Source organism: Eublepharis macularius, chromosome 3 (assembly GCF_028583425.1).
Source record: "Eublepharis macularius isolate TG4126 chromosome 3, MPM_Emac_v1.0, whole genome shotgun sequence".
Lineage (NCBI taxonomy): Eukaryota > Metazoa > Chordata > Lepidosauria > Squamata > Eublepharidae > Eublepharis > Eublepharis macularius.
In genome coordinates this window covers 10023032-10311389 of record NC_072792.1, presented here as the reverse complement: position 1 = coordinate 10311389, position 288358 = coordinate 10023032, and the positions used below count along the sequence as shown (strand labels likewise).

The following is a 288358-nucleotide window of genomic DNA, read 5'->3' as shown; positions in this document are numbered from 1 at the left end:
AATTGTGGATTAAAATTGGGAGCACATCTTTTGGTTTATAAAAGATGTGCGCATATTCAACACTCTTTTTCTTTCTCTCTTTTCAGAAATTTGGACCCAGTTTGAAGAGCGAAGGGGCAGGAAGTGAGGTGCTGCAAAAATTCAGAATTTCACTCTGTAGATGGTCAGAGGCAGGCAACGTCTTCCCGGGCAATCCCATCTTCCTGCTAGAGCATTGCCCTGGGGTGTATAACATAAAACAACTGCAAGGGCTGAAGTTCCAAAAGGGCACCTTGATTTTTTTCCAGAAGAGACATGAAAGAGAAATCCTACTCTTGAAAGAGAAACAAGATAATAAAAGGAACGAATGTGGCTACATCTCAAAAGGTGAATTTCAGAATAAATAAATTCTCCACCCCATAACAACCCATATTCAGCTGCCAGGATAAAAGGAAAATATCCTCCTTGCCATTGTGAAATGGGCCAGTTAATTCTGCCTCCAAGACTCTTCGTTTCCCTGATGGAACAAGGGGTGATATTTCTGGCATTCCTTCATGTCTATCATCTATAGGAAAAGCTGTATCACAAAACCTCATGCATCCTTAGTTCTTTCATGTCAGGGGGATGTCACTGCCCATATATAAGTGCACAGGTGGGATCCCTGGCACATGCAGCATTACTAATTCATGGTACGTTGTTACTGGGAATGGGCCTCCTTGAGAGTAAGTGGGGGGAATTAGCGGCAAGGAGGAAGACTATGCAAGAGGGATAACAATGGGATATCTCCACCAATATTTACAGGATCCTTTCCCCAAGGCAGCCGACGAGACTTGGTGCTTTTAAGGGCAAAGAGTATTTTTATTTAAAGAGGGAACATACAAACAAGAGGGAAATAAAAATGATTGGTACACACACACGCAGAGTCCTAGGAAGCTAGCCAGATATTGGAATAGAGTGAGGGGAGAGGAAGTATATTTACCGATCCAGGAGAGTAGAGTAGGAAGACAATAGTTTCAAACGTCCCACATTTTCGGCCAGGAGAAACGTTGGGAAAGTGGCCCCCAGGGTCTGAAGCTCAGATCTGAAGGTGCACCGTGCACAGTTTGAATGAGGCAACAGCCCTGGTTCTTAGAGGGCAAAACATGTCCTGACTGAGGCTGGGGAGCCCCCTCAGCCATTGGAACAAAGACCATACATGTCAGTCTCCGGGAATTACGAAGGTTTGATTTACTTTGATTACTTGCTGCTTGGGTGTGTGATAGGCAATGCAAAGTCTCTCCTGCTGCCTCACAAAGGGGCAGTTTGCCAAAGAATTTTCCCGGAACTGAGTTGATGAATTTAGATATGAAGATGCGTGTTCCCTTAGCCCAAAATTAAACTTATCAGTGCTGGTTGATTGATCCTCGATCTTAGGGTGGGGATTTAATCATGGAAGGAGGGTATCAGAATGTGCTAAGCGGGGTGACACAATGAGACCCTGTCTTATCACAGCTCATGCCCGTGGTTGGGAAGGCAGTAAATACAATCACCACCAGTCACTCTGTATTAGCATTAACATTCCATTCATGCTTGATTTCCTGGGTGGGTCTTAGCAACACTCTTGCCCAGCTGGCAGGAATTCCCCCTGATGCAGAGCAAGCTGCATTTAATCCTATGATTTTATATTATAGGCCTGTATATTAAATATGGCAGAGGCTGGGGCTGACTGCTTACAATGTAACATCTTAGATGCACTCAACATCATACCTTAACTTTTCAAGGTACACGTCTCCCCTATCTCAGCCTACTGAAATGCTCCAGCACTGAGAAAATCTGTGAAGTTGCCACGAGGCTATTTTTAAGATATCCATTCCTGTCTAGGATTTTGGATCCATTAGTTCTGATTGAAATTCAGGAAGGCGGTGGCAGCGCAGATTGAGTTTTGCAGCAGCTGGAAGCAGAATATTTCCAGTGCTTAGGAAGTTCAGCTTGTATTTATCATCTGCATGAAGGTCTCAAAATATTACATAAACATGTTTCCTGTAAATGCATTAAATTTGTGAATAGGATAAATGTATCTATGTTCTAAAAATGGTGCATTACAGATACACGTATTGTATCACCCGGATTTGATTATCCTGCAAGCCAGATGTAGAGATGGAAATTCTATTAGAAACAAAAAATCCACAAGCATATTTTAGTACATGGCTTGCTCATTTAAGGGACAAAAATTAGTTTCAGCTAAATTGAGTAGACAAAACATGGAGATGTTTGTTAATAAGGGATATGATCTGAAAGGAGACCATTCCATGCGCATAGAAGATGGGGTGCCAATTGTGCCCAGTAGGGTTGTCTGCTGTTTGCTGGCAACTTCTGGGAGCTTCTGGGGGTGGAACACAGTAGAGCCGCACCATGAGATTCTATGATGTCACTTCCAGTTACATATCTGGAAGTGACGTCATGGCGATCCTCTAAGAATTTGCAGCAAGTTGGCCCACTCACTTTCTCCTTCTGAATAGTGTGGGATTAGCTTTTTGATTTATAAAGTCAAGCAGGAATTTTTGCGGGGGAGGCTCCTTCCAAATTGGCACAGAGGGGGAACTCTTCTTGTCCTGCTCTACATTGCTGCTGCTGCTGCTGCTGCTGCTGCTGCTCTTCTTCTTCTTCTTCTTCTTCTTCTTCTTCTTCTTCTTCTTCTTCTTCTTCTTCTTCTTCTTCTTCTTCTTCTTCTTCTTCGGATAATTCTGCCCTGACTTGGATAGCCCAGGGGAGCCTGTTTTCGTCAGATCTCAGAAGCTAAGCAGGATCAGCCTTGGTTATTAATTGGATGGGAGACCTCCAACGAAGACCAGGATTGCAGAGGCAGGCAATGGCACACCACCTCCAGTAATCTATTGCCAATAGACTACTGGAGGTCACCACGAGTCAGCTATGACTTGAGGGCACTCTCCCCCAGGATAATTATACCTAGGCCTGGCTTTTGTGATTTGCTTAGGTCACAACTGGGGATGGCAAGAATCATGCCGGTTTCTAGAGCATAGCCGGAGCTATCTGGAGATAGCATCTAAAGATGAAGGGCCATTCACAAGCCAGCCCCTCCGTTGCCTTGGTTGGGGGAGAGCCACTCTTGGAGCTGAGTGGCATCAACCCAATCTTTAATTTCTTGAGTGGCATGTGAGAGAGAAAGATAAGTCTGGGCAGGGTTGTCTCCAATTCTGGGCCCTGTTCGTGCCTCCCTGCTTGCAGCAGCCTTTGTTAAAACATGAGGACGATGTCTTTTGATGATGGTCAGCCATGAATGAAATCTCTTTGAACTCATGGTGTCTTCATGCATGAGAGTGGATACATGTGTGGTCGCTGTCCAAGTGGATACTGATTTCATTGTTAGAAGGAACTAAGGTCAAAGGGGCCCAGTTTGTGCAATTAAAAAGTTTTGTTATGAAGGTTTGCTCCCCACTGTGTATATAACGTGACATGGGTGCTATGTGTGCTCAGCTTCACATACAACAGAGGCCCTATTTGAATAAACCATCCTTCCTTCTCTATCTGAGAGCCAAGCTACAAGTGATGCCTTACACAGGTTGGACAGTTGTCAGCTTAACAGGTTGGACACTTGTCAGTTTTGATGGGAAATGTAGGCGTCCTGGTTTTACAGCTTGGCTCTCCATTACAGCTGCAAGACCAGGATGCCTACATTTCCCATCAAAACTTGAGGGAAGCTGACAAGTGTCCAACCTGTGTCAGACGTCACTTGTAGCTTGGCTCTCAGAGACCAGGATTGTGACATTAGTAGGGTTGCCATTGGCTTGCTATAAGTGGGCAAACATCTGTCCGTGCTCTTTGTTCCCTAACAATGCTCAATGAAGCAATGGGAAGAAAATGGGGGTAGGGGAACAATGTTGTGTATTATAATGTTGTCACTTCTGGCAAGAACTTGGAACTGACCACAATATGCGACATGCAACACTCAAGGAGTTTTCCTGATTTCTTTGATTTTTACAATGGAGATTGGGGGGGGGGGATCTAGAGCGTTTCATGACATGGTGATGTCATGTCTGGGTTCCTAGCTGGAAGTGATATAATGGCATAGTGTGATGCTATTTGTCGAGTCTCCATCCCCCAAAGGCTCCCTCCACAACTTGGAACTGTGCTGGTAACCCTAGATAGTAGCCTTACCTGCATGCAAGGATGCTCAATTACTCACCACTTAGCACCCTATTTGCTGGAGGCAATCAGGGAGTGGACTATAACCTGTTCGCATGCATTTGTGTGAATCTGGAATGTCCCTGTTTGCATAATTATAGACCCATGGCTCATGGCTGCCTTCCCAGCCCTCTATCCGCTGCCACTGCTGCTTCCAGTTTTTAAAAGGCATATTATCACTTAAAAGATGGGAAAGGAGATCCTTCTGAGATGTTTTTATTTGAGACTTATTACTTAAATGTGTCTGTGTGCCTCCAGTGTCCCAAGAACCTGTATAATCTTATGTCCAGTTGTTGCAAGTACTTCGTAACAGATGCCACTGACTGCACAGGATCAAAGCAGGACAGAAGTGCTTCCATGCTTGAGAGATCCCAGCTTGATGTGCCTTTTCTCCGGTAATTCAGACGATTTAGGCCGTTTTCACACTACTAACCTGCTTCCATAATGTTGTGAAACGTCACACAAAAAATGCAGAAGATAGCGTCTTCTCACGAGAGTTTTCCGCGATGTCGCGGAAAACTCTCGTGAGAAGATGCTATCTTCCATGTTTTTTTTGCGACGTTTCGCAACATTATGGAAGCAGGTTAGTAGTGTGAAAACGGCCTTAGTTCAAACAATGCAAGTGCAACACTTGCTATAGCGTAAATTCTTTCTTTCTTACCCTGCCCTTCTGACCTCTAAATCTTAAGTAGTGACTGAGAATATGAGGAAGAAAGGGAGAATGCAGGCAAGAGAAAGTTAGTCCATAAACTACAAAAAGGCTGATTTCTTATCAGTTGCCCAAATTCTCATGGCCTGCACTAAAAATTTGGCTAAAATGAGTAAATTTTCTACTCTTGAGTCCGTTAGCAATTTCGAGACTAAAATATCTGGTGTAAACTCTGTCAAGTGTAATGTCAGGGGCTTGAGAGCCAGTTTGGTGCAGTGGTTAAGAGCACGGGACTCTAATCTGGAGAGCCAGGTTTGATTCCCCACTCCTGCCCTTGAAGCCAGCTGGGTAGTCACAGCTCTCTCAGAGCTCTCTCAGCCTCACAGGGTGTTTTGTTGTGGGGATAATAATGACATACTTTGTAAACTGCTCTGGGTAGGCATTAAGTTGTTCTGAAGGGTGGTATATAAATCGAATGTTATTATTATGTTATTATTGATCTATTTCTATCTTGCCTTGTTGTACCAGGGACATTCAAATAAAACATAGGTTACAAAAATTCGATAAAACCCAGGCCACAGCCACAATATCTGTTTGAGAAAGGTATAGCCAGAACGCGGCCTTCAGAGATTGCAGAAGGTAGTCTTGCAAGCATAATTGCTCATCTATATTTAGGATCTGTTAAGCCAAACAAATACATTGGAATCGTAAAACTTGGAGGGATCCCCATATGCTACAGCATACATTTGTTATTTATTTCCAAGGTGTGGCCTATCAGCCATGAGTGGTTATGGTGCAGGTGCAAAGCCGAGTGCTCAAAATGAATTTTACATGGCAGCGACCCAATCAGGACTCCATCTCATTTTTAAGCAAGGAAGTTTGATCAAGAGTTCACCTGGCAATAGTTTATGTCAAAGTTCTCAATGCCTCTAGCTGCACGAAGGTCTAAATATACATCCACAGCACATTTCTGTAAGTGTGGTGAAGGGGCACCTTCATCAGCTTCTCAACAATGGGGAGCAGATCCTCGGACAGGCGAATATATGAATTGGCTTCTCAGAAGCCCGGGTGGGGGGACTGCTTTTTTCCATTGTCTCTTCAATAAGTAAAGGTTTCTCTTCTCGAGCAAAACAGGCGAGGGACAAAAGAGCTGGCAGTTTGAAAGCCTGTGCAGCTGGAATCTTTCTAGGGGTTTTTGTTTTGTTTTTTTGCCTAGAGGAAAAAGCAACGAGACACCAGCAAGGGAAGAAGTGACATCTTTCTGAAGTACTTGAACTTAGAGCCTGGGTGCTTGATGGGAGCTTATTTGCACGATGAAAGCTGCCCCTCTGCATAATGAATCGAGATAAGATTGTTCTGAAATGTTCCACTGTCCTTCCTTCCTTCCTTCTTCTTTTTTTGTGTGAAATAAATAACTTATTCTGATGAAAAATCTGTCAACATGGTGCATTTCTTTCACCACAACGTTAGCACGCATTTGTGACAGTTTATTAAAGTTTCACATAGAAGTCATGCATATTTGCAGGGCTTTTTTTCTGGGAAAAGAGGTGGTGGGACTGTGGGTTGCCCTCGGAGAAAATGGTCACATTTCAGCGGCGCGGAGGGTAATCTAAACCCCCCTCTGTCTGGAGATCAGGGGCGGGGCCACCAGCCATGTGACCATTTTCAAGAGGTTCCGGAACTCCATTCCACCGCGTTCCCGCTGAAAAAAAGCCCTGCATATTTGTATAAATATCTTATTTTGCCTTATCACAAGATTCCTAGGGTTTTGAGGGGATTTTTTTTCTTTTTTAAGGAACGAAGTCGTCGTGTTCATTCATCATCATTTGGCTGTGAGCTCGCAGTACGCCAAAAATAGTAAACACTTGTGGAATCTGTAGTAATTGAAAGCAACAGTAAATTACATTTTAAGTGCTCATCAAGGTGAGAAGGAGGCTCTTCAACGCCTCCTCATACACTCTTGTTAGGAAATGTGCCAAAGTAGGTGAACGAGCAAGTTCAGAGAAGGCGCCAGTTCCCTGCCTGTTTTGTTTCCTGCAAAGTGCACAGAAAATACAAGCTGTGATTACCAAAACATCGGAATAAGGAATGTCTCCTCCTAAGAGAACAAGAAAAAGAGAGAGCAATTTTTTGAAGGCCTCCACAGCAGGGTTTGGTCACTGAATGGCACATTTTGAGAATTTGGATTGCTATCTCATGGAGCCGCCTTTGATGAGTGCGGAAGAACTTCGGCTGAGTCATTGGCTAGCCTTTCCAAATGGCCTCGAACATAGGACATGCATTCTGGGGAAAAAGCTACTTTGGTATCTAGTTTGTTTCCAGAGTGACCATTCAAAGTGCTAGTTTAGGTATGGAGTCTGAAACCGGGACTGTGCACCTTTTTTTCCACCAAGCTTAATGCAACCTACCTGTTCTGTATTGTGTCTTCCGCTCGATGGGGGGAAAAATTCAGCCCCTTCCGCATCACTCCTGCTGCCATTTCTGAAGCCCACAAATAGGTTTATTGAGCTTCTAATGGACCACCATTCCTGGCTGGTGGATTGTATTTGATTTACTGAGTCAAAAGTTATGAAACTTCCGTTTAAGGTCCAGCTTGAACCGGATACAAATTGAGATCTATCAAAGTTTGTAGGTCTTTGTCTGGGAAAGCTTAGGAAAAGTCTTTTCCCATATGCATTGTTCCGGATGACCCTGGTCAGACCTGACTCAGATATACGCATGCACTTAAGAAGCCCTGAGCATCCAATTGGTTTTTTTCATATCAAATCATTTAACTCATTGCCATAGGTACACCACAGATAACGTCTTTAGTTCATTGCCGGGTATTGTACACAAGTAATACAATGATGGAGTCTCTTTCCATTTTAAGCCTTTATTATCACAAAATAATTATTCAGTATTCTTGATATCAACTCAAATCAACAGAAAATGATACCATCCATTAGAACTATGTCGATCATTAAAGGAGAGAAAAAAAGTATCTCATCCAAAGATACGAAGGTCACAGGCAAGGAGCCCCTGCAAGGAAGAAGCTCAATATCAGTTTACGGGGTTTCAGAAGCTTTTCTTAACAATAGCTGTTTCAGAGACTCAGATTCTTGGCTCACATTTCCTATGATTTCATATACTAAACAAGATTATGCGTACTTGAAACATTTTCTTGAAACGCATAACAATAGCTAGTTCATTTTTGCCACTTTTTATGTTGACAAAATCTAAGTTGAATTAGTGAGTACAAGTTTCTCACACATCTGAATACCTCTTGACCCTCCACCATCTATAATATTGCCAGCTTCTATGAAGTTAGACGTTCCCGCCATTCTCAGATACTCCCTGCATGTGGACCTTGGTATGTTGTATATGTTACTATGAGTTAGATGGCTCTTCTAATCCATACATGGCAATACTACAGTGTAAGTCTACTGTTTTCTGCCCCTCTCCAACGTTGTTTAATTCTAGGCCCCTAGACTCCCTTTGTGACCTGTCTAGTTATAGGGCCAGGCTAGCCCTGTTTCTGTGTGCAGAGGTGTCTTACATAACTTTCTTGGTCATTTTTTTGGGAAGCCATACATAGGAGGGAAAAAAAACAGTGCCCTTGCGGGTGATGCAAACTGATGTAGGTCGTAAAGAGAAAATGCTTTTTATATGTAGTTGAGAAAGGTGGACCATCTCTGGGGACACATGAGTGGGTGAAGAAACTGCCAGTGGATAAAGGGGTCGCATCCTGCAAACAACAGTTATACACACTTGATCTTAGCCAAACAGCCAAGAAGTGATGCACGTCAAAGAAAAATTGGAAAAAAATTCCAAATTAGACATTTTTTGGAGAGTGGAAGGTGAGGCTCTCCAGTAGCTTTGAACCTGAGAACCTCTCCTTCACATTCAAGAGTACTTCTCACACTTCCCTTGATGGCCCTTTGCAAAAATGTATTTATTAGAATCATTTATATGCTGTCCTTCTGGAGACCTGCTCACAGCATCTTACAACCAGTACATAACTTATTCCGGAGCCCTTTAAAGCTTATATTTACAACTCTTTCTGGTGCCGCCAGAAAATGTGAAGCCACTTATCTCCCCTTGGTCATATTGTTCCACGTATGGACCAGCTAACGACTGTCTGTTTTCCTGCAATGCAACAAACTTGGGTGACAAAACCAAAACACGACCATTGGCTAGAGTTGTTAGGTGTTCAGTTTTGCCCTGGACCGTCCGTTTTTTCTTGGACTGTCTGGGGCAAACAGGGTTAAAATACTGGACAGACAGCCCAGCCTCCAGCACAGTGGGAGAATCAGCTAACCAGCTGGCCCAGCCTCCTCCACAGGCTCAGGGAAGCAGCCTCCTAGCCCCCCCCCCCGGCCTCCTTGCTGCACGAGGGGAAGCTGCCTGCCAGTCTGGGCCTCCTGTGCATCAATAATGACATCACTTTTCGGAAGTGACTTCATTGTGCTGGGCCCAGGATGCAGGGCTTTTTTTCAGCTGGAACGCGGAGGAACGGAGTTCCGGAACCTCTTGAAAATGGTCACATGGCTGGTGGCCCCACCCCCTGATCTCCAGACAGAGGGGAGTTGAGATTGCCCTCCTGCGGAGAAGGGCAATCTCAACTCCCCTCTGTCTGGAGATCAGGGGGCGGGGCCACCAGCCATGTGACCATTTTCTCCAAGGGCTGAGTTCCACCACCTCTTTTCCCAGAAAAAAAGCCCTGCTCGGATGGATGGAGAACTCAACAGTGAGTGCCAGGGCTCCTGTCCAATATTTTTGAGGGGGGCACCTGGCACGCCTACTGTTGGCAATGACTGTTGGCACACAGTACTGAAACTTTTTTGCAGTGCAATCACAGCAGCCCTTGATGAGCCGTAACACTAGAACAATCTTCACTGGTGGTGCGACCCTCGTTTTGCACTGTCTCAAGTAGATATTTGCTGAAGCTGAAGCGCCAGTTACGGAAAAGCATTATTTCATTTAGGCTTGAATCAGAAGACTGCCCGTCTGACTGCTCGGCCCATTTTTAACTCTTTCTACAGCTTCCTCTGCCCTTATAGGTTACGTCTTCCCCATCCCTAGTTAACATTCCTCTCACTCAAGAACATTCAGTGTACTTTTATAACGATATCACTTTTCATCTGTGCCTAGACCTTGAAAGTGAGAGAAGAGGATATATGCCTATTAAGTACATTTTTAAAAAATCTTGATGGAGTCCCTCCATCGTCTCCAAAATAATTGCACCGTTATACTCATTCACATTCTCCTATAACTGTCAGGTGTTAGTTTTGATATGTAGCACAAGACAGGCATCACGAATAATCACGAGCTCCCCTCCTCCCATTCAACACCATTTCCAATAATGTTAAGAATAATCTGTGCAAAGATCATTTCCTTAGCTTCAGCCCAGTCTAGCCTTTGCATTGATGTGGCATGCCTTTCTTCCCTAAAAGCCTATTCAAACAATATCCTTTCAGCAATGGTTTGACTTTGGGAAAGGGGAGGAAAATCCAGCATTTAAATAACTACCCCAGTCACACATCAAAAGGCAGTTGACTCCAGGTGTTAGTGATGGATGTGTTTCAGAACGTAATAAAGATGCCATCTCTAGATGAATTTGTTCCTATTGAAAATAGGCCGTTTTACCTATAAAGCTGGCAAAGGAAAAATATGGCTTACATATAGTGAAGAGTCGCCAGTGAACTATAGCTATGCAACATGTAATGTGCACTTCAGATTCCAGTGGGATTTGGAAAAGGATGCTGTAAAAAGATCTGTGGTTTGCTTTGACTGGGAAGGCACCAGCTCAGGATCAACGAGGACTTAAATCCGAAGCGTCTTCCTTCGCCCCTCATTGTTCTTGGCTTGGGGGAGGCGGGGAGTTAGATTCCGTTGGATCAGCTGTTAAACAATAATTATATTGTGGATCAGAGAGAAGCTTGGCTGCTGCAATTGAGATGGGAAATCTGTAGTTAAATTTGAAGATTATACATTTATGTATATACTTACTAGCTTGATGCCTGTACTTCACTACAGTATGTAACTATTTTAAATCCAGTTATAATATTTATGGGTATATAACATTTTTTGGTTGGGGGGGGTTGAGTTGGTTTTGTAGTATAATCAGTATTTCAAACAGGGGTGTTTCTGTATAGATGAGGTTAAGAGGCAGCTTGAAGGTAGCGAAGGATCATCTGCCATGCCTGAGTAAACCTTGACCTTTCGTACAAGTGAGTGCCTCTTTACTGGTCTTCCAGGATTGCTTTGCTCATCGAGAGACTCTGTGAACCTTGGGGTGATCTTGTTGGTACTTGGCCACTGCAGTTCTGTGCACTGCAGGAGCAGGACATGCATATTTCCTTGCTGCATCTCTAAGTTGCTTGCTCAGTGTATCTTGCACAATGCCTACCAGAAGGCTTCTTGGCTGCAGTTAGAGGTGATGGCTGTGAAAGGTGTGAGGTGGAGTTGGACTGAGGGAGGGTGGTGTTGTGGGCACTTCGGCAGGTTCATGAGAGAGGTTCTCATTGAAATGGCACCTAGAAAGGTCATGCACCTTCTCCCCATGAACATTTAAAAACTCAGTGGCCATACTGACTTTTATATAAAATCCCTTTTCAGGAGTCTTCTACTGTCTTTTTTCAACTGTCTGCAGTTTCCTTGGCCTGATTTTTACCTTAGAACACAAGAGTTCCACAGCTGACCCATCAGGGAGGGGAGGGGTGAAAGCAGGCAGGAGCCTGCCAGCCACACTAAAGTCAGGCCCCACAGGGAGATTGGCAACCCTAGAGGGGAAGCCTGAGAGGTGTATTTTTACCTCAGGACACATTCAGTTACTCCCATTAGCAACTGCATACTGTTTAGAATGTTGGGGTGATGACCAATCAGGCCGCATAAGCAAATGACCTCAGGGAAGAGTTGCAGAGTTGGCAGTTAGCGGGGGCAGAGGGAAGAGAAGCCTGCCAGCCACACAGGGAAGTGGTATCCCTATGATAAAACACATTTCTCCTTTTTACTAGAGATGGGCACAAACCAGAAAAAAATGATCCGTGCGGTTTGTGGTTCGTCGCATTTCACAAACCACAAACCACAAACTTTCACAAACCTGCCCTGGTTCACAAACCAGTTCATTTGGTTTGTGAAAATGTCACATCCAGGTCAGCAAATCGTCACTTCCATGTCAGCAGAAAGTCACTTTCAGGCCAGCAGAAGGCCACTTCTGGGTCAGCAGAAGGTCTGTAGGAAGTCCATCCCCTGTTGCCTGGGAAACTAATTGATCAGTGCCAGGCTGTCTACAGTAACAAACCAAAAAATGAATCAAATGAACCAGCCTAAAGTTCATGGCGGTTCGTTTGAAATGGGCTCTGACAAACCGCCAGTTCACGAACCATGAACCAGCCCTGTTCGTCATGAACTTTGGTTCGTATTTCAGTTCGTGCCCATCTCTACTTTTTACCCTCTTAGGGGGTGAATTTTTTAAAATACTTCCTTAGTGAGTCTTTACATCATGAAAGGAATGTTCTCCCCAAATTTCACGTTTCTAGGTCCAGGGGTTTGGGCTGGGCGTTGATGAGTCAGTCAGGACACTTGTCTTTATATAGAGAGACTAGCTTGATACCCATGCTTCGCTACAGTATTTAACTACTTTAAATCCAGTTATAATATTTATGGGTAAGTAATGTTTTTGGTTTGGGGGAGCGGGTTGAGTTGGTTTTGTAGTATAATAGCATAGTACCCGAGCTTCACAAAAGTGTTTGAATAAAGCGAAGCATGTTGATGCCTAAAACTGATGAAGTGAATTTCGAAATGTAACATTTATTGAAGAGATTTTTAAAAGGAAAAGAATGTAGTGCAAGAAATAAAGTGAAAAATACATACAACCTTATTTTTATACTGAAGGACCTCTTCATAGACCTCATTGCTAATTTCCCCCCACTTTGAGGAGAAGCTTGTGGAGTTGGAAGCCAGGAGAGGTGAACATGTTGAGGAACTCCACAAGGTAGTGGACCGCATCATCCATTTGCACCACTGAGTCCACAGATCTGTACTCCATTTCTGCCCCTTCGAGGGAGTTGTCTCATTAATGATGGCAGCCCTGTCTTTCTTGGGGGTCAGAGTGGCACACTTGCACAGCCCATCCATGGACTTCATGATAGTGATGATAACAGGGTATATTGTGGCTGTTCGGTCTTCTAGGGTCGTCACTACTGTGCCCAGGCCTGCAGGGATGGTCGCCTTTCCCTTGGACTCTGGGCTTGCTAGTACATTCTCACTGCTACTCAGTGCACCGCAGGAGTACAATGTACATATTTCTTTGCTGCTTCTCTAAGTTGCTTCCTCCTTTTAGCATCGGTATATCTTGTACAAGGTCTGCCAGGAGACTTTTTAGAGGCAGTAAGACGTGATGGCTGCAAGAGGTGTGAGGTGGAGTTGGACTGAGGGAGGGGTGGCATGGTGGGCCCTTCAGCAGGTTCATGTGAGAGGTTTGCATTGAAATGACCCCTAGAAAGGTCATGCACCATCTCCCCATGAACATTTAAAAACTCAGCTGCCATACTGACTTTTATATAAAATCCCTTTTCAGGAATCTTGTACTGTTTTTCTTTAACTGTCTGCAGTTTCCTTGACCTAATTTTTACGTCAGAACACACAGCTGACCCATCAGCCTGCCAGCCACCCAGAAAAGCCAGGCCCCACAGGGAGATTGGCAACCCTAGAGGGGAGGTGCATTTTTACCTCAGGACATGTGCAATGACTGAATCATTGAATGTGTCCTGAGTACTGGATGTGTCCTGCTTACTGTTTAGAATGTTGGGATGATGACCAATCAAGCCCACATATGCAAATGACCTCAGGGCAGAGTGGCTTGAGTTGGCAGTTGGTGGGGGGAGGGGGATGAGCAGCCTCCTAGCCACACAGGGAAGCTGTATCCCTATGGGAAAACATATTTTACCCCTTTTTACCCCCCTTAGGGGGCAAATTTCTTAAAATCTCTTCTTAGTAAGCCCCTACATCATAAAAGGAATGTTCTCCCCAAATTTTATGTTTCTAGGTCATCCGGCTGGGCGTTGATGAGTCAGTCTGGACACTTGTCTTTATATATATAGAAGATTATATATTTAGTAAGTTGCAAACTCTGGTTGGGAAATTCAAGGAGTTTGCGGGTAAAGCTTGGGGAGGTCAGGATTTGGGAAGAGGAGGGATCAAAGCCAGGCATAATGCCATGCTTGACTGTTGATTTTTACATATTCTGAATGGATCATCTGTTAACTATATTTTGTATATCTTCTGTTCATAGAGAGTTGTTTGGGTTTTAGAATTTTCTATCATTTTAACGTCTAAAAGATGGTAGTCCCCTGTGCAACCACCTAGTCCTTACTGACCCATGGGGGGACGTCACATCACAACGTTTTCTTGGAAGACTTTTTGTTATGGGATGGTTTGCCATTGCCTTCCCCAGTCATCTACACTTTACCCCCAGGAAACTGGGTACTCATTTTACTGACCTCGGGAGGATGGAAGTCAACCTTGAGTCGGCTACCTGAACCTGGCTTCCACCTGGATTGAACTCAGGTGGTGAGCAGAGCTTGGACTGCAGTACTGCAGCTTGCCACTCATTTTTTTTAAAAAAAACTTACTTAATTACAATGCCTCTAATGAAGATTGTTGTTGACAAATCATGGAGGATTACTTTGGTATTCCAGTTTGAGAGTCCACTAGGGCTGTCAATATGTGGCAACCATCAGGAGGGCTGTGGGTGGGGATATGGAGTATTGTGACACTAGCTAAGGCAGCACATCACATCCGGTTCAAAAGAATGGAAGCAGTAAGTAGCTCTAAGAATTTCTGGAGACTGTATAGTTTTACCATAGAGTTTCTGGCAATTCCTAGACTTACCCTGTGTCACTTGCATTTTTACCAAAAGTGATGCAATATCACATGCAATGCAGCAGGGTTTATTATTATTATCTTTCTCCTTTGGTGCTCTGAGGGGTGGTGGCAATGAAAACAAGGAATCGGACCCCCACTCTTGTTCCTGTGGTCCTTCAAACTGCATTTAAAAGGCAATACTGTCCTTCCATGTCCTTGCATGGATTCTCTCCCTCAAACCCATCAATCCCTTTGACCTCAACAACAACAATAACAGCAACAACGATAACGATAATGGTTGTTGTGGCTTTTCCGGGCTGTATTGCCGTGGTCTTGGCATTGTAGTTCCTGACGTTTCGCCAGCAGCTGTGGCTGGCATCTTCAGAGGTGTAGCACCAAAAGACAGAGATCTCTCAGTGTCACAGTGTGGGAAAGATGTAGGTCATTTGTATCTACTCAGGAGGGGTGGGGTTGAGCTGAGTCATCCTGTAAGAGTTTCCCAGGGTGTGGAATGCTAATGGCGGGAGGCTTCACTGTATCCTGAGGAGGTTCTTTTGCATATGGATTGGTACTTGATGTGCTAATCTTCTCTGCAGGGCTATTGTCGGGGATAGAATGTTTTGTTAGCCTGGTGTTTTTCAGAACTGGAAACCATGCTCTGTTCATTCTTAAGGTTTCTTCTTTCCTGTTGCAGTTTTGCTTATGCTTGTGAATTTCAATGGCTTCCCTGTGCAGTCTGACAAAGTAGTTGGAAGTGTTGTCCAGAATTTTGGTGTCCTGGAATAAGATACTGTGCCCTGTTTGAGTTAGGCTATGTTCAGCCACTGCTGATTTTTCAGGTTGTCCAAGTCTGCAGTGTCTTTCATGTTCTTTTATTCTTGTCTGGATGCTACGCTTTGTGGTCCCGATGTAAACTTGTCCACAGCTGCAGGGTATACGGTATACTCCTGCAGAGGTGAGGGGTTCTCTACTGTCTTTTGCTGATCGTAGCATCTGTTGTATTTTTCGGGTGGGTCTGAATACTGCTTGAAGGTTATGCTTTTTCATAAGCTTTCCCATCTGATCAGTAATTCCTTTGATATATGGCAAAAACACTTTTCCTGTAGGAGACTGTTTTTCCTTGGTTGTTTGATTCATCCTGGGTTTGATTGCTCTTCGGATTTCATTTCTGGAGTAGCCATTTGCCTGAAGTGCGTGGTTTAGATGATTAATTTCCTCATTGAGAAAGTGCGGCTCACATATCCATCTTGCACGATCCACTAATGTTTTCATTATGCCTCTTTTCTGTCGGGGGTGGTGATTGGAGTTTTTGTGTAAGTACCGATCAGTGTGAGTTGGTTTCCTGTAGACCTTGTGACCTAACTGAAAGTTTGCTTTGCGGATGACCAAGGTATCCAGGAATGGGAGTTTTCCCTCGATTTCTTTCTCCATTGTGAATTGTATGTTCAGGTGGATGTTGTTGAGATGATTCAAAAACCCCATCAATTCTTCCTCCCCATGGCTCCAAATGGCTCAGGATACAGTGAAGCCTCCCGCCATTAGCATTCCACACCCTGGGAAACTCTTACAGGATGACTCAGCTCAACCCCACCCCTCCTGAGTAGATACAAATGACCTACATCTTTTCCACACTGTGACACTGAGAGATCTCTGTCTTTTGGTGCTACACCTCTGAAGATGCCAGCCACAGCTGCTGGCGAAACGTCAGGAACTACAATGCAATACAGCCCGGAAAAGCCACAACAACCATCGTTCTCCGGCCGTGAAAGCCTTCGACAATACATCGATAACGATAATGATAACATTTGGTTTATATACCACCCTTCAGGACTTAACACCCCTTCAGAGTGGTTTACAAAGTATGTTATTATTATAACGCAACAATTACCCAGTGAGGTAAGTGGGGCTGAGAGAGCGCTGGAGAGCTGTGATTGACCCAAGGTCGTCCAACTGGCCTGAAGTTAAATGTTTTTGAGGCCAGTAGGATTGCCAGGTTGAGCTGGACACCCTAATAGACTTCTGACCGATTCCCTTAACTAGACAGGCTTAGACTAGAGTAACTCTGCTAAGGATTTCACTGTAAATAACCTTTCTCTCTGATGCCATGGGACCTGTGTTCATTGACAAAGTAGAACACTCAGTCTTCTACCCAGACTCACTGGACTAGACAGAATGAACACTTTTTGACTAAAACAGCTGTTTATTTCGGCCCTGCCCCTTGCCAGGGAACAGCTCCCGTCTCCTCACAGCGATCTTCACTCACCCATCCAGCCCTCCTCTTTCATACATCAGAGGCCTACGTTTAAAACCATAGCAGCATACATTTCAAACTCCTATATTAACCAGCAGAAACAAAACACAAACTATTTACGTGGCAGAACATTACATAACTGATCTCCTGACTACAGAGATCAGTACCCTTGGAGGAAATGGCAGTTTTGAAGGGTGGACTCTAGCTCCCTTCCCAAACTCCACTCTTCCCAGCATCCACCACCAAATTTCGAGAATTTTTAAAACTTGGAGTTGGCAACCCTATACCTAGAGCTTGTCAGTTTCTGTTCCATGGATCTTCCCAAAAATATCCGCACCGATCAGATCAGGCGGAGACAGATTCAGTAAACGGATGTTTTTAAAATTCAGGAATCAACAGTACAACCAATTAACATCAGGCAATTGCTGAGAATGACTGTTTAACTGTAACGATGCTGACTGTCTACTCCTTGCCCCTCCCTTTTCCTATGGAACAGAACTCTTGGCTTTGACAGCCTTTCAACGCTAGAAAACTCAACTGTAACTATGTAACTTCCCTACCTTCTATAACCTACAGGCTAACTCCTGTCAGACATTAAACTGCAACTATGTAACTTCTGCCTTCTATGCCAGACAGGTTAACCCCTGTCTGACAGAGCTGTGGGACATTATTTTGTAAGATGTACGCACAGACATGAGCTTGAGGGATGGAGAATTCTTTAATTTTTCATTCCTTAAAACTAACTTCGCAATTCCTTGAGCTTTCAGAGGCAGCATACTGTATCTGTTGTCTCTGGGATATTGCTCAGGTCTTGCAAATAACAATAAAAAAGATACTGATTTGGATAGTCCAGGGAATAAGCAGGGGGGTGGATTAATGCCTTAACCAGTTTAAGTGAATCCAAAACCCTGCAGAAGATTGGCAGACGACCAGGCTAGTTCTTTTGATGCCAACCCCAGTGGCCGAGAGCCAGGGTCTGATTTGGTGATGCCTACCACGTGCCACTTCCTAGCACAATTAAGCTCTGTTTGAATTTCACACAGGCACGGCCACAAATCTGAAAGACATACATGGATGCCACAGCAGCGCATATCACACCACATGAACACTAACAAATGTTTCCTTGACAAGGTAATTGCTTTTAACCATTTGGAAGTCGTTACGAAAAGGTTATGCTTACTGGAGACATTTCCTCCTTCACATTTCATTTCTCTTCCTTCCACCAAAGTTTCCCAGCAGAAACAAAAATTCAGGTCCGGGGAATGTAAAGAGAGCAGTAAAAAATTGCCGAGGAAGATTTTTCATTCCCTCTCACTTTCTTCCCCCTCAGATATACATGGGGCATAAAAAAATTCATAAACTCACAAGTATTTATTCTTTAAGCTAATTCTGCGGCGTTGTAAAACAATGTGGAAACTGCTGGCTGGAGAGAAATAAAGAGTGCCGGCATAGCAGATCTCGATTAGAAAGAGTGATTTGATTATCTCTCAGTTACTTGCATCCCAGGGCTGGTTCACTGGGTAATACCTGTCTCTGTCTGGGATATTGTTATTCCTCCTAAAACAGGGGCTCTCCGAGACAGGAAGTATGCCATTTTCCACGCTGGAACTTTCCAGCACGCTAATTCTTGTTTTAATTTTGAAACGTTTTTCTCTTGCCCTCTCTTGGACTCCCCTGTGTTCCCCTTCCCCTGGGTTTTATTGATGGATTTGGATTGGAGGAGATCCACAACAATAAGGTAGATATTAAGGATGATAAATCGGGTGTAGGGGAGAGGATTTAATGAGGAAACAGCCGTTGCACACCAATGGATTGAGGCCGCCTCTTAATTTACTCTACCCTCAAAAAAGTTATGCACTTTATCCAGTAAGATGAGGGAGACCGTAATCAATCAGTATCCAGTGGCTTTAAAAGTCACAATAAAAGAGAAGATGGCTGTGTATTACTGTCTGAGAGCTGCAGAAAAGACCCTCTTTGGCAACAATATATATATTTTTAAAGAAGCCCAACTAAAGAGCTTAGCTTGAAAAGTAGAGAGCAAAAACCAAAATAAAAACCCTGACCTTTTTGTTCTGAGAAGAAACCACATTCGTCGAATGATTGATTTTGTGTTTAACGTTGCCTTTCCCCCCCTCCCATTTCAGCATTTATTCCTCCTTAAGTCTTGCTTCCATATTTGCTCCATATTTGCTACACCAACTTCTTTGGCATGTGGGGAGGGGCTGAATCGTCCCATTTTAAACCACTCAAGAAAGACCTGGAGATCCCAATCCTGCTGTGGTTCCTCCCCTGGAGTAGTTTGGTTGGAGAGAATGCTCTTCTCAGGTGGAAAGATGCTCTGGTTCATAGCTCCCTTTGGAATACTACGCCTCTCGTTGCCCTCCATGTAGTGTTGCCAGGTCCCCTTTACCTTCCTGGCAGGAGGGATGGGAGACCCGGCTCTTGCCTTCTTTCCCTCTTAATGATGTCACTTCTGGTGATGTCATGCGCAAGTGCAGGAGTGCCCCTGCACTTCTCAACAGGCCCCATTGGGCAATGTAATGATGACACCCGTTCCCGTGCCTTCTTCCTCTGCTAGCCAGGTAAGTGGAGGCGGGAGGGTGGAGGGTAAAAGCGAGGGATCCTACTATTAAGGGATTTTAAGCCCCTTTTCATTAAAATCTTGTTCTAAGTGTACATTCAAAGCTGACAGAGCACAAAACATGTAAACAAGTAAGAAGGCCTTGCTCGGGTGTTAAGATTCTTCCCCTGAGATATCTTGCAGGTCAGAATGGTCTCCAGTGGATGAGACGGGTCACTGAGCAAAGAATGAACATTTTCTTGTTTGGGTTATTCTAATTAAATAATTAAGACTTCACTCCTGAATGCATTCTTTCCCCAAGAAATTATCAAATATATGACTCCAGCTTCTCAAATGTTTGTTTAATTCATTTGTCACTCAAGCTTGTCAGATGTCATGTTCTCTGGGAAATGCGTCATTCTGCGTCATTCTGACAGGTTTTTATCCTAACCTTTGCTCTTTTATCCTGTAAAAAAATAATTATTCTGTAAACAATCAGTACCGAAGGGTATAAGTTGCCCTCCAATGTTACTGTTCCTTACAAATTTCTGCCTAAAATGGTGGATGTGTTATGGGCTTATGAAATAAATAATAAACCCATATGTCTTTGAAGGTCACTGCATTTGGTGTCTTGATTATGTGTGAAGTTATTTGGCTGAAGGGGGGTTCTAAATTGACATACAGAGTACTTTAAAATAAACCCCCTTTCATCTACTTCCGTGTCTTGGGTATATTAGAAGGTGGCAGGTTGGAGCCCTGGGGTGCTAGTGTGAGGAGACACTGGAGTTTTAAACCCCACCTGGATAAATGAGGCCCTTTAAATACAACATTGTACATTGTATTCCAAAGAGAGACAGTAATTCATATATCCGTTACTTTCCAAGTTTAAATCTTTGGATAATCATTTGAAATTTGATGATTCTGTGCTACTGAAATATTTGTTGGAAGATACTAAGAAGACTGTATCCTCAACAGTAGCAAAATATTGTTTTTTGGTCATAAACAAGCGCAGAGCTTTTTTTCTGGGAAAAGAGGTGGTGGAACTCAGCGGGTTGCCCTCGGAGAAAATGGTCACATGGCCAGTGGCCCCGCCCCCTGGTCTCCAGACAGAGAGGAGTTTAGATTGCCCTCCGTGCCAGCAGCACGGAGGGCAATCTAAACTCCCCTCTGTCTGGAGATCAGGGGGCGGGGCCACCAGCCATGTGACCATTTTCAAGAGGTTCCGGAACTCCATCCCACCGCGTTCCAGCTGAAAAAAAGCCCTGAACAAGCGGAAGTTTTTAACAAAAGGAGAGACTGAAGATAGTTTTACTTTTTAGGATTTATTATCTGCTGAGTATGATAACGGTTTTAACTAAATCCTTTCTTTTTATGTAAATAGGAACTGTGGTTTGTATATGTGATCTTTTTCTTGCTGGTCATTTGACTATAATAAATCTGAAATCTGTTAGATGAAAGACTATATTTAGGGTTCCCCACTGGAGGCTGGGACATGCCTGGAGATTTGGGGCTGGAGCCTGGGAAAGGTAGACTTTGAGGAAGGGAGGTAATTCAGCAGGGGTGTGATGCCATGAAGCTGCCATTTTCTCCCTAGCTCTTGCTTTCATATTTGCTCTGTTGTCTGTCGATCTCTGGTAATCAGTTGTACAACGCTATCCCTCACTTGGAGTTGGCAACCGTATCTTAACTACAGGGTACCATTTCTTCAGATTATTTCAAAGGATATTTTTTATCTCACACAAATTTAGCTATATCTGAGAGGAGAATGGCATGAGGTAAGAAGGAATCTTTAACCCTTTTCTTCCATATTGTTTTCTCACCGTAAAAAGCCATCCAAGAGTCCTTTAACCCATTCTATCTCATTCTTGCTTGTGGGATACAAGCAGTCCAAGAATGGCTTTTTACAACAAGAAATTGGCAGAGGCAGAAAGGGTTAAAGATTCCTTCCCTTGCTATGCCAGTCTCTGTCTTCACAAAGAAATCCTGGCAGCTAAATTTATAAAAGGAAAAAAGTTTTAAATAAACACAGAGGAAAAAAGAAATAACAAGCAGTTGAGCTCTTTATTAATAGTTTAGACACTGGTTTTGATAAAGACTTCTTTTTTGCAGTGGAAAGAATCTTCTGTTTTTGTTAATATTTTATTTCAGTTCCTTTTCCAGCTGGTTTTGTTGCCTTTATAATTCATTGTATAAAAACTTTTTACAAATAAGACTTTTTTTGAAAAAAATAAACGGAGACTCTCTTGTGTTTATTGGATTTCAATATTCCCAAGCATCTCTCAACCTTTACTTTTATGAAGGTTAATCAGAAATGGTACGAGAGGGAGAAAATCAAATTGTATGCCATCTATTTTGAATGGAGTATTTCCATTTCAGTGACCAAAACATGCCGTTTGAATCAAATGAAACCAGCGGCATCTCCTAGCCTAGGAATGCAGAGGTCATACATAACACAGATGAAATCCAGTAGGCCAGAAATCTTCATTTTTGTCCTTGTCTCTGAATATTGCCAACCTCCCCCCCGGGTTTTCATTATACCAATGTAATGCCAGCCATTTCCTGTTTTCATTAGACTATTGTAATGCCAGACTCCTACTGTTCTCATTAGCGCAGGACTCTATAATGGCAGCCACCTCATGTTTTCATTATAACTGAACTGTATGGTGCCAGATGCCACTTGCTTTACTTTACAGAATTACATTTGACCACAGACAACAAGCTCGTATGCAGACAAATGGGGGCCTGAACGGTTTCACTAGAAATACTGAGGATAAAAGGTAAGAGGACCTGCATTTGTGCATTGGCCCATGTAAAATAAAAGTTCTGTGGGACCTTATAGACTAGGGTTGTCAACTCTGGGTTGGTAAAATTCCTAGAGATTTGGGGGTGGAGCTAGGGAAGGAGGATTTGGCGGCAGCAAGGTATCCTGGAATACAGCCCACTCTCCAAAGCAGGTGTTTTCTCCAGGGGACCTGGTCTCTATTGTCTGAAGATCAGTTATAATTCCGGAAGATCACCAGTAGAGATGGGCATGAACAGCAAAACGAACAAAAAAAAGCCACGAACAACCCAAGCTGCTGTTCATGAACAAGCTGTTCGCGAGGCCCCAGGCTAAACGAACAGGGGGTCATTGCAAGCCTCATTCGTTGCTGTTTGTTGTTGTTCGTCAAGCCAGACAGCGTGGCACCTGGAATCAATTCCCTTGGCAACTTAGGCAGGGATTGTCTGAACTCTGTCTGAACTCCTGCTGTTGCCTTGGAAACCCCAATCTAAGCCCAATTTAGCTTGATAGGCAGGTCTTCCTTTCAAGTGTGGAGCTCCAAATTTGTTACAAGGGAGCAAAGAGCAGGGGGGAGGGGGGCTCCAAGCTCTGGCTTATTTTGCAGACAGTGGAGAGGGAGAGAGGCAGTTGCTGTTGGCATTTTGATAGAGAGAGTGCATTGGAGCTTGAATTTTCTTTGTCTGTGATGGGATAGGAATCTACCCCTTCAAGTTCCATGGCTGCGGCAGGCTCTGGGGCCAAGCTATTACTTATTATTGGTACCTTTCCTGGTGCCTGCTCAGGTCAAGTTTCTGGGAGTGGTGCAGTAGGGATCTTGACTTGGATGACAGCTGGAGGAGAGCCTGCTGCCCCCCACAAACAGCCAACCATGAACATATTCGTGAACAGGGACATGTTCGTGGTTGTTTGTGAGTCCCTGTTCGTAGATGACAATGAACAACGAACATCATGTTCGGGTTTTTTTTTCTGTTCGTGCCCATCTCTAATCACCAGATCCTATCTGGAGGTTGCAATTATATTAAAGATCATTTATTTCAATATGACATTTGTGAGTCACAACTCATGAAAGCTCATATCAAAATACATGTTGTTAGTCTTTAAGGTGCCACTGGACGATGTTTTATTGTGCTACAACAGCTTAACATAGCTATCTCTTTGCAACGATCCTGGATTGGTTGGTCCCTGTATGCCAGCACTGTCTACACAAATAACAAACAAAGACAACGTCCCTGTATAACAAACTATGAAGTGTTTTTAACCATACTTCAAACAATTCAACAACAGTTTGTTAAGACCTTCACAATCTGTATGCTGTGTATGAAGCTCCTTACAGATTGCGAAGGTCTTAACAAACTGTTGTTGAATTGTTTGAAGTATGGTTAAAAACACTTCATAGTTTGTTATACGGGGATGTTGTATTTGTTTGTTACCTTACCCCTATCAGCCCTTTGTTGTTTTGCTGTCTACACAAATGGCTGTCTAGCCCAGAGAATCTTTAACTGGAGATACCAAGGAATAAAGTCCCCTAAATGATGGCTCCTCTTTCCTCTGTCTGGGTTGCAATGACTAATATGCCTCTCAAAGCCATGAAATATCAGCCGCACATCACCAGGACTCTCTCAGCAAACCTTAGCAGAAGAATGGCTGACATGGGCTCAGCTGTGTTGGCCAAAGGCCTTGGAAGGGGCAGCCAGGTCCTTCCTCCAAGACACACAGTCGACCAGACAGAGAAGCCATCTGGCCTCCTCTGTGACAGATGGGGAATCAGTGACTTGGCCCAAATGACATGATGGGTCAGGATCTGAACCTAGGACCATCCAGAGAAGGAGCAGTTCTTCTCAAGTCTTAGCCCAGTCGTTCTTTTCAGTTGGAAAAAAGTTGATAGGTTTGAGTCCAGCACAATATAGCACTACAACTGTATTAGAATCCAAACTCTGTTCTTCAACAATGATTTAATGGAACATGGTGATGCAAAAATAAGATTTTGTTTATATATTTCATGTTTTGAAATCCAAAGACACCACTGGTCTGACTCAAGAGTCCCCAGGTACCAGATTTGCCCAGAAGAAGCTTCATGGTTGCCTTTCAGTAGCACCTGAGCCCAGGGCTTTTTTTCAGCTGGAACATGGTGGAACGGAGTTCCGGAACCTCTTGAAAATGGTCACATGGCTGGTGGCCCCACCCCCTGATCTCCAGACAGCGGTGCGGAGGGCAATCTAAATTCTCCTCTGTCTGGAGTTCAGGGGGCCGGGCCACCAGCCATGTGACCATTTTCAAGAGGTTCCAGAACTCTGTTCCCCCACGTTCCCCCTGAAAAAAAGCCCTGGTTATGACATTATCTCATTTCCAGGAAGTGATATTATCATGCAGGGGCCAGAAGTATGGTTGGAAGGCCTGTTTGCCTGCATTTCTCCCCCACTGGCCAGTTGAGTAGTAGCGGGGGGGGGGAGAAGACTAGGAGTGGGGGATTCCCCACCCCTACTGGGAGAACTGGGATCCCTAAGTGTGGTGTAGTGGTTAGAGTATCAGACTGTGATTTAGGAGACTCCAGGCTAGAACCCCCACTCTGCCATGGAAGCCTCTTGGGTGTCTTTGGCCCAGTTGCACACGCTCAGCCTCCCCTACCTGAAGCTGTTGTTATTGTGAGGATAAAATGGAGAAGGCAAGAATGATGTATGCAGGGCTAACCCAGGGGGAGGTTACAGGCCTGGCACTTACTCAGTGGTGAGGAGGAATACTCTCTTCACATGCACGCAGCTTGCACACATGCTCCCAGCCTGCGCGATGACATCACTTCCAGGTGTCAGGTCCAGAATGCTGTCTTGTATGCCTTTGCTTAACTGACTCCATTTTTAATCCTTTCAGTGTTTAAGTGCTCTCTTCACAGGTGCCAAGGTTCCCAGGCAGCTATCTCACAGAAAAGGATTGTTTTGGCTACCAATGCTCCACCAAGAACCGGCCTTGGGAAACTCTCGCTCTTCCGACTTCAAAGGGGTTGTTTTGAGAACTGTGGGGGGAGGATGGGCCTGCTGTGTTCTGTTACTTTGTACCTCATGCTTTGCCTGTCATTGGTAACAATGCATATGTACCATCCTGAATATTGCATTCAGGCTAGTGGACTATAATGAACTATTTCTCCAGTAAAAGCCTTTTGGAAACAATGGACTGTTGTCTAATTGCAGAAGGTAGCCTGGAGTAAGGACATTATCTAGCCACAGTTCTGACACCAGGAAGTGATGTCATCACGCGGGCCAGGAGTGCCCTGGGAGTGCTCCCACTCACCACAAGGGCCCGAATCAGTCCTAATTCAGCCTGAATCAGCCTGAATTGGGATGCCGTAAAGCATTGGATCGCTCTTGTGCTCTGCAGCAGCCGAATTCAGACTGATTTGGCCTGGATTTGGGCTGAATTGGGCCAAATCAGCCTGGATCAAGCCACTGCAGACTGCAGAAGCGCGACCTGCCTCCTAGGAGTGTGCCCCAGGAGGCACCCCCCCCTTGCTGGCCAGGTAAGTGGGGGCAGGGGGGAGGGGAGGTGGGGGACTGGCAATCATAGATGTAGGCCCCTTTTGGCCAGTCGGGAGAAAAGTGGTGTATAAATGAAGCAAATAAATTAATACATCTCTGTCGTTCTTTTCTTACCAGAAAGGGGTGGTGGTAGAACAGGATTTGAATTTGGGGGGAAAGTGTGAAGTTGGAGGGACCGGCGGCTTATTGGTTGCTAACTTCCCTTGAATGTAGAATGGTGTATGCACAAATATAAAACGGTCCTGGGAATCTCAGACAGCCACTTCCCATCACAGTCATGTCGGGCAGCTCTGGCTGCCTCTATTGAGAAGCTATAAAGAGAATTTCACACTGAAGATGTTCTACAGTTGACCTTACCATGTTCGAAGGTGTCAATTGGATGTGAGCTGATCACTTGGTCTTTTCGTTTGAGCCAAATGGCCACAAACACCTGCCAAACAGGTGTGCGCTCTGTTTTTTCCAAAATTGAGAATACTCAAATGAGCACACACTGCCAATGCGAACAGACTGGCAGCCATTAACTAGGGACTACTTAGACAAACACCAGAGGGTGGGATTTGTTCAAAACACAGCATGTATTGATGATGGATTTTCATAATATGGGAATGATTTAACTATCTTTGATGGAATCCACACAGCCATTATTTTTCTGGGGGTTTTCAACTGCTGTGCCACTGGATGGCTTTTTATGGCTCCCCATTCTGCCGTGGAATGGCAGTCACTGGGTGACCTTGTGCCAATCACATCCTCTCAGACTAACCTAACTCACAAAGTTGTTGTGAGGATAAAATGCGGGATAGGAGACTGATGTAAACCAGTTTGGGTCCCTATTGGGAAGAAAGGCAGGGTATGAACGATGCAATAAATACATACATGTGTACAGGGCTTTTTTTCTGGAAAAGAGGTGGTGGAACTCAGTGGGTTGCCCTCGGAGAAAATGGTCACATGGCTGGTGGCCCCGCCCCCTGATCTCCAGACAGAGGGGAGTTTAGATTGCCCTCTGCACTGCTTGGCGCCGCGGAGGGCAATCTAAACTCCCCTCTGCCTGGAGATCAGGGGGCGGGGCCACCAGCCATGTGACCATTTTCAAGAGGCGCCGGAACTCTGTTCCACCGTGTTCCTGCTGAAAAAAAAGCCCTGCGTGTGTATATCATTACATACATAAAAAGCTGTATGGTTGGCTCAGCTGGGAAAATGGCATTCAAGATTTCAAGAAAATCCTATTGCACTACGGAAGGGGTACTGTAAAACAGCCTGGCGGACAGCTATGAACGGCTCAACAAACCATTCCTCCTTTAACTGATCATTGAAAAAATGGCTCCCTATTTGTAAACCATGAACAGGGTGTGAGCTGAACTGGTGAGCCCATGAAGAGGCCCTACAACAGCAAATAAAATTGCCAGAGATATCAGGCAGGCTTGAAAAGAAAAATATTGTCCAGCCTTTATAAAAGGAAGCAGAGAACAGCACTGCCACAGTCAAAGAGCACCTGAAGGCTAGGGGGTGTGCCAGTAAAGGCCCTGCTTCTAGGCCTATTAAGCGGAGCGTTAATTTCCCAATTGCTGCTGGTTCTTCCTGGACCCCAAGATATGTAAGGCCTTAAAGTTCAGCTCCTTGAAATGGTCCTGGAAGTGCAAAGGAAGCCCATGTTATTGGCATCACCAATGACATGTGGTTGTTCCACTCTCTCCTTGGTCAAATGGCTGGTTTCTGCATTTTGTCCCAGTGATATATTTTGCCAAGCCCATGACCCACTGAGCTCCAAGCAGATGAAGGACCCAGTAAACTTCCTGCTATAGCTGTCTGTCTGGAAATGGAAAAGAGGGCAGGAGATCAAAAAACACACAGAAGGTCACACTAAATAGCTGGTGAGCCAGTGTGTAGTGGTTGAAGTTTTGGACTAGGACCAGGATAGCTCTCTGTAAATGCAGGGAGATTTTGAAGACAGTACATGGGGAAGGTGGAGTTTAGAGAGGATGTGACATCATTTCCAGTTGATAGTCTAGGAAGTTCCCCTAGTCTCTGTGGCAAAAACCATAGAGGGCCAAGCTACAAGTGACGAATGACACTTGAATGGCAAGTGAACAGACTCACATGATCGAGTGGAGGGCAAGTGAATGGCAAGTGAACAGGGAGGAATACACGTGAGTCTGTTCACTTGCCATTCAAGTGTCATTCGTCACTTGTAGCTTGGCCCAGAGACATACAGAAATCTATACAGCATCATTATCGAGGCCATTTTCTGGCCATTTTTTGTTCTGTTCTTTAGGTGGTGGATTGGGGCTGAAGATAGAGGGTTGCTGTCAGACTATGGAATCCCAGTTATCTCGAGTTCGTCTCCCACCCCTTCTGCAAGAAGCAGAAGGTTTCTTGGTTCCAAAAGGTTTATTGAAAGACTATGCTCAGGATACAGGTGTCCATGATCCAAGGGCTGAAGAGACCCCTGGCTGAACGAAAGCTTTGTTGAGAATGGCATGTAAAATGAAAGTTACAATACATCAAACACCCAGTCCCAGCCTCCCCCCTTAGTCCTGTCTGCAAAGGCCTGAAAAGACGAGGACATCAAGTTCGTTGGCTGGACTGGATAGATAAGCCTCTTCGCTCCCATGAGTATGAATGGCCTGGACAACATCTGGGCCTAGAGGGAGGAAAACTGGAAAACTACTGGTTATAACATAAGATAACATGGCGGTACTCTGGCTAGAGAGCTGACATCCTGACAGTTGCCCACTTTGGGCAGGGAAATGGCTAGTCTAGACCTGGGAAAACCGAGTTTAAATTCTCACTGAACATGAAACTCATTGTGTAACTTTGGACAAATCACTTTCCACCTAACCTACTTCACAGAATTGTTGTGAATATAAAACAAAGGAAGGGAAAGGCCATGAATACCACCTCTGAATTACTATGAAGAAGGTTCAGGTAAAAAAAATGTCCTAAAGAATATAAATAATGCTCTAATGATTTGATAGGGTTTGTATGCTTGATATACATGAAAGTATTATTAGAGTGGATCCTACCCCAATCCTACCACTCCACTGATCAAAGTGTATTAATTAATTTATTAATTAAAATATTTATACCCCATTTTTCTTTTTGGCTCAATTTTGAAGCCTTTTCCAATCTCAGGAACCTTCCTCCAACTTAAGTGGTTTATCCTTCAATGGAAGAGCCTCTTAAATTGGAAGGAGTCTACTTGGAGCATTATTAGATCCACCCTATGGAATAACTATTGGGGCATCTTTGTGGATCAATGTAAATAAAATAACAATAAAAATGAGTTATTGGCCATTTCCACACGGCTTACCTTTGCTCGGAATGACCCAGAACATCACGCAAAAAACGCGGAAGATTGCGTTTTCTTGCGTGAGATTTGTGCAACGTCGTGCAAATCTCGCGCGAGAAAATGTGATCTTCCGCGTTTTTTGCGCGACGTTCCGGGTCGTTCCGAGCAAAGGTAAGCTGTGTTTAAACGGCCATTGTCTCCTGTACCCAAGTCCCATGTGAATTCCATAAAAATGTATGACATACCCAATATATGTCATTTTTCTTTACCTGAACCAAAATTTCTCTGACCCAGTGATGTCTATTTTAATAATACATAGGATGTTATCATTACAGTGTTTTCGTCATTGTCTGTTTTAATGATTTATGGTTGTCGTGTTCTTTGGAAGGGATCCGAGAAAGAACACTTCACAGACAAAATCAAATTAAGGTTTAGGGTTGTTAGTACCAATACTGGTTTTTCCACTTATTGTGGCAGAAACCTTTTCCCCCTTTCCCTTTTCCAGGAAAAGGTGTTTGAAGGGGGGAGAAGGGGGGGAGAGGAGTGTCATATTCCAATTGTAGCATTATTAACATTGCTGAATGGAGTAATTGACATGTATGTAAGTTGGGTTCAAATGATTAAAAGCTGCCGGAAATCATCACCTGTCAGTTTTCCCAGGGAAATAAAGACCGATCCGTCTGTCGGGGACTCTGAACGCAAGCGTAATGAGTCACCTTTAAAATGACAGCTGTCATCCCCGGGAAAACAACCCTGAAGCTGATCCAAAATACGCCATCAATTATGCATTCTCTGTCAGTAGGAAGAAAGAAACCCCGAGCAATGCAAAAGCCAGACCCCAAAGTCTACTTCTAATTTGGTGCCATTTTGATCGTGTTGCTCACGGTAAAGAGGCCGATCTTGTAACATTATCAGTGATCAGTAGCATTTGGGCACAGCACAAGTCAATAAGAGGATAGTTATGCCAGAGTGATGTTACGGTTTGATAAGACGCAGCGTGGCAGCTTATATCTCTGCAGTTGGCTGTCACATTGCGCAGAATGAATGAGGAGAGAGGCATGTGACAGCATCACACCTGAAAATTAATTCTACTGAGCGATACTACCTCCTCCCCCCGAAGAAAACAATGATATTTTCAGTGGCTGGTTTGCGCTTTCCCCCGATACTTGCACACCCGAAACTATGTCACCAAACTGCTTTCTCCCAAGGTGGAGACGGGTCTCACCTTTGTGATATGGTAACTTTGACCAAAGGATATCTTTCCCCTTCTTCCCCCCCCCCCTCCGATCATTTTTGTCTCCTTTTTTTGGGTATCTGGTGTAAAAGTAAGGCAGGTGGAATCATAACATTTGCTGTAAAATAAAATGCAAATTCTGCTATGCAAATGGACCGTTAAGAAGTAAATTAGATTGAACAGCGGTGGTAAATCAGCAATTATATTGTTGTTGCCCTAAAAAAAAAATATAGTGAGATTCCAGCACAAATAAAACCTACGATGTTTGCAACACATGTCGGGGATGGTAATACGAGTCGCCACTGGAAAAGCAACCCCGCGGGGCGGCCGATGGGCTTTGGTGGATCTGGTACACTTTTTGCTGCTACTGCTTTGGGTGCTGTCTTCAAAGGAGCGGCTGCTGAGCGAACTGCTTCTGGACTGCTGATATTAATTACTGTTTATAATAGCTTCCATTTTGACATAATTATTGCATATTTGGGCACATTATGCCAAAGGGTATCCCCAGCATGGGCTGGTGATTAGGATTCATATTTATATTGTGTTTCAAATGTGAATAGCTTAACCTTCCCCACCAAGAAGCTGATTTTGCCTATCATATGGTGGCCACAGGATTCAAGTAACACCTTTCCAGAGTGGGTTTTGCTGTTGGGTGATGGCAAATTTGTTCCTGGAGGCTATGCAATACTCACATCATCCGACGGGGATACAAAATTACATGGAGGAATTAAACCCCTCTGCTCTTAGACTGAATGAGGGACACCCACAGCTTGGGCGTTGTACTTCTTGGAGCATCCTCAAGCACATAACTGGCAAAGGAATGGTTAACAGCGCAAGCATGTAGCTTTCCAGTGTGAATGTTAAGAAGGTATGTTTAGCTTGGAGAGGAGACAACTGAGAGGCGATATGATAACCATCTTCAAGTACTTGAAGGGCTGCCATATAGAGGATGGCACTAAGTTGTTTTCCGCTGCCCCAGAATGTCAAACTGGAACCAATGGGTCGAAATTAAATCAAAAGAGTTTTTGGTTAAACATTAGGAAGGACTTCCTGACAGTTAAAGCAATCCATCAGTAGAACAGGCTTCCTCAGGAGGTGGTGGGCTCTCCTTCTTTGGAGGTTTTTAAGGAGAGGCTAGATGGCCATCTGACAGCAATGCTGATTCTGTGAACCTGGGCAGATCATGAGGGGGAAGGCAAGAAGGGTTACATCAGTGCTTAGTTCTCGTGGCCCTTCTAACATGCCCAGAGTAATGCCGATTGCCACTTTAGGGTCAGGAAGCAATTTTCCTCGGGCCAGGTTGGCTAGGGATCCTGATGGTGTTTTGCCATCAGGGTCATTGGGTGTGTGCATATTGGGCAGGAGGGAGGTAGTTGTGAATTTCCCGCATTGTGCAGGAGGCTGGACTAGATGACCCTATGATTCTCCGATTCTAAAGCCACAGTATAATGGCTAAAAACATAAAATGGGAAGGCTCTGGTTGTAATCTCGTTTCATTAACAAACTTCTGAGACTACCTTAGGCAGGCCGCTGTTGCTCACATTCGGCTGTCTGTCCATGTGCAACCAGGGGTGTCCAACCACTGGATGTAGCAGCTCACCTCCTTCTCACTATTTGCTATCAGGGAGCCCATCGTCCACAGAACGGTTTGGATGCATCTGAACAAAATGGGGTGTGTTGGCGTGACTGGTTTGCTTTTTCATAGCTGCTGCCCTGCTCTACCCATCTGGAAATACTGCTACCTCCAATTATTTAAAAGCTTACACATCAACACGAGAGAGTGTGAGAGAGATTTGAATTGAGACTTACTACTCAGCCCCCGCCCCACCCATGTGCCTTCAGGGTTTGCCTGTGTACCTAGCTTGCATCCACTTCACAAATAGATGTCACCGATTGCAAAGTCACTATAAGCAGGAAATGCAATGTATACAATATCGATCATTTAAAGGATTTGTCAAGCTGCATAGGCACAAAGAGGCGATGAAGTGTGAGTGATTCTGTGCTTCAAAAGTATGTCAGTTTAATGACACAACTATAAGGACGGGGAATACCTCCTTTTTCTCTAGTAATTAGGAAGATGTAGGAGAATAGTAGAGTCCAGTAGCAGCTTTAAGACTAACCAACTTTACTGTAGCATAAGCTTTTGAGAACCACAGCTCTCTTTAGATGCATCTGACAAAGAGAACTGTGATTCTCAAAAGCTTATGCTGCAGTAAAATTGGTTAGTCTTAAAAAGTGCTACTGGACTCTTTACTATTTTGCTACTACAGACTAACACGGCTAACTCCTCTGGATCTATGATCCTAAGGAGAGTGACTTCAATGGGCTTAGACTGGAGTAACTGCTTAGGATTTCACTGTAAATGTTGAAAAGTGGCTACAAGATGTAACCAGTTTGTTATCTTTTACCAAGGCATGACACAGCCATGTAACATAAGCAGCTACTCTGCGGATCCAAATTTGCCTGATATGGTGTTTGAGATGAACTTAAGAAAATTATTGGGACAATCTGGCCAGGAAGGAGGGGTAAGTTCACCTGGTGATTGTAGTTACGTCCAAGTTCTCAGTATCCCTGATATAAAAGTACTGCCTTACCTTCCCGATTTGATGTAAGAATTAAGTTATTGATTAGAATGTGCTATGATCGAAGGCTTCTTTTAGTTTTAGAGGAGTTAGCTATGTTAGTCTGTAGTCCTAAAATAGCAAAGAGTCCTCAGATGCGTCTGACAAAGAGAGCTGTGGTTCTTGAAACCTTATGCTACAATAAAGTTGGTTAGTCTTAGAGGTGCTACTGGACTCTTCACTTCTTTTAGTTTGAGAATGAATATAAAGGGAGGAAATGACTTCATTATTCTAGTTTTCTGCATATGAATTAATTTCCAACACCGTCACTTTTTAAAATACATAGTATTATAGCAGGATAAAGGCCACATTGACCCCAATCCAACTGTGCGCATGCATGCAGCAGCCAAGAGGGTGTGAGAAAAACAACAGTCTCGTTCCTCAACTGTTTTGCAGGGAGTGGGCCTCTGCTTTCCAAAACTGGATCAGCTCTGGAAGCATAGCCTTAGGTGAGAGATCATGGGAGACAAGGGTTTGTATTTCTCCTATCTGTGCACTTCATTCACAGCCCAGCCAGGGATACCGACTGTTCCCAGACAGACTCCGTTTTGTTTCTGTTCCCTTCATCGTGGTGCCTGAGACTTGTATTCATCCATGTTTTCTATTAAAAGGAAGTATACAAGCCTTTAGTCAGTACCAAACAAGAGGCACAGATTCAAGGGAGAGAGCAGTCCTGTATCCACTCAGCCCCTGAAAGATCAGGGGTGTCTCCCAGAATAGGCATTTTGATTATTCATGGAGGAAGGCTAAAATCTCGTCAGTGGCCATTTTGCAAAAATAGATCCCTTTGCTATAACCATGACACATTCCACACACGTTGGATAATGCACTTCCAATCCTCTTTATAGATCATCTGGAACGGATTTTTTCGTCTGCGGAACAAAAAATCTACTTCATATGTTTGATAAAGTGCATTGAAAGTGCATTATCCAACGTGTGCGGAATTAGCCCATGTCTAATTTCCTTACACAGGATCCATGGCTGGGTTTTTTGGGGGGGGGGGTCACTCATCTGTGTTCCATTGCCCGCCTTTGCCCAGTTTTGGACATGAGCCTCAAACCCTCCCACTCTCTTCTAGAACTGCTCCAGTTTCACTTGATTTGGACTCACATTCCTCCCCTCCCTAACTCTGCCATCTTGGTTTCCAAATTTTGTCCAATAATTGGGAACGGGATCCTTCCTAAAGTCAGGATAACTTGCTCAGACTCTCAGTTCTTGGAATAACTCTCTCACTTGGGGTTGCTAATGCTGTTTTGGGATGCTTTAGTTCTCATATTTCTCTCTATGTGTATTATTGTTGTTGTTTAGACTGGAGTATAAGACCGGAGTTTAGAGAGAAGCCGCACACAGCTTTCTCCCTCACCACAACACCTTTTTTATTTGCACTTGAAAAAACAAGGTCCAAAGGCAGGTGGGATATGGGATATGGGGCAGTACTGTGAGAGCGTGTATGCGCAAAGGATTTGCAGTTCAATTCTGAATGTTTGGGGGGGGGGGTTAAAAAAAACATGTTCACAAGGAGCCAAACACAAAGTTGTGATCAAACAGTGTTCCCAACAAAGGGCTGATAGAAGAGCCCTGTGGAGGGCCCAAACCCTCTGTGTCTTTTAACACAACACTTCATATTATTGTTTTCTACCCCTGAAATCCCTTATTTAATAGACGATAGATATTTGTTATGTAATTTATTATAGAACTACGTTTAATTATGTCTTTTTTGAAATAATAATGCAAACTCCCATTTGTCCGTTGACATATGTATGAACCATCGTGAAGAAAGATATGGGTAAGAACCACCCTTATTTCTTTGTAATTTTTTTTAAAAATCCACATTAAAAAAACATGCCCACAGACAGGGCTTTTTTCCAGCTGGAACACAGTGGAACGGAGTTCTGGCACCTCTTGAAAATGGTCACATGGCCGGTGGCCCCGCCCCCTGATCTCCAGACAGAGGGGAGTTGAGATTGCCCTCCGCGCCATATGGCGCGGAGGGCAATCTAAACTCCCCCCTGTCTGGAGATCAGGGGGCGGGGCCACCGGCCATGTGATCATTTTCGCTGAGGGTGATCTAAACTTTTAAAAACTCCCCCCTTGTTCCAGCTGACCCAAAGTGACATCATTGCGCGGCCCTGAGTTCCACCACCTTTTTTTCCAGAAAAAAAAATCCCTGCCCACAGATATTTGTGCTTTGGGACCTCCTCGCATATTTAAAATAAGCCGGATAGGTGAAAAGTGAAGCAAGAGCTCTGTCGACAGAGGTTTGTGGGACACTTTCTCTGCCCCTTTTGGTTTTTCCCTGTTGCTTTTGGTGGCTTCTCCGATTCCTGTTTGCTTTGCTGGCTGAGATCTGGAAGGCTTCCAGGGCTGAGGGGTGATGTGAGCTCCACCTCAGACTGAACTAATCTCCTGTTATCAGCAGAGCTGTCTCAGCTTTACATTCTCGATCCCACGTTCATGCTGGCAAACATCCAGAAAAGCTCTTCAGACCTGATGGGAGCTTATCTCAGATGTTCCTCACCCATCTCTCTTTTGCTTGCCTCGCCCCCGCTCCCGTTTCTCTATCCTCTCTTGCTTTACACTGACCTGACATATTCCTGGCATTTCACTTTATCTGCAAAAGGTGTTACGAGCGCACTTCTTCCATTTTCTAACCAGCGGTGCCACCTCTGACCCCTTTCTCTCCAGCTTCACGTAAACCTAAAATGAGGCCCATAATAAGCTTTTAGCGCTATTAAGACTTACCAGTTTGGTGACAATTGCTTTTATGAGCTTAATGGGCAAAAAGAGGGCAGTCATTTTGGAAAAGTCAGCTTATTTAGGATTGCAGTACAAGGTCCATTAATGCAATAGCATGATTTCCTTTATCTAGGTATTATTATTGTCATGTACTGATGTTTCTCCACATGATAGGGTTGGCAAAATGTTAATAAAAATCCACTAACTAATGGTCTCCTTTGTGTACAGGTCCCTGTTTTAGAGCAGAACATTAATTTTAGGTGGAATTGGTATGAGAGTCCATCATTTTTTTAAAAAAAATGAAGTGACTTTATCAGGCAGGTGAGAGCATATTAGCACTCCACTGCTAACTGCTATTGATATTACCTGTTTGATTACCACATGTTGGTCTGTAGAGATTTGTCATAGATGCATTAAGAAAATTTGCCATCTTTCGGCAGAAAGAGGCAGCTTTGATGTATTAAAGTGTGTGAGCTGATTTATGTGCTTTGGCTGGGAGGCAGGGGGGTTAAATCAAAGCCTAAATGAGAATAAGCAGCTTATAAGACAAAGATAAAGGGTTATTAATAGTTACTAAGCTACTGTTAAATACCTAAAGAAGCAATGTGTGAAATATGGGTTTTAAAACCTCTTTCTCTTAAATGTATTTTCTTTGTCAGGTCAAAGCCCCCCCCCCCATGTTATCAACCATAATCTGTCAGTATTCTGTATTTCATCTTTGAATGATGTTGGGAAATCATAATTTATCTCATTCTAGACAGATTATCTTTGTATTGTGTTGTTTCCTGCTTAAAGGAAAAGAGGATATAGGGATGTCTTGCCTGCTAGATTTGAGTGCGGTGGCACCTTAGAGAGCAACAAGGTTTTTGAGGATATAAGCCCCAGAGGGTCAGAGCTCCCGTCTTCATCTGAAGAAGGGAGCTCTGACTTTCAAAAGCTTACACTCTGAAAATCTTGTCTGCTGGGTTTCCTTACCCAGCATCTTAGATGTTTTGCCAACTTCTGGGCACCAAGCAGGGGTCACTGGGGATGTGAGGAGAAGAGATAGTTGTGAATTTTCTGCATTGTGCAGGGGGTTGGACTAAATGACCCTAGAGATCCCTTCCAACCCTATGATTCTATGATTAGCAGGAACATAGGCCATGGAATTCCAACAGCCAAGTTCACCAAAATGCTTCCAATAGGCTTTATCAGGGCTTTTTTTCAGCAGGAATGCAGTGGAACGGAGTTCCAGAACCTCTTGAAAATGGTCACATGGCTGGTGGCCCCGCCCCCTGGTCTCCAGGCAGAGGGGAGTTTAGATTGCCCTCCGCGCCGCTCAGTGACGCAGAAGGCAATCTCAACTCCCCTCTGTCTGGAGATCAGGGGGCGGGGCCACCAGCCATGTGACCATTTTCTCCGAGGGCAACCCACTGAGTTCCACCACCTATTTTCCCAGAAAAAAAGCCCTGGGCTTTATTATAAATCAGCTCAGCCTATAAACCCCAAATGATTGCCCCAGAAACACATGGGACAGATGACAAGCTATATCCGGGTCAAAAATGCATAGAGATGTTAGTTGTGTGAGCTAGAGCATCCATATGAAAAGTCAAGAACCTGTGATAACCTTGGTTTGCTTTATTAAAAATCTGTTACAAAGTGGTGTAATCTCTTAATATAAATTGAGGTGCTATTACGTGCTACCATTTTGCAACCAATGTAGAATTGGCACCAAATTGTGCCTAAAATAAACTTCAAACTGATTTTGGATGTTCCTGCTTAGGCCAAACGTTGGACATCTTACTAAGGAAGTTGATTTTAACAAGATAAGCAACAGTTTTCAGTGGTGCCTCCCTGCTTAAGAAGAGCCACAGAAACAAAAATGCAGTGTTGGTATCCTCCTGTTTTGGGAGTTTCTTCCTGTCTCTCCTCAGCCCTGGAAAAAACAGTGCCCCCCTTAGCAGAGCTCACTCATCTAAGCCTTTTTCTTCAATAGGCTGAGAAAAGTCTAACTCTGCTTAGGGTGGCACACAGTCCATTTGGTATAGAAAGTCACTGAGCAGTGGGTCAATGTAAGCCCCTGGACATCATCTAAAATGAAACTTGGAAGTGACTTGAGAAGTTCCTTTTTCTGCAGAGGTCTCTATATTCTTAACCTTTCTGTACTTGGAAGTCCACATAAGGAGCGGTGTTATTGTACATAATTACTTTGACGGCTTGAGCAGCCCTGTGGCGCGGAGCAGTAAGCTGCAATACTGTAGCCCAAGCTGTGCTCATGACTAGAGATGGGCACGAACCAGAATATGAACCAAAAAAACCCTCGAACCAGTGGTTCATGGAAGCTCATTTCCACGAACTTCCACGGAACTGGTCTACTAGTTCCGTTTGGTTCGTATTAAAGGGCAATGCTCCTTTAGGGGCAGTTTAAATGGCCATTTCCCCAGGGAACTGGGCATTTATACTTTTCCTGCCACTTGCAAGAGGCAGGTCCCTTTAAACTATCAGCTGGCGGGTGGCAGGGGGGGAGCCTCCCCCTCACCGCCTGCCAGCTGATAGTTTAAAGGGACCTGCCACTTGCAAGCAGCAGGGCCCTTTAAACGGTTCAAACCCCACAAGCCCCCAGCCCCAGCCGGCTCAAGGTTGACTCAGCCTTCCATCCTTCCAAGGTTGGTGAAATGAGTACCCAGTTTCCTGGGGGTAAAGTGTAGATGACTGGGGAAGGCAATGGCAAACCACCCCGTAAAAAGTCTGCCAAGAAAATGTTGTGATGCGACATCCCCCCCATGGGTCAGTAATGACTCACTGCTTGCACCTTTACCCTACCTGAGCTATTCAAGGCACACATCTCAGCTGATGGGTCTGGAAAGGAGATCTGATACTCATGCTAATTCATCAAACGAAGTTACCGCCATTATTATTTCTTTTTTACACTTCAGTCTTCGGGCTGGGAAAATGTCTTAGTATCTCTGATCTCCATCTTCTCTGGGATTCTTCTTTTGATCCCTTTCATCAAAAGCATTTACCTCCAAGGTCTCTGGGTTAATGTCCTGACCCTGGGCCCATTCCACCAGCAGAATAACTCAGACTAAAGGCCATCAGAGGTTCTCTGTTCCTTTTTGTTTCTCTGTCTTGCAGCGTCTAGTTTCTACTGAATCCTATGGCTGACCTCTCAGAGCTCCAGCTGACCACAGTTTCCTCTTGAGTTCAAATTGGAAGAGCATTTCTCTCCAGCTGGGACTATGACATGCCATCAACTTTGTGATTTCTGTCCAAGAGCAAGAAAGCATAAGGCATTGATTTCGGTAGAGCTGGTTCGCTTACCTGCATGCTTTCTGAAGGCTGAGGCTTTAACTTATAAATGACACAATATGAACAGCTTTTGACAGCATTATTCGAGAAGACTGGTTAACTTCTACAGACTGTGCCTGAGACCTAATGAATCTGAGGGAATGCAACAGAGAACCTTAGAATGAAATCCTCTATATGCAGTAAGATTCCCACGAGCAATTTACAGTCTTATTAGAAATCTCCACAGGCCTGCACTGAGAGCGATCATAAAACATTTACATTTGACAGACATTGGCCAGAACAATCTAACAGAGATAATCTACAGGTTCAAACACACAACTCTGTGTTCATGGTGGCCACAAAAGTGAGTAATTATAGCTTTTAGGAGTTGACATGAAAAGATTATTGTCTTTTAAGATTTTTTTTTTTGTATTTGAGTTCTTGTTTATTTTATAATTTAGACTTGGAAATTGTTTTGTATTATGGAAAGTCAAATTCTGTATTTTTTGGGACCATTCTGGGAGAGGGGCTAGAACTAACTCGAAGATGTCACATGTGGTCCAAATGTATAACAAAGTTGACGTCATCTCAAATATGCCTTCACACAAATGGTATGAACAGGGCTTTTTTTTCAGCCGGAACGCGGTGGAATGGAGTTCCGGCACCTCTTGAAAACTGTCACATGGCTGGTGGCTCCGCCTCCTGTTCTCCAGACAGAGGGGAGTTTAAACTCCCCTCTGTCTGGAGAACAGGGGGTGGGGCCACCAGCCATGTGACTATTTTTGCTGAGGGCAATTTAATTTTTTTAAAACTCCTCTCCTTGTTCCAGCTGACCCAAAGTGACGTCATTGCGCAGTCCCAGAAGCATGCATGCACTTTGCACTTGCGCATGTGGTACCAGGGGCACCACCTCCCACCAGGAGTTGCCACCTGTGCTGGCAACCCACTGAGTTCCACCACCTCTTTTCCCAGAAAAAAAGCCCTGGGTATGAAGTAGCTATTTTGGAAGGAAGGGAGCAGCTAAATTTGTACGATTGGCAGCAGAACTTTTCCTTTCTAGAATATCCGTGAGTTAGTAATACAATGTAAATTATATGACTTACAAAGTCTCATTGGTCTTTTCCTTTTGAAATGTGAAATTGTGAACATTTTTACTATGTGACATTTTAAAAATGTGACAGGACCAAATACCGAAGGCCAGATACCTTAGGGGTCTGGATCCAGACTTTACATAGCCCTCCGTTGTTAAGAAACCAAATTTCCCAGTGCTGTTAAGATGGGAACTATAAAACTTAAAAGGAACCAAAATATAGTTTGCTGTTGAAGAAAAATATCGTTTCACCTGCAGCCTTTTGATGTGGCGTGATGAGCTCAGAAGGAAGCATCTGTCACAATCTTGAATAAGAGACTTTAGCAAGCTCTCTTGGACTCTGTCTGCATGAGGTGAGCTTGGAAGGACTGTATTATTTTTGCCTCGGTATGCCTAATATTGCAAGCATCATGGAAAATCTGTCTCAAAAGGTTTCAAGATGGCTCATTAAGTTCTTGATCCATTTCTGCACACATGCTGCTGCTTCTGCCTTGCTGACCTTTTAAAGCTCAGGTTGCACACGGGCATCACCCCATTACTGTCATTGAAATTCAGCCTGTTGGGATATATAACCAGCGGCAGAAAGACACGTTCAGCTGTTTTTAGTCTCAGACCCAGAAGGGGATGGCAATTAGGACTTCGTCCCATGACTAGTTTAGTGCGTCAACACACACACACACACACACACACAGGAGACAAACTCTACGTGATCCGCTCTTGGGGATGTTGGAGATTCCCCCCGCCCTCCGTTTTGCAAAGAAGAAATCAATTATCTCTGGATTCAGGGGGTTATGGCAAGTGAGGATTACGTTGTGCTTCTTTTGTGCTCCACAACCCAGCATGAATGTGGCCAAATCCTGAATGAGAAAGTCACAGTCGATGGCAGCAAGGCACCTAGACCCTCTCCATGCCGCACACAGCAGATTCTGGCAAGAGGCAGCGCAGACTGGAGTCCGGAATGCAGCCTTTTGAAACAGAGGCGGGCATGTGGAGCTGAAAGGGAAAGAGGGAAACAACAGGGCGTCTTTCTTCTTCTGGGTCTAGGGAAGGAGCTAATTAGATACAGAACACTTTTGCTTGTATACAACACGGCAGCAAAAAATGTGGAATGTCTGGGCAGATGAATGGACATCCTACCTGAAGCTTGCTCAGCCTCGCAAGAGACAACAAAAGCTGACAAAAGGCTGGAGCTAAAGTAGTAATTAGACAGGAGGTTTTCCCAAGCCCATGCGCGTCTATTGACAGTGTTCTAAGTCATCCTCCAAATCGAGAGTTTGGTTTTTCAAAAATTATTTTTCTTTTTTTCAAAGCTGCTCTTATCATTCCCGACCAAATCACATTTTGCACATGTATAGACACGCATGGGCATGTTCAGTGTGTTTTGCACACATCAGCTTGGGAGCAATGCTTCAAAGAACCCTTTACAGTAGGTCAGTATTTAATATCCCAATACTGAAAGGAGGAGAGAACGGAGGCTGAGAAGGGCTGGCTGGATGCCAGCATAGTGAACTCAGTGCAGAGGTGAGATTGGAACAGAGGACTTTCACAGTTGCCACTCGGTCTCTTTGCCACCATGACACTCCAGCTGCCCTTTATCCATGGTATTCTATTTCTCATTTGAAATACACATCCATCAGGTGCCCCCGTTGCACAGCAATAGTGTGTCATGTAATAGGTTTAAAGAGCAGAGCTGCATTCACACAACCCTTAGACTAGATTATGGCTGTCACTGGTAACAGGATTGTCCTGACCAGGGCTTTTTTTCTGGGGAAAGAGGTGGTGGAACTCAGTGGGTTGCCCTCGGAGAAAATGGTCACATGGCTGGTGGCCCCGCCCCCTGATCTCCAGACAGAGGGGAGTTGAGATTGCCCTCTGTGCCGCCGAGCGTCTGTGACCAGCCATGTGACCATTTTCTCTGAGGGCAACCCACTGAGTTCCACCACCTCTTTTCCCAGAAAAAAAGCCCTGTGAACTACTGCCCATCGGTATAGAGAAGCCCTCTCAGAAAGGCCCCGCATTCCAGATGCTCTTGAACTCATACGGATTGGGCTACCTGTTATGTTCTCACTGGGGCTGTGCTACCCGTCATGTTTCTTCTGTGGCTAAATCTTATTAGAACGTCATTCATGATGGCACCTCTACAATCTCCTTTCTCCCTTTGCCAAAACCTTCATTCATGATCTAGTCCTCTTTGGTCTAGAGATCACTAGAATGTCCTTCTAGGGGGCATTTCCTCCTGCACATTCTTCGAAATGCCTCTGCTGAACTCTCACAGCTCGGGCATACTCTTTCTAGGATGGAATTGCAGAAGAAGCAGTGACATGGCTTCCCCAAGGTGGGTGGTGGTGGTGGTGGGACATCAGGGAATATCTCTTTTCTGTTTAAGAGGAAAGTCTTTTTAAGGGAAAAAAGGCATTCTTTACATACTTGCTTTTGAAAAACAATTGGTTTTTATGACATTTTGACATTTCTAAATAATTTAATACTTTCCCGAGTAACTAGAAGTTGCAAACTGTAAACACTGGCATTTCTTGGGGGCAATATTAATGTGCCGTCCCCTGATATAAGGTTGTTCCAGATGTGGAAAGGAGATACAGCCCATTCCATGCATGACTAAGGCTGCCACTTAGAAGGGGCTTTTGTTCTCATTTCAAGCATTAACGGTCATAGTCAGACCTTTCTTAATCAAGGTGTGTTGTACTAGCTATGCACTAAATTTCACCTTTTTGGTTGCTCCAAATAACCATTCAAAAGTACAAGTCATCACCCTCATGTTGAGGGGAAGATATTCAAGTGTCGTTTTACAGAGTTTTCTAGTGATGGCCATTATCTTGGACGACACGTTTCTAACAGCATATGGAAGCACCCAAATGATTTCATTACCTGCCTGAATGGACAAATTGGTACCAAGTAAATTTACATTTTATCTAATATCCTTGCTTTCTGTTACATAACCTGCCATAAGCTTTGGAAGCAGAGGAATATAGATCCACCCCTTGTATATAGATGGGTATTGCAGTCTTCAGATAACATTCTTGAGGGTTAAACTGACCCAGGAGGAATAATGCACCATCTCCAGACCAGAAGAGGAGATTACTTTAACTACTAATAAGGCATTACAAACTCCACATTTTTAAAAGACTAGATTACATCCCACTAGGCAATTAAATCTCATTTACAACAAGCTTCGGGACAGCTGACTTACCACCCATGTACAAAACCCTGCTTTTCCAAACGTCACGCAGACGGCAGGACTTCCACTGTATCGCCAGCTTCAGATACAAAACTTACCCAGCAGGCTGTGCTGCTCTCCTGTCGAGGGAAAACGGTCACCCATTCCTAATGAAGGAAGTGAGATCTGCCAACGATTCTGGCCAACCAGTAAGTAGATACAAGCACTGCTTTTCCTAAGTAATTATCAGTATGGTCCCCAATGTATGCTATCTTAATGTATCTTCCATATTAATGAAGGCAAAGGCAGACAACACCGTTATTAGAAACCACTTTATTACTACGATTATTAACTATTATTGTTATTAATCGTCCTCATTTTCCAGATGTCATCTTAAACATAGGCATTCAAGAACAGTGACTGAGAAACGTGTGCCTGCTTGTGTTGTTTTCTTACATGTTTTGGGTGCTCACCAGTCACTGGATGTGAGTCCTTCCAGTCATACACGGGACAGAGGCTGGTCTATTGGGCCGATTCCACATGGTTTACCTGAAGCCGGGGCGTTGCAGGACATTGCGGATCATGCTGGAAAAAACGCAGAAGATCGCGGTTTCTCATGCGAGTTTTGCACGACGTCGCACGAGTTTTGAGCGAGAAAACGCGATCTTCCGCGGTTTTTCCGGCATGATCCGCAATGTTCCGCAACGTCCCGGCTTCAGGTAAGCTGTGTGGAATCGGCCTTGGAGCATTTTCATGGGGCATTGAAAGCCAAGGTCTTAATCAGATTCCATTCAGTGAAACGTCAAACCAACCAATCTTGAAAGCCCAAACATCGCTCAGACTGATGCACTGATAAAAAACCTGATGGCACTGAACATAATGAGGCCATCACAAGAGAGTGTGTATTTTTTGCCAAGCATCAAATGACTTGCTGAGTGTTGACCTCAGCAACTTCTAATCCATTAGGCACCCAAGAGCCTGAAAGCCGTTCAAAATAAAATATTGTGTTCCATTCTCAACATCTGAATAGCTTCTACGTGTTACCCTTTCCTTCCTGTTTGTTGTTAATAGCAACATGTGGTTAGAGAGAGGTTATCTTCTCAAAGGCCAGGCAAGAATATACTCAGTTCCCTGGCGAAATATGAACCTAAATCAGGAATGCAGCCTTTGGATGCTAGGCTCCCATATTACTTGCATTGCAGAATGTACCAATCGCAACGTCAGCTTGCACTTCAGACTGCACACAACCAAATAAATTCTTTCCCCCGTCATGAACACAATATCACAAATATTTGTGACATCACTAAGTGGGATTAATTTATTAAGTGTGCTTAGAATGGCAGTAGCAGCGGCTTTTCCAAGAAGCAGCCTCAAATGGGGTTTATTCCAGCCAAGATGCCTGAGGTTCTATTTTCTTTAAAAGAGACTGAATCACTGCATCGAACCTAGGAGGACCTTATCCAGGCATCCGAAGTACATCCTCTGCCTCTGAGCCACTGCAGCTCAAAGGATGAGCACGTCACTTGATTTTTGTCACTAAGGGTGCTTACTTAAAATCAAATCCACGTGAGTTTCATGGGACTTACTCCCTAGTAGCTTTGCTCATGCTGACTTTTTACCTAAATCATATACCTGATACACTCTGGATTTCAATCTCAATTTTACCTGATTTGGGCACAATCATTGCTTCATGTGACCTGACTTCTTAATGCAATAACGGAGTATTGCAAAAGCAACCACAATTTTTAAAATCCCCATTAGCGAGGCAAAGTGAGAGGATTTGCAACTACCTCTCCCTAACCTTTCTGACCAGTGCACAACAGGAAGAATTGCTCTTAGGAGAGGAGGCAATGCTCAGTGATAAGGGCGGATGCTCTCTTTACATGTAGAAGGGCTTTTTTTCTGAGAAAAGAGCTAGTGGAACTCAGTGGTACCGTATGTGTGCGTGTGCAAAGCATGGGAACGCACCCAAGACCGCGTGATGTCACTTCCAGGAAGTGACATCGTGTAAGGCGTGGCCACCCTTGGGAGTGCTCCTGCGATTCGAGTCCGCTTACCTCCTCGCCCCAGGCCGATTTGAGCCCGATCCTGGCCTAGCAATTTTGGGACCATTTTGGCCATTTGGGGCATGTTTCGGCCCAATTTGGGCCTGAAATGGCCAGGATCAGGCCACTGCTGGAAGAGTGTTCCCTCACCCAGAAGAGGCCTGATCCTGGCCATTTTGGGCCAGATCCTGGCTGTTTCGGGCCTGTTTCAGTCATTTTAGGCCACTTTTGGGCATTATGGGTCCGTTTTGGGCCCGATCCTGGCCATTTTGGGGGTGTTTCAGCCATTTTGGACCCCTTTAGGTCTTTTTGGGCGCAATTTGGGCTCAAAACAGCCAGGATCAGGCTGCTGCCAGGTGGGGAAGTGTTTCTGTGCTTGGCAGAGGCCCAATCCGGGCCATTTCAGGCATGATCCTGGCCTTTTCAGGCCAATTTTGGCCATTTTGGGCCCAAAATGGCCAGGATCTGGCCGCTGCCAGGCCTGATCCCAGCAGAGGCCCGATCCTGGCAGTTTTGGGCCCAGTTTGGGGGCTCATTTCAGCCATTTGGGGCTCAATTCGGGCCTGAAATGGCCAGGATCGTGCTGCTGCCAGGTGGAGGAGGCCTGATCTTGGCTGTTTCGAGCCCATTTTGGCCCAATTTGGCCCCGTTTTAGCCTAATTCGGGTCTGAAGGCCAGGATCGGACCACTGCCAGGCGGAGGAGCATTCCCCCACCCAACAGCATCCCATTCTAGGCCGTTTTGGACTCAATCATGGCTGTTTTGGGCCCATTTCAGGCCCGAAATGGCCAGGAGCGGGGGGAACGCTGTTCCTGAGCGTTCTGGCAGAAAAAAAGCCTAGTTTTATTTCAGCTTATGGTCTGAGGGTTTCAGATAGCAGAGTGGGAAAGATTCCTTTTTGAGAAACTGGAAAACCACTGCAGTAGGATTGCCAAACCTCCACATCGGGCTTGGATCTCATAGAATTACAACCGATCTCCAAACTACAGAGATCAGTTCATCTGGAGGAAATGTCCTTCAGAGGACAGACTCTATGGTATACCATAGGAATTGCATCCCTGCTCAGCTCCTTCCCATCCCCAGACTGCTTTCCTCAGGCACTGCCCTCAAATCTCCAGGGATTTCCCAAGATGGAGTTGGAAACCCCACGCTGCAGTCAGAGTGGGCAGTGATGCTCTCAGAGAGCATAAGGCAGGTTTGTAAAACAGGACAAAGAATCTCTGTGTATGTGATTGTTGAAAACTGATGCCTGGCCCTCATGGGAAGGGTTGCCTGCATGGGGCTGACAACTTGAATGAGACAGACCGGTGAAAAATGAAGTTACCAGTGGTATGCTGGTGTCACTTACAACATGGCCAAAAGGGACATCATCACGTTACTGGTGATGCTCCAGCATTCAGCCAAAACTCTATGGTTTAATTCTATGATTTAACCACAGAGTGTTCACTGAATGCTAGAGCTTCGCCAGCAATGCACTCACATCACTTCCAGTTGCACTGTGACACCAGTGTGTCAGAATTCTGGGACTCCCCCCTCTGCCCTTTTTTCTCCCACCTCTCAGACGATCAGAAGTGGGAAAGGCTCACTGGGGGCAGGACATCCCCCCACTCCAACAGGAACATGGCGGCCTTACCCAAGGGACAGGGCCTCCCATGCTGCTACTGACTTTGCTCAGACTTGGCCCAGAAAGAACAGGGACCCAGTTGACGATGGCCAGCGGAACTTCTTCAGCACATTAGCCCCCTCCTCATTGTGCCACTCCATGCATTCACATTTGGGGGGGGGGCTTGGCAAGAGAACCAGTCCTGCTGAAGGATGATCGATATGACTTCTATCTTATGGATGGATTTGACTACAAGTCGCAAGTGGAAGGTAAACAATCCCTGATAGTTTTAAATCTAGAAGGCAGAGAAATTAAAACATGCTAGAACATCATGTCCTACTTCCAGCTAAAAGCAATAGATACATCATGGCTGGTCTTGTGAGTTTTGTTTCTCAACGTGAGTGCCAATTCCATCAAAAGCAGCAAGTCAGTTGGAAGTCAGTTCTCAGTGTGACAGCTCATTCAGACATGCACGTGTTTGCCTGTGGAGCAGGCAAGGGAAATGCTCGTGACTCGTGAGAGACAGGTCTACAGTAGCAGCCTTGTGGCCTTTCATTTTGCATTCACCAGAGCCGGGGCTGAAAACAGTCTTCCGTATTCAGAGTGCCGAAAAACTTTGCCACCCAGCAACTGTCAGTGAAATTAAATAAAAGCCAGGTTTCCCAAACTGAGCTTTTCCGCTCTGAGTCATGAGTGTTGCATTACCTCAGACTGGTAAATAAATAATCACAACTAAATACAGATAAAGTGTTAAACAGCTAAAGCTAGTAAATCACCAGTGACAGAGTGCCTTGAGGTACATTCCCCCTTTCCCCCCACTGTTAAAAGGCCTTTCTTGGGATTTTAAGGAACGTGAGTGTGTGTTTATGTTCTCCGACACCCAACGAGGCACTTGTAGAATTGGTTGCTTAGTCTGGAAACCATTTAGAAAATGCACACGCCTCCATCACTTAACATCACTTACATACTGCCGGAGCTTCTGTGGGATAATGCTGTTGCCAGTAGAAACTACATGCCCAATGCTCAGGCATTTCACTTACACACACTTTGAAAATACAGGAAAGCAAATAAAGCTCCTTTCTAACAGGCACATTTCAGCTGTCAAAGCAACCCCGGCTGGTAGTTACCTGCCAATATTATGTTTCTGAAAACTGAACAACACATTTTAGAATATGTATGTTGGTCAAACTACTGTAAAACAGCTTAGAGGCAAGCAGATGGCCGTTTTCATTACAATTATTGTTGTGCTGTATATATTATTGTGACCTGCCTTGGGTCCTATGTCAGGAGAAAGGTGGGGTATATAAATACCCCCCAAATTTTTGTTAATACAATACTTGACTCTTTGGCCTTGATGGGGGGAGGGGTTTCTCAAGACTGAGGACCCCCCAACTTATTGGTTCGTATCAGCTGTGGTTGTGCCCATCCGACTTTTCTCTTTCGACCTTCAGGGCAGCAACTTACAGAGCCAAAGAGGAAGCCATTTTGCCTATCTAGTGAATAAGCATTCATGGTAGTTTATGATTTTTTTACCATTAAATGCCCTGACCTGGATAGCCCAGGTGAACCTGATCTCATCAGATCTGAGAAGCTAAGCAGGGTCGGCCTTGGTTAGTAATTGGATGGGAGACCTCCGACAAACACCGCGGTTGCAGAGGCAGGCAATGGCAAACCACTTCTGTTAGTCTCTTGCCATGAAACCCCGCCAGGGATTGTCATAAATTAGCTATGACTTGAGGGCACTCTCTACCGCCATCACCATTAAATACTCCATACTAAACTTTACAGTATGTATCTTAAGATAATATTCCATGTGCTTAAAAGATATCAAGACTGGATGGTCCAAGCTAGACTGATCTTGTCTGCTCTCGGAAGCTAAGCAGGGTTGACTTGGTTATTACTGGGATGGGAGACCTCCAGTGAAGACCAGGGTCATTATACAGAGTCAAGCAATGACAAATCACCTCCGTCCATCTCTTGCCTTGAGAACCCTATTTGGGGGGGGGGGGGTCACCATACGTCAGCTGCGACTAACAGCACTTTTCAGCCAGAAGGCATTTATATGTACAAAATTAAGGAAATTATAGTTCGAAAATTAGTATCGTCATCGACCCAATTTCCACCTACTTGCATAAAATACAGAGATGGGGAAGAAAATGTTATACATATGCTTGGGCAGGGGGTACGTATGCTGCTTAATTGTGCTTATACAAAGTTCATTCAGATACTTATATAAATTTCATTTTGATTTTATACTGTAGCTTTCAGATGGATCAAAGGCAGTAACATCACACCAAGAAATGTGTGAGGGAGAGAGAGGTAATAAAATTACTGAAACCTCTCGTAATAGAGGGTGACAAGAAGGGCAGAAGGAGAGCTGTGAGCCCAAACTGAAACCTTAATAGAAGGAACAGCACTTTCCAGAAAACCAAACAAAAGATCATTTGTACCACATGTGCACCAAAGCATTTTCATGCTCCATGAACCAAAGAGTGGCATCAAACGTGGAAGTATTAGGGTAATTTGAGCATTCAGCCATGACCCTGATATATCAACAGACTGGCCTGTGTCTTTGTGAGAGAGTGCGCCCAGGAAAGAACAAGGAGGTTCCAGATGTTGGTTTAAGTGTAATTTTTGTTATTAAACATGGATTGCGACAGAAGCTTCTACAAGGACTTGCACACAACCATGACTGATGGATGTATTTCTCGGCCGTTCAGTTTGCGCCATCAACTCACTCAAGACACATTTGAACAGATTATGTACTGCGGTACTTGGTAGACCATACATTAAACAAGAGACTTTGCTTTGAGGCTCTGATTTCTGTGGGAAAAAGGGAAACAAAAGAGAGAGAGAGAGAGAGAGAGAGAGAGAGAGAGAGAGAGAGAGAGAACAAAACTCATCGAGTTCGACAGCAACTGAGGCAGCACTTGCCATTTACATTATAAGCCCAAATATTTTTTTTTGCAACACAACTATATATTAATTTAATAAAATACACAATATAGCTCTTATACACTCAACAATTTGGCTCAAATGCACTGAATCTGCAATAAATCAATAAAAAATATGTCATTTGATGTAAACACATTGAATTTTCTCACATTTCAACATTTAAATGGGTTGTGTGTATTGGTGTGGGTGTCTCAAATGCTTGCACTCACTTGAGCTATTTTAGTGTCCACAAATGAACTACAAAAGGTGTTAATAAGGTTAATTATTTCTCTATGATTACCCGTCAAATGGTAATTCTCATTTGTGATCTTGTATTACGCCTCAGCTTCAAAACGTACTGCTAGCCTAGAGTTTCGCAGGACACTAAAGCCCCTTGGCCCCCCCCTCTTCTTCCCACGTGAGTTAGCTTATGTGTGTGCAGGACAAACATGGCACTCTACCGTTTTACATTGAACTTTAATATGAAACATGAGCGGTGCTACTAATGACTGGAATATCTTCGGGGAACAATGCTATGAAATGGATTCTCAGGGTTGTTCTGTGTCTGTGCAGCAGATAACTTTATACAGAGATGGTTGTCACAAACGCGTTTAATGCTTGGTGTCGCTCGGTCTATGACAAGAATGGTTGTTTCTCGGTTTACTTGGTTTCTGTTGTCAGGATTTTCAGCCTCTACTGACTGCCGGAAACCCTTCACAGAACTATCCCACCCTGCCTTTCATGGGGTCTACAGGTAAAGAATCACATCGACATCAACTATCAAGTCTTAAACATCAGGTTCCACTTGTCTTTTTAAAATCCTTATACCTTCCTATTAGATTGTCAAAGTGGCGCCAATTATTCCTCTTTCCTTGCTTTCCTTCCTTCCTTCCATTTTCTTTACATACATCACACTGTCCTAATGAGAGTTTGGTCAAAACGAAACCAGTGTTGTCTGTGAAAAAGAAAGAGCAGTAAAAAGAACATACTTGTGGGCACTTCAGATGTTCACTAAAAGCCGTAACGCAGCATTGGTCTTCATTCATCCCTGTATAAATTTTAGAACCAGGGGAGATTTTTTTTTTTTTGTAAATCAGCAGAAGAAGCAAATAAATGCCAGGCTGTCTATTTTTTTTTTCACTTTCTCACAGCTACAGGGTCATTTCCCCGACAGTCCTGTAAAAGCTTGTCAATCTCCCGCACTACTTCCTCTGCATCCATCGACTCTCTCCCTAGTTCCCTATTTGAACGATCTATCTGCTCCAATACAGAGTCCATTTCGGCAGAGTCTCGGCTGACTCGAGAATGCACCTCGGCAAAGACCCTCGCCATCTGATCAGACGCGATGAACGCCGCGTCTCTGGGCTGTTTACTAGGCGACAAGTACTGACTGTCAGTGGCTGTCAAGTACTGGCTGCTGGGTTCGGCCAAGGCTCCCGTTTTGACTTCACAACTATCCAGCGGTCCTTTTGTCGTGGCGCAAGGCTCCATACAGGTCTTGGTTGGGCTGCTTGATGCTGAGGGGACCTCTTGGAGGAGAGGACTCAGGGCACGTTTGGCTTTGAGATAAGGTTTCACATTGGCAATGAGAATTGTGTGCTCTCGCTTGTCTTTCCCAAATGTACAAAAAGTCTTTTTCCCTGTGGGGTTCACAGTTTCATAAGTCTCAGTCTCAACATTCGCTTCCACTGTAGGGACAAAGAGATTTGTTCGATAATCCGCATTTTCAGCCTGGTTGGCAGTAGGGAACTGGGGCATCCAACATCTGTCAGAATGACCAAGCACCCGGCATTCATCGGTGCAATTAACACACTCCTCTTGTTCTGCAAAAGCAACAAGAAACAACAACAACGCTTTTAAACGGCTGCCTCGATCAGGTGGATCGCAACTTGTCTGCTCAACAGCCAGGCTCCTGTGTTACGAAAGAAATCATAATTAAACCATTTCAGGAGCATTGCATAATAAAGCAACAGGTTGAGGCCATCGGTTTATTTAGAACTATTCTCAAGGTATGACAGCGGCTCCCTAGCCCAAAGGAAGCCGAAAGGGAGTCTTAAGGGAGGCACTCTCCACTGAATTGAGCTCCGTCAGTAAACTTACCTGCCTAGACTTTGTTCTGGCAAAAATCATTTGAGAAAACAGTGAATGGCACTTAAGAAACTCAAAAGGTATTATCGGCAGGGCTTTTTTTCAGCAGGAACGCGGGGGAACGGCGTTCCGGAGCCTCTTGAAAATGGTCACATGGCTGGTGGCCCCGCCCCCTGATCTCCAGGCAGAGGGGAGTTTAGATTGCCCTCCGCACCGCCGAGCGGCGCGGAGGGCAATCTAAGCTCCCCTCTGTCTGGAGATCAGGGGGCGGGGCCACCAGCCATGTGACCATTTTCTCCGAGGGCAACCTACTGAGTTCCACCACTTCTGTTCCCAGAAGAAAAGCCCTGATTATCGGAATTATTCCCCTACCCCTTGATCAAACATCTGAACAACGGCTGACTTTGTAGAAATGCAAACACTTCATAAAAATTAAGCAAGCTGATTTTTCATCTTTGACTCCTCCATGTGTTTGTAATTGTTATGTTGGATGGCAGGCATGTAATAAAAAAAGGTTTGAGTGGGGGGGGGGGGGCTTCCTTTTCCAGCTGAGAAAAGAGATGGAATTTTCTGTCACTGTGCATTAAGTACAAGCCTTCCAAGAGATACATATTGCTGTTCTATTAGATCTGAGTACGGACCGGGTAATCAACGTGCCCCCCTCCTTTTTTATTTTGTTTTAGTGCAAGAACGGGAACATTAATTTGCACAATGCGTATTAGGGGAAAATGTCATACATTTACATTCCCTTCGAAGCAATAATGCCTCTAGTCAGAGGGCTTGCTTCTCTTTTTTTTCTTTCTTTCAAAGTGATGGCAAGAATAGTTAATGAGGTGAAAGTTGGTCATCGTAGTCTCATTTTAAGAATGAGCAAAATGCTTATCTTTATAGCGTGTGTGTGTTTGTGTGTATGAGGGAAAGAGATATGCTAGACCTGTGGCTCCGTGGTTCCCCGCATCGCCAGTTCAAAGGATCAGGTTGTATGTGATGCAAAAGACCTCTGCCTGAGTCCTTGGGAGAGCTGCAACAAGACAGCGTAGACAATATTGGCTTTGACGGAGCAGCTTCATGTATATGTATTGGTTCATACAAGAGTGTGGCAGAACCCATCAACTTAAGGTTGCCAAAACTACCTTGGAAAATGCCAGGTTATTTTGAGGGTGGCGCCTGAGGAGGGTGGAGTTGGGTAGGATGTGATGCCTCATGAACTTCCCCTAATCTCCGTCGTAAAGGTTACAGAGACATGGGGAAATTCCTATAGCGTCTCTCCTGAGACCATTTTTATTTCTGCTCCTCAATTTCTCGTGTACATCCATCAGATTTTTAATAGATAGATCTTAATTGAAAATGTACTTCAGTGTAAGAAAGCACACTTCTTTAGCAGTTTGTGGACTGCAATGAGCATTCTCTATGAGCATTCTCTATGCTCTATCAACCAATGGAAAAATAGAAGGCCATTCAGTGGTACAGTGGCACTTGGTCACCATGTTGGCCTCCTTTGCAGATGGGGGGATCCGCCGCCCCCTGTTCCCATTGCCCGCCTGTTCTGAGTGGTGATGGGAGAATTGTTTTTTAAAAACCTGTAGCGTTGTGTGAGGCATCACATCACTTCTGGTAAAAAAGTGGACATGGATATAGGATAGCTGTAGGAATTTGCAGAAGATCTATGGTTTTACCATAGAGTTTCTGGTGATTCCTAGCACTCCCTATGTCACTTCTGTGGGTTGTTTTTTACCAGAAGAGAGATGGCACCACAGCTAGTGTTGCGCCCCTCCCAATATCTGCTCCTACATACCTCCTGCCTGTTGTCTCTCCTTGGCAACCGGAAGAGAGGCCTAGTTCTCACCCACGTCTGTCCTGTATCAGGCTGGACTACTATGATGAATGCTCCTCCATGCAGAGAATAATCTCCGCACAACATTGAATAGAAGGGATTTAGCCTCACCTTCTATTTGAGGGATTTTATAAAGAAATAGTAGCATGCCACAGTCTTATACAGCCCAGGTACAAGTTTATCATCTCAGTGAGAACTAGGGCAGAGAGAGTGCACGTGTGTGAGCATGAGTAAAAAAAAAGAGATTATTACAATTTATTAATCCCACAGGCCAGTTTAAAAATGACCATGCTGCTCCCTAGGTGCAAATAAACAGCATTTGGGCAAAATTGCCCAACATTCACAAGCCATAGTTGAATTTGAGACTTCTGACATCGAATTCTGGACTCATTTTAAATCAGGAAACTGATAACATAAGAGAGTAGGGTTGCCAGGTCCCCATATTGTCCCGGCGATAGGCGGGGGACCCTTAGTGGCATCCCCCTGATGCTTTCCAGGAAGTGGCGTCACTGCACAAGAGCAGGCTAATTTTGGCCCCAAATGGGCCTGTTTGGGGCCAAAATCGGCCGCTGTAAAGTGCAAGAGTGCCCAGTGGGATTACTGATCTTCATCTCAACAACTTCAATGAGACTTGCCCAGAACTTTCCAGCTCAAAGCACCCCATTGCATAGATCTCTTGTTCTTCCTTTATGTTGTCCTAAATTGGACACCCAAAGGACCTCCCGTGCAGGGGCAGACTAACCTTTGGACCTCCTGGGAAAGTGCTTGGGGGGGGGGGGTAAGTGTTGCCGTGGTAGCCAGGACCAAGCCGAGTCAAAGTGGCTCTTGAGACACTGCTTGGACCCAGCCCATAGCAGTGATAACAACAGTCACAGAGTTACTCGGGGGGGGGGGGGGCGGCATTTTCAGCATCACCACAGCCCAGGTCCAAGCCAAGCGGTGCTCACAGTAGTCCAAAGGCTCAGCTCGCTCCAGTCTGGCCCTGCTCCTGAGGAAAGCAGCTAGGGGTTGCCAACTCTAGCTTGAGAAATTCCCGGCAATGTGAGGGCGGAGCCTGGGGGGAGTTCAATGGGGATGTAATGCCATTGACTCTGACCTTGGAAGCTGCCGTTTCCTCTGGGGGTACTAGGGTTTGTAGGCCTTCAAGCGGGGCCTGGAGTTCTTCCTGAATTACAACTCATCTCCAGCTTTCAGAGATCAGTTCCCCTGGAGGAAATGCCATCTTCAGAGGGCAGACTCTATGGCAACGATTTCCCGCTCAACTCCCTCCTCACCTTCCCTAGGTACCACCACCAGATCTCCAAGAACTTCCAACTCCAGGCAACCCTACGTGGAGAACCGATCTTTGTGGCCTGGAGATGTTGTAATTTTGGGAGAACTCCAGGCCCCATCTGGGGGCCTAAGATACAAGATCTTCTGTGGCCACAATGACTTAAAGTGTGCAGTGACACATAATTATGAAGGTTTTGTACCTTTCTACAGCTTAGTCCAGGTTCCATGGCTCCCTTTATTTTTGTTTGCTTCCCCACTTGCACGCCAGCAGCCCTCCAAGCAACTCACTTTCCTTCATCACACACCCGTCACTGGATGTGACCCAAGCCCCGTCAGCTACCCATCAGAGACGGAGAGAGGGGGGGCTTTGTATTTGTGCTTACAGTATTGACTAACTTTCCATTTTTGCGACGTGGGATTCCCAGCACCAACTAAATTAAATATGAGGTGGGGAAAAAAATGAGAACAGGAGAGTGGTTTTATGAGGAAATCAGCACGCTTTGACCTTGAAAAGAAAACCCACCTCAGTACTGCCTGAGGTTTTACACCACTCTGCTGGGAAACAAGCAACCCCCCCCCTGTTTCCCTCTTTTATGTCACAGCATAGAAAGCAGATTTGAAGTATTGATTATCATATATTATAAGCTGCTCAGTTCACCATCAGCCAGCAATTTGGACGTGCTGCAGCTAGTAAATGTGGTGGGGTGGGGGGGATCGAAGTGGTACTTTGGTAGCAGAAGCAAAAACTATAAACACAGAGTGAACTATGACCGGCCATGGCTGAATTAGTATTTATGAGAAAGTGGAATCAATTTAGAAGGTAAAAATAAATATATAAAACGAGCCCACATTTCAGAGTGGGCAGGCAAAGACAGGGGCTCGGCGGTGGGCGCCGTCGGTCTTTATCGCCACTTGGGTTTAGCTGCCTCCTTGTGAAAATAAGCCCTTAACAGTTTGTGTGTGTGTGCAATAAGCACAAGTGCGCCTCAAGGCCTTGCAGTCTCGGGAGGCTGAGGGATAAACAATCAGAAGCGAGTTGCACACATTAGGGAGCACGCTTCCGAAAATAGAGCCGAGAAATTAGCATCCAGAGGAAGAAAAGGAAACAAGCTACCTGGAATTAACCATGGCTGGCAAGTCGTTGCAAGGAGAAGAGTGAGGAACTCGACAGCCTAGGAAAATTCAGGGGGGTAAAGCATATAGGCTGCATCCCACATAACAGATGCTTGTATTATGTCTAGGCTCTTTACATTTATACCTTAACATTAAGTGAAGCCCTGGAGTCTGCCTATATTTTCAACAAGAATCTTCTGGTTTTGCTTCATCTAACCCAAAGGACTGAAGGTCCAACCTGATAGAGCCTGTCACTCTTTTATCTAATAGTAAAGATTCTAGTAGCACCTTTAAGACTAACCAACTTTATTGTAGCATAAGCTTTTGAGAACCACAGGTGCATTGGTGCATCTGACCAAGAGAGCTGTGGTCCTCGAAAGCGTATGCTACAATAAAGTTTGTTAGTTTTAAAGGTGCTACTGGACTCTTGACTATTTTGCAACTACAGACTAACACGGCTAACTCCTCTGGATCTTTTATCTAAGCGACACAGCTGGATGTTTTACACAAGATGCTCACAAGAAACCTGAAACATAGGCTGCTTCCACACACGTTGGATAATCCACTTTAAATACTCTTTAGTGAACATTTGGAACTGCTTTTCCATGTGTGGAACAAAAAACCCACTTCCAAAGGATTGCTAAAGTGCATTGAAAGTGCATTATTCAACGTGTGTGGAAATGGCCATATTCATCCTCCCGCCTCCCACAAAATAAAAAAAACAACAAATCCAACCTGTTGTGGAGATGCAGAGAACTTGCACAATTTTGTGGCGTTTTAGTTCATCCTAATAAAAGGTATCCGACAGCTTTAGTGTGGGGCTTTTACTTTGCACTAGCACAGCTACCTGCCACCTCTCTTTTCAACACATCGGACATGCAAAGTGAAATGGTTACAAGATGAGAAAACTAAAATTAGAGGTATTCAAAATCTGAAATCCACAGAGGTGCATTATTTATTTATTTTATTAAATTTATAAACCGCTGTCTCCGCAAGCGGGCTCAGAGCAGGTAACAACAATAAAACCTGACATTAAAATCCATTAAATCCATTAAACACATTAAAACAGAAAAATCAGTGCAAGAGGCAGCAACTTTTAACAGCAACCCATACGCTGAACTTGGTCTAAGATATCCCATGGTATGGGTGATGAGATGCTTGTTAGGTGGGCTGGCGGACAATCGGGTGGAGGGGCTGCCTTCTCCACTCATTAGGAGACTGGCAAAAAGGAGCCCACCCAGCCCCAACCTCAACCATATGCCTGGCAACGTCTCTGTCTTACAGGCCCGGCAGAAAGGTAGTAAGTTCTGCCAGGCCCTGTTTTCCACCGACAGAGAGCTCCACCAGGTGGGTGCCAGGACTGAAAAGGCCCTGGCTGAGGCCAGGTGAGCATCCTTGGAGCCAGGGGCCACCAACAGCTGTTTATCAGTTGATCTAAGTACTCTCTGGGGAACATATGGTGAGAGACGGTCCAGCAGATACACAGAGACTAACGTTTAAACAGAATATGGAGTACAGAGATTTAAGGAGCAATTGGTGTAATGATTTCTTTGCTGTTGTTTCAAAAAGTTTTTATATTGATAATTTATTATATTTTAAGATTTTATGGTATTTTTTTTGTTTGTAAGCTGCCTCGGGCAGGACACAGGAGAGGTGGAAAATCTTTGTATCTAATTATCAACATGTGGAAACTTAAATCCAGAGATTGGAGCCATGAAGAGACAGGACAGATCTTTTTACAAACCTGAGAAAAGCACCAGGTTTGCAGAAAAATCTGAGATAAGCAAAAAAAAAAGTCTTATGAGACTTCAGTGGCAGTTGTTGGGGGGGGTTGCTAGACAGTCCCCACAAGCCACAGTTCACCCTTGGCATCAGTCAGTAAGAGGCAAAAAGAGAGCCCTTTCGAGGGGTATTTTGGCCTTCTCATCCACCTCTCCCCCACTGGACAATTTGATGCTTCACACCTTGGCTGGGCTAAAGTTGCCAGCCTCCAGGTGGTAGCTGGAGACCTCCCGGAATTACAACTGCTCTCCAGGCCACAGAGGTCAGTTCCCCTGGAGAAAATGGCTGCTTTGGAGGGTGGACTCTATGGCATTATAGCCAGCTGAAGTCCTTCCCCTCCCTAAACCCCGCCCTCTCCAGGCTCCACCTCTCAAATCTCCTGGAATTTCCTAATCTGGAGCTGGCAACCCTAGCTGGGGCCCAGCAGCAATACCTACACAACTTGTACAAATTGCCCAGCCTGGGCAACGCACCTCAGCTACTTGCTACCACGTGACTTTTGCTATGTGGTCAGATTTTTACCCTGGGAGATGCTGCCAGGAGGAGGGAAGGAGGGAAAGCGGAGAGGCAGTGTGCTGTAGTGGTTAGAGTGGGATTTGGGAGAGCCAGGCTCAAATCCTCACTTTGCCATGGAACCTCACTGGGTGACCTTGGTCCAATCACACCCTCTCAGCCTAACCTACCTACCTCTCAGCCTAACCTACCTCACAGGGTTGGCGTGAGGATAAACTGGAGGAGAGGAGAAGGATGTAAGCCACTTTGGGTCCCCTCTGGGAAGAAAGGTGAGGTATAAATGAAGTAAATAATTAATAAAGCTGAAAATGGGAGGGGCAGATAAAGATTGGCTTAGGAGTAGGAAGAGGAGAAGGCAGCAGAGAAAGGAGAAGAATGGGGGGGGGCTGCCAGTAGGAGAGAAAGAGGAAATAGTGTGAGGAAGGGGACAGAGAGGAAATGAAATGAAATGATATATGGAATTCCTTGCACGTTCTCCGCTTGTCATATGTCTAATTCCGAACCAGGCCATAGAGGATACGATCGACGGATTTGCAAAATGGATCTATGGACAGATAGTGGATTTTTTTAAAGAAGCCTGAAAGAAGTTCCAGCTTTGCAGAAAAATCTGAAATGAAAAGGAGGGAGATTAAGAAGTCCCCCCAATAACAGAACAATTCCTGTATCTTTCAAAAAAGAACGCCCACTGAGCTCTCAATGGTCTTTCTGGAGACTGCTAGGCAACCACAGCAATATTGCTGAGCCTTCCGAGCTTTAGTTTCTGCAAATCAAAGCCATGGAGGGAGGCATGGAGGACTCACTGTGGACAGGTGTGGCAGCAACCACCAGAAAATCAATATCCACATAACTCAGCCCATCTTACCGGTAGGGACCAATGCACAAGAGGGCCCAGCCTGGCCTACCAGTGGCTATTGCACAACTAGGCCTAGCCCAGCTTGTTGATGTTAACCACCACACAACTAGTCCTGGCTTGGTAGCAGCAGCCACTCTGGCCCTCAGGGTAGCCATCTTTGGGTTGGAATTCCTGGGGATTTGGGGGTGGAGCCTAGGGTTGCCAGTCCCCCGCCGGGGGCTGGGGATCCCCCACTCCCACCATCCATCACCCATCCCTACTTACATGGCTGGCAGGGGGAACCCGCCTCCCAGGCAGAACGCTCCTCTGTGTCGCAGTGGCCTAATTCGGGCCCGATTTGGCTGGATTTGGCCCAATTTGGTCTGAATTAGGCTGAGTCTGGCCGCTGTGGAGCACGGGAGCACTCTTATGCTCCACAGTGGTCCTATTCAGCCCTATTTAGGCCTGATTCAGCTCCCCTGTGAAGCGCAGGACTGCTCCCAGGGTGTCATGCGCTCTGTGCGATGACATCACTTCCCAGAAGTGACATCATTGAGCAGGTCAGGAGTGTGCGCACTCTGCGCGCGCAAGAGAGGCTCAACACACGGCAGGTGTCAGGCTTCTGACCTCCTGCCTGGGGTGGGGGTGGGGGGCGTTGGAGGACCTAGCAACCTTAGTGGAGCCTGGAGAGAGCGGGTTTGGGGAGGGGGCAGATCTCAGTGGAGTATAAAGCCATTGTGTCCAAAGCAGCCCTTTTCTCCAGGAGAACTTATCTCTGTCGTCTGGAAATCAGTTGTGATTGCGGGAGATCTTCGGATCCCTCCTGGAGGCTGGCAACCCTACCGCAGCTGGGCCTGGCCCACTGGCAGGTGCCACCGGGCAACTGGACTCAGGCTGGCAGTGGTGGCCTCTGCAGAACTGGGACCAGTCCAGTGACAGCAGCCCCTGCACAACTAGACCAGACCTTTCCTAGGGAGAAGCTGCCAAGGAAGGGAAGCACGGGACCCTGAAGGCAGGAGGAGAGAGGAAGGCAGGTGGGCTGGCGGGTGGGACAGAGAGAAGTAAGCAGGAAGGGCTTCCAGGGAAGGGGGAAGGGGAGGGAGGGGACTGGGTACAGGGGGGAATGAAATACCTCTACAAGTCCTTGTGGGTCTGCCACTAGTAATAACAACATTTGATTGACAGGACAACTTAATGTCCACTCCAAGTGGTTTTACAAAGTTTGTTATTATTATCCGCACAACAATCACCCTGTGAGGTGGGTGGGGCTGAGAGAGCTCTGAGAGAGCTGTGACTGACCCAAGGTCACCCAGCTGGCTTCAAGCGGAGGAGTAGGGAATCAAACCCGGTTCTTCGGATTAGAGTCCCGTGCTCTTAACCACTACACCTAATACCTATTTATTTATTTATTTGATTTATACCCCGCCCTCCTCACAGATGGGCTCAGGGCGGCTAACACCATTAAAAAAATACATTAAAAATCAAAAAAACATAAAATCAATAATAATTTTTAAAAAGTCATTAAAATAGTCCAGGAGCAGGCTATTTAAACAAATATTGGGAGCCCATATATGGGCATAGCAGATGGCCGAGGGCAGCCCCAGAAGAAGTGGTGGTCTTTGATGGAAGAAGGAGGACACCCGCTGGCACTCAGCCAAAGGCCTGGCGGAACATCTCCGTTTTACAGGCCCTGCGGAACTGTAACAGGTCCTGCAGGGCCCGGATCCCCAGTGCGAGAGTGTTCCACCAGGCCGGGGCCAGAGCAGAAAAAGCCCTGGCCCTGGTTGATGCCAGACGGATGTCCCTCGGGTCAGGGACCACCAGGAGTTGCTTGTCTGCAGAGCGCAACACCCTGCAGGGGACGTAATGGAAGAGGCAGTCCCGCAGGCATGCAGGTCCCAGTCCGTGAAGGGCTTTAAACACCAAGGTTAACACCTTGAACCAGATCCAGAACTCCACCAGGAGCCAGTGCAGCTGGCACAGCACAGGATGAATGTGCGCTCGGATTTGCGTCCCAGTAAGGACGCGTGCCACTGCATTCTGGACCAGCTGTAACTTCCGGGTCAGGCCCAAGGGCAGCCCAGCGTAGAGTGAGTTGCAGTAGTCTAGCCTGGAGGTGACCATTGCATGGATTACTGTGGCCAGGTCCCAGGGCCTGGCCACAGGACCTCTATCCTTTCATTCTCTTTCAGTTATCAGCAGGGCTTTTTTTCAGTAGGAACGCAGTGGAACGGAGTTCCGGAACCTCTTGAAAATGGTCACATGGCTGGTGGCCCCGCCCCCTGATCTCCAGGCAGAGGGGAGTTTAGATTAAACTCCCCTCTGTCTGGAGATCAGGAGGCGGGGCCACCAGCCATGTGACCATTTTCTCTGAGGACAACCCACTGAGTTCCACCACCTCTTTTCGCAGAAAAAAAGCCCTGGTTATCAGAGTATCTTGAGCTACACATAGGCCGTTTCCACATGCCCTTAAAGGGATGACACGCAAATAAAAGGCTGGCGTGTCTCCATTTGCAAAACGGATGCAAGCCATTTGGTTTCTGTTACTTCAGTGCCTTTTCTGGGACCATGGAAAGTGCGGTCCCAAAAAAAGGTGCTGAAAAAACGGAAGCCAAACGGCCCACATCTGTTTTGCAAATGGAGACCTCGCCAGCATTCTGTTTGGATTCATGAGGAAAAACTGCCCAGGTTCGACGAGTGGGCTGTTCTGTTAAGGGTGTGTGGAAACAGCCATACACCAATTTCCAGCCTTCTAACCTGTGAAGTGGGTTTAAAAACATTCGGCAGTGCAATGAGCTTTTTCGGGAACCGGGCCCAGACGTTGCTCATTCCTTGATTTTCAGTGAAATGTGGCTGCTCCAATATTTTCTATAATGGGTTCACGGCGAAGACACAATGAGCAAGTGATTCCTTGAGCAATCAAGTGCCGTTGTCTCTGCTAAAATATATAGTGGTCTGAAAGCATTCTTTATCACAAGCTATCTATAATTGGACAGAGGCGAGGAGGGGAGAATAACAGTTTCTCCGACATGTCCTAAGCCTCCGGCATGCGGGACTCTCTTGATGAGAACAATCAAGCCCAAGTGCTACTTCTGACGCTAAATTCCATCTTTAATTACTATTGATCTTGACATAAATAAGCATCGATAAACAAATAAGAGCTCCATCTATGCTCCGATTCAGTGTTATTAAAGGCAGCAGTGTGGAATCTGCATATTTATATTGGACGAGGTGCTTTTATTTTTCAGTTAGGCAAAGCAATTAAGCGAGTGAGATTAGAAAACTGATTGGCAATAAATCCAGAAGGGACATTTGTTTCCCCCTGTTGTTGAATAACGCTTTACGTTCTCGTCAGGGGCAGGCCAAGACATTTTGATGCTTGTGGTAAAAAAATCGGGTGGGCCTAGGATGCTTCTGACCGCTTCACCAATGGGAACAGTCCACAGGGTAGCGCTCTTGCACAGGTTGCAATGAAATGAATGGAAGTGGGACTGTGCTAGCACTGGATTGTGCCCCGTCACATCTTTTGGGATTCTGTTCTGTGGCCCTTAAGGACACCCAAACTTTTGCCACTGAGAGCCAAGCTACAAGTGATGAATTACACTTGCCTGGCAAGTGAACAGACTCACGTGTATTCCTCCCTGTTCACTTGCCATTCACTTGCGCGAAGCACAAGTGAATGGCAAGCGAACAGGGAGGAATACACATGAGTCTGTTCACTTGCCAGGCAAGTGTAATTCATCACTTGTAGCTTGGCTCTGAGGCAGCCCTCTCACCCTGCTTCATGACTAGTTTTGCAGATTTTTTTTCCTTTTCATTACTCTGACTGCGCCAGAAGGTTGCTGCCATTAAATTACAAACACATGCAACAAAATGTTATGCATACTGGAAAGCTTGCTATGGGGATACAGGACCAAGGAGAGTCCTGTATTCCCTCTCCCCTCCTGTGACTTTTTGGAGGAAGCTTCTAGCAGCACCTCTCCCACTGCCAGAGCTGCATCTTTGAATGTGTCCATCTGCCACCCCACGAAAGGGGAAAACGCAGGGAGACGGAGTTTCAGCAGAAAAGCAATCAACAGAGAAAGGGTTACGCATCCTCTCTCCGCTCCCTTCTGAGACACCTTACATGGGGATGTTCAAGTGTGGGGAGATGCAATGTTAGCAGGGAGGTGTAGTTTAAATTTCACCACCCCTTCAGAGAGGCAAAGTTGAAATGAACAACCCTCTGAGGAGTGATCTCTAACGGCTCTTTTAAACTACACTTCCCGGATAACAGTGTGTCTCCCTACATTTGAGCATCCCTGTGTATGATGTCTCATGTAGAGAAGCTCTGAGTGCCAAATTATTTATTTTCCAGAGTGACCTTTTTGGGGGGTAACAAAAGCCACTGTCAGATTTTTAGACTTTTGGACACATAATCGTTTCTGAAGACCAGGAGAAAGAAAACATGGATGTGGTCTGAATTGTTTAGAAGACAGCAGTGCGTTAGAAAGGGAGTGAGCCTCAGCAAGTCTGCTGAGAAGTAAATGCCATTTCACCACAGCAAAGAGGAGCCACAAAATACATGACAAATATCATTATATTTCTTACAGTAAAGAATCCTTGTACATGTGCTATTTCTGATACGTCTCGGGGCTAATTTAAGCAAGAGCATGCAAACAACCCTCCAGGTGACGAGATGATGAAAGGTGGGTGATGAGGAAGAAAGAGCAAAGCAGGGAGTCAGTAAACTGAGCCTATATGCAGACATAATGTTAAGCCTACATTCAATTAACTTATGTGCAGGGCTTTTTTTCAGCAGGAACGCGGTAGAACGGAGTTCCGGCACCTCTTTAAAATGGTCACATGGGCGGTGGCCACGCCCCCTGATCTCCACACAGAGGGGAGTTTAGATTGCCCTCCGCATCGTGGCACAGAGGGCAATCTCAACTCCCCTCTGTCTGGAGATCAGGGGGTGGGGCCACCAGCCATGTGACCATTTTCGCTGAGGGCAATTTAAACGTTAAAAAACTCCTCCCTTGTTCCAGCTGACTCAAAGTGACGTCATTGTGCGGTCCTGAGTTCCACCACCTCTTTTCCCGGAAAAAAAGCCCTGCTTATGTGCAAACTTTTTGTCCCGGCCTGCTGCACCTGATCTCGTTCCTCCCTGTCCCTTCTTGCATGCAGAATCCCAGTTAGAAATCAATTTGACCTACCATGATGCCCTAGGTATCTAGGTCCCTATACCCCCCTGGCACGGTGGGGGGTCCTGGCACTTACCTGGTGTTTTCCTGTGAGTGCACTGTGTATATGCATGCTCCCGGCACCAATGTGATGACGTCACCTCTGGGAAGTGACGTCACTGCACAGGCAGCAGGCTTGCTCTCAAGCTTGGTGCAGGGCCAATCCAGCCCATTGGGGGTCAAAACTGGCCCCTGCGAAGCACAGAAGCATGCTGTTGCCTCCGGAACCCATTCCCCATGTCTTTCCCCCTTGTTGACCAGGTAAGCGGTGGCAGGAGATTCTCCACCCCCAATGCAGCTGCACAGATTAAACCGAGATTGCTTAATTCCAGTTGACCCACACACTCCCATTGGTACATTACAAGTAGCTAATAATATGCTCTATATGGAAAGGAAGATGGAGGAGTAAGGTGTACGTATTAGCCCAGTGATTAATTCGGTTCATGTGCATGTCAGTTTAATGTCCGGCTTAACATGATGTCAGAATGCATCCTGAGAAAGGGCTGGAAGTGACTCTTTTTAGGATTCCTGTATCCACAACCAGAACCAAGAACTAGTCACCTAAATTATGATGCTATCATTGCAATCCTAAACAGAGTTACTCCAGTCTAAACCCATTGAAATCGATGGATTAGGATTGCGCAGCTTAGCATTGCACTGTATATGTGAACTGGAGCAGAGACTGCAGTTAAAGCATTACAGTTAGACAGAACATATTTGCACAAAATGCAAGAATAAGAAAACAAGGTTGTTACCTGAAAATTTTCCTTCTTTACAGCGGGCCGGTCCACAGATCCCAACAATGGGTCTTTGGCCTCTCCCTTGCTGTTCTGGAGGAAAATTGGACCTGTGAGTTACAGAAAAGGAAATGCCTCATGCCATTCTCTCCCCCACCCCCACCCCCAGAAAAGTAAGCAAAAAAAATCAGGTTTCTGTCTCCATGTGTGCTTTCAAACAACAGAAACATACTGGTTTCTGAAATGTGAATTTCAGTTCTTCAATATTAAAAAGTTACTTAATTAGATTTGTGAAATGTGCCAAATTTACAGTTAAGGTAAGATTTCACTCCATTATTGATTCAAAACAGATTTCTCTAAGCGCACTCAAATTTGCAACATACTCTTCCCGTCATAAATTTCACAGCAGGATATTTCACACCCATTTCAGGAGACCCTGTTCCAAGCCCTCGGCTTTTGTCGTTTTCACCTTCTGCCTTGACCCAACTTACTGTGAAGGGATACAAACTCTAAGAAAGGCCTCGTCCCCTTTTCTATTAAATAAATAATGGAACTCTCAATGAGACCATGGGAAAATATTATTAAGAATATTTTGCCAAGTCTAAGAGCTCAGTCGTATGCCCGTTCTTTAATATATTGAAGTCAACGAAGTGTGGCTTCTTCAGTGGACTTAAAAGCGCTAAGCTGGACTTCTTATCCTTCAAAAGCTTGTTGAGAAGGTGGGCTGAAACAAGGTGAGTAATAGCTTGGCATGTCCATGAGTCAAATTGACTCACAAAGCAACAAAAACAACAACAATTCCATGCAAAACAACTGGTCGTCTGAACTGGCTCCAAGCCGGAAAAGTCGAGGTGGACATTTAAGTGCACCCAGGCACTCCATACGCAAATAATTTCAAAATCTCTGTTCTGTTTGCAAAGGCTGAGATATCTGAGATATCTCTGAGATATCTGAGATATCTGAAGCGTCTCTGGACAGAACCAAGCTATTGCCATGAGTTTGAAGATCATGGCCGTTTCCACACGTCTTACCTTGTGCCGGCACATCGCGGAAGACAGCATCTTCACACACAAAATCGTGCCAGGAAGACGCTGTTATTGCGCGAAATCACACGAGAAGACGCTGTCTTCCGCGATAACAGCGTCTTCCTGGTGCGATTTTGCGTGCGAAGGACGCTGTTTTCCGCGACATACCGGCAAAGGGAAGATGTGTGGAAACGGCCCATGTCAAGTAGAGATGCGCCACAGCTTTGTTACAACTTACAAGTGCTCCTTTAAATAATAGATGCTGAGTTCTGAATCTAGGGTCCTGGACTTAAAAAAACAGGAGCTCTACTACTCTAGAGTCCTTCAATCCCAGTCCTCAGCTAGAAGTGACTTGCATCTTCTCACCATATGGTTCCAACCTCCCTCCAAACCTCCATTTTGATCTTTCTGCTCTCGTGTGTGAACAAAACCCATTACGATTTATTTTCTGCCATTTTGTATTTCCTAGGACCAATCCCTCCACAAAGTATATTCATTTCCCATCATTATCTGTATATCAATAAAGCAGTATTAGACATTGTGTGTATATTACACATATAAAATAATGCACATTTAATGTATAAATACCAACAGGAAAAAAATTAAGAACCAAATCCATTTACAAAAATATAAAAAAGGAGTAATAGAGGGAACACTGACTCATACCCAGTTCTGACTTCCAATTCACTATTCCCATAAATTTATCCAAGTGGCATGGGGGCTCAGTGCGTTGCTAGTATGTGGTTGGTTGTAACATGATCAGGACTTAGCCAGTTAAACCCATCTCAGCATTTATTGATAGTTATCTTCCTATTTTCTTGGGTTTTAAAAATGGAATTCTGCCAAAAATTTTGTAGGGCATGTTGAGATAGATAGGGAAAGATAGCTGTGATGCTCAGAGTTAATAATAACATACTTTGTAAACCACTCTGAATGGGCATTAATTCGTCCTGAAGGGCAGTATATGAATCAAATGTTGTTGTTGTTATATAAATCAAATGTTGTTGTTATTAAGCTGTTCTGAGTTCAATTTCAGATCTGGCTAAGCTATAAATTCACTGAGAATGCTATCTATCAGCCCCTCCCCCCCAAGTAATAACGCTTGTCCACCTTTCAGGGGTGGTTGTAACAGATCATTGAGACAAGCCATTCACTGAGTTCACTAACGGAAACCTCTATATAATTATGAAATATTTTACAAATTAGCAAAGGAAGGGCTCGTATGCACACCTACACCAGCAAGAAACGTTGGAATTGCCTTCCATGCTCAGAACATAGAACGGAAAGAAAGACTTTCTCTGAAACAGGAGTGTAAAGAGGACTCTTCACAGAATCACAGAGTTGGAAGGGGCCATACAGACCTTCTAGTCCAACCCCCTGCCCAATGCAGGATGAGCCTAAAGTATCCTTGACATCCAGCCTCTTCTTGAAAACTGCCAGTGAAGGGGAGCTTCACTGGCAGGGGGCAATGCCCGCCCCTGCTTTCACCCAGCTGGGATCAGGAGCAGAGCACATGGCCATGCCCGCCCCCCCCCCTCTCCCATCTGGGATCAGGAGTGGAGCAGGTTTCAATGCCCGCCCCTCCTTTACATGACTGAAACCAGGTGCGGAACAGGAGGCAATGTCCGCTCCACCTTCACCTGGCTGGGATCAGTAGTGTAGCAGGTGGCAATGCCCACCCCCTCTGTCACTTGGCCGGAATCAGGGGCAGAGCAGGTGGCAATGTCTTCCCCCTGTCTTCACCCAACCAGGATCAGTCACGGAGGAGGAGGCAATGCCCACCTGCCCGTCCTCCCCTTTCTAGAGCCCATTGTATTTTTTCCCACAACGAGCATTGTTACTAGTCTACAATATTTCCATACAGAATGGCACTAGAGCCATCATCAGGCAGGCCTGGCCTGAACAGCTGCCAGGGTTAGAACCAACCGGGGCCCTGAAGTCTGCAGGGACTTACGACCAGCACTAAAAAAAACCCGGCACTTGCAGAGGTGGAATTCTCCAGGAATTACAACCAGTCTCCAGAACAGAGATCAGTTCCTCAGCTTTGGAGAATGGATACTATGGAATCACACATCCCTGCTGAACCTTCACACACTTCTCCCACTCCAGGCTCTGCCCTCAGATCTCCAGGAACTGCCCAGCCTGGAGCAGGCAACCCTATTGATGCCGTACAGCAATGAGAACGTGCTCCAAAGAGCGCTCCTGCCTTGACATGGAAGCATGCAATCATAGGATTGGCTAATCATATGATGCAGTCATTACAAGCAGCAGCCTAGGATAGGGATGCCAGGCAGGGCTGTGGGGAGGGAGGATGCTGTCAGATGATGACATGATGTCACTTCTGGGGAAAATCTGGAAGTGAGGTCAGGCCTCTCGAGAAATAACCGGAAACTCTGTGATAAAAGCATAGTTTCTGGCAATTCCTAGAGAGGCCTGACATGATTTTTGGGTTTCCCCCCAAAATGCTGCCACATGATAGTGATTTGTTCCCTCTTTTGCCAGCCATTGGAGCAGTACTGGGAATCCTGGGAACCCTGGCCGCGGAGAAGCCATGCTGGAGGAGCCAACCTAGATGCTCCATGTAATTTATAAATGGAGTCTTAATGTGATTCCGCACACGTTGGTTAATGCACCTCCAATCCTCTTTAGAGATCATTTGGAACTGAATTTTTCGAGTGTGAAACAAAAAATCCACTTCCAAAGATAGCTAAAGTGCATTGAAAGTCCATTATCCAACGTGTCTAGACGAGACGAGTTTAGACCCAAATATGGTCTGTTTTTCCAGCCAAACACTGACACATATGCCTCTTTGTTTATGTTCACACTAGCAGATTTTAAAATGTCTGTGAAACACAATTATGTTTGTTCTATAAAAATAAGAGGAAAGAATTTTAATATGTTGGGTTCCAGGAAGGCAGATGGTATATCAAAGCCATAAACAACAGATACTCCTGCCTCGCAAGATATCGGATTTATTACTATGACGATTCTAGTGAGGTTCACAATAAACCTTTTTTTTTTACTACCAGACTGATCTGATAGACAACGCAAAATCCTAAACTTACAATACAACCCTAAACAGAGTTGCTCCAGTCTAAGACCATTGAATCTGTGTATGAATCTGAAACTGTTGAAGAAGAGAAGGTAGAAGAAATTACAATATGCTCCTGGATCTATCTTTGGTTGTCAGAATCCAAAGAAAAGCAGAAAAGCTTGAAATCCTGCACTACAACAAACTGACTGCTCTTACAAGCAAATCCAGATTAGAGGACAGAAATGTATTTACACAGGGCTTTTTTTCTGGGAAAAGAGGTGGTGGAACTCAGTGGGTTGCCCTTGGAGAAAATGGTCACATGGTCGGTGGCCCCGCCCCCTGATCTCCAGACAGAGGGGAGTTGAGATTGCCCTCCGCGCCACTCGGCGGCGCGGAGGGCCATCTAAACTCCCCTCTGTCTGGAGATCAGGGGGCGGGGCCACCAGCCATGTGACCATTTTCAAGAGGTTCCGGAACTCCGTCCCCCCCCTTTCCAGCTGAAAAAAAGCCCTGTATTTACATATTTACTTCATTTATACCCCACTTTTCTTCCCGATGGGGACCCAAAGCAGCTGACATAGTTCTCTACTCCTCCATTTTATCCTCACAACAACCCTGTCAGATACATTAGGTGGAGAGTGTATGACAGGCCCAAGGTCTCCCAGCAAGTTTCCATGGCAGAGCGGGGATTTGAACCTGAGTCTCCCAGATCCTACTCCAACACTCTAACCACTAGACCATACTGGCTCTGGAAATAAATTATGGAAATAATGAAAAACGTACAATTTTGGTAGCTTTTTAAAATTCACACACTTCAAGGTGGAATAAGATAGCCAACTCCAGGTAAGGCAATTCTTAGATATTTGGGGGAAGTCTGTAGAGAGCAGGATTTGGGGTGGGGAGGGACCTCAGCAATAGGGCTGCCAGATCCCCTTACCCTCCCAGTGGGAGGGGGAACCCAGCACTCACTTTTTGGTCACACAATGATGTCACTTCCGGGAAGCGACATCATCATGCAGGCAGAGCGGGGTGGGAGGTTACCATTGTTTTCCTCTATAGTCTTCCTTGGTGGTCCCCCAGTGAAGTACCAACCCTGTTTAGTTTCCAGGATCTGATGAGATCGGGCTATACCATGCTGCCTCCCCTCCATATAAAGAATAAATAACAATTTGAGGCTCATGATGAGTTTGCATGAAATGGGAGCACTAAGAGGGAGAGCCAAGAAAGGAAAGTCCTCTTTTCATTTCAGTCCCTTGATTCTGCAGAACCGCCATCCATCCACACCTTCTCTTGGTTCCTTACCCAGAAGTTTCGGAGAAGTTTAATGAAAAGCTCACCATAATGCCTCGAGTTTTCTCATCCACAGCCATGAAATCTACAAGCTTGTTTATTTCAACATGGCAGCTGGTGTAGTGCAGTAGCAGTTCCAGTGTCTGACTAGGGCCGTTTCCAGATGGCTTACCTGCCTCCGGAACGCTGCGCCATGTTGCGGGGAAAACGCGAAATATCGCGTTTTCTTGTGCGAGTTTTGCGCGACGTCACACGACGTCGCGCAAAACTCACGCGAGAAAACGCGATATTTTGCGTTTTCCCCGCAACATGGCACGACGTTCCGGAGGCAGGTAAGCCATCTGGAAACGGCCCAGGATTTAGGAGACCCGGGTAAGGATAAAACGGAGTTGAGGAAAATTATGTAAACCACCTTGAGTTCCCCACTGAAGAACAAGAACGAAGTAAGTAAATTACAGTAAAATCCTAAACAGAGTTACTCCAGTCGAAGCCCACTGAAACCAATCTGTAAAATAAACATTATTTTATGTTTTTTTAAAATTATTAGCACCCTTTCTACCTTGCAGGAACTCAAGGTGGCTTACAATATGAACATAAACATAAACAGGAATAGGAATAGGAAAATTAAAAGAGGCTTTCACTTGGGATCCCTCCTTCTTTGACTCTTCCTTTGTATGGGATTACTCTTACAATTCCTAATCACAGGCATGCTTTTACACTCGCCAGACTAGACTTCTTCTCGACCACAGAGCTGAAGGGGCGTTCTGCCAAAAGTCCATATTCAGAGTGTTTGTGTGACTGCCCAACCGGTGCAACAGAGACACTGGACCACCTAATATTATTCTGCCATCAGTGGGAAGCCCCTAAATCCCACTGGATTATTCCTGCATTACTTACACACCAACCTCCCCTGGAATTATGGATAACAGTAACCCACTGTTGGCAGATTCTGACCCAGAGTTAATGCGGTAGGTGGCAAAATATATAACAATAGTAAACTCCAATAGTAAACACACTGAAATGTTACTTGCATTACTTAGAAAAATGAATAGGAGAAGCCTGAATGTATATTTCTTGACCCTGTTTTAAACATTTTCAATGCATTGGTTTTATATTGTGGATATGTGTGTTATAAGTTTTGAGCTTGAGACCTTTGGTCAAATGAGCCAATAAATAACAGAAAGAAAATAGGGTATAAGAACATCGGTGCTGGAGACTGCCCGCAAGTCAGAGTTGACTTAAGGCGATCCCTGGTGAGGTTTTCATGGCAAGAGACTAAGAGCCAAGCTACAAGTGACGCCTGACATAGGTTGGACACTTGTCAGCTTCCCTCAAGTTTTGATGGGAAATGTAGGCATCCTGGTCTTGCAGCTGTAATGGAGAACCAAGCTGTAAAACCAGGACGCCTACATTTCCCATCAAAACTTGAGGGAAGCCAACAAGTGTCCAACCTGTGTCAGGCATCACTTGTAGCTTGGCTCTAAGAGAAGTGGGTTGCCATTGCCTGCCTCTGCAACCCTGGTCTTCGTTGGAGGTCTCCCATCCAATTAGTAACCAAGGCTGACCCTGCTTAGCTTCTGAGATCTGACGAGATTAGAATCACCCAGGCTATCCATGTTAGGACATAGGAATATTAACAAATAGGAATATTTTTTAAAAAATAGGAATATTTAGTATGTACACGTTTTTGTGACAGAAGCAATGTTCTGCGCTTTACAGTATAATGACAAACAGTGGTATGTGGTCCTGTTTCACAAACATTATAAAACTGAATACTTGAATTGTAACATTAGAGGGTAAATTCCATCATCCAAAAAGCCAGTGACAAACTGAACTCTACATTTTCTGACTCGCACAAACAGAACCTTCTAGAAATTGCCATTGAAACAGTTGGAGCGACAAGGTTTCATCCTTTACACAAGCAATGTTGCAGCAGTTCTTTGATCCAAAAAAGTTAGAGAAGCCGTGCCCTCAACAGTGATAATGATGTATTAGAGGAACATTCCCAACAGGTTCATTAGCGCTTGACCAGATGGCACCACAAACTATGGTTTTCCAGATTCACTTCACTGAAAGCATTATTGCCCCCAGGTGAGAGATTTCCTGGATGAGGTTAGATAGCTCTTGTCTGGATTTATGAGGAATCCGTGTTTAGTCCAAAACTTCAAATTGCTGTACAAGTATCTCTTTCTAGGCTCTGCCTGGCCTACACCCCATTGAGATCAGGCAAGAGGGCTGGAATATGGGAGCTCTCTCATCGACAAGCTCGGCCACAAGATAACCACGTCAAGATTTCTCACTGCCACCTAGGGTTGCCAAGTCCCCTTACCCTCCTAGCAGAAGTGGGGGACCCCGCATTCACCGTCCGTTGTGTTTCCTGGGAAATGACATCATGTCAGGCTCATTTGGGGCCTAAATTGGCCCGTTCGGGAGGGCAGGAGTGCTCCCGAGTCCTGAATGACATCATCCCCCACTCCCACCTTTCACCTCCCACCATAGCTTACCTGACCAGTAAGGGGGGCGGATGGGGAATGGGCCTCCCGGGGATGCTCCTGGGGCTAGCACGATGACATCACTGATTCAAAGTGAATGTGCTCCCCCATGTTGTGTGATGATCTCACTTCCCAGAATGACAAGGAGCAACAACAAGGTAAGTGTTGGGTCCCCCCCCCCCAGTAGGAGGATAAGGGGACCTGACAACCCTACCAGGAGCACACCCGGAAGGCCTGTTCCCTCGCCTTGCCCCCCCCGGCCATGTGAGTGGTGATTAGGGATCCCAGAACCCTGGAGGGGGTGGGGGATTCCCCCATCCCCGCTCCCCCACCCCGCCCCCACTTACCTAACCAGCAGGGGGCGCGCACCTTCCCTGTGGCCTCCCCCGCAGCGCTGCGTGCTCCTGTGCACAGCAGCCACTGGGATCAGGCCCATTTTGGCCCAGATCGGGGCCGCTGCGGAGCACGGGAGTTCATTTTGGGGCAATGCGGAGTACAGGGGAGCTGCTGCGCTCTGCAGAGCCCCCAAACGGGCCCATTTTGGCACAAATTGGGCCCGTTTTGAGGCACTGTGGAGCGTTCCTGCGCTCTGCAGTGCCCAAAAACGGGCCCGTTCTGCTTTGGATCGGGCCTGTTTTGAGGCACTGCGGAGCACAGGAGCACCCCCACGCTCTGCAGTGCCTCAAAACAGGCCTGATCCATGGCAGAACAGGCCCGTTTTCAGCACTATACAGCCACATACACTGTGGACTGGAGGGAAAGCAAGAATGCGTGTGAAGGTGTTTTGGAGAGGCTTTTTCTTACTACACTGAGTCACCCCTGCAGTGAGCCGTATACATTTCCTGCAAAAGACTCTGAGGGTCTCATGATAACCCAAACAAGCCAATGGCAGTGCTGTCTTGCGGAGCGCTCTGCTGGCCCTCCATTGACCTTTCCCACTGTAATGTTACCAGACTGGCATGAAACGGCAGAGGCAGTAGCATTACTATAGTTTCCGGGATGTAAATACCAGGCGAGTCGTTGCTTTGATTCCATTGGAGATCCGGGTAACTTCCGCTGCAGATTTGATCATGAAAGAGCATTATGTTGAGCCTGCTGTGTTCATTCTGCGCTAGGACAAAGCCTGTGTTATATTTTCAAAATAAAACACTGCTCTTGACCGAAGAGGAGGTCTGGAAAAGTCTCTCTCTCTCTCTCACCTGCCTACCACTGCTGATACGCAAAAGTATACCTTACAACCAGGGCTTTTTTTCTGGGAAAAGAGGTGGTGGAACTCAGTGGGTTGCCCTTGGAGAAAATGGTCACATGGCTGGTGGCCCCGCCCCCTGATCTCCAGACAGAGGGGAGTTGAGATTGCCCTCCGCGCCGAGTGGCGTGGAGGGCAATCTCAACTCCCCTCTGTCTGGAGATCAGGGGGCGGGGCCACCAGCCATGTGACCATTTTCAAGAGGTGCCGGAACTCCATTCCCCTGCGTTCCCGCTGAAAAAAAGCCCTGCTTACAACGCTTAACTTTCAGGCATGTAATTTAGCTAGGTGGATATAGTTTCAAATTATTTCTCTCTCCCCCCCCGCCCTCTCTTGTGACTCTGTGCGGTTCAGCTCAAGACGAATGCACAGCAGCCAATTTGCAGCTACCCAGGGAAAATGTGAGAACATAAAAACATTCCCTCCCCTTAGCTTCAGAAAGAGCCCAGGGCTTGGGGGACGCAAGGATTAGTAAATCTGATGCCATGCATATGCTCGGATTGCAGCTGCTTATAGACAGACCTCTGGCATCTGTCTCTCTGCGTTAAAGCAGGCTTAATTGTATGCATCTCTCTCTTCGGGGTGCTGCGTACATGAGGAAATATAAAATCAACACTTATGAGTAATTCTGGGGCTGCTAATATTCATATTTTTTTAAAGAAAAGGCTGAACAGCGAATTTTGCCCTGCCGTCACCGTTGCTCTGCATTACTGCCCCTCTTCTTCCTGACCCCAAATCCCCAGCCTTCTCAAAAATATATATATATTTCTTGCATCGGAGGAAATGGGTGATAGATATCCCACATAATACAATCTCTGTCAGTCTCAAATATGGATGTGGGTAACACGTTTCACTAATCTTATGAAAACAATTTTTATTTCCCTCAAGTGTCTTCAAATGGTACCACTTGAGAAGAAATCTTCAAACGAGCTTCAAATTCCAATTTAAGCAAAATCTGACAGTAACGCTAAGACGTGCGCATCTCCCTTGAGCCATTTTGCTTTATTTTTCCCCTCCCATCTTTTGGCTTCTTCCCTCTTTTGCCTGAGAAGGCACCTCCGAATTCATTTCAAATGGCACGGTTCTGGTGGCAAATAGAGTCCTTTTGGTGCGCTACAGTTCTTTTTGCAGTACGCACTCATGTAGTGGCCACTTCGGAGTTTAAAAGAGAGAACTGTTCTTTTGCTTATCAGTTGAAGCTTCTGGCTGAGTACACAAGGAAATGTTTCATCTGGCATACTCTCCCCTGTTCCTTCTCACTTCATTCATCTCCAGTCTTTCCTCCCTCACTAAAGCGAATTACACAGGAGCAGGGAGAAAGGGGAACCCTCACTTGCAAAGCTGCACATAAAGTGTCTTCAGGTGACCAAAGGGAATTCCCCGCACATCCCTTGGCAACAGAACACGGCATCTGGAGAGATTCATGGAGCAATTCAGCAGCCTCTAGTTGAAGAGCCAGTAAAATATACCAATGCAAGCCAAACAAACACAACCTAACCCAATCAGATCAGCCAACACACGATCCACATTGATCGTGCCACCCCCCTGGCATCAGATTACACAAGAGCGTTGGCAATTGTTGTTATTTCCAACTGGAAAATTCAAAAAGCCTCCTGCATAAAAATGCCCCCTTCTGCAAGGAAGGACAAAAACCGCTGAAGCTGACAGCTCTCATGAATTACAACGGGCAGAGGCAAAATCCGCTCAAGTTCTTCTGTTTTATAAAGCTTATTACTATTCACATTTGCTCTCAAGTCTATAAGCTTTAAAAACCTCCCTCCTTGTAGCAGTAAGTCATTTTGTAAAAATGACACCTTGTACGTTCTCCTCCCCCCCTCTCTCACACACACACACACATGCGTGCACGCACGCACACACAAACACTCCCCCCCCCCCACCATGACTTTCCCTGTCAATATGGTTCAGCGTGCAACAGTCAAAACGTAGCTGTGCACACCATTCTCCTCCATTTTTTTTCTGATGAAAAATAAAGATACATTTTCTATTGCTTCGCGGATACACTGCAAGGGTTTCTCTGAGAAGGTTGTTTCCCGTCTTTTCTGTGCTTATCTGCCTTGTTCGAAGCAAAATGCAGGAGTTGGCACCAGAGTTTGCCTCTCTTGGCATGACAAGATCACTTTCATTGTTGGCTTCCCCCCCCCTTTCACAGCCCCCCTTTAAGTAAAATGCATTCAAATCTCCATATGGGGACAAACCAGAGGGGGGGGGTCCTACTCTGTCTATAGAGTAAAAATGTCACCCTGGACGTCTCCTGGGCCGATTCCAGACGGCCCTCCCCATCCCGAAACGTCGTGCGTTGTCGTGTGGAAAACGCGATATTTCGCGTTTTCCGCACGACGACGCGCGACGTTTCGGGACGGGGAGGGCCGTCTGGAATCGGCCCTGGAATTGCAACTGATCTCCAGGCTACAGGTATCAGTTCCCCTGGAGGAAATGGCTGCTTTGCAGATGGACTCAGCGGCACCATGAGGTTTCTCCCCTCCCTAAACTCTGCCCTCCCCAGGTCCCACCCCCAGGAATTTCCTAACAGAGAGTTGGCATGCTAGTCACTCTGGATCATGAGATTGAGGGCTAATTGTAACCAAGGTGGCAAGACTGCGTGGCACTTCAGGCTAAACAAGAGGGCTAACAGAATAATGCTGCTTTACTGGACAAAAAATTACGTGACATAGAGCTAAACTACAAGAGACGAATTACACGAGGATGCTCACGTGAAGGGAGCTGCAACGTTAGCCGGGAAGCTGAGTTTTAAAAGAGATCGGAAGGTCCAGTCAATTTCCCCTCTCTACAGAGCCAGCAAAGATCGCGCCTCAGGGGGTTTATTTCATCTTCGCCTCCTAGAAGGGGAGGTGAAATGGACAGAGCCTTCACCCTCCAGTTTGCAAGATCTGAGCAAGTCTCTTAATGATAGGACGTTTGGGAGGTCTTTCCTTCATAGAGTCACCGTTGGCCAGAGGTGACTTGATGGCACATGACATACACAGGCTCAGAACCAACAGAAAATTTCCGTGAACTGCCAAGTTCTTGCCTCCATCCTCCCGCTGCAGCCCAGAATGCACCTGCTCGATGCTGTTCCCGGGAACTTCCCAGAAACAGTATTTAGGGGACACTGAGGGCTGCAGCAGGGAGGAGGTGGGAAAAAAATCCTGCTTTGTGAGTGGCAATCCTTCCATCCCAGAAAACACTCCAGAACACAGAAAATGAGCATGTGATTAAGATGTGGAATCTGCTACCGTAAGATGCATTGATGGCCACGGGCATAAATGTCTCCAAAAAGGGATTAGAAGGATGGAGGAGCGGTCTATCAGTGGCGATCAGCCAGGGTGACTAAAGTAAGCTCCATGTACAGATACATCTGAAGAAGTGAGCTGTGGCTCACGAAAGCTCATACCCCAGCACAAATTTTGTTAGTCTTATAGGTGCTACTGGACTCTTGCTTTTTTCTACTACCATAGACAGACTAACACGGCTTCCCACCTTGAGCTATCTCCACGTTTGGAGGCGCTATGAATACTGGTACCAGGAAGCAACTTCAGGAGAAAGCCTTAGGTTCTACTGGTCCTGCCTTCAATTGTAGCAGCTGGTCTATCATGTGAGCCCAGACCTGGATAGCCCAGGTGAGCCTGATCTCATCAGATCTCAGAAGCTAAGAGGGGTTGGCCTTGGTTAGTAATTGGATGGGAGACCTCCGACAAACACCGGGGTTGTAGAGGCAGGCAATGGCAAACCACCTATCACTCTCTTGCCATGAAAACCCCACCAAGAGTCACCATAAGTCAGCTATGAATTGAGGAGGGTCTCCACCACCACCATCATGTGAAGTCTGCGCTAGATCTACACACTCTGGTTCATTGGGTTTTGTTTGTGCCCTGGACTGCCTTGAAGATTCCTAGTTTCTGCCACATCAAACGGAACTGCTGCCTATCTTTGACTCTCTGCTTACACCACCTTTTCCTCCTGTCCACCCCCCTGCCTCTATACAGGATGGCAAACCGGGAGAAAATTCACCACATGGATGTCAGGTGGGGTTTCCAACTCTGATTAGGGGGATTTCTAGAGATCTGAGGGACCGTAGAGTTGGGAGAGAGGTGGAAAGTCAGCAGGGACGTGACACGCTCCAAAGCTGCCGTTTTCTTCAGGCGCCTTGATCTTAATAATAGTAATAATAACATTTGATTTATATACAGCCCTTCAGGATGACTTAACACCCACTCAGAGCGGTTTACAAAGTATGTTATTATCCCTACAACAACAATTACCCTGTGAGTTGGGTGGGGCTGAGGGAGCTCCTAGAAGCTGCGACAGACCCAAGGTCACCCCGCTGGCTTCAAGCGGAGGAGTGTGGAATCAAACCCGGTTCTCCAGATTAGAGTCCTGCTGCTCTTGACCACTACACCAAACTGGCTCTCTTTGTGGTCTGGAGAGCAGTCATAATTCTGGGAGAATTCTGGGCCCTGCTGGAGGTTGGCAGCCCTAATGCTGAGGGGACTCATCTCTATGCTGGATGGTCCATTTGCCTCAGTAGTGGAAAGCTGGTAGTGTGGCAGGATCCCCTCAAGGACCCTTGCCAGCAGATTTGAAAGTGTTTATACAAGAGGAGGGGCCATTCGATGGACTAGCCGCTTGCTAAAATGGACTCGCTTTTTACAGAATCACTGTAATTCAAGACGGGAAATATCAGGGACTTCTATGTAGGATTAACAATTCCAGGTTGGGAAAGTCCTGGATATTTGGGAGTGCAGCCTTGGGAGAGTGGAGTTTGGAGAAGGGAGGGGCCTCAGTGGGATACAATGCCATAGAGTCTACCTTCCAGAGCAGCTATTTTCCCCAGTGGGACTGATCTCTTCAGTCTGGAGAATACTTAGCTGCAATTTTAAGAAGTCTCCAGGTTCTAACTTGAGGTTGGCAACCTTATCACTGAGTGAATCACGTCTCAGATTCACGAGGTGTTTTGTTTTTTCTTTTCCAGATACAGCAACAATGGAATGTAACTGAGATGAGTAATCCATATTATTCAAATGCCATCTTCTGGCCCCTCCTCCACAATCCGCCCATGCCTGGCTGACGTTACATTCCTAGTTGCTAATTTCCTAGAGCACAAACAAGAGGAAATGCCCTGATAACAGTCCTACAGTGCATGTTTCAAAAAAATCTTCTCTTATTCTGATTGTACGCAAGCATGCTGCCCGTGCCCCCTCTCCCCGCCGGATCTGCACCATGTTCAGTTTTGGAGACAGACAACATTTAGACCCAACCAGGACCTCTTCTGGGACTGAAGCCCAAGCTCACTGACCCTCAGGACAGATTGCTGAGAAGGTCTGCAGTAGATTATGGGATATTACTGGCAAGCAGCAGAAGGCCCTGTGGGTGGCGAATGCTGAAAAGAAGCTGGCTAGAAATTAAAGGCGGAAAAGGATAAAACGTTGGGAGACGGCAAAACGAAGGGGAGAGAAATGAATACAGCTGGGGATGATGAACAAACAAAAAAGGAAAATGGAGCTTCAATGTTGCAGCGGGAGAGGGAAATTAAAAAGGGTTACAGGTGATGGGAGGAAATAATGCATGAAACAGATCCAACAAGAAGGACAAAGGTGGGGCTGGAGGCTTCTGAGCATCCACAGAGGACTCAAACAGGCCTCTGCATAAGCTTTAGGATATTTGGCTGGGCTGTATTGAACTGGTGATGGGATACATCTTTGGAGGTGGATCCAGATCCCCTTCGAAGACCATTTTCTGTTGCAAGCGTCTAGCAACGGGGTGGTGGTGGTAGAGCCAAACTGGTGTGGAGGAGAGAGCAAAATGTCTTCATCTATTCTGAGAATAGGCAGGAAGGCAGTAGGAAAAGGGGAAGACCTAAAATGAGACAGCTTGACTCAATAAATGCAGAGGAGTTAGCCGTGTTAGTCTGTAGTAGCAAAATCAAAAAGAGTCCAGTAGCACCTTTAAGACTAACCAACTTTATTGTAGCATAAGCTTTCGAGAATCACAGCTCTCTTCGTCAGATGCATCTGACGAAGAGAGCTGTGATTCTCGAAAGCTTATGCTACAATAAAGTTGGTTAGTCTTAAAGGTGCTACTGGACTCTTTTTGACTCAATAAAAGAAGCCATGTCCTCCAATTTAAAGGATCTGAACAAGTCTGTTAATGAGAGGACGTTTTGGATGTCTTCCCTTCATAGGGTCACCATAGGTCGGAGGCGAGGTGATGGCACATAGCGCACACATCCTGAGAGTAGAGAGACTGATAGAGAACAGTTATATCTCACTTTTCTCCCCGATCCGGGACCCAAAACGGCTTCTCCCCCCCTTCCTCCCTCCCCCCTCTACTCAATTCTCACAACAATAAAAAACCTGTTGAAAACAGATTAGGCCAAGATAGGGTTGCCCATCCTGGGGGACTGGGGACTGTGGGGGGAGCACGCGGGGGGGGACTTATCTTCAGATCTCTTCCTTGTAACAACAACAACAACATTTGATTTTTATACCGCCCTTCAGGCCAACTTAATGCACACTCAGAGCGGTTTACAAAGTATGTTATTATTATCCCTACAACAATCACCCTGCGAGGTAGGTGGGGCTGAGAGAGCTCTGGAAAAGCTGTGACTGACTCAAGGTCACCCATCTGGCTTCAAGCGGAGGAGTGGAGAATCAAACCCGGCTCTCCAGATTACAGTCCTGCCGCTCTTAATCACTACACCGAACTGGCTCTCCCCTGGAGAAAATGGCTCCTTTGGAGAGGGGAGTCTATGGCACTATAACCCACTGATGCCCCTCCCCAAATCTACCTTTTCCAGGCTCCCCCCCCCAATCTTCAGGGATTTCCTAAACTGGAGCTGGCAACCCTACTATGGGCCAGTCGTATTCTCTCAGCTAAACCCACTTCACAGGGTTGTGAAGACAAAATGGAGAACAGAACAAGGTGAGCAACTTTGGGTCCCCCTTGGTGAAAAAAGCGAGATATAAATTAAGTAAATAGATCAATAAATTCCACATGCCACTTAGCAGAAGGGAGTTGCCTGCAGGGGGTAACCCGCCACAGAAGGAAGGATCCCCCTTTTCTGACAACATGATTACTCCTCAGAAGGAACTATAAAGCAGGGCCGATTCCAGACGGCCCTCCGCATCCTGAAACGTCGCGCGTCGTCGCACGTAAAACGCGAAATATTGCGTTTTCTCGCGCGAGTTTTGCGCGAGGTCACGCAAAACTTGCGCGAGAAAACACAATATTTCGCGTTTTCCGCGCAACGACGCGCGACGTTTCGGGATGGGGAGGGCCGTCTGGAATCGGCCCGGGTCAGCTCCATAAACTCTTATAAACAACTGTATAGGCCTGCTTTGCGTGCCAAAATTGCTTTTCCTGCTGAAACACAAAAGGGATTTTTAAAACCCAGATTTATTAATATTGCTATTGTTATTACAATGTGTTTTGGGACTGTTTTCCTACCCACATTTCACAGTTTCTTTCCCCTCCCACTGAAACAGTATCTTCGTGGGTCCCGAAAGAACGAAGACTAGGGTTCAAAAGTCCCTCTAGACAAACTCTGTTCCAAGGAGCCAGGCAATCGCGCCCTGACCCACCACAGAGCCAGCAACGTAATTTCAACTGAAATGTGCCAGAGGGCGGCAGAAATAGCAGCACAAAGATACCAGCTGCCCTCCCCTGAAGTTCCACATGGGCACTCCAGGCCATTTGGATTGCAGGAAATTGCTTTCTGACACGACTGTGGCCAAATCCAGATTGGGAAGTTTCTGGAACTTTTAGGAATGGAATCTGGGGACGGGAGGGACCTCAGGTTAAATTAAATCAAAAGAGTTTTCTGCTAAACATTAGGAAGAACTTCCTGACAGTTAGAGCGGTCCCTCAGTGGAACAGGCTTCCTCGGGAGGTGGTGGGCTCTCCTTCTTTGGAGGTTTTTAAGCAGAGGCAAGATGGCCACCTGACAGCAATGCTGATTCTGTGGACCTGGGCAGATCATAAGAGGGAGGGCAGGAAGGGTTACATCAGTGCTTAGTTCTCACGGCCCTTCTCATATGCCCAGGGTAAGGCCGATCGCCACCTTGGGGTCAAGTAGCAATTTCCCTCAGGCCAGTTTAGCTGGATCCTGATGGTGTTTTGCCATCTTCCAGGCATGGAGCAGGGGTCACTGTGTGTGTGTGTATGGGGGGGGGGGAGGTAGTTGTGAATTTCCTGCACTGTGCAGGGGGTTGGACTAGATGACCCTGGAGACCCCTTCCAGCCCTATGATTTTATGATTCTGTGATCAGGGGCCATAATGCCACAGAATCTGCCCTCCAAAGCTGGCATTCTCTCAAGGGGAACTGATCTCTGCAGTCGAGATCATTTGTAAATCCAGGCGATCTCCCCCTGGAGACCGGTGTCCTTACCTACGGCAATTCTGATTGGAATGACCAATGTTTCGCCTATGATGCCTCTCTCCCAGTCATGGGAACCAGGTGTATGGGTAAGTTAAGATCCAATGCGAGCTTTAAGGTACGGCTGCTGGAGTTTCAAGCTCTCACTGGCCCACCTCCAACTGCCCCTGCTCAAGGAGAGCGGAGTAAAAAACACCCATAATTCTCAGCCACTAGCTCTCCGATTATCTCCTCTAGCAACAACATTTGACTACTAAATGCCCTTTACTCTATTAGGCATAATAGCCTTAATAGAAATGACCCTATCAAAACATACCTCCCCCACCCACCAGATTAGATGCTTGCTAGTCAAGTATTTCCAGTTCAGAAATTAAGCTTTTTATAAGCAGGTTCTGTGTCCCAAACCAGGGCCGTTTCCACACGGCTCCCTGCTGCTCGTAACAACCCGGAAGATCGCGCAAAAACGCGGAAGATCGCGTTTTCTCGCGCGAGATTTGTGCGACGTCACACAAATCTCGCGCAAGAAAAAGCGATCTTCCGCGTTTTTTCCCCAATATTCCAGGTTGTTACGAGCAGCGGGGGGCTGTGTGGAAACGGCCCAGGTGGACCAGAGAAAGCCAATGCTGATATTCGACTTTATCAAAGGATCTGAACCTTACAAGCACTTGAAGCCGGCAGAGAACAAATCTTTCCTCAGCTCTGCTGCCTTGCAGGCGGCGACGGGTGTGGGGGGGAGAGAATTATTTGCTTCCATTTTAAAAGCAGAAATGTTATTCCAGTGAAAGCAAAGGAAACAAATAAGGAATCACAGGCAACAATAATGAATGCAATGAATGGAAACTATTAACGACCAGCGCCGTGCCCGTCCTCTCTGCCCACCAACCAAGGAACTCGCCGCGCTTGTGTGTAACGTCACCGGAATACGGAATGAGCAGCTCTGCCTCCTGCCAAAAGAGCTGAAGCGATACCAGATGAAGCCAAAAGCAAGAGCAATCACCCTTTCCTTGGCAAACTGTAGGCAGAATTAGATTGATAACAAACCTCATACCCAGCCTGCCTCCCCGACTGGCCCATCTTTTTCTCCTCTCTGATGTTTTATCCCCACAACAACTCTGTGGGGTAGGTGAGGCTGACAGTGTGTGACTGGCCCAAACCTCCATAGCCGAGTGATGATCTGAGTAGGTAAACACGGGAGCAAGCCTAAGCAGTCGACTTACAAGTTAGAGCTAAGCTACAAGTGACGCCTGACACAGGTTGGACACTTGTCAGCTTCCCTCAAGTTTTGATGGGAAATGTAGGCATCCTGGTCTTGCAGCTGTAATGGAGAGCCAAGCTGTAAAACCAGGATGCCTACATTTCCCATCAAAACTTGAGGGAAGCTGACAAGTGTCCAACCTGTGTAAGAGCCAAGCTACAAGTGATGCCTTACACAGGTTGGACACTTGTCAGCTTCCCTCAAGTTTTGATGGGAAATGTAGGCATCCTGGTCTTGCAGCTGTAATGGAGAGCCAAGCTGTAAAACCTAAAGCCTACATTTCCCATCAAAACTTGAGGGAAGCTGACAAGTGTCCAGCCTGTGTCAGGCGTCACTTGTAGCTTGGCTCTTAGTTTCACTCAATGGGGCTTATTCCTAGGAAAGGGCCATTATGAAAGAACCAGAAAGTTGCCGACAACAAACACAGCCACCCCACTGGAGTTGATACCTGCTGCTAGAGATGGACGCTTTGGGTTTCCGATTCGGGTTAAAAACCCGAATAAGACCCGATTTGGAAAGATTTGGGAATTGGCCCCAGTATTGCTGAACCGATTCGAGAATCCTGAAGCAAAACTCTGCAGAGAGATTCGTATTGCGTTGGGAAGCTTTGGGCAAAGCGGCAGCAGCTGCAGCACTTTTCATGGTTCCTCCCCCTCCTATCAGGTGAAAAAAGCGGCAGGGCGGGAAGTTTGAACTTTGAAAGCAGCACTTTTCTTGCCGCTTGCAAGCAGCGAGAAAAGTGTTGCTTTGAAACTTCCACCCTGTTGCTTTTTGCATCTGATGGGAGGGGGAGAAGGGGGTTCTCTTCTCCCCCTCCCATTGAGTAAAAAAGGCAGTGGGGCGGGAAGCTTGAAAGCAACACTTTTCTTACCATTTGCAAACGGCAAGAAAAGTGCTGCTTTTTAAAAAAAAAATTATATTTTATTGGAAAACAAATATACAACTTGGAATGGTGCTGCTTTGAGCTTTGGTGTGCATTTAAACACCCAAATTGTTTTCCCACTTTGCATAAACCAAAAGCAGAAAACCCGAATCTTTTTTGGATGCACGCCCCTACCCGCTGCAAGAGTGTGCTTGCTTCTGGCTTGCTTTCATCATCAACCCTCAAGCAGTCTGGCATCTGCCTATTCATCTGACCTGTAGAAAAGAGCAAGAGTCCACTAGCCCCTTTAAGACTAACAAAATTGTTGGTAGGGAATGAGCTTTCATGAGCTACAGATCAATTCTTCAGTATCTTCTGAAGAAGTGAGCGGTGGTTCACTAAAGCTCATACCCTATCACAAATTTTGTTATTCTTATAGGTGCTACTGGACTCTTGCTCTTTTCTACTGCTATAGACCAACATGGCTACCCATCTTGATCTATCCGAGCCCTAGAAACTATACTTATTTTTTCATAACAACATACAAAGAGTGAAATTACCAAGAATAACAATATCATTCTTCCTGCCCAATACTTGTTTAGGTTCCACCTGGAGCAGGGCGACTCTTAGCTCATTGGCCTAGTCCCACTCTTGCTGTGATGGACAAAGAAGGGACCATATCCTCACTACAAATTCTTCCAAAATAATATTTGATGTTCGGGGAGGGATTCTCAGCTCTCCACCCTTCTGCTCTTAGCTCTGCCAATCTCCAGATGCCATAGGCAGTTGCAAAGGAAAAGGACTTGCAGAGGGTTTGTGCTTGTGGGATATTAAAAAACAACAAAGTAAGGCTACACGCAGTGCCAATACATAACATGAAGGCAGCTAGAACTGCAGTTTGAACTAGGTCTGCAGGTACCCTGTGCTGGAAAATAAGAAAAGGAACCAACATTTTGCAGCACACACATTTGGCAGTTTTTAAATTCTTCTGATAATGATGGACCACAAATGGTGCGTTATGCACATATAAAGCTACATTCCAATCCTTGTCACTTCCTGCTTCCGAGATGATGTCAAACACGGGGAAGAACCAGAAATTACAAGAGACAGGGGCCGTTTCCACACTACTCACCTTCAATCGGAACGCCGCGGAACATTGCAAACAAAACCCGAAAGATAGCATTTTCTCGCACGAGTTTTGCGCGATGTTGCACAAAACTCACGCGAGAAAACGCTATCTTCCGCATTTTTTTCACGACGTTCCGATTGAAGGTGAGTAGTGTGGAAACGGCCAGGGACCCCTGATTCATCAACCCTCTCTTTGCTTGTAATGACTAGTTTAGCTAAGGTTCCCAACACTGTGTCAGCAAATGCTAAGATCGGGGGGGGGGGGATGCCTTGGAAGAGATGATGTCACTTCCAGGTGATGCTCTAGAGAGTAGGGGAAATTTCTAGAACATCACAACTTTTTCTATCGTTCCTCATTTCCTCAAGGGTGAGCAGTGGGCCTGGGAGCAGGTAATTCCCAGCCCCAGGTTGGTAAATGGAAGGCCTAGGTTTAACCTACACTGGGGTTGCCAGATTTCCCGACCCCCTGGGAAGGAGGTCCAAGGCCTGGCATCTACCTTTTTGGTTTCCCCTCTGGGAAGTGACATCATTGGGTGGGTCATGTTCTTCCCTGGGAGTACTCCCGTGCTCTGCAGGGGGCCGAACTGGCCTGATTCAGGCTTGAATCAGCCCGAATCCAGCCCGAATCTGCAGCGCATGAGAGTGCACCATACCATCTGGGAGCATACTGTGCTGCCCAGGAGCACACCCCTGGGAGGCACCTCCCCACACACCAGCCAGCAAGGTAAGCACCCCCAGAGGGGGACTGAGAACCCTAACCTACACACACACACACACTGCCACCAGCCAACGAAGCAAGTCGGGAAGAATGCAATGATGCCATGTCGTATGTCATCAAGAGACATCACAATGAAGAGGACAAAGTGGGACGGGAGTGCAGCATAATGTCTAATTCTATCCATAGCCTACATATTGTCAACTATAGCTTCTTCGCAACCTTAGGGGCTAGAAACTTGCTTTTTAAAGCTGTGCTTCTAAGAAAGTTAAAATCTGATCCCAATCCCTTGTTTTTAGCTTTCTATGCATTCATGCAGTATCCTGGCATATATAAACCACTTCCAGTGAAGGTTAATGGGAATAGAGGAGTGTAAGCCTGTTTAGGATTGTACAGTTAATATAATTTCTAGTATGTTCTCTTCACTCCATTATGTGGTAAGGGAGCAAAAGAAACAATTTGTCACCAGCTGCTTCTTACAATGCCTGATTAACTTGTGAAATTCACGACCACAAGCCAATGTAATGGCCATTGGGTCAGATGGCTTTTGCAAAGAATTCAGCAAATTTGTCTACAGCCATGAGCAAGGACACATGAAGTGGAACCTCTCTGTTCAGAAATAATATATTTTTGTATACCAGATATTGGGAAAACAGCGAGGAAAGACGGTCTCCTTTGTGCCCTGTTTGTGAGCTTCCATTCATATCTACCTGGTTGCCACTGGAAACCAAAAACTGGACAGATGGACGCTTAGTCTGCGCCAGAAGGGCAATTCTTTGGAGACCGTCACTGACCAGAACTAATGCCTCCCTTTTAGCTACACTCTGTGCTACAGCGTATCTACCTAGCAGTAATTAACCTCGCATTGATTCCCAGGATAAAAGTATCTTTTAACATCATGGTGTATGTAGAATTGCACAAAATCAGGTACTTCGTAAAACAGAGGTGAAATGCATATGCATTCATGGCTCTTGGCTTAAAGAAGAGAGACCAGTTAGCAAAATAAAACTGGAAAATGGCCTCCGGGAAATGTGCCATAGCCAGTGCTGGCACTGGCACTCCGACTAGAAGGGGACTGCTGGAAACCAGAAGTGATGACGTTACTGGGCAATTGCTAAAAGAATCCCTCTCCCAGAACTAAAAAGGCAATTGGGCCTCAGCAGCAGAGCTGAAAGGAAGCTTTGGGTTAGTTGTAGCAGGTGCAGGGAAAGCCAAAGCAGACAAACGGGAGACTGAGGGCCAAGCTAGAAGTGACGAATTACACTTGAATGGCAAGTGAACAGACTCACGTGTATTCTTCCCTGTTCACTTGTGCTTCACTTGCACTCCACTCCATCACTACATGATTGAGTGGACCGCAAGTGAACAGGGAAGAATACATGTGAGTCTGTTCTCTTGCCATTCAAGTGTAATTCGTCACTTCTAGCTTGGCCCTAAGGTGGTGGGAAGATGGGGGTGGTCATTGGATAATGGTGTGACATCCCTTCTGGGAAAACCTGGAAGAGATGCCACAGCTCTCTAGAAATTGAAAAAAAAACTCTATGGTACAACCACAGAACTCTGAAAGATGTGTGACATCACTTCCGGGTTAGCAAAGAAGTGATGTCATATCATTGCCTAGTGGCCATTTTTAAATTTTATTTTTCTCCCTGGTGGGGAGCAGCAGCTGGTGTGGGGAATCCCCCACTCCTACCAGGAGGTTGGCAACTCTAGCCAGCAGCAACAGAGGGTGCAGTCTCAGCGATCCAAAGGATTTCCCTGAAGTTACCCGGAAACAAGCGAGGCACCCCCTCGTGAGACACCTTAGGGAAAGTAGCAAGGACAGAAACGATGGTGGAGGCTAAGGAGGGCAGTGGAGTAAGATGCCATACGATCCACCCTCCAAAGCTAACATTTCTTCGGCAGAACTGATCTCTGTGGTCTAGAGATCAGTTGTAATTGTGGAAGATCTCCAGGCAAACCCTACTTGTATGGGCGGCCAAGGAAAATGCAGCTACAGAGCTCCCCCCCTTTTTTTTCAGCAGCAAGGAATGTTCTCTTATTAGGACTTCTTGGCTTGTTTCGCTGTTACAGATTTCCTACAGGGACTGGCTGCTATTTTCTGCTGCACATCTTGTTGTTCCTATTTGGCTTCTTTGTTCATTTCCTAGAGGTAGGCAAACGGCATTGGCGGTCTTGTTAGCGCTCTCTGAAGACATGAGAAATGCAGATATGCTTAATCCCCTCCCACTTACTCAGGAACTGGTGCCTGCCAATAGGATCTGGGAGTCCCAGAAGACGTGAGGGTGGAGAGACGGGTTAAACTCTGCGGGTTTCATGACAGGCTCTGCTCGGGAGCTCATTTATCATATTCATGGAAACGGTGCCGCGGAGGGAGCGCGGAGGTTGCCAATTAAGTTACATTAAGCAAGATGGACAGGAATCCAAGCGAACAAGATCCATTGTCTCAACCGAAAGCAACTTTATTAATGACAGAAAGCAATCTTGGGCCACGCCAGTTGTTTTAATCAGGTCTATACCACAAGCCTTCGTCTCATTAAAAAGTTCCATTCGGGAGAGATTGTTCCTCCAGCTGTATTCCCACTGAAGAGAAGATTTTTATGAGTAAGATTCTCTGTTACCAACATGAAGTCTCTCAGATTGTTCTTACAAGACATCCTTCTACTTACAAAAAATAAAATAAAATCATTTCTCAAACAGCCTGGCTCATATAACACCACTAATCCTTGATAGAGACTGTCTCCATCTTGGCCAATCATTCTTCTCTTGAAATTGCTCTGGGAGCTAATCTGCAGCTGACTTTATGATGTGAAGATATTCCCGAGTTATAAGAGAGTTTTAAAAAATATCTCAGTAATGCATTGGACCTTTGGACTGAACTATCTCCTCTGTCATCCTTGGATTCGGGATTTGATTGATTGGGCCCCATCTCGCAAAATCAAATGGAAAGGTAAATTCAAGATAAAGGGGAACAAGTCTGACCAAATAAATGAAGGAAAAAACCTGATTCTAGTCCTGTTTATTCAGAAGAAAGGCCTACGTAGTTCAGTATATATTGACATTTTTTGTTTTATTTGGCATACCCTCTGTGATCCCTCTTTTATGCCCAATCTTTTGTTCTAAATGTTGTTTTTTGTCTTTGTACATTTTTAAGGCTCTGATTTTAACTGTTTTAATGTTGATTTTAATGGTTTTATAACGTGATTTTAGTGTGGGACCACAGCAAGGTATAATGCCATACAGTCCACCCTGTGAAGCAGCCATTTTCTCCAAGGGAACTGATCTCTGTCATCTGGAGATCAGTTGTAATACCAGACAATCTTCAAGCCCTTCCTGGAGAACGGTAAATCTATCCAGAAGTGCTGTAAAAACATTTTTTAAAAAAACATAGTATGCTTTTAACTTGCTTCTCCCATGAACAAAACAAAGCAAAGGAAGAGATCCAGTTTCTTTTGAGAGGTGTTGCTGAGGAAAATATCCTTGAAAGACAGGAGCAAGCTTGAAAAGCACAGGGGAGAACCCTTAAAAAATAAATTCATTTTTCTATGAGCACCTTTGGACATTGCCTTCACGGTTATGCTGTAAATTGGTGTTGCTCTCTTATTTCTGAGAAATACAAATACAAAACAGCTTGAGAGAGAAAAACAAACCAGGAAGACGGCAACAGAAAAAGAAATCACAAGCTTTGTTACTTTTTTAAAAAAGTTTTAGAGAAGGTCGGGAAGGTAGGCAACTAAGACACCTGGCAGGCTTCCCAGGGGAAGTTGTTCCACAAAACAGGCATCACCACTGAAAAGAACCTGCTCAGATTTTACTTCATGAGTAGAAGGGGAGTAAGTCTGAAGGGCTGCAGAAGATCCTATAGGAGTAGGAGCTCCCTGAGGTATTTAAACATTAGTTAAAATGAGCTAGTGTGGTGTGCAGTAGTTAAGAGTGTCAGTCTAGGTTCTGGGAGACCCTGATTGAAATGTGTACCATGAAACTTATAGGGTGACCTTGGCCTAGGAGTGCCAGACCCCCGGTGGGGGTGGGGGATCTCTCGCCCTCGCCCCCCACACCCCGCCTCCATTTACCTGGCCAGCAGGAGGGTGTGCACCCTCTGTGCGCGCTCCCCTGCAGAGCTGCGCGCTCGCACGCATCAGGCCCATTTTGAGGCACTGCGGAGTGCGGATTGGGCCCGTTTTGGGACGCTGCAATGCGCAGGAGCCCTCCCGTGCTCCACAGAGGCTCAAAATGGGCCCAAAACAGGCCCGTTTTGAGGCGCTGCGGAGCATGGGAATGCTCCTCAGCGCCTCAAAATGGTCCTGATCCGCGGGCGTATTTTGGGCTGCTGTGGAGTGCAGGAGTGTTCCTGCGCTCCACAGCAGCCCCCAACGCGAGCCACTGCAGAGCGTGGGCGCGCTCAGGGGGGGGGTTTACATGATGACGTCACTTCCCGGAAGTGACATCATCACACTTTGTGGGAGTGTCTGCGCACCCCCCCCCTCAACAAGGACGTAAGAGCCAGGCTCCGATCCCCTGCTGGGAGATTGAGGGGGCCTGGCAACCCTACCTTGGCCTGGTTAGCCTAGTGTACCTCACAGGGTTGTTGTAAGGGTCAAGGAGAGGAGAGGAGGACATAATAAGCATTCCTGATCTCCTTGGAGAAATGGAGGAATCCACAAACCCCCATGAGTACGACTGAAGGGTAAAGACACCCTCAGTGAGGGTGGAGTGAAGGGGTCACACTCATTTTATTCTGAAAGTACAGGGATTGTTTAAAAGGTATGTTTCTAGGAGCCAGAATAATTGGGTTTCTCACGAAGGGACAGTGTCTGCTAAGAGCTTGCTAATGGGACCAATGCCAAAGGAGGGCAGACTTTCCGCCCAACTCCAGCGATGATTCTCTGTTCAAAACAGGCAAAGGATAAGAGGTTGCTATGTTAAAAGGGAATTAATTTAAAGGTCATTGGAGAGGAGGGGAAAACTAAACAGAAGGAAAACCAGAAGCTGAAATCAATTGTAATACGCGTGCACGCACACACACTCCAGCTCTATGATTTGCACCTGCCTTGCAAGCATTTTGTATCTTTTAAAAAGCCCAATCTGCTTTTCCGAAGGAGCACCTGTCTTTTCCTTTCCTCAGCCACATAAAATCCTTGTAAGTTTGGGAGAACAGGCTGATAAACAGGTTCTGTCTAACCACAGGCATGGGGGCGTTTGAGCTGATATGGAGCCAATTGGAAAGAAAACTCAACCATTCCTCACAAGCGTCAAATAATACAGCGAAAAACGGCCAACTGTTTAATCTGTCCAGTTGCTTTCTGAATATTGCTTTGAGGATTGTAGAGAAGGAAACAAACGAGGCACATTAACCAGGGCTTTTTTTCTGGGGAAAGAGGTGGTGGGACTCAGTGGGTTGCCCTCAGAGAAAATGGTCACATGGCTGGTGGCCCCGCCCCCGGATCTCCAGACAGAGGGGAGTTGAGATTGCCCTCCACACCGCTCAGCGGTGCAGAGGGCAATCTCAACTCCCCTCTGTCTGGAGATCAGGGGGCGGGGCCACCAGCCATGTGACCATTTTCAAGAGGTGCCGGAACTCCGTTCCACAGCGTTCCAGCTGAAAAAAAACCCTGACATTAACATCCTGGAACAGGAAGGAAGCTGCTTGCCCCGTTGCTTTGAGAACGAGACGATTGTCATATTATAAGCCGTTGTTCCACTTGCCTGACCAAGTATCGAAAGGGAAGCCACGGTCTCTCAACCACCCCTCATCTGCACAGATCTAATAATACTGACCTACGTACTATAAGGGCAGACTGGTGTTAAAGCCACTAGGAAAAGTCCTGTGGGGCCGAATGTCTGGGGGACTGCTCCTCCCACTGAAGCCACCCAGGCTCTGAGAGGGGCAGACAGCAACCAGCATCCACTGTCAGGCACTGAGCCAGGTAGGTGCAAAGCGGCAGGCCACACCCTGCACAAGGCAGGTTGCCATCTCCAGCTTGGGAGATTCCTGGAGATTAGGGGGCAGAGCCTGGAGACGGTGCGGTTTGGAGAGGGAAGGGACTTCAGCAGGGAAAAATACCATAGAGATCATCCTCCAAAGCAGCCATTTTATCCAGGGGATCTGATCTCTGTGGCTTGGAGATCAGTTGTAATTCTGGGAGGTCTCCAGACAGCATAGGGATGCCAGCTTCCAGGTGCTGGCTGGAGATCTCCCGGAATTACAACTGATCTCCCCTGGAGATCAGTTCTCCTGGAGAAAATATAGATCCAGAGGAGTTAGCTGTGTTAGTCTGTAGTAGCAAAAATAGAAAAGAGTCCAGTAGCACCTTTAAGACTAACCAACTTTACTGTAGCATAAGCTTTCGAGAATCAGTTCTCTTCGTCAGATGCATGGAGGGTAAGAAGAAACTGGTCAGATATATAGGTGGAGAGGGGAGGGGGGAGTAGATGCAATCAGTAGCTTCTGATAATGAAATCAGTTACTTTTGACAATGAGATGACCATTCATAGTCTCTATTCAATCCAAGCCTGACTGAGTCAAATTTACATATGAATTCCAATTCAGCAGCTTCCCGTTGGATTTTGTTTTTGAAAGGTTTCTGTTGAACTATGGTGCCCTTTAAGTCCTTGATGGAATGTCCTGGTAGACTGAAGTGTTCTCCCACTGGATTCTGGATGTTGCCATTTTTAATGTCAGATTTGTGTCCATGTATTCTTTTGCGCAGAGGTTGGCTAGTTTGTCCAATGTACAGAGCAGATGGACATGAGGGCATGTATCAGAAGTAACTGATTTCATTATCAGAAGCTACTGTTTGCATCTACTCCGCCCTCCCCTCTCCACCTATATATCTGACCAGTTTCTTCTTATCCTCCATGCATCTGACGAAGAGAACTGTGATTCTCGAAAGCTCATGCTACAGTAAAGTTGGTTAGTCTTAAAGGTGCTACTGGACTCTTTTCTATTTCTCCTGGAGAAAATGGCTGCTTTGGAGGGGGGACTGTATAGCAGTATACCCTGCTGTGGCCTCTCCCTTTCCCAAACCCTGTCATCTCTGCCTCCAAAATCTCCAGAAATTTCCCAACTTGGCCCTGGCAACCCTAAGCCACCACCTGGAGGTTGGCAACCCTAGCTTGCTCTTCCTGTCTGGGTGGGGTGGGGCTGGGCCCTCATCCAGGGCCATTTTTGCCTCCCAATCCACTCCTGCCTCACAGGGTTGTTGTACACATTAACATATGATAAATACTTTGGGCATTCTAGGTAACTAACAGTATTAATTCTCAAGGAAACACAACCCAAAGTCGTTTCTAAATGTCATTCTCTGACAGTGAACTGACAGACACATGCCAAACTCTCATCCTTCTAACTAATGTGTGCATGTGGACACTGCCAAGCTTACAGTTGCCAAGTTCCCGGTGGTAGTTGGAGATCTCCCAGAATTACAACTAATCTCCAGGCGATAGAGATCAGTTCCCCTGGAGAAAAATGGCTGCTTTGGAGGGTGGATTCTATTCCATTATAACCAAGGTGTCATGTCTGAGCCCCATCCGTGCCAATGTTAATGATCCTTCTGTGCTGAAACAATGTATCCTGCTGTAACTCGATGTCATTTTGCCCATGTCATAACTATTTCTTTCACAGGCGTTCACAGGTGTTTAGCTAATGAATTGCAGCAGCTTCCAGTGTTTCTAACCTTGTATGCTACCCCCTCTCAGGCTTTGCTGTGTCTTGCTTTCTAGTGACTCAACTTGATATTACAAATATGTGAAACGTTCTCACACAAGAAAAGCGCCAAAATGGTGTTTATGATTGGGAGGTGGGGAAAGAGCAGATTTGCATGTTAAAAGAGAAGTTTCTCTCACATGATGTCATTCCTGTCAACTTTTACTCTTGCTGCTTAGATGCTTACCTTGCTTCTGAGTAGTCCTATGGACATATATATGGAAATGATCTGATTTCTGAATAAAAACCGTTTAACCAAGAACCTGTGTCTTGCTACAATGGACCAGGGATCCGTCTACCATATCCTGTCATCCGTAGCCTGACACAAGGTTCCACCCCTGAAAATCTCCAGCTATTTCCCAACCTGGAGTTGGCAACCCAAATTCAACCTGCTGTTCCGCTTTTGGTCAAACACAAAAATCTTCGCTGGCAGCAGCTTATGTGTAAAAGGGGGGGGGAATCTTTTTTTTTTAATGCTGTAGGAGAAATCTTTCCAGCTGCCCTTTACTGCACCTTAAAGCAGGTAATAACTAGGTAAGCTACGCCAGCTACTTTTTCAGGCACTGCCTTTTCAATAAACTTACACTAGGCAATAATGAGCTATTTTGTGAGGTATTTAATCTGTTCCTTTTTTTAAAAAAAAGTAAAAAGGAATTCTTCTGCGCGGCTCTCAGGTATTAAAGTCCGCACATCATTTATGTTGACAGTTTGGCTCCAGGCTATAAGCCAGCAGAACCTGTTCTACATCTCCTGTTTAAAAAAGGAGCGGAAAGCCTAAGCCCCCCATCAATCCACTGTCACGGTTTTACAACTTATCTGTGGCAAAAAATGAATCATTGGAAAGATTGGTTCTGATTTCACAGACATATCCATCAAATTGGTGAGGCTTGTAAAATGGAAGATTTGTACAGAGATTGGTAGTCGGCGGCGGCGGCCTTCGCATATGGGATGCATTAAGAGTGTGAGACACCAATCTGGGCTGACGATTGATCACGGGGGGAGGGGGATTTCACAGTGCAGGTCTCAAAAAGAGCAATTGCGCATGCACGTAAACCCCCCCCCCCCCAAAATATGATTTAATTAAGCCACAAAGGTTTTTATTTTTTATTCTTTCCTATGGGCTCACTGACAGGGGTACTCTGTAGGGAATGTCTCATGACGGAAGCGAGCATAGTGTCGTTGCAACAGTGATGGTCTAAGATCTGAACAATCCAGGTTCAATTCCCTGCTCTGCCATTGACGCTTGCTGGGTGACTTTGGGCCAGTCACAAACTCTCAACCTAACCTACCTCACAGGGTTGGTTGGGAGGAAAAAATGGAGGAGAGAATGACGTAAGCCGCTTTGGGTCCCCGTTGGGGAGAAAGGCAGTGTATAAATGAAGTAAATACATGTGTGTGTGTGTGTGGGAGGGGTGCCCTCAAGACATAACTGACTTAGGCGACCCCTAGTGCGGTTTTCGTGGCAGGAGTCTAACAGAGGTGGTTTGCCATTGCCTGCCTCTGCAACCCTGGTCTTCCTTGGAGGTCTCCCATCCAATTACTAAGCAAGGCTGACCCTGCTTAGCTTCTGAGATCTGACAAGATCAGGCTCACCTGGGCTATCCACATCAGGGTATATGCTTGGGTAGCATGATAGAATAATATTCTACACTGATTCTCCATCTTGGATGCTATTCAGGTGTCTGTACGGCAGGCACCAACATTCGTGACCAGGTGTTCCAGTGTGACGCCACTTTAGATAAGACAACCAATCTCCGTCTCCAAATTTTCACTCTGCTTTAAACTGTTTAAAAGAATTCCTGTCAGAGCCTCCCTATCTGTACAGCATCACCCTCCACAATCTCAGAACTGCCTTTACGTCTATTCCGTTTCAGACCATGCCAACAGCCTTGCTCGATGGCTGCTACCTCCCAAACACTATTTGCATGTGCTTCTTTATATGTGGTGCTCTGGTGGTTGAGGATTTACCTCATTATTTTCTAGGATGGACTGTATAAACAGAGCCTAGAACCAAATTTCTCACAGCGCTTTTGAGGGACTTAAACTTTTCCTTGTAAGGAGAGAAGCTGATCTCTCTTCTCTCAGATGCCGACCTGCTCGTCTCATACAGAGTTTGCGTTTGCAGCTAAGGAAATATGAGCAAAGACTGCATCCGAAAGGTGAAACGCTTTACCTTGAAAAGCGGTTTAAGATTTGGCTATTTTAACAATGACATTCACAATTCACACCTAATGTTTTCTTTGGGGTTTGATCATAATAGCCTTTGTCTACATGCAATAAAAGCTTTTTGTACCTCCCCCCCCCTCCACCACAGCTGATAGCTGGGACCGAGTTAGGTTTGCCAGCCACAAGGTGGGGCCTGGGGGACTCCCGGAATTGTTGCTGTTCTCCAGCCTACAGAGATCAGCTTCCCAGGGCGAAATGGCAACTGCCAGCTTCAACGGGTGAGTTGCACGGAATTGCATCCTTGCTGAGCCCCTTTTCGTTCCCAAACTTACTGCAGAATCAGATTAACAATGTTGAAACTGATTAACGGCCAACAATTTATCAGGGCCACACAAACCACAGAGGCAGAGTAGGCCAAGGCAATTTCAGAGTTGTCTAGGGATCCCAAGTCCCCTGGTGGGGGCGGGGGATCCTCCACTCACCTGGCCAGTGGGGGAGGGGGGAGGAAGGCGGGGGAGTCAGCCTCCCGGAAGTGACATCATTTAGTGTTGCCAGAATCAGGCTGGGAAATTCCTGGAGATGTTGGGGGTGGAGCCTGGAGAGGGCGGGGTTTGGGGAAGGGAGGGGCCTCAGAACGGTATAATACCATCGAGTCTACCTTTCTAAAGCTGCCATTTTCTCCAGGTGAACTGATCTCTGTCACCTGGAGATCACTTGTAATTCTGGGAGATCTCCAGCCACCACCTGGAGACTGTATAATATAGAAGGCGCCTTCACTGTTAAGGACAAACACAATGGGTACAAAAATACACGTGAAGGAAAAAGGCAAATTAAATCAATATAAACACACTGACACAGTGAAACAGCACAGTGGCATTGTTATCAAGAAAATCAAAACAGTCAGTCAAGCATTATGATAATAAACACTGTCACTGCAGCCTCAAACCGCTATTATGAAAATAAAATATAAATGTCCAATGAACAGACTCCTGACAGCAAAATTAACCGTGTTGGAAAAGTATTGAGAAGGAAACTCCAAGTCAATACCGTCTGGTCTGGAGGCTGGCAACCCTAATGTCGTTGCATGGCCCCAGGAACGCTCCTGCGCTTTGCAGCGGGCTGATTTGGGCCTCAACTGGACTTTCGGAAAGGTGAGTGCCAGGTTGCCCCTCCTCCTAGGAGGGTAAGGGAACCTGGCAACCCTACGATTGCCTGTCTTAGTTGAAAGAGCACTATTGACTGAAATTTGGAAGGGATGTACAGAAGTATCATGGTAAATCTCGATAGCCTTCCATGTCCACTGGGTGCCTGGTATAAACCCAGTGAAATAAAGATGCGGCAGGCATTACAAATGAGAAAACGATACTTCAAGTAGCTCCTAATCACTGCATGTCATTTTGTTATGCTTGCATCAGACAAAAGAAGGTAAGAGTGGGGAGCGGGGTGGGAAAATTTTTATTTGACTAGGAGAGCAAAAAGTCCTTTTTGGCTTTGGCAAATGGCCCTTCCATGGCTCAGTATTCAGGAGTCACTCACAAACATGTGCCGTGGCTACACACAAAAGACAAATGAAGCAGATTCCTTACCCCCCTCCCAAAGCATCCCCGTTTTGCACAGCAATAACCATCTTTCCGAAAAAGAAACATGCAGCTTTGGGCAGACAATACCTGCATTACAGGTGTATGCGTGTGCCCATGCCATAAATTGTGCAAGAAGGAACGAATCAAGCCTGGTTCTGGATTTGGCTTTTGACTGTGCATCAGTTATAGGAATGAACAAGAGGAAGTTCATAAAGCGCACTGCCCACCGACTAAGGCAGGAGTCCAGCCGCACCGTAACAATTAGGGGGCACAGACAATATGGCATCCTTGAGTCTGCCGTGGAGATGCATTGCTATGTTGGAGGCTTTTATTTTTAACTTTTAAAATTGCTGCTGGGATCTGATCCTGCTGGGAACTTAGACATGGGGGGGTGGGGGAATGAAAGGCTCCTGTCTCCCCCCACCCCATGCCATTTTTAAGAGCCAAGATGGCTACGTGGCAATTTTAAAAAGGCTTTAAAATGATGAAACATCTTCATGGTAGACTTGAGGGAACGGTATTGTCTAGTTTGGCTTTTAGTCTTTAGATTTTTGCTTTATTTTGCTGCTATAGACTACCATGCCTCCGCATCTGGAATCTGAAAATGCAATCGAAGCATAATGTCATACACCACAGATCTTATGAAAACAAACACAAAATGCCATAAAGAGTCAATTTCGGGGACAACTTGGCCAAAAAGATCCATCCAGCTCTTCTGCAAAAGCAAATGTGATTTGGAATTGCTTGTAAGATTTCTCGTTTACCAAACTCTCCGAAAGTCCTTTCAGCAAGAGAATAGAAGTCATTAAAATAATCCGCAGTGATCTTTTAAAAAGAGAAAAAAAGCTTTGCAATCTCACATGTAAGATTCAGATCACAAGAAGGAAACTTTACAATCCGATCCATAAAATTCAGACTATGAGAATAAGACACCTAGCAGATGAAGGGGTTCGCTCACCTGGCAGAAGCGATCAACAGATTGAAGTCTACTTGTGATGGTGTGTAGGGTGAAGATAGCAAAGGAAAGCAAAGTCGGGAATGCTTGAAAAATAAAATATTTTTTAGTTAACAAGTGGTGGGGGGGAATCATTTGTAAGGGGAAAGGGGTCATTGGAATTTCAAATCCCATGCCCCAAATAAAAATTCTTTTGCAGGGTACAGGGAGTCCAGAGAAATTCTAAATTCCGTCCCCCAAACACTCCCAGCTTGTGCATGAAAGAGGAAGACTGTGGAGAGGTAGATATCAAGGCTTCCTTTCTGCTGAATGACACAGGAGGTGACGTGACAGGCACTTTACACAACGATACACTGCGTGCCATTCCACAGTTCACTAGCCTCATGATACTCCGGGGCACAAAGTCACATTCCTTTGTCGCTGAAGGTGGCACAAGTCATAACAGCAAGCAAAAGGACCATTAATAATCTAAAACAGTCCATCACCGGCTGATTTTAAATGTGAATGTAGGTTTGCCATGTCCCCTTACCTTCCTGGCAGGAGGGGTATGTGTGTGTGTGTGTGTGTGGAAACGGCATTTGCCTTATTGTTGCTCCCAGCGTGATGATGTCACTTTCGGGAAGTGATGTCATTGCATAAGGCAGAGGAGCACACGTGTGTTTTGCAGTGAACCAATTTGGGCCCCAAACGAGCCCAAACGAGTCCTGCTTGACTCTGGGATCGTGCGCTAAAGATCCTTCACTCAAGTGTGTGAACTGATTCTTAAATTCACGATAGCTCAGCATGCCTGCAAGGCCTTAAGACGTTTTGCTGGATCTACTATGCAGTTCCACTATAATGACGTTTATTCGACAGAGGCCTTGACAACTGTACTCCTTTATTGATTGTTTTCGTCTTTTTTTGCGCCGAGTAAAACAATTAATTTATAAGAAGGGGGAGGGGGGAAACCTTCCTCGTGGAACACACTTGCTCCATTTTTGACCTGATATCATATTCATTTAATCTGCTTCATGAAATTGCTGCAGGAAATATTCAGCTGTTTTCTGTAAGAGTGACTTGGGGATTATTGGAGCTGTATAATTGTTCAACTGATCAGATGCAAGAAGAAACACTTGGTTCGACATTAATCTTGCTGAAATGGGCAATGAATTTGAGAAATAGATTGCTGTCTGGCTGGCTTGCCAAAATGCCTCTCGCTGAGAGCAGCTATCGCTCATTTTTTCCCCCTTTTTGGCGGGGGGAGGATAATTTGGATGGGCTCCTTTTAGAACTTCCAGTCTTTATCCAACATCTGTTGTTTCTCCCTCTCCTCAAACATAATTATGTAGAATCCCAGTGTAAAACAGGGTTGTGTACTTAATAACAGACAGTTAAAAACGTTCATACTGTTGCCCTGCAGATGTTTCTTTCATTTCTGAATGTTTTTTCCTCCACCTCTTAAAACTGCATTCACACAACATATGGAGACACCTGAAAATCAGTTTGCAAAGTGCACACATTTGCATGGCTCCAAGAGACACCCTCAAGTGTTTGGCAGAGAATGAAGTCGCTTAGCTGAACTTTATAGCATTAGCGAGAGTTAAAAGTGTCATCTATATTGTTGCAGCTGAATTGGCATGAGTGAGGTTACTGCTGCAGGCAAATGAGGCACGCACGCGTGTTCTGGGAGAAAACGGACCACAACTTTATCAATTACAACCACTGGAGCACTGGCACTGCATAGGGCATGGGTCCACAGCACCTGCTCTGTGATGGTATGCCCCCCCCCCCCAGACAGCCTGCCGGGTACCAAACGAGGGATGGCAGGGGGTGTAACACCACGCACATGGTGGCAATTCCCTGCCACTTTAGCCATTCCATGCCACCCAGGCTGTAGCTTGACAACTGCCCCTGAGCCAGGCATGTCCCCTTCAGCTTCTTCCCCCTCCCCCAAATCACTTAAGAGGACCCCAAATTGGGTGAGCCAACCACCTGGTGCATTCTCACCCTAGAGGATCTGGCCCAGTGCCCCAAAACCACCAAGTAAGATATGCCAAGCAACCCCAGCCAGAGCTGGCGACAAGAAGGTGGGAAGATCTGTGGCCGTCTCGCTTCCAGCCACGCGTGGAACGGTGGCGAGACCTCAGGAGGCTGCAAGCTGGCAGCCAGGCTCTGCCTCCCCCCTTTGTCCATGCTGTGTGATTCGGCGCCCAGGTGGAGCGTAGGAGCCTGGGAAGAATCCCCACTCTGCCCCCACAAAGGCGGCCCCACTGCACGGCTGAATGAGAGGCCTCACCTCACCCCCCCCCCCGATGCAATGAGGCCCACTCAGCACATCAGGGTGAGCCCCTTTTATACACATATAGTCAGGGCTTTTTTTCAGCCGGAACGCAGTGGAACGGAGTTCCGGCACCTCTTGAAAATGGTCACATGGCTGGTGGCCCCGCCCCCTGATCTCCAGACACGGAGGGCAATCTAAACTCCCCTCTGTCTGATCAGGGGGCGGGGCCACCAGCCATGTGACCATTTTCACTGAGGGCGATTTAAACTTTAAAAAACTCCCCCCTTGTTCCAGTTGAACCAAAGTGACATCATTGTGCAGTCCTGAGTTCCACCACCTCTTTTCCCAGAAAAAAAGCCCTGCATATAGTGTACATGTTCCACACACATATAACAGTTTTCTCCAACCTAGAAACTCAGAGCAATGGATATCACTCTCTCACCTTCTTCATTTCATCCTCACAACAACCTTACGAGGTAGTTTAGGCTGAAGTGGTTTAGGCTGAGAGAGGGGGAGGGAGAGAGGGAGGGTGATTTGCTCAGAGTTAAACTTCATGGCTGGTTCTGGTTCTCCCCAATCCTGGCACGGCACTCTCGGATGACACCACACTGGCTCTGATACATTGCTTCGTGTTTCACACTACTAAGGCATCTTGTAGGGTAGTCAGGTACAGGTTGAGAAATTCCTGGAGATTTGGGGGAGGGACGTGAAGCTGGAAAGGGTTGAGTTTGGGGAGGGGCCTCAGTGGGGTATAATGCCATAGAGTCCACCCTCCAAAGCAGCCATGTTCTCCAGGAGAACTGATTTTTGTCACCTAGCGATCAGCTGTAGTTCTGGAAGATCTCCAGCCACCACCTGGAGGCTCGCAAACCTAGCAGCTTCTCTTCTGAGGCTTCGTAAAATACTAGTAAGTGCCTTATGAGCACAAGGAAACTATAACAACATTCAATTTACATACTGCCCTTCAGGATAACTTAACATCCATACAGAGTGGTTTACAAAGTATGTTATTACTAGAAACAACGGTGGGGAAAAATACAACGGGCTCTAGAAAGGGGAGGGTGGGCAGGTGGGCACTGCCTCCTCCTCCATGACTGATCCTGGCCACATGAAGGGGGAGGGCAGACACTGCCTCCTCCACTGCTCTTGATCCCAGCCAGGTGAATAAGGGGCAGGCAGTGCCACCTGCTCAGCTCCTGACCCCAGATGGGTGGAACGGGGGGGCAGGCATTGCCTCCTACTCTGCACCTGATTTTGTCTCGTTGATTGTGGGAATGGGCATTGCCTCCTGTCCCACGCCTGATTCCGGCTGGGTGATTGCGGGGAGTGGGAATGCCAACTGCTCCACTCCTGATCCCAGTTGAGTGAAGGCAGGGGGCAGGCATTGCCACCTGCTTTGCTCCTGATCCCAGCTGGAGAAAGAGGGGAGTTGGCATTGCCTCCTGCTCCACACCTGATCCCGAACAGGTGGACATGGTTAGCCTTTTATATAGTAGGATTTTCCCCACAGCAATCACCCTGTGAGGTGGGTGGGGCTGAGAGAGCTCTGAGAGAGCTGTGACTGACCCAAGTTCACCCAGCTGGCTTCAAGTGGAGGAGTGGGGAATCGAACCTGGTTCTCCAAATTAGATTCCAGTCACTCTTAACCACTGCACCCACAAATGGAAATAAGACTTAGCAGTGCAGCTGAACTGTGGGCACACTCAATTTTTAAAAAGTGGATATAATGGACAGGCTTCTGTATATGTGCCCTTTGGCCTATGTTGTTATTATTTACTGATTATTGATGTGATGCAACATCAGTGCAATACGCTTTGCAGAGTACAAGAGGGCAAATCCCCCACCCCAAGGAACTTGCTATCTAAAAGAGGGGTAGGGAAACCCCAGCACACTGTGGCACACCAAAGCCCTTTACTTGGTATGGCCGCTCCCCTCCTCCATCCCCAAAGCAACAGATGAAATCAAGCACACCGGAGGTGCTGAGAACTGTTTTGTCTTGGTTCTCTCCATGCCTCCAAGGACGCTTCTTTAGTGTCACCATTGGGATTGCCAGTTTATCACTGGAAACTAGTGAGTGATGGAGTGATCCCGTTCACCAGTGAGGATCCCCCGCTTTCACCCTCTGCCCCCCACCTCCATTTACCTGGCTGGTAGAGGAGAAAGGCACGGGAACGGGGCCTCCCAGGCCCCAATCGGTCTGCTGTGAAGCAGATGTGCTCCCTGTGGGAGCACAGTAATGTCACCAGATGTGACGTCATCGCGAGGCTGTGGGACCATGCACACACAGACAGAAACTAAATAATGAAAGAAGGAGGTAAGAGCCAGGGTAAGGAGGCCTGGCAACCCTAACTACAGCATTCAGGCAAAACTCTATGGTTTAACCACAGAGTTTTGACTAAATGCTAGAGTGTCACTGGAGGTGCACTGATGACATCAGTTGCTCTGGAAGCGATGTCATTGTGTCAGAATTTTGGCAGCCAACCCTATTTGCCCACAATTTTTTCCCACCTCCCAGCTGAGTGGAGGTGGGAAAAAATTGTGGAGATCCCTGCTCCAGCAAGAGCACGGAAGGTCTATTGCACTCATTAGGGGACTGACTGAACAATCAAATGAAACTATACAAAAACACTTGCTCTTCTATGATAAATAATTTCCATTTTTCAAAGACACGGTTTTGGTAAAACACATTTGCCATTCAGCTAATAGTAACACAAATGCAGGAAGCATCGTGCAGAAGGAGAGATGTTCGGCTTTGAAATTCTAGTGATCCAGAATTACCCCATTCAAACAGACAGACGTATGACATAATTGGATTCCTTTGAATTTTAAACAGATCATTTATTAGGATGAGTAAAGATTCCTAAGAGCAAATGGAAATGAGGTTACAATAAGAAAGAGCTCACATAAAGGGAAACAACAGAACAGACTAATTAATTGTTTCTTACCAGAATTAGCATAAAGGATAAACAAGCAGGAACCAAAGTTCAAAAAATGGCACTCAACGAGAGTAATTAGGGTTGGGAAACACCCCGTCTCACCATCCACAGAAAGTTCTCGTTTTAGGAAAACTCATTTGCTTCCCTTGAAATATTTTGTAGCCTGCATAGGAAGGAACGGGGCTTTTTTTCCAGCTGGAATGCGGGGGAAAGGAGTTCCGGAACCTCTTGAAAATGGTCACATGGCTGGTGGCCCCGCCCCCTGATCTCCAGACAGAGGGGAGTTGAGATTGCCCTCCCCGCCGCTGAGCAGTGCGGAGGGCAATCTCAACTCTCCTCTGTCTGGAGATCAGGGGGCGGGGCCACCAGCCATGTGACCATTTTCTCTGAGGGCAACCCACTGAGTTCCACCACCTCTCCCCCCCCCCAAAAGCCCTGGGAAGGAACCTGCAAATTGATGGTATTTTAGACAAAGCAGGGGCAAATTCGGAATCTGCAGACATCTCTCCCTCCCTTTGTGTAGCCTCATCACATAGAAACTCCCCCCCCCCCTTTCATGAAATTCCTTGAATGCTTTCACCTAAGCAGGAACGTTCAACATTGCCTTAAAATTCCATTTCAGGTTAAATTCAACAATGCCATCAATTAGTTATTAACATAGTCTAAACACTATTTCAGTGATAGGTACTTGACTTTCAGTACCTGAGTTATAAAGCTAGAACGTGATGGATTCTCCGTTATAGAGAAGTGATTTTAAAATCCGCAACTTCGGCCTTCAAACACAGGCAAATCATTCCCATTTGACACCTGCAAAACTTTTGAAGGTATTATTCGTGGTGGTTTCCACATTACATACGGAACTTCTCTGCACAAATTTTAGGAATTAGATACTGGCACTTAAAATACTGCAACCTTATCAACAAGCAGGACAGCTAATCTCCAGGTGGGGTCTGGAGATCCCCAGAAATTACACCTGAACGCTAAACTACAGAGATCACTTCCCCCCGGAGAAAGTGGTGGGTGGACTCAATGGCATTATACCCTGCTGAGGTCCCCCCCCCACCAAACCCCACCCTTTCCAGGTTCCACTCCCCAAATTTCCAGCCACCAACTGAAAGTTGGAAACCCTTCCTTTATCCCATATTTTACCTCTTTCCCACAAAGCCATTTTCATTTGCACATGTAAGTTTAAGACAAGAACTGAAAGCAGTTTATGCAAAATTAAGACTACCAAATTCATGATGTGGTGTGATATGCACACACACACACACAAAATCAGTCTGGTACCTTTGCAGAACTGAACAACGGTTAATACTGAAAGAACAGCTACCACAAGCAACATACAGAAAAATATGAATAGGCTGACGGATTTTCCGTGGAAATCTGCTACTGGAGGACAAGCCAATGAAAGTGAACTAACATTAGAAATTGCCCAGGGGTTTTAAAACATGCCCACTCTCCTCCTTAGTTAAGTCTGAACAGAATTTCTTTAAAATATTTTAAATATAGGGTATTCTCCCAGGGCAGAATTACATGAAAATAAAGTTTCAGATTATAAGATCATTCATCTCTTTTGTTCTACTGAATGAAGTGTGTTTTCCCCTTAGAAGGAGGTTAAAAATAATTTTGATATGAAACATCTCTCCTATCAAATCCTGCTTGCATTTGAATCTGATAAGCAAAGCATCTGAATATTTTTTTTAAAGAACACCTTTATGTTGGAAGCTGCTTTTATACTAAAAGATTACATTTGTCATCTTTGGTGAGAGTACCCTTTAATAGTAGCCATAAATATGTGCATATTTAATGTGGACATTTCTTTTGTAATGTAAAATTTTTTTACTTTGGGGGAAAATTGCATTTCTCTGCTCTCTTTTTAAGCTGCTGAAGTTACAAACTCACCTTTTGTTCCAAACCATCTTCATCTAGTTTCAGCAAAAGCATCAAAGCAACAACCAGCAGTTTGGAAGTAAAGAGGCAACTCCGGGGAATGTTAAAGGCAATGGAATGACAAACCCTGTGTTGGGCACCTGCAGATTCACCCCAGAAAACCTGTAAGCTTATACTACATTGGGAGTGCTGGGAACGAAAGAGCCAGACAGAACACAGCCGTCTGACTAGTGTTTTATATTAATCTAATGGAGTGCTGAATAATAATAAGTAATGCAAAGGCAACAGCATTTTCAATAGAAAGTGATTTTTTAAAAAAACATGAGTGTGACAGGACAGCAATTCCATGAGATTGCTTAGAGTTTAGATGCCTTACTGACGATCACGTCTGAGGCCCTGTTCTGGGTGGCCCCAACATCTGGGGCAAGATGGATGGTAACCCGAGAAAGGGCCTTCTCGGCTGTGGCACCGAAACTTTGGAACTCCTTCCCCAGGGAGATCCATCTGTCCCCCTCTATCATTGTCTTTTGCCAGTAGGCGAAGACTTTTTGGTTTGGTTTGGTGTTCCTCCTTGGGTGAGGGAACCGCCCCTGTTGGTAAGGATCTCTCTGCTATGCAGCTCCTAGAAGAAGCATGCCTTTTCCCTTCTGGGGGACCTGATGTTACTTCTCTCATGACTAGGCTTGCCCCCCCACACACACCTCAGCCAGAGGAACCTGCGCCCCCACCTGCTGCCCGCCAGCCCCGCTCACCTGGTCAGTGGAGGGAAAGGCACATGTGCATGCTCCCCCACTCCTCCATCATGCTGGGAAACGATGTCATTTTTCGCCACAACAGGAGAGCGTGGGAGGGAGGCCTCCCACCCCACAGCTCCCTACACCCCTACTTTGGCCCCTGGGGCCCCTGGCCGCCCTACACATGGCCTATTCCATTCTTGGAGGGCATCTCAGAAAGGTAAGCCCAGAAGAATCCCAGTAAGGCCTCAGTAGGGTTGCCAGCCTCCAGGGGGTGACTGGAGATCTCCTGGAATTAGAATTGATCTCTAGCCCACAGAGGTCCGTTCCCCTGGAGAAAATGGCTGCTTTGGAGTCTGGACTCCATATAAAGAGCTGTAAACATATGAGGAATAAAGAGACGTCTGGGGCTAGACGTCGACTGAAGGACTGAGTATAGTAACGGACCGTAGCTTGCCTTTTGCACAGCACTTTTGCACTTTATTCTTCATATGTTTACAGCTCTTTATAGCTCACTACTCAAGAGTAGCCGGTCGTTGTTCCCAGTGATGTAAATGTTTGATAATTCTTTTATAAGGAATTGATGGAATGTACGTGTCTTCGGATTGGTAAACCATTGTATATATATTTGTAACGAACGACATGTTATGAACTTTGTATGTAATGTATGCACTTTAGCGCACTTTGAATTTAAAAATATCTTCTGGAGATAATTTATGGTTTAATTCCACACGGGACTTTTGCTATTTATCAGTAGTGTATATCCTCTGTATTTGGCCAGGCAGGGAATGCAGCGTGGTATAGCCTCATCTTGTCAGATCTTGGTAGTTAAGACGGAGCAGTACTTGGATGGGTGGCCACCAAGGAAGACTCTGCGGAGGAAGGCACAGGCAAACCACCCCTGCTTCCCACTTAGCTAGAAAGCCGCTTGTTGTGGTCTCCGTAAGTAGGTCTCAACTTGATGACACATACGCATGCACACATGGGATCTTTGCATCTGAAACCGATCACTTGTTGCGGGATCCTGCTCTATCATTTTTCTTTTGGGCCGCCTCATTTGAGAGTTTCCGCATTTTGCTTGTCTCTGTTAACCTTGGCTCACTCCGCTGCCCTTACCGCACCAACCCCCAACTAGGACAAAGCTCAGGACTTCAGTTTTAGCCCTAAGCTTCTAATAAGAATCTCATTTATTTAATCTTGTATATGGATGGAGCTATATAAAGGATACAGAATGCTATTCCTAATCGTAATAATAGTAAGTAGGAAAGCCAATTATAAGATCCGATTAAAGACACAGCGAATCGTAATTAATGGGTAGGGCAGAGAAAGATGACTCTGTCTAATAGTGCAGAAAGCTGGTAGGTGATTAGCCAGGCAAATCAAGAAAGCCACAATGAGCTATATGGGAAGATTTTAGAAAGTCTGTAAGAACCGCGAAGGCACATGTGAAGCAGATTTAGCAGAGATGTCAAGGTAACAATTTGATCAAGGAAGATTTCCTAAGCATGATTAAAGGGAAAGAGGAAGACAATTCATTGCAAATGGTGACAAAGAAGTCTTGCTCAAAAGGAAATCTTGGGCGCTTGAGAACCTCTGCGTTCTTGTAAAAGGGAAGCTCAAGTTCATATAAGCAGAATCTTGTTTGTGTAACTCATAAAAGGACATTGAGTTGGGTGTCACTCTAAAGCAGGTGATATCACTCATCATCAGCAGGGCAAGTTTGAGAAATAATAATTATCTGGGACACTAAAATATTGTGGCAAAAGTTAATGTCAGTTGTTATCTCGTAATGCTTGAAATCAGTATTGTAATCTAAACGGTTGTCAAAAAACAAATTAAAAAACAACAACCCTGAATCGCTATTTACACCGAGCTGAAGAAGAGCAAAATAAACAGATTGCATGCTGAACTCTAATTGGGGGGGGGGGGCTCCAAATTGTTCTCCCTGCTACTGAACTTTCCTTCCCTCCTGAACTTCTAGGTAGGAACAATTGATGAAAAAGACAGAGAAATGTGAGACTTCTTCTCTCCTGCCTCCTACAGGGATGGTCTAGATGTCCTAAAAAGACCCACCACCAGCCACAATTGATTAGAAGCTGACTGGGAAGAGTGAGGTCACCGAAGCTTTTTTATGTCCCCAACTGTCTTTCAAACTAACTCAGCTACTGACACCCCCTTTCTCCCCAAAGCCCCCTAGTTGCCTATGGTTGCCAGGATCCGTTATCCTCCCAGTGGAAAGGGAGACCCAGCGCTCACCTTTTCGTCGCTCCTCACACACGCACTTTACAGCAGGCTGATTTGGGCCCCAAATGGGGCTGCTCCTGGCACCAAACAGGCCCGATTCGGCCCATTTGGTGCCCAAATCCAAATTGGACTGCTGTAACTCGCTCTCTGCAGGGCTTCCCTTGGGTTCGACCTGGAAATTACATCGAGTCCAGAATGCTGCTGGGCGTGTCCTTACTGGTGTTCCGTATAGGACGTATATTACTCCCATCTTGCAGCAGCTGCACTGGCTTCCCGTAGAGTTCTGGATAAGATTCAAGGTGTAGGTGTTGACCTTTAAAGACCGTAGCAGACGGGGACCAGCATACGTGCAGGACTGCCTCTCACCATATGTACTCCAGAGAGTGCTGAGATCAGCCAATAAACATCTACTGGTGGTCCTGGGCCCCAGGGAGACGAGACTGGTCTCGACCAGAGCCAGGGCCTTCTCCGATCTGGTGGAACTCTCTAACAGAAGATACGCAGGCCTGCCAGGCTCTCTTATTGTTCCAGCAGGCCTGCAAGACTGAGATGTTCTGCCAGGCATATGGCTGAGGCCAGATCAGTAGTCACCTACAAGCCTCGCGACCAGACTCCTGACGGGAGGGTGTATGACCATCTGCCCCCCCCCCCGTATGAGTTACAGTTGAACATCGATCCCCCATATGAGTTTTATTAGTGGGAGTTGGGTTGAAAGTAGAGATGGGCACGAACCACAAAAAAACCGAACCACGAAGTTCGTGGTTCATGAGTTTTCATGAACCAGGAATCATGAACTGGCACAAACTGGGGCAACTTTATGAACCAGTTTGTGGTTCGTGGTTCGTGGGGTTTAAATGCCCCTTTCCAGCCACTTAGCAGCGGCAGGGAAAAGGGCATTCGACAGTTTAAAGGGCCCTTTCCTGCCTTCTAAGTGGCAGGTCCCTTTAAACTATCAGCGTGCAAGTGGCAGGGCCCTTTAAACTGCCCAAACCCCAGCCCCCACCCCCACACTAACCTTGCTCTGGTTCATGTGTTTTTTTGGGTCGTAATTCAATTCGTGTCTATCTCTAGTTGTAAGGCTGCTGTCTAGGGGTAGTTTCAATGAGATTTTGCTGTTTTATCGAAGTTTTTAAATGTAACTTATGTTTTACTGTTGTAACCCGCCCTGAGCCCGCTTCCAGGGAGGGCGGGATAGAAGTTTAATAAATAAATAAATTGGCCCACTCCTGGGAGGGATGTTGTTGCGCTGCCCCAGGAGTGCTCCTGAGAGGCTTGTTTCCCCATCTTCCCCCCGCCAGCCAGCTGAGTGGTGGCAGAAGGTGGAAAGTGAGAGCAGAGAATCCCCCACCCCACCAGGGGAACTGGGATCTTTATAGCTGCCCTTCTTTGAAAGCTAACAAACTCATTAAAAAGAGTTACTTACTGCGCTCCAGTTGTTTGTGTTCAGTGATGCTTAATTACAGGTAGACTGTGGTTTCTCTTAGGCTGGCACTTACGCAACCAAGTCCTTGCTCTGTGAGCTCTGTGCTTCCCATGCACAGCCAGGACACATAGATGCTGGGGGGGGGGGGGTACTGAGGCTGGGGGCAGGGGAGCTTTTACCTCCCAGTGACTGCATGACCCAAAGTCTTTCTGGTGGCCACAAGGACTTGGTATCATACGAATCAGCCCTTGGAGAAACAGACTAGCAAGGCAAGTCAATGTCCACAGCATACAGCTCAGAGACAAAACCACACTGTTTAAAGCTATGAGTAGAAGAGCTCTTGGCTAAATATCAGTTCTCATCATAATATTTTTGACTTTAATACGTGTGACAGGTCTGGATTTTGAGCTAAGAATTAACCAAGTTCCTTATCGAAAGCATGGGGTTCACGCAGCCTGGCAATTAGTGGGAACTTCAGGGACAAGGACATGGGGGAGACAAAGCATTGTAGCATCGCAGCAATTCCTACAGCTACCCTCTGTCACTTCCAGGTTTCCCCTGGAAGTGACATCGCAGTGCACACGATGCTGATGTGTTTTTGTAAAGAATGGGAGGTCTTCTGCCATAGCAAGAGGTCTGGCAACCCTACGTGAAGCAACACAACACATACACACATTTACCCATCAAAGACAACAAGGCCCGGGGACTTGTTGATATGACAAATGGACCTGTGACCAGCGCCACCAGCAGTGCACAAGCGGAAACGTAAACAGAGTTCGTGCTGTTCTGTTTGTACAAGTTCTTGTGCAACACTCAGTCCTTTCCTTGCTACATTTTACCCCTGGAATTCCTTGCACAGTATCTTGTGCAAGCAGAAAATCAGCTCAGGATACCCTGTGTTTAACTTAGGGCCAACACAAAGTTTTTTTCGCACTTCGGCTTGTGCAAGAACCTCAGCACATATGGAGATCTTCTGGTGTCCATCATTATCCTATCCCATGCCAGTGATTCCTAAGATTTCCCTTTGTTCAGAACATTGTGGCTCTTTGTTTATCCCCAAAGGTACAATGTTACTATGGTGAGAGATAAGGAAAATTTAAAATATTGGTAGCCTGTCTAAATTTGTTATGGGAAGTGTGTCGATGAACTGTAAAACAGAAGTGTACAAATGATATATTGGAGCAAGATTTGGGTCCAGTGCTACCTTAAAAACCAACTCCATTTTCAGCTCATGTGAGCTTTTGAGAGTCAAAGCTCCCTTCATCAGATACATGGAGAGGAAAACAGAAGCTCTGAAATCTCATCTTGCTTTTCTACAGACCAACAGGCTACCCACCTGAAACTAAATGATATACTGACGTTCAAATCTACAGAATATGGATTTACTGTGTGCACTGCTCCTTATAAAATACTTGGAAAACAGGATGCACATATTTTAAATTTCTCACAGCAACATATAGATGCACAGGGCCAATGTGCCCCCCGTGCCATAGAATAGCAGCCCCACAGCGGGGCAAGATACTGATAAGGTGCAAGTAGCAAATACTTTCACAAACTAGAACCACTGTTCACTTCCAAAGTACGTGTGAGCCATAGCTTCATTGCAAGCTATACTGATACTGCCCCACCGCATGTGTGTATCATACTCGTATCTTCCTAGTACTCAGAAGTGTTATCAGCACATGGGTAATGTCTGTGGGTGGTGCCACACTACAATCTTTTTTTTCATTGCTCAGTCATTCCTTTCCCACATTCAACTGCATGCAGAATTGCAACAGAGAATTCTGGATAGCCCAGGTGAGCCGGATCTCATCAGATCTCAGAAGCTAAGCAGGGTCAGTCTCGGTTAGTAAGTGGATGGGAGACCTCCAACGAAAACCAGGGTTGCAGAAGTAGGCAATGGCAAACCACCTCTGATAGTGTCTTGCCATGAAAACCCCACCACAGGTCACCTTAAGTCAGTTATGACTTGAGGGCACCACACACACACGCATACACTCATATGTCGGTGAATATTTATTTTATTTTTCTACATTTATACCTCAGGTTCCGAGGTCCTTATACCCTCCCAGCAGGAGGGGGAGCCCCGTTACCTACCGGGAGTCTGCTCCTCACACGTGCTCCGGACACCAAATTGATGATGGAAGTGACCTCATCATGCCAGCCGTGGGAGCTTCACTTCTGGAAGTGACATCATTGCATCCGCCAGGAGCATGCACGTGTTCCTGGGGCGCCTGCCAGTGGCGGGTGATCTTCGGGGGGCCCGAAACCTTCCGCTGGTCACAAGCAGATAAACTGCTTGGAGACTGCCCACCACCAGCGGTCACCTAGGATTCCTACTTATATCCCACCTTTTTCCCTAATGGAGAACCGAGGCAGCTGTATTGCACTACTTGAAAGTATTCCTCTCCCAGATTTTCCCATCCATCCAGGGTGTGGTTGTAAACAGGCCACCTACTCATTGGTTCACCGGCATCAGAGGCAGTATTCCTTCCCTCCATGATCTTTTTTAAAAAAAATTAGCCAATTTGTACTGTTACTTCATAGCATCGTATCACTACTACCCTATCTTCACATTGCTATTACATTTCACATCCACCCACCTTGAAACCAGTGTCCTGGGAGCGATTGACATATCACATCCTGATAAGGCTACACCCTTTTCTGACTAACTCTAGTTAGAGACTCCTCGTTCTCCCTCTCAAGTTAAAAATTTTCCCTCACAAATGACACTGAAGGAGCGTTAAATTCTTCCCTCCGCCACAGGGCCGAGACTTTTCTTTCTCAAAAAAAAAAACCAGCCACTGCTCAGACCTAATAGGCAAGGAAGCGGCAACGAACAAGAAAGGTCGACCAAAATGATGGCACAAGTTCATGCACTCCAGAGAAACAGTGTCTATAAGGAACAATAAAAGTAACAAATTGGAAACTGGAAAAATTGGGAATCTAAATAGAAAGGGAGAACTGAGGGTTATCAACATTCGCTTCAATTACTGTTATAACGATGTGTAAACTTAGAACTAAGTGGACAATGAATGGCAACTGGGCCACAACCGATATGTACGCAACAGCCCTATTTACTGGACTGATGAAATGCTATTTGACAAAATACTAGCATTTGATAAAATACTTTTTTTTGTTGAGTATAGGAAGTCCTTTAGGTTCCAAGCTATACCTGTGTTTTGACTTTTTTAAAAAATTGGCAGTTAGTGATGAGGGACCCTGACCTGGATGGCTCAGGCTAGACTGATGATGTCAGCTCTCAGAAGTTGAGCTAGGTCAGTTCTGGTTAGTAGTAGTAGTAGTAGTAGTAGTAGTAGTAGTAGTAGTAGTAGTAACAACAACAACAACAACAACAACATTCGATTTATATACCGCCCTTCAGGATGACTTAACACCCACTCAGAGCGGTTTACAAAGTATGTTGTTATTATCCTCACAACAAAACACCCTGTGAGGTGAGTGGGGCTGAGAGAGCTCTGAGAGAGTTGTGACTGACCCAAGGTCACCCAGCTGGCTTCAAGAGGAGGAGTGGGGAATCGAACCCGGTTATCCAGATTAGAGTCCTGCACTCTTAACCACTACACCAAACTTGGATGAGAGATCACCAAGCAAGTCCTGGGTTTCTACGCAGAGGCAGGCAATGGCAAATCACCTCGTTCATCTCTTGCCTTAGAAACCCTCTGGGGTCACCATATGTTGGCTACAACTTAGCAGCACTTTATACCACACATTGATGAGGGACCATGCACTGTTTAGTGAAAAGAACAGAGAGAAAGCAAGGGGGAAATAGTAGCTTCCCTTCTACTTCCTCTGCCATTCTGTCCTCAAACGATGCCAACTTTCTTTTCTTTACGGCCAAACCACATCTCCACGGGCATCAGTGCAAACACCCACAGCTGAACAGAAATGTCCCTTAGTGCCCAATACTGGCACCACTGCTTGCGCGCTGCCATTCATCTAGAGGTGTATAATTCATTTCTTGGGAGAAATGCTGTCCTCTATGCAAGTAAATACAACCCAGTTCTTCAGCAATTCCCACCACAGTGAAAACAGACCAGTACTGTCAGAGTATAAAGATTTATTTCATACGAACCAGTCTCTGCTTGTTCAGTACCAGGCACAGTAAGCTTCGGATCACTGCTTACCCTCTTTTGCTTATCTGGCATCTTTTGTTTCAGTCGATTATTTTCCCACTGAGTTCCAAATATTATTAAGAAGCAAATATAACAAGAAGGTTAGGGGAGGATGTAGATGGTTCTTCTTATTCTCACATTTGATAAGGAGAACCGAAGCCCATTTCCATGTTCGCCATCTGAACTCCCATTTACATTATTGTTCTACTTTTGCTATGACATTCAAACGGAAAAAGCGCATGGCAGCGCAGCAATAGATTTAAACTTCCACAGTAACTGTTTATTGCCTGCACTGAGCCTCAGAAGATGGATTCTTGGATGCTTTCGAACAAGTGCCCCTAACCCTTTGGGGCCTGTGGGCACATTTGTAATCTTAAGAGGGGGTGGTGAGTACCCCCCCCACACACACACACAAATTACTGCCACCGGAAGTGGAGCCTTCCTCATACCCCCTTGAAGTCATACACCAAATCCTGAATCTTTTGGCCTTCAAAAAGTCTTGAAGGATTTGGTTATTTGTGCCGGCCTTTTAACGATAGTTATCTGGACGCTGATAGTTTTATATCTGAGAAGTAAATCCTGTAGATGGTTCAGTTGATATAGGCAGGGGATGATTTGATTGGTTTAATCTTATATTTGTTTATTTAGCTGTTTATTCCCTGGTTTTCTCCTCAACGAGGACCCAGAGGGGTTTACAACATCAGTCTTCTTCTCTTCCATTTTATGAGACGGTTCAGTATAATATGGATTTTTTTAATATTGTTGCTTCTAAAAGATGAACCGATATCAACAAAATGTATCGACTGCATTGAAAGGAAAGCCTGATGGTGGAGTGAAACCACACACTGACAATGTGAAATCCAGGTACGTACTAGTCCTCTAGTGGAAAACCCTTTCATTTGCTTGAGGGTTCATTTGCCTGACTGGGAATGGCCCTGTCCACTTTCTGAAAAGCTCAAAGGGCGCCATGGGAAGTACCCATGGGCACCACATTGGAGAACCCTGGTTTAGAGCAGTGACATTTCCTTCCAACCTGTTTAGAGGACATGTGAAAACATGTTGGCTTGGTTTTCTGCTGAATTAGGACTGGATCAGGTGTCAGTTGACCCGTCAATGGACATCCTTCAAAGACTCCGTGAAGCCCAGAAGGCCATTGTGTCAGCGACAGCTTGTCTTCTTATTTTGTTACGGTGTCATTTGTTAGCTGCTTGCCCCCTAACCCGGCAACAGTCAGGGCCGACCTTGTTTCTCAGTGGAGCTTCTCCCATCGGCCACCTGTAATAACTGAAGTAATCTCTATCAGAAAATAATTGGCTTCCTGCCTACTTAGCACAACCTTTAGAACTGACTTGTTATTAAGAGCTGCAGTTAGTTTGCTTTGTCTCTTGGGAGTTTTATTTTAAGCAAAACTGGATGCTCTCCTATTGTTCCAAGATAAAAATGAAAAAAGAACTGTTCAATGAATTACTCCCTTTTATAGAAACCTTGCCTAACATTGTTCTTACTTATAATAATTCATCGCCTTTTTTCAAAGTTAATTGTTATCGTAAAGCAATAAAATTAACTAATTGGTTTTTGAAATTAGCATTAGAATCAAGCTGATGGAGATGTTTTTATTTAGGACTGCTTTTAATTAACTTTGTTTTTATGTTTATTGGCAGCTCTAAATTGTGTTTTAAAACTCTGTGTTATTCATTTTACGACTGTTACTTTATTTATATTGTAAGCCGCCTTGAGTTCCTGCAAGGTAGAAATGAGGATAATAAATGTCGTAAATAAGTAAACAAACAAATAACCAGGGCTTTTTGGGGGGGAAAAGAGGTGGTGGAACTCAGTGGGTTGCTCTCGGAGAAAATGGTCACATGGCTGGTGGCCCCGCCCCCTGATCTCCAGACAGAGGGGAGTTGAGATTGCCCTCCGCGCTGCTGAGTGGCGCAGAGGGCAATCTAAACTCCCCTCAGTCTGGAGATCAGGGGGTGGGGCCACCAGCCATGTGACCATTTTCAAGAGGTTCTGGAACTCCGTTCCCCTGCGTTCCCCCTGAAAAAAAGCCCTGCAAATAACTAAATATTGAAGTCCTTTGTTGTTGTTCTAATACAGTTAATCAGTATTTGACAATATTTAAGGACATTTAAGTCTTTTGTTACAAGAGGAAAGCAGCATATAAATATACCAAATGAAGATAAATATGCTAAACAAGTATTTGATCGGTCAATTGAACAAAACTCTTGGATTGGTCAAGTGGATAACCATACACAGAACCTGGAATTCTGGGCTATAGTGAGATGTGATTGAGCAACCATAAATTGACCTGAATGGACCTCAGAAAATGGAACGTGTGAAGGTCTCGTGTTTCACTGGAACATTCTCAGTTAGTTGCATGAAACAGAACTATTTGGGCGTTGGGGCTTCCTGGAACGAGACATAAAAGCTGGTGCTTTTAAAAACTGGTTCCAGAAATTTGGTCTCTGAAATTTAATTCAGTGGAGCATTGTGTAGTTTTATATTCTACCCCAGTAGTCCTATGTGGTGGTTTAGAAAGCAGTAACCTGAGGCATTCTGGGATATGCATTATTTGTGGCCTAGAAATGGCCCTGAAGAGTAAACTGTTTGAGAGTTTTACAAAGCACAGCATTTTTTTTTTGCCGTCTAGACTAATCCCTCGTAGAATGCACTTCAGTTTTTGTGAGATGTAACAGATTCAGAGGTTGGGAAATTTCAGGAGACGGGGGGTGGAGACTGGAGAGAGTGTGACTGGGGGAGAAGAGGGTCCTCAGCAAGGCTTTGGAGCCAACCTCCAAAGCAGCTGCTTTTTCCAGGCGAACTAATTTCTATAGTCCAGAGATCAGTTGCAATTTTGGAAGATCTCCAGGCTCCATCTGAAGGTCTACTAGAATTACAACTGATCTCCAGGACCTCCCTGGAGTTTGGCAACCCTAGTAAGATCCTTGATCCAGACGAGTTAGCTATGTTAGTCTGTAGTTGCAAAATAGTAAAGACTGTCCAGTAGCACCTTTAAGACTAACCAACTTTATTGTAGCATAAGCTTTCGAACCACAGCTCTCTTCGTCAGATGCTCTGTCTGAAGGAAGACTGGAATGGATCAAGTGTTGATGTATCGTTCAAAAACCCCTAAAGCTGGTCAACTATAGACTTTCCAATAACCTTACCCAGGAAATGTGGTAATTTGCTAGCTCCCTTTTACCCAAGGAAGGTTTTCTCAAGTGAGGTCTCACTACTGCTTGCTTGAAGGAGCTAGGAAACTGGCTGGACGTGAAAGAACAGTTAATAATTGCTCACAAGAGGTTTCCCAGAGCATCGTGGTAAGAATTAATTAGCCAAGAGGGACAGGGGTCCAATGAGCAGGCGGTGGGCCTTATAGCCATCAGGGTTCTGTCAACATCTGTGGCGGTAAGCGGACTGAAGGAGTGTAAGAATGGACCCAACAATGCAGGTGGAGCCCTCACCTACGCTACTAGCAACAAAGCTGACAGCCAGGTCGCCATGAAGCACAGAGACTTTATCTATAAAATAAACTGCAAATAAGTCACAACTAAAAATCGAATCACTGACCACTTTTGACTCCGTAGAAGGAACAGTTAACTGTTGAATTAGTCTAAACAACTGAACTGGACATGAACTAGCAGATGCAATAGAGGCAGAAAAGGAATTCCTCTTTGCCACTTCATAGGCCTTCGATGGAGCCCTGTAACTTGTTCTCGTAGTCTCATAATTCTCATATGCTCTAACCATCTTAATGATCTCTTAGCCTGTCTTTGCTCCTAATTATACCATGCAGCCACTGTGGGCAAAGAGGGTGTTGGGGAGCAACTCTATTGATGGCCTCTTGAAGACCCTTATTCCAGGACTTGGTAAGCCCATCAAGTGAGCTGCCGCCTGCCAGCAGGCCCAGAAAAATCCTGCAAAGCATTCCGGAATCCATTTAGATCCATAAGTCGCTGCAAACGAGCATAAATCAGCTTGTTGTCCAAGCAGGAGATGGCAGCTAACTTCAATCCTGCCCTAACAAGGAAATGATCTGGCCACGGCACTGGTTCACAAATGACTGGCGGACTACAACCTCCACAGAAAAAGATCAATTCTAGCATGTGGCCAACTTCAGGCACAGGAGCTGACTCAACCTGGGAAAGATCCAGTGTCTCCATGGCAGCCATAAATGCTGAGGCTGCCCCCAACAAGACGGCCTCTTCATGGTCGTTGAAGTCCCCCAGGACCACTGACCTGGGGAACCGCAGCACCCGATCAGCGGCAGCAACAACAACAAAAACAACAGGGTAATGGAGGAGAGGAGAATGAGGAGAAAAGCAGTGTATAAAGTAAGTAAGTAAGTAAGTAAGTTGTTAAAATAGGTTGTCATTGGAACTTGGATAATTCCAATGTATTAGTAGATAAATACCACTGGCAATTTTTGGCAGAAATTTTAATTGTAAATTTGTTATTCTGGCACACTCTGGCTTCGTTCACGTTTAACATCCATAGAATCATAGAGTTGGAAGGGTCCATACAGACCATCTAGTCCAACCCCCTGCCCAGTGCAGGATGAGCCTAAAGCATCCCTGACAAAGATTCATCCAGCCTCTTCTTGAAAACTGCCAGTGAAGAGGAGCTCACCACCTCCCTAGGCAGCTGATTCCACTTTTGAACTACTCTGACCATGAAAAAGTTCTTCCTAATATCCAGCCTTGTAAAACTACATCCAATGTGCATGTAGTTTTAGCCCATTGCTTCGCGTCCTACCCTCTGCTGCCAACTGGAACAACTCTCTGCCCTCCTCCAAATGACAGCCTTTCAAATATTTAAAGAGAGCAATCATGTCCCCCCTCAATCTCCTCTTCTCCAAACTAAACATTCCCAAGGCCCTCAGCCTTTCCTCGTAGGGCTCAGTCTCCAGACCCCTGATCATCCTCGTCGCTCTCCTCTGCACCCTTTCAATTTTGTCCACATCCTTTTTGAAGTGAGGCCTCCAGAACTGCACACAATACTCCAGGTGTGGCATGACCAAGGCAATATAGAGAGGGGCTATGACCTCCTGCGATTTCGACGCTATGGCCCTTTTGATACAGCCCAAGACTGAGTTTGGCTTTTTCTGCCACTGCATCACACTGACTGCTCATATTTAGTTTACAGTCCGCTCTTACCCCAAGATCTCTTTTGCATACACTACTACCCAGAAGTGTATCCCCCATCCTGTATTCGTGCTTCACATTTTTGTGGCCCAGATGTAATACTGTGCGCTTATCTATGTTGAATTGCATCCTATTCACAACTGCCCACTTCTCCAGAGTATTCAGGTCTTGTTGAATTTTAACTCTATCTTCTTGGGTATTTGCCACTCCTTCCAATTTGGTATCATCAGCAAATTTAATGAGCAGCCCTTCCACTTCTTCATCCAGATCATTGATAAAAATATTGAAAAGTACCGGGCCCAAAACCGAGCCCCGTAGCACCCCACTGGACACCTCCCTCCAATCTGATGAAATGCCGTTGACCACCACTCTTTGGGTGCGGTCCTCTATGTCCGGGGTCAGCAGCCCAGCCCCCGGACTTGCTGACAGGCAGCGGCAGGGGGCAGCCAGGAGACAGCAGTTCAACCGCTCTGTCTGGCAAACAGAGCCAGAACCTGCCTACTCCATGGGGAAGGGGCGAAAGGCCAAAGCCTCAGAAGGCTGGAGGGAGCAGGGAGAAGCCAGCTAGTCCCACCCCCCAGGGGGAAGAGAGGGGGCTAAGCAGGCTAGAGGAAAAGGGCCGAGGCAGGGGGAATAGGGACACAGCAACAGCCCAAACAGAGCCCTTACCTTCCAAGGAGGAGAAGCAGCCACTACAGCCCAGAGCCACACCCTGGCTAGAGGACAGCAGCCTGGCTCAGGAGGTGCTAGGAACCAAGCCCCTCCAGGTGGAGCTGCCACAGGCATTCTGGGGGAGGAGATGGGTAGCCCCGCCCGGCATCAATGAACAGGCAGCACAGAAGCTGGCCAGGGCAGCTCCTCGCGAGCAAGGCCAGGCAGGCTCAGCAGCACAGAAGCCGGCTGGGGCAGCTCCTCGTGAGCAAGGCCAAGGAGACCTCAGTGTTGAATAGTGTGTATTGAGCGTGACTGCACCAGCTTAAGAAGGATCCACAGAGTCCACACCTTGTTTGTTTAGTAAAGGTGTATAATACAATTTATTTATAGGTGGATTAAGAGCAATATATACAAGTTTACAGTCCAGAGAGACAAAGTGCTTCGCCTACACCTGGACTTGCAAGAAGCCCCCTACCATACTGTACATAGTAGCTATATATACATGTAGACACCCAATCAGATACATGCATGAGTTTAGCTGAGTCATTCACTTCATGGTCTCCTGACACTCAAGTTAACCATCTGACTCTATGTCACCTGATGTGTCTACCTGTCATACTGATCGTTCTGATCTAAAGCCTCTGCACACTGGCTTTTGACACTTAGATATCAACACTCCTCCAAGCCAGTATGAGAGCAGTTTAAGGCATCACGTAATCGTTCAAATGGTACACCATACAGACTTTTAGTGAACATGTCTGCTATATTGTCACCAGATGTACATCTAAACAATCTTATGAATCCTTGCTCTACAGCACATCTTACGTTCAAATACCTGATTAAGATGTGTTTACTGCGTGTTTTGATTCCTTCTCTCCATTTCCTGAACATTTCCTTTTTCTCCCTTAGCTTATTCTGGAGCTCTCTGTGCATCCACATCAGTTTCTTGCAGCCCTTACCATGTTTCCGTCTTGCTGGGATAGTGAGGGCCTGAGCTTGCAAAAGCTCGTGTTTGAGAATGTCCCACCCTTCACTCGCTCCTTTCCCTTCCAGCACACTCCCCCCATGGAATGACTCTCATCAAGCCTCTGAGTTCATCGAAGTTGGCCCTACGAAAATCTAACCTACGAGTCTGGCTACGAACTTCCTTGCCTCCCCACAGCTACTGGAATACAACCTTTTGAGAAAGTATTTGGAACGGATCAGAAGACTCCATGAAATGTCTTCCTTTTACCTAGGGTCATTCTCCCACCAGCCTCCATAGTTTTCAGTTGGGAAGCTAACTTCCACAACATTCAAAGAAAGACGGCATATGATAACTCTAGAGGTCCAAGGGGCATGAAATATTATAAACAACCGGCTACAGATTCGGCTGGTCAGAAATTCAACATGAATAACATGAATAAATCCATTGTTTCCAATTATATGAAAAGCTGCTCAAGAATCAGAGATGAAAGTAAGTATTGAACAAACTCCTGTTAAATGTTACTATCGTCTGCCTGAACGATCTACAAAAGAAAAAGCAGGCAATTAGACCTACTTAATTCCTAATTCGTGCAAATCTACATCATAAATCCCTCCAAATTAAGACTCATTTAAAGCTAACCAAGTGGGCAATTAACAACTTGTTGAAGCTGTCAATCAGCTGTAGATGAGGGGCGGATTTCAGCAGATGTATATTCTGCTGGCCCTCTTTCTCCCCCTCCTCCCTTATTTCTTCCCCCCGCCCCCCCCCATCTATGAAAGGGGAAAGATTGTACTCAGTTTACACCTGTCATGCTTGTTATTACTTTTGACAAAGTAAACAATGGATGGGGAATCCAAAAATGTCTTCCAACCCCTTTGTCTCTCTGCCCCTCTCTATGTAGTCACAAATGCATATACTCCTGGCTTTTTTTCTGGGAAAAGAGGTGGTGGATCTCAGAGCTAAACTACAAGTGACGCCTGACACAGGTTGGACACTTGTCAGCTTCCCTCAAGTTTTGATGGGAAATGTAGGCATCCTGGTCTTGCAGCTATAATGGAGAGCCAAGCTGTAAAACCAGGACACCTACATTTCCCATCAAAACTTGAGGGAAGCTGACAAGTGTCCAACCTGTGTCAGGCGTCACTTGTAGCTTGGCTCTCAGTGGGTTGCCCTCGGAGAAAATGGTCACATGGCTGGTGGCCCTGCCCCCTGATCTCCAGACAGAGGGGAGTTTATATTTTCACTCTGGGGCAAGGAAAGGGGAATATATGCTCCAAACAATGCGGGAGAAAGTTGTTATGAATGTTTTCCAATCCATTTAGATTTTCAAGAAGATAATGACCTTTGGAGACATGAATGGGATAATGGATCTTTAAAAAAGATAGGTGAAAAAAACCAAAGAAGGAAACTTCCCCAAAATGTGTTTAATTATATGGAAATGTTACAATTGGAAGTTGCTTGGAGGATCAAAAATCTGAATACTAGAGAGACCAAACGCCACCCTCTCCAGGCACCACTCCCTGTAATCTCCCACAGTTTGCGGATGCAGTGCGGACAACCTTACACACACACACACACACACACACATTTTGGAGACTGCCCACCTCCCATTTCCCTGCATGAAATTGCTTTGCCCAAATTCCTTTCTGCCTCTGCAAGGGAAAAAATATGGAGCTGAGGGGGGTGGTGAGTGTTGAAAGATAAAGTGCCTGGAAATTGAATGGTTAAGGAGCACCATTCCTTCTGCCATTCCTCTGCTCATGAAAGCAACCTTTGATGCGGCTCCCTGCTTACATACCCTGGGTGCATTTGGCCCTCCTTTAGACTGGACACTTCCTCTTAAAACTCCATAAAGAAACCCATCAGTCAGGTGATAGAGATGTTTAAATGTTCACTTGAAAATGGCTGTGCTTTGAATCTAGATGATTGTATTCAAAAGGAAGTTAAATCTCAACTATTCCTGCACTGGAACACTGAGCGCATAGGCACACCAGATCGCACTTCTGCTGTGCTTGCGCAGCCCAATTTCTATACATGTGAGGATCTCAGTGTCATGAAGACTGAACAATGGTTTATTTTCCTTTAAATTCATACATTTTTGTGTACAATACAAATCAGAACATTATTTTTTTTTACAAAAGATTTCCTTGTTTGCAGCAGCCATTAAGTTCATGGTTTACAGTAGAGATATTTTTATCTATAGGCTTTATATTCCATAATATTCTTCCTTAAAGGGCTAAAAGTTATTGTTCCAAATACAAGTGTTAATGGTTCTCCAAGCAGCTTTTGAAAAGCCTCCTTCTTTTGCACTGATCTTAGCACAATAGAGCTTTTCAATTTTTCAATTTTTTTGCCAGTAGTGTAAATAATTATGAAATTGTATCCAACAGAGGTAAAATGGTAAGATGAGACTTATTTGTTGCTATAGCTCTGAACTTCCTTTTCTCATCACATCTGACTTGACTCACTTCATCTGAGGCTAATGTGGGGCCGGATTTCTAGAAGGGACCTCCTTTGTTGTGAGAGCAGGGCCAGCACAGATAATTTATATACTTAGCAGTTCAGCCGGCATACAGTTTTACGTTTCTATACCCCCACCAGCAGACCCCCTACCCCCAACGCTGCTTGGTAGATGTATTGTCGAAGGCTTTCACGGCCGGAGAACGATGGTTGTTGTGGGTTTTCCGGGCTGTATCGCCGTGGTCTTGGCATTGTAGTTCCTGACGTTTCGCCAGCAGCTGTGGCTGGCATCTTCAGAGGTGTAGCACCAAAAGACGGAGATCTCTCAGTGTCACAGTGTGGAAAAAGATGTTGGCAGGTCATTTATATCTACTCAGGAGGGGTGGGGTTGAGCTGAGTCATCCGGTAAGAGTTTCCCAGGGTGTGGAATGCTAATGGCGGGAGGCTTCCCTGTATCCTGAGGAGGTTCTTTTGCATATGGATTGGTGCTTGATGTGCTAATCTTCTCTGCAGGGCTATTGTCAGGTGTAGAGTGTTTTGTTAGCCTGGTGTTTTTCAGAACTGGAAACCATGCTCTGTTCATTCTTAAGGTTTCTTCTTTCCTGTGGAAGTTTTGCTTATGCTTGTGAATTTCAATGGCTTCCCTGTGCAGTCTGACAAAGTAGTTGGAAGTGTTGTCCAGTATTTTGGTGTCCTGGAATAAGATACTGTGCCCTGTTTGAGTTAGGCTATGTTCAGCCACTGCTGATTTTTCAGGTTGTCCAAGTCTGCAGTGTCTTTCATGTTCTTTTATTCTTGTCTGGATGCTACGCTTTGTGGTCCCGATGTAAACTTGTCCACGGCTGCAGGGTATACGGTATACTCCTGCAGAGGTGAGGGGCTAAGCTAAGGATTTGTAACTGGATCATTGGTGGGTTCTCAAATTGAGATTACATCTTGCTTATTTTCCCCAGTCCAATACGGCAGAGACAGCTGCCACATGCAGAACGTATGTGGAGATGCTTCAAGATGTACTTCCATGCTGGGATGCTCCTGATAATCCTAACTGGAGGTGCATTATGACGTGGCTGGTGATGTGTATCTCCCGCTGGGCCACTCGTCCATTCAGCTGTATTTAGAGCTCGAGCATAGCCATATTCACAGGCCAATCTGACACTCCAGTCACACTCACGGTGGGCTGGGGTGGGGGGATGCTCGTCTCCTTCCACTGCAGACACAGCCAACAAAGTCCAAGGGGACCATTAATACGAGTTCTGCATCTAGCTCATTGGATCTAGACATATATTATAAGTCTGGCGGCTGCAGTTTGCCAAGGAAAAGAAATAAAGCACCTTTCTCCCCAGATGGGAACTCAAAGCAACTTGCATCATTTTTTTTCCTCCTCCATTTTATCCTTACACAATGCTGTGAGGTAGGTAAGACTCAGATCAGGGGACTGGCCGAAGCTCACCCATCGAACTTCCACACCAGAGTGGGGATTTGAAGCTGGGTCTCCCAGATCCTAGCCCAGCACTCTAACCACTACACCACACTGGCTCTCAAAGGCTTTGCAATGCAGCAAATGTGTAGAATGGCTGCTTTCACTACACTTTGGAGCACACATCCGTCTTCATCCTTTAGACATTCCCGTCACTCATGCTGGAGCCCTACTGCCATTGTTACAGCAGCGCAAAAGAGAATAACTCTCTTTATTACCAAAAAAAAGCAAATATGGAACCTCACAGAGAAGCCAGTAAAGAAATGAGTCTATAAACTACCTAAATCCAGGGCCTTTTTTCAGGGGGAACGCTGGGGAACGGAGTTCCGGAACCTCTTGAAAATGGTCACATGGCTGGTGGCCCCGCCCCCTGATCTCCAGACAGAGGGGAGTTGAGATGGCCCTCCGCGCCGCTGAGCGGCGCGGAGGGCAATCTCAACCCCCCTCTGTCTGGAGATCAGGGGGCGGGGCCACCAGCCATGTGACCATTTTCTCTGAGGGCAACCCACTGAGTTCCACCACCTCTTTCCCCAGAAAAAAAGCCCTGCCTAAATCATTTTGTTTTCACAGGAGGAAACAAGAAGACAACAGCAGTATACGACTTATTGTTCAACACATATCTTATGCACAGAAGGGGGGTGGGGGAGCACAAGCACCTAAGCTGGAAGAGAACCATAGGCAGATATCCACAAAGAAGACGAGGCCTCATGGTTGGGATTCCCAGAGTCAACTGATTTGGCCAGGAGCTTAAGTAGCAAAACAAGGGCAGCAGGAGCTGGTCATCTACCCAGGCCAGGGCACTCCAAAAGCTTCACTGGGCCAGCCCTCTGCAGAGTCCAGTGGCCCAAAGGGGGGCCTGAGCCTTTCCTAGGTAGGTCTGAGCCTTAATCCTTAAGATTCCCTGTTTAGCAAGCAAGCTTAACCAGGTCTACTCAGAATCCTATTCAGGTCTATTCAGTGGGATTTACTCCCAGGAAAGTGATGATAGGATTGAATGGATAATCTCTCACAGGGAAAATCTGATGCTGGTGCTTAGGAACTGCTTCCCTTATGCCTCCCAGTTTATTTTCCTTCAGCATTCATCAGTATCTGTTCCAGAATAATCCAGAGAGGCAAAACTGAGGGCCAAGCTACAAGTGACGAATGACACTTGAATGGCAAGTGTATTTCTCCCTGTTCACTTGCCTTCCACTCAATCCACTTGCCGTTCAAGTGTCATTCGTCACTTGTAGCTTGGCCCTGAGAGCCAAGCTAGAAGTGACTTCTTTCACGTGCAGAACACTTGATTGGTCTCGCACATTTACCTGGGAAGTGAAGTCCGAGCGCCCTTCCCCTCTCTGTTAGAATCGCTGCCTGAAGAGCCAGAGAAAGCCGTGGCAGCAGCAGCTTTTGCAAATCGTTCCTCCAGTCACAAGCCCGCTGGACGCGAGGGCCCCCAAAGATCGTTTGGGGGCAGGCAGATGCTTCTCTTTCCCAGGGCGCCCTGCGGGCTGCCCCAGGGAGCTGCTCTGGAGGAAGCCGCCACACCGAGCGGCAGCAACAGCAGAGGGATCTGAGCTCCTGGAGAAAAACTGGAGTGAGGGCATGTTAGAGCAGCAGCAGCAGATCCCAGAGAGAAACAGCTGCCCGCCCCCAAATGATCTTTAGGGGCCCTCGCGTCTAGCAGGCTTGTGACTGAAGGAACGATTTGCAAAAGCTGCTGCTGCTTTCTCTGGCTCTTCAGCCAGCAATTGTCACAGAGAGGGGAAGGACGCTCCGACTTCACTTCCCAGGTAAACGTGCAGGACCAATCAAGCGTTCTGCACGTGAAAGAAGTCACTTCTAGCTTGGCTCTGAATCTCAGCCTCAAGGCAAAAGAAGTATTTCAACTGCTTATCTTCATCCGGAGGAACTGCTAATAATTGAGCTGGCTGAAATATTTGTATTTTGTGTGGGCTCCAAAACCAAATTCAGGAGGGCATGAAAAAAGAGGACGGAGGGAGTTTCCAAATTCCTATTTTGCTGTTTTAAAAAACTTTTTGTTGCTTTCTTTTTGCTGTTGCATGTCCAACCTTTCCACCCAAAAGAATTCTCAGAAGAAATATTTTCTCCTAATTTTTCTTTCAAAGAATTTTTTATTGGATGGGTTTACAAACATAAAAATAAAAATCGTTATCATTATCCACCCCATTGCATTTTCCCCATCCTTCCCCCACCCCTTTTTCTGGTGACTCCCCGCAGTTTTCCATACCCAACTTAATCTAAAAAGTATATCATATAAATTCTTAAAATCTATAATGTATATCTATATTATACATACTAATCAAATCTCTTTACTTATCTTAACTATCTACACTAACTATATTGCTTATCTTAGTCAAAAATATAAAAATTATCTAAGTAATAATAGATACATATACTAACTAAAAAAAAAACTACATATATATATATATATATACTATTCCTTACATACCAATTAACTATATTATCTATATTTCACATATACTCCCTATAACCTTATTACTCATACTTATACTCCCCTGTAAATATACTATACTAATCCAATAAAATACAGTAAAATATACCCCTTTTTAAGCTTAAGTAAGTTTCTATCTCCCCTAATTCTCCAAAGACCACAGTTTCCCCTTCATGTCCCACTTTTTCTCCACATATTTCTTAATTTTTTCCCAGCTTAATGTATAGTCCAATTCTTCTTGTTCTTTCAATTTCCTTGTTAATTTGTCCATTTCAATTTTCTCCTAATTTTTCATGTCTTTCCCTGCATGAAACACTTGAAAAATTAGGAGAAAATATTTCTTCTGAGAATTTTTTCAGGACGAAAGGCTGGACATGAACAGCATATATATCTCCATGTTGGTATACTGAACAGTTCTAAAAACAACAGTGGCATTATACTTTATGAGGATCCAACAAAACATCACAGAACGATGAGAAAACCTGCTGAGTTCTCCAGAACTCTTCATTTGGACAAAAGGCAGGGGCGGGAGTGCAGAGAAAAAGATGCTTCACAGCATGATGGGAAAGATTCTGGCTGCAATTTATAGACTGTTAAAATGGAATAAAGGACTGGCTTCAGAATTAACTGGATTACATAATTCTTTGGGATAGAGAAGTAAAAAAAAAATGTCTACCCCTGGCAGTGAATCAGAACTTGTAGGTCCCTGGTAAGGCAGCAAGCATGAAAAAATACGGTAGTTCTTACAGGAACAAAGATGGAGATTAATGTAGGTGATACACTTGTCTACAGAAGCCAAATAGAAGCTAATATTGCCTAGTAAATAAATACTCCGACAATGGAGGCTTAGCACAGTGAGTCTTACGATATATTAATAATGGAAATAACCACAGTACCCCTTATGAACCTTTCCCCAACCTGGCATTCTAGGGGAAAGGCAGTAACAGGGAGGACTGGCTCCAGGTGCTGTGATAAGAGTTCAGATAAAAGTGAATTCACACATGCCGGTTTACAGATATGGTCCAGGTCCAATGTACTCCATCCTTCCTCGATGCAATGGTCAGATCATTTGGCCAAACATCTGCCGAACTGCCCAAACTTCTTCCAGAACAGACTGGGGAGGGGAGTAGATTCGCCATCAATAACTGACAGCTATTTATCATTTCTATGTCCATAAAACATTATCTTTGACCAAAGAACACAGAAAACTAATGAGAGATCGAGTTTGTTCCTATATTTTCGTAAAAATAAGGCTGAATTAAAAACCACATCATTTATCAACATGATGCTATCTAGGAGCCAAACTACAAGTGACACCTGACACAGGTTGGACACTTGTCAGCTTCCTCTAAGTTTTGATGGGAAATGTAGGCAGCTTGGCGGAATGTTGGACAAGTGACAGTTGAAAAGTCCGTTGGACAGCAGTTGGAGAGCCAAGCTGCAAGACCAGGATGCTTACATTTCCCGTCAAAACTTGAAGAGAAGATGACAAGTGTCCAACCTGTGTCAGGTGTCACGTGTAGCTTGGCTCTAAGTTGCTATAAAGTTCGTGCCTTTCTGATGCTGGAACAGGAAGTTGATTTTTGCATGGTAAAGATAATTATGACTGTGTGTTGATAGAAAGGAGAGAGGAAAGAAACATTTCTAGGGAATAAATTTGGAAATTTTAGAATGTCTTAAGGAACGAGAGGAGGCCCCCTAAGCCCCTTCTGCTCCTCCTTTTCTCGTGCCACATCACTGATGAATAGCTGGCACATTTCCCATCATTTGCACCTTTAAAAGGTGACAGCCTTCAGTGGAATAGTCTTCCCACTTACCCTCACCTGTGTAGTAAACATGGAATTCTGTTGGCAAAAGCAAGCGTGTGCCTGATTGCGTGTACAAAACGACAATAGAAGAAACTGGCCCTTTGTCTCACGCTTTATTGGCGATTCTAAAGGTACATTGCCATCCTCTGGGGTGCAACTGAGCAAACTTAAGCAGTAAATGGATCTAAAATAAAGGCAAGGTTACAGTTAATTAGTTATATCCGTTTCATTAATTAACTCTAATTGGTGAATTAGTTTGGGGGTAATCTCCCTCCACTTTCTTCTGTTTTTGGAAGGCAGGAGTTTAAAGGGATATTGCCGATCAGGCCTCACTGTATTTGTACTTGGGGGAAGGGGCACTTACGTGCAAATCACATATTTTAATTCCCACCGATGCAGATCTCGCGACTAACTGAAATGTTGAAAACGAGCGAGGCGGCTGTGGCTGAATCAGTGCTTACGTTGCACCTCCCTGACAATTTTTATTACACTTGCTTTCCTATCCATTATTCAGAATGTCAGGGAGCTATTTTAAGTACCAGCTTAGTTCAGCTTAAAACAGGTATTAAAATATCTACATCTCAGGAAAAAAAATATACATATATATATATATCAGATTAGACAGCTTCGTTTTGGAAAAAGCAGATGTTTCCCATCTGCCTGATTACCAACATTCAGCCTGCCGCTGCACAGACTGTCAGCATCCCCGAGGAGACCGAAGTCCTTCAACCCAGCCCATGCCCTGGCATACCAAAGGCAACCAAGCCGATCTCTGGCTCATTCCTGCAGGCTGGTGCAGAGAATGTCCTGATAAATTGTGCCTCATGGCAACAGGTCAGTCTGCTGTCTCCTCTGAAACGATGTGTCGGAAACCTGCCTCTTCAGCTCGCTGCTTGGCTTTGCTTTGCAAGGAGCCACCTCTGATTGCTACAGTAGACCAGTCAGCATTTATCATGAAGCCATTGCCCTGGTGAAGCACGAACCCCTGCAAAGCCACCCTTTCCTGCCCTGCTGGGGTAATGTCGGGGGTCCTGGGTCATGCTGGAAAAGCCCATCTTGCAATCTGTCAACACCTCAGCAGCAGACTTCAAAAAAGGTTGGTCCTGTTATGTGGTGGAACAGTGTGGACTCTTACCAGGCCTACCTGCCTTCAACTACTCTATTGGAAGAGGAGGATTCAGCGCTGTCCCTTTCCTCAGGTTTAAGAGGGGGACAAACCAAAGAGTTAGAAAGATAGAGAGGTCAGGGTACTCTGCTTACTGCTCTGATTGCCTCTTTGATATGTAGATTGCTATTCTCAGCCTGGCTTTGTTCCAGGCAACATTTCTCTCCTTCTCCTCCCTCCATCTTGGAAGCATGGATGCAGGACTTGTCGTAGCATCCATGCTCATCCTTAGACTAGATAGGTAGTTAGGATCTGTCTCTCTTCCTTTCCTAGCAGAATATGGAGTTCCTACAATAAAGAACTCTTATTTCCTTTCTAAATATAAGCAAGCGTATGCTTTGTTATTTTTCTCTCCTGCACACACACCAGCCAGCAGAACCAGCTCACAACCATCTATAATTATGTTTCCTCTGCTAAGCAATAGACTCTGCTAACGGCTTAAACATGGAATCCTTTAATTAGGTTTCTGGGGCCAACATAGGATTTATTTACAATGCTGAATCATGTGAACAGCAGGAGTAAAATCGTATGTGCAAGAATCGTATGTCCCAGCATCCTTGGTGCTCTAGGAATTTCCCCTGATCTCTGTGGTTTTTACCACAGAGATTGTGAGAACTCCTAGAGCATCATAGGGCCTGTGATGGCAGTGAAACTCCCTCTCCCCAGGTCTTGCCCATGAAAGCTCCCAGGATTTGTGAGCATGAACCTGACAATCCTATCCATACCTTCTCACCTTATTGGTGAGGAAGTAAAAATCCATCCATAGAATAAAGGAGCAGGGCTTCTTTATAGGACATATTCTCTTGCTTTCACACTATCCTGAAATCTGGTATGTCCCCTTTTAGAATTCACCCCAGCTTTAACATCTTTCTTTCCCGTAACATTTAGCTTTAATGCTATTCCAGCATCTTCCCTCTAAACGTCATGCTGGCATTCTTTTCTCTTGGGCAGGGGGGAATGACGACCGATTCTTCCCACCTTCTAGAACTAGGCTTTTCAGAGCGCCATCCCAAGAAGGGTTCAGAAAGCATTAAGGAGCTGGAATATTACGAAGTGCATTTAAAGAATGCAAGCTTATTTTTAGAATTGGAGCATTCCTGATGCCCTCTGAAAAGGATACAGCTCCAATGCCCACCAGCCTGGATTGCTGAGCTCTGATTCTCTGCAAACGCATGTGCGCGCACACATGCCATTTTCACCCTTACCATGCTTAAATGAGCTGCTTAGAGGAGATAAGGAAGAATTCAAGTATATATTTCTTTAAGGAATGTGCCCAGATTAAGAAATCGAAGGGTTCTGGAACACAGAAAACATGCTTCTTAAATATTTCTGAACCTAACAATTCATAGACACTAAAATGCACTCCTGCGTTTGGCAACGGAGATACCGAAGCTTCTGCTGATTCCCTTTTCATTTCTTTAAAGTCCCACCTGAAAATACGGCATCTCATCTAACAAGGAAAACAGCCCAGCATATAACCAACAATCGGCATTATGATTTGAAGGGAATCATTGCTGAAAGAGATAAAAAGAGTAATTTTGATTAATTTGTTTGCTACACCATACATGGGCCGAATCCACACAGCTTAAGTTTGCCGCTATTTTCCCGCCATTTATGCGCTTCTCAGAGGGCTGTTCACATACTCTCACCTCAATCCCGCCATTCTTTCGCCTCTGTTGCACTGCGCCTCAGACGAGTCACGCTTTCAAACGCTTCTCTTGCGCAGTTCTCAAAATGGATGTGAACAAATAGAAGCAGTTCACAAAGAGACCGCCTCCTCTTAAGTACCCCCCACTTCCTTGTTTCTTGCCTTTCCAGAAGAGCGTTCCTCTTTGCCAAGCAGTTCTTATGGTCCCAACGCTGTCCGAGGCATGCCCGTACCCCCCCGTCCAGTTTATTTTTTTTAAAAGGGTGCTTTCCTAGCACTATTGCGCAATCCCATTTCAATTCCCAAGCGGTTTGGGAAGTGGCATTGTAAAAAGCCCATGGAGGCATCAAGGGTGTGTGTGTGTCATTTTTATTACAGTGAATAATGTTTTACTGCCGAAGGACAGCCGAGGTAATTTCTGATAAGCGGACTGTGGCTGCAAAGGTTGACTCTTTCCAAGTTTTCTTTTAATTTTTTTTTTAAATTATCAGTATAGCAAAAAAATCGCTATCCTATAAATACAGTTGAGCGGTAACACAGTAGTCTGTGTTGGCCATGCGAACACCTGTGTCCCACCAATGTCCGCAGTCTTTTTCAGTGACGCATTGTGCTCTCCTGGGGCTCTCTGACCCACAGAAAATGCTACTTCGGTCTCGCATGGCCTGAGCATGCAATGCAGCATGATGTTTTCTAGGAATCAAACGTATTTGCAATACAGCGGAAAATCGATATAGCGGAAATCTCTCGTTAAATTAAAAAAAAGTCATGTCGTCATTGGCGATGGCGGATCTAGACCTGCCCCTTATCCCGCTTTTCTCCCAGGGACGTGAACGAAGCATAGCGCGACGCTGACTCAGTAAGAAAGGGAATGTGAACACAGCCTCGGACATTGCGGGATAGACTCCAGCGCAATAAATGCGCAGGGAAACCGGAAGGTAGGAAAGTGTGGATTCGGCCATGGTTCAAACTGGGGGAGGGGAGGGCTCTATTGCTTTCTGAATGGTTTAAAAATACAAGTGATTAGTTCATTGGCACTCCTAATGATATACAGGCAATCATCTTTACCAGAAAATGGTAAATGGATTATGTTTGTTGGATCGACAGATCTTCAGATCATTCTTGAGATTAACCAGATGATCTGTTTACACTGTTTTAATAGTTTGCTTGAAAAATGTGGCCAAGATCCATAAGTTGTATAAACTACTGGGAAAAGCAGTCTGCAAGATGCCCCAACATAAAAACAAAATACATACATGCGTTAATATTAAAAAAACAAAAACCCTCTACCGCTGTCCATTCTGCCATTTTTTTTTTCCAGACGTGGACAAAGAAGTATATAACTCTTCCAAATTTACTCCGTATCTCCCTTCTCTCTAAGACAGTTTGGTTTAAATGAAAATTCGAATGCACACCCAGCAGATTTCAACACTGTTGACAAGTTTATTCAGGAAATGGAAAACGGGTGCCGCCTGTTCTTTCTTGGAATGCCCTCACTGGCCTGCCAGAAATGCAATGGGAACTGCCACTGCGGTTCCCCTGATCAGAAAGAGGAAAGTCTTTTCTAATAATGAGACTGGTGCTGCAATGCACGATGTGATTCTCTAGTTCTAGTAATGATACATGCTGAGTGATGATGAATGTTGCCGGGCAGGGTAGATGGCTCCAAGTGTCTGCGATGCATATTTATTTGAATTTAATAAGACCGTGACGGTATGTTTATTAAATGCCTACTGATTCCTAAACCTATTTGCCAAAATTAATAGTTGTTTAAGTATCCGTCTGTAATTAATGAACACAAGAAGAGGGTTTCCGTGTTAATTATTATCAAATGATTCAAAAAAAATGTCCCATCTATATTTTGTACGACAGCTGTGTCATACAGGCAGCAATCCTATGCAAGCAGTAGAAAACATGATGAGGACGTGTGGACGGACAGGGCTTTTTTTCTGGGAAAAGAAGTGGTGGAACTCAGTGGGTTGTCAGCACAGGGGCAACTCTTGGCGGGAGGTGGTGCCCCTGGTACCACATGTGCGCGCACAAAGTGCGTCCATGCTTCTAGGGCCAATGAAGCCACTTTGGGTCAGCTGGAACAAGGGGGGAGTTTTTAAAAGTTTAAATCGCCCTCGGTGAAAATAGTCACATGGCTGGTGGCCCCGCCCCCTGATCTCCAGACAGAGGGGAGTTTAGATTGCCCTCCGTGCTGCTGGAGCAGCGCGGAGGGCAATCTAAACTCCCCTCTGTCTGGAGAGCAGGGGGCGGGGCCACCAGCCATGTGACCGTTTTCAAGAGGTTCTGGAATTCCGTTCCCCCGCATTCCCCCTGAAAAACAGCCCTGTGGATAGATATCAATATGTATCCAACACAGTTTCAAAGACTGAATGGTACTCGAGTCATCAGAAGGGGGGGCAGTAACTTCTGTTGTTCCCCCCCCATGCGCCAACTGCCAAATCCCACTTTGTTCCTAGTGCTATTGCTGAGGATACTGCTCACCTCCAGGAACAATTTCTGGGTGCTCAGGAAACTACAATGAGAGGGAGAGTAGAAAATCCCTCTCTGCAGTCCACAGCTGGTTGGATACACACCATTAAATCTAAGTTAATATTTGCACTGGCTATTTTAAATATTTGCTCTAAGATTTTTAGACACTGTAAATGATTAAATTAAATACAAATGTAAGCAATTTAAAAGCATGCCTTAATTCATCGATATCTTAAACGAAGGAGAATTTTTGTATTTCAGTGACTTGGGAGAAAAAAGAAATGTTCTGTGGTGTAGATTATCTTTCATGGTGTATCTAATAAAGCTGTAATTGTAGACAGTCCCATTGGTGGTGGCGTGAAGTGCCACACATGGGTAAGTATTTGTGAGTTTAGTCATTCCCTTAGCCAAATAGGCAAAGCAGATTTCTAAAAAAAAAAGGGAAATTTAAAAGAAATCCAAACAGATGGATCAGATTAAGGCTGACATTTTGGATGGAGTGAATTCGTTTTTGCTGAGCAGGTTCAGAGTTTGGGGTTCTTGCTGTCTGAAAAGCAAGCAGCTATAGTGTTGACGAGGGTCATCCGCTAGCAGCATCTCCCTTTCTTAGACTAAGCGAACCTGGCATGCTAATTTGTAACCTAGTTATCAGACTACTATAATGCTCCATGGGGGGCTTCCCGTGAAGACAACCTAGAAACTTCAACTGGTTCAGAATGTGGCAGTCTTCTTCTTGGCTAGCCTGTACGCACACAGTAGCCTGAGTAGCCCAGTTTGGCCTGAGCTTGTCAGTACATGGGAGCTAAGCAAAGCAGACTAGTTGTTACTTGGATGGGAAACCAAAGACCATCTCTGCTCATCCTTTGCCTGGAACGCCCCCTGCACAGGGTCACCATGAGTTGGCTGCAACTCAACGGCATGTTCTTCTCTACAAGAATGCAACTTACCCATTTTAAAACAACTACATTGTTGGTGCCGGCTTGTTTCAAAGTTCAGTTCAAGATGCTGGGACCCTCGTATCTGAAGGACCCTCTCCCTATAGGTATCCATTTGCCAATCGTGTTCCTCTACTTGGAGCTCCCTCCCCACTTAAGGTTGCTCACTTTATTTGCTAGGGTCTTCGACAGGATTTGAGCCACAGGCATGCGGGAGGGATTTTTATGTGATTGTTTTACTTAAATTCAAAACTACTTTAAGCCAGAAATAGAAAGGCAAGGTATAAATGTTTTAATAAATAAACATTTCATAGTCCAAATTGATTTAGCTGAAAATCAATGGATTTAGATGTGTTTAACTCTGTGCCCTTGATTCTTGTCCGGAGATACTTAAATATCAAATGCTGAAGAGGCGGAAGCAGTCAGATTAAAATGTAAATTACCATCTTGCAATATGACTAATTATTCTGACTTTAATGGCAAAGCAGGTCCACAGTGGATTCTTAAGGGTGAATAATACCTTTCTGGTATTATCCAAGTATATTTGGCATACTCGGATAATTCCAGATATATTTGGGTATACCGAATACTGAATTCCCGAATATATCCAAATCATGTATCTGGGCATTGCAAAGCATTTTTTAACGCTGGCTGGTTCTCCATCCGGTTCTTTCCTGGACATTTCTCCTGGCAGCGGGGAGAGGGGGAATAAGGCAGGAGAGAGGAGGAGTGAGGGAGTGACCAGTGGGTGGAAGAGTCCTAGCTGTCTGGCTAATCACAGAGATTCTTTGATGGGAAAGCCTTTTTCACATTTTTGCCAAGAACTTAAAGGAGTGCCTGGCTTAGAGCAGTATGCATTCTGAGTGAGATTCCTGGAGGGTGTGCTGTTTGTGCTCTGAGTATCTGATTGCTCTGGGAGTCTGCTTTTGGATTTACCACTGGCTTCGGGACCTCCTTTTGGATTACTGTTTGCCTAGAGGACAACCGGAGAAACTGCTGCCTGGTTTAAGTGCTACATACTACTCCCCCCTCCCTGCTTTTTGGTGGGAGGGGGCTTGGTCTGGTGTTGGGTTGGGGAGGGGTGGGAAAAGGACAAGTTTTTTCTTTCCTTTTAAACTTCCTTCTTACAATTTAATTGCTTTTGCTGTTGTGGGCAGGTGCTTTTGCTTGTTTTCTGGTGGTTGTGCAATGCTTGTTGCTGTTGTTGTGAAGGGAAGATTTTTTTTTTTTTGCTTTCTGGTGCGGTTTAATATTTAAAGAGTGTCATTCATTGTTTTGTATTAAGAATTGCTGTTGTTGTGGGGGGCAGATTGCTTTCTGCCTGTTGATTTAATATTTAAAGAGTTGCTGTTCCTATATGAAGAGTTGCTGTTGTTGTGTGGGGTGGGCAGATTGCTTTTCATGTGTTGGTTTAACATTTAAAGAGTTGCTGTAATATTAAGAGTTGTTATTGATGTGCAGGGGACGGATTGCTTTTTTCTGTATTAAATAGTTGTTGAGAGTTGTTTATCTGAGGTATCAGACTGTGATTTTTAATTCCCTTTAACCCTTCTAAATACAAACAGGCTTTCACTGACTAGCCACCAGGTCGGATCCTCTCACATACACAGGATTCCACCGACACCAGCCTGTCCTTTCACAAGAGTCAGGTTAAAGGGTACGAGGCCTGCTCATCGCCAGAGACAGGCCTCACACAAACCTGTCCTCTCCCAGAGGTAGATTTAAACAATTCTGCCACACTACCCGGCCGAGCGATCCACAGCGCTGTCTGCTCCCTAGCTGAGGCAGACCTGAACTGAATTTCTGCTGCATTTCCCGCCAACTTTCCAGCCACCTTCTGAAAGGTGACTGGATGCTGGGACAGCTGAGTGGTTGTTTTGCCTCTCCGGGGCAGGACAGCCTCCTGTCCATCACAACTGGTATTCTAGTATAGCTAGGTTTGTTAACTCTGGCAAGGGACATTTGCAGGAAGTGCCCGGAGAGGGGGGATGTGATGTCATTCCAGGATTCCTATTTCTCCTAGACTTTATGCAGGGTTGCCAGCTCCAGGGTGGGGAATTCCTGAAGATCTGGGTGCAGAGGCTGAGTAAGGCAGAGTTTGGAGAGGTGAGGGAGATGACGCCATAGAGTCCACCCCCCGAAGTAGCCATTTCTTCCCCTGTAGTTTAGAGATCAGCTGTAGTTCCAGGAGAGCTTTAGGCCCCGACATGAATCTGGTAACCATAAGTATTGCTCAGGCCTGTTCTACTACGCAGCACAATGCGGGCATAAAATCCTAAACTGTATCCTAAACAGTATCTATCTATCTATCTATCTATCTATCTATCTATCTATCTATCTATCTATCTATCTATCTATCTATCTATCTATCTATCTATCTATCTATCTATCTATCTATCTATCTATCTATCTATCTATCTATCTATCTATCTATCTATCTATCTATCTATCTATCTATCTATCTATCTATCTATCCATCCATCCATCTATCCATCCATCCATCCATCCATCCATCCATCCATCCATCCATCCATCCATCCATCCATCCAGGGCTCATTTCGAGGGGGAATGCACAGGAACGCAGTTCCAGCAGTTCCTCAAAGAGGTCACATGTCAGGTGGCCCCGCCCACCTGACTCTCGGCCATTTTGGGCCTGTTTCGTTCTGTATTAGGGCCAAAACAGCCCGGATCAGGCCTCTGACAGGTGGGGGATCACGCTCCTGTTCAGCATTTTGGGCCCCTTTTCGGCCATTTTCAGCCCCTTTTTGCCATTTGGGGCCCAATTTCGGCCCTGAATGTCCAGGATTGGGTCCAAAGCAGCCAGGACAGGTGATGTCAGGGGGTGGGGCATATGCAAATCAGTTATGCCAATGACACATTTCTGGTGATGTCAAGGGGCGTGGCATATGCTAATAAGTTATGCTAATATGTTATGCTAATGAGTTTCTCCAGCTCTTTTTCTATGAAATGACCCCCGTATCTATCTATCTATCTATCGAGCAATCAATTGAGCAATCTATCATCTGCCTTTCTTACTGAGACTCAAGGTGGAACACACAGTGTAAGTCAATACAATGAACAGGTCAGATATTCAACAAACAATACAATAAAATATGGAATGCAGGAATTTGCAAACAAGAATAGATCCAAATGGAAAGGTGAAAATGCTGAAATAAAACATAAGCAATTTGACATGATATATTAAGTGAGATGGAAACTACCCAGTAGGAGTATACTTAATAGCAACAGAAAATACACAGTAGTAGAGCCTACAGTCCCTATTCCTTTCCCAAACCTTCTCTCTAAGCCATTTCTTTACAGTACAGCCACGAGTATCTAGTTTTAAAAGCCCTCCTGAGTAATTCAGTTTTTCATTGTTTGCAGAAAGCCAAGAGAATGGGAGCTTTCTTGAGTTTTTCCATTCCATAAGGTGGAGACCACTGCAGAGAATGATTGAGTGTGGGCATTTTTGAGATGCCATTTTGGAACGCTGCCTCATGTAAAAGAAAATAAAAACTGTTTTGAGTGTATCAGCAAGGAAGGATCTCGCTTAACATACTTCACGGTGTACTAACCGCAGAGGAGTTAGCTGTGTTAGTCTGTAGTAGCAAAATCAAAAAGAGTCCAGTAGCACCTTTAAGACTAACCAACTTTATTGTAGCATAAGCTTTCGAGAATCACAACTCTCTTCGTCAGATGCATCTGCCGAAGAGAGCTGTGATTCTCGAAAGCTTATGCTACAATAAAGTAGGTTAGTCTTAAAGGTGCGACTGGACTCCTTTTGGGTGTACTAACTGCCTTCTTGTAAGGATCCCTTACCTTCAGTATACAGTCCATTTTACTGCCTTAGAACTGTTATTTTCCTTCCTCTTTCTATTGCGTGTATAAACTAGGCCCTGTAGGATAGTAGTCTTTCAGCAATGAAATATTTGAGCTGATTTAATATAGTACCTCGAGTGCATATTTAAGCTACAAATTCACCTTGGAATCTTGCTGAATTTGTAGTTTGACAACGGTGCTGAGAATTCGAGAACCTCTGCCTCCCCTGCGCAGCATTCTCTGGAGAGGGGATGACAACGAGATTTGCTTCAGTCTGTGGTGTAATGCAGAGGAGCTGAATTCCGGGGCGTCCCAATCTCATCACCGGTAAAACTCAGTCGGTAGATCATTTTCTCATCCACAGCTTACCAGAGAGTGATAATAATTCTAGCTTTCCTTACTGGTCTATTGTAAGAATTACGGAGACAATGTTTCCAAAATGAAACGAATGCATGAAAAGTGCTATATGAATGTTAAATTATTCTGATGATCATTATGGTGTATCAACCTTCAATGAACAAGTATATTAGTGCAAGATCTCCCAATAGAAAATCAAATAAACACTCACTTCCTTCCTCCTTTCCTTTCCTTCCTTCCTTCCTTCCTTCCTTCCTTCCTTCCTTCCTTCCTTCCTTCCTTCCTTCTCTCTCTCTCTCTGGCACATTTGTGGTTGATATTGCATGATCAGCCTGGATAAATTTCAGCTGCTGCCGGGCAGCTTGGATTATTCATATCACTTACACTTCCTTTGAACTTTATTTGGGCATGAAATGCCCTCTGGTATTTTGACCAAATGAGTCTGCTCAAGTACTGGTTTTTTTGTAAGAAAAATTCTTTGAGGTTATGAAAGAAACTGTACTGCAGTCGAGGCGGATCTCCCACGCTGGGACAGAGAGTCGTTTTTAAGAGCTGAAGATGGAACGGCAGAGCTATCACTGGCCAATGCGAGGTGGCGTGGGTGCACACACTCGTTCCTTTTAGTTATTTAAAAGATTTATACTAGCTTTTCTCTCCAAAGAGATCCAAAGCAGCCTAAAATAGGAATTAAAAAAAAATGTAATAGTATCAACAACACAAGAGAGTCAGAAGAAAAGTGGGACAATTGTCAGTTTTGTTGGCTCGGCTTGCAATGTCCTCCTGAACAATTTGGCCTTTCAAAGCCTTATAAATGATGAAAGCAGAGGTGCCTCCCTGACAGAACAGCCTACTCCAGGGACTTCCTGAATATTTGGGGGGCTGAGCCTGGGGAGGGCAGCATCTAGCTAAGGGAGGGACCTCAGTAGGCTTCAATGCCCTTTGAACTTGCCATTTTCTCCAGGGGGACTGATCTCTTTAGTCTGGAGATCTATTGGGATTCCAGGAAGTCTCCAGACTCTGTGTTGAGGTTGGCAACCGAGGCTTCCTGAACTTTCAAGGACTGGCACTGAGCAGTGGTAGTTCTCATGAGGGGATGGAGAGAAGAGACTTACTCGGTGACCAGAGCTGCCGCACTGGTTCGTGCACGGAGAGATGCTCCTTTAAGGATGTGGGTCCCTGGTCAAGAAAAGCTTGGGAAAGCAGCTAAGCAGGTCTAGCTCTGGTCAGAGCCTAGAAGACCCCTTCATTGGCTGTCTTCAGTTCCATCGCGGAAGAAAGGCAGGAATGGCTGGCCCGTATTTTACCATCAAGCAAAATAGGAAGCCTTCATCCAGACTTCTAAGGAGCTTCTCTCAACTTGTGGGGCTTCATCTTCCTGGATGATACTACCCCCACCCCCACCCCCAAAAAACCACGGTTTTCTGGCACAAACTCTGCCTATTATACTTTCTGCAGAAGTATGTAATTGTGTGTGTGTTGTTTTCATTTCTTCAAAATCATTTATCTTTGTTCCAGCCATTGTGGCATTAATTTGTTTTAGCCCCATTCACTCCTACAGGGGATGCTGCCTTCGTGTCCTCCCTTCTCCTTCAAGTCCTTCTTCCCCTTGATGCTTCATCTCCTCCTGAACTCCTGTGAGGGCTTAAATGGCCAGCTGTCCAGGGAATCAAGCAAGCGTCGGGCTGACAGGCAAACGGGGGGAAACTCTCCTGTGTCTGGGATGCTTTTTGTGGCCCATCAAACCTGCCCCCCGGCAAGCATTATCCTCGGAGTGCCTCCTAGTATGAAATCTACAAGCCAATGAAGTGATTTGAATCCCGTGATTGACAACCAGGGCTCATTTTGAGGGGGAACGCGCAGGAACGCAGTTCTGACAGTTCCTCAAAGAGGTCACATGTCTGGTGGCCCTGCCCCTCTGACTCTCGGCCATTTTGGGCCCGTTTCAGCCTGGACTGGGGTCAAAACAGCCCAGATCGGGCCTCTGATGGGTGGTGGATCACTGTCCCACTCAGCAGCAGCCCGATCCTGACCATTTTGTGTCCCTTTTCGGCCATTTTCAGCCCCTTTTTGCCATTTTGGGCCCAAATCAGTTATGGCAATGACACACTTCCGGTGATGTCAAGGAGTGTGGCATATGCTCATGAGGTATGCTAATGAGCTATGCTAATGAGTTCCTCCAGCTCTTTTTCTACAAAATGACCCCTGTTGACAACTCAACCTAACCCTAAACAATTATGTATGTGAGTGCTGTCAAGTTACAACCCACTTATTGCAACCCCATCAAGGGGCTTTCAAGACAAGCAAGGAGTAGAGGCGGCTTGCCGTGGTCTTCCTCTGCACAGGGACCCCAAGTCTTCCCTGGCGGTCTTCCATTGACATACTGACAGGGTCAACTCTGATTGGCTTCCAAGATCCAATGAGATCGGACTATGCCTTCCTACCCACTCCCAAACAATTACTCAGGAATAAATACCATCGAATGGATTGGGGGAATACTTCATTTTCTTCTAAGAACTCCAGCAGAATATTCAAAGAGAATCACAGCAGCATTTTAGCTTGTTTTTAAGGAACGCTTACTTTTTCCTTCTCTACTACCGTATTTAATTTTCACTGAAGTGCAGTACACGGTACTCGTGTAAAGTGTGATCACCAGGGCTTTTTTTCTGGGAAAAGAGGTGGCGGAACTCAGTGGGTTGCCCTCGGAGAAAATGGTCACATGGCTGGTGGCCCCGCCCCCTGATCTCCAGACAGAGGGGAGTTGAGATTGCCCTCTGCGCAGAGGGCAATCTCAACTGTCTGGAGATCAGGGGGCGGGGCCACCAGCCATGTGACCATTTTCAAGAGGTTCCGGAACTCTGTTCCCCCGCGTTCCCCCTGAAAAAAAGCCCTGGTGATCACCAATAGAAAGGCTCATGGGTGGGTGGGGGTGGGGCTGTCTCTGATACAGCAGGAACAGGGACGCCAGAATTTGCTTGGTCCATGAATACTTTATGCTTCAAAAAACTGAAGTCTTTAAATAACAACAACAACATTCGATTTATATACTGCCCTTCAGGATGACTTAACACTCACTCAGAGCGGTTTACGAAGTGTGTTATTATTATCCCCACAACAAACACCCTGTGAGGTGGGTGGGGCTGAGAGAGCTCCTAGAACCCAAGGTCACCCAGCTGGCTTCAAGTGGAGGAATGGGGAATCAAACCCGGTTCTTCAGATTAGAGTCCCGCACTCTTAACCACTACACCAAAATACTTCTTCTATTCTGCCACTCCCATGGCTTACAAAAAACAGTACATGGCAACGTTGTGGGAAATAAAGCACACAATCGCAACTACCAAAACCAAACGAATGTTCTCAAACACTTTACGAAACTTCCTGAATCAGGCCAACATGGCCTTACCTTCCGGGGAAGGCCATTCCAGAACGTAGAAGTCCTGTCCAAAAATGACCAGGATCGGACTCCGGCTGCGTGACAAGATTCCAAACGTTCCAACATTATCTGACAAAGGGCGCGTTGACTCCCAAAAGGTCATGCCCTAGAAATCTAGTTAGTCTTTAAGGTGATACTGGACCCAAACATTATCTGTTTTTATTTTATTTTATTCAATTTATATTCCACTCTCCCCGCAAGCGAGCTCAGAGAGGACCACAGGCAGTAATAAGGACAATAAAAAGAGAAATAAATTAGATTAAAATGTATCAGTCAGTACAATAAAATCTAAAACAGACAGTTGCACCCATATTGTACTACACCGAGCATTAAGACGCGTCTGTGGGGCAGGGTGGCCAGCTGCCAGATGACAACAACCTGGGGGGGGGAACATTGCCTCCCCCCAGTAGGAGGCCAGCTTTTTGGCCCGCCCACCTCAACTCGCAATATGCCTGGCTGAACATCTTTGTCTTGAAGGCCCGGTGGAAAGATAAAAAATCCGGCTGGGCCCAGATTTCCACCGACAGAAAGTTCTACCAGGTTGGGGCCAGGACCGAGAAAGCCCTGGCTCTGGCTGAGGCAAGGTGAACCTCCCTTAGTAATCTTATGACAGTACTTTTAAGCAGGCCGGTATTATTTGGTTGTAAAATCTGGGGTTAAGAATTGAAGAGAGGGGGGGGTCATCCACTAAGTTCAGAGATAAGTATCTTGATGAGCAACTTCACGGATTTCACTGAGAGTGTATTCCTAAATCTGTACCCTATGTTTACACAATTTAAGAAAGATGTTTCGATGTCACAGCACAGTTCTGTTACAATGGAAATGACTGCCCTCCATTTCTGAATTGCAGAGCAGAGCAGATGGAAGGAGATGTAATTTGGCACGCTGCTCCTGGGAAATTATGTAGCATTTGCCCCCGAACACAAGCAACCCCTTTGGAAGAAAGTCGCAACAGAGTCTCCATATTAAAAAGGGCACACTACCTTCTGAAAAGGGGAAAGATCAAGGATAATATTTGTGGTTTATGGCATGTTTCCAACAAATAACAAAACAGCAACTTTTTTTTTTTTAGCCTTGTGGCTTTTAAGAACAGTTGGATTTGAGAGATCTCCAGTCAAGGAAGGTTATAGGAGACCATCATCAGGGTGGGAGGGAAAATATCATCAGCCCATGGAAACAAATTATGAGACCCTAAGAGCCAAGCCACAAGTGACGAATGACACTTGCCAGGCAAGTGTCATTCGTCACTTGTGGCTTGGCTCTAAGAAGAACCCTGTTGGATCAGATCCATGCTCATCCACAATAGCATCCCCCCAGCAAATATAGACCGATTAATCTGGTACCTCAGGGGCAGGAGGGCATGCAAGTATTTTAACCATTTGCTCCCGTGCTTCACAGTGTGATGATATGGGCCCCCAACAGGCCGAATTGGGCCCGTTTGGGTATCAAATTGGCCTGCTGCAAAGTGCAGGAGCGCTCCTGGGCACTGCACAATGATGTCACTTCCTGGAAGTGACGTCATTGAATGCTACAAGAAAGGTAAGCACTGTGTGTCCCCCCCCCTCCCACGAGGAAGGTACGGGGACCTGGGGACTGTAGTATCAAGACACATAGCTAACCCTTGCTAGATTTTTCACCCATGATAGTCCACGTGGGAGTACTTGTGAACTCCATTAGAATCATGAACAAGGCAATTTGAATGGGCTTCGTCTAACATGAGCATCTCGCCACTCAGTGCATGAGCAGCGGCCCTTCCATTTACCCCACCCCTCCTCAGAAAACATCCAGACAGTCATCAAAGGCAGCCACAAATGCAGAGTCCATGGCCTGGAGTCTACGGCGAGAGGAGTGCAAGGGGAGGGTGGAGAAAGACCCCTCCACGTCTCACTTTCCTGATATCTGTAGACCCAATCCCTTTTGCCCATTTTATCAGGGTATAGAGAAAAGGAGCTACAACAGCAGACTGAAGGGAGGCAAACGACTAGGGTTAGGGTTGTGTCTGCCCACCCCCAGCAGGTGCTAATTCCCTCTCTTGCCCAACATTGCAGCAGGAAAAAGTGGAGAGCATGCCTCTGAACCCACAAGTGATGATCTTTACCATAGAGATTCGGGTAATTCCTAGAGCATTGCCCATATGTGATATCTGTTCTGGGTTCAGAGGCAAACACTCTCCTCCCCCCTCCCCCCTCACACTTTTTACTTTTGTAATGATCAGCAGACCGTGCAACCCTAACAGGCCCGGGAGAGGAGAGAATTCAGACTCCCTCTCTTGTGCACTCCCTGTCCTGCAGACGGCATATCCTCTGCTCTGTGTGAACGGGGGAGACATATGTGAAGGTGTAGTATCAACCTTGGCACCGCATGTTTACTGCGCCGCACCCCCAGTTACACAGTTGTTCCCATCCAACTTTTTCCCTTTTTCTGCTACCAGGAGCAGGCCTGGCTGGTAGAACAGGGAAGACTGACGGTGGGCTCTTCCTTCTCGGAGGTATTTAAGAAGAGGCTAGATAACCCCCTGGCAGTAATGATGTTTCTATGACTCAATATGAATGTACACAGATCGGGAGAGGGAACGCACGTAGGGATGACCCGGTGCTCTTTCTTACATGCTCAGGGTAATGCCTATTGCCACTTTGGGGTCAGGAAGAATTTTCCTCCAGGCCAGATTGGGCAAGGATCCTGGAGGTCTTCGGCCTTCCTCTGGGCATACAGCAGGGGTCACTGGTGGGGGTAGGAAGATGTCTGTAAATTTCCTGCTTTGCGCAGGGGGTTGGACTAGATGACCCTTGGTGTCTCTTCCAGGGCCATTTTCACACATCCTAAATTTTCCACTAATTTTGTGCTATGATTCTGTTAGTTGTGATCGCGCTATCATGACACACTGTTCACACTGCCTTGACTTGTGCCACTTTATTGCACATCCAGAAGATCACATTCCACAAAAAAAGTTCAATTATAGGCGGTGGCTGAGCTCACGTCACAGGGGACAAAGGCCCATTTTGCATTTTTTTTAAAAACAGGAACCAAGATCACAGTTGCCAGGAGCCCGCAAAGGCTTGCAGGATTCCTGGCTGTGGGCAGGAGAATCTCTTCCTAGGGTGCAGAGAACAAAAAAGGAGGAGAGGTTGAGCGGGCGGTCACTGGAGAAGCGTTTCCCAGCCTTCTCATGCAGGTGAGAAAGGTGCTAAAGAAGCGTTACACAGCAGAATACATAAATGGGACATCTACGTTCTTGAAGAAAGCACAACGATTACGGGAGGATGACAGGTTTTCACAGGTGGATTACAAGGATGTGTGTGCAGCTGTGAGTATAGCAGAATAACTGTGATACTATGGCGCTACAAGAAGGACACGTGAGCTCTATGGTTCTACATCCCAAATCAAGCTGGAAAATGAGAGGCGTTTGTTACTCTGATTTCTCTCTCTCTCTGTCCTCATTCCCCTGATCTTCAAAGCTGTCTCACATTGGTGGTAGCTGAGTCTCAGTAGGCACAGACACCCCCCCTCCCCTAAGGAATGACTCATCCTATTTTGCTTTCGTTTTGGAGCCACCGTTTTGCAGAAGGGTGCACCCCCCAAGTGCAGCACATACCCCGTGCCCAAGAAGAGAAGAGAAACACAGCTCCCGTTGTCCTCTCTAATTTGGCTCTGACGAAATGTGCCTATAGCTCTACTGTCCTGCAGGATGGCATAAGAACACGAAAAGAGCCTTGTTGGATCAAACCAGTTCTCTCTCTAGTCCAGCATCTAGTCCTTGCACAACGGACAGTCAGATACTCCAGAGGGCCAACAAAAATAAAACAGAGGACCAGGCCTTCCCCTGATGTCCCCTCCTGGTACTAGTATTCAGAGGTTGACTGCCTCTGCCTGAGGAGGTTCCTTTTAGTTACCATGGCTTGAAGCCGCCAATAGACCTCTCCTCCATGAATCTGTCTAATACCTTTCAAAGCCATCTATGTCTATAAGAAGAGCCCTGCATTTCACAGGCACCTTGAAGTCTTGCGCAACAGACCCTGAATGTTTCATTCCAGCATTAACACTGTGGCAACGTTAGTTGGCACTCCAATCCTTTCTTACAATAGCATGCACTCGATTGCACCCTGTGCTTGCCTGAGAGAATCCATCCTTGTACATTACAACTAGGGCACTTCTGAGTGTCCCAAGCTACGTATATACTACTATCTTGCGCTAGAACTGTCTACATTTTGACACAAATATACACCCTTCCCAGTTTTGCACCTTTCTCTGGGGATGATGCAATTTAACGTCTCCCTTCTGTGTGTTTTTCTTCCAAAAAAGAGGACACGGCCCATTGTCACGTTTCATTATGAGCATGTTCTAATTTTTCAGTTTACATAACTGGATATAAACACACGGGTTGGCAATTTAGATTCTAATGGAATTCCACAACTAGCACGTTAAATAGATAGATTTTCATCTCTTGAATAGAAATTATGGGTTTAAGGCATTCTTCAGAATGCTAATAAGCTTTGCAGGTTAATGGAGAGACGGCAGAGAGACCAAGTTCAGTTCCTTCACCAGCAGAAGGCCCAACTGCTCACACCCTGCTTGCATTGCCTTTCGTATCTGAAACTGCACCTGCACTGCCGCCTGTGACTCATTCTGTGTGGGAATTTTGTGATAGTCCCCTAACAAGATGTTTACTTCAACGAGGGCACAATATACTACAGACTTAACTACTTTAATGAAATTTCATTCTTTGCAGGGAACGTTAGGAATTATCATTTTGTGAAGGGGACTAAGAGGGAGACCAGGCAGTTAAAGCAGCATAAAGCTGATATAAATCTGTGACATAGATTAGAGGTGGTCACAGACTAGAAAACTGACCTAAATTTGACATGGAGCGGCCAGGTTTGTGGTTCGTGAATGCGGGGTTCATGGGGCCACATTTTCCATGAACTTTGGTCCGTTTGGGCCAGTCTGTCAGTCCATGGTCCATGAGTCCAGACATCCTGGCGCCGATCTATTAATTCCTTAGGCAACTGAGGGGGTGTCCGCAGACCTTCTGCAGCCCTTGGAACACATCAATCCTAGCTCTCAAAACGAAGCCTCTTCACTGTTTGGTTAAAATATAAAAAATATTTGGATGAAGGTATTCCGATGTGGGTGGTGCCACTGGAAGCTATTGACCCGAGAATAATTTATAAAAGAGAGGAATGCTTGACTTACAAGGAAGTGCTGAAAGTGGAACAAAATATGATCAAGATTAAAACAAATGAGGAGTTATCCTCCCACTACGGATGGTTTAAGTATAGACAGATTAAAGACTTGTATGACTCAGATTGTTGGAAATCTGGATTTAAATTGAAAAACTCTGAATTGGAGGAATGTATATTGCAAGATGGCAAAATATTGATATCTAAAGTTTATAAGATTTTGTTAAAATGGCACACAGAGGATGAGACTGTTAAAGTACAGATGGTGAAGTGGGCTATAAACTGTAACAGAGATATAACAATGGAGGCATGGGAATACTTGTGGAAAAATACTTTGAAGATATCTACGTGTACCAATCTTAAAGAAAATATCTATCAGATGATGTACAGATGGTATTTAATGCCAAAGAAGATAGCAAATGGGAATAATCAAATATCAGATAAATGCTGGAAATGTAAGAAACATGAAGAATCGTTTTATCATATGTGGTGGACTTGTGAAATGGCAAAGCAGTTCTGGGGGAATATTATAGAAGCTATGTCAGAAATTTTACAAAGGCTAATAAGTAAAAACCCAGAATTGCTATTGCTAAATTTGGATTTAGAAAGGGTTCCCGTACAAGACAGAACACTAGTATTTTATATGACAACGGCGGCAAGGATTTTATATGCTCAGCTTTGGAAGACGCAAGAAATACCATCCATAGAAAATTGGATACAAAAATTGCTGTACATGGCAGAAATGGACAAACTAACGAGGAAGCTAAGAGAACAGAATTCAGAAGAATTTTTTAATGACGGGGGAAAATTGAAACAGTATTTAGAGAAGAAATGGGATGTGAAGGGGGAGTTATGGGGGCTAGATAATTATTAACTGAATAACTAGAGAGGAGATGTTGATCTTTACAAGAAATATAGATAAGTTAGAAATGTAATTTATGGTTTAGAAATGTATTTTAATATGGAAAGCATTTAAAGAAGGTAATTAAGGGTATAAGAATTAATTATAGAAGTTAAATAGAGATATTAGATGTAGAGGTGGACAGCGGGTTGGAAAACTGTTGGAAGTCTAAGATAAGGGGGGGAGAAAGGGTGGGGGAATAAGAAAACAAGGGGATTAATGGAAAATCTGTATTTTTTTCTGTCTTTTATTACTCACCTAATAAAAATTAAAAAATCCTAGCTCTCAAAACCTTGATGGGCAGCTCTGCCTGCCAACCAGAGAGCTCCCATTCTTCTCTATGCGAGCAAGGAGCAAGAATTAACTCCCTAGGCAACGGTTGGGTCTGTGTGGTGAGTGACAGGGCTCTTCCCCCACCCCTTTCTGTTTGATTTTGCTTCATTGCAACTTTTTGGTACTGCAAGCCAATGCAAGTCAATTGGCATATGCCACTCCTAGTATCTACTGGAAGTTTCCTGGGGGTGGCCGCTTTGGGGGTCTGTAACTCGGACCTCTGAAATGCAATCTTTGCCAAATTTGGAGGGTGGCTGGAGGAGAGCCTGATGTGAGTTTGACATCTCTGAGTGCGAAGGGGGTGGTCCTAGGGCCCCTGGAAGTGATAGACCATGGACTGATGAACTGGTCTGTGAATGGGGTGGGTCCGTGAAAAGTTCATGGTCCGTGGTCTGTAAACGCAATGGACCACAGTCCAACGGTCTGTGGGGGTCTTTCAGTTCGTGCCCACCTCTAGTATAGATACATCTTGACAGTTTCCCACATCTAAACAAGTCTTCTTTTCATATTTCCACAGCACCAATAGAAAAAAAGCGTTAAAATCAGCGAAACCCAGGAAATTATTTTTAAAAAGTTTAAAATAACTTCTAGATTGGGATTTAAAATTTTAAAAAGAAAAAAATTCAATACGCTGATTGTAAAATCACACTCTTATTGATCACATGGAGCTGAATCCAGACTCAGTTTCCATTCACACAAGGCATTTTTTTCAAGGGAAAAGCATGCTCTTGGCTTCCCCCCTCCACTGCAGCTCACGGATCTCCCCGAAATCAGGGGCCTGTAGCAGGAAGGGGGGATTGGTGGACATTCCCTCGCTCCTTCAGTCAAAGGAAAATTCAGTCTGGATCCAACCTCATCCTATAACTTGTGTAAAGATTTTCCTTCCTACAGAAATTCTGCAATTTTCTTTACGCTATTCAATCCCAAATAAATAAAGCTACCAATGGTTATTCAAATTTCCTAACTATGGAAGTAAAACCAGTATTTTATCTGGATTGGGCCTGGAGGTACAGTGGAGAGTGGATGCAAGTGAAAAGCTTGGAGAGGGACTGGGGATCAAAATAAGTGCAAAAGCTAACCCCCCACTTTCTCTATACACCTAAGTAGAAAAAACAGCTGTTCTAGCAATTAGCCCAAACACAAAATAAAATAAAATAAAATAAAATAAAATAAAATAAAATAAAATAAAATGGTTGCCAGAATACATATTCTACCAAGAACTGGACTCAAGGACAAGTACTACCTTTCTTTTTATTTTAAGTTTTGATCAATATTTTCCTTCCAAGCAGAAAATGTCTTAAAACTCATGAAGTTCGACTGTCAATAAAAATTGTATTTTATTCTTGATTTGGTGGGCATATGTGTGAAAACCATTTCAAGTGTCTTTTGAGATCAGTCAACCAGTTTTGGTGCTCAACTGTCTTTTATTTTTAACATCAAATGAGCACTATGCTCTCTTGGAGAAGAGAATTTTAAAGACCTGAAGCTGTGCCATCTCAAGGCAAACCTAAAATCAACATGGGATTCCTTCTAGATACTGGAGCTCCCCCTGCGTGCAAAGACGAGGTTGTAGGGAGGATTTCCAGCACCCGGGGGCAGCTCCAGGGCTGTTGGGAGGCTTGCCGCCCTCCCCTGAGCACTCTCTCTCTCTCTCTCTCTCTCTCTCTCTCTCTCTCTCTCTCTCTCGCACCCGGACTGCGCGATGATGTCACTACGCGCGATATCATCACACAGGGCATACCGCTGCGAGCCAGCCATCCCATCGGCATGGCAGGCAGCTGGTGCAGCGTGCAGTTAGCCTCCCAGCACTCCTGCTCAGTTGCCCCGCACGCTGCCCCGGCTGCCTGCTGCGCCTGGCCTGCAGCTACTACACCAGGCTGGGAGCGTGCACTGGTGGTGGCTGCAGCGCGGGGCAACTGAGTGGGAGGGCTGGGCGGCCGGCCGCTCAGTTACCCCACACTGCCACTGCCAGCACACGCTCTCAGCTGGGCGCAGCAACTGTGGGCCAGGCACGGCCGTCATCACAGCCAGCAGCCGGGGTGGCGTGTGGGCGGCCTCCCAGCCCTCCCACTCAGCCACCAGCACTGCTGCCGCCAGCTCTGCGGTGCACGCTGCCAGCCAGCAGCTGTGCCCGGCACCCCTCTTCAGAGGCGCTGGGGGCAGGCCCCCCGTATATGTAGAGAAGGTTCTGAACAGATGAGCCTGCCTTACACTGAGACAGATGTTTGGGTTTAGTGAGCCTGGTACTATCCTCTCTGACTTGCTGCGGCTCTCCAAGGTCTCAGGCAGAGATTTTGCTCCACCAAACATCCTTTTTTCCAAATTAGCCATGCCAGAAATTTCATCAGGGACATCTTTGCCCAAAGAGTGTACCCTGGCCTTTCCTGCATCTTTTGTGCGTGTGTGTGTGGGGGGGGGTTCACCTTGCACTCCATATTCTGCTGCTATGTAGCTGTCACGCTAGGCACATTGCTACCTTTTTCAGTACAAATGAGAGACGTTGCTGAAGTGCGCTAGTTTGGGGCTCAGAACCGAGCTGTGCTGCGCTCATTATTCCCCGAAGAATCACAAGAAGAGCTTATACTTTCCCGAGAGCTCTTCTGCTTTTATAACTTAAAGTGATCACTTTCTGGTTCTCTATGCAGTACGCTTTGGGGATCGAGGCTTCCTGACTCCCTTTTCTTTGTCTTTTCTCACCAAGGGGGCTCTTCAATGCATATGTGAGAGAAATACTACAAAGTTTGAGGAAGACGGAAATCTGATGGGCGCAGATGTACTTGGGAGTGGTACAAAACTAAACAGAAGCAGAACTAAATAGGAATTACTTCTAAGTAAACATGCATGGATCAGGATGAAAGAGGAAAGGAGAAGAAAAGTTCCGAGTGCATCAGGGCAATCTATTTCCAGTTTATCGGGGGAAAGTTCAGATTGTTTGAACTTCAACCTGAGGAAAGTTAGGGGGGCAGACACGTCTGTCATTTGAGCGGAGACCCTCCCATGCCTTAACAAACACCTTTTGGTGTGCTGGTTTCCTGAACTCCTTGTGTGAGAAGAGGGTGTCCAACGGAGGCCTGAGCAGACCTGGCTCCCAATTCACCCTGGCTCTCATTTTATGATGCCACTTCTCCGGCCAGTGTGAGAAAAATAATGGGGGGGGGGGGGAAGCTGTTGCACAATGACATGACATCCCTTTCAGGGAAACCCCAGAAACTACATCAGTCCTCTCTAGAAATCCTTGAAAACTCTATGGGTTTAACCATAGCGTTTCTGGTGATTCCTAGAGAGGAGTGATTTCACTTCTGGGTTTCCCCTGGAAGTTACATCATGCCATTTCCAAGCAATGCCCATGTTCTCAACTCTGAACTTCTCTTAGTTGCCAGCCCCAGAGGGCTCAGAAGTGAGGCAAGGAAGGAATTCAGTCTGAAGTAAATGGCCTGGCTGCCTTGCCATATACCTGGTATGGAGACATCATGGCAGAGGATGTGAGAGTTGTGACTGAGGGCCAAGCTACAAGTGACGCCTTACACAGGTTGGACACTTGCCAGCTTCCCTCAAGTTTTGATGGGAAATGTAGGCATCCCGGTTTTACAGCTTGGATCTCCATTACAGCTGCAAGACCAGGATGCCTACATTTCCCATCAAAACTTGAGGGAAGCTGACACGTGCCCAACCTGTGTCAGGCGTCACTTGTAGCTTGGCTCTGAGATGTTCCCCAGTCTTCTCTCTGCTTGCCAGAAGGAAGAGGGTGTTCGTTTTTTGCGAACTGGCTTCAAATGGTTTGGAAGGCAAACCACATTATGAAAAGCTCGTAAAGGTTTTCAATTACTTGTTTTCATTTTTAACAGCGGAATTCTAATCAGAATTACTCCAGTCTAAGCCCATGGGCTTAGACTGGAGTAACTCTGTTTAGGATTTCACTGTAAATCACCCTTGTATCCGATGTCGTAAGACCAAGGAACAAGCCCTTAGAAAAGCGCTAGAGAAATGTGGGGCCCTGACACATTCTTTTTTCCTTTTAGGTGGTTGTTTAAACCAAAAAAAACCCAGACCATTCAAAATGAGAATGAAAATAAAAAGTCTATGAGATAACAGGGGCGGACCGTTTTCACGACATGTCTGGAGTCTACACGCTAATGAACAAGCCCCTCGCCCTTCAGCGGCAGATTCCTAAGTTGGATGGAAGTGAAGAATGAATATCACGCGCAACTCCTAACAGACAACAGCGAGGCAGTTCCTTACCTGACCTTGTTAGGGATAACCAACTTGGAGTGGATGGTATTCTTGGACAAAATGTCTCTTAGGTGGCGTCAGAACAAGGAGAGCAGTCTGACAGCTAGTCTCATTTTGGGCACAGAGAGAATGAGAGAGAAGATGTTCTGTCCAAGGGGGAAAACCTATGGGAGGAAGCAGTGGTGAACAACATTTCACAGGCGGTGTCATTTTAGGGCCTACAAACTAGGCCACACTGTAAGGGGTTTTTGGGGGGGGAGGGGGGGAAATTGCCAAATGTTGAAACAGTTTAAGAAAGCATCTCAAAATTATAGCAGGATTTGAATATTTCTTACTCAAGATGATTTGGTAGCTACCCCTCCCCTTTTTTTGTGGTGATGTTTCCAGGTATTATGTATTCCTAGTGAGAAGGGCACAGCTTCTTTGGAAAGTAAATTCATTACCAGACGACTTGGGGCCAAGCTACAAGTGACGCCTGACACAGGTTGGACGCTTGTCAGCTTCCCTCAAGTTTTGATGGGAAATGTAGGCATCCTGGTCTTGCAGCTTGGCTCTCCGACTGCTGTCCAATGGACCTTTCAACTGTCACTTGTCCAACGTTCTGCCAAGCTGCCTACATTTCCCATCAAAACTTGAGGGAAGCTGACAAGTGTCCAACCTGTGTCAGGCGTCACTTGTAGTCTGGCCCTTAAAGAACATCTACGCTAAACACTTGTTTAGATTGTATATCAGTTGAACTGTCATGAATTCCTGCAAAGAATTCTGGGAATTGTGCTTTGATAAAATTTCTGAAAACTTGCTGTTGGCGCGCTCTCGGCCTTACTCCGGCAGCAAAGCTAGAAACTGTACAGTCCCTTAGGGAGAGGGAACAACTGCTAAATGTCCATATGCCTTGGGTACCTGCCTCTCAAATGCCATAAAGAGCATTCCACTTATGGTATTAACTTTAGTAACTTCCGAATTATTATGACCACCAAGGGAAGAAGAAAAGAAGTACTCTGTGGGCATATTTAAATTACACATTTGTATCCATTTAAATCTCATAGTTTCCCCCCAAAGAATACTGGAAATTGCAGTTTGGTTACGAGCACTGAGAGCTGTGATGCAGATCCCTCGCCCCCTACCCGGGCATTGCTGTTTTCCAGGGTTCCCTGAGGAGAAGGAATTACTGTTAAACCAGTTTAAACCTAAGATGTAGATATGCCTCTGTGTGTTTTATATAACCAATAAAAAACACAGGGCTGCTAGTCACTTCCCCTGCTGATATTTGATTAGATATATGAGCTCTTAAAACAGCAAATGAGTTTTATGGTGTTTGCACTAAGAGCTGTCAACTAATTCGTGTAAATCCCCTTTCTAGGCGCCTGTGCTTTGCTCCACACGGCTCAGCTACACTTATCATGACACTCAGCAAAACGGCAGCGGTTAAATTATGGACATCTTAAGCACGGTGGACATAACCCAGACTGAAAGGAAACTTATCGAGGTCCAACGAAATGAATATTTAACTTTTGTGTCAAAATCAAAGAGACTTCAACAGCTCAGATTTAATTGACTCATGTCCTGGTCACAACTGCTACCCACAACCCGTGTCCTGATGCTGCCCAGCTGGTAAAAGTTGCCTTCCATAGGATCAGGGCTTTTTTTCAGCTGGAACGCAGTGGAATGGAGTTCCGGAACCTCTTGAAAATGGTCACATGGCCGGTGGCCCCGCCCCCTGATCTCCAGACAGAGAGGAGTTTAGATGGCCCTCCGCGCCGCTCCAGCGCGGAGGGCAATCTAAACTCCCCTCTGTCTGGAGATCAGGGGGTGGGGCCACCGGCCATGTGACCATTTTCTCCGAGGGCAACCCACTGAGTTCCACCACCACCAAAAGCCCTGTATAGGATACTGAGCTTCTCCTGGAATTATAAATGTACTTCAGTCTACAGAGATCAGTTCCTGTAGAGGAAATGGCAGCTTTGGTGGGCAGACTCTGGTACATCATACAGTCTAGGATTCATCAAACTCCTCGATTGGTTACAGAAGGCAGATGCTCTAGGACTTCCACTTCTCTTGGTATCTTATAGAAACTCAATGGGTTATGATAGAGACTAGGAGAAACTGATTGATTTAGTGCCTGGAATGACATTAAAAGTCAGAGTCTGGCTGGAGATTGAGAGACAGATGGGACTGCTGTTGGCTGGTGCCTTCCTATGGACCTGCTTAGCAGTGAGAGCTAGTTTGGTGTAGTGGTTAAGAGCAGTGGAACTCTAATCTGGAGAACCGGGTTTGATTCCCCACTCCTCCACTTGAAGCCAGCTGGGTGACCTTGGTCAGTCAAAGCGGCAAGCCGCTTGGGATTTGGGTGTTTGAATGCTTCATACCGAAGCTCAAACCAGCACTTCTCTTGCTGTTTGCAAATGGCAAGAAAAGTGTTGCTTTTAATTGCTGGCCACTTTACATCTGATGGGAGGGGGATCCTCCATCAGCTGAAAAAAGCAGAGGACATTTAAAAGACTTTTTTCAGCTGATGAGAGGGGAAATCCCCCTCCTGTCAGCTGAAAAAAAGAGCAGCATTTAAAGGGCTTTTTTCAGCTGATGAGTGGGCGTTTTGAAAGCAACACTTTTCTTGGTGCTTGTCAGCTGCAAGAGTACTACATGCAGCAAAATGGAAGATCGAATCTTGCCCAGATATGTCTGAGTGAATGGACAAAGTGTATGAATATATATCAATGGCTAAATTAACTTCTTATGTGCATCACAGACCAACATTGGAATTCCAGAAAAAATGGAAAGATTTCTTTGATTACATAGCTTGAAGCTAAGAAAAATAAAGAGTAGCTAATATGGAAATAGATTAATTATAATATAGAGACCTTAAAAATGTTGAGTATAAAATATGAAATAGATGACTGATTAAAGACTATTTACTGATATGAAATTTTAGCTATACGTAATTAAGGAGGGAGAGGAGAAACATTCCATAAGTTAGTTGTGTTGCCATATATTTGGAATACACTTTTCTGCTGTAGTTTAAATTTAGTATTTTGCATTTTATATAAGTTTCTGTGCACTTTTTATTGCTATCTGTATTTTTTCAAATAAAATTTTAAAAATCTTTAAAAAACATAAATATAGAGGTTCAAAGTATGAATGCAGACATTAGGGAAGAACATTTTAAGGGTCTTTTTTAATGAGGCTTAGACAGATAGATACAAATATTCTGGGCACTAAAATTTTATGTACAGGGAGAAATGTTGGATCTGAAAGATGAAATACAAATTTCAAACATTTCAGCTGCTAACTTCACCATTTAAAATCAGGGAAATGCACAAGTCTTGGTCCCATCTATTCTGGTCATCTTTCCTCTAGGGCAAGGAACCCAAGGAAGGGGAAAGAAAGCTGCAGGATCCAACCTCATGTCACTTTTAACTAGTTGACCAGTCCACTAACTTTAATCTGTATAGGTCAGCTTAACTGCAGACAATCTTCTCTTATTTTAGTGAAGAAACACGCTCTATATGCACTGAGCATTCCACCTCCTCCCCTGCAAAAAACCCTTCCCTAATGTCAACTTCATTTTCAGCTCTTCAGTGGCTTTCAGCTCTGGCTGGGGTTTTAATGCTGGGTTTTAATTAACAACTTATAACTTATAACTTATAACCTGCTCCTCAGGCAGGTTCTCTGGAGAGGCAGCACAAAAATCTTCTAAACCAACAAAGAAACATGAAAGAGACCAATTTCTGGGAATCTGGGAGTTCTAATCGTTTAGAATAAAAACAAATATTTAACGAAGAGGGTTGGCAGGTCACACAACTGGCAACCCTCAAGAGAAATTGGGGCGGGCCCTATTGTGCCAGTGCTGTGCGAGCTGCTGACATCACTTCCTGCAAAACCAGGAAATGTTGTTTTTAGACGCTTTAGCATTAACAAGAACTCCATGGTTTTACCATACGGTTTTTAGAAATGCTAGAGTGTCTACAATGTCACTTCACGTTTTTACCGGAAGTGACATTAGCGTGCCAGTGCAACACTGGCGCACGCTCCATTCTCCTCTTCGTTTCCTCCCCCTGGTGCCTCAGGAGCCAACAGGAGGAAAGGCCGGAAGATGGGAGGTCTCTCGCTACACGGCCTCCCTAAGCACTGAGGATGAGGCCCTTGACTTAGTTACATTAAAGGGATGCTCATCCGCAGCCTCTTTTGGTTTTGTATTAAACTGAGATCCAAGCTAATTTTTGTCACAGTTTCGGGAAAAATCAGTGGAAACTGTCAGAAGACTTTGTAATGTGAATTTGAGTCACTGACTCCTGAGAAGAACTAAAGAATAGGTTGTTTTCCTCCAGATCCTAAATCCAGCCTGCTCTCAGGAAAAAACGAAGCGGGGAGGTATCCATGCTAGTCTGCTGCAAAACAAAAAAAAATAGCCTTGCGGCAAAACCCAAAAGGCTTTAATATGCCCAAGGACTCTTTCTTGTTCTAAAGAAGACTTGTACAATTTCTTCTCAAGGCCTAATGCAGCATGTGAGCCTTATCCACTATCTAAACAGGGGTTCTCGTGGGTGTAGAATCAATACTACCCCATGTACTACCCCATGTTCTGTCATAGCTGACAGAACCCAGGGTTTTTTTTGGGGGGGGGGTATTGCTGGTAGCAGAGCTAGATCTACCTAGCAAGGCAGACACTGATGGAGACCCCCTACTCAAATAGGAAACTGAAGTGTATCTTTTGGAAACATTCCCATCTCCGTGGTTCTTCGCACATTCTTCATGCAAACCCTGACTTGGACTTAAAAATGGTCTCTGATGAGTGGTAGCCAAGGCAGTAGGTGCGGATCATGGCACATTCTCTGAAGGAAGGACATGGCCCCCTTTCAATAGATCTGCTATCTTTGTGCCCCCAGAAACAGAGGAGGTCAGAGCTCTTGGGAACCTGGCAGGTCACACTGTATGTCTTCTGTGTTTGGTTCATGAAAAGCATACAGTCCATCTGTCCCTCATTCCCAAGGCCAGCCTCTGTTTGCTGTCAGCTCCTAATAAAAACAACAACCTGTTTTTGTATTCTGGATTATCTTTCATAAATGTTGTTAGCGTTGGAGATACTAGAGTTCTTCAGGGTTCAGCTCCCTTCCCTGAATCTCTGGAGCCTAAATCAAACTGAGATAGTGGGTACTTCTGGTCTCTAGTGAACGTGCATATCAATGCATCTCCATGAACACCCAAGCTCTGTGCAATTCACACCTGGCCATTTTAATACATTCTGCTCCAGAGTAGGGCCTAAGGACAAATGTCTCACACTGAGGAGGAGGGGGATCAAGGTCCAAATCCTGGGGATCCAGGCAGGGCCGGATCGATGGCGGGGGGCCAGGGGGGTAGTCTGCCCCTGGTGCCACCAAAGAGGGGGGCGCCAGGCGCAGCTGCCAATTGCTGGGACCGTGCCAGCGGCAGCACGGGCAGCTGAGCAACAGCCCGCACCATTTGCCTGCTCCACAGGACAGGGAGCGTGCGGCAAGCCGGGCACCCCCTCAGCAGGGCAGGCGAATGGCACAGGTGGCCTCCCAGCCACCTGTGCTGCCACCACTCCACTGGTGGCATGCTCTGCCCCTGCGTGATGATGTCACGGAAGTGACGTCATCACACAGCGCCAGGAGCGCGCACACACTGCGCACGCACACAGGGGGCCAGACTTGAGTTGCCCTGGGCGCTAGCAACCCTAGATCCCGCCCTGGATTCAGGTCACCATGGGAGCTCAGAGGGCTGGGCAAATCATGTGATCTCTTTTCATATGATGTTTGGAGCCGGTTTCACACTGCTTACTGGCCATGGAACATTGCGCCAAGCTCAAGGAATGACTGCGTCTTCCTGGCGCGATTTCGTGCAAGAACTACAGTTCTTGTGCCAGGATCTGGGTCGTGCTTGGCAGAGGAGGAGGACTTGTTGAACGAATGTCTATGGCAGTCTTGTCTGGGTTTGGTTAGGATCTGGATGGGAGACCATCAGGGAACAGAGTTGGCCCACGATTTTTTGTTTTTTTGATGTTCTAGAACAAGCTATAATTTTGGTCTCGTCCTGTCCCCCGCCCCCCCACCTTCAACAAAAAGTGAGAAGTCTGGAATGAAGATTTGATTTACTGGGCATTCAAAATGAACAATGTAAAAATATAAATAGGTAAGATCATCACAGAATCATAGAGTTGGAAGGGGCCATACAGACCTTCCAGTCCAACCCCCTGCCCAGTGCAGGATGAGCCTAAAACATCCCTGACAAATATTCATCCAGCCTCTTCTTGAAAACTGCCAGTGAGGGGGAGCTCACCACCTCCCTAGGCGGCTGATTCCACTTTTGAACTACTCTGACCGTGAAAAAGTTCTTCCTAATATCCAGCTGGTACCTTTCTGCATGTAGTTTTAGCCCATCGCTTGCATCCGAAGCCCTCCCTGTTCCATCATGGCAGCTACAGAAAACCAGAGTCAGCAGAGATGGCGACCCCAGAAGCCAGGTAACGCCAGTTTTACCTTCAAGTCACTAGAGGAGGCTCATCTCACCCCTCAAGATCTATTGCCCTGGGCAATCACCAAGGTTTGCTGAGCGGTCAAGCCAGGCCTGTGGGGCAACCCGACTTCCGCCATATTGAGCTCAGTGGAAGAAGGCAAGCATTTTATTATAGGGAAAGTATGCTTTTTCTAGTATACCTTTTACCGAAAGAACAAACATCACCTTGGATTTTAAATCATTGGCTATAAGTAGAACCTTCAGCAATACGTATCAGCGGCAGAAAGAGATGGAGTTCCACCAAAGAGCCTTCTTATAGAACTACAGAGATTATAACATGCCCTTATTTATGAATTATGTCCTTATCTATGGACAGCTTGGCTGTAAGTTGCAAAAACCAGGAGCGCTGTCTCCTACGTCATGCTGAACAACCACCAATGCACAACACCTTGCGAAACTGCACATTCATGCCAAAACTCTCTGAATTAATTGAAATGGGGCTTGGGGGCAGGGTTGCAAGGCCCTTGCCAGGGGGCAGGACATCTCCTGCCCCCAGATCCTGTTTCCTGCTGCCACTTGGAATGGCAGCAAATGGGGAAAAAATACTTGTCATGCTAACAGCGTGACATCACTTCTGGGGAAAGCTTGAAAGTGACACTAGTCCCCTCTAGGAATTACCAGAAACTCTATGGTTTTACTGTAAAATTTCTGGAAATTGCTGGGGGTCATGACATCACTGCTGGATTTTGCCATAAGTAATGTTATACCATTCCTGACTTCTGCCTCCATGCCCCTCCCCCCGTCCCCCACTTGTTGCCAAGCTGTGCCTTGCAACCCTGAGAGGGCAGTCAGTTTGCAGAAAACATGGACCAGAAAGGAAGACCCTCGCCACTGATGCAACGAGAAGGAAATCTGGCAACTTTTTAACCCGGAGGAAGATTTAAACCATATACAGAGAGGGAAAAGATACTAACTCTGGGTTGTGGCTGTGACAGAAATGAGGCAAATAGAAAAGGAACACATAATTCGTTTTGCTATACACTAGCCAGCAATGAAATTGCATTTAGAAAATGTCTTTCCATTCTTGACACATTTTGAGAAGCTCTCTATCCATCTGGGTGATGCTTGGCTTATTCTCTGCCAAACAATTAAGTGACATGAATGGCCTGTATAAGTTGGTCTTACGCCACGCTCATCTGCTTAGTCGTTTTGTCTGATAGGCAACAAGCGAAGGCTGTGCCTCAAACCATCGTTACGTGTTGCAAATGGCTGCCATGGCGGCCACTACAATAATCTGCCTACCCTATAAGTGACATGCATTATAAAGGAACAGGACAATAAAGATCCACAACCGCTTTACGTGGAGGGAAGGGGGAAAGGACCGAGAGGAAGAGATTAGCCCCTGTTTAGCCTTGTTCCCCCCGTCCCTGCATATGCCAATGATTTCTAGCATCATGGAGCGGCTCCAGCTAAGTAACAGCTGCTTTCAGGCTGCAGCAGTGGTGACTGTCCCCATAAGCGGATCCCGAGGAGACCCACAGCGGCCATTCAGTGCTGAGCCAGGAGCACTGTGGTTTGAGCAAAGGGGGCCGAAGGGCAGGGCTGAAGCTTGCACCACCCTCCTCAGGTTTGCAGGCAAATTGAAGCATCCTTTCCTTCCCTGAACACAAGTTTTTCAAGCCCCGCAACAATTTCATGACCAAATGGGGATGGATAGGGTTATTCTCTCCGTCCTCTCTTGGTCCCAGAAGCAACGACAGGGGCTCGTGCTAGGCTAAGTGTCACGAGGGGGGTAAATGGCCCTGGGGCCCCACGGGGCTCATGGAATCCAAGTTCATACGCCTAAAGTCGGCGGACAAACAAGGTTGTGCCCATCTGACCTTTTACCTTTGACCTTGAGAGCAACAACTTACAGAAGGTGTAATTTCAGAAAGACAGAAAACCTAAGTGCAGAATTAAAACAGAAGTTTTTCTTTAATGACGCAGGGGATTATATGGATATGCAGGGGGTACACTTGCCGGTGGAGGTGGGGGACCCCCACCCCCAGCCTCTTCGCCCTGCCCCCTCTTACTTGGCAGGGTGGGGGAACAGAGGTGTATGGATGCTGTGCTGGGGGTGAAGCATACTCCCATGTGCTCTGGAGCACCCCTAATAATGATAACAATAACAACATTTGATTTATATACTGCCCTTCAGGAGAACTTAACGCCCACACAGAGCAGTTTACAAAGTATGTTATTATTATCCCCACAACAACAGTATGTTATAACAGCATAACATAATAATAACAGCATGTTATTATTATCCCTGTGAGGTGGGTGGGGCTGAGAGAGCTCTGAGAGAGCTGTGACTGATCCAAGGTCACCCAGCTGGCTTCAAGTGGAGGCGTGAGGAATCAAACTTGGCTCTCCAGATTAGAGTTCTGCTGCTCTTAACTGCTACACCAAACTGGCTCTCTGTGTGCGCCTGTGTCTTGCCAGGAATGACGTCATTCCTGGTGCGACGCAGAAGTAATGGGCCACATCAAGGGCCGATTGGGTACAAATTTGGGGGCCAATTTTCACTTAATCAACCCCCAGCACAACCCATTATTTTTATGTCACGGCAGGAATGACATCGTTTCTGGCATGACGTGGGGCATTCTGGAGCATGCATGCACTTTGCGCACACATGTGGCAAGTCCCCCCATGTGACTCCACCATGCCCCCCATCCCCTCGTTTGCGCCCCCCCCCCCCGAAACCTGGCAACCGTAGCTGAGAAGGTGGTAGATGTGTGGGGGAAGGGCCTGCAGGGCCTTGTTCTCCCCACACATTGAAATCTGCTGCGCTGCCAATTTCAGCCCAGAAAGGACAGCTGAGCTGGAGATGAAGCAGATTCCTAAGTGAGAGCAACAGAACCATCTGGCACCTGTCTTTAATGGGTGGTCCAAAGAGTGGGTCCTTCCTGACCTGGATAGCCCAGGCGAGCCTGAACTCATCAGATCTTGGAAGCTAAAGAGGGTTGGCCTTGGTTAGTAATTGGATGGGAGAGCAGAGAATGGACCCATGAAAGAGCAGGGTTACTATTAAGAGGCAGACAATGGCAAACCACCTCTGTGAGAGTCCCTCTACACAAGACATCTGACACGTGTTCTTCAAGTGTCGGGTGAAGCAATGTTTCCTGGGAACTGTAGTTTTAAAAGCGTCACTTGGGCTCACTGGGTTGAAAATACAGGCAAAATTAGTTTAGAAGCATTTTTCTAGCGTAGTTTATGGGTGCCAGGCTTTATTCCCCCCACCCCCTGGGCGGAATCTGCCAGGTCTTAAAATAAAAGTTTTCAAAGATCTCTGGGGGAAGAGGAACTTTGCAATCCGCTCCTCCCCACTCCGCACTCTGGATGGAATTGCAAAGTTCCTCTTCCCCCAGCGATCTTTGAAAACTTTTATTTTAAGACCTGGCAGATTACACCCAAAGTTGGGGGGAGGGAGAGACTAAAGGCTTGCCCCCATAAACTACACTCGAAAAATGCTTCTAAATTAATTTTGCTTGTATTATCTACCTTCCTCTCCACAGGGAGCCCAAATGACTCTTTTAAAACTACAGTACCCAGAAAACATTACATAAAACAACTCTTGAAGAACACGTGCCAGGATGTCTTGTATAGAGAGACTCTTAGCCTCTTGCCTTGAAAAACCCAACGGGGGGGGGGGGGAGGATAAGCCAGCTATGACTTGACAGCACTTTCTGCCACCAAAAGGTGGCTCCAGAGACTCGACACAGTGAAGCACTGACTGTTAATATCTATGGCCTGGACACTCTTGCACTGAAAGCTTTAGAAAAGAATGCAGAAATCCCACCGACAGTCTCGGCCCCGCCCCCCCTCCTGCCTCTCCTACTGCCAAAGCAAACTGAAAGGGAACTCATGGTGCGGCAAGAGAATCAGATAGCTGTATACAGGGATCATTTCGTAGAAAAAGAGCTGCAGGAACTCATTAGCATAACTCATTAGCATACGCCAGACCCCTTGATGGGGCTGAAATGGCCAGGATTTGGCTGCTGCCAGACGGGGGAGTGTCCCCCCATCTGGCAGAGGCCCGAACAGGGCCCTTTTGGTCCCAATCCAGGCCGAAACAGGCCCAAAATGGCTCAAAATGGGCCCGTCTCGGGGACGAAATGGCTGGGATCGGGTTGGTTCCGGGACCTGATCCAGGCTGTTTTGGTCCAGATTTGAGCCATTTTGGCCCCAATCGAGTCCTAAATGGCCCTAAAGTCAGGTGTGCGGGGCCACCTGACTTGCGGGAATGGCTGGAACGCCGTTCCGGTGCGTTCCCCCTCAAAATGAGCCCTGGTTGTATAAGAATGCGGCCATGGATCCTGCTCACTGTTCCCATATTTAACACTCAAGGTGCCAATGCCTCACTATGGCATACTTTTACCCCAGAGACACGCATCAAAAATCCTGAATTTACAGAAAAGGGTTCCAAGACTTATTCTCTCAGTTTGAAAGAAACTATGGTTTACATAAACTCCAGTCAATGTGATTGTCTGAAGGCAGGTCTCTCCAAGGACTATGGTTAGTTAGAGCATTCAAACCAGGATTTGGAACCTTGGCTCGAATCTGATTTATTAAAGAGCCATTAGTCTTAACTATGTTTTTGCATGTTATATGAACAGAGATCTATCTTGGCTCAGCCCTGCCTCCTGTCCTGATGCTGGCTGTCACTAGGCATGCAGGCTGGGATAACCAGCTGGATTTCTGTAGGGAATAGCAGAAAGGCAATGAAACTGGCATTGATTTATGATAAAGCAAGATCTGAGTTGTCCGAACGAACCATTGTTAAAATAAACGATGATCTTGTGTAATGTCTGAACCGAGCCATGAACAGGGTTTGATGATAACTGTGTTTGCATTAAAAAAAACAAAAACAAAAAAACCCTTATGTTTGAGAGCACACCATCAAAAAGAATGAGGCAAAGACAAAAATATTAGGTGGAAAATTATCCTTAAAGACTAGTAAACATAAGGGAGAGACTGTTCAGCAAGGCCAGTGAATCAGGGAGCATAACTAAGTTTATGAGACAGCGAGGCATTTCTAGAGAAAGAAGGGGCAGAGGCTCCGTCCAGAACGCTGGAGCGAGGAACACTCGAACGGGACGTGTTTGCTTATTGCACAAGACTTTCTGTCCCAATGATTATCCCCGCTCTTCCAAAGATTCTCCTCCTCGAGGCCACCTGCCAAGATTTATCAAAGCTCCCTCATTTTTACATTATTTTTCCTCTGTTTACTATTACCAAGGAGGCCAGCGCAGAGCAAATACCGTTCTCCGCAGTGGTCTCTTTTTAAGCAACATTTCCACAAGAGCCGTGATTCTTAAGCTTCCTTTTTCATCTTCCTCAATTTTTCAACCAAGCTTTCTCGAGCGAGATGAGGATGGGCCCTGTGCTTGGCAAAGAGACAGGAGGATTACGCGAACGTGCCCAGGCTCTCCCAAGGACTCCAAGCCAAGCTAGACCTGGGACTCCTTGTATTTTTTTGCCCATAATGTGTATGTATTATGTGCCAACAAGTTGCCTCTGACCTATGGCAACCCAATGAAGGAAAGACCTCCAAAATGTCCTCTCATTAACAGACCTGCTCAGATCCTGAAAGCTGGAGGACGCGGCTTCTTTTATTGAGTCCAGCCATCGCGTTTTAGGTCTTCCTCTTTTCCTACTGCCTTCCACTTTTCCTGGCTTTATTGACTTTTACTAGATCAAGTCAAACCTAAATTTTCCCTATAAGCTAAAGTGACAAAACTAAGGGTACTAAGGTACTTTGGCCAAATCATGAGAATACCCATAATACTTCATTCCAAAGGCTTTGGCCTCACTGACCAAAAATGACCCTCCCACAGCATTAGGGTTACTGGAATCATCGTGTTGTTGCTATGGCGTACGCACTGATACAATAACGAGAGATTGAGTCGGGATTACCAACCTCTAGGTGGTGCCTGGGGTGCCCCTGGAAATCCCAGTGATCTCCAGACTACAGAGATCAGTTCCCCTTGGAGGAAATGGCAGCTTCGGGGGGCGAACTCTACGGGCCAATCTAGAAGTGATGAGTTACACTTGAATGGCGAGTGAACAGACTCACGTGTATTCCTCCCTGTTCACTTGCACTCCACTCGATCACTACATGAACGGGGAGGAATACACATGAGTCTGTTCATTTGCCATTCAAGTGTGACTCGTCACTTCTAGCGTGCCCCAAAAGTATACAATACAGTCTAGGAGAAGCACAAGTCCTAGAGTGACCATCACATCGTCTCCCCTCCCCAAACTCACCCAAACCTCCAGGAACTCCTCATTCTGGAAGTGGCAACCCTACTTGTGAGCCACCGTGATCTGTAGAACCCCCCGATCCTGCGCATTAAAGTTTTGATGCAGGACACAGGATGCGCACCCTTGAGCAGGATCCTGGGGGAGGGAGGCATCCAACATTAGTCCTGGCCCCAATGGCTGCTGAGTGTCAGACTTGGGAACACATATGAAAGATCCAGACCACAAAACCAGGGTTGGGTAGCTTTCGTAAGAACTAGGATTCCATATCCTGGTTTAATCCTGGTTTGAAAGGGGGGGGGGGAATGATGGTTTCCTACAGAACCAGAAGTACTTCATTATTAAACCATCTATCAAGGGAGCAGGTAGGAAAGAAGGATGGAACGTATCATATTCCACACTTAATCTTGAGGTAACGGTTTTCTACACTGTCTGTGGGCATCTGTCGGTCAGTCAGTCTGTCAACAGTGACTAGCCATAGCGAGTGAAGGGAATCCAGGGGCAGGCCACCTTTGAATCCTGGTGCGTGGAGGCCACGTCAGAGGAAGGCCTTAGAGTCTCTATAAACAAGACATTTTCCACAAGGATGCTCAAGTGAAGAGTGGCGCAATGTTAGCCGGGAAACGTAGGAGACAGAGCAGGAGGCTTCGTTGCTTTCACCTCTCTACACAGAGCGGACATCGCTCCTCGAAGGGTTTATTTCTTCTTTGTTCCCGAACCGGGAAGTGAAATTAACATAGCCTTCATGGAGGAGAAGGGGGGGAAGGGGAAATTAACAAACCCTTCCAGGAGTGATCTCCCGGATCACCGGACAGATGGGATTTGGGGGGGGGGGGTACTAGGAGATGATGCACTTCCCGTTCTTCAGTGGCTCTGAGCATCACTGGAATCCACGCTTCAGAGACTGGGACGGACTCCAGGCACTGAACCATCGCGTTTTCTTTATGTTCTACACAGTCTTAGATAATAGCAAGAGAAGCCTGCAGGGCAGCTCTAGGGGTTCTGTTTATTTACGTTTGTGCAATTCTAGAGCTTTTTTCCTTGGACCTGACAGTACAAAAACAACCATTTCTCTCTCCATTTACATCCCTGTATGGGAACATACATTTATTTATGTATTTGTTTATTTTCCTTGCTCCTGTTCTCATATCTCTTTACACGTTTCTTCGCGTTTCTAAAGGGGCAGCAACCTACTTAGTGTTTGTGGGGTGGGATGGGAAAAACAAATACGCAAGTTATAACCCTCCGCCCCATGGTAATTCATTCTAGGGACTTCCAGACCCCCAGCAGTTTGGTTCATGTCCTGCCATACCCACCCCCCGCTCCCGCATCCAACGGTACCAAACTCTCCAGATTAAACACAGCAAATCCTTTGGCTTTATAACTGACTCTCCTGTTCATTCTCCTAATTTGGGGATATCTGGGCCGTTTCCACACTACTCACCTTCATCCAGAACACTGCGGAACGTTGCGAAAAAACCCGCGGAAGATAGCGTCTTCTTGCGCGAGCTTTGCACGACATCACGCAAAACTCATGCGAGAAGACGCTATCTTCCACGTTTTTTTCACGACGTTCCGCAGCGTTCTGAATGAAGGTGAGTAGTGTGGAAACGGCCCTAGGATGGGGCATCTCATTCTGTCTAGTATTACTTCTGCAAAATATTCTCTTTTGTGGGATACAACCTTAGATTTATTGGGGGGGGGGGATAGTTATCCAAACACACATACATTAAGCATGTCTGGGGCAAATGATATCTTACCCACAACCTCTGCTCCAGACCTAAGTCTTTTGAATAAAAGGTCTGGAAAGAGCCTTCACATGTGCAAGCGAGTGTGACAGTTCCAAGTTTTGCAAAGTTTCTGACTGCATTGAGAGAACCTATGAGTATTATCTGCACATGGGCTCTTTCGCACTCTTGGAATGGCAAAGGGACAGCACAGCAGGTTCCCAGCTCCCTCCTCATGTTGTAGTCTGATTATGCAAACATCCAACATCCACCTACAAGGATTAATCCATCTATCGCCTGCAGGTAGCAGACCTTGGTTCACTTCCTCAGTACACTCTACATGTGGCAAAGAACGGAACAGTTCATTCGTTGTTTTTGATAAACAGGATCCTTTGTCCCCGTGTGACACCAAATGTGCGAGCTTTGTTTATCATCACACGTATAAGCCACAGGAACACTGAACTAATCTGGTATTACTGTAATTTTTTGGTCTTTGCTGCAGTCATTGCCTTTTCTCGGGGATTTTTTTCTGGGAAAAGAGGGGGTGGAACTCAGTGTGTTGCCCTCGGAGAAAATGGTCACATGGCTGGTGGCCCCGCCCCCTGATCTCCAGACAAAGGGGAGTTGAGATTGCCCTCCACGCCACTGAGCGGCACGGAGGGCAATCTCAACTCCCCTCTGTCTGGAGATCAGGGGGCGGGGCCACCAGCCATGTGACCATTTTCAAGAGGTTCCGGAACTCCGTTCCACAGCGTTCCAGCTGAAAAAAAGCCCTGCCTTTTCTCAAGGCCTCCTCCTCCTCTTCTGCAAAAAACTGCAGACCCCTTTCTTGAGAGTTCTTTCCCTGTGGAATTCTGAAATTCATGCAGCCTCATGATGGCATAAGCATTCCAGCCACAGCTTTGCCAAACCCCTCCAGTCCTCAGAAAGGCTTGTACAGATCGGCCACCCCTGCCTTTCCCCCACAATACTGGAAATAAATGCGATGGACCAGATTAACAGCCTGCAAATCTGAACTAGATTTGCACAGGTACCCCTCAGGCATGTCCTGGGATTGTATCAGCATGTACCAGAATGGGCCTAATCTGCAGCACAGCACAAGACACTGGGGAAGTAAAGTCACCCGTTGGGCACAAACATTCAGTTCAGACGGGTGTCCGAAGCTAGTCCACTTTGACCAGGGCCTGATAACCCATCTGAAAATTCACTGGCATTTCTTGTCCATTGATAATATCATGTATCAAAGTGATCTTGTTACCAACCTCTAGGAGGAGACGGGAGATCTGCTAGAATTACTATTGATCTCCAGGGTACAGAGATCAGGCCCCCTGGAGAACATCAGAGGGTGGACTTTATGGCACGCATTGTATCCCTCCCCTCCCCAACTGCACTTTCCCAGCACTGCCTCCATATATTCAAGGATTTCCCAAGCCAGATTTGGAAATCATAGTACTTAGGCAGAGATGCAGAAAATTAGGGTTCACGTCACCATGCTGGGCTGGTTTGTTGTTGTTTTTTTTAATGTACTGCTGTTGTGTTTAGGAATACAAAATATCTTTGGCTGCTGTGCTAAATAGGGTGTGTACAAAATTTCGGATGTGTTCCTCCTTTTTCACTTCAACTGAGCTGCTTTTCCTTAAAAAAGAAGTTTCCTCCTTTTTTTATTCTCCACTGTTTGTGTAGACAGAGGCTTGTAGATTTGTTCAGAACTAGGCTGCTCTGTTTGGGCATCCTTTCATCCTCTGGTTGACAGTGGAGGGCAGAATAAAGATGCAGAAGATAAATCTTAAAAAAAAAATTCCTCCAAAATGTTTCGTTTGATCAACACTTACATATATATATTTTTCAACTGAAGTAAAATTTAGTGGCAGTTAAAAGACATATGGCCCAACCAGTCCTTATCGAGAATTTTATTTCTCCTAATGAAATTCTTTTTGTTTATTTACTTCCTCCAAAACACCTATACAGGTTTTAGACATTACTCTTCTAGATCTATATGGACTTAACTATATAAAATATGAAATGAAAAACCTTATTCTGTGTTTTCCATATTAGAAAGTAACAGGTGTCTGTTGAAAGAGTTCCTTTCCAAGTTTTTATATTTCTAAAAGTTGATTCAGTGTTGTATTTATATTGAATGTGTTTTAATTATAGTTGCATTTGCAGAGTATTTATAATCTGCAATTTTTTTTAAAAAAGAGAGAGATCAAAAACAAAAGAGTTCCTTTGGGGTGAAAAAAGATCCAGCCCTGCTTTCATACACAGATCAATGTCCAATTATAACCTGAGAGTTAGTTGTAAAAAAGGAAAGGGGGGGGAATCACCTTTTGGGCATTTATTACTTGGAAAACTAGGCCCAAAGTAAGGTCATCCCTCAAAGATATACACAACACACTGTGAAGCAACAGCCTCAATATTCTGCACAGCAAAATATCATCTTGCATTCTCGACATGATCCAGCAAATGAAGCCAAGCGAGCATTTCTTGATGAATGTGGTACCACTCTGGCAGTGCTGGAGGCAAAAATCTAGTTTTAATTAATCACCAATTAATAGAAAGCTTCAAATGTATTTCTGCTTAATTATAAATATAGCTTCTCATTAAGAAGGACTTAATTAATCAATTTTTAAAACATCCTCAGAGCTGTGAATCATTTTCCACACAACAAGCTGAAATGACTAACAGAAATGAGAAGCTGAATTCCAAATAATCCGGCTGCGTTTCTCCTTCCTGCCTGGGAGACTACAAGCAAAATGTACAACACGCACACACACACACACACACACACACACGCTCTCACACTTGCAGATGGCGCAGTCAGTTTAGCTGGCACCGTTAGGGGGTGGTGGGTTTCTTTTGAAATAAACAGCACTTGCAATTAGTGAAAAAAGGGAGCGTAAACCAAATCAGTCACAGACTGTGATGGAAGAGACACATTTCTTCTCTCGAATTGTAAGACAGCACAGAGCAGCCACTGTTCTCTGGTCCGATACTCAAAGGCACTGGATTTCCACCACTGGCTAGTCGGATGCTGCAAGGAGGCCACACCCGCAGGGCCCACGGACAACAACCCTCCGCTGCCGACTGTTCCCCAGCACCTGGCAATCAAAGTCTTCTACCTCTCAACCCAGAGATTCTGTTCAGTTGTCACAGCGAGGAACCAATGAAAGACTTATCCTCCACAAATTCTCCACCCCTACCTTTGTAAATTCATCTAAGCCAGTGGCTGCCACGACATCTTGTAGAGCCAGATTACAGTTTAATCCAGCAAATACAGCAACTGCACTGCCGCTGAGTGTGCCGCTGAAAGACCGTGGTTTAGTAAAGGTATTTCCGGAAAGCCCTGGCATTCTTTGAAAGATGATCAGGCACTTCTTAAGGACCCATGGTGGACTGGCATTGCGGGGAGAGAGTGGGCCCACCACTTGGCATCTGCCTTCCAAGTTGCAGGGCGTGTCAGCTGGCACTGCAGGCTGAAATGAAGTGGGCCTGGTGATTTTTTTTTTTGCACTGAGCCGAAACCCCAGAATGCATCTCTGCGGCATGCCAAAAATTCACGGCAGAGGCACAGGGCGTTCCTCCGTGAGGAATGTCCTCCAAGAAGCGGCAACAATCTCAGATCGTTACCATCAAACGTTACAGAAGGCTCCCAGTTCTGCTCAGCAACTGTGCTTGGCAGATTGCGCTCGAGATGTCATCGCTGGATCATTAACAGCCTACTCTTAGCTACGTGGAACCGTTCATCTCGGCAGGCCTTACTTCTCTGCTACTGTGCTTGGGACTGCATCCTATGCCTAACATGAATAAGCAGATCAATTATGGAACTAAAAGCCATGATCTGGCCATTTATTAGGGTATCTTTTATTCCAAGGGTCTCTCCTGCCCATTCTATATCATCAGTACTAAACAACGGAAACGCATAATCTCACTGGCAGCTGCTTCTAAAGGACGGCCTGGCTCTGATGAAACTTTTAATCACAAATCTGCCATCATGGACAAAGTATTTAGGCTAACTCTGCCTAACCCAGCCATACAAGAAGAGTACATATGGTCATTAACCGTGTGGATCCACTGTGACCCTGCCAGACATGTAAGAGCAAAATGGCCATCGGCTAAACACTTTTACAAATCAAAACGTATAGGCCAGAATTCAAAGAGCGACAGTCCTGACATTTCCCACCCACTGCGGGTAAACCTCTGCCATTCCCTCATCCTCAAGAAACCAGGAGCAGGAAGAAAATGGTCAGTTAGTGGCCTCCGTAGCAAAGATCTAGGGATCTGAACGTGCCTTTGTGTTCTTTCTCATAAAGAAACGATTAACATCACATCCTCCCCAGTCACTGCCCTCAAAATCCCCTGGCATTTGCCAACGCAGCGCGGGCATCCCTGAAGAGCGCCTTCTGGCATACCTAGCGGCCTTGGAACAGCAGAGCCTTCCAGCATATCACACAAATTATTTCTGAATGCCCCTTTCACTTTAAAAAGGCAGTTTGCCATTTGGCACATGGAACTGTTTGTTAAGAAACAGAAAAAGTCCAAAGCCTTCTTTAGGCATGTTGTCGGTCTTGGAATCCAGAACGCAATCTAATATTGAGGTTAAACAAACGCTAGTATGCTTTTTTAATAAATCGGCACAGACTTAGGTAACTTAAATAGCCAACTGCACGTTCCTACTAGATATATATAAAAGTGCGTCTCTGTGTGTATTCACACCAGAAAGAGAGATTGAACAGGCTGCAGGCTGGCTGGAAGATTTACAGTTTCCTCTGATAGCATTATCAACGGGTCTAGTCCAGCGTGATAAACTGCCAGAGCAGTACTAATAGGTTTCTAATCATTGCTTAAGCCTTAGACTTTGCGAGCCCCCAATCGTTCCGCTCACCTTGTTCGAGCGGCTGGCTTTTAGTCGAAGTCGTTTTCATCTTGAGTGCCTCCCTCACGGACATGTCGCAGCAGGAGCCTTTGTTAGTATCTTGGTCGCTGTCTGCCTGGTCGCTGTCACCGTGCCCGCTATCTCTCAAGCTGGCGCGTTCCGGGTCCTTGAACGTGGAGCTACTGAAATATGCACAGAGAAAAGAGGAGGGCGAGAGAAAGAGAGAGAGAGAGAGAGATGTGAAAGTTGTATATACTTGCCTCCGTTGGAATTGTACTCTCTGGCAAAGCAATTTTGACAAGAATGCAAATTGGGAAGCCGAGAAAGTTATTTAATAGGCCTTACCTTTGAACAAACTGCTGCCTGCTGCCCATGTAATTGGGCTCGGCGGGAAAATTGTCTGTCTGTGAAAGAGAAGGAAAAAAAAAATACATCGAGTTGTACACTGGACAAATCTCCCGTAGAGCAACAAGATTTCCTAGAGGAGGAATGATTAATAATTAAAAAATAATAATTTTTCCCCTTAATCATCAAATTTGTACATTTTAATTAAATTGGAAAATGCTGGTTTACAATTATGTACTCAGAACAATTAAGCGATCCTGGTCCACAAATTACCTGCTAAAACAAACAAGGAAGATTTACATAAGTGACAGGGAAATAAGTCTTCTAATTAGCTGACAGGAAGGCAAGTTTGGATGGCCCTCGAGGACTCGCAGTGACACATCACGGATGTTCTTAGACGCTCTCAAGAAAAACTGTTCAGCTTGCACTAAAACTGTTCCCAGGCTTAGTTTATGTATACAAACATAAAAAAACAATAAAATGTGCTAGCTTGGTTTATGATCTGTCATGGTAATTTTCTACATGTAGGATTTTTTTTAAAAAAACACGAGAAGCCTTCAGTCAAATGGTCTCTCCTTTCCTGAGGCTCCGAACAGTCTGAAAGAATGGAGTCCAACAACATTTTTCGCCACACTGGGGCTGCAGTCACACATCGTTGGATGTTGTGCTTCAGAAGCATCTCCAACGTTATCCTTCCCCCACCTCCAGATTGTCCAAGACCATCAGAAAGTGAAGGACAACAGAGCAACAACTTCACAATATCCAGTGAGCTGTAGCTCACAAAAGCTCATACCCTACCACAAATTTTGATAGTCTTATAGGCAGGGCTCATTTTGAGGGGGGACGTGTAGGAACGCAGTTCCGGTAGTTTTCCAAAAAGGTCACCTGACAGGTGGCCCCACCCACCTGATTTTTGGCCATTTTGGGCCCATTTCGGCCTGAATCGGTGCTGAAATGGCCCAATTCGGGCCCCAAATGGCCAGGATCATACCCAAAACAGCCAGGATTGGTCCTGAAACGGCCAGGATCGGGCTCTGATGGGTGGTGGATCACTTTCCCACTCAGCAACAGCCCAATACTGACCATTTTGGGCCCCTTTTCGGCCATTTTCAGCTCCTTTTTGCCATTTTGGGCCCAATTTCCGCACTGAATGGCCAGGATTGGGTCCAAAACAGCCAGAATAGGTGATGTCAGGGGGTGTGGCATATGCAAATCAATCATGCTAATAACACACCTCTGGTGATTTCAAGGGACGTGGCATATGCAAATGAGCTATGCTAATGAGTTATGCTAATGAGTTCCTGCAGCTCTTTTTCTACGAAATGACCCCTGCTTATAGGTGCTACTGGACTCTTGCTCTTTTCTACTGCACAATATCCAGTGATGTGTGGCTACAGAAAATCTCTTATCATGTGCATGAGATCACACAATGGCCTCACATACAGCAAACGGCCCATCAACCCGTGTATGTAAGGGCTATTTTGTTTATTTAGAAAACATAGATGCCATTCGTCCAGCAAATGGGGCACGCAGCCTGCCATTCATGGACTTTGTAGAGTGGGACTTTCTCACTTCCCCCTCCTGTGGTGACACACGGAGCCCCCTTGACACATTTTTTCCTAAGGTGGATCAGTAGGCTCTCAGAAATAACACTGGGGACAAAGTGGACACCTACAGGGGAAGAGGAGAAATTAGGGGAACTCATGAGCTCTTTGCTGCCAATGGACCAATTGTGTGGCTGGATGAAAGGAAGGAAGTCCACAGAACTTAGGTCTCCCGCTACGGAGTTTCTGGCAATTCCTAGAGAGGCATTATGTAATTTCCAGGTTTTTCCCAGAAGTGATGTAACATCACCCCACCTCTCACCAGTTGCCAGCTACATGCTGGTAGCCCTAGTACAAAAGAGAACCTCTGAAGATGTGTGGAGAGTGGAAATGTCTTCCCCTGCTGTTATATATACAGATATAGGCAGGACTATCTGCAATAGCGAATCAATACTGTTTCCTAGAGAAGATGGCAATCAGCATCTGAATCTCAGATTATGCCACATAATCATGGGGGAATTGCCCCTCACACTTCCTTCTTGGGCCTCTTACAAAGGAAGATTCAAGGGCTGAAACCAGACTTGGGGTATTTAGTATGAAGCACAGCAGAAGAGCTTTCAGGGCAGCAAATGTTTGTTCAAACCACCACACTTAAAACGTTTAGCAATGTTGCCAAAGATTGTGATTTCTTGGTTTGGAATACAAATGTGTCCAGGTTGTAATGCTTGGATGTATTCCCAATTGAAAATCATTTTTTCCCCTTTCTGAGAAGTTCTTCTGCCGCTCAGGATATAAAAGGAGATCTTGTGCGTGGCCCCGTGAAGCAGAATTCATTATTCTTTGTAGGTGCAGGTGCCAAATTATGTTCAATGAGGGAGAACCTTTCAAGGAGCAGCTACGCGATTCACACAAAATCAGCAAGTGCCTCTTTTCTTCCAGTAAAAATCTAAGTCTAGGACACTCAGTATAGCTCAGATACAGCTGTGCAAAAGCACAGAAGGGCCGATTCCGGATGACTAACCTGAAGGCGCTGCATGCCGCCATGACATCGCGCCAAACTCGTGTGAGAAAACGCGATATTTCGCGTTTTCCCCATCACGATCCGGAACATGGCGGCATGCAGCGCCTTCAGGTTAGTCGTCTGGAATCGGCCAAGGTGGGGTTTTTTTAAAGATGTCCAGCAAGCCTATGAGTAACGTTTTTTTAAAAAAAAAACCTACTCATCCTCCAGGAAACCCACTTCCCCATTTTATTTTCACAACAACCCTGGGAGGTAGGATTGAGGGCATGGGGATATAAACCCAGGCCCTAGTCTGACCTTTGCATTCCACTGTCTAAATATGGACAAGCCCAGAACAGCGTTAGGAATATCAGAAGTAGATCAGGAGTAGAGGAAGTGCTCTGCCCCAAATGAAATGGAGGATGTTTTCTACTTATTCTCTGTAAGCTTTTCCTCGACTTCTCTTTCCTTACTCCTCATTCTTTATAGGATGGAAAGGAATAGAAATGTGGCAAGGAATACTTATCCTTTTTGATCCCTCTGAAGTGCTTAGACTGTTTATAGTTGCCCTGTGATTCCAGCTTGGGGGGGGGGGGTATAAATTTAACCAAGTAAATGTTTATTCAGGTATCAGTCATCCCTCTTCCAGAAGGCCACGGCAAACTACCTCTTCTCCTCTCCAGGCTTGAAAACCTCTTGAAGAGGTTGTCGTTGCAGCTTGATGGTGCCCCCCATCCCTCTTCCTACTGGCTCCAATTGGGTAACCCCATTTGGGATGAAACAATTAAGGGAAATCTCTTATATGAGAACTGTATAGTCACTTAGAGAGACCTCCGTTCCCCCTGGCCACAAAATACTTCTCATAACATGTCCTTTTTGGAAAGGAGTGTCAGGGTGCTATAGCTTCCATCAAGAAGACCTCTCCACGTGTCACAGACATCTGGACATGGAGATCATCACCCACAGGCCATTTCTGCTCGAGGGAGGCTGTCTCCAAGGTATGATCGATGGTCCCAACCACTTAGGACCCCCCAAGTTAACACTCGCACTTTGAATGAGTCTATTGGAATGCTGGAAGAAGGCAACTCAGAAAAGACCACACTCCATGGCCAGAGGCTGTCTCCCTGAAAAATTGATTTGCCCCATAAAATACGTTTAATGAGTATTCTTAATTTGTGATATTTCAGTGAAAAGATGAAAAAATGGTTTTTGAACAGGAAACTTCAAAGTGGTAGCTCTTCAAATTCCCTGACCTACCAGGTCTGTCTATCTGGGAGCCTTCCTGACGTTGAATGGTTTTTAAAGAAATTGGGGGGGGGGGCTTTTTCTTCCTCGATTTGAGCGCAAAGCAGGGTGCTTTGAGGGCATAGCAGTGTTCCTTGGAGAAGGAAGGTGTTTACTCTGGGTAGGTAAAAGTTCCTGAACTTAAAAATAACTGTTCTTAATCAATATAATCATTTCTGACATTAACAACTCAGATGCCAAGATATACATTGTTTGGAACTATGGTTTCCATTCCTCCATTGGGGGTGGGGCATTCTCCACTCCCAACCTCCATTCCTTGCTACCTTTCGCCTGGTTGGTGGGGGGAAAGGCATGGGTCAGGAAACACGCCCCCCACCCCCGGAACATGCTACAGAATGCTTCCATGTCACACCTGACATGATGTCATTCTGGGAGTGACTTGGAAGTGTTCCAGAGAGAGATAAGTACTCTCATTCCCTCCCAACCCACTCAGTTTTCCAGTTTGAGTCCTGGGAGACCAGGCAACCTTAGTGGGGGCCGCTGTATCTAAAGAACCATCTTCTCTCCTATGTTTCTGGCTGGGAGTTAAGATCACATCAGCTAAAGAAAGTCACCTGGTAGGTAGACGAGAAAGGGCCTTTTCAGGGGCAGTCCCATGACTGTGGAACAGCATCCGGTGAGAGGTGTGCCTGCTCCCCTCCCTGCTGATTAGAGTTGCCACCCCCCCCCTTAACTCAAAAGCAAGGGATGGGAGGTCACTAGCATCTATGGAACCCAATTCATGTTCCTTATGTGTATGCATGTGCCGGAGGCCCTGAGAATGTTATGTCCAGTTGAATAAACAGAAGCGGGGGTCTCAGTGGAGGCAAAATCAACCCTAAACTGTATGTATGTATTTATGTATGTGTTTCTGTGTCAGTGGAAGTGTGTGTGTCTCTGGGCCAAGCTGCAAGTCACAAATGACACAGGCTGGACACTTGTCAGCTTCCCTCAAGTTTTGATGGGAAATGTAGGCGTCCTGGTCTTGCAGCTTGGCTCTCCGACTGCTGTCCAATGGACTTTTCAACTGTCACCTGTCCAACATTCCGCCAAGCTGCCTACATTTCCCATCAAACTTGAGGGAAGCTGACAAGTGTCCAACCTGTGTCATTTGTCACTTGTAGTTTGGCCCTCTGTGTTTGTGGAAATAGGACCTCCGAAGTTTCAGGCGGTTAGGAGGAAGTCACAGATTCTCCAGTCATTTCTTTGAAATTCTACCTGGAAATGCAGCACTCGAGCTTAGTCTGCCCAAAGAACAGGTAAGAATTGTAAAGTTTGTTGACTGTACCACTCCAGAGAGATGGTGAGGCTTAACAGTTACAGTATTACTAGGCCTTGGGATGACAGGATTCATATCCCTCCCTCAACAATGGAAGCCCACCATGGGTCTGGCACAATCTCTCACAAGGTTATTGTTGTGAAATGATTAAGTGGAGGAGGGGAAACGATGCGGAGACACTTTTGGTCCTCTGTCAGGGAGAAAAGGGGGACATCAATGAAAAAATAAATGATAGGGAATCATACAATTGCATGCCCCTCCATATAGACAGATCAAACTCTGCTTCCAATATGTTATCTTAAATGTGCAGCAGGGTTTTTCCTCTTCATGGTGAAGATTTGACCATGTAACCCCTCCTCCCCCAGCAATTTCACCATAATGCTCTTGGGGTGCATAAAAGCCCCAGCATCAGAGTAACTCATCTTTGCAAGATGTAAGCCTCACTTATCTGACTGGATGTGGCCTACAGAAAACCTCAGTTTGGTCCATGTTCCAAACCGCACAATTCCCAATGGCGTCACCTACTGGCATCCTTGCGCATTTCACAACTTCTAACTCACAGCACAACAATTCTCCTAAGCTACAAAACAACACTGTCAGGCAATTCATGTTGGCAGCGTGTGCTCTTCCTTTCACATTTCTGAGAAAAGTCATGATGGATGTGTTTGATTTCAAGTCTTTAGAAAACTCATACTGACTTTAAAAGCTCTTCAGAAAAACCAGGGAGGGGAATGCAAAGAGCAGAACTAACTCCTCTTTGCTGTATCCTAGGCCGTTTCCACACGTCTTACCTGCCTGCGGAACTTCGCGCAAAAGACCCGGAAGGCAGCGTCTTCTCGTGCGAAATCGCACCAGGAAGATGCTGTTATCCGGGAGTTTGGCGCGATTCGCGCCAAACTCCCGAATAACAGCATCTTCCTGGCGCGATTTCGCACGAGAAGACGCTGTCTTCTGGGTTTTTCCCGCGAAGTTCTGCAGGCAGGTAAGACGTGTGGAAACAACCCTATTTAAAAAATAACACGCACATAGGATCACATCTGGGACCAGGTGTCCCCTCAGAAGGGCACAGCCCAGTCAAAATTAAGTTCCCTTTCACAGGCAAGATCAATGGACTTTTCAGAAACCCTTAACTTGGGCTACATCACATTTAAAGGCTTTATTTAATAGATTATGAAGGTCAATTTCGAATGGCAGTGCTGAGAGTGGAATGCTTTATTATTTCTGAAGCAATGTCATTTGCATGTGCCATTTTAATAGGGAATAGAAAATAACATATTAAAGATGAACCCTTTCTTCTAACAGTCAGTAGAGGTTTTTTTTTAAATTAAAGATGATCTCAAAACATCCTTTTTGATATGCTCAGAAAAGCACCTGTCTTAAGATTCGAATAACGTGCAATTCATTTACATTTAATTGAGCACATTTAATAGATTAATTGGCTAAAGGCAGATGATTTATCAACTAAAAATCTGTAATTCATTGATAGACCCTTAAAAAGAATACTGTGTGCAAGAAGCACTTTTAAATTGGATTGATTTCAGTGGGAAATTGCTACGCTAAGCATTCACCGATGAAATGAACGGGATTTCAAGCTACCTAATGCTGCCTCAGCCTTAGCTTAGGCTTGATAACATCCCTTTTATAACTAGCTGAATGAGTACAAGATAACTAACTGCAGAACAGGGAGTATTTACAGTGCTGTGGAGACCAGCCAAAACCAAGAACTGAATCCCTCTTTATCTACTACTAGAGGTGCTTAAGAGAGAGCGAGCCGATCTCTTCCACGGAATCCCTCCCGCTGCCTCGCGCAGCTGAACTGGAGACAAAGTTCCTTCTGTGCTTTGCAGTACTTCTTTCCCCGCCTCTCCACTGTGAAGCAGCTCCGAGCTCGGTAACATTTTCTAAGATTCCAGTTCCTGGTGTGAGAAGCAGACATGGCACGCCACATGATGTGCAGGCCTGGCCAGGGCACAACCAACTGACCTGCCCAGCGTTCTGGACACTCATGGATCAGAATACTGAACGTACCCAAACAAAACAGAGCACAGCAGCTCTGAAAACCAATCAGGTTGCTCCTCCTGTGACCTCCTCCTTTCTTCCTAGAATGGTGCTTCCCGGCACCGTCGGTATGGTGCCCCACAGCTCCAAATGCCCTGCAGGGGGCTGGGCAAGAGATGGGGCTGCTGAAGGAGCAGCGCCAAGACACAACCTGCACCCGCACACACCTTTTTCTCTCCCCCTCTCACTTGCCCATTTGCTGAACAGTTCCCACCTACTCTCCAGCCTTTTCCCCTCTTCTAGTTGCCGGAAGTTGTTCCCTGCTCATTACTGTCGCAACGGGTGAGGCAAGAATGTGAGAAGCTGGAAAGGAAAAAGAGGAGAGAAAGAGATGGATGCGAAGAGCAGGAGCTGGCATTAGGGATGGCTGGCCTGTCACCCACTGTCAGAGGCTTCGTGACCCACTTTGGGGTCCCAATCCACAGGCTGGGGAATATTGTCCTAGGGCGCAGGCCCACACAGCCTGTAATCTGCAAATGGAGCCCACCAGGCGTTGATACACATATTCTATTTTTATTACTCTGTCTTCCTAACGTTTGTATTACAATTCTAGATAATGAGTAACATTTTCCACATAAATACATAGAGGTTCAGAACTTGGGAAGGAAGTGGACAGTCCTGGATTTGGCAGGCCACAATAGGTGGCACTACTTGGCTTGACATTTCCCCAGTTCGGCAGGCATATGATTAGGGCTGCCAGTCCTCCGGTGGGGAGGGGCAGATCCCCCATTCCCAGCCTCAGCCCTGGCCAGTGCGGGGAGGGGAATGCCCCAGGAAACCGGCCCGGGAGGCAAAAAAACCCCCATCCAGGCCAGTGCACAGCGGACATGCTTCCCATGGGTGCAATTACATCACTCCCAGAAGTGACATCATCGAGTCAAGCCAGGAGCTCACAAGTGATACGCACGTGCACAAGGGCTCTGCAAAGGTGAGTGCCGGCCTCCCTCCCACCGGGAAGGTAAGGGAACCGGGCAACCCTATGTATGATGGAGAATGCATTCCCTCTGCTTTTTGCCAAAGTGCCCCCACCAGATCCAGCAGTACTAAAGATAATTGCCAGAGGCAGAGAACTAAGCGACTTTGGGTCTGGAAATAATTCTAGTCTGCTGGACTATGTTGCTGGTCAGATTGCCTGGCCATGCCCAGGCTCCACCCCCCAAATCTCCAGTAATTTTCCATGCCGGGATTGGCAATCCTACTGCAATGGCCCAAAGGGGAATCCCAAAATCCATAGGGAAGAATGCCAAAGCTTTGCCATAAGAATCTGCCCCCGCTCCAAAAAATAATGTTAGTGGAATCTCTCCAATTAGTCTTAGAAACATAGGGCTGGAAGTTAACTCCAGGGTCATCTAGTCCAACTCCCTGCACAATGCAGGAAATTCACAACTACCTCCCCCCACCACCGCACACACCATGCCCAGAAGATGGCAAAACACCATCAGGATCCTTAGCCAAATTGGCCTGGGGAATTCCTAGTAGAGGGGCTGAGCCGCCTGCTGTGAGGGGAAACCTCCCACCAGCAGCCTTTATTTCCTGCTGATGCTCTGAGCAGTGACAAGACCAAAAACGGCAAAGTCAGCTGTGACACTACATCATTTCTGGGGGAAACCACAGAATTCCTGATGATTCCTAGAGCTGCCCTACGTTTAAGGCTTACCAGGCCTCTTGATATGGCAGGAGGTATCCCAGTTGTCTCTGCTGCCCCCCACTGCTCTGAGCAATGGCAGGATAAAAATAAAAAAGCGGTAGGCCTATGCCCGGTTATGTCCTGGAAATCACTCTTTCGGGGCTTCCTAGAGCTACCCACTGTCACTTTCGGGTTGTACCCATAAGTGACATAGCAGTATTCCTGACATCACTCACCCTCCACGTTCCAGCACCCCCGAATCTCCTGCTGATTCTCAGGCTCAGCTTGGCAGCCCTTCTGACAACACTTTCAGGTCCTATCCAGAAGTGATGTAGTGACACGGCTGCTGCACACAACCCATGTCCCCACCCGCTACTTTCCCACTGGTTGCTAGTCTAACTCATAGTTTAATCCCTATTTACTGCACAAACGTTCATCAACAAGGCAAAGGACTTGCCTTTTAACTCGGTGTGGGTACTCAACAAGAAGAGCCTCGCTAGTGTCCAATATTAGAATTCGAAGCAGAGGTACACCCTTCTAAGCCAAAGGCTCCGCGCCTTCGGAGCCATGTCATATTAACAGTACTTTCCTCATATTATTCTTCATGCTGTTGGGTCTCAGGCTTTCATCACTTGCAACCTGTTGAACCCAACTGGGTTACCAACTCTGGGTTGGGAAATTCCTGGAGATTTGGGGGTGTAGCTTGGGAAGCATGAGTTTTGGGGACTGGACAGGCATCAGTAGGGTATAATCAGGGCTTTTTTCAGGGGGAACACAGGGGAACAGAGTTCTGGAACCTCTTGAAAATGGTCACATGGCTGGTGGCCCCGCCCCCTGATCTCCAGACAGAGGGGAGTTGAGATTGCCCTCCATGCCGCTCAGCAGCGCGGAGGGCAAGCTAAACTCTCCTCTGTCTGGAGATCAGGGGGCGGGGCCACCAGCCATGTGACCATTTCCCTGAGGGCAACCCACTGAGTTCCACCACCTCTTTTCCCAGAAAAAAAGCCCTGGCTATAATGCTCTGGAGTCTACCCTCCAAAGCAGCCATTTCCTCCAGGGGAACTGACCTCGGTGTAATCTGGAGATCGGTTGTAGTTCTGGGACCTTTCCAGGCTGCACCTGGAGGGTGGCAACCCTAAACCCAACTCAGCCCGCCAGTTACGGGCCTGCCATGATCCGCTGTTGTTTGATATCAAGCTCTCATAGCTATGAATGGTAGAGGGCCGTGTTGAACTTGGGTGGTTTGGGAGTTGGACGCCTCATCTTCTGTCTGCGTCCGAGCCAAGGACAAGCGTGAATGCTGGAGGCTAAAGCATTTCATGTGACTTGAATGATATTTGGGAAGCTTAAGCTTTCACTTGACTGGCTGAATAGGGCCAAGTTCCTTTCATGAGAATGAGTTAAGTGTCACTTCTCTTGTTATATTTTAAAGACATGGGTACATTCGGATGAGTCAATCCCATCTCTCAAACCATCTGCAAATGTAATACAGGATGACACACGCAAGCTGCTGAGAGATTAGACCTGTGAACTTGAAAGCTATTGTGATAATATTCTGAATTTAGAGACAGACATTCGCTTAGAAAGATACTGAGCCGGAGAGACAGGAATTGGAAGACAAGCCCTCATCGGAAACTGAAAGTAGCCAAACAAAAAAGGACATAACCTGGCCTCTTTGTATGAACAAAAGATTATTACTTCACTCATAAGGGTTCCACTCAATGAACCCAAATGTCATGTCTGCACCCATCCATGTCATTTATGTTTCTCTGCTCTAATATATTAATCTCATGCGTTGCTCATATGTTTGTGCTTCGTACTGTAGTCACATAATCAAGTACCATTGTGGACCTGCTTGAAAACGAAAATGCCTCTCTCCCGGAACAAGCAACTGTTCTCTCCGAAAGTATGCTCAGTGACCTTGCAGCTGTACTGTGACTCTTCACAGAGGAAAGAGAGAATGTTGATTCCTTGTAATCTTCTGCCTTTCTCTGTCCAGACAAAGCTATTGTGTTCTCATGGAACTTTTAAGGATTTTCATGCCTAAATGCTAACTGCTCAGAGGGAGGGGGGAATAGTGCTCCTTATATCAATAGTGCATATGCTTGTATAACCATTCCTGCCAATTTACTCATCTATGGATGTACCCATGAACTTAATGGATCTCTGAATAAAGACCTTTTCAACCAATGCATTGGAGTGCTTGCTGTGAGGGGTTTGGGGATCTATCTGCCATGGACTGCCGTCCCTAGAACTGACACCAACCCCCTCCCTTCCCCAAGCTCCATCTCCAAACTGCTAGGAACTTCCCAAGCAAGAATGGGCAAGCTTGTCTCTAAGCTAGTTTCCTGTGTTAGATTATATTTACATTATATTTGCACATTTTTTAAAAAGAACAGCCTTAGAAAGAAAATGTAAGTGAAAAACAGCCTAACCTCAGAACACATTTCAGTGTCAGAGGAGGCATTCCATTCAGGGCAGAACTCATACATTTTATCCCACCGTTCTACCAAGGAGCTCAGGAGATGCTTACAGGCTTTGCCCTTCCTGGTTTTATCGTCACTCCAGTCCTGTGGCCTGAAGTCACATGGGAATCTTTCGCTGCCAAGCTGGGATTCCAATCTGTGTTTCTCAAATTCTGTTCCAGTCCTCTAACCCTCACATAGGCTTACGTGGGGTAAGACCAGACGATCTCCTGGAATGGCTATGGAGAAAATGGCTGCTTTGCAGGGTGGACTTTAGGACATTAGAGTCCGTTGAAGTCTCTCTCCTCCCTAAACTCCACCTTTCCCCTGCTCTACCCCCCAAATTTCCTGGAATTTACCAACCTTAAGTTGGTAAGTTTACTGCCATACCATACTGGCTCTGCAGAAAGGTCTGTATGGCAGATGTGTATTTTGTGCCATCAAGTCACCTCTGACCTATGGCGACCCTATGAATGAAAGACCTCCAAAATGTCCTATTATTAACAGACTTGCTCAGATCCTGCAAACTGGAGGACGTGGCTTTTTTATTGAGTCAAGTCATCTCGTTTTAGGTCTTCCTCTTTTCCTATTATCTTCCTCTTTTCCTAGCAACATTGATTTTTCCAGATAATCTTGTCTTCTCTTGATGCGACCAAAGTATAATAGCCTTAGAGTGGCGGATACGCATGTATTTATTCTAAGTTATTTATTTAAACTTTTACATGCCACTTTTCGAGCCAAATTGTATCCCCAAGGTCATGAACAACATTTTAATAAATATTTAAAACGTTAAAATAACCCTTAAAATATATATAGTAATCAAATAAATATAGAAAGACAATTAAACAACCACGGTATGCCAAATGAAACAAAAGTCTCACTGATGGAGGACTCTGACAGAGGGAGACAGGTAAGTCTTCCTGAGGAAGGAGAGCCAAAGTTTTGGTGCCACAACGAAGAAGGCCCTTTCTTGGAATTCCACTTGTCTAGCCTCTGATAGTGTGGGTGTGAGTGCCTGGTGACAATGCCTGTATAAAAGCCCCAACAGGGCAAATAACATCTACCCTGCAGCTGCCGGAGCATTCTGACTCCCCAAAACAGTACAGATTCGTAGGCAGGAGCTTCCTACGCCACAGCCCTCATCCAAATATATCCCCTGCAATGCTTTTGCAGAGGAGTTGCCATGCGGGACTCGCAGCTGCAGTACAGCTGCCAGTTCCCATGGCATGCCTGTGTTAACCTAGGGTTGCCAACTTTGCCTTGGGAAATTCTTGGAAATTTGGGGGCAAGGGCAGGAGAGAATTTCAGGAAAGATTTCACCTAAAATCGACGGTATAGTGTAGCTTCTAGGTGAAATCCTGTCATTTTCTCCAAAGGAACTGATCTCCTGGAAGAAACGGCAGTTTGGAAGGGCAAGCTCTACAATATACCAAGTCCAGGAGAACTCCAGGCCTTACCTGGAAGTTGATAAATGTCATGTACGGCTGTACCCCATCCATCCCTGTCATGTTTCTAGGGAATGCTAATTGTCAACGCTATGGTTTGATTTCATATTGTAATTGTCATTGCTCTAAAGGATGCCTGTGGTTTGCTTTTAAATTACAAAAGTTAGGTGCATCACTTTCATTTCTCCTCTTCCCTGCCTGAGAATGCAGCTGTAATCTAGTTATTCCTCTGAAGCTCGACGAAACGACCTTGGATGTCTGAAATACTAACATCCCTTTCTGTCTTGTCTAGCTGGTGTAGGAGCAAAAGCTTCCCAGACGTTTCCCGCTCAAAATTGTGAGCTAGGGAGGAGGGAACTGCTTGAGTATGTTTGATTTGTACTTTTCCCCAAACCTCCATTCCCTTCAAGGAAGCGGTACTACTTAGTTGTACCTTACCTCTAAGTAAACTTATGGACCTGTGCATATGGAAAAGATCTGATTTCCGAATAAAAGTCATTTAACCAAGAACCTGTGTCTTGCTGCAATGATCCAGGGATCAGTCTGCCATATCCTGTCATCCACAGCCTATATAGTAAGCCTATAATCATAACATGTACTTTTGCCCTAAGTGCAGCTGGACAACTGCTGTCCCCGAGCCACTCACTCTTTCACAATTGCCGCTGAGATTTGTGGACTAGATGACTTGCAGATCGTGCTATAATAAGTAGACTGGATATGCGGTTATGGAAGAAGAATCTTTTAAATTTTCGTCCCTTCTCACATTCTCCCCCTTGGGAGCTCATTTCACCTGTGTGAACCCTGCTCCACCCACAAAGCATGCAAATTCAGTGAAGCCCCCTAATTTGTTCTCTAGCTCTGAGTGTGGAAAAGTTATGAATCAATAGTCATATACATGCTTTGTTTATTTCTCAGGATCAATCCCTTGGTTCTTTACTAAAAAAGACTTTGCAGAAGCCCCTGAAGAATGTTTGAGGGTCAGCGTAGGCAGAGGAGGGACAGGCGGCTCTGGGGCTTCGAGGAGTCTAACAGCTACAAGTCTACAAGTGGAGTCTACAAGAGGAGTCTACAAGTGACCAATGACACAGGTCTAGCAGCTGTAATGGAGAGCCAAGCTGTAAAACCAGGACGCCTACATTTCCCATCAAAACTTGAGGGAAGCTGACAAGTGTCCAACCTGTGTCAGGCGTCACTTGTAGCTTGGCTCTAAGAGCGGAACTACAAGTGACAAAAGGCACAGGTTGGACACTTGTCAGCTTCCCTCAAGTTTTGACGGGAAATGTAAGCATCCTGGTCTTGCAGCTTGGCTCTCCGACTGCTGTCCAATGGACTTTTCAACTCTCACTTGGCCAACATTCCGCCAAGCTGCCTACATTTCCCATCAAAACTGGAGGGAAGCTGACAAGTGTCCAACCTGTGTCAGGCGTCACTTGTAGCTTGGCCCTAAGGCGATTCCTTGTGCGCTAACATGGGGACACATTAGAATTTCTTCTGTGCTCATTTTAAATGACTTTTCTTCTCTTTGAAAAATTCACCGGCAGGATTGCTCTATCAAGGAAAAGAAAGGAGTGAGAAAAGAACAAAACTAACTTTCCTCCACTGCTGTTTTCTCACTGGAAAAAGCAACAGGTACTTATAGGAATTCCCCAGATGGGGTAAAACAGTGATTTTTCTTTTAAGCAAAGAAATGGCAGAGGAGCAAAAGGTTTAAATTTCCCTCTCCCTCCCTGTGTCATGGCATTTGCTTAAAATAAACTCAGAGGAATCTACAACGTTTCACCGGACCCTGACAGGATGCAGGTTGTGTCCTTAGAAAGCGGCTGTCACTTGGAGCAGATCGATGATGGGTAGACTTTTGGCCACGCTGTCACTGGACACAGGATTGGTTGAGATAGGGAAGTCTATGCAGCAGGACACAGGTGGTTGTCGGGCTCGGTACGCTTCTGCCTCCAAACTACTGAGCTCTGGGCTTGGCATAGCACATACTAAAGCTGAATATAAGCGTCGTGCTCAGCGTAGACAAAATGGCAAACATACGTACTGGGAGGACTGCAAGTAGTGCGTGCTCCCTGGATACACAGTTGGACACCCCCTTGAACAGAACATGTGAACAAGACAAATGAATCAGTGCAAAGCACTCCAGTAGAGTTGCCAACTTCGAGGGGGGCCTGGAGTTCTCCTAGAATCACAGCTGAACTCCAGAACACATACATTAATTCTCCCTGGAAGAAATGGGAGTTTGGAAGGGCAAGCTCTACAGTACACCATCAATTGTATGTAAAAATCCCTCCTCAGATCCCCTCCTCTGCAGGCACTGCCTCCAAATCTCCAGGAATTTCCCACTGGTAATCCCACACTCCAGAGTAAGAACCTCATTCCCCCGGTGGGAGCAGGGGATTCCCTGCTTTCTCCCACCATCCCACCTCCACTTAGGTCGCAAGAGGTAAGTCTATCATCCTTCTGTCTGGATCTTAAACATCCTAGGCAGAGGCTCTGGCACCACCTAGACGTCAGAAGGATGCTCAAGACCTACCCGCTCCAAACAGAGCAAATCAGAAAGCCTGGCTTCCCATTCTTCGATATCTCTCCCCGCAGCTGGGGAAAGAGAATGTCTTCAGCAGCCATAAGTGCCAATTGAAAAACATGCTTTATCAAAGCCCACAAAACTCTCAACGTAATGGTTCTTACTGGAAGAACAGCTCACTCAGTGAGGAGCGTGGCTACCAATGTAGCATTCCGAGGGAACTCTTCCGTAGAAGAAATCTGCAAGGCAGCAACATGGTTGTCATTCTCGACCTCTGTGAAACACTACAAACTAAATCTATGATTCAGTGGGTGCCGTCTTTGATAGAAGAGGCGAGGGAGGAAGGCATGGGAACAGACCTCCCGGGCACGCTCTCAGGATGGCATGATGATGTCACTCCCGGGAGTGCCTCCTGGGAGTGATGTCATCGCGCTGCCCCAAGAGTGCTCCTGTACTTTACAGCAGGCTGATTTGGGCCCATTTGAGGCACAAATCGGCCTGCTGTGAAGCACACACCCACCCTAGCGCAATGACATCACTTCCTGGAGGTGACGTCATTGTGCCAGTGTGAGCGCATGCGCACAAGGAACATCATGTGCAAAGCAGGAAGGTAAGTGCCAGATCCACTGCCTCCTGCCGAGAGGCTAAGGGTACCTGGTAAATCTACTTCAAAGTGATTATTATATGCAGGGCTTTTTTTCTGGGAAAAGAGGTGGTGGAACTCAGTGGGTTGCCCTCGGAGAAAATGGTCACATGGCTGATGGCCCCGCCCCCTGATCTCCAGACAGAGGGGAGTTGAGATTGCCCTCCGTGCCGCTGAGCGGCGCAGAGGGCAATCTAAACTCCGCTCTGTCTGGAGATCAGGGCGAGGGGCCACCAGCCATGTGACCATTTTCAAGAGGTTCCGGAACTCCGTTCCCCTGCGTTCCCCCTGAAAAAAAGCCCTGATTATATGACTGAACGCCCTTTTTGCTTCCCTCCAACTCATCCAGCTGTTTCACCTGAATGGGAACTTCCACATTCGCCTTGAAAGTCTAGAGTATGCAACAGCGGTGCAATTTATGTGAACTCTCTATGCGGTTGCTGCCCACATTAGCCTAAAAGAGAAACTGAGAAGAAAGAGCCCTGGGAAAAGCCAGATAGCAATTCCGTATATTATGCGTTGTTCTCATATTGCATTTGCATGTAACTTAGGAAACAAATGTGACTTTTAAGAAACACTTGTGTTCATATAAACTGATGTTAGAAGCACTCCTTAGTACAAGTTACTTGAAGGCCATTTTCTATTACGAGAATGATGATGGTTTTCAAAAAATGAGACATTTGATGTATTATGTCACTAAAGAGCACAGACATTCCACTCAGCAACTGATTATCATGCACGGGGTAAAAAATAGAATTAATCGTTTATTCAGTATCACTCTTTCAGTCCTCATTCAGGGAAGCTGCTCTGCTTCCACAAAACACTAGCTACACCGTGTCATCTGTTCACTGCTTGCTATTTCCAGCAGAAGCAAATACTATTATCAGACATTTAATATTAACGTTTTTGAGGGAGAGCGCATCACTGTGTGGGCAGATTTTAAAGTAATTGAATTTTATGGATGTGTTTTCATTGAAGGCATGCCACAATATGAACAGCAGTTCTATTTAAAACACTTCAGCATCCGTACAGTTGAGATTCTTTTAAAAAAACATTTTCATCTTTTGACAGTAAAAAATATAATTGCAAATACAATCCAAATTTTACCAAACCGTTTTAAAGATCTTTCTTCCTGTTTTTCCAGTGCAAGGGAATAGAATCCCATTAAAGATGGTGGAAAACAAAGCTAAGAGAACAAATCTAATACAAACCAAGTTGGACTTCCAGGGACTTTTCCTGTGGAGCCGCCCAGGAAAATCATGGAGAACGTTGCAAGGTTTGTGTCACAATCTCCGCGGCAGGCTGATCTTTTGAGAAATACCATGGCTGTGTTTCCATTATAATTTGCAGTCATTTTAGGGCTGACTCACACACACATATTAGGGTCGCCAGGTTCCCTTACCCTCCCAGTGGAGAGGGGCCTGGCACTCACCTTCGCTTTGTCGTAGGAGTCCTCCTTGCACGTGCGTGCCCCAGCACTATCAGCAGTCAGACCTGCCCTCACATTATTAAGAAGGCTTATGAATACAGAATATCATAAGTCCCTCTCCTCATGTGCTTTAAGCCAAAACGGGCTGCCTGGCTAAGATGGAAAACTACTGGAATGGGAGCATGAGGTCAGACTAGCTTCAGCCCCCAGAGATGTGCAGAACTGAATAACGAAAGGGTCTCCAGGAGCTTTTGATTTAATCTAGTCATCCACCCTCCCGATCTTTCCTGATTCCACCATCCCATTTCCTCACCTGAGTCACGCTGGGACTGAGAAGCCTCACTCATCCAGCCATCAGGAATCATCAATCATTTTTTTTACCCCTTTAATTCCTCTCAGGGAGGCACAATCAAGCCTTCCCAATCCTATTGTCTCACCTCCAGAGACAGCCATCAAGCTATTGCTTTAGAGCAGAGACTCTCAGTTCTGCCTCAGGGAATATTTCACAGTAAATCTGTCCTGCCACATGCTCAGTGTGTCTTCTGGAATCTTCCCCCCCCCCACACCCCCTCAGGCTACGTCTGAGTACCCTCTCTCCCCTTTCGTGAGACGCTGGCCGTTCATGCTACTCCTCCATGGAACCTTCTTCACGCTCAAATTTCTCTTGGAACTGGTCAATACAGCTCAACCCTTGAACTTCTATCCCCACTTTCCTCACTGTTCCTCTAGTTAGCTCTGTGCAAGTGCTGTGTGTGTGTATTTGCGGTGTGTATTTTATGCCATTGGTCTTTGTTATTTCATAAATACAAACACTTTTGGTCGAATATCTGCCTATCTATTGAAAGAGTTCTCTAGAGGAAGGGATTCTTGTATCCATAGGCACAAAAGAGCCCAAGTTACCCCTCCTCTCACAGGCTTCTCCTTGTTGCTAATTCCCCCAATTTACAAGGAGACCTCACTGTGTAACAGCGCCTGTGCGAAGATGTCACTTCTGGGAACTGATGTCATTGCACAGATGAAGGGGCATGCACACACTTTACAGCAGGCTGATTTGGGCCCCAAACAGACTCCATTTGAGGCCCCAATCCGCCTGCTGTGAAGTATGGGCGTGCTCTTGGGGTGGCGCAATGATGTCACATACAGAAATGATGTTGCCGCTCCACCCCAGGAGTGTGCCTGGGAGGCCCGTTCCCCTGCCTTCCCCTCCCCCCACCAGCCAGGTGGGTGGGGGTGGAAGCAGGGAATCCCCTGCCCTCAGTGAGGGACCTAGGATCCAAAACACGTATACATTACTTGATTTCTCTGTACTAGACTAGTGTGTAGTTGATTATGGGTGGCCGAAAGTGTAAAGTAACTACTGAAATGCATTATGCATGGTATTTGTGATGTGAATACTGTTGGGATTTTACAAGTGTCATTCTCTTCTGTCATGAAAGAGTTAATCTGTTTGTGTTTAGTTAGGCCCAGCTAGTTAGCATGAGGCCAGTTAGATGTCAAGTAGTTCTTCCCGCCAGGGGAAAGGGGAGTTGCATGCCTCATGAACAGATCTAGGATTGATTATTGGCTGACCAGGTTTATTGGGGGGCAATTAACATTCTTTACTCTGCAAATAAATTTATCCAACAAATACCCATTCTCACATGCAAGACACATGCTACAGTTTTCAACTGACGGACATGGTGGTATGAGCCAGACTTAGGATGCTTTCTATGGAATTTGTTCTACAGGCAAGTTAAATTGTATTTTGATTATTTCTGAAACATCAAGAATTGTGTCCTGTGCATCAGAACTCTAAATACAGCAAGCCAATTTGAGTGGCATGTGGATTTCCTGTGTTCCTGGTGCAAGATATGTAACAAGGTAACAGGACTGGAGTGGAGAAGGATATAGGGAAGAATCTCTAAACACATCTTACACTGCTGCTCGGTTACTCATTTCTCCCTACCAAGTACATTTTCATCCTCCAAGGAGCTCAGCATGGTATACACATTTTGCCTTCCGTTTTTATCCTCACAACAACCATATTGGGTAGGTTAAGCTGAGAAAGAGTGACTAAGCCCCAGACATTTGGCAAGCTTCACAGCACCCCAGTATGGTTACATGCTGGCAAAGAATATTTTAAAAAATTGTATAAGAACAAATAATCAAGAAGTTTTGACACTTCCCTTAATGACAAACACGTCCGTTAACGGCAATTGTGAAATAGCGCAATTAGCTTTTAAAAATGAATTCTTGCAAGTCTTAATGTTAGGTAAGGCAAACTCACTCTTTGTTTTATGTTTTTTTAAACTGGAACCAGTTTTCGACATTAAGAAGAGAAAGAAATTAAAACAGAAATGAAGTTACAGTGACTTCCGGTTTGGGATTCATGGAGGTCTAACGCAGCTCCATTTGCGGAGCTGACCGGACTGCCGTTTTAACTGGCCGGAGGGGTGAAAATAACCCGCGGCCGACTGCTCTCAGGCGGGGAGCAGGCAAAGAACGCTCAAGACCCTAGGGTGAGCTAGATCTCGGATGAGGGGGGCTCTACTCAAGGAGTCTCCCCCCCAATCCTTGAGGTCCCACCTTGCGACGGGTCGGCTATAATCTCTGCGGCAGTTCTGGGGCCAATTCGGCTGGCATAAGACCTACATACCCAAGCTTCGATCGGGGAGGAAAGTCGAGAGGAGAATTTAAGATCGAAACAGCGATTACAACCCGAGAAAGTTGAAGAGAAGGTAAAGATCGCTATCTCTTGAAATGGGACGGATTGATAAAAACAGAGAGGAAAGAAAGTAGATTTTTAAACTGCAACAGACTAGTGAAAAGGAGGTGAAGACTCGGCAGGAGTTGTATTTTAAAAGAGATTAAATTTAAAGAGGTTATTGCAAAAATCGGACTATTGTTTTGAATACCTGTGGTTTTGGAGCTGTGGGAAAAAGACACCATCGCGAGACCTGCTGTGGGAAGACGGGAGACAGGAAGTGCGTAACAACAATAGAGTGGCTGGAGGGAAGCGGCCCTTGCCGACGGACAGGAAGTAGGGAATCGCCATTTTTGAAAAGGGAAGGGTCGCGGCTTCAGCGGAAGAGGAAGTAGGCCATCTTGGATTACAATAACATAGAGAAACCATAGAGAAAAGACGCCCGACATTTTGGATACAAAAAATTAATTTTGGCAAAGATTGGGACATTTGAAAAAAAGGAAAACGTTTAAACATACGCCACGGAGCTAAGGAAGAGAGCAGATTCGTGGGAGCGAGCTAAAGCAAGCCCCACGATGTCGAAAAAAGAGTGGCAATCGGCAATAGAAAATTTGGACAAAAAGCTTATAGACATGATGAAAGAACTTAAGGACACGAAATTGGAGCTTATTAAAGAGGTCAAAGAAGTTACACAGACAGTAAAGTCGGAGCTGTCAGAAGTGAAAAAAGGCGTGGAAACGATTAGTAGTGAATTACAAGGAACGCAGCAGAGAGTTAAAACAGTAGAAGACGCGATGGAGAATTTAATAGAAACGCAACAAACAGAGATGAGACTGGTGAAGGGGAGGATGTCAGTTGCAGAAACTAAACACATGGAGAAGCAGCTTCGTTTTCGTGGTCTGCCAGAAGTGGAAGGGAAGTCAGCGCAAGAACAGATGACTGAGGTGTTGGCTGATTACCTGGGGAAGGAGGAGGAGGAAATTGTGGCTATCCTAGATGTGGCGTACCGTGTGAACTCGAGAATTGCAACCCAGAGGAAACTACCAAGGGATGTGATTGTGCAGTTTACAACTAGAAACATGAAAGAGAGGATTGTGACAAAACAATTTCAAGATCCATTGGAGATTGATGGCAAGACGATTATCATAATGAAGGAACTGCCCAGATCAGTGTTACTGGACAGGAAAAAATATAGAGTGCTAATTCAAACTTTGAAGGACATGAATATCAGATACAGATGGGAGTTACCGGAAGGAGTGTCCTTTGAGTTTGGAGGGGCAAAAAAACGCATCAGATCTGAGCGGGAGATGGAGAGATTTATCAAGGACAATGAAAAAGACTTACCAACAAAACCATGAATATGGAGTGTAATGTATTATCTTGGAATGTAAATGGACTAAACTCACCGAATAAGAGGAAAAATATTTTTCATTGGCTACTAAAACAAAAATGTGATATTGTTTGTTTGCAGGAGACCCATATTAGAAAACAGGATGTAAAATATTTAAAATCTGGAAAATTGGGCAAAGAATTTGTAGCGGCCTCTAACAAGAAAAAAAGAGGAGTGGTGTTGTATATAAAAGAGGAGCTGCAGCCAAAATTTGTTATGAGAGATGTGGAAGCTAGATTTGTAGTGGTGGAATGTAATTGGAATTTAAAGAGAGTGTTGGTAGTCGGACTTTATGCACCTAACGGTGCAAAGGAAAGCTTCTTTGAGGATTTAAGGAAGCATTTAGACGATCTTGTATATGACCAGATAATTCTTGCTGGAGATTTTAATGGAGTGACAGATTTGGAACTAGATAAAAAGACTACAACAGCACAAAAGAAAAGAGGACTATTGCCAAAGCTTTTTTTTGAGTTGATTCAACAAGAGACTCTCGAAGATGTATGGAGGAGAGAATATCCTAAAACCAAACAGTTTACTTTTTATTCTGCAAGGCATCTTACATTATCAAGAATTGATATGATCTGGGCCTCAAAGGACTTAGCGTTATGGACTAAGGAGGTAGAAATAATGCCGATGGTAGGCTCAGATCACAATCCAATTATGTGGAAATTTGGAAAAAGGAGAAAAAGGAAAGCCTGGAGAATAAATGAGGACTTGCTACAGGAAAGTGAAAATATGGAAATATTGAGAAGAGAGACAAAGTTTTTTATACAATATAACGTGAATAAAGAAGTACCAACCAGTAAAGTTTGGGACGCGTACAAGGCGGTTGTAAGGGGCATACTAATGGACTTAAATGGCAGAGCAAGGAAAAAGAAAGAGGAGAAAAGACAAGAGATTGAGGAGAAAATAAAGGCCAAAGAAATACAGTTAAAAAAGAGACCAGGGAAAAAGAAAATACATCAGGAAATTAAAATTCTTCAAGAACAGTTAACAGCAATGAGTAATAAAGAATTGGAGTGGAACCTTAAAAGACTGAATCAAAAAGCTTTTGAGGGTGCTAATAAACCTGGGAAATATTTGGCATGGCAATTGAAGAAGAAAAGGGAAAAGAAAATAATAAATAAAATCTGTGAAGAAAATAAAACGTACCTGGAGCAGACTACCATTAGTAGAGCCTTTTATAAATTTTATGCTAAGCTGTATAATAAAAAAGAAGTAACCAAAGAATCAATAGCATCATATTTGGAGAAAACCAAACTTCCAGAGATCTCGGAAGCTTGGAGAAATAAGTTGAATACTGAAGTAACTGATGAGGAAATAAGTAAGGCAATACAATCTGCAAATCTAGGAAAGGCGCCAGGGCCAGATGGACTTACGGCTAAATTTTATAAGACAATGGCCAACGAACTGGCACCATTCCTAAAAGAGGTGATGAACGGAGTTTTTAGGGATCAAAGAATTCCAGACACTTGGAGCGAAGCGAATATATCATTGATCCCAAAAGAGGGCCAAGATCTGACTAACGTGAAAAATTACAGACCTATATCACTACTTAACAATGATTATAAAATTTTTACGAAGATATTGGCGGAGAGACTGAAGGGGTGGCTCTCGGAAGTCATAGAGGAGGAACAAGCAGGCTTTTTGCCAGACAGACAAATAAGAGACAATTTAAGGACAGTGATCAATGCTATTGAATATTATGACAAGCGTTGTGACAAAGAGGTTGGTTTCTTCTTTGTAGACGCTGAAAAAGCGTTTGACAATTTAAACTGGGATTTTTTGTTTGCCACTATGGAAAAGCTACAATTGGGAGAAAGATTCATCAGAGCAATTAAAGAAATTTATAGAGACCAGACTGCAGCAATTGTAGTGAATGATGAACTGACCAAGAAATTGGCGATTAGTAAAGGAACAAGACAAGGTTGCCCGTTATCTCCATTGTCGTTCATTTTAGTATTGGAGATTCTGATGATACAAATACGACAAGACGAGGAAATACGAGGAATAAAAATAAAGGACTATTCATACAAGGTTAGAGCATTTGCAGATGACATAATGTTAATTGTAGAAGATCCATTGGAGAACATGCCAAAAGTGATAGACAAGATCAAGGAGTTTGGTGACTTGGCAGGTTTCTTCATTAACAAAAAGAAGTCAAAGATATTATGTAAAAACATGACTAAGCAGAAACAACAATTGTTAATGGAAACAACGGACTGTGAAGTAACTAGTAAGGTGAAATATTTGGGAGTTGAGCTGACTGCAAAAAATATAGATTTGTTCAAGAATAATTATGAAAAATTATGGACTCAGATAGAGAGAGACTTGATCAAATGGAATAGACTGAATTTGTCATGGTTGGGCAGGATTGCAGCAGTTAAGATGAATGTGTTACCAAGAGTAATGTTTTTGCTACAGACAATACCAATCATCAGAGACTCTAAACAATTTGAAAAATGGCAGAGGAAAATATCAGATTTTGTTTGGGCAGGCAAGAAGCCTCGAGTGAAAGTAAAAGTTCTACAAGATGCAAAGGAAAGAGGCGGAATGCAACTGCCCAACCTGAGACTTTACCATGATGCAATCTGCCTAGTTTGGTTAAAAGAGTGGATGACATTAAAGAATAAGAAACTATTAGCCCTAGAGGGATATAAAAAAATTTTTGGATGGCACGCATACCTATGGCATGACAAAGTAAAGGTCAACTCGATGTTCCTGCATCATTTTGTAAGGAGAAGTTTATATACAATCTGGAAGAAGTACAGAATTTACCTACAAGAAGGAAGCCCTTTGTGGGTGGTTCCATACGAGGTGATAGATCCGAGAGCTGTTGATAATGAACAACAATGTTTAACGTACAAAGAAATAACTAAAACTGAAGTGTCTAAACTTAGAATAAAGACGCAAGAGGAACTATCACCGAACTACGATTGGTTCCAGTATAGACAGATCAGAGATTTGTATAACTCGGACTCTGTAAAGGGAGGTATACGAACAGAGAATTCGGAACTAGAGCAGACCCTTTTTAAAGAGGACAAGAAAAGAATATCCAAGGTATACCAAGTACTGTTGAAATGGTATACCGAGGATGAGACAGTTAAAACACAAATGGTGAAATGGGCTATAAATTTTAATAAAGAAATAACAATGGAGGCATGGGAATACTTGTGGAAAACTACAATGAAGACAACGACATGTATTAATATTAAAGAGAACATTTTCAAAATGATTTATCGTTGGTACATGACACCAAAGAAGATTGCGCTAGGAAACTTGAACACTTCTAATAAATGCTGGAAATGTAGAAAGCATGAGGGCTCCCTCTATCATATGTGGTGGTCGTGTGAGGTAGCTAGGCAGTTCTGGGGGGAAATAATAAGAGAAATGAGTGAAATTTTACAGTTTCAAATAAATAAGAACCCAGAACTCCTGCTGCTAAACTTGGGAATGGAGGGAATCCCAGCCCACCATAGGACGTTGATATTTTATATGACTGCAGCAGCTAGACTTTTGTATGCGCAGAAATGGAAAGTACAAGAAGTGCCAACTATTGAAGATTGGATCTACAAATTGCTGTATATGGCTGAAATGGACAAGATGACAAGAAAACTGAGAGATCTGGACTCAGGGCAGTTTAACACAGACTGGGAGAAGCTGAAACAATATCTGGAGAAGAAGTGGGAGGTGGGAGGAAAACTGTGGCAGTTTGAGAACTACTGAAGTACAATAAAAGTATAAAAGAGAGGGGTGACTTTACCGGGGGAGGAAGAGAAATGTGAATTTATAAGCAGTTAGATTAATTAATTGATTGAGATATATATAGATATGTAAAGGTTAATTGATAGAATATTGATAGAGAATAATTAACGGTTTAAACATGAGGATTGAGTAATTAACAATATTTTTTTTTTACTTGATAAGACTTATATGCACCAAACTGAATGTATAGAAGAGTTAAAATGACTGACTATGTGATGAGTTATATAGAAATACTATAAAAAGAAGAAATGATTAATATAGAGAGAACAAATCAAATTGTTTGATTTAAATGTGGGAAATTTTTATGGTTTATGATATACAGAAATATTCAAAACTGGAAAATGGGATAAATTGTTTATCTAAAGAAGTATAGTTTGGATGTATAGTAAGTAAAAGAGGTAAAGATGTACTGCTTAATATAATGGAGAATATATATTTGTTTTAGATAGAGGAAATTAATAGAAGTAAGGGAAAAGGGACAGAGGGTGGGAAAGCTGTTGGAAGTCAACAAAAGGGGGGGAAAGGGAGGGGGTTAGAAACGAAAAATTAGGGGATAATTGAATGCAATGTAATGTAAAAATATTAATGTTCTAACCCAATAAAAATTTTACAAAAAAAAAGAAAAGAAATGAAGTTACAGTCATTTTTCAAAAGTTACTTGTTGCCCGCTCTTTCCTGTTTGGAGGCAAAGCTTGGCTCAGACTGCTGCAGGCTTAAGAGACAAGCAGTTCTCATTCTTGTCCTGGCTAACAAATGCTGTCCTGTTGAAATAAATAAGTAAGCTGTCGCCTTCGCAGTGCAATTCTTGGCTTCACGGAATATTTGCCTGCATTCAAATAACAGGCCTCGGTTGACAACGTTTGATTGTTCAATTGACTGGAGTCTCAACCCCTTCAGCAGGTCATCTCAGGTGGAAGAAATGCAATCACTGTTTTCCGAGTGTTCAAAGTGGATCAGAACGGCCCTGTTGCCCGGGGCATGGGTGGTCAGACCACTGTAGAGTTACCAGGTCCTTAGGGGCCAAAGGTTAGCTGTAGGGAACTGGAGGCAGAGAGGCACCTCCTGCACTTGCCTGTCTTGCCGGAAAATGACATCACCACTGGACATCATCATGACATCACCACTTGACATCATCATGACAGGGGAGCTGTGAGTCGTGCTGAAGCCCAATTCATGTTTGGAGGCTATATTTAATGAATTGGGGGTCAACATGACATGCAGCTCCCTTGTCACGATGGAAAATGTCATCATTTTTTAGCGCAATGGGGGAACATGGGATCACACACACTTCTCTCCCCCTCTCACCCCCAGTGCCTTTCCCCCCTGCCATCCAGATGAACTGGGCTGGGGCAGCAGGTGGGGGCAGGAGATCCACGCCCCAGCCAGCAGGGGCTGGCAAGACTATCCCACTGGTAAGTAGAGTTTGCAAAAAAGCAGAACTTATTTGGCCAGACAAGACAGAAGTCAATGAAGAAGGAGGAGAGCCGCACCAAGGCTAAACAAGGAAAAGAAAGCAATTGGTGCAAAGGGAAGAATCTTTAATAATAAAACAACCCCTATATGCGTTGCGTATAGCTTCGTCAGGAGGATCCTCCAATTCCTTTCAGAGTCTTTCCCGTGTGTGCACTGCAGCAGAGTCACTCTAGAAGATCCCCCTGACGAAGCTGTATGCGAAACATGTAGGAGTTGTATTATTATTAAAGATTCTTCCCTTTGCACCAATTGCCTTCTTTTCAGAGAAGACAGAAGGACAAAGGAAATGTGTGTGTGTGTGTGTGTGTACAACAAGAGAAACAATGCAGTTTCAAGAGGCCTTGAAACGATTGCACGTCATGCCAGGCTTACCCAACATTACTTGGGTACTTGAATTAGGTACTTTCACTCTTTGAGGGGAAAATGAGATAAAAATAAATAAATAATTGTCTCTGAACTGCTCTATCTGTGACATTCATGAATGTGACATTTTGCAACACTGAGGGGACATATCAGTCCACTGGTACGTTGGCTTCAGGTGTAACAATCTTGGACAGCCAGTCAAAGGCATGGTCAATGCCACAGTTGACTGGTGCAGCTTCATAGTTTGCATCTGCAGGAGTGATTTGTGTTCTGAACAAAAGTTCCTAAACTTGTTGAGCCTGTGGGCACTTTTGGAATTTTGAGGCAAAGTGGTAGGCTCCTCTACAAAATGGCTGCCCTGGGGCAGGCCCAGTCCTAAAATGGCTGCCATTGGGGGTGGGATTAGCTTGTGACAGACACCAAAACAATGATTTTGACTTTATGTCTAGTGAAATATGCACAGACGTCTGGACGGTTTGCTTTCTGATTTATATTAGTCTCGCAGAGATTACTTAGCAAGGATGAGCCTGTTGCCATGGAACTGGGAGATAAGTTTCCCGGGTGAAGAATATGTGTGAAGGACCCAGCTGAGTTAAACAGAGAGGCAGCATGGAGTAGAAGAGAAGGAGATGCCAGTGTTCAAAAAGCTGTCCGTACATGCTCCACTTTCGAAAATAAATAATTTTGAAAATAAATAATTTAATATACCTTCCTTGGAACTAAACATTTTTATGTCAGAACTAGGATTCAAAATGGAACAGTTCACTTCTTGCTTTTCGGGTAAAAAAAGTATATCCCAGAGAACAAGCCTTCTTTTGCATAAGGCTGTTAGTCTCTAGCCAGAATGGCTACTGGTATACACAACAAAGCTCTCTGCTTCATCGTTTGGGTTCAGTTTCTAAAAAATTGAAGTATTTCAAAGGTTGCCCACCTCAGAGACAAGAAAATGGTGATGGTGGGGAACCGAGTACGTTGTACAGCACCCCCCCCCCAATATACTCATCACAGCTTCTAGCATTCATTGTGACACCTTCCGAGTTTAATTACAACATGAAGAGTTAGTGTTATGACACAAGAAATGGATGGTGTGGAGTTTGGGAGAATGCAGCACCACTGCCGTCATATCACATGTTTCCTTGAAGTGAGAGTCATCAAATTGTCAGACAGTCTAAGACGAAATGTTCTGCTTTGAATGATTCTGTGTTAAGTGACTGTAACAGTTTTGTGCCCTGAGGTTATCAATCTTAACTGCAACTCTCACATAAATAACTTACTCTAAAAGTTTCCCAACCCCCCACAAAAAACACTAGCGAAGATATCAATACACAGACCAAACCACAGGGAAATAATTTTGGAAACCGGTGAGGAAATGGAGGCAGAGTTTCAAAGATGCATTGATTCCTGCTGCCCCCTCCCCCTGAAACTCAGGCCTACTTGTGAGAGCGGAGAGGGACTGTTCCTCATGTTTCACACATGCCCAAATAAAAATGGAATACAATAGGGAAAACTGACAATATAATACAATGTTCTCTATTCCCTCTACCCTACCAGAGTCCCCAATACTGCCTCCGCAAATGCTGGGATATTTGGGGCACAGTGCCTGGGGAGGGTGGAGCTTGGGTAGGATATGACTTAACTCCCAGGAGATGTTCTAGGCTGTCTCCCCTTCCTACAGAGACAAGGGCTGCTTCCACACACGTTGGATAATCCACTTTCAAAACGCTTTAGTGAACATTTATAACTGATTTTCCATGTGTGGAACAAAAAACCCACTTCTAAAGGATAACTAAAGTGCATTGAAAATGCATTATTCAACATGTGTGGAAACTGCCAGGGGGGAATTCCTAGAACACCACTATGTGGAGTCCAATGTTTCCTCACGCTTCAGTTCCTCAGGGTCGGGAAACTGGGGCTGGAGACTGGTAATTCCCCACCCCAGGAAGGTGAAGAGATCAATCTCTGGCACCTCCAGCTAAAAGGATTGGGTGGTAATGAAGTGAAAGACCTTAGCCTGAGACCTGGGAGAGCCACTACCAGTCAGAGCAGATACGACTGACCGTGATAGATCAAGGATCTCTCACATTCACCATATATGGCATGTGTTCCTGTGACTGAACAGTATAGAAGTGTCACGGTGTGGAAGCAACCAGTGTAAATAAAAAATGGCCCTAGCAAACGGAAAAAGTGTGAGATTAAAAAAAAAAAAGGGATTCAAAGGCCAGAATTTTACATTGGTTTGAGACTTTCTTGTGGTTTGTGATTTTCAGTTTTTCCCTCCTCTATTCTAGGGGTTGCCCGATCCCTTTTATCCTCCTAGAGAAAGGAATCTATTACTTACCTTTGGTAATATTTAGCCCATGTGAAGTTCAGGAGTGTGCCTGCTGTTGGACATGATGATGTCACTTGAGGAAGTGACATCGTCATGTCCAGTGGAAGCATACCCCCTGCACACTGGCCCGGGTGGTTTTTTGCCTCCTGGGCCCGTTTCCCAGGCCTTCCTCCCACACCGGTCAGGTGAGTGGTTGGGGGACAGAGGTTGGGAGCAGAGGATCCCCTGACCCTACTGGGGGACTGGCAGTTATATTCTGGCCTGAATGTAATCAAATGGCAATAGAGAGTTTTAATTTGGAATTAAGCAGCAATCAACTCCTGTTCTACTAGAAGTCCTTGACTTCTGTGACATAAACTGTGAGACCAAACTCCAAAATCCAGTACTAAACAAAACATCTTTTGCAGGAGTCAGTTGTGCTTTATAACAAAAGGATCCTTTCACCACTAAACGTTTATTTAATGGATTGTGTTACGGCATTTGTTATTTCCTTGGGCAGGGACTCCTAATTTTCTTTAAAACACTTCAGATACAATTCATAAACTCCTCATAAATCTTTCACCAAAGTTCACTGACAGATATACGACTCTCTTGGTAAAATGACTGTGAATTCCCGCATCATTGAAAATACTAGGAAAACATTATATGAAGTTTTACATTGATTTTAACCAGAAGACTCTGAAAGTCATTTTAAGCTCAAAATAAATCTAAGTCCAATTGTAAATTGCATTAAAAATATGGCTTATAAGGGCAATCTAATGGCAATTTTAACTAGGGAGCTACTACAGCGAAGTTGTAATTTAAAGTAATTGTTAATGGCCTGTAACTCAGCAATTTGACCAATTTTCTCCATACTGTATTGAGCAGAAAAACAAAACGGTTGGGTGCCTACCTTATACTGAGCAAACAAAATTGCTAATAAATCACAGAAGTGTAGGCTACATAACCATTTCCAAAGCCCCAGAAACACAAACCTTTATCACCATACAAGCTACAGTGATTTTTTTAAAAAAGTTATTGCTGAGCAAGAAGCAAAACGTGCTACGCCACTGCAGTCCAACGAGGAGTGAAATATTTGCAGTGGAAATGCTGCTAATTTCTGTACTAAAATACCCAAAATATTATATGCAAGTAAGCTGTTTGTATAAATTTACTCCGGTTGGGCAGCTTACAGATCTTTATTTAGGGTTGCCAGCCTCCAGGTGGGGCCTGGATATCTCCCAGAATTCCAACTGATCTCCATTCTGTAGAGATCAGCTCCCCGGGGAGAAACTGGTTGCTCTGGAGGGTGGACTCTATGGCATTATACTGTTAGTGGTCCTACCCACGCTCACAATAATAGGGCAACTTACGGTTATGGGATATTATGAGCCCTTCTCAAGTGTTTAAAATACAGACAAGCTGCCTGGCTAGGCAGGAAATGGAAAAGTACTGGAATGTGAGCTGTGAGGTAAGACTAGGGATTTATTATCTTTCCACTGGGCCTGTAATACAGAGATGTTCCGCCTGGCATATGGCTGAGGCTAGGTTGAGCCCCCACTGGCCACACTAAAGATCTGTCCACCACCCCACATATGAGCCAGGGCTTGAAAAGCAGTATTTTATCGTCGCCATCGGAAGAGAAGCTGCATTGTTTAAAGTTGTTTTAATGTTTTTTGTATTTAATGTTATTTGTATACTGTTTTATCTGTTTTTAACTGTATTTATGTAAATTGAAATGTTGTACTCCACCCTGAGTGCGCCTGGTGGGGAGGGTGGACTAAAAATCTAATATAATGAATGAATGAATGAATGAATGAATGAATGAATGAATGAATGAATGAATGAATGAATGAATGAATGAATGAATGAATGAATGAATGAATGAATGAATAGCTTTCAATCCCACATTCTGGAGATGTGCAAAACCGTAGAACAATGGAGGTCTCCAGAAATACTTGAATGAATTCATTCACACACCCTTCCAGTCCTATCTTTATTCAGTCTCCTATTATAGCCTTACCCATGCAGCCATTGTAGGTCATCAATAATCTTTTTATACCTATAGTTCCTCTCAGGAAGGCACAGTCAAACTTTCCAAGCCTTATTGTCCCAACCCAGAGACAGTTTCCCAATTCTTTCTCTCCCCCAGAGACGACCATTCAGCCATTGTTTTGGGGCAGAAGGTGCAATACTACCCCAGGGTATGTTCCACAGTATAATTGGACTGCCCATTGCCTCATTCTCTGCGTGTGCTTTGAACCCACTCATGCACCCTTGGACTGCATGTCCAAGCCCTCTTCTTGCTGCAAAGTGCTGGTCCCTGAAGCTGTTCTTCTTCAAACAACCTCTATCCTCTGGAACTGGTAAATATAACCCAACTCTGCAACTCTCTCCAACTTTCTTCCCTGTTTTCCTAGATAGCCCTGTGTGTGTGCTGTGTGTTTTATGTGCAATTGAACTTTAGTATTTTAAATAAAAACTCATTTTGATTGAACATCTGCTTCTTCACTGAAAGGGTTCTCTAGAGGAAGGAATCCTCGTACACATAGGTGCAAAAGATCCTTAAGTTACTCCTCCTCTCGCTGCTTCTCATTGTTGCTAATTCCCCCAATTTACAAGGAGACCTGATAGGGTAACAATACCGTCCTGAGGGCCATCCCCTCCCTGGATCCTGCCCTCAGTAGGCTCCAACCCCCAAATCTGTAGACATTTCCCAACCTGAAGTTGGCAGTAAGTTCTTAGCCTGTTCTGGGTGGGCTGCAGTTGAAGAAGCAAGGTCATCACCGGGGGTCTCCTTGCTGATATGATGGAAGTGACAAGGAGAAATTTTCATCAGCTGATTATTTATTTATTTTTTAAATTATGTATATGTGCAAAACAAAAAAAGGTGGAAAGGAAAACAACAACAACAAAATGAAACTACTCTGGTGAATCTATACCTAAGTTTGCATAAAAGGTTTCCAAATATCTCAAAATGAATCCGCATGTCATTGTTGTCTATAGGCAATACATCTATAGGCAATTCAAATATTGATCAATTTGCAAGGTCCACAATCCAATGACGTATGGGAAGTTTTTATCAGCGTATACTGTTTCATTAGTCACAGCCGTTCCTGGACAAATATATCTGGCCACAGGTACACATGCACTGATAGGATACCGGTTTGACTACTGGAACATGCTGTACATGAGGCTGCCTTTGAAGACAGTCCAGCAACTTCAGCTGAGTTAGAAATTGGCAGCCAGAATGTTAACAAGGGCTCACTGCAATGAGCACACAAAATCCGTCCTCTATCAACTACATGGCGCCAACTACATGGCGCAGAGGGCAATCTAAACTCCCCTCTGTCTGGAGATCAGGGGGAGGGGCCACCAGCCATGTGACCATTTTCTCCAAGGGCAACCCACTGAGTTCCATCACCTCTTTTCCCAGAAAAAAAGCCCTGGTTAAGCTACGCTACTTAACACCTGTAATGGTATGGAGTGGCATGCTGGAATTGCTAGCACCTGTAATGAGATAAAAATATGAAGTCGCTCTTCAACCCAGCAGGGAAGAATGGTGTGAAACCTCTTAATGAACCCCAAACCACTAGTTCCTCACTGGAGACTCTCTTTAAAGTTCTTTCATTGAAGAATTATAATTTACAGGCCTCAGGCGGCGTTCCAATGAGAGTGAAATGTTCTCCTGCTGGTTTCTGAATATTGTGTTTTTAAGGTCAAATATGGTTCCATTTATTTTTATTTTTATTTTTTGTAGGGAGTCCTTGTCTCATGCAGAGAGCAAAAAGACATTGCTGACCCAGAATGGCCTGGATCACATTGTGATATAGAACTGTGTTTACCGGCCTCATGGCAGGCTTTTGGCGAAGGCCTTTTTAAAACTGACTTCTTGCCCAAACTCTGTTCAAGAAGGCTTACTGTTTTCAAAGGCTAAGGGAGTTTCTTTCCCACTGGGGGGGGCAGGGGGGGGCTGTGACCTATAATTAACCTTTCTTTGCTACCTTGTGTCAGGTTCAGAATGCTTTCCTATGTGTTGTAACCAAAGAGACTCCATTTTAATTCTTTTAGTGTTCTGAGTGCTTTCTTCACAGGTGCCAAGATGTTCCCTAGCAGCTATCTTTCTCAAGAGGAATGTTTTGACTACAGCTTTTCCAGTCCTGGGAAACTTTCACTTTCTCAGCTTCAAAGGGATTGTTTTGAGAACTATGGGGGGAGGCTGGGCCTACTGAGTCTTAATACTTTGTACTGTATTCTTTGCCTTTCATTCGTAACAATACACGTGTACCAGCCCAGATATTGCATCTGGGCCAGTGGACTATAATGGTTGCTTCTTTCAGTAAATCTTTTGAAAACAACGGACTCTTGTCTGATTGCAGAAGGTAGTCTGGATACAACTATTATTTAGCCACAGATCTGACATTTTGTTACGAATCACATCTGTTCCAATGCCTAAACTGGAGCAGCCGGATACCAAAGCCGTTCCCAACAGGGACCCTTTGTTTGATCCCTATGCCTCCCCCGGTTCGGAAGGACTGGAACCTCAAGGACCTGTTCAAAGAGGGACCGGGTCTTCTGTTACTACAATATACACCCTCGCTCCTAGCAGAACGGATACTCGACCCATAGCAGCAGCTGACCCACTGATATCCTTACCAACGCCGACACAGTGGGGATCGAGACCGAGAGACGCGAGGGAAAGGAGAGCGAGTACTGTGTTCACGCACCCCCCGATGGAAGGCCGACGGAATTTGGCTGTGATTGCAGAGCATCCCAGTAGCCAACCTTCTTACTATTGGAACCGTGAGGCCGACTAGTTGGAGTGGGAGCGAAGAGCTTCGGAGAGTACCCAAACGTGGGAAACGTCCCGCCGCAATGCAATGAGTTGGGACTATGCAGAAGTTGCTCCGTGGACGGGGCAACAAGATTCGAGTGAGCACACATGGATACAATTACAGAGCCGAACCATAGCAGTAGATGCCAGAATTTCGGCGGTTACAGGATTAGCGAAAGGAATCCTGGCGGGGAGATCGCAGGAAGAGCAAGGTAACGGGGCCCAGGGCATGGGAGAAATAAGACCGTGGCCCGGGGCATCCTATGCAGAGTATTTAGAGCCTACGCAAGTCCCTGGTGAACCTCCCCAGAAGTATGCTGAAACCGAGACCACGGCGGTGGACTCGAACAGGGTACAGATCCTAGAGGAGAGATTGTCGAGTATGGAAGAGAGTCTGGCCCATGCAGTTCATTTACTATCCGTGTTGGTGGTTGGGGGATCAGACGGAAGCCAAGAGACGGCCTCAGGCGTACAGAGCATCAGTCAAAGCTTGTCAACTTTAAAAAGGATTATTCCGCGGACAGAAACGGGGGTACCCAATCAACCACTCCCGTTAACTGACGATTCGCAACAACCTGTACAGCCATCGAACCCCACACCAGGGCCAGTCAATGAACAGTCGACCGACACCGAAGAAGAAGAAGAAGAAGAAGAGGATGAGGAAATAGTTGGAGGAGGGGAACCACCCCGAGAAGATCCGAGGGGGACCCCGCCGCCTCCAGGGGGTACCCCGCAACACCCGCCGGGGGGAGCCCCGATCCTTACACCCGCACCAATTCCACCACAAGGACCACCAGCTTAAATGTCAGATCTGTGGCTAAATAATAGTTGTATCCAGACTACCTTCTGCAATCAGACAAGAGTCCGTTGTTTTCAAAAGACTTACTGAAAAATGCAACCATTATAGTCCACTGGCCCAGATGCAATATCTGGGCTGGTACACGTGTATTGTTACGAATGAAAGGCAAAGAATACAGTACAAAGTATTAAGACTCAGTAGGCCCAGCCTCCCCCCATAGTTCTCAAAACAATCCCTTTGAAGCTGAGAAAGTGAAAGTTTCCCAGGACTGGAAAAGCTGTAGTCAAAACATTCCTCTTGAGAAAGATAGCTGCTAGGGAACATCTTGGCACCTGTGAAGAAAGCACTCAGAACACTAAAAGAATTAAAATGGAGTCTCTTTGGTTACAACACATAGGAAAGCATTCTGAACCTGACACCTTGGGCCATTCCAGCCAATACTCCTGTCCTAGTAGCCATAACAGCGTAGCAGAAACCGAACACAAGGCTATCCCCAGTATGAGTAAATTCAAACCAAACAGCGGCTAACCGCCCGGGAATTTCTACCATTTAACGCACAGCTCTTTAACTAGTGACTGTGCGTTAATTGGTAGAAATTCCTGGGCGGTTAGCTGCTTTTTGGTTTGAATACTCCTGTCCTAGCATCTTGATACTGGTATTTTTCTTTAATAAAACCAACTTTAACTCATACACCTGAGTGATGCAGTGAAGTGTTGGGGGAAATACCTGGTAAGACGTGACATTAACATAAATTAGATCAAGTTTAAAACTAAGATTTTAAAAATGTTGCATATAAAATGTGATGTATAGGACTGAATACAGAATGTTGAGTACAAAATTGTGGGTATATTGAGGAGAGGCAGAAGAGCAATGATATGAAATGTAGCTGTGTTGTTATATATCTTGCTTATATTTTTGTTGTAGCTTAAATCGATTATTCAAGATCCTTTATGCACTGTCAAATGTCTCTTTTCTTTAAAATAAAGTTTATAAAAATTAAAAAAAATACGTTGATTTTTCAGTTCACAGTCTTGGGAAGGTAATGGTAGGCTGGGGTTCCTAATAAAGTTTTGGAAAGTAACAGCTCCATAAAGCCAGATGGTCAGGGATACTTGGGGGCACTGGGAATGATGCTAGAAAAGTGTCTGGGGGGGGAACCTTTCTTGCTTAAGTGACCTAAACCCATAATGGCTATGGGCAAATATGTTGGGGGGACATGGAGATGAAAGTTGTTCTTAATAGGGTTGCCAATGCTGGGGTGGGAAATTGCTGGAGATTTGGGGATGAAGCTGGAGAGGGCAAAATTTGGTGAGAGGTGGGACCTCAGTGGGGTGCGTATACTGCCAGAGAGTCCACCCTCCAAAGCAGCTATTTTCTCTAAGGGAACTGATCTCTGTAATCTGGAGATCAACTGTAATTCCAGGAGATCGACAGGCCCCACTTGGAGGTTGACAAGCCTTGGTGATTGGCCAAATGTACTGGGGTCACGCCAAGCCCCAGTTGTGCCTTTGGCACTTCCAGGGCTCACCTTGGCCAGACCAGCAGCCCTGCATTCAACAACACTCGTGATGGGAGTTTCCTACCTCTGGAGTAAAGTAATGCTGTTTACTCACAGCATGATGCTGTAAAAGAGACTAGGGTTTTTTTTTTAAAAAAAACATTCAGCAGAAGCAGCATGCATTTGAAGGACACAGCATGCGTTTTCTTTTGCAATCATGAGCGCCAGAAGTGTATATATATCTCCTGTCATTAAAATGAAAGACCCAATTATCTTGTTAATTTTTTTCCTCTGAAAAGTCATCATCATTTTTGAATGGCAAAGCTTTCTTCTGACTGCATACCTCTCTGGCATGTTCCAGTAGATCAGGACTAGCGGTGGGCACGAACCTAAATACGACCCAAAAAACTCACGAACCAGGCCGGTTCAGGGTTTGCGAACCAGGGTTCGTGGAAGCTCCTTTTCACGGAACTTCCATGAACTGTATACCGGTTCGTTGGGTCGTATTTACAGGGGCAGTTTAAATGGCCATTTCCCCAGGGAAATGGCCATGTAAACTGCCCCTTTAAAGGACTTGCAAGGCCCAAAGTCCAGCCCCCTACGCCCCAGCCCCAGCCCCACACTTAGCTTCCCCTGCGGCGCGGCATCCTTCCTCTCCTCCCAGAAGGGGCAGGAAGGCCATTTTCAGCCTCCTCTGCCACCCAGGGCAGTGGAAGAGGCCAAAAACAGCCTTATTGCCCCTCCTGGGAGGACAGGAAGGACGCCATGCTGCAGGGGAAGCTAAGTGTGGGGCTGGGGCTGGGGGGGGCTGGGATTTGGGCAGTTTAAAGGGCCCTGCCACTGGCAGGTCCCTTTAAACTATCAGCTGGCAGGCGGTGAGGGGGGGATCCCCCTGGGCAGGCGGTGAGGGGGGGGATCCCCCTGGGCAGTTTAAAGGGACCTGCTGCCTGCAAGGCAGGAAAGAGCCCTTTAAACTGTTAAATGCCCCTTTCCCTGACACTGTTAAGGCCGGAATGGGGCATTTAAACCCCATGAACCAATAACTGGTTTGTAACTGGTCCAGTTGCGTGGTTCGTGGAACCCACAAACCACGAATCTCCTGGTTCATTTTTGTTTTGTTTTGTTCCGTGCCCATCTCTATTCAAGACAGGAAAAGTGAATTCCATCCTGTCAGGGAGCCTGGGGCGCACTGAGCTAGCAAACACCTGCTGGGAAGTTATATGACTTCAGACTCATGTGACAGAAACGCAGCTGCAGAGTTGTGATGTTACTGGTGTCAAAAACAGGACAGCAGCAGACCAAAAGAGCTGGGGGGGACATAAGCTAAGCCCCAGGGGATGCGCCATAATAAGGAACAAGCCCAAAATCACAACCATGGAGGAATCCTCTCCACCACCTAATGTACTTCTCTGTGCGCATGCAAGAGCATGCAGCATAGAGGAGGCAGGGCCTGCTTGCAGTCTGCCTCCCGAAAGACAGCCCAAGACTGGGAGCTGTTAGAGGAACTGGTAACCCAGCAGAAAGGGCTCCATCTCCTCACCCATCAGTTGAAAACCACTGGCCTGAGGCCTAATGGAAAGGAATGGCAGGGATGGCCAGAGGTCTGCGCGATGACTACACCCACAGCACACCTCTTCCCTCTAGATTCAGAGGGAATCCCCTCTGGATTTAGATCCAGCTCCCATTTTTCCAATCTGTTGCAGTGGGTCAGCTTTAAAGCATCTCTCACATTCCCTTACTGGTAAAATCCTTGTGTGCTGGTGCCCTCAAACTCAGCAAGGAGGAGCAGAGATCTTGAGGGGCAAATGGGGAGGCACAGAAAGACTCAAAGTGCAGGGAGAGAAAAGGAAAGGAAAAACAGAGAGGGAATGCAGACAGAAGCGTGGGTGGCGTAAAAGAGATGGGGTATAGAGAGATTTGGGTGGTGCAGAGAAAAGGAGACTGGAGAGAAAAGAGAGAGTATTATCAGGACTTTTTTCTGGGAAAAGAGGTGGTGGAACTCAGTGGTGGAACTCAGGACCACACAATGACGTCAATGATGCGAAAATGGTCACATGGGTGGTGGCCCCGCCTCCTGATGTCCAGACAGAGGGGGGCAGGGCCCATGTGACCATTTTTAAGAGGTGCCAGAACTCCGTTCCACCGTGTTCCAGCTGAAAAAAAGCCCGGAGTATTATTGGTTGTGCTTCTCTCCCATGCACTGGGAAAGCATGCTGTGTGCCATCATCTCCATACATGTGGCTGTCATTTTTGTCCAAAAAATATATTTTGCAGCTTTAGTACATGTGAATCTTTGGGAGTGCCACATTTACCAAAGCTACAAAATATGCACAATGCCCTCGTCACACAAAAATGCCAATCACTTGTACTGAGATGATCGTGCAGAGTAGGTGCCCCCTGTATGCAGGACAGAAATTCTGTGGCCAGCCTTCCAGAGTTAACTGAGAGGTGAATCAGAGTTCGTTGGCACAGGGAAAGCTTCCACCTTACGGTGAGGCTGTGGTGACTTCACCTCCGCTTTCGAGCATCTCGCTGGACTGTGAGCAAAGGGGGGTATGGAAAGCGGGGCAGAAGAAGGACACCCAATTCTCAGTATGCCAAAGTAAAAAAGATACGATCTGGGTCTGCGCTTAGAGAAGACTTTTCCTGAACAGGTAGCGGTTTAAAAATTGGCCTTGAAACGGCCATGCCGTTGCAAGGAATGAAATCCCACCCCAAATCCACTAAATAAATAGCATAAATCTATGCAGATTTCCATCATTTGAATCTTCTATTTGCCAGCCCTGTGCCCCCCCCATCAGAAAACTGTCATAGTCGGAGGTGCGAGATTCGGTCTTAAGACTAGGGTTGCCAACTCTGGATTGGGAACTTCCTGGCAATCTGAGGGTGCAGCCTGGGGAGGGTGTCATTTGAGGATGGGTGTCCTCAGAAGGGTGAAAGTCCATAGAGTCCACTCCCCAAAGCAGCCATTTTCTCCGAGGGAAACGATCTCTTTCGTCTGGAGATCAGTGATAATTCTGGCAGACTGCCAGACTCCTCCTGGAAGTTGGCAACCCTACTTGGGACTACACAACAAAAGCCTTCTTCAGAGAACTGGAGCCAGAAGGAGTTTTACACTACGGGTGAGCAATCAGAGCCAAGAGGTGCCCCTTATCTTTCAGAGACCCCCAAAGACAAGAGCTGAGAAAACGGCACCTACTGAAAATGTCAGAACTGTGGTCTTCGACGCTCATGCTGGTGCCTGAAAGAATTGTCCTAGAGCCAAGCCACAAGTGACGAATGACACTTGAACGGCAAGTGAACAGACTCACGTGTATTCCTCCCTGTTCACTTGCGCTCCACTTGATCATGTATTCTGTTCGCTTGCCGTTCAAGTGTCATTCGTCATTACATGATCAAGTGGAGCGCAAGTGAACAGGGAGGAATACACGCGAGTCTGTTCACTTGCCGTTCCAGTGTCATTCATCACTTGTAGCTTGGCCCCTACTCAATGAAGATTTATTCTTCCATCTAACAAAGCCTTAAACATTTATAAGATTTATGAATGTGCGCTGCTGGAATATTCGTATTTTTTACCCAGAATTACAAGAACAAGGATCACATTCTCAAAAAAGTATGATTCAGTGCTGGCCTTATTGCGTGGAGGTGTTCGTACCTGAAACTGTAATAAAGCAAAATGTCTTTCCCGAGTTTAACTGCTTTTTAATTAAACATTACTTGAATAAGAATGAAACGGAACATTGCTACCCTTTATCAAGCTGCCACTTAATATCTCATTCAAGCAAATTCCAGTTCTTCCCTCGGAAACCTTAATTCTAAATATTTCCCTTCAGTGCCACAGTAACCTGGCATGATGGGAGTTGCTGTGCAAAGTAAAAGAACTGCATTCTGCCAAAGCAAGTTGGAAAGGACAGACTAGGACTGTGATTTTCATAAAAACTGTGTACATTTTGGCTCAGAACCATTTTTCACAAAGAGAAAAAGAGCACAATGTTGTGTGTTTTCTTGGTAGGGCTGCCACTTGCCAGGTCCCCCTTATCTTCTCAGCGAAAGGAGGGAACTGGCACTCACCTTTATGTTGCTCCCCGATGATGTCATTTCCAGGAAGTGATGTCATTGTGCAGGCCCAGCAGCGCATGCATGCTTTGCAGTGGGCCAATTTGGGTCCCAAACAGGCACAATTCAGCCCATTTGAGGCCCAAATTGGCCCACTACGAAGTGCGGGAGTGCTCTCAGGACGGTGCAATGACATCACTTCCTGGACAACCTCAGATATCACCACCGCGGTACCAGAATCCCTATTTCTTGGTGTTTCTTCCTAAAAGCAACCATTCCTCCCTGCTCCCCATAACAAACCACAGACTTGCTGTCTACATCACTCTCAGCATATTCAGAAGGTTTTTCCTTTACGAAGGGAACTGCCTTCTAGTTTACAAAAGTTAACTACTATGTCTCCGAACATGAGTGGAGTTTTTTTCTTCTATGAGCAGCTTTTTAAAAAAAGTTCATGAGAGATGTTAATGTCTGTAAGCAATTTTCCGATTCCTGTGGGGTTCTACATTCTCAAAAGGGACTCACACACAGGCATCCTCCAACGTGATATATGCCCTCATGTGCCAACAATGTCCATCTGCTCTGTACATTGGACAAACCAGCCAACCTTTACGCAAAAGAATAAATGAACACAAATCTGACATTAAAAATGGCAACATCCAGAATCCAGTGGGAGAACACTTCAATCTACCAGGACATTCCATCAAGGACTTAAAGGTCACCGTAGTTCAACAGAAACCTTTCAAAAACAAAATCCAACGGGAAGCTGCTGAATTGGAATTCATACGCAAATCTGACTCAGTCAGACATGGACTGAATAGAGACTATGAAAGTTATCTCATTATCAGAAGTAACTGATTTCATTATCAGAAGCAAACTGATCTCATTATCAGAAGCTACTGTTTGCATCTACTCCTCCCTCCCCTCTACACCTATATATCTGACCAGTTTCTTCTTGCCCTCCATGCATCTGACGAAGAGAACTGTGGTTTTCGAAAGCTTATGCTACAGTAAAGTTGGTTAGTCTTAAAGGTGCTACTGGACTCTTTTCTATTTTGCTACTGCAGACTAGCACGGCTAACTCCTCTGGATCTATGAGTAAGTTTTTCTTTCTTTAAAGGGCTAATGCTGTGTTGGGAGCCCAGTTTTGATTTGCAGTCCTGTGTGGTAGATGAAAGGGTTAAACTTCTTTTTCCCCACATGGACCCAATTAAACTTCAGAAGATACTGGGGGATTCTGACTGTGCATTTCCCAGAGTCTCATCTGTTTTCTGTTTGATGGGTGAGTGCACCTGCCAAATCCACATTCAAGCTACTGATACCAAGGCATAAATATCCAGTTTAAAGGCTCAGAGCAACTGAGCCCCAGAACCCGAAGCCAGGGTTCATCTCTGGATTATGCTGAACAATTAAGACTATTCAGGGAACATCCAAATCACCTTTCCTGCACCTCTAAGAGACAACAGCAAGCCTTAATACATTTAGTTTCAGGGCCAAGAGCTTCCAAGCTTCTAAAAGCTATTGAGATCTGACATGGCACAGGGGATAGTGTTGGACTGAGATAATGGGAGACCCACGTTCAAATTTCCACTTTGTTGCCAAGTAGGCCCCCTCCCCTGCTTTGAAGCCTGCCATGAACTGTGTTAAAGTTTCCTGCGTTGCTGTTTTACTGCTACACCAAAGACTGCTTTGCACGTGTGTGTTCTGGTACACGTGTCAGTTTCCTGCCTGCGTGTCAATTACCCTGCTGCTGCAATAGACTGTGTAGTTTACTGACTCCATGTTTGGTTAACTGCACAAAGGACTCTCTTCCTGGGCAAGCCCTGCCCTGGCCTGTATCTGGAATTCCCAGTGTGTGTTTGGACTGTGTTCCCCGTGCCTGCTTTGCCATCTGCCACGGACCGTGCCTGTTCCCTGCTTTGGACTGTGTTTTAAAGTGTTGTTCCCGCTGCCTCCATGGAAGCCTGCCTCATATGGGCCCAAGCCGCTGCTAGCAGCCGGGCGCCTGCCGGGGAAACCTCCAGCGAGCCTGGCTAGGCGCTCCCTGGTCAGTTCCCGTCTGGAGCCTCCCGCGAGCCGGTCGCCGAGCTTGCCCTCGCTACCGGGCAGCCTGCTATCCAGCCCCAGCTATGCCCAGCCGGCACCCATGTTCTTAGGCAGCCAGAAGACCCTGGGAAGAAGACTGCTTTGGGAAGCCATTTCGGCGAAGCGGGCACACCACGTCCGCAGCGAGAGCCCCTCGCCCCGCTCTGCATATCTTAGGAGCCGCCCCGGAGAGGAACTAAGTGCCGACCATCCCAAGCACTTAGAGAATGCATCTCAAAGAAACCTCCGCATTCCAAAGCTGATGACATCAGGACAAGCCCTGTCCGCTGGAACATCCTTTCAGCCCACTTGGATTTCCCCCTCCCTCTTTTGTCCCCTCTTCCTGAGGTGTCACTTATCACAATCTGATTACCAAAGTGGCCCATCCAAGCCATTCAGTAGCCCATTAGAACCTTTGTTTTAATCTGTGAGAACCACCAAGTACAGCACCAGCCCCAGGGTACGTTTTGGGGTATTTAAGCTGGTCTCCCAGACCACTCGGTGCCTCGGCCATTCCCTATCCAGACCTCCTTGCTGTCCGTCTGTGGTCCCAGTGCTGGCATTGGGCCACCCTCGCTGTCGTGTCTCTGCTTCGCTCCAGGATTGTGAGTATTTCCCTTACCATCGTTGGGAACCAGCTAATGCGAACGTCTCTGTATTTCATACCCTGTATTTCTTAGACCTTGTATGTTCTTTGTATGATTGTGCAAGCTAGGCTTACGCTACACTCAATACACGTGTTTGGACCTTACTCCTTGTCTGCCTCTTTTTCACTAGAGTGTCTGGGATCGGGACCTCCGTAAACATAGGTTATGATCCTCGCTTAATATTAATAGTTACAGACTGCTGCAGCTAATTCCCCATTATAATAAAGAGCAGTTCTGGTAACAACTTCTTCCATGAAAGCTCACTGGGTGATCTTGGGCCAATCACATACTCTCAGGGTTGTAGTTGTTGTGAGAAAATGGAGAGGGGAGAACAACGTCCTAAGCCTCTTTGAGTCCTAACGGGAGAAGAGCAGGATATGAATTAAATTAAAAAATGCAATGCCGTGCAGGATTTTATAGAACGTAAGACTGTTGAATCTTTGAAATCTATGAACAGGGCCAATACAGGACTCAATAAATCCCAGGCGCCAAGTCACCAAGGTGCCTATTATTTTCGTGGTGCTCAGTATTTTTAATTAACACCAACTGTTTGCCTTTTATTGATTCTTCGCTTGGCTGCTGCTGCTTCTCCTGACAGCTCTTGTTCACTCTCCCTGACTGTAGCAGGAGGAGCGCTCTGCTGGCTTGGGAAAGCTTCTTCTCGTCTTGATTGTTATGGGTGGGGTAGATATTCATGACACAAAAAGGCACCACGTAACGTTCATATGGAATTAATGCACCTTAAATAATGGAAATAGGAGCCCTGATCAGGGATATATCCCTTGAGGATGGCCTCTCTGAGATCCTAACACTTCCGTGGGAATACGAGTAAGTTAACCTCTATTTAATATGTATGTATGACAGCCAAGCCAACCCCAGGGCTTTTTTTCAGTGGGAACACGGTGGAACAGAGTTCTGGAACCTCTTGAAAATGGTCACATGGCTGGTGGCCCCGCCCCTTCTCTCCAGACAAAGGGGAGTTGAGATTGCCCTCCGCACTGCTCAGTGGCGCGGAAGGCAATCTCAACTCCCCTCTGTCTGGAGATCAGGGGGCGGGGCCACCAGCCATGTGACCATTTTCTCCGAGGGCAACCCACTGAGTTCCACCACCTCTTTTCCCAGAAAAAAAGCCCTGGTTACCCCTATATTTATATACTACAAGGTTTTTGTTACAACTTCAGTACAATTATGAAAAACTGTGAAAACAAGTTAAAATTGGATTTTGTGACAGCAATAATTGGAAAATTATGTCCTTAAAATATGAAAACCTGAAGACCAGAAAAAGGAATGAGGCTTCTAAATTTTTGGAAAAACTCCTAGATCTAAAGAATGTCTGACAACAACACCTAGGCTAATAAATATGTAATATAGAATAGTTAATAAATGCCAGGCCTGAGAAAGAATTGCCATCTTCCACTCTAGGAATCAAGCACTGGAATGGAAAGAACAAAACAGCTCAATGGTATACAATTATCCTCAGCTCCAACTAAGGTTACTAGGCCATGCCTGGTGACCAGCAGGAGCTTAGTGGTGGGAACATGGGGGAGAACACAGCACCACATGTGCCATGATGTCACTTCCTGGGGAACCCTTGAATGGCAAGTGAACAGACTCGTGTATTCCTCCCTGTTCACTTGCACTCCACTTGATCAAGTGGAGCGCAAGTGGGGTGCAAGTGAACAGGGAGGAATACATTTGAGTCTGTTCACTTGCTGTGCAAGTGTCATTCGTCACTTGTAGCTTGGCCCCCAGAGTGCACATGATGACACCAACTTTTAATTTTTTCCCCTCCTGCCACCATTTCAAGCAGCAGTGGGCAACAAGGGCAGCAGGCAACTGTGGCTCCAAGCACAGATTACTGCCAAAATCTTCACAACCTGTGACCCACAGTACTGACAGCAGCCCCCCCCCCCATCCATTCATGCTGGCCACAAAGGCTGTTTTGGCTGCCCACCGGGCCCTTTAACTTGCCAGGAAAATACAACGCTACACTGGATGGCTGCTGGTGGCCTGGCAAAAGTCAAGCTGCAGGGCAGGCGGCCCCATGAGAACCACATGGCTATTTAGACATCAAATGCAGCTGTGCGGGTTATCAATGCCTTCATGAGACGGGTGGCAGACCGGCCAGGAAAAAAAGGCCTGTCCCTTGAGCACAGCTTCCAGACGCAGAAATCGGCAGCTGAAACGCTTCATGATCTGGAGGAAAATTTGTGGCGCAGTGGTTAGTGTTGCACTAAGATCTGGGAGTCGTGAGTATAAATTTCCATTCTGCTCTACAGTTGTTAACTCCGGGTTGGAAAATTCCAAGTGATATGAGGGTGGACAATGGGGAGGGTAATAACAACAACAACAACATTCGATTTATATATGCCCTTCAGGACAACTTAAGATCCACTCAAAGCAGTTTACAAAGTATGTTGTTATTATCCCCATCACAAAACACCCTGTGAGGTGGGTGGGGCTGTAGAGTTTGAGGAGGGGAGAGGACTCAGCAGGGACGTGATCCTATAGGCCCTAGTATAGGATGGGGTCTGCTCTCTAAAGCTGCCATTTTCTCCAGGGGAACTGATCCCTGTAGTCGAGACATCAGTTGTAATCCCTGGCAAACTCCAGGCTCCGCCCAGCATCTGACAACCCTGTGTATCTGCTCTGAATCACCACTTAAGAACTGCCAAGCCAAACGCACACCCCCCAGCCATATTTTGTAGCCCGAGGAGATAGATTAGCTACAAGGACTGGCTACAACATGACTAAATCTTCCATTAGTCTGGTGGCCACAGGTATACCTTTTAGAGCTGCCGGCCTCCAGGTGGTCGCTGGAGATCTCCTGGAATTACAACTGATCTCCAGTCAACTGAGGCCCAAGATACAAGTGACGCCTGACACAGGTTGGACACCTGTCAGCTTCCCTCAAGTTTTGATGGGAAATGTAGGCGTCCTGGTCTTGCAGCTTGGCTCTCCAACTGCTGTCCAACGGACTTTTCAACTGTCACTTGTCCAACGTTCTGCCAAGCTGCCTACATTTCCCATCAAAACTTGAGGGAAGCTGACAAGTGTCCTGTCAGGTTCTGACTATGTTTCTTGTGTGTTCAAACCAAAGAGACTCCATTTTAATCCTGTCAGTATTTTAAGCGCTTCTCTTGCAGGTGGCAAGCAGTTCAGTAGCAGTTATCTTAGAGAAGAGGAATGTTATGACTACAACCTTTCCAGCCTTGGGAAACTTTCACTTTCTCAGCCTCAAGCCGTTTGTTTTGGGAACTGTGGGGGGAGGATGGGGCCTGCAGGGGTATGCTATTCTGTACCTTAACCTTTGCCTGTCATTCGTAACAATACTCATGTACCAGCCAAGATATTGCATCTTGGATAGTGGACTATAAGGGTTGGTTGTTGTGGGTTTTCCGGGCTGTATTGCCGCGGTCTTGGCATTGTAGTTCCTGACGTTTCACCAGCAGCTGTGGCTGGCATCTTCAGAGGTGTAGCACCAAAAGACAGAGATCTCTCAGTGTCTCAGTGTTGGTGACACTGAGAGATCTCTGTCTTTTGGTGCTACACCTCTGAAGATGCCAGCCACAGCTGCTGGCGAAACGTCAGGAACTACAATGCCAAGACCGCGGCAATACAGCCTGGAAAACCCACAACAACCATCGTTCTCCGGCCGTGAAAGCCTTCGACAATACATCACTATAAGGGTTGTTTATATTCAGTAAAGTCTTTTGAAACCAATGGACTCATGTCTAATTGCAAGAGATAGGCTGGATTGCAACTTTTAGTAAGCCACAGTCTGACATGTCCAACCTGTGTCAGGCATCACTTATAGTTTGGCTCTGAGTTCAGTTCCCTTGTAGAAGATGGCTGATTTGGAGGGTCGACTCGATGGCATTATAATCTGTTGAGTCCTCTCTCCTCCCAAAACTTTGCCCTATCCAGGCTCCTTCTTCAAAATCTCCAGGAATTTCCCAACCCAGGACTGGCAACCCTAAGAGGCAGACTTCTGTGTGTAAAGTGCAGTCAAGCTGCAGCTGACTTATCGAAACCTCACAGAGTTTTCAAGGCAAGAGGTGCCTTGCCATTGCCTGCCGCTGCATGGCGACCCTGGGCTTTCCTGGGGGTCTGCCATCCCAGTACTAACCAGGGCCGACTCTGCTTAGCTTCCAAGGTCTGATGAGATTGGGCTCGCACGGGCCATCCAAGTCAGGGTTATTCCCACAGAAACCCATCGGCGTAAACTAGAAAAACTCTGCCTAGGATTGCATTATTAGCGTACTCTTTCCAGTTCAAAAGGGCCAAAAGAAAGCCCGCCCAATTCTAACAGGAAAAAAAAATGCATTTTTTTTCTGAATCCAGTTGTTATATCTGAAACACAAGCCCAATCTATAATGAGAACGGGGGTACTTTTCTGAGCTGAATGCAAGTCTCCTAGCAGGAAAAATCGTCCAGAGAGCATTTGGCTTCCTAGTATTAAAAAACCCAAAACACAAAAATAGAGTATTTGATCCTCACTGAGATTTTACTCTTTCAAAAGTCTGCTGAGTGATTAAGTGAAGCGAAGATGGATCTTATTGTATCACAACGGGGCTTCTTAAGATAAACTGCTCTCCTGAGAAGGTAGATGAGGCTCCCATAAGAAGTTCCAAATATCACAGTATATAAATATTTCTAGTCAGGAGAGAACACAATAGCTTTTCCTTCAACCATCACCCAGTAGTCAATAAATAAACTTAATGAAATTCATGGCACATTATTACGTTACTTGGTATGGCTGCTATTCATTTAAAAAAGAAAGGAAAAAGAGAGAGAAAAGCTGAAGATTTTTTTTTTAAAAAAATAATAATTCACAACATGTCAAACGCTCAGGAGCGGGTGCAGCCCAGATGGATGTTTGGAAAAGGATTTGTGAAGCCTCTGTGACAAAGCATGGCTTCGCTCTCACATCAAAGTTAAGATGGAAGTACAGGAAAGTGTAACAAAATCCATTTCACTCTAACCCACCCGCATTGTTCTCGGGAATATATTCACATCGCTCACCAAAGATATCTGTTATTTACTGAAGCGACGCTGCCAATAATAACCACATTAGGGGGGGGGAAACCCTCAAACCCTTTAGAAATGTGCTTCCTTGTCAATTAAGCCACAGATGGATTCTGTCATTCCATTTTTCCCTGTGTCGTTTTAATATATTGGATCATATTAAGAGTGCCGGCCTTGTCAATAAGGCAGATCAGAATCCTATTACCGGAGTTACCCTGCCAATATAATTAGCTCCCTGCACATCCAACTACCCAGTATTTGATTAAAAAAAAGTATGTAAAACAGGATTAAGTGATGCATCTATCTTGATCCAATATAAATAAAGCAGGAATTTGAACCGGCAAACTGAAGGAACGGTCTCCTCCCCCCACCCATCCTCATTACACAAACTTCAAACAAGAGCATTGCAGGCAGGACAGCAGCAGATCTGCAATCCTATGCATGTTCACCTGGGAGTAAGCGCTACAGAACAGGTGAAAGTGACTTCTGAGTAGATATGCAAAGGACTGTGCAGCCATTGCTCTCACATTACAACAGACTGCCTGCTTTTTCTGTGTTACCATGGAACGGTACGATACCTCCTCCTATCTTATCCATGTGGCAATCCTCCCCTGAACTCCCCCCTCATCCCATGCCCTTGGTAATTTGTAAAAGGATTCATTTCCCAGCTGGGATTGGAAAGTGGAGGTAAGTCCAGCTAACAGAAAAATGATCCGGGGAGCATTGCGACAGAGAACTAGCGGCTGCTGACGGGGTTCAGCACTCTTTCCCTTGAAGATGATTCCCACTCATTCCGCTTTTATGTGGACAGCATAAGGATCTACTTAGGGCTGCCAGACCCCTGCTAGGGGTGGAGAATCTGGGAGAAGGGGACCAGCAGAAGAAGGTGTTGGGAAGCTGACTGTTGCCCCCAAAGCATTAAAAAATAAAAGGCACGTGCACACTCCAGAGGCCTTCTGCTCAGGTTTAAAACAGAAGCAATGGTGGCTCAGCAGGGCCAAATTGGACCCAAACATAGCAATTTCACTATACATGTACTAAAATATTGATATCACATCTTTCATTTTCACGTTTCGGACTTCCTCCAGTCTAAGGCGTGTTTCTTTAATTTAAATGGCTCTTCCATTGGAGGAAGAGTCAATTAAGTTGGAGGAAAAGCTACTTAAATTGGAGGCAGGCTACTTAAGAGAGTGGTTGGATCAATTCCATTAAAGCTCATATCCCCAAATATTGCTGCAGAGGTGACTACCGAGAATAACATATTCACAGAGTAAAATATAAACATCACAAAACTAGAAATACAATCAAGCAATAACACAACCAGTGCGGATCCCAGGTGTTACAGACTGCACTTTTTAAAAGCCTAGAAGTGCTGTACAAACGGCTGAAGGACGGTTAAGAGTTAATCCCTCACAGACACAGAAAGCTTTGAGTGACAGGCTACTCCAAGGTATCTGACTGAGTAGCATGAGTTGGAAAGAGGAGTTTTCAGCCCTAGCTGAGAGGAATCCAGTGTGTAGAGTTGGGAGATGGAGTCCTAACTGACATCAGTTTAGCACCCACAGGAGAACTAGGGAAAAGTTGGCAAGGGGATTTGGGAAGTAGGCGCAGACTCCCAAATGGGCCAAAGAAAGGGGATAGATCTTCTAAGGAGAGGAGACTTTCCCTACCCAGTTAAACAAGGAGGTAACTCTGGAGAATGGAGAGATCCTGTCGGGTCTGGTTGGAAACTGCCTGTGGAGACCTTCAGTTTCCTTCAGAAACGGAAGGAAAGCACTGGTGTATGAAGAGAAGGGGACTGAGGGTACCAGCCTTCCTAACTCCAGAAGAGAAAGAGAATACTAAAAGAATGCTTGGGTAAATACAAGGGAACCAAAGCCTCAAAACCAAAGCCTTTAAGTATCTGTGAAGAGCATAAGAGCTAAAGTCTGTGCATGTGCTGATTTTACCTCAGAGATTTCTATATTGAATTACCTCAGAAATTTTCAATCCCTGATTTCACCTGACCTCTCCCCTCTAAAATAAAGAAAATATTTTTGAATTTAAAAAATGGCTCTGGAGCCATTTCTGCTGTGAAAGGACAAAGAAGAGGGAAAGAAGAAGAAGGAACATTGGAGCAGCTAAAAGTAGAAGCAAGAAAAGTAGAACTCTGGTCCCACAACCTTTAGGGCATTAGAAGTAAGAAGAAGGCCAACCAAAAAGACTCAGGAGAGAGAATCCACCCCCTCATGCTCACTGACAGCCCTGTCCCCTGGGGGGTACCCTGGTACTCACCTGCCCAAAAATCTTCATACGAGCGCATAGCATGTGCGCGCTCCGGCATCACTTCTGGGAGTGACATCAAGATGCTGGCTTCATGCTGGGCCAATAAAGAGTTGGCTAGTTTGGGGGCCAAATTGGCTCCAAACGGATCGTGGGAGCGTTCCTGCGGCCAGCATGATGACATCATTCCTGGAAGTGATGTCATTGTGCCCAGCTGAGAGTGCACGTGCTGCGGGCTTGCCGGAGATGTATTTTGCCTTCCAGGCTCATCTTACCGCCCCCGCACTGGCCAGGTGAGTGGTAGCAGGGGCAGAGGCTGGGAGCAGGGGATCCCCTGCCCCCACTGTGGGACGGGCAGCCCTACCTTTGGCTTTGGCACCTTCCAGCTGGCTTATGGTTACCAATCAGCAGGTATACAATCTGCACTACAGAGATCAGTTCCTCTGGAGAGAGGGTGACCAGGTCCCAGTTGGGGTGGGGGAGGGAGGACCTGGGACTCACCTGAAGTAGACTCCTTGCACGCAAAGTGCGCTCATGCTCCTGGTGAGGCATGACGACATCATCATATCTGCCACGAACATGCTCCAGCTCTTCACACAGGGCCAGTTCAGCCCACCTGGGCTTAACAAAACGCAGGAACACGCCCACAACTAGCACGATGACATCACTTCAGGAAGTGACATTGTCACGCTCCACTGAGAGCACACCTGGTGTGCACTTTTCTGGGTTGCCATCTCCCACTGATCGTCAGTGATTGGCCAGCAATGGGGCAAACCCCTAGGAGATTGCCCGCCATCAGTGAGCCACTGGGAAACCTACCTGGAGAACATGGCTGTTTTGGAGGGTGGACTCTATGGCATTATACCCAGATGAGCTCCCTCCCCTTCTCAAATCCCACCTTCTGCAGGTTCTACCACCAAATCTCCAGGAATATCCCAACCAAGAACTGGCAACCCTAAGCTGGCTCCATTTCCCCCAGATACACACTCCCTGAACTTCCTTCCTAACCCACTTCTTCAGTTTCCCTGTCCCTTCTCCTTACCCACCTGCCCCAAATCCCACCCCACATCTACCTACTTGATCTTTCCTCCCTCCTCTTTATTTCCACCAGCAGGGGCAAACTGGGAGGTAAAAACAGCCCTGAGAAAGGCCTCCCCTCTTCACCGGCTGTAGGTAGCTGTTGCCATCAATTTTTTTTTGCATGTAGCATTTTGGATTGCTATGGCAACTGCGTCTTAGTCCTCAGCAGGGACTGGGGATGGGAACATCACAGCTTCTTCTTTTCCTTTGTTTCAAGTATTCCACCCAAGCATGAAGCTTTGTCTTGAGCCAAAGGGCTCCCGGCTCATAACCCCTGGCCTGTCACCTGTGGCTCACAGTGAGCTGGACTGGTGAAACCACCACCGGGCCAGGATGCTGGGAGAGTCACAGTGCGTACGTCCTCACTTGTTCATTTAAATTAGAGAGTTTCATTTATTTTGTAAGATGCTTTGAGTCCCTCGATGTGGGAGACAAGTGGGGTATAACTTAAATAAATGTTAGTAATTGGACTAAAATGGAAAACTAATTTAATTAGGAAACTAATTAAAGCCATAAAAGCACTTCGGGGAATGTTTAAGAAAACATTTGCACATCTTTTTTATTTTTTAAAGTGTCCTCCGAAATAGAAAACAAGAGCGTACGTGGCAGTTTGCTCTGTCTTTTCATATCTGACCCTGTTCTCACAGATGCTTCTTCATCCCTTCCGTATCATTTTCTTGGTGGTTTCACACTCACATTTCTCCCTCGAGGGAAGTGCCATCCACACTTCAAGCTGGGAGAAATGGAGTTATGGTTATTCTATACTCCATTCTGCTGTTCCCGCTGAAAAACAGAAAGGTCACTGAGTGCGCAGGAAGAAATCTTTGTCTGCATCAAACTCCCCCCCCGTCCCCCCCATAGACAAACATGGAAATGGAAAGGAGGGGAGAGAAATGTTATCCCTTTCAGCACAATTTTAAAAAAATGAGAACGTAACTGAAGGGATGTTCCTTTCTCAACCGTTTCTTTAAGACAAATGTATATATATATTTGTTTGAAGCACTTCATAGAAATTCTTTTGTCTTGTAAGGTGGACCAGTTTTGTCGCCCTTATCTTGAAGACGGGGAATTGAGGCTGTGAGAGGACAGCTGGGCTAAGACCCCCAAGTGTCTTCACGGGACAAAAGAGATTCATACTTGACGTTTCCACGTTCTGAGCACCCTCTCTTAGCCACTACATTTGTCTAAAAGGAATGCCTTCTTTTTTAACATTTCAAATAAAATGGATTTTAATTCATCTTTTTTGTCTCAAACCAGACAGCTGAACAAATACACCTCAAAAACAAGTGTAAAACAAATGTTATCATACTAGCAGGGACCATCCAGATTTCGGGTTTCGGGTGCTGAGAAGCAGCTCTTCTCAAATGCTGAACCCGCCCCTCCCCCCCAGCCCCGCCACCAGAACAACGACAAAATACTGGTTTTCATTTCCCTCTGCATTTTGGATCATACAAAAGTCCTCAAAACCCATAATTGTTTATCATATAGCAAAGGACCCTGCATTAAATGTACTCTTTACAATGCCTTTCTTTTATTTCTCCCCTCTGAACTTTCCTCACTGAAGCCGAAATGTCAAACAATATGGTCCCCCACCCCTCCCCCCATTCTTTCCCCAGCCCTACAAGATGGGAAGGGAGGAAGGATCCAGCCGGAAGGTTGCTATGGCGGGGGATGGGAGCTTGGGAAGAGGCTGTTTTCAGCCTCCCACACACATCTTTACTTATTGATAAAGCTTCAAGACGAGCATTTTTTAAGAAGTGCCTTCTTTTCTCCCATTGTGTTGAAAACCTGAATCCAGTTTTATGTGCTGGAGCCAGCGTCGGCATCCCCTTCGCCTCCCCTTTTAGAAACAGAAGAAGAAGTTCCTGCACATATTTCTACAAGTACCCAAACAATCTCCAGTGCTTTGCTGTCATAAGATAAAGAGCGCATCTACCACGACAGAATGAAACAATGCACACTTGTCATTAGCCTTGTTGACATGACATATGGGGGAATGTCACATTACACATATTACATAGCATTTCTTGTGCAGCCCTTTTCTTTGGCAGGCAACCACCCGTCAATTGCCAGTTTTCTTTGGTCTATAAAATGCCCAAGAAGAAACCTAGAACATGGCACTGATGCAATGACATCACTTCCTTGTCTGCTCCAGAAGTGACATCATACTGTTGGTCGGATGGCACTCCATGTCCCCACCCCTCAGTCTCCTGCAGGGTTCCAGGCACTGGCTAGCAACCCTGCCTCCAACCAACATGGCTTTTGTACCTGAAGGCCCCGTTATTTTCAGCCAAACTACATCTTACTTCAGACGTAAGTCATCTTTTTTCCTTTGAAGCAACAGTGTTATTTTTAACTACAGATGTGAGATTGGGGGACTATGCTGGGTCCTGATTCAGCTTTGGATCATGACACGGGGGGAGGAAGGGTTTCGGCTTTCCTTCAAGCCGTTCCTCAAAGCTGAAATGGCCGTATCTGGCCCACTGTTGAGTTCCACATGCAAGGGCTGGTTTCCCTGACGCAATTCATGTCAGAAGTGACATCTGGTTTGGTTCTCACCATAGCCTTTTCCAGCAGCCAAAGAGGACACCTCCTTCTTTTTTAACCAGCCAAAAAACTGTTTGGATTTAACCCCTTTTTCAAACATTCAGATAACTTCCAAATATTTGGAAATTATTTGCTCTTTGCATTTAACATCCAATGATATTGGATGGGGAGGTTTGATATTTTATTTCTATGTCTGATAGTTGATTTTTTATGCTAATTAATTAGAACCTACTATGTGGCTATGTGATAACTGACATACCACAGTATCTAATATTTGACAATATTTGATAGCAAACGTGAGAAAACAGCTGACATTTGATGGTATTTGATAGATGGTACAAAAACCTATTTGATGGCTGATAAGACTTTGTATCTGATACATCCCAAGTCAAAACGAGAGGAGAGGAACCGCATTTAAAAATAGACGTTCAGATGCGAATGAAAAAACAAAATTTTTGCCAAATACAATTGTTAACTTCGTCTCTAATTCCAAACCTTCCTTGGTGATTCTAACGTAGTTTTGCCTTGCCGAAGCCATTCAGTAGCCGACTGCTGTTAGAGCCACACATCATGAGATACTGGGGCATCTAGACTGGAAAATCCAGGTGGTGAATTATTTCAATAAGACAATAACAAATGATGAATGACACCCCTCACTCAGAAGTGCATTGTGGAACCCTTCTTCCCTTGAAAATACTGGCTTCTCTTTTAATTTTTTGCTCATTCGTTCATTCATCATGCTGATTATAATCCGCCTTTCTCACTGAAGTCTTTCACTGAGACGTCCAAACCATTTCCTTGTAATACATCGCAATAACATTTACAAAAATGTCCTCCTGAACAATTAATTTTTACATAGCTTGCAGAATGATAGAAGTGTGTGAGCCAGGGGCCATTTCCACATACGTCGAATAATGCATTTTCAATGCACTTTAGCAATCCTTTGGAAGTGGGTTTTTTGTTCCACACATGGAAAAGCAGATCCAAATGTTCATTAGAGAGTACTGAATTATCCAACGTGTGTGGAAGCAGCCAGGGTTCTGAACCTCTAGGTGAGGCCTGGAGAGGTCTCAGAATTAAAACTCACCTCCAATTGACAGAAAACTCCCCTGGGGGAAATGGCTGCTTTGGAGGGTGGGCTCCCTGGCATTATAGCCTGCTGAGGCCCCTCCCCCGCCTTCCCCGGGCATCACGTGGCCAAATTTCCAGGAATTTCCAAACCCAGAGCTGGCAAGCCTCGTAAGAGCCTTCCTGGCATTCTCAGGCTGGGCATTCCACAAAATGAGGGCCACAGCAGAGAATACATCCGCACTGGCAGTTCTTGATCTTGCCCGTCTGCCAGGTGGCACCTGTAGGAGGCTTTGGGAAGAAGCTAAGTTCTCACAAGCGTTCAGATGGGCTTCAGAGAGGGAGGGCTTTTGTTGCAGCGCAGCACACTGTGTTTCGAAGCAAGGACATTGATATTGGAAACACTGGGATCCCCTTCCCCACAGCATTCCCACAATTAGCTAGCTATGCCAGACTGCGAGCAGCCCCTTAAAAGCCCGACAGTGGGACCGGCTTGCCGTGAATTAATCTGCCATTTCACACACCCGCCCAAGGGAGGCATTGTAATTGCAAATTTTGCATGTCGACTGCTGAGAGTCATAACAATTATATATGTGTGCTTCTTTTTTTTAAAATAGAAATAGCCACAGGTGGTTAAAAATGGGTTTTGAGATGGGAAACTGGGCATGCATTTTAATTAACCCAAATTACTTTGGGAATCGTCTCGATTAAGAAAAGAAAAGTGCAGTAGAAAACTTGTTGCTTGAAACGTACCTTGGAACAAAAAATAAAACCCTTCTTCTGCTTCTCCAGTGCTTTACTCTAAAGCTTCTTTTATTAATATCCACAAGATGGAAAGAACCCCAAGACATCAGCTCTTGCCAGTACCAGCCAAAACCTCCTGCAGTTTACATTTGTTTAACCAATGGGGTTGTCTTTCGTGTTACCTTCCAGCTAGGATAAACAGTTGCCTTATTGAACGGGACAAGCGCTGTTAGTGTTGCCACTAATTGTTAGTCCTTCCTTGCCAAAATTCAAAATGCAATGTTCACGGAATGTAATTCTCCATTCCCTCCCCTTTCCCCATTTAACAGGGCTCAAATAAATTGCAATCCTGGTGGCTGAACTTCTGGCAGTCTATTGAAAACCAGTAGCAAAATAACTTCCTCCTCTCATGAAATCTTTATTTCATGACATTGATGCTACTGTCGATGAAGGAATACTGCACGTGGAATGAACAGCAAACCAAATCTAGTAGCAAGCCAAGTCTAGCCCAAACTTTACAATTATACAGGGTCATTTAGCTGAACAGTTGCTATGATATAACAGGTGGGTTCACACATGCTTGATGAACACTCTGGCGGGAGGTGGCAAACTGCCCAGGGATCACCCACCACCAGTGTTCAGCAGGCACGCTCCCAACAAGGCATGCCAATGTCACTTTGTCCAGTGATGTCATCACACTGGGGACGGGCATGCTTCCACGTGTCACAGGGGCTAATTTTGGCTCCAAATAGACTGAACTGGCCCCGTGCAAAGAGCAGGAGCATGACCACTGCCGGTGTGATGGTGTCATTTCCTGGAAGTGACATCATTGCACCCTGCCAGGAGCAGCATGCACAAGAGGAATCGCCTCCCAGTAAGTTCCTGCCAATCCTACCATAACCACAATCTCCTGCTCTCAAGAAATCAAGGTACGTGAGGAAAAAATGGCCTCCATAGTGACACTCTAGGAATTTCTCATAGTTTTTATTGTCTTTACCACTGAGATCAGGAGAAATTCCTGGAGGGTCATCTGGAAGTGGTATCACATCTTACCTGGACTCCACTCTTCCCAGGCACTGCCCCTCCATCTCTCAGCATTTGCCTCAGCAGTGTTGGGAACCCTAATCTCAGGTGACCATTCGCTTGGGTTAATCTCATGTATGGGCCAGCCTGTTGATACTGACATTTAAGGCCTGGTCTACACATGCAACAGAATGAGGGGTGGAAAGGAGTATACAACACCAGATGTAGCAAGAGGATACTGACTATTTCCCCATGCAAAAGAATCTCCCAGCAAGTAAAAAAAAAAAAATCCAGTTTAGTCCATTACCTGATGTGTAAGTTTTCTTCCTTACACAAAACAGAACTTAAAAATGTGATTCCCACACCTGATTTCTAATGTCGTACGGTCCATCTGAATCTTCACAGAACTCTACCGTCTTATTCTCCTTTCCATTTGCTGAATATATAGACCAGGCCTCAGAACATTCACATTAGATGAAACACAACACGTTCACACTCAGACACTAGGCATCAATGCATGTTCATACATTCTGAGCAGAAAAACAACATGCCAGTTTTTCAATATATAAGTGCTTTGGTTGTTGTGGGTTTTCCGGGCTGTATTGCCGTGGTCTTGGCATTGTAGTTCCTGACGTTTTGCCAGCAGCTGTGGCTGGCATCTTCAGAGGTGTAGCACCAAAGGACTCCGGCCGTGAAAGCCTTCGACAATATAAGTGCTTGTCGCTTGTTTTCTCTGCCCTTAATAACTGACCCCTTGATGGCTGCTGGTTAATGACCTGTTCACAAGTTACAATGAGCACATGCAGGGCTTTTTTTCAGCTGGAACACGGTGGAACGGAGTTCCGGAACCTCTTGAAAATGGTCACATGGCTGATGGCCCCGCCCCCTGATCTCCAGACAGAGGGGAGTTGAGATTGCCCTCCGCACCGCTTGGCGGGGCGGAGGGCAATCTAAACTCCTCTGTTTGGAGATCAGGGGGCGGGGCCACCCACCATGTGACCATTTTCTCCGAGGGCAACCCACTGAGTTCCACCACCTCTTTTCCCAGAAAAAAAGCCCTGAGCACATGTAACAATCTGTGCAGAGTACACACTTTTTAAAAAATGCACGCTGAATAATTATGTGACATTCAATGCATTTACAACTGAATGTTTGATTGAGACCCCACCTTTATTCACGGAGTGGTCCCTGGTTTCAATTTCAAAGTGAACGTCTGTCGGCTCTTTCTTATAAACAGAGGTCTGTACATACATGCAGGATATTGGTGTGTTCACGGTTCACATGTGAACAGGGCTTCTATGTGCAAACTGACATTTCTGAGGTTAAAATATGTGAATATATATATATATTTTGTGGCACTGCCTTATTATTGGTACATACTGTGCATGTAAGCTGTCACTTCATGCTGCGTCCTTATCGTAGAAACCCCACATCAGTCTTAAGAAACCAGCCCAATACAGAGGGACACAGCCTATAAGACCATTCACAAATGTACAGAAAGGCTAACATGTACCCAACCAGAAGTCTCAATGGCCCTGGTAGGAACATTGACTCTTTCACATCCAGTATGTGTCTTGCCTATGGTTGCCAACTCCAGGCTGGGAAATTCCTGGAGATTTGGGGGCGGAGCCTGGGGAGGGTGGAGCCTGGGAAGGGCAGGGACCACAGCAGAGTATAGCATCCACCCCCCCCCCCCAAAGCATCTTTTTCTCCAGAGAAGCTTATCTCCATAGCCTGGATATCAGTTGTAATTCCAGGAGATTTCTAGTCTCCCCTATTTCAAGACAAGCTACAATTACTCAAGGTTGCATTAGAGAGGGCTTGAGATTGCGCAGGGCTCTTTTTCCCCAACAGGTGTTCCCTTTGTGAGTTCATGAACTCCAGATACAGAAGGCTATTAGAAATCTCCTAGCAGCAGAGATGCATGGTGCTTTAATGTTCATGTGCATCCATTGATGTCCAAGATTGAGATTCCAGAAATCCTTGGACGGCAAATGACTCCCAAAGAACTGTGGCCACTCACACTAAATGACACATAAAAAGTAGAGTTATTCTGGTTGTAAGCTCATGGATTTCACTGGGCTTCCATTTGAATAACCTTACATAGGGTTCCACCCTGACCTCAATAGCCTAGGTGATCCTGATCTCATCAGATCTCAGAAGCTAAGCAGGGTCGACCTTGGTTAGTCATTGGATGGGAGACCTCCAACGAAGACCTGGGATTCAGAGGCAGGCAATGGCAAACCACCTCTGTTAGTCTCTTGTCATGAAACCCCACTAGGGGTCACCATAAGTCAGCTATGACTTGATGGCACCACACACACACATACACAAACTGAGGATTGCACTAGGAACCGGGTAAGGAAAGACAATTGGAATGTGTGGGTGTGATAAGAATGCTAATAGGATACACAATCTCTCTAACAGATATTCTCACCCGCAGGATCTACAACAGACATTTTTGGAAGCATGGTACCCACCTGACATAGTAAGGAAACAGACCTACAAAACGAGAAGGATACCAAAGAATAACCTGCTACAAGACAGGTCCAAATGAAGCAATAATAGAACACCACTGGTGGTGACATACAGTTGTCAACTCAAACCAGTTCAATACATCATCAATGACTTGCAACCTATGCTACAATGAACCAAGCTAGAAGTGATGAGTTACACTTGAATTCAAGTGTCATTTGTCACTACGTGATCAAGTGGAGTGCAAGTGAACAGGGAGGAATACATGTGAGTCTGTTCACTTGCCATTCAAGTGTCATTCGTCACTACGTGATCAAGTGGAGTGCAAGTGAACAGGGAGGAATACACGTGAGTCTGTTCACTTGCCATTCAGGTGTAACTCATCACTTCTAGATTGGCCCGTAGAGTTCGCCCCCTGAAGCTGCCATTTCCTCCAGGGGAACTGATCTCTGTAGTCTGGAGATCACTGGGATTTCCAGGGGCACTCCAGGCACCACCTAGAGGTTGGTAATCCCGACTCAATCTCTCTTTATTGTATCAGTGCGTACGCCATAGCAACAACACGATGATTGCAGTAACCCTAATCATGTGGGAGGGTCATTTTTGGTCAGTGAGGCCAAAGCCTTTGGTATTAAGTATTATGGGTATTCTCATGATTTGGCCAAAGTACCTTAGTACCCTTAGTTTTGTCACTTTAGCTTATAGGGATCGAGTGGAGTGCAAGTGCAGTGCAAGTGAAGAGGGAGGAATACACGCGAGTCTGTTCACTCGCCATTCAAGTGTAATTCGTCACTTCTAGCTTGGCCCAATGATACTCTTCTCTCGCAAGCATTGGGAGGCAAACCTTGTCCTGCTTTTAGACAGCCCCCTAACCGTAAACAACTCCTCACATAATAATGTACTTCCCAGCACTGACATGGATTCTGGGACCAGGGCCTGCAATTAACCAAGATGCCAAGGCTGTCCCCATATTTACTCTGACAGCACAATCACTGGACCTAGCAACACCAGTTATGCCATCTCCGGTTCATCCACTTGTTCGTCTTCCATTGTTTTATGTGTTTTATGTCAGCAATGTCCCTCTACTCTCCACCCAGGACAAACAGGAGAGTCCCTATGAATAAATGGACATAAATCTGCCATTAGAAATCACCACACTCAAAAACCAGTGGGAGGACATTTTAATCTTCCAGGATGTTCCACTACTGACCTAAAAGTAGCTGTCCTCAAACAGAGAAACTTCAAGGCGAGATTATAAGGGGAGATCGTTCAAATGGAATTTAGTCACAAATTCGGAACAATGGCCCCCTCTGGGGCTGAACAGAGACTTGGGATTCTTATCTCACTACAGATGCTAATTTCTGCTCTCATCAAGCTGCATTGTACCTCTACATCCAGATGCCCCATTCACCTTTGGCCGGGATATAAAGGCTCAAGGATTTCCATTCCGACTCACGTCTGAGGAAGGGTGCTCTGACTCTCGAAAGCTTACACTCTGCAAATCCTGTTGGTCTCCGTGCCACGGGACTCAAATCCAACGGGATACACAATTTAGGCAAGGCAAGTGTGGAATTAAACAAAATTCATGCTTTCCTCTCACCCTGAGATCGATGGACAGCAAAGAACTACCCCTGGACCAAATGCACACAGGGCTTACTGAATACGAATCTAGAAAAGAGACATCTTTTCCAAAGCTTTTATTCACTGTTCACACAATATCTCTAGCAAATGCCACGAGAGGAGTATTATTAAGATTCTTTCCCCGTTCTCGTCACTGAAGTGGATCTCCGTCTCCCTTTGAAGCACACAGTTTCTGCTCCTTCCCTCTTACTGCACACACATTTGTTTTGTTTGAAGTATGGCCTAGATATTGAAATAATTTCTAAGAGATTCTTAATGCCTTTTTAAAAAAAATGCTTTTAAATCCTTTATTTCCCGGGTACTCTAAATATGACTCTCTTTCTTACTGTCATTTCATCCAGTGAGAAGACAAAGGGGTCTTCAGAGAATACACTGGACAGTTATTCACAGCTACGGCAGGATAATTTTGTGCCTGATCATCTAAGCAGGATTTTTGTTTTGTTTTACAATCTTAAGATCTGCATCTCGAATTACACAGGAGTATATGCAAAACAGCCAGAGCTATAAAAGTGGCAGAAATGGAGATTATCTCGACAGAATGCCTTAAAAGGAACTCCAGGGCTCAGGGAAAAGATGCAGTTTTACACTGCCAGGAAAGTATCCCACTGACTACAGCAAAGATGATGCATCTCTTGAGGCGGAGGTGCCATTAAACGGGTGCTATAGTGCATCACAGGGTACAAAAGCAGGCCAATAAACAAGGACCTGCAGGGAACGGCCTCTGCCTGCAATGCCTGGGTGTCCCACATGAATACTCATCATGCCATTTCTTCCATTTCTGTTGCAGTTTAAAGCAAGGCTTTAAGCTTGGGATATGCAACCATCCAGCCACCAAAACTCATAGCAATCCAAGCCAAATGTGGCCCACTAGCTATGTGCTGTGTGAGATACTCTTCATATTTCTGCAATGTCAGGCAGAGAACAAATCCAGGGGTCCCTGGTGGGTCTTATATTGATCTGCACTTCTTTTTTTATATATACATACATGGCTGGCAAGTGCCAGGCTGTCCCCTCTGCAGGGTCTGAGAGCCAAACTACAAGTGACGTCTTACACAGGTTGGACACTTGTCGGCTTCCCTCAAGTTTTGATGGGAAATGTAGGTGCCCTGGTTTAACAGCTTGGCTCTCCATTACAGCTGCAAGACCCGGATGCCTACATTTCCCATCAAAACTTGAGGGAAGCCGACTAGTGTCCAACCTGTGTAAGACGTCACTTTTAGTTTGGCTCTGAGTGTGGCACTTCAGCTGTGTCCAGCCTGGACCCTTTGAAAGGGGCTGGGAGCGAGCAAGCTCCAGGAAAGGGGGAGGAGGGGGCTGGCGTCCACCTTGGCCCTTCTCTCCCCTGCCGTGGGTCTCATCTTACGCTGCCTTGTCAAGGCCGGGCTCTTCCTCCCTGGGTGCTCCTCTGGCCCTGCCAGGGTTGGCCCCACCTAGGGTTGAAGCTGTCCTTTGTCAGAAGTTTCCTTCTCCCTTCCTGATTTGCTGCATGACGGACTGGGACCTGCATATCTTCAGGTCTCTCCCTGTATGTTCCCCAGAGGGCATTTCGCTCTGTAGATCAACATCTGCTGGTGGCCCCAGGCCCCAAGGATGTCCACTTGGCCTCAACCAGGGCCAGAGCTTTTTCGGCCTGGTGGAATGCTCTCCCACTTGAGACCCGGGCCCTGCAGGACTTACTACAGTTCCGCCGGGCCTGTAAAGCGGAGATGTTCCACCAGGCCTACGAAAGTGGTTGAGGAGCTGGAGATCTGTCCTTCTGGTCCCTTGCCTGTTTTGCTTTGTTCCGCTCCACTTTTTAATGAGATCTGTGGGTTTTATTTTTTAACGATTTTAACTATTTATTGTATTTTTAAATTGTGGTTTTTATGATTTTATGATGTCGCGACCCGCTCTGAGCCCACTTGCGGGGAGGGCGGGATATAAATCCAACAAAATAAATAAATGAATGAAAGAATGAATGGTTGGATGTTCTCTGAGCCTAAATAAAGACTCTGTTCTACATGAGTCTACGACAGGGACTTTCAGCCAGGCACCAGCTGTGAGCTCCCCACAGAAACCCACTTTTCAAGCACGCAGTGCCAGATTTGCCATTCACCCGCCTGCCTCAGGTAAACCCTTGTCACCAGCCCCAATCCTCCACTCTTGAATATCTGAGGCAAAAAGACTGGACGGGGGGGGGGGGCATTAAATAGCAGCAATGGTGGTGCTCTAGGAATTTCCTTGATCACTCTGGTAAAGACCATTGCTGGGAGTCCTAGAACATCACTTGGAAGTAACATTGCATTCTCTAAAGCTCCACCTGGAAGCGACATCACTTCCTCTGTGATGCGCTAGGAATTTCCCCACTCTGTATGGCCTTTACCATATAGCATCACAGAGGATGTCAAACCAAATCGCTTGAAACTCCACCCACCCCAGGCACTGCTCTAAAAGTCTCCTGACATTTGCCACTGCCTGGATCACAACTCTAGGGAGGGCCATGCTTCAGACTGGGACAAGGAAGGAAGAGGTCTTGCTACTTTCCTGACCCAAAACAGCCACAGGGCGCTATTTGCCCCATTGTGGGCTACAGGTGGCTATACATGCAGCGCTAAGAGAGCATTTCAGGTCAGGAAAATGGTGTGGGTGAAGGCCCCTTTCCCAACACACCACAGTCCAATCTGAATCGAGACTCCATGCGCTTGAGGATCAAATCCCTAAAAGTCCCTGTGGCGGAAAGACGTAAAACGTAACATGTAGGCTGGCTCAGTCTTTTTGCCTGCATTGCACTGCTTGAGCTACAATCCGGATACATATTCGGCATCTGGTTCATTTGCGCCTTCTAAAATGGAGGCTCTGTAGCATTTTCCACGCGTGCTGGTGCTTGCCCCTTTACAAGTCTGGGGGCTAACCTGGGTGTGGATTGTCCAAGTCAAGTGCAGCTCACCACCAGCTGCTCCTTGCCCGCTTTTGCTGTCCAAATGGCACTCAAAAGTGGGAGACAGGCTGTCAAACATTTCGCAGGTCTTAATATATGGCCGATAGGCTGTGTTCTGCCCGCTCCTTTCAGAAAATCAGATACTGTTACTTGCTGCACTTTCTCGTTTCTTTGGGCTAAGTTTTCTATTGACTTGGATCTATCGGAGCATTTCCGTGGGCAGAAATGCAGCGCAGCTTTCCTCCCTCTTGCTCTACTGCTGCAGCCCCAAATGCTCCCTGAGAGGTAGAGCTGAGAGAGCCTCCACAGGTCTACTCAGAAGTAAGTCCTATTTTATTCACTGGGGCTTACTCCCAGGAAACCGTTCTTTGGATTGCTTCCACAGTAGCACACTGCAAGCAGAAGTCCTCCCACGCTCAGAAATACTCCACTGGATCCAAGCCGATGATATTTCCAGAAAGGATTTCATATCAATCATCTCCCCCCCAACCCTACCGACAGGATGTAATAAAATTTACTGACATCTCGGGGAACAAATCATGATGTTCATTAAAATAAAACAAAGGGGGGACTTCAAATGTTACCAAAGAAGAGATGGCAGCAAAGCTATAATCAAAACTCTCAAGTTACAAATTATTTATTTAGAATAGCTACAAAGTGATACACTTGTGCCACTTAATGGCATGAGCTCCTGTGCCTACTATAAAAAATACATTAAAATCCTTCAAGTCTGGCATGCCATTATTTACCTTTTGTTTTTCTAATTCAATTGTCAAATGTGTTCCCAACTTTTTTTCTTCTTTTTTTTTAAAAAAAGGTATATATCTACAAAGCAGGCAAGAACTTGCAGCTTTGAAGACTTGCAATTGATTTTTAATGCAGCGGCTTTCAGGTACTACAAAGGCGGCTCCCCTTTGATAAAGACAGTAAACAGGAAATGGCCTTTTAAATGGTCCCTTGGATGTTTTTTTTCCCTTTAATTAAAAGTCAATCAAAAATTGTGCTGCAATTTTATTTTCAAGCTCATGGTTGTCGTCGTTGTTTATAAAGATAATACGGTTGTTCGAGAAGTGGAGTTGCTAATTCCAGGTTGCTGCTGAAGGGTATAGATTTATGGATGACTGAGGGAAAGAGGACAATAGCCCTCAAAAAAGGAGGAGAAAATCTGCACTAAATTTGCATATGCTAATTTGCATTCATCAATGCAAATTTACACATAATAACTATAATTGAAACAGAGATCCCACTCACCACAATACCAGCTCTGTCTGCTATTGAGGTGCTAACTATTGATGGGAACTTTGCATGGCCCTGCTTGCTCTCCTTTCTGTTGGCTCACCTCACTCAGCCCGGTAAGTTTAAAGCCACCCTTCTTCCAACTGAAGGGACCTCTCCGCACCCTCTAGAATCAAGCCTCCACAGCCACTTTAGCTGATTTTACCAGGCAGAAACAGAACTCGGAAATTTAAGAGTCTCTCTACATGAGAAATCTTACAGGACCCTTAAGTGAAGGGAGACACGACGTTAGCTGGGAAGCATAGTTTAAAAAAACAGAGTCGAAAGTCTCTGTCAATTTCACCTCTCTACAGGAAGGTAGTTCAAAAAGACAGAGCCAGCAGAGATCACTCCTCAAAGGGTTTGTTAACATCATCTTCGCCTGCCCAAAGGGGAAGTGAAATTGACAGAGCCTTCCAGGAGGTGAAGATGAAATTGACAAACCCTCTGAGGAGCGATCTCTGCTGGCTCTGTCTTTTTAAACTACGCTTCCCAGCTAACATTGCATCTCTCTTCACTCGTGTAGAGAGACTCTAAGAGAACAGGAATTTTCAAAAAGCCAGAAAAGCCCACGTTTGTCTTCTGAAACTGAGGACATCTGGCCATCCTGAATAATTCTGACCTTTGAACCCTCGAACATTAACTTACAAGCCCTGTGCAGATGGTCAAACTCAGTGGGAATTTACACAGGGAAGAAATTGCATATGCTGGCTGTTCCCTTGTTTTCCACAGGATGATCCTAACTTATGCACAGGGACCAAAGAACATAAACACAGCATGCCCAGGCTCTTGGTGAGCAATCAGCTCCCTTCCTTTTTGTAAAGTTTATAATCACAGCCTGTTGTGTATATAAGCGTAGTTTCAGCAATGCTCCACAGCACCCTTGCATTGTGCAGTTTACACAGACAGGCAAAACTCCCAGGGATTTGATCCATTGCCTGCTGCCACACTGAGCTGTGGCAGGAGAAAAATAAGGGGGGGGGGAGGAGAGAAGGCTATGGCCAAGTGACCATAATGTCACTTCCGGGCAGGGATGCCAGCCTCCAGGTGGCAGCTGGAGATCTCCTGGAATTACAATTGATCTCCAAGCAACAGAGATCAGTTCCCCTAGAGAAAATGGCTGCTCTGAAGGGTGAACTCTATGGCGTTCTACCCCACTAAGGTCCCTCCTCTCCTCAAACCCAACCCTCTCCATGCTCCATCTCCCAAATCTCCTGGAATTTCCCAACCTGGTCCTGGTAGATCTACTTCTGTGTACAACCTGCATGTGACAATGGTAGCTGTAGGAATCACCAGAGTTTTACTCCAGAGCTGTGGTAATTCCAAGAGTAACTACTGTCACTCTCGGTACACCCCAGATATGTCACAGTGATGTCAGCAATGTTGCTGATGTCACACACACACATCCCATCCCTGCCCCCCAATCCCCTGCTGGTTGCCAGACTTGGCCTGGTAATCCTAAATTTAAAGCAGGTACCTGGGAAATACCTACGTGAGGGACAGTGAATAAGGGAATCGGGCTGCCCTGTCTAACGGTGTCTTTGGGAAGGAGAATGAAGACCAGGTGTGGAAAAGGGTAACCAGCAGCAGCGCCAGGGTTTTCAACGCCTGCAGCCAGCCGGTGGGCTGTGCGTCCCCGCGTGCACGCATGCACACATCCACTGGCCTGCGTGATGACGTCTCGTGTGACATCATCACGGGTGCACATACACCGCCAGCCTCATCGCTGGGACAGCGTATGAGTGGCCTCCGAGCTCTCCCGCTCAGTTGCCCTGCGCCGCTGCAGACGCCTGCCCGCAGCTGCTGCGCCCGGCTGGGGGTGTGTGCTGGTGGCGGAGGCAACGGCAGCGCGGGGTGGGAGGGCTGGGAGGCAGCAGCTCTGTGGCGCGCGCTCCCATCCCCCGCGCCTCATCTGGCCCCCCCCTTCCGGCACCCTGTGCCCTGAGGCCACCGCCTACCTGGCCTCAATGGGCGCGCTGGCCCTGAGGGTCTTGTCTTCCATATATATATAAAGACAAGTGTCCTGACTGACTCATCAATGCCCAGCCCAATCCCCTGGACCTAGAAATGTGAAATTTGGGGAGAACATTCCTTTTGTAATGTAAAGACTCACTAAGAAGGAATTTTAAGAAATTTGCCCCCTAAGGGGTTAAAAAGGTGTAAAATGTATTTTCCCAAAGGGATACAGCTTCCCTGTATGGCTGGTAGGTTGCTGCCTGCTTCCCCCCTCCCCCCTCCCACTTGGCCACTCTTTCCTGATTGGGCCAGCCTTTCAAGGTCATTTGCATATGCAGCCTGATTGGTCATCACCCCAACATTCTAAACAGCATGCAGTTGCTGTTGGGAGTCATTGAATGTGTTCTGAGGTCAAATGTACCTCCTAGTCTTCCCCTCAAAGTTCACTAGGGTTGCCAATCTCCCTGTGGGGCCTGGCTTTCCTGTGTGGCTGGCAGGCTCCTGCCTGCTTGCACCTTCCTCTCTCTGATTGGTCAGCTGTGGAACTCGGTGATCTGAGGTAAAAATCAGGTCAAGAAAACTGCAGAGAGTTGAAGAAAGACAGTACAAGACTCCTGAAGAGGGATAACACACTTCACTTTATTCAAACACCTTTGTGAAGCTCAGGAACTATGTTATTATACTATAAAACCAACTAAAAAAAACACAAACCAAAAACTGTTACGTACCCATAAGTATTATAACTGTATTTAAAGAACTTAAATATCGTAGTAAAGCATGGGTATCAAGCTAGTCATAAATACAGATGAGATGGGTGGAGGGACTTCGTGGCTGCCTAAAGTACCTGTACGCTGACCTGGCTAGCCCAGGTGAGCCTTATCTTGTCAGATCTTTGAAGTTAAGCAGGGTCAGCCTTGCTTAGTCATTGGATCGGAGACATCCAACAAAGATCAGGATAGAGGCGGCAGACAATGGCACACCACCTCTGTTAGTCTCTTGCCTTGAAAACCCCATTAGGGGTTGCCTTAAGTCAGCTATGAGGAGGGGAGGGGCCTCAGCAGGGTATGATGTCATAGCCCAAAGCAGCCATTTTTTCCAGGGGAACTGATCTCTGTCACCTGGAGATCAGTTGTAATTCTGGGAGATCTCCAGCCATCACCTGGAGGCTGGCAACTCTAGGTCATCAGTGTGAGCCACCTCTCTCCCCATCTGCGCACACACTTCCACTTAGGTATTGACTGCACAGTTCTGTTACCTCCACCTGCTCTTGGCTCCCAACATATCCACTGGGGAACCACAGCCAGCAAAGTGTGGCAAAGTTGTGATAGTTGCCATGGTTGCCCACTGAAGGTCTGATAAAGCTGGGAAAAATCTTCAGGTAACGTTACCACATAGCCTTTGATCCTTCTCTTCCCCCAGCCATTACTGCTTCAGTTGAAAGAAACCAATGTCAGATGTTTATAGAAACCAACACTGAATTTGGAATAGGACCTGCTTCGCTTTCACGGATCAGAAGTACCCTCGAGGGTCTCTCTTGGTTTGCACATGCGATCCCCTCCACCCTATCATGATTAAAAGTGCTCACTCATGGACAAAGCTTTTCCAACAACGTCATTATAAGCATTCTGATTTTCCCCCCCTCGGCTTCCCACCCTGATATATTAACAGATTTCTTATCATCCCAGCGTTCTGCTGTTTGCTTCTGCCTCAAATTAATTTTGGTCATACAAACCTGCCAGTCTCTGAAGTGATTTACGTGATGTTTATCCAAGGGCTCAATAATCCTGGTGGAGGTTAGACAATGTATGACAAATAAAGTGAAATCTTGGCTGTTTCCAGACGGCCCCCCGCCTCGCGAAACGTCGCGCGTCGTCGCGCGTCGTTGCGCAGAAAACGCGAAATATCGCGTTTTCTCGCGCGAGTTTTGCGCGACGTCGCGCAAAACTCGCGCGAGAAAACGCGATATTTCGCGTTTTCTGCGCAACGACGCGCGACGACGCGCGACGTTTCGCGAGGCGGGGGGCCGTCTGGAAACGGCCCTTGAAACGTAATACTTTTGTTTACTTCGGGCATTCTTTTTGGGTGGTAGACGTTGTGTGTTTTTTTTTTTTAAGTGCAATTTTGCTTTTAGTTGAGCGCAGGCATTTTTAATAGAAATGTAACAAAAACAGGATGCTGTTATTGAAAAAAGACTGAAACAAAGTGATTTTTTAAAACAAAAATACTTCTAAATTATTTTAATGTATTCCATTCTTCTAATCAGACCAAAGCCTATTTATGTAGATTAGTTACATCTACAGTCTCATTTATCCAACCTGTATTTATCCTTTGATCACAAAGCTTGTTAACTTAAATGCTCTTTTATTGTTATGATTCGTTTTCCCATAATTATGCAGTTTAACTGCCGGATTTTTTTTTCCAGAATAAATATATGTAAACGCGCCAATCATATTCAGCCGTATTATGCTAGATACTCAATGAACTGGAAGAGCTATTTCACTACAATAAAACTGCCTGGATGTGTTCCAGGTCAGGGCCCGAAAAACCAGCAATCAAAGCGTCAGTGGGACTCCAATGGAAGTCTGGCACATGAGTCTCGGCGGATTGTCTGAAACACCGTCTGAAGCTAATTTTGCATGTCGATCACTCCAAGAGCAAAATGAGAACAATTTTTTAGGAGAGGCAGATGCCTAATTCCCATTGTGTGGGTGGGATTGTTGTTGATCAACGCTTGCACGTTCCTCAGAGTCATGCAATGAAGTGCAGTGCGCATTTTCATTTTGCCATCTTGCTGGGAAATACTGATGGCTTGGAACAGGACTGCGCAGCATCTGGCCCGGGGGCCTCCTGCACGCTATCAGCATGTATGCTGCCATCCACAGCTCCCACCAGCTCAGCAGGTGTTGCTCTATGACTACCATTGGAGGCAGCTCTGAGCCGGGACATGCCCAGTAGGGCAGCTAGGAGCCCATGGTGGAATGGGCTGGCAACAAAGACACGGACCCCTGGGACAATTTTTTCCTTTAAAATTATAACAACAAATTAGGGAAACAGATTTCACACAATGGAAGCATGTGGAAGTGGGAGGGCTGAACTGACTCTCCATTCCCTGCACAAGCTCAAGGCAAATTAAGGCTGCATGAGGACACAATTTGCATGTACCAGTGGACGAGACAGTGGGCTGCTGTCCGTGCACTGAGCCCTGTTGCCAAATCCCCAGCATTCCAAACCCTGAAATTCCAGGGCGAGGTCCGACGATGCCACGGGGCAGATCCTGCAGCCAGCCAGCCTGCACATGGGCGAAATCAGCAACAGCCCATACACGGGCTTTTTCTGTGGTGGCCCCTACCCTGTGGAACAGCCTGCCTGAGGAGGTCAGGAGAGCCCCCACTCTCCTAGCTTTCTGAAAATGATGCAAAGCCAAATTATTAAAAAGGCTTTTGTATTGTAGGGAGGGGCTCTCAGATGCTTCGCTAATGAGTTAGAGACCACAGACTTCGCCACTATGTTGCCTTACATATTATCTGTTACTTTAAATCCGCCCTGAGCCTGCTTGCGGGGAGGGCGGAATATAAATATGATAAAATAAATAAATTAAATAAATAAATATGTATTCCTATGTGCCATCTATACTTCATGTTGTCTAATGTCAGCCCTAGAATTGCTTATGTTCTGTTTCAGCATTTCAGCTCATATTGGATTCTTGCTAATGCTATGTCTTTGTGAACTTGTATTTATTTTACCTTATGGCATTGTTTATAGAAATGTCCCTGATACTGATTGTACTAATCTCACACTGTGTAATCCGCCTTGAGTCTCAGTGAGAAAGGCAGACTATAAATGACATACATACATACATACATATATACATACATACAGGGCTTTTTTCTGGGAAAAGAGGTGGTGGAACTCAGTGGGTTGCCCTCGGAGAAAATGGTCACATGGCTGGTGGCCCCGCCCCCAGATCTCCAGACAGAGGGGAGTTGAGATTGTCCTCCGCACCGCTCAGTGGCGCGGAGGGCAATCTCAACTCCCCTCTGTCTGGAGATCAGGGGGCGGGGCCACCAGCCATGTGACCATTTTCAAGAGGTTCCGGAACTCCGTTCCACCGCATTCCAGCTGAAAAAAAGCCCTGCATACATACCTACATAAAGGTTGGTTCTAGTCTATGTAATTTAATACCGTCCTACCTTGAACACTTGCAATATTTACTCAAATGCAAGATTAGGTTTTTTCATAAGTATGACATTAAAAAGAAGAGGGCGTCATTTTACATTCACATGCAAGTTACAGTTATGTGTGTGCATAAAATTTTGAAGGGGGGGTTGTCTTACACTCAAGCTTATCTACTATATTTAATCAATATGGTGTTTACAAAAAGTAAGAGAAAGGGCAGTCTTCCACCCGAAGCAAGTTTTTTGCATTGCCTCCCTCCCATGAGCATCCTGAAGCAGCTTCTTGTGCTGGCCGCGGGCAAGCGACAGAAATGCATTGAAGCCCCTTTCTTCGATGGGGCTTCAATGCCCTGTATCCCACCCCGCCCCCATTCACCTCTCCTCTCCTGCTTTGTCAAGATCTGAGATTGACAGAGATGGCAATAAAGAAGCAGGACGTGGACCACAGCCCTTTGGGAAATTCTCCTATGCAAAGATTCCAGACGATTGCAAGGTGTTGATTTTCGAATGGCGGCAATGATGATATGGCATCCACGCATCCCACTCATTTAGATTTCCTCTTATCATCCTAAATCTTGCAGATTTTTTCCTCTGGAGGAGGTGCTTTCCTTCAGCAGGAGGACACTTTCCTGACACAAGACGCACTTTAAGAAGAAGCAGGGGTCATTTCGTAGAAAAAGAGCTGGAGGAACTCATTAGCACAACTCATTAGCATATGCCATGCCCCTTGACAGCACCAGAAGTGTGATTAGCATAACTGGTTTGCATATGCCACACCCTCTGACATCATCTATCCAGGCTGTTTTGGACCCAATCCTGGCCATTCAGGGCTGAAATTGGGCCCAAAATGGTCAGGATCGGGCTGCTGCTGAGCAGGAGAGTGATCCAGCACCCGTCAGAGGCCCGATCTGGGCCGTTTCGGCCCCAATCGAGGCTGAAATGGGCCCAAAATGGCCACGAGTCAGGTGGGCAGGGCCACCTGACATGTGACCTCTTTGGGGAACTGCCGGAACTGCGTTCCTGTGCGTTCCCCCTTGAAATAAGCCCTGAGAAGAAGACTCTTGGACTTTGAGAAGAAGACTCTTTCTGCAGGTGGAAAGTGTGTCTGCCAGTAAAACAGATCCATGGGATTTAGCCCAAGGATTAAAAAGCAGAAATTGGAGGCATTATTTCTTTAAAAACAATCGACGTGCACATTCTTACCAGCGTTCTTCTTAATAACCAAGAATTCTAGGCTTCCACCTCAGTTTCCCCTAAAGCTCTGAAATGAGTTCACATTTCATGCCCTCCCCTCACGGAATAAATTTATATTGTCTAAGCCCGACATGGGAGGGAAGGCAGCATGGTGTAGCCCGATCTCGGAAGCTAAGAAGGGTTGGTACTAGAATGGGCAACCACCAAGGAAGGATCTACAGGCGAAGGCCATGGCAAACCGCCTCTGCTTCGGGTCAGATATGGCCTTCAGGAGCACGCTATGCCTCCCGGGAGCACACTGCGCAGCAGGGGAGCGTGCCCCTGAGCGGCCCATGCCTCCCAGGTAAGCAGGTATGAGGGGTGGAGGGTGGAAGGGGGGGATCCCCCCCAGGCGGGGGACTGGCAACCCTAGTTGGGAAATAGGGAAGAGCATTCTTTCTTTAATTCTTGTTCCTTTATTTACTTTTTTTATATCCTGCCTTTCTCCCCTAAGGAGAACCAGAGTGGCTCGCATCCTTTCCCTCCCCTTCATTTTATCCTCACGATGCCTATTCTTCAAAGCTCTGCAAAATTCAATAGATCATTAAAACAAAATTCTGGGATTAAAGAGAGAAGAAAATTCCTAATCAGGACAGATCAGAAGGGCCCTGCTGACACCTAACCTTATGAGCAGTAGACAGAAGTTTAAGATTTTGCCATCATTCCAATAACAAGCAATAACAAGCAGTAAAAAATAAACTAAAAAAGTGTTGTTGGCCAGATGGTGTTACAGCACTTCCAGGGAAAACCCAGCAGTGATATCGTGCCACTCTAGATCCAGAGGAGTTAGCCGTGTTAGTCTATAGTTCCAAACTAGTAAAGAGTCCAGTAGCACCTTTAAGACTAACCAACTTTATTGTAGCATAAACTTTCGAGAACCACAGCTCTCTGATGACTAACCACAATAAAGTTGGTTAGTCTTAAAGGTGCTACATGCCTCTCTAGGAATCTCTGAATTCCTAGACCAGCACGACTTCACTTCTGGGTTTCCCCTGGAAGTGACATGACATCGTTGCACTGATGGTGCCCACCCTACGTCCCTGCTCCTCCAGTCCCCACAATGGCCAGCTGACCAGCAACCCTATTAAGTCCCCAGCTCCCTCATCCCTCAATGCCCTTCTGAACAAGATACAATTAAAACTACCTTCTAACAGACAGGAGAGAGCAGTCTGAATTTCTCTCGGGTAGAAGATCAGCACGCAAGAAGTCACCGATCGCATGGCCCCATCTCTAGAAACCACTCAACCAATCCCACTTTACTGTCCAAACGGCCATTATACAGAACTCAACCCTAACCTGCCCACCCTTTTCATCTTGCAAACAGCATTCCACATGCTGGAACGCCAGTCCGGACCCCACCTGCCTGCACCTCCTGTTCTCCAAACAGCCTTTCCAGGTGCCTGCCAACAGCAATGCCCATCAATTGCCAGCTGACTGGTAGGAGGAGGCAGGCTAGGGGAAATGGGTGCGCATGTGCCCATGGCCCCGGTCACGGATGTCACTTCTGGCATGACCCAGAAGTAATGGCGCTGCGCCAGGGCCAGCCGTTTGAACAAGCATCCGAAAATACGTTTCCACTATGATTTGGGCTGAATGTTAAAGCATCAGCCCTGGAACGATGCTGTCACTTGCGGGGCATGGCAGAAGTGATGTCTGTTGTAAGGGGCGACTCGGCATGCCTTGGACATGGGGGGGAGGGGGGGGCGCTGCATGTCTCTCTGGGTGTAACTCTAGCCAAGTAAGCTGCTTCTCTTTGTCTAAGGTGGGGGCGCCTCCTGGCTCCTCCTTTGTCTCTGTGCCTCTTGGGAGATTGCTTTCTCTCTCTTGCTTCATGGTCTTCCAAGGAGGATGTGATTCTCTAAGCTCCTGCCATGAAGGCCTCACTCACAGGCCTCAGCCTCGCTGCCATCTCAGGCCGTGGTTTAGTCATAGGAAAAGTGACTCTTCGAACTCTTTCCCTCTTCTCCAAGGTATTGCTATGGATGGAATCTACTTCAATAAAACTGTAAGTTCTATCTTTCTACAATTTGTGTGAAGATTAATTAGTGCACGTTTAGGGTGAAACGCTTCTGACTAAGTAACTCTGCTGCTACCATCAATGAAATACAACTAAATTCCTAGAAATGCCATCAACCGTGGCGGTCACACACCCCACCCCCCACCTCCTGCTGGTTGCCCAGGCGGACCCGGCAGCCCCATTTGCAAACCGCCCCCTCCAGACCCCACTTAGTAAGGCAGACGCAGCAGGTGGGACCGGAAATGCCACCTGGCCACCTGGCATGTCGTCCTGGCCTTAGAAACCCCCACTCCTTTTTATAGAGACCTCTGCTGATTGGGCTAGGCTGAATACGGCAGATAAATAATAGCAATAAGCAATTATTGTAAAGCCAATTCCTTTCCTCTTGACCACCTCCAAGAGCAGATGTTGAAAGCTTCCCTTCTCCAAACACTTGCACAAACTGAAACTGGAGATGGCACCCAACTAGGCTTGCCAACTCTAGCTTGGGAACTCTAGCTCCTGGAGACAGAGCCTGGGGATGCTAAGGTCTGGGGAAGGGAGGCAGCCAGAGAGTCCGGCCTCCGCAGGTACCGTTTCCTCCAGGGGACAAAGGAACTCTGTAGTCTGGTAGTAAAGAGTCCAGTAGCACCTTTAAGACTAACCAACTTTATTGTAGCATAAGCTTTTGAGAACCACAGCTCTCTTCCTCAGATGCATCTGACAAAGAGAGTTGGGGCTCTCGAAAGCTTATGCTACAGATGCATCTGATGAAGAGAGTTGAGGCTCTCAAAAGCTTATGTTACAGATGCATCTGACGAAGAGAGCTGTGGCTCTCGAAATCTTATGCTACAGATGCATCTGACGAAGAGAGCTGTGACTCTTGAAAGCTTATGCTACAATAAAGTTGGTTAGTCTTAAAGGTGCTACTGGACTCTTTACTATTTTGCTACTACAGACTCATGGCGAACTCCTCTGGATCTGTAGTCTGGAGATCAATTGTAATTCTGGACTTGGAGCTTGGCAACCCTACATCCAACTTTGTTTTGTTTCTACTACTGCTAATATACTTTTAACAATTTAATGTAAGTTAGAAAAGTGTTATATTCTTTTCTAAAAAAAGAATCTAAATGATGCTAAATACATATATTTTTAGAGTGAGTACAGGGAATTTTCTTTCATTGCATGCATCCAGACACTCCCCACTCTTTTAGAAACATCCCATCACTGGGGGAGAGCATTTTCTTAAGGAAGATATCTTTGTAAATGACACAGCGAAAAGAATTCACAAGTAACTCGGAGCAAGAATGTAAATAAGCCCAAATCCATGTTCATATATTCTGAAGCTTCTATAGACGCCACTTGTAAAGGACGTATCGGTATAACTTTCCCCTTCAATTACAAAAGGCAAACACTATGTAAAATAAGTTTAAGATCAAAGGAGACAAGGCTAAAAAGAACATCTGGTAACAAGAAGAGATTAAGGGCTCAGTTTTGCAAATCATATCTTTATGCCACTCCTTTCCCATAAAATTATAGGATTAGTAACAGGTGGAAACGCTAACATGCCTTCAATACGTTCAGAATGGGCCCGTTTAATTTGGATTACTTTGTACAATGTCTGTTGGGCGTCCTCAATTATTCTGATTTTAAAACCAGATCCAAATCGACACCACTGCACTCGCGATGGAATCAGGATTAGGCTGCCTGACACGTTAGCCCCTTTACTTCCTCACACTTAGAGTCTCTCTGCACGAGACATCTGGCACGTGAAGAACACGTGTTGGGAGATGCAATGTTAGCCAGGAAGGATAGTTTAAAAAGACAGAGCCAGCGGCAGGGCAAAGGCGATACACTGGAGCTGTGAGAAGGGGCTGTGAAATGCCAGAAGGGAAACTTCAGCCCATTAGAACCTCCCCAGGTCCAAGCCTGGCTCTGGAAGGCTGCTCCAGCCCATTTCCATTCCTCATTGCCCTCTGATTGCAATTCCAGAGGTGAAATTGACAGAGCTTTGAGAGAGTGAAGATGAAATTAACAAACCCTCTGTGGAGCGATCTCCGCCAGCTCTGTCTTTTTAAACTACACTTCCCAGCTAACACTGCATCTCCCTACACTTGACAAACACAGGCCAAGGTGTCTCTTGTAGACAGACTCATACTGAGGCAAGAGAAAATGGTAGACGGATGTTGGACCCTAGGGTAAATATGTTCAAGCAGTGTTGCCAACTTCTGGGGGAGGGCAGTCAATCTCTTGGGAACATAGCTGACCTTCAGAAAACAAAGATCAGTGCCCCTGGAGGAAATGGCTGGTTCAGACTCCATGGCACCACATGTCTGTTGAGTTCCTTCCTCTACCCAAACCTGCCCTCCCCAGCCTCCATCCCTAAATCTCCAGGAATTTCCCAACCCAGAGTTAGCAACCCTATGTACCAGCTTACTGGGATTTCAGAAACCACGGCAACTGTATTTGCCATCGTTCCTGTGGCCCGCACTCTCAAAGCTATGTGTGAAATTTAAACTGTCATGTCCCACAACTGCCAGATTTAGTCTCCCTGCCATCGTCAGTTGAATCAGTAAATCTGGAAAGGAGGTGGCAGCATCAAGGAGAGGCTCTGAGAAGGAAATGGACCCAAGTAGGGTTGGTTTAGCGCTAAACAGATCCACAGGGAACATTCCTACAACTTCAGCATCCGCGTCCCTCTTCCGAGACTCCATTTTATCATTAAGAAAAGAGGCTGGGTGAATTGTTTTGAGGAAGTCAGAGAAATCAAGGAAGAGTACAGGAGAAATGACCCAATGCCGAGATAACGTTGTGCAATTCAAAGTACGTCTTCCACTCCGCTTAAATTTATGGTGTTTCCAACTACACTTTGCACTGTGTATAAAAGAGCCATTTTCCCAATGTTCTCTTGCTTGCTCATAATCTGGAAAAGTCAAGGGCACTCGCCTCTCACTAAGAAATGAGCTCTGGGTAGGGCGTAAGGCTGCCAACCTCCATGCGGAGCCTGGAGCTCTCCCGGAATAACAACCGATCTCCATGCAACGGAGATCAGTTCCCCCAGAGAAAGCGCTTGCTTTGGTATAGTATCTATGGTATCACATCCTTACATAGCCCCTCCTCTGGCTTTACCCCTGAATCTCTGGGAATTTCCCAGAGTTGGCAACCCGAGAGAGAAGATGCAGATCAAGCCAACGAAGATCTCAATTGCATTCTATCTATGAGACAAAACGCATGTTCTGCAATGTTCTCAGTAGAGGCAAAACCTGAACTCCCCATCCCAATGGCGCAGAGTCTGATCTCCACCCAGCGTGGTAAATCCCACCAGCAGACTCCAGAATATACTCTCTACAGGCCCTAGGGTTGCCAAGTCTGGGTTGGGAAATTCCTGGAGATTTTGGAGGTGGAGCTTAGGAAGGGGGTTGGGGCAGGGACAGATCTCAGCATGATATTTTGCCACATAGACCAGCTTGAGCATCTAAGTCTAGAAATAATTTTAGCAGCTGACATTTTCAGCACACAAAATGGCTCTTTGTCTCTAGGAAGTCAATGGCACCAGAGCTAATTTAATGAGGGGGGGCTTTCATTTCAAACGCATCATTAACCTGCCATTCTCCAAAAAGGAGTAGGTTCCTTCTGGGTTTATTATCTTGCAGCAACATGATCAGTAAGGTAAGGTTCTCAGCCAGAATGTGGTAGCAGTGGAAGCAATTGGCTGGACTGCTGTGATGTCACTGAAGGTTCAGGAACATTCTAAATTCTGAAGAGAAATGGTTGAGTTTTGTGTGACCTCACGCAGACAGTAGGGGAGGAAGAGTTTACGTAGACAGGTAAGGCAGCTAAATACAAGAGAGATGAGGAAATTAAATGAAGAAGGAAGGAGAAACATGAGCCTGTATGACAAACTCACAAGGGAGGCTTGGGAGCGTGGGGACTCTGGGCCAGGGATCCGGTGATGTATTGTACTGCTTGCTATCAAGACTGTGAAAAGGTTTCTGTACCTTTACAGAAGTCAGAATTCTGTTGCATGTCGCGTCCCCTTCATGGCAGCAACCTGAGCCGTAAGGGGACAGAGAGGGTGGCCCAGAGACAGCCTTAAGGGCACAACAAAGACCAAAAAAAAAAACCACGCCAGCAAGGTAACAGAATGAATTTATCTGAGCAAGTGCTGAGCAAATTCCCTTCAGCTTAATTTGCAACTTGTTCAGTGTTTACAAGCTCTCTCCGAAAACTCTTAGGGAAAAAAAAGCAACAACTGATTGTTTCCCAACAACAGCTTCAGGGAAGAATTATGATCAGGGAAACGGCGCAGCAGCAGATCTCGCTTCGACGGCCAAGGCAGCGGTCCCAATCCAAAACGAGGCTGTTGAGGTGCGGGGGTGGGGGGGAGCCATCAGAGGATCCAATTAAAGATCTTCTGCATCTGTCCAGAGCAAAACCTGAAAAAGGAAAGACTGACAGCCGAGGCCAGGAGGAATTGCCGAACTCTCCATGTTGGCGAGGAGTGGACTGACGGAGCTGACAAATCTATTCCTTTCTCCCTTGACTCTGTAACTCAAGGGGTTCACGCCGAGGGGGCTCCACATAGACACCAGCAAGCTTCTGGTCCAAGTCCAAGCCTACCCTGGCACAAATGACCAGAGTGGTCCAAAGACAGCTTTCTTGTGGTTTCCTCATCCGTGGCTTAATGCAGGAGGGATTTGCAAATTGGCTTCAGGTGTCCCCAAAGACTTGAGCGTTCTTCAGGGAACTTTTCACAAACTAAATAACTGCACAGCTCGAGAGCGTTTCATCATTTGTCCAGATGGTGCCTAAAGGGACGTGCGTTCAAACTGCCTCTGCGACTTCACCTGAGGTCTCCCATCCAATTATTAACCAAGGCTGACCCTGCTTAGCTTCTGAGATCTGACGATATCAGGCTCACCTGGGCTACCCAGGTCAGGGTGAAAATTAAGATACACACGTAATCTCCAGGTGGCAATTTCATGTTCAGGATACCAGAGTCTTGAGTAGCTCCAAACCAGGTTTTTTTTAAATGGCTCAGGGTAAACCGAATCTAAGCAAGCTGCTTTGAAGGACTCTGGTAGGCTAATAATCCTCATGTTCTGTTCAATGCACGTACAGCTAAACATATGATGGAAACCACACATTTACCCAGATACTGGTCTCCATTTTCATTCTTAAAGTGAATGGCACTGGCTCTTTCTTACAAGCAGGTTTTCCTTGCATTCGTTGTAAGATTCAAACATGGCGAGAGAGAGGATATTTTCCTGGGTTTGGGCCTTTAGAACAAGGCACAGCCCATCCGGACTGCCCTTGCAGTATGCCCCTCTTTTGATGCCCATGATTCCCACCCAGTGCTAGGCCCCAATTGGGATAAATGGATCCAGAGGCTGGAGATCTGGTTCTGAGTTACGGGGGTAGATTTTTGACACCAGAAAGTGTATGACATGTTCACACCTTCCCGGAAGCTGGTGGGGATGATAATTTTGGCAAATCATAAGAGGTGCAAACAAAGTATTTGTTAGTCATTTTCTCCAGGGAAATTGATCTCTGTCATTTGGAGATCCATTGTAATTCCAGGAACAATCTGGGTCACATCTGGTGGTTGGAAACCCTAGAGGGAAGCCCACTTCAGATATCCATCTGCTATATAGGTATAATAATATTAGTCTACCTTTCAGGATTGTTGTAAGGATTGTCATGACGTAGCACACATAAAGTTCTGTGAACAGTCTCAGGGGCCACATTAATGCTAAGTGGTGGTGGTGGAAAGTGCCCTCAAGTCAAATCTAACTTATGGCAACCCCTGCTGAGGTTTTCATGGCAAGAGACTAACAGAGGTGGCTTGCCATTGGTTGCTTGTGCAACCCTGATCTTTGATGATGGTCTCCCCTCCAATTATTGACCAAGGCCGACCCTGCTTAGCTTCTGAGATCTGATGAGATCAAGCTCACCTGGGCTATTTTCATGCCCAACAGATGCTTTGCTAATGAGCCATGGTCCCTCCTTAGGTAAGTGACGGACGTTGATTCTGTTTATACCGCTGTGACTTGCTGAATTGTCTAAGCGTTCTGATATCACCACATCAGACATAACACCACAATGCTACCGATCAAATCCTCTCAGCCACGTATTTATTTACTTCATTTATCCACATCCAGGTCAAGGCAAATGAAATTATGCCCTCAAGTCATAGCTGGCTTATGGCGACCCCTGGTGGGGTTTTCATGGCGAGAGACTAACAGAGGTGTTACTGTTAGAGTAAAAAGTAACAGTAGAAAGTAACAGAGGTGTTCCTTTCACTAGAATGAATTGGGTAGGAGAGAAGATGTACATAAGATCGGGTTATAAACAAGCGGACCTGCCTCCACAGCTGAGAAGTGCCACAGTATTAAGTCGGACCGAATCAAAACCTGAGGTTTAGATAGGAAGAAATGGCAGGCAAGATCCAAAGGGCTTTGTGAGTCCCCCGACACCTCTTTGAACATCCGTCTCCCATATCCCAGCAAATTGTTTCTGAAACTCCCCCCACCTTCAAAAGCAGTCAGCCAGGGGTGCCGCCTAAAGCCCCGAGGCCCACCTCGGAGCGGCTGTGTGTGTTTTCCCTCTCATCCAGGCTGCAAGCGACAGCCTGTGCTTTCGGAGAATGCCGCAGACTCTGCCAAGAGGAGCGGCACAACTGAAGCCAACCCAGCAACGCCCCCTGAACGTAATGCCAGCTGTAGAGGGGAGTGGGGGTGTCCCCTTTCCTTAGAGGGCTGCGGTCCCCGCTGGGGATCCCGTGGCTGCTTTCAGAGCACAAACAGAGGTCTGTAAAGTTAAAACACAGTCCGCCAGGTAGGCATTGAGACACACCAGAATAAATGCTTTGTTTCTGCTGCAGTGGACTGCGCTTGCCAAGCCTTGGCAGACCAGAAAATGAGGCCGGAGAACTGCGAGTTCTCAAACCTGATTTTTAAAAATAATATTTACCTTTCTCCCATGCATCCAAGGTGAGTGACAACGACGTAAAAACAATATTATAAAACAAGGGTTGAAAACAATAGAAATAAAAGCATGAAAACCAGTCCCAAAACACCATATCCCCCCCCCAACCAGGGGATACCCCCCCCCCCGCCCAGACTCAGACTGCCCCATAAACTGTTTGGAGAGGGTTACCAACCTCCAAGTGGGGGCTGAAGATCTCCTGGAATTACAGTTGATCTCCAGACTAGAGAGATCAGTTCCCCTGGGTGGAAAAGGGCTACTTTGGAGGCCGGACTCTGAGGCATTATATACCCTGCTCAGGTCCCTCTGCTCCGCAGCTCCCTCCGTCTTTCCCAAGCTCCATCCCCTAATCGGAAGAACCTTCCCAACTCGGAACTGGCGAACCTAATCTGGAACAGATCTGTTGCGATGACTTTAGCCCAGCCCCCATCTCCTTACAATGAGAAGATGACCACACTGATCCACCTAACTGGACTGTTGTACAGACAAACGTGAAGCTTCTGCAATGCTCTCAAGTGATAAGGTATTATAATACGCTATGAAAAAGGCAATGAAGTCACAGGGGTATCTGCTGTAATTGTGTCCAACACTGTCTAACAAAAACCTACCTCGCAGGGTTGTTGGAAGGATGAAATGGAGGAGAGAAAAATGAAAGCCTCGTCGGGTTCCCATCAGGGAAGAAGTTGGGGTATAAATTGAATAAATAAATGTATATAGAATCATCTAAACATGTCATAATCTCTGGCACAACACCCAAGCAACTACTGGTGCACGGCAGGGAAGACGATTGGTGCACCATAGGGGCTCTCTCCCAGCAATACAGGCAAGGGAGACAGACTTCTCCTTCTGGGCTTGCAGGGCTACTGGACAGATTCTGCAACACTGGAAGGGCCTAGCTTGGGCAGCCAATAGGGGTAATACAGTCCACGGAGGGAAATGACTGTACTTTGCTTGAGGCAACAAAATCCTTTGAGCCGTTCCTGGTCATATTGGTGTTTTTTTGCCCCTAATCTTACAATTTGCGGGTGTGCCTCTCTGAGTAGGAGCAATTTCCCAGTCGTGAGATGTAGCATCTTCCACATTTTTACTTTACAGACCGTTGCAGCTATTTCACTCAAACCTTCTGGACTTCTACTAGGGTGTACGTTCTAGAACTTTTTACTTCCAGATGGACTTGCTTGAGATTGCAAAGCAGGATTTCTTGAGACTTTTCTTGTCTGGAGGATTTTTCTTTCGAAAACAAACAATTATGAGCCCGTGTTTCCACTTGCTTAGCTAATCTCATTAACTCCACTAACAGAAAATTGCTACACTTATGACAGATGCGGGGGGGGGGGAACGTTTTTTTAAAAATGTGCCTCTTATGATATTGGATTCTTCTGATGTTCAACACACGAGCAGCGTCGAAAAACATTTCTCTTCTTTTTTCTTTTTCAGTGCCCTCCAGCCCAACTGAAGTTTCTCAAAGTAAAAACACTCAAGTTTCTTAAAGCAAGTAATGGAGCAATAACATCTAGCCAAACAACAGAGAAACGGCTTATGGGGTTTCTCTTCCCCCCTCAAGATGCTACTAGAACACCTGGTGATGAGGTTGCATTGGGATTTGACAGTAATCTGTTGACACATTGTAAACATCAGGTGCCTGGAAGCATTACCCATGATTTGTACTTTATCTTCAAATGCTACAGGACTGCTACTACAACACACCCCGGCAATTCTCAGCTTGAAAGTTCCTTGTAAACAGGGCTTTTTGTTGTTGCCGGTGTTCAATAAAAAGTGGTAGCCACGCTTGTCTTATTCAGCCTCTGCTCACGCTATATTAACAAACCTCTCTGCAGCGCATCACAAGGACCATCCTAAATATTCTCTGTGATCCACAGCACAAATGGCGTATGTAGATACTTTTCAACAAATGCTGTTGTGTCGCTTTAAAGAATCTCTATTTGCAGATTTCCCTTTATCCATCAATCCTTTCATCTTTGTTTCGGAAACAGGGAGGAAAAGGAAGCTCGGCTTGTTTGCCAGACGTGTTTTTCTCAAAAAGCCTCTTTCTTGTTCATACGAAATTACTGCAGTTACCCCCACACTGAGGGAGGGGGTGATTTAATAAACAACTGTTGGTGGTCCCTGGCCCAAGGGAGGCCCGCCTGGCCTCTACCAGAGCCAGGGCCTTTTCGGTCCGGGCACCGACCTGGTGGAACTCTCTGTCTGAGGAAACCAGGGCCCGGCGGGATTTATTATCTTTCCGCTGGGCCTGTAAGACAGAGATGTTCCGCCAGGCATATGGCGGAGGCTAGGTTGGGCCCCACCGGCCACACTAAAGATCTGCCCACCACCCCACATATGAGCCAGGGCTTGAAAAGTAGTATTTTATCGTCGCCATCTGAAGAGAAGCTGCATTGTATAAAGTTGTTTTAATGTTATTTATATACTGTTTTATCTGTTTTTAGCTGTATTTATGTAATCTGAAATGCTGTATCCCGCCCTGAGCCCGTCTGGCGGGAAGGGCGGACTAAAAATCTAATCTAATAAATAAATAATAAATAAATTTTACATGCAAGTGTGCCTGGGTTTGAAGGAAATGGGAGAAAATCCATCTCCAAGAGACTGAGGTAGGATTAAGAATGGAATTGTTCAAGAGGAGAAACAGAGCAAAGGCCTGCTTGATCCGGTGTTCTGCTTCCAACAGAGGCCTCTGGAAGGTCCCAAATAAGCTCCCAAATAATCTGCACCCATCAGCTGGCATTCAGAGGTATCCTGCTCCTTCACATGGAAGTTCCATTCAAGTATGGTGGCTAACAGCCACCGATCGGCCTCTGCTCTCTAAGTTTGCCTAATACAGGGATTCTTAACTGAGGAGACAGAAACCTTCGGGGGCCTTTGAGCTCTTCGACGGCCCTTCTCCTCACTTGCCATGGCTTCTGATCGCCAGGGAACAATCGTTGATTTTTATATTGCTCACCCCATCCTGAGGATCAAACCTCAGGCCCTGGAATCGTCCCTCAGGCCCTTAAAATAAATATTTGTTCCTCCTCTACTCTTACGCTGAACAAGCAGGAAACAAACATGCATGTCCCTTCCCTGCTTGGAGCAAAAAGCCTCCCCCTGCCCACCCATAATACTCCTCCATCCCACTTCCTGTCGAATTCTTGGTGAGCGTTAAAGACTAAGAGCCCTTAAAACAATCGCAATGAGCAGCCATGACAACACTGCGTGGTGGCCAAACCCACAAGTTAATTAGGCATTCTGCGAATAAGTGCTTTGCTCTGGTCTGAATCTACTGAGATTATGGGATAGAACAATCCTAATCTTTATCGTGACCTCCCCCCAAAATCTTTTCTTCCTCAGCACGGAACAGTAAGTTTTCCACCCATTTTCTGGCCCAGATCCTGCGCCTTTAACCACCACCAGACACACTGAAATTAAAGAAGTAAAAATGTTTATCTCTAGTAGACACCGATGTCATTAAAAAGTTCCATTTGCTTCATTTCTGAGAGCAGAACCACAAGTGACAAAAGGCACAGGTTGGACACTTGTCAGCTTCCCTCAAGTTTTGATGGGAAATGTAGGCATCCTAGTCTTGCAGCGTGGCACTGTGACTGCTGTCCAATGGACTTTTCAACTGTCACTTGTCCAACATTCTGCCAAGCTGCCTACATTTCCCATCAAAACTTGAGGGAAGCTGACAAGTCTCCAACCTGTGCCTTTTGTCACTTGTGGTTCTGCTCTGAGTGTCAGGTTGCTGTTAAAGGCCGGATGAAGAAAGGGTGGCCGACCTACACCCCAAAGGGAAAACCTTGATACTTGCCAGCAAAGCCATTTCCACATATTGCAAAGTGAGTGCCTGACATTCTGCTCTTTTTGGACAGAGCTCAGATTCTCCCTTCCTCTTTCGATCCTCACACCAACCTGTTGAAAAACACAAGGTGTGACTGGCAGACCAGCCAGCAAGTTGAGCTGCCAACTTCAAGTTGGGAAATTCCTGGAGATTTGGGGAGAGGAAGGGGTTTGGGGAGGGATCACATCAGGGTACAATGCCATAAGAGTCCCCTCTTCAAAGCAGCCATTTCCTCTAGTCTGGAGATCAGTTATAATTCCAGGAGGTCTCCAGGCCTCACCTGGAGATTGGCAAACCTATCCGTGACAGTGGAGACATCAGCAAAAGTCTCACAAGCCCCAGGCCCACAATCTAAGCACTATACCACACTGCCTGTCCTATGAAATAAGCAAGAGGGGAGAGCACCTTGGTGGAAGACAGCAAATCCATTTTTAAGCCAACCTAACGTGGTAACACTGCCAAGAAGACGGATTTGCTTTCGCCTGTACAGAACTCAAGTCAAGCACACTGCCCTCCCCACAAGTAATATCAGTCAATAAACTATCTGAAGAAGCTCACCAAAGCTCACACCCCACCACAAATTTTGTTCGTCTTAGAGGTGCTACTGGACTCTTGCTCTTTTCTACCAGTAAACCTCTCACTTGTGCTGCCTGCTTGGGCCTGTGAAAAGAGTCTGGCAAATTAAAAAAGCTTAACTGGGCTTACTTAAGGTGCCATCAAGTTTCTGCCAACGCACGGCAACCTTGCAGGGTTTTCGAAGCAAGAGACAAGCAGACGTGGTTGGCCGTTGCCTGCTTCTGCATAGCAAAACTGAACTACTTAGGAGAGCTTTTTGAGACAGGGAGGAAGGCTATACTGTGCCGAAATGGTTTAGAGAGATGCTTTGAAAAAGGGATAGGGACTGCAGACTATACTCTTCTGTACTGACTGTTGCTATAACCTGTTGCATTACGAGCTGTTCCAGCCACAGTTCTTATTGACTTACACTGTGCAATCTGCATTAGGTCTCTATGAGAAAAGCAAACTAGAAATAACATACATTAAAAATAAAAATAACAGCAGTCCTTTGGTATTCTCCCCTCCAAGTACTAACCAGGTCCAGCCCTGCTTAGTATCTCAGTTTTGTTGAGATCTGGTTATCTCAGACCAACCAGGTCAGAAAGCCTAGCTGGATGGGAAGGGGTGGTTTTGTATGGGAAGGGGGTCCAGTCACCAGTCGGCCTGGAGAAAAGTGTTCCCGTAGGGGTTTAATGTGTGGCCACGTGCAGGTGAAGCTTTTCAAGAACGTCACATGGCAAATAAAATCCCATCGAGCCTCTCTTAAGAGGGCAGGAATTTTTCTCTCCAGGTTGTTGGCAACCCTAACTAGCAGGTCACACAGCATGCAAGCCTGAGATGACCCACCTAAGCTCCTTACAAACCACTGAGTCGCCCCTTCACCAGGCCTGCTTAACTTGTGGCAGTCCCAGAACCACAGCAGAGGGGTGGGGAGTTGGCAACCTCGCACGCAGGCGGGGGATCACATCTTGGGCAGGTTTGCTCTAGAGTCAGTGTAGCATCACCATCTTTTTTACACCCTCTGCCCTTGTGCTTTGAAAAGGGGCTTCTGGACAAAGAAACGTGGCAGGTGAAGCTTTTTCTTATTGAACTCCATGCCTGGCGGCAACCCCAGACTAGCACCTGATCCACAACCAACCAAATTGAAGGTATTCTACTTTTAGCCACAGCAGCCTCTCTAAATTCAAATAAGCTGCGTTTGAGTTACAGCACCTTGTTATAGACAAAGGACAAGATACTATAAATAAGCATCACTAGAACTTTTACTCGGGTTTCTCCCGAGTAAGCCTGCATAGGATTGTGCTTCACAACCGATGCTTATTTACTGTCAGTTCCCGGTCTAATGTTTATATTATCTGCCGGTTAACATGTTATAAAGTGAGCTTTAGAGTTCTGCAAAAAGTCAGTGTGTTGTGTGGGGTTAGACTAGGATCAGGGAGATCCAGGTTCGAATCCCCGCTCTGCCATGAAAGCTTGCTGGCTGACCTCGGGCCTGTCACATGCTGTAAGCCTAACCTACCTCGCAGGGTTATTCTGACTCTTGAGGATAAAACGGAGAAGGCAAGACGGTTGCAAGCCACTTAGGGTCTGCACTGGGGACAAAAGTGCTATATAAATTAATTAATCAATCGAGTATACAAAAACACTCTGACATTGTATTCAGCAGGACTGCACGGTTAGCTGTATTAGCCACTCTCTTAAATAACATTTTGGGTTATAAAGACTGACAAAATCCTCTGTTGCTAGTTTGGCTGATCGATCAATTTTGAGTACTAAGCTCGGTCTGATATGTGAGATCTGTGTTGGACCTGATGTGTTAATAAAGGAACAGTAAAGTTACTCTTAATTTTCTATTCCTTGCTCTGACTTTAATTATTATGTATTTTAATTTTTAATGGACATTTAACTTGCACTGTTTGCGTTGTTTTTTTCTTGGTGTCGTTTGCCAGGGCTACGAACAAACACAATCAAGTTTATAATGAAATAATGTCTATTGCAGGGAGGGGGGGGGGAAATACTTTCTGGTCTGCATAAGCACCCGTGTCTCCCCAGCCTAGACCAAACTAACAGCACAGTAAGATGCCAAGCTACCAGGGCCACTATGGCACTGCTATTCTGCCCTCACTTAAGCCGCTCAGGAATTCTCCCCCCCACCACATTATCAGGTAAAGCTGAGATTGTCCAGGGACCTTCACTGGCAGAATGAGGATCTGTACACACAAAGTTGCATTATACCAAATCAGACCATTCGCCCATTGAGATTATATTGCCTACTCAAATGGGCAGCAACCATGTTCTGCCTTATTCTTTCAACTGGGTTTGTCAGGGATTGCAGCTGGTACAGTGGCAGAGAAGATTACTCCAGCCCATGCCAAGCATGCTAAACACACCACCACCCTGGCTGCTTAACTGAAGAGTTCTGTAATAAACTTTAACCACCAACCCCACACACCCCAGCAGGTCCTCCTTCCCTAAACATGTGAAAGTGCTACCACTTGCAGGCCTGTCAACCGAGATCTAGAGCCAAGCTACAAGTGACGCCTGACACAGGTCGGACACTTGTCAGCTTCCCTCAAGTTTCGATGGGAAATGTAGGCGTCCTCGTTTTACAGCTTGGCTCTCCATCACAGCTGCCAGACCAGGACGCCTACATTTCCCATCAAAACTTGAGGGAAGCTGACAAGAGTCCGACCTGTATCAGGAGTCACTTGTAGCTTGGCTCCTAGTCCCTCAAATGCTTGCTATCATTTAAATTGCCTGGAGGAAATTCATCCTGAGAGGACTAGTAGTAGTAAAATGTTTGCATTTTACTACTGCAGTATATGAACCCTTCTAGGCATTTATTGTATAACCTCAAAAACAGTCTATTTCGGGGGTCAGCAACCTCCACCTCTGGAGCCACATGTGCCTCAATAAAGGACCAAGTATGGTTCTTTACAACAGAAAAAGAAATCTTTAAATTAAGGACTATTGGAAGAGCAGGTGGGATGATAGGATAGCCAGTGTGTGACAGGAATGGCAGGCAAAGGTTTTTATGGGGCAGAAGAGTGTGAGATGCTTTAGCAGAAGGGAAATAATAAACAGTTTCCAGTCATTTAAGTATGCACCATGCAGAGCTTATGTACAGTGTTCCTTCCTAAATATATTACTTATTGTGAGACTGTGTGTGTCCCATCTTCCTGACAAAAGACTTGGGCTGCTTCCACACACGTTGGATAATCCACTTTCAGTACTCTTTAGTGAACATTTGAAACTGATTTTCCATGTGTGGAACAAAAAATCCACTTCCAAAGGGTTACGAAAGTGCATTGAAAGTGCATTATTCAACGTGTGTGGAAATGGCCTTGCAATTACTAGTGTTTGGGCTGCAGAAACTTTAACCAAGGTGTCAATGATCAGTCATGTTGATCAGTTATCATTTCAGTGATGCCAGCAGGCATTCTTACACCGGCTCTCTGTTGCTCTCTCACTCTGCATGTTGATGGCGTTTGAATCTTTAACTGTCTTAGTCTGCAGTAGAAGTGCAAGATACAAGTCCAGTAGCACCTTAGAAACCAACTAGATTTCATCAGATCTGATGGGGGGAATTTTGCCTTTCAAAAGCTCATACCCTGGAAATCTAGTTGATCTCTAAGGTGCTACTGGACTTGAATCTAGCTCTGGTGTATTCTGTAATAACAGGAAAAGTTTGGGAAAAGACACTGTCTCAGAGCTCTCTGCTCAGGAGCAAAAGTTGGTTCTCACATGTCCAAAAATGCCACCCAGACACACTTGAAGCGCTGTAACATTTCTATTAACCTAAGACATCTATTATCTATTACACTGCATTGTGCCCTGTCTCCAAGTAGCTCAGGGCAGCATACATGGTTTCCTTTCCTCATTTCATTCTCACAACCACCTTATGAGGTGGGCTAGGTTGAAAGTGTGTGATTGGTCTAAGGTGAGCTATAGGACAGAGTGGGGGAATTTGGATCCCAGCCAAACACCCTAACCACGACACCAACTCTTATTTTTGGAGTTTCCCTTCCCGCCAAGTACAAACTCCGCTGTATCAAGGGCACGGGTAATGCTTCAGACATTCTCGTACGACACTCTTGTATGTTTTGCTGGGGGAAAGATAATATCTTACTGCACACAGGAATCAGGCACCTCCACTCATTCTCTGTGGACAGGAAGAATCTTTTCCCCAATGGGTAATCATCCAAATTTAACAGTGCACGACCCAGTTTAGGACAGCACTGTACGATCTTTCCCACCAGCAGCCTCGAGTGTGATAATCCACAAACCGCTCCTGCTGTGCATTGCTCTTGGAGAGGCACATGACACGCTGTCTGGCTTTTTCCAAACCCTGGAATTTGGTGGGAAACAATCCAGAAGCAGTAATGATGTTTTTAAAATATCAAGCGGCATGTCGGTCCATTGGAATGGCGTTACCAAAAGACACGCTCGTCTTTCTAACTGAGCCTCTCGCCCTGCTGCCTTTGACCTACCTCAAGGAGTGTGGCCAGGATTTGTCCAGCAGGGCTCCTGTACTTGGAACAAATGCAGGAGGCAATGCTTTCCAAGCCATAGCAGTTCCATGCCAAGAAAGGAAGAAAAGCTGCGTCTCTGTCCTTCCGCTTGCCAGGAACTCAGGCCTCCGCTGTTAACGGGACGGACTGGAAGGAACCACTCCGCTTGGGTCCACATGAGTTTTCAACCCTTAGCCTGCAGGAGCGTGATGCAGGCACAGCCCCTTAATTACAATATTTTATTGCATCTAAAATGCACGAGCAGTAGATTGACTTCAGCGGAGTTAGGACATGGGGTTAGAAATGACACAGAAGACCACTTCTTTAAAAATGTAAACCTCTGTAATCCTGATTTTCTAAAGTCTAAAGAGGAAGAAATTAATCCGCCGCTGAACATTTATGCTACCCTCCCTGCACACCCGGTAGGTACTGTTAGAGTGACTGCCTTCCACAGCGAGGATGGTTAGAATATTACAGAAACCACAGAAGACCTTTTTAAGGGAGGAAATTCCTCTTTCAGTTTTATATAGATCTCAGGACAAAAAAATAATATTACACAGCATACACTGTTTTTAAAGAAGAGTATCATGTTTATCAACTGGGATTTTACACTACATTAAAATCCTAAATCAGTCAGGACCAACCGCTATTTGCTTTAGACAGATATCACATCATTTTAGTAAAATATAATTCTCAATATTTAAATAGCTATTACACTGAATTGAGAAGTTTGGGGGATTGGGGGGGGCGTTATTCTGACTTTTTACATTTTTTTAAAGACATGACTTAAACAAATGCCACTGGCAAAAAAAATATCCATTTTAAATGCATGAATTATAAATCAAATTACCTCCAGTTCTGCCCTAACCTAATCTTCTTCCTCTAAGTGTCACTTTTTGTTAAAATCAATTTCAGATTTTGAGTATTGCTTCAGCTCAACCTAATTGATAGCAGCACACATCCAGGATAAGCATAAAATGAAATTGTTTCTGCGATACAACTCAATAGAGGGTTGAAAAACAGTTCACAGTGACCTTGTGTGGGAACATCTCCCCCACATACGCATACCTTACTTATTTTTTAAAAAACGTAAAACTCCAGAGACTTCAATTTTAGGCTTGAGAGTTGCCAGTTATCAGTTACCAACCCACCCCGTTTGCTGAGGTTATCATCTAACGGGGGAAAACCCATCATAATGACAGACAAGGGGTACGAACTCATGAAAGGAAAACTAAGAATATTGTAGGAATCTAAGCCCCTGTATGTTTGCACATGTGCACACATACACACGCGCACACAAATATCTGCAATGTACATAGGAGGCCATTCTAGTTCTTAAGGGGACACTGTCAACAAAGGCAAAGTCAAAGGCCTTCATCGCCACATGGCTCCCAAATGCCACGCCCTCCTCTTCCCTGGATGAATGAAAGGCAGCCATGCCCTTTGCCCAGGAGAGAGGGAAAGGAAAAGCAGCCATACCACTGGGCTGGGGGCTGACCCTGTTCCCTGTCTATGATGCCCCCCAGCCACGAGCCTGCTGCTACCCGTACAGCCCGTTCTAGGTTCTGGCTCTTGGTCCTATTCAAGCACAATTGGTTGGGAAGCTTTCGCAGGGCGATCTCTAGGTCTGTTTACTCAGATGTAAATCCCAGGGAGAAATGTAATCCCAAATTAAGTGTGCACAGGATTACAGAGATAAGTGGGTAGCCAGAGAGCAGTAAAAAACTGAACAGAAACCTGTTACAAATCTGTTTTTGGTGAAATGAAGAGCAAAGCTTGGAGCATGAAAAAAAAAAATCTGTGTCGCTTGGGGTACTTGTGGAGTGTTCCTTTGTGATTCAGCGCAGCACAGGAAAAATAAAATATACGGCATTGGCCAGTGTACCGAACAGCCATCTATCCACAGCCTCCCCTGGAATGCATTCCCAGTCAACGATTCTCCAACATTTACTAGATACAGAAAAACAAGCAAGCGGCGGCCAAGTCTTGCTGTTCACCACAGCCCTGAAAACTTAAATCTGCAAATGAAGGTGGTGGAATTTGGGATTCTACCGCTTCACATGGGGGGGGGGGTGTCACAATTTTGAATGCTCTCTCAAAAACCCTCCTGCTTGTGGTCAACTTGCACACTGGGGCTCGGTATGCACTAACCTATTCTTTCTGACTTGCAAGTTTGCTACACACGGGGAGGATTTATTTGTACAGGGATCCCCCCCCCACATGGGGAAACATTCAAAAATATGACCCCCCCATGCTTGTGCTCTAAAGTGGGGCAGTCCAGAATTCAATCACGTCTTTCTGCATAATGTAAAGATGGACTCTCAAATCCATCCCACTTAAGCACCACCGGAGTACATGGAACTCACTGGACTTAAACCAGGAGCTCGGGCTTCCTCCAGAGGACTGGGCTTCTGGGCCGCCAAACGCCACCCAGTTTCTCTAGAGCAGTCCTAGAAAAAAGATCGGACTAAAAAGGGACCTAGGTGGTAAGCTAAAAGACTCCTTCCCTTCCCTTTTTTTTTTTTTTGGTTTGCCTTGAAATAAAGCAAATTATGAACTTCCCTGAAGTAAACCCAAGTCAATGCCATTCTATTTTGATTTGCATGTAAGGGAGGGGGGGGGTCCGAACAAAAAACAGAGGACACAATTCAGCCCTTTAATTTAAGCATGTTCCAATTGCACTGATCTTAACTGGAGAGTTAACCATGCGCTGAAATCCTAACACTACTATTATCCTTGGGTCTCCCAAGTGCTAAATTCTGGTAGGGTTGTGTCCATTTTACAGCTTCCTACCTTCACACACAAAGGGAGAGGCATAATTTAAGGCACAGAGTGGCCCACATACATACATATATATGTACGTGTGATATGGATGTGATCGTGCACGTGTGAACCAACCCTACCTTCTTTACTACGTTGCACTCACTAAAGATGAATGCTGGCCAGCTAGAAATATGATTTGGTTAACTGGTCTCATAACGCATGTCCGTCTAATTTGTTTTAATCCCCTAAATTGCAGCTACAGAGAGAAGGCAGAGATACCTGCCAGAGTCAGGCACCTTCAAATCCCATCGATTTAAACAGGAGGGTGGTGCTTAAACGGTCCCAGCGGCTGTCAAAGGGACTTCATGAGGCTTAACCACGGCTGCATTCTGCCATGCAGCTGGTCTAACTCCATCAAGAAAAATTAAAGAGGCAGGGGCAGTATACTCCGAAGAGAGGCCGCCCTCTATCCAAAATAAATATTTAGATGGGCACATATGTTTTAGTAGGTCGTTTTAAATGTTAAAAGCATACATTTTGGAACAGAGTTCCTTCTGGACTTAAACGGAAAGGCTTCATGCTCTGCCATCTGCAGTTTTCTTCAGCTGAAATCCCAAATGTGTGTGTGTGTGTGATGTGTGTAAGGAAGTGACCACTGCTTACCATATCAACAATTTTCACAAGTGGCGGAGCATCTCCACACCACCCTTCCTCGCTCCAAGGAACATTCCAGGCAAACGCACCCTATCCTGATGCCACCTGCACAAAACCCTGGTTCTAGATCTGACCCCCCTTTCAAAGTGCTGCGATGCTTTATTGCTACGGGGTTTTTAAAATAGTGTTTTAGGAGCCTGGCTACCCCTGGTGCCACTGGACCAATCTGGTCGGCTCTGGGCCACCGAACCTCTTGGTCCTTCTGGATGCCTGGCACACAAAAGGCACCCAGTTATTTCTAAAAGACTCCTACCTGAATTATGGACATCCGGCTCGGGGGAGCCTCTGTGAGGTTTGTCCCTTGCCCCGTGAAGCTGGTGTGGCACCCCACGTGGCCCTGGGGCACAGTCAAGTTGTTGGAGGCGGGCTTCAAGTACATCACTTCAGACCTGGGCGAGCTCATGGGCAGGCGAGTCTGGTAGTCAAAGTACATGGGAGAAGTGGCCAAGGAGGGGCTGCTCACCACGTTCATGACGTTGAGGGGCCCCCGGCTGTCCTCTCCTTCGCTGGGCACCAGCATGATGTCATTCTTGCTAATCTTCTTCTTCTTGCCCTTGCCCCCGCCCCCGCCTCCTCCCCCACCGCCACCGCTGCCCCCTCCCCCCAGCTGGGGGTGGCTATATTCAGCAATACGGCAGTTGTAGGTGCGGATCTCCTTGTTTTCACGCTTGCACTTGACAGCGATGGTGATCATGGCGGCCAGCAGGATAATGGAAACCGTGCTGAGGGTGACAATCAGGGGAAGCGACAAGTCCCAGTGGGGTCGCCTGTGCTGCTCCCCGTTCACCTGGGGCTCCCCAGCTTCCGGCAGAGGCCCGGCCAAGGCCCGGACTATCAGCTTGGCCACTGCGGACAGACTGGGCTTCCCGTGGTCACTGACCTTAACCACTAGCTCGGCCACGGGGCTCAGCTCTTCCCAATAGGGGTGCAGAGTGCGGATCTCCCCGCTTTCGGGGTCCATCTCAAAGAGGTGCTCTTCGTTGCCTTCCACAATCTCATAGGTGAGGTGCCCACTCTCCCCAAAATCGCTATCCAAAGCCCGGACAGTGCCCACAGGGTACCCCACCCCGGCATTCCGCGGGACCTGAAGCTCCGCAGTGTCGTTGATGAGGGCGGGCACCACGATGACGGGGGCGTTGTCGTTGACGTCCAGGACGGTGACGCGGACAGTGGTGTTGCTTTCGCGGTGCGGGGAGCCCGAGTCTTTGGCCAGCACGTGGAACTCGAAGTGCTTGGTCTGCTCGTAGTTGAAGCTGCGCAGGGCGTAGAGGGCGCCATTGGTGGGGTTGATGGAGACATAGGTGAAGATAGAGACGTCCCCCACGTGGCCGGGCAGGATGAAGTAGGAGACAGTGCCGTTCTGGCCCAGGTCCGGGTCCTTGGCCAAGACGGAGCCCAGGTACTCTCCGGGGATGTTGTTCTCGGGCACCTGCAGCACGTAGAGGTTCTTGTTGAAGCGGGGCGGGTTGTCGTTCTCGTCCAGGATGCGGACGGTGAAGGACTTGGTGGAGTTGAGGGGGGGGCTGCCGCCGTCCCTGGCCAGCAGGGTGACGTTGTACTCGTCCTGCACCTCCCTGTCCAGGGGCCGGTCGGTCACCACGGTGTAGAGGTTGTCGTAGTTCTCCTCGAGGGCGAAGGGGGCGGCGCCGTCGCCGCCGCTGCCCTCGCCCTGCACGCGGCACTGCAGCTGCCCGTTCTTGCCCGAGTCGCGGTCGGTGACGCGCACGAGGGCCACCACGGTGCCCGGCGGGGCGGCCTCGCTGAGCGCGCCCTGGCGCACCGAGACGAAGCCGATGGCGGGCGCGTTGTCGTTGCGGTCGAGCAGGCGGACGGTGACCTTGCAGTGGGCCGGGATGGGGTTGGGCCCCAGGTCGCGGGCCTGCACGTCGATCTCCAGCAGGCCGCCCTCCTCGTAGTCCAGGTTGCCCTTGACGCGGATGAGGCCGCTCTGCGGGTCCAGGCTGAAGAGCTGGCGCACCCGCTCGGGCGTGTAGCCGCTGAAGGCGTACAGCACCTGCCCGTTGGTGCCCTCGTCGGCGTCGGTGGCGTTGAGGTCGATGACGGCCGTGCCCAGCGGCACGTTCTCGGGCAGCTCCACCACGTAGGAGGCGGCCTCGAAGACGGGGCTGTTGTCGTTGGAGTCCACCAGGCGCACGTTGACCTGCACGGTGCCCGAGTGGGGCGGCTGGCCGCCGTCGAGCGCCGTCAGCACCAGCGTGTGGTGGCTCTGCTCCTCGCGGTCCAGCGGCTTCTGCACCACCAGCTCGGGGAACTTGGTGCCGTCGCCGCGGGCCTTGACGTCGAGCGCGAAGAGGCCGTAGTCGTCGCGGGTGAGCAGGTAGGTGCGCAGGCCGTTCTCGCCGGCGTCCGGGTCGTGCGCGCTGGCCAGCGGGAAGCGGGTGCCCGGCGCGGCGTTCTCCGAGATGTCCAGCTCCACCTGCTCGGCCGGGAAGGCGGGCGCGTTGTCGTTGAGGTCCTGCACCTCCACCTTGATCATGCAGATCTCCTGGTCGTTGGCGAAGACCTCCAGCGAGAGCAGGCAGCGGGCGCTCCAGCGGCACAGCGCCTCGCGGTCCAGCCGCTGCTTGGTGTACAGCAAGCCGCTCTCGCCGTCCACGTCCAGCAGGTGCGGCGCCGAGTTCTCCAGCACGCGGAAGCTCGAGCGGGCCCCGCCGCCGCCGCCGCCGCCGCCGCCGCGGGCGCGCTCCGCCGACGGCGAGCCGCCGCTACCTCCGGGCTGCAGCCGGGCATCGCGGCCGATGTTGCCGATCACCGTGCCGGCGCCCTGCTCCTCGGGCACCGTGTAGTTGAGGTTCTTCAGCGCCAGGGCGGGCGCCCAGCACAGCGGCAGCAGCAGCAGCAGGCAGCAGGCGCCCGGCAGGGACATCCCCGTGGACGGCGCGCCAGCCCTGCCTTCCCCTGCGCTGCCCGCCTCAAGTTCCAGCACCTGTTGCGCCGCCGAGCCCCGGCGCCACCATGGAGGGCGGCCGTCCGCAGGCGCTGCCCGGCCTCGCCTCGCCGCCCGCGGCTTCTGCTGCAGTCCCCGCCGGCTGGGGCCAACTTCCCAGGGCGAGATCCGGCGCCGGCGTCTTCCCCGGGGGGAGTGGAGAAGGGCGAGGGAGGGAGCTGTCCGCAGAGCCGCCGAGCCCCCGCCCTGGAGCCCGGCTCGCCAGCCGCTCAGGGGACGCGCAGGCAGCTCCACCGGAGAGGGGGACGCAGCGGGTCCTCAGCGGCAGAAGCGCGGGGCTCGGAGCGCGGCTGGGGCGCGTCGGCAGCCCGGGGGCTCCGGGCGAGAGAGCCGCTTCTCAGCGCCGCCGCCGCCGCTGCTGCAGTCCCAGCCCGAAGGCGGCCCGCCCGGCTGCCGCGCAGAGCCGCATCCCGCCGCCTGCCACCGGGAAGGCGCCCGGCTCGCCGCTGCCGCTGCCTGCTGCCTGGCTCCGGCACCCCCGCGCGCCCCGGCCCCCTCCGCCGACGCCGGCGGCCGGCCAGGCATGCGGGGGGAGGCGAGAGCCCCGCCGGGCTGTGGCTCCTCCGCGCCGGGCTGCTCCTCCACGAAGAGCCCTGCGGGCAGGCGGCGGCGAAAAGGAGCCCGCGGGCGAAGCCGAGGCAGCGCGGCCAGGCTGGTGCCGAGAGAGCGGGAGCCGCCGCCACCTCGCCCGCCTCTCACCGCCGCCGCTGCTGCTGCGGCTGCTGCTGCCGCCTCGGTGCGTGTCTGGAAGAGGCTGCCCTCCGCCGCTCGCTGCAGTTGGATTTCACTCGGCTGGCCTGGCGCGCGCACGGACGCGCGCTCTCGCGCACCACCTCTCGCGGGCGCGCGGGCCGGCCTCGAGGAGATCAACAGGCAGCTCCGGGCTGGACGCGGCGATTGGGGGGGGGGAGGAGAGGGACCCCCCCCCTCCGCGCGCACCCACACGCGCGCCCCAGCCCGCCGCCGCGGCAGCCGCTCAGCGCCGCCTGGTCCCCAAAGCGCGGGGGGGGGCTCCCCCAGACTGCGCGGCAGGGACAAGGGGGCCGAGGCCCCTGCGTGGCTTGGGGGGGGGGTAGGGCGGCCTGGACTATCCCCCCCCGCTGGATTTCTCCCCCCCCCCCGCCTGTTCTTTGCAGGCGACCAGCCGCGTTTCGGCTCCGGCAGACGCAGGCGCCCCCCCCCCCCGCGCCAGTGGCGAGCGCAGCCCCAACTGCAGGTGTTGCCAGGCGGCCGGGCGAGACGGAGGCAACCCCCCCCCCGCCCCGCTCGCACACACCAGCGCCGAGTTGCAGCCGCCACCCGGAGCGGAGACGGCGCTGGAGAGCGGGGGCGAGGGAGGCCGCGGGAGTCGATCCCGGGGCCACTGCAGAACGCCCCCCCCTCCACCCCGGCTCAGCCGCAGGCGGGACGCCCCCCTCCCCGGGAAAGTCTGCCTGTGCCTCCGCCTGGCGTTGCACGTGTGAACCGTCTGGGGGGGGGCGCGTCCAGCAGAGCGCCAGTAACTTTCGGCGGGCTCGCCGGGCTGCAGAGGCAAACCGGGGCAGTCCGCACGGCGAGCGCTTCCCGCGGCATTCGGGGCTTTTATTGCGAAGCGAGCGCGGCCGGCTTGGTTCGTGCCCGGCGAGGCTGCGGGGCGGGCGTGTGTGGCACGGGGCGGCCGAGGCTCCCGGCCCCGCCCGCCCCTGCACGGCGGCAACAGTTGGCCCCGGGGAAGGAGAGGCGGAGGCGGCTCCGCCCTGCCCGCGGCCGCCTCTCCAGACTGACTCGCCGCTCGCCTCGCCGCCGCTTAAACCTCGAGACGCCTTCTGGGGCGGCCAATGGCGGCCCGCGGAGGGCCCGGCCTCCCCGGCCGCCCTCCAATGAGGCGCTCCCGCCGGGCGCTGGGGGCGGGCCTGGGCGCCGCGGGTCTCTGGCGGGCCATCGAGGCGCGCGCGGGGGCTGCGGGCCGGCCGGGGCTTGGCGGCGCCCGGCGGCGAGGAGGGGCTGCGCGGCGGGGCGACGCGTGACGGTGCGAAAGGCTTCCTCTGGCGGGGCTGCGGGAGGGGGCGGGCCCCTGCGCGCCTCCTCGGGACCGAGCTCGCCGCAGAGGAACGGGATTTGCTGGCGGGCGGCGAGCTGGAGAGCCCCGGAGAGCCTGATCGCGTCAGCTCGCAGAAACCGGCCTTACTTAGTCGCTGGATCGGAGACCTCCGAGGAAGACCAGCATTGCAGAGGCGGGCAATGGCAAACCGCCTCTGTGAGTCTCTGGCCAAGGAAACCCCAGCAGGGGTCGCCGGAAGGCGGCTGTGACTCGAGGGCAGGCTTTCATCCAAAGAGACAGAGAATCCTTGGCTGTGCGGTGGGCTTCTTGGGGAGTGGGAGGTCGTTGGACACCCCTGCGATTTGCTCCTGGGGTCGAGAGTCATTCGCTTACTACTTCTTTGCCCAGCCCTTCCCTGAAAATCCAACCGTCCATTTCTTTTTCTCTTTTCCTCTTTGGGAAAATTTGGAGTCTTTTTCTAATCACTTCTGTTTGGGTTAAAGAGAAAATCAGAGAAAGGAGGGGCAGGAAGGGAGGTCCAAAAAATCTCACTCTGTACACGCTCAGAGGCAAGCTTACCCTTCGTGATGGAGCATCGCCTTGTTTTAAAGGAGGGAGGGAAAAAACAGAGTCAGAGAAATCGGCGGCTGTATTTTTAAAAAGTGAATTTTGGAAAAAGAAATTTCCTTCTGATATCAGCACTACATTGCTTCTAAGGAAAGGTGCCTAATAGGTCATTCGAGCTGAAGTTGTAGATACTCCACCATTCCAACAGTTCCTGTGGTAGGTTAGGGACTCACCAGGACTCCTCCCCAAGAGAGAGAGCAAATAAATAAATTTGTATCCCGCTCTCCCTACAAGCAGCCTCTACTCTGTGCATGGTGCAGCCCTGGCATAAAGAAGTGGTAGAACAGCTGTAGAAACCAGTTGTAGCAAGCAGCTGTAGAACCAACCATGCTGTCACAATGGAACCTCCACGTCCAGGGACAGTATACCACAATACTATTGCTCTAACTTCATTCATACCCTGCTTTTCAGCCTACAGGGGATCCAAAGAGGTCTACATAGTTCACCTCTCCTTCATTGTATCCTCCCAACAACCAATCGCCGAGATTATGGACCAAATGTGGGCTAGTGAGGTGTCTCTACCATCGTGCCATCTTTTGGTGCAGAAGGAAATGCAAAAGGCATGTGTAGCTCTTATGATTTGAAAGGGCAAAAGAAAACAGCCCAAAAGGCACAGGTTACTGAAGGATCAAAGCTGCTCTTTGTGTCATTGTCTCTCCTGGCTCAGTTGTTGTGTGGTGGAGAATGGTGTAGTGGTTAGTGCTCTGGGGCAATCCCTGCTCTGCCACGGAAGCTTGCTGGGTGACCTGTCACATGACCTGTCAGCTTACCTCAGAGGGTTGTTGGGAGGATAACGAGGAGGAGGAGAGAATGATGTCCGCTACTTTGGATCCCATTGCGGGGAAAGTGGAGGATAAATGAAGCAAATAATAAATGCAAAGCCCCCCTTCTGGGTTTCGGTCGCAAAATGAACCCGTATTGGCGCTTTCTTACAAACAGATTACAAAGGTACATGCCAGGTGTAAAGGTGTTTGCAAACGCTGCAGAACTTAATTATTCAGAAAGGATTTTGTATTATAAGGAGGGGCTCTCAGATGCTTCCCTAATGAGTTAAGGACCATAGACCATTCACCACTGTGTTGCATTATGTACTACCTGTTGCCTTAAATATGTGCTCCTATGAGCTACTTGTGCTTCATGTGGTCTAATGTCTAATGCCAGCCCGTATTTTCAGTTTCAGCATTTCTTCAACTCTGGATTGGACTCTAATGAATGCTATGTCTTTGTAAACTTATGTTCATTTACCCTATGGCATTGTTTGTGGAAATGTCCTTGATATTGACTGTACTAATACCTTGCACTGTGTAATCCACCTTGAGTCTCAGTGAGAAAGGCGGACTATAAATGACATAAATAAAATAAAACATGTGAACAGAACTCTGGCCAATCAATGCGGACCTTGAGAGACCAAACGTCTCTCTTGCTATAAGGCCACTCGTGAGTTCCCTTGGAAGGGAGGGGTGATACAGAACAATTCGACCAGAAACAGGCAGGGAAGTTGAGGTCCGTGTCTGAGCAGGCAGCGCTTAGTCCACAAACTCGGTTTTCCAGGCCAAGATCCAAGGAAAGTGTGAATTCGAACAGGGCTGTGACATTGACTGCCTGCAGAACGCCCGGGCCAGCTCTCTCCTAGGATTGCACGGATTTCCAGGCCATGCGAATGTGTGACATCCAGGCCGGCTGCAGAATCTCTTCTGGTTAGACCTCCACTGTCCAGGGCTTCCTGGGTTGGCATCACCGCTGGTGGGGGCCAAGCCAGGCAATGCCAGTCCCTTCCCACGCAACGGATGAGCTACAGCCAATTAATGTGCGTTATTTGCCATCAAGTCCTCTCTGACCTTCAGTGACCCTATGAATAAAAGACCTCCAGAGCATCCTCTCATTAACAGGCTTGCTCAGGTCCTGCAAACGGGAGGGCGTGGCTTCTTTGATTGAGTCAGCTGCCTAGGGAGGTGGTGAGCTCCCCCTCCCTGGCGGTTTTCCAGAAGAGGCCGGATGAATACTGGTCAGAGATGCTTTAGGGCGATCCTGCACTGGGCAGGGGGTTGGACTAGATGGTCTGTATGGCCCCTTCCAACTCTATGATTCTATGAGTCCATCCATCTCGCTTTGGGTCTTCCTCTTTTCCTGCTGCCTTCCACTTTTCCTAGCGTTATTGTCTTTTCCAGTGAATCTTGTCTTCGCATGATGTGACCAAAGTACGAGAGCCTCAGTTTTGTCATTTTAGCTTCAAGGGAGAATTCAGGCTTGAGGTGATCTAGAACCCACTTATTGGTCTCTTTGGCCGTCTCTGGTGACGGCAGAACTCTCCTCCAGCACCGCCTTTCAAATGACTCCGTTTTCTTCCTGCCCTGTGCCTCCCTAAGCAGTCAGTAGGGGAGCTTGATGGGGGACCAATCCTGCAGGGTCCACAAATGAGAACCGGAGTGGCGGAGTGGTGGATCGGGATCTGGGAGAGCCAGGTTGGAATCCCTCCTCCTCCTCTGCCACTAAAACTTGCCGGCTGACCTTGGGCCAGTCATCCGGCCTAACCTACCTCACAAGGTTGTTCTGAGGATAAAATGGGGGGAAAGGAGAATGATACAAGCAGCTTGGGGCGAAAGGTGAAGTACAACTGAAGTAATTAAATAAATATTTTTGCTGAAGAAGGGAATAGGATCTATTTGTCTATTTATTTGTCTACCTACCTACCAACCTGCCCGCTTCATCTCCTCCCAGCGAGGGGCCCAAAGTGGCTTCTATTGTTCTGCGTTCCTCCCTTTCGTCCTCACAACAACCCTGCAAGTCAGATCTCACGGCCTGGTCCTGGACTTCCTGCTGCACCCCTGGGGGGGGGGAGGTTGCCAGCTCCAGGTTGGGGAATTCCTGGAGATTTGGGGGGAGGAGGCTGGCGAGGGCGGGGTTTGGGGATAGCAGGGTAAAGTGCCATAGTCTGCTTTCTGAAGCTGCCACTTTCTTCAGGGGAACTGATCTCTATGGCCTGGAGATCGAGGGCAATTCCGGGAGATCTCCAGCCACCCCCCCCCCGAGGCTGGCAACCCTAGCCGGGAGTCCCCGCAGCCTGGGTCTCCCAGGCCCTCCCGCCGCTCCTTTTCAATGCAAAATCCGCCCCCCCCCCATCTCCTAGAGCTGCTCCGGCATCAAAGGGCCCGCCGGGCTTTGCCTGCTGCAGGGAAACCGCCGGAGGCGGCAGCTCAAAGCAGCGTCGAGGACGAGCCCTCGCCGGTCTCCTCGGAAGTAAGGCCCCTGTTACTCGGGGATCCCTCCCCCCCGGAAAGCGCCTCGGGCGTTGCAATGCAGGAGCCGCGCCGCGCCCGCCAGGAGACTGCCCTGCCGAGGAGCCCCGAGCAGAGCCCGGCCACCCTCTCCGACGGGATCGCGGCGGCCAGTCGGCCCCTCTTCCCTTCCGGCCCCGGCGCCCTTCCCCGCGGGCCTCCGGCTGGCCGGGAAGGAAACCAAGAGGGGGCTGATTTTCCGCAGAGGAAACGAACCCAGGCTTGCCAGCTCCCTGCTGGGAAACGCCTGGAGGCTTTGGGGGAGGGGAGGGGGGGACAGAGGGAGGGCAGGTCTGGGGGAGGGGGGGGACCTCGGCGGAGTAGGGTTCCCCAGAGGCCACCCTCCAAAGCAGCCCTTTTCTCCAGGAGATCAGTTGTAATTCTGGGAGACCTCCAGCCACCCCCTGGAGGTTGGCAACCCTAGAACCTCCCGCCCGCCCCCGCCCCTCCTCGGCCTAAGGGAAGGCGACCCTGTGGCTGGCTCGAAAGGCCTGATCCGCGCCCATGAAGGCCAAGCCCGGCTGCCATTTATGAATTGTGAATGAGCCGTGTGGGGAAGGAGGGCCCGCGAATCATTCATGGGGAAGGGGGCCAGTGCCGCAGGCTGGAGCGCGGGGCTCTTCCCAGGGTGGCCATTGATCTCTAGCCTATAGAAATCACCTCTCCTGGAGACAAGGGCTGCTTTGGAGGAGGGAGGCTAGCTGGGGTTGCCAGCTCCCGGTCGGGAAATTCCTGGAGAATTTGGAGGCGGAGCCGGGAGGGGCTGGATCTCAGCGGGGTATAATGCCACAGAGTCCACCTTCCGAGGCAATCACTTTCTCCAGGAGAACTGATCTTTGTCACCAGGAGATCAACTGAAATTCCAGGGAATCTCCAGCCACCACCTGGAGGTTAGCAACCCTAATTATGGCATCTCATAGCCGCTGAGCTCCCTCCCCAAACCCCACCCTCTCCAAGCTCCACTCTCCAAATCTCCAGGAATTTCCAAACCCAGAGTTGGCAACTGGTGGGAAAGCGCATAGTTGCCAGCTCCAGGCTGGGAAATTCCTGGAGATTTGGCCGGGGGGGTGCGGGCGCTGGACATGGTGGGGTTTGAGGAGGTTTAGGACCTCAGCAGGGCATAATGCCATAGAGTCCCCCCTCCAAAGCAGCCATTGTCTCCAGGGGAACTATTCCCTGTGATCTGGAGATCAGTTGTAATCCTGGAATATCTTCAGCCACCTCCTGGAAGCTGGCAACCCTAAAAGCACGGCAGCATTCAGGCGTTCAGCTTCAGCCAGGGCTCCTAGGCCAAGAGAGCTGTGCGGAAAGGCTCTGTTTTAGCAAACCCAAGTGCAGTGCCCACCCAGTGCCTGAGAGTGTAGGGAGAGCGGCAGAAAGCAGCCTGAAAAGGACTGGCTGGAGGGACTTCTGGTTGCCAACTCATGGTATGTACATTCCTGGAGAGGGCAGGGTTTGGGAAGCGGGCGGGGGGTGGGGGAGGACCTCCACAGGGCATAATGCCATAGAGTCCCCCCTCCAAAGCATCCCTTTTCTCCAGGGGAACTGATCTCTCTGGAGATCAGTTGTAATTCCAGGATACCTCCAGCCCCCACCTAGGTTTGCCAACTCTGATTTGTGAAATTCCTGGAGATGTGGAGGGTGGAGCTCAGCAAGGATGAAGTGCTATAGCATCCACCCTCCAAAGCAGCCAAGGGAATTGGTCTCTGTAGCCTGGAGATCAGTTGTCAGTCTAGAAATCGCCTAGCCTTTCCTGGAGGTTGGCAACCCTATCCTTGTAGAGCGGTGGCTCTGCAGCGGGAGGCCTCTCTCCTCTCTTCCCCCCACTACCTTGCAAGTTTTACAAAATCCCTTACCTCCCCCCCCCCTCCAAAAAAACGCCTCGAGCCGCATGAAGAAATTCCCTAGCTGACTGCCACTTTCACCTCGTTTGCATGAAAGGCAGGCAACCTTGCAATTAGGAAATGGTTCCCTCTAGCGCACGGAGACGGTACTTGTGTCTGGTGGGGCACATTGGCTGGTGGAGAGCCAGGGCAGCCGGTGGCACCGGTAACAAAGACAGTGGTGGAAGGTTTGAAAAAGACATGTTAACATAACGGGGTGTGAAAACAATGGGAGCGTTTATTTTAAAAGACACACAAACACACACAACGCATTCATCAACAAAAGGGCTTCACTCAAGCTTGCTTTTAAGCTGTGTTCCTCTCATAATGAGTTGCTGTCAGTGTGGCGTAATGTTTAGAGTGTCACCCAGGTTTGAATCCCGGCTCTGCTTGCCAGGTGACCTCAGGCCACTCTCAGCCTAACGTATCTCACAGGACTCTTGTGGGGAGGATAAAATGAGGAGAAGAGAATGACGTTAAGCCCCTGGGGGTATAAACGAAGGAAATAAACGTAGCTTTCGAGCAATGGTATTCAGACGTTGACTGCCTCTGTGTATGTGGAGATTCCCTTCTGACACTGTGGTTGGTTCTAAACGAAGTAAAAGAAAATTAAAACAGCTTATGGCAAAAGCGTATTGAGACAGCTTATGGTGATACAAACGATATCCAGTCAGCTTGTAACACCACCAAAATAAAGCCGCCTGCTGGGCTGTTGTCATACGATTCCATGTGTCAATGATCTAGCCACGTGTATGTGAGCAAACAGCCTTCATGCTTTTACCCAGATCTTGGGTTCATTTTAGGGTTGCCAGCTCCAAGTGGGGAGATTCCTGGAGCTCTGAGGAGTAAAACCTGGAGAAAGTGGGGTTTGGGGAGGGAAAGGACCTTGGCATGGCATAATTCCATAGAGTCCACCCCCCAAAGTAGCCATTTTCTCCAGGTGAACTGATCTCTGTGGCCTGGAGACCAGTTGTAATTCCTGGAGATCTCCAGCCACTACCTGGAGGCTGGCAACCCTAGTTCACTTCGAGAGCTGTTCCATACAACCATCCTCCTTGGGGGGGGGGGGACCAGTTCCTCTCCCTCCCTCTCAGCCCAGTCTACCTCATACGATCATTGTGAGGGTCAAATGGGGGGTCAGACATCCTTGAGCTAATTTAAGACAGGGTAGAATTAAAAAATCTGGCCAAAAAGGAAAGTCGAAGATCAGCCAACATTTGCCAGTCTGGGGCTTTTCCCCAAACAGGCCAAGAATGCTGGAGGACTGGAAGTATTTGCTTGCCTTTCCTTCTCTTGGGAAGGAGGAACTGATGTCTGGGCTTTTGCCTTCAAAGATCCAGGAATTTTAAATCTAGTTCTGCTGCTGATTCCCATTGGAGGAAGGGAGGGGGTAAAGGATATAGAATTAGGTGTGCAAATGTTAAGTTACAGCCCTGAAACAAGAGTGGTACAAGAGCATTTCCCCGTAAAACCCGAAGGTGCAAAGAGACTCCATTTGGAGATCATTGGCCAAGGCAGACATATTGTCCACGAATTTATCTAATGCTTTTTAAAGTCCTCCAAGCCAGAGGCCTTCATCACATTGGGTGGTTAAAGATTTCTTTCATATCCTTTGTTCCAGAGGAGGAACTATGTTAGTCAGTTGCTGGAAAACTGAACTGGGGTCTAATGGCACTTTAAAAATTAACATTTTATTCTGGCACAAGTTTGACAGATCAGCAACTGTTTTGTGCCCTGCAAACATCTGAAGAATATCTTGACGTCTGAAAAGGTGGCCTTTCTTGTCCGCAAAAGCTCACGTTGGAGTGGAATTGTGTTTGGCCCATAATGCATTTCGAACAACTTCAGCAAAATCCCAGACTGAAAGAGGGACAAGAGGAATTGCCTGCCTGTTCACGTCGCTGGCTGCTGTTTTAATGAAAATTATCTTTGTTCATAAAGGACTAGATGACTTTTACTGCACTGGAAAGGTACTGAGAAGGAGTATCTATTGTATTAAAATAAGAATATTTGTTCGTACTAAGAATGATGCGAGTGTATGTAGGTGGAGTGGGTGGATAAGTTCTCGATCTTGATTCTTGAGTTTGGAAAGTAAATAGATTCTATTTGGAGTATTTGTGGCCACTGTTATAATCGAGGTATGTCAGCTTGTTCTTTAAGTTCTTTAAAAACAAAACCCTGAAGGCATCATGCGATACTATGCTAGGATTATAAACTATGGAAGAAAATGGTCACCCTTTGTTTTTATATCCATATTTTAGAATTGTTCAGTACTATATAAAATGGATATAATTTCCAATCATGAAAAACATGCATAGGAAATGAGCATAGAAATTCTTATACAAAACACTTCTTTGAAAAGGGGTGTTTATACTTTGCCCTTTTTTTTTGGATAGAACAAATGTGATTTTTTTAAAATATTATCCTTTTTTCCCCAATGGAGGCCCCAAAGCGGCTTACAAAAATAAATGCAAAATATCAAATGGAACTTTTAATTCCCTGTACAGCCTGGGGCCAGCATAGTTGAAGGATTTCCTACTCCCACAGGAACCTATCCGTCCCCACCGTCTGAGGCTAGACCAGAGTTTCTCAACCAGGGTGCTGGAGAACCCTGGAGATTTGTAGGAAGTCAGCAGAAATTCTGTGAGAAATTGTGGAATAAATAAGTAAAAACTTGGAAATACTGCAAAAAATTCCAAACATGCCAAATTCAGCCAAGAATTAAATGTTTCTACATTAATAAACAAGCCCAACTATCACACTGTAAGTAAGCCTTCTATTGACCCTGGAAGTGGACTTTATTTGTGTATGATATTTTGATACTAGAAAAAAAATAGATTAGATAATACCAAAAAGAGGGGAAATGTTTCACCTTTTTCTTATGGTGTGAGCTGATACACACACACACACATACATATATAATTTTTTCTGATAATAATTTAGCAGTAACGAATCGCGCTCCCTGACTTCTTTTTCTGGCCTGTAAAATTTTCCAAAAGAAGCAGTTCCTTGGGATTTGAAAAATTATTAAGGGGTTCCTTCATGGGGGGAAAAAATGCTTGGAAACCCTGGGCTAGACAGAGGCCCCTTCTTACACACCCAGGGTAAGGCCGATCACCACCTTGGGGTCAGGTAGCAATTTTCCCCAGGCCAGTTTAGCTAGGGATCCGGACACAGAGCAGGAGACACGGGAGTGTGGGGCGCGTGTGTGTGTGAATTTTATGCATTGTGCAGGGGTTGGACTAGATGATCCTGGAGGTCCCTTCCAACCCTATGATTCAATGGGGGGGAAACCCCACCTTCTCAGTCATGGCACTGAACCTTAGGAACTGTCTCAATGGAGTTTTTTTTTTTGCCTCCCTCGCTATTGTCTTTTGACAGCAGGTGCAAACCTTTGTGTTCTGTTTGAAATATCCCCGATAACAATGATTGGCCTTCCCCCTGGTTTTTGGTATTATGCCTACATTGAATTATTGTATTAATGTTTTTAATGTTGAAATATTTTAATGTTTGACATTTCTGCCTCGGGGGACCCCATTTGGGTGGAAAGGTGGCACCCAGGCTGGGCAGTGCCAGGGGGAATGTCAGTCAGTAGTCTTTGGCTTCCGTTCCTTGCTCATAGACATTCCCAGGGGCATGTGGGAAACAAGTTGCAGGGTGAGAGGGAGTTTGGGTCTGATCCTGGCTTGAAAAAACCTGTCCCCCCCCTGCTGCTTGGGGGGAGCACAGCTGGCCCACAGACACAGTGCATGTGTGTGTGGGGGGGGAGGTAGTCACACACTATAAATATGTTGTCCTTTAACCATCACTCTTCAAAAAGGGAAACAGTTTTGTCGTCAACAGAGGTGAAAAACAGGTGTCAGTCTCTGTGGAAACCACCTGTTACTGTGGGCTCCCCCCTTCAACGTTTGCATATTCTTGTGAGAGTTTCCAGTGTAAACAAACAAACAACAAAACAACAAAAAAAGGTAAAAAGAGCACAGCGCAGAGAAGCTTTCAAATTGTTATGTGGCATTTTACCCACCTCACTGTCAAGCAAAAGGTTAGAATTTTCACTCTTCTGAGGAAAACATACCAATTAGCAGGCAGGCCGTGCTGTGGAGAGCTTCGAGCTTGGGGAGAAGTCTGACATGTTTGCAGATATTGTTCACGCCGTTTGTGATCACATATCTGATGATTAAACTTCGGATGGACCCAGGTCGGGCAGTGCCAGCCGGATGTCAGCAGCCCCTAAATAGGACAGGGCGTGATCCGGCCACAGTACGCTCTTGAGGCGGCATGAACCTCAGCCTATCTTTTCAGGCACAGAGACCGTTGGCTTGAGTGGGACTTTACACCTTAATAAGTGTGGCTTATGATTATAACGCAGGTCCTACTTTTAGGGTTGCCAACCTTCAGGTAAGGTCTGGGGATCTCTTGGAGTTACAACTAGAGATGGGCACAAACTGGGGAAATGGCGGTTCATTGTGGTTCGTGGTTCATTGCATTTCACAAACCATGAACCAGCATGAAATTGCCTGGTTTGCAAACCGGTTCATTTGGTTCCTGAATACGACAGTTCTGGGGCAGCAAAAGGTCTGCAGAAAACGCCTGCCCCCTCCATTGTCTAGAAAAACTGGCTGATCGGTGCCAGGCTGCCTGCAGTGACAAACCGAAAAACAAACCGAGCAAACCAATCTAAAGCCCATTAATTGAACTGAGAGATCTCTGTCTTTTGGTGCTACACCTCTGAAGATGCCAGCCACAGCTGCTGGCGAAACGTCAGGAACTACAATGCCAAGACCACGCCAATACAGCCCAGAAAACCCACAACAACCATTGTTCTCCGGCCGTGAAAGCCTTCGACAATACATCAATCTAAAAATCATTGTGGTTTGTCACAGTTCATCAGAAATGCCCTCCGACAAACCGCTGGTTCGTGAACCAAAAAATGGCCCGGTTCGTGACAAACTTTGGTTTGTATTTCGTTTCTTGCCCACCTCTAGTCTGACAGTGATCTGTTTGCCTGGAGAAAATGGCTGCTTTAGAAGGTGGACTTTATGACATTATACCCCACTGAGATCCTCCCTCTCCAAATCCTCCCCTCCCCAGGCTCCTCCCTGAAATCTTCAGGAATTTCCCATGCCAGAGTTGGCAGCCCCACACTCATTCCAGTGGCAAAATTCAGAAAGTGCATATCTCACAGTCCCTCCCTCAGTGTTTTAGTTCAGCTGGATTGTGCTCATTCCATACTTTTATTTTAGTAGAAGACTACGAGGATGGGTACCGCCTAGTGACATCTAGTTAGTTTCCCCAAGTGTCTCCACCCCTACCCTGTGCGAGATTGGGACCACAAACTATGGGGCCACTTTGCACCTCGGAGGGCCACTTTCATTCCAGTGGGGAGGTGCATCTGCAAGATAAGAAGCAACACAGCACCTGACATGCACAACTGGAAGCTGGCTGGGGCGAGGAGATTACAGTGCATTGCTTGGACCCAGTTTGGTGTAGCGGTTAGAGCAGCAGGACTCTAATCTGGAGAGCCAGGTTTGATTCCCCACTCCTCTGCTTGAAGCCAGCAGGGTGACCTTGGGGCAGTCGCAGCTCTCTCAGAGCTCTCTCAGCCCTACATACCTCACAGCATGTCATCCATGCCTATGGCATCTCTTGACCCTACTGCATAAATCCAGCCATTCATGCAAATTTTCTGCTTATATGAGCCCTATAATGATGCAACCATAGATTCATAGCCTCTAAGCACATTAATTTCAATAGATTTAGAAGAGTGTAACTCTGTGTAGGATTGCACTGTGAGAAACCCAGAGATTTCCAGCAACTTTCCAGCCCTTTGCTTCCACAGATAAAGGCCAAAGACCTCTTCGCACATTATGCTTTTCAGTGGATGCAAGATAGTTTAAATATGCATCTCAAAATGGTAAGCGCAAAACAAAAACAGCCAACACGTGTATTGGATTGGGAGCCCAGGTTTGGCTGGCAAGTTTATGGCAGATCTGTGTTTATCCAGCATAATGGTAGGCACTAAAAGAACCTCTGCACACAAGCACCATGTGATAACTTTTAATGCCTTTACCCACCATTGATTTTTCAAACAGATTTCTGAACCTAGCTTTATTACTGGCGTATTCTTTTGTTGACATAATCCACAGTCTTCATTATCTCATTATAGTCCTCTGTCGTGTTGTTTGCTAAGCACTAATAGTGTCTTTCATTTTTTTTCTCAAATAAACAAACAGTAGATTTCTTGACCAGTCCCTGCAAAAGTTGAGAATTTCATTACATTAACAGAATTGAACAGTTGCAGAAGGCCTGTTAATAGACTGTTTCTGGTGCAATATCAAATCTTGTTACCAGATGTTGTCCTCTGTGTTTTTCTTCACATGGCAGAGCACTTCATACATTCTAGAGAGGGAAAACCCAGTTTGCTACCAAATGTGCACTCACTAGCAAATTGCAATCACTCCCAGTATCCTGGAGAATGTACCCTGTGTGAGACATACATTTACTAACATGGGTCTGTCGTGAGCCTTTTACATTTTGAAACTTAAAAAAATCTTAGAGTCACAGTAGACAAGGAATGAGCTACTGAATGTGTTTAATCATGCAGACGCTAGATCCACAAGCAAAGTATCAGTACTGGAGTCTGATAAAAGCACCCAAAGGGTCGCTTGGGGGAACGGAGCAGAGTTTTCCCTCTCTTTTCCAGGTACTTCTCCTCCAACCCTGGGGAAAGCCCCCCAATAATTCTTCATTTTATTAACATACTTAAAAGGTCCACCACCTTCCAATGGCAGGGACACATAAAGCTAGCTTGCAGAATACAAACAAAACTGACAATGGCTGATTCCGCACACGTTGGATAATGCACTTTCAATGCACTTTATCAATCGTTTGAGGTGGATTTTTTGTTCCGACACACAAAAATCCGTTCCAAATGATCTATAAAGAGCACTGGAAGTGCATTATCCAATGTGTGCGGAATCACTCAATGTCCGTGATTCAAATGTCCCATCCAGAACAAAACTCACTGTTCAATAGGGTTGGGGTCTGGAGGTCTCCCAGAATCACAAGTGATCCCCAGAGATCAGCGCTCCCTTTGGATGGTGGATTGTATGGCATTATACCCCACAGATTCCTCACCTAGCCACCCCCCCCCCACGCACTCCCCAAATCTCCAGGAATTTTCCAACCTAGAGTTGGCAACCCTACCATTCAGCAAAGTCAAAACTGTTTTAATGCCTCTTTGGAAGGCTGCCGTCCTCTTTACATGCACTCCTCCTTTGATGGCAAGTCATTGCAGAGTCTCAAAACACCTGACAAGCCCCCACGAATGGGCTGATTTTAATAAATAATTTAAAAAATGAATCAACAAAAGGAAGGTCTTTTGTGGTATCAGAGATGGGTGGGGAGGAATTCAAGGAATCATTCCTGAAATAACGGGTGGGGAAAGACAGCAGATTCTCTTCCCAGCATGTCCCTTTATTTGTGGCACGATCTGCTCTGTGTTCAAACGGATGGAGCGGCTAGTTAAGCCTTTCAAGTGTATCCTTTAAAAAGAGAAGGTGCTCGAAAGCAATCCTTTGCTCCAGCCTTGAGAAACCAGAATCGCTACAGGAGGCAACCGGTGATTCCTTCAATATGGCTAGAAAACATGTTAACGGGTTAAGAGATGCTACAGTACCAAGAGCAAGAAATCAGCTGAACAGAAAATGGCTTCCTTTGTCTTTTTTTAAAGTAGGTATGGGTTTGCAGGGGAGGGAATAAGGGGGGGGGTCACAATTGTTACTAAAGACTTTGTACTAGGGGGTGCCCAGTCTAGGACTCTAGGTGCATTACCAGCTGATGCTTCTGTTGGGATTTTAGCAAGAGTCCTACATTCAGTCATGAAAGAGTTAAATTGCTGTTCAGTTTGTTAAGTTAGATAGCTAGTTCGTGTAGGACCACTTAGCTGTTGAGTAAAAGTTCCTGCCGTAGAAAGGGGAGTCTTTAGTCTTGATGAAGGGATCTAGGATTGTCTATTGGCTGAACCGTTTTTTAAGGAGGCAATTAACTAGCAAGATATACTAAGGTTTTATTGCTGTTTGTTCCCTCTCAGTCTCAGAGTCTCTCTACACACGACATCTTACACAGGGGATGCTCAGGTGAAAGATCTTACACTTGTTCTCCCATTGTGGATACACATGCATTACTAGGGAGACAGAGGATACTTGAATATAAGACCACACATAAAAAGTAAGAGCTGAAACACAAGAGAGAAATTACACGCAAAGAGCATGTGTCGGGACCCGCTTCCCTGGGAGTGGTAATTTACCCCCCCCCCAAAGCTCCTGGGGGGAAACTGAACTAAATGGGTTTTTGTTGGTAGTTGCAGCAGCAACGAGATATAATAATAATAATAATAATAATAATAATAATAATAATAATAATACAAGTTTGCAGAGTAGCAGAGTTTGATAATAGCACAGCGGAAATAAGTAGACAGACTTCTGTGATTCTAGCTCTATAAAAAATACTACATAATAGGGTAAAAAGGGTACATTTGATAGGAAAAATAACAAACAGTTTCTGACTACGTCTTGATAGTCTCAACTAGGTACTAGAGAGAGAAAAGCTTAGACTGCATGGTCTAGTGAAGTAGTAGAAGTGGTGTTGCAAACTGAACAAAGAGCAATAAAACCTTAGTATATGTTGCTAGCTAATTGCCCCCCAATAAACTGGCTCATCCAATAGACATTCCTGGATTCTCTCACTAAGACTAAAGACTCCCACTTTCTCAGGCGGGAACTTCTCTCCAGGCCTAAGTGGTCCTATGCTAACTAGCTATCTGACTAAACAAACAGAACAACAATTTAACTCTTTCACAACTGAGTGTAGGACACTTGCACAGATTCCAACAGTTCTCTTACAAACAACAGCTGCTCGACTGGAGAGATGCTTTCGTTCAAAAATCCAATTGGCTCAGTTTTCCTTCAGGAGCTCAGACATGGGGTGGATATAACAGGACCCTGCCAGGAGAAGAAGAATGGGGGGGGACTGGGTTTCTCTCTCACTCACAAAACATCTTGGCTTTTTCCCTGCCTCTTGTTACATCATTCCAACACCCCACCCCACCCCATCCTGAGCTCCTGAGGATTTTGAGAGAAAGAACGAGCGTGTGTGTGAAAGAATAAGTCACTCCAGTTGTGATTCTCCCTGGCTGAGATTCACATTGAGCAGCTTTTTTTTTAAAGACTACATTTCCCAGGTATCCTTGCAGGAACCGACATACACCCATGTGTCTCGTGTGTTTTTACCCTAAGTCACTTGAGCATCCCCGTGTAAGATGTCTTGTGTAGAGAGACTCTCAGTCTAGTTTCTCTTCTAGTCTGATCACCAAGATGTAGAGACATACGCTATTCTTTATTTTCTAACTAATATGCCTTTTCCCCTGATATGTAGTAAAAGTATTTTTCTAGAGCTAGACAACACAGAAGTCTACTTACTTCCACAGCACTAATATTAAATTCTGCAACTTTATCTCCAACAGGTTTAAAAACATGGACACGTTACCCACATTTGGTGTGCTTGCAAAGGGAAACTCCTGTGTAATTGCAACAATCAGGTCTTGCTGTGTGGCACCGCCCTTAATGAACCAGCCTTGGATCTCTTCGTTAAAGAGATCGCAGTTTAACATCCCAAATTGTATTCTAATTTGGTATTGCTGAGAAAATGAGCACATTAAAATACACTTAGATATATTGCAAGATGTGTTTAGTTTAATATGTACACTGGCTGAAGTTTTCCAACTGACTGACTTGGGCTAATTGTCTCCTTTTTTC

The 288358-nt window shown here is 46.2% G+C and overlaps 1 protein-coding gene across 1 annotated transcript; it reads right to left on the bottom strand.

Moving 5' to 3' along the window:
- Nucleotides 1-49963: 49963 nt before the first annotated feature.
- On the bottom strand, nt 49964-270657 carry PCDH17 (protocadherin 17). Its single transcript, XM_054973509.1, has 5 exons — nt 268024-270657; nt 173784-173842; nt 173448-173620; nt 65176-65250; nt 49964-51587 (listed from the first exon to the last, which is right to left on the bottom strand). The coding sequence occupies exons 1-5, from the start codon at nt 270655-270657 to the stop codon at nt 50902-50904; spliced, it is 3627 nt and encodes a 1208-aa protein (XP_054829484.1). The 3' UTR covers nt 49964-50901.
- Nucleotides 270658-288358: the final 17701 nt, after the last annotated feature.

Excerpts from the sequence above, each read along its gene's own strand:
- PCDH17 (XM_054973509.1), bottom strand. The coding sequence starts at position 270,657 with ATGTCCCTGCCGGGCGCCTGCTGCCTGCTGCTGCTGCTGCCGCTGTGC. Across the intron at positions 173,621-173,783 it reads AGGCAGCAGTTTGTTCAAAG|TAGCTCCACGTTCAAGGACC; the intron begins GTAAGGCCTATT and ends TGCATATTTCAG. Across the intron at positions 51,588-65,175 it reads TAAAGAAGGAAAATTTTCAG|AACAAGAGGAGTGTGTTAAT; the intron begins GTAACAACCTTG and ends TTGCTTTTGCAG.